The following is a 288,358-nucleotide window of genomic DNA, read 5'->3' as shown; positions in this document are numbered from 1 at the left end:
TGTTTGTAGAATCATCGATCACGGAATGGTTACAGCACAGAAGGAGGCCATTTTGCCCATCAAGTTCACGTCGGCTATCTGTGAGCCATTCAGCTGGTCTCAGTTCCCCGTTCTTTTCCCATAACCCTGTAGATTTGTTATCTCACAAGTGCTTACCTATTGCAAAGCAGCAACTGAACCTGCCTCCGTCACACCCTCAGACAGTGCTTTCCAGACCCTCAGCCCTCGTTGAGCAAAAAAACAAAAAGTTTCGTCATGTCACCACTGATTCTTACAGTCACTGTAATTTCCGTGTCCTTTGGTTCTCAACAGATCCAACAAAGTGAGCAGTTTCTATCAATCTGCTTTGTCCAGAGCCCTCATAATTAGCTTGGTGTTGTAAGACTTCTTACTGTGCTCACCCCAGTCCAATGCCGGCATCTCCACCTCATATGGGGCAGCACGGCAGCACAGCAGTTAGCGCTGGTGCTTTACAGTGCCAGGATCCCAGATTCGATTCCTGGCTTGGGTCACTGTGTTTGCAGCGTCTGCACGCTCTCCCTGTGTCTGCGTGGGATTCCTCTCACAAGTCCCAAAAGACGTGCTGTTAGGTGAATTGGACATTCTGAATTCTCCCTCTGTGTACCCAAACAGGCGTTGGAATGGGGCGACTCGGGGATTTTCACAGTAACTTCATTGCAGTGTGAATGTAAGCCTACTTGTGACAATAAAGATTATTATTATTATGATTAATAATTTTGAATATCTCTATCAAACCTCTTCTCAACCTTCCATTTTGTAAGGAGAACAAATCCAGCTTCTCCAATCCATCCTCGTAACTGAAGTCCCCCCCCATCCCTGGAACTGCTCTTGTGAATCTTTTCTGTGCACTCTCAAAAGGCTCCACTATTTACTAATCTGTGAAGTCCAGACTGGACACAATGCTCCTGTTGAGGCCAACCCTATATTTGGTTCATCATAGCACCTTTGCTTAGCATTCTCCACCTTCATAGAATCGTAAAATTTACAATGCAGATGGAGGCTATTCAGCCCATCGAGTCTACACTGGCCCCTGAAAGCACACCCTATCAAAGCCCACACCTCAACCCTATCCTGTAACCTCACCTAACTTTTGGACTCTAGGGGACAATTTAGCATGACCAACCCACCTAACCCGCACATCTTTGGACTGTGGGAGAAAACCGGAGCACCCGGAGGAAATCCACACAGACTCGGGGAGAACGTGCAGACTCCGCACAGATAGTAACCCAAGCCGGGAATCGAACCTGGGACCCTGGCGCTGTGAAGCAACAGTGCTAACCAATGTGCTACCGTACCGCCACTTGATGTACCGTATAAAGGCCAATAACCTGCATACCTTTGTAAGCACCTTCACAACCAGCGTTGTCAACTTCAGTGAATTGAGCACAGCACCCACCCACCCCACCCCAACCCCCAGGTTTCTCTGTCCCTGCACCACCTTTAGAATGTTCCTCTTTATTACAGAATCATGGCCCCTATTACCAACTGCCACATGGTTACAGTATTGCTGTGTAAAATAGGGTTGATAAAGGTTGCTGTTAAGTTCTATAGACAGAATGCAGATTTATCTTCGGGTACATGCATCTTCTGACAGGAAATTAACTTCCTGCACAAAGATTAAATTAAGAAGAATGCTGATCCAGGCGTTCAGGGCAAGGCAACTGTTAATAATAAAGTACTGTTGTTCAGAATGAGGTCAATAATACCTGCTGTTAATTGAAACAATGTCAAAGCTTGTCTTCTTTTCCATTTTACTCTGCATGAAATTGATTAATGCCACCAAGAGACTGGAATGCTTTCATTTTGTTCCAAAATCCAATTTGGCTCCGAGAAACATTGATGATCTAGCAGCACAGAATGTTTATTTTCCATCATTTTTTTACGGTCCAGCTCTGTATTGGACAGCTGCCTCTGCTCCGGGAATCATGGGCTAAAAATTGGTTACAACCCATTCTCGGAGCTGGGGTCACAGATCAGGATCTGCCTGTGCCCATAGCTATTGAGGTAGGCAGCATGCAACCATGGTGCCATCCCCTCATGTAGCCTCCAGTGCAAGCTCAATGGGCGGGAGGGGCATGCAGTATCCACTGATAGCATGCAGTGTAGCAACCTGTTCCTCTTAAAGGTAGTCTGTCCGTCTTAAAGGGAATTCAATGGAAGGGAGCTGGTTCAGGCTTCCTGTAGTGACATTCGGTGCATGGAGGAACTTGATAAATGGGCAACCAAGAAAGAAGAGGGCTCCTAGTATGATGGATGCAGTGCTGGAGGCTTTAATGGTGGAGTAGGATAGAAGGAGCGAGCTCACATTTCAGTGGGCAGTCAGGAAAACCTCATGGACGCCCGTGAAGAGAATGGGAGGTGATCAGGGAGGTCAATTCCCCAGTGTCTGGCCCAGAAACCCCAGCAGCAGTGCCGCAAGATGTCTATACTTGGGTTGTCAACATCAGTGACTGTATCATTACATGACATCTGCTACTCACCAGACCATCATCCTTTCACACTGTTCAATGCACCACATTCCCTTCACTCCACCAGCAGCTTTCCCTGAAACTCAGGACTCATGCCTAAGATTCAGGTACTTAAACGCACCCCCACAAAAATTCCACTGACCCCAGCTTCACATCCAGCTCCTGTTTCCTCTACAGACCTCCAGCTAGTCAGCCACATGACAGGCACATTAAAATACAATCACTGACATTCTGTCCCCTTTCTTTGAGGGCAAGGTGACATGTGGGCAGAACAAACTGGTAGAGGACAAAGGACATGTGCATCTCCTGAGTTCTACAGAGGAGATAGTTTTCGCCATCAGGTCCATTGCAGCGAACATTGCTGAGAACATTGAAGGTAACAGTATATTCCTGCCTTATGACTCCTCACAGCTACCAGCTCACTCTCATCCTGTTAATATAAGCAAGCTGTATATGAAGTGATTGTTGTCTTGTTTTCCTCCTTAGCATCCCTCCCTGATGTGTTGGGTATGCTGGGTCTATGTGGACTGCGTTTGATTCAGTGTAGAGAGAGACAGGCTTCCAACACTTGATGTAACTATAGTACATGCTTAACTGTGGGTTGACACTATGCTGACTTGACTGGAGACCTGAGGCTAGCCTGACCAGACTAACTGACTACCACATGGTGTTTGTACTAGCTGCTGCTCACGACCTCTGACTGTCTCAGAGGCTGGATCCCGAGAGAGCGGGAAAACTGGTGCCCTCTGGCTTTATAGTGGTCGTGTCCTGTCTGGTGATTGGCTGCTCTGTTCTGTGTGCTCACTGGTCATCCTGTGTGTCAATCACTGCCTGTCTGCACTCCATCATGTACATGGATGTGTATTATGACACGCCCTCCATCCAAAATTTCCCCAGTGCAATTTACTGCTTTCAGATATCCAAGAACTGCCATCTGCTGAGGAGCTGGGTTTGAAAGGAGTAAGTTACAATGAATAACTTGATCTGACACTGATAGGCATCAGTTCAGATAGAGGCTCTGTACCTTAGAGTCAGGAACTGAACATAGTGAGTCATTTGACTCAAGCAGGCTGGAGCCAGCTCATAGACAAAGGATAAGTAGTTTTTCAGCAAGGCCGCAGACATTTTCTTCTACATGGCACTCAGAGGAGGATTTGATGGAGCCGCATTTCGGAGAATGTACACAGAGATGCTGGGTGCATTGACTTGTCTGCCATACAGCTTCTTGTCACTGCCAAATAGCATGGAGAAGTTCAGCTCCAACTTGGCGGTGGGCATCATGATGAGCTTGCCCTCTCTGGAGCCCATGCTCCATTTCCCTGTCATGCTGTTGACCCAGGGGCTGGGATTTTCTGGCCCCGTTATGGCGGGAGCCAGCACAGGGATGCAATGACCCAGGTGAAAGTCCATTGACTTTCAGTGGGACCAGACAACCCCGGGCAGGCTGGAAAAATCCAACCCTGGTGCAGTGGAACTGTAGCCTCCAAACTTGCTGCATCCCGTGTGTGACAGATAACCAAATCTTCTGCCTTCCTGTTGAGGAAGGAAGGTTGGCCAAATCTGACAACTCTTCGCAATCCTTCCAAAACACTCCACAGTATTTCCAGAGAATTTGCAATAGCAGGAGCTAGTGTTAAATCAAATTACCTGTGAGTTGGGTGACTGGTTCTTTCAATAACGCTACTGGCAAGTCTCTCTTGCAGTTGTACACCTGTTCTTTGTTGAGCGAAAACGTTGAATGGACCAGCGTGGTTCAGCTTTGTAAATTGTTTGTTAAATCAGTCAGTACAGCCGTTTGATGTCACAATCTGGCTGCTTGAGGCACATCGGGCGCACACAGTGGACACTTGGGTGAGTGACCTTCCGAGCATTTGGCTCCGTGCTGGTCATGCTAGGGGGGTAACAGGCTCCCTATTACGAGTAGTGCCTCATCTTATTTTTAAACGTCACTGAGGTTCTGTTACATATTGTTTCAACACTTAAGTCTTGCTATAACTAGTCCTCCACAACAATATCTGTACAAATAAGATGCAGGCTCGTTCAAATATTTGAAATTTTTAGTATTACAAGAGATTCTTAGCCGGCCCGGAAGTACGAACAGGTGAGATAGGAGCTAAACCAGACCATTTGGCTCTTCGAGCCTGCTCCATCATTCAACAAGATCCTGGCTGATCTTTTACCTCAACTCCAACTCCCCACTATCTCCATGTCCCTTAATTCATTTAGTACCCCAAAATCTACCAGCCTCTAACTTAAATATCCTCAACAACTGAGCATGCACAGCTCTGGGATAGAGAATTCTAAATAGTGACAATTCTCTGGGTGAGGAAGCTCCTCTCCATCTCACTCTGGCTGACACACCTTGCTCTGAGATTGTGACCCTGTGTTCTAGATTCCCAGCAAGAGGAAACATTTTCTCAACACCGAACCTGCCAGGCCCCGCAAGAGTTTTAATTGTTTATATTAGATCATCACCTCTTATTCTTTCAAACTCCATGGCATATTTTACCCCAAAAGGCAATCCTCGCATTCTCAGGAATCAGTCTAGTCAACCTTTGAGGCAAATATGTCCTTCCTCAGATAAGGAGACCAAAACTGTACACAATATTTGTCAGCAGTGTTCCGTATAATTGTAGTCAGACTTCATAACTCCTATATTCCAATCTCTACGAGTTGCCATACCTTTGACTTTCTAATTGCTTGTTGCACCTGCATCTTGACTGCTGTGATTTCTTGAGAAGGACAACCAGGTCCCTCTGAATTCCACCATTTTTCAACATATAAAAATATTCATTTTTATTTTTTCTATCAAAGAGGATAACTTCACACTTTGCCCTTCCACCGGCTACTTTCTTGCCCACTCACCCAACCTGTCTTTATCCGTCTGCAGCTTCTTTTCATCCTCCTCACCATTTACTTTCCCACCTAACATTGTATCGGCAGCAAAATTGAATATGCTACACTCAATCCTGTCACCCTGGGCAAGTATTCAGCCCCATTCATCCCAGGATTGAATTATCAGAACACAATTGAATTAACCAATAATTCTTATAAAAATTCCCAAAGTCTTTGGCTACCCAATAATTACAGCCACAAGGTTTGTATGTTTTAACACGATTACTGTTTATTTCGAACACAAAATATCATGAAATATGCAGTAAGTGCAACTGGTTAACGACACGCTAATACCTACTACCCACTTTAACTGTTCCGCCCTCTACCCACACACACAAGACAGACAAACACAGAGTGGGGGTTGGAGGGGTAAAATAATAAGGATGATGTTCAAAGGATGAGTCTTAGCTTCAAATGGTGGTTCTTTAGCACACTTTCCTCATAAACTCTCTGGTTTACAGCTGGTAATGGTCTTCTTTGCCGAGTCATTCATTCAGGGTCCCCACAGGTTAGAGAATTCAGTACTCACAGGCAGCAGGCTTTCTGGAGAGACACTGTAATTCTCATCAAGCTGGGCCTTCAGCTTGAGGTTCACATTCAGGCACTCCAAATACACTGTTCTCCATTTATCTGTCCTATTAGTTACATCCTCAGAAAGTTCTAAAATATGGCAACATCATTTTTTTCAATCAAATCTGGATTGACTTTGAGTCATCCAAAGTTCCGTGTATGGTGAGATTTTGCTATCAGTGCGAATAGTAAGTGGCAAGAATGAAAGTCTGGAAAGCCTGGCATGGTGGCGCAGTGGTTAGCACTGCTACCTCACAGCGCCAGGACCCGGGTTCGATCCCGACCTTGGGTGACTGTCTGTGTGGAGTTTGTAAGTTCTCCCGTGTCTGCGTGTGTTTCCTCCTGCTTCCTCCCACAGTCCAGAGATGTACACGTTAGGTGGATTGGCCATGCTAAATTGCCCCTTAGGGAGGGGTTTCATGAAAAGGGTGAGGGATTGGGCCTAGATGTGGACCGGGATTCTCCGCCAGCATGATTCTCCATTATGCCAGCGCCCGGGGGTTCCCGACGGCGTGGGGCTGCCCCACAATGGGAAACTCCATTGAGCGGCCGGCGTAATGGAGAATCCCGCCAGCGGGCCGGGGCAGAAATGTGGCGCGGCGGGGTGGAGAATCCCACCCAGGGTGTTATTTCGAAGGCTTGGTGCAGACTCGATGGGGTCTGCAGTCCCTACACCCAAATTCCAGACTTGGACATGAGGAGGGCCTTGGGAGTTACCTAAAGGAGAGAAAAATAACTGTTTAAAGTAAAAATAAGATAAAATCTAGAATTCTTGTACCTTTAGCCCGGTGGGTTAAACAGCTGGCTTGTTATGCAGAACAATGCCGGCAGCACGGTTCAATTCCTGTACCAGCCTCCCCGAAAAGGCGCCGGAATGTGGCGACTAGGGGCTTTTCACAATAACTTCATTGAAGCCTACTTGTGACAATAAGCGATTCTTCTTCTTCTTATTATTATTATGGGTGACTTAATAAAGGTTCTAGTAGCTGTCATAATATCCACTCATGTATATAATGAGATGCAGACAGGCAGTGATTGACACATAGGATGACCACTGAACACACAACACAGAACAACCAATCACCAGACAAGAACCACCACTATAAAGCTGACAGGCCATTAAGACTCCCGCTCTTTTCGGGACCCAGACACTGAGACAGTCAGAGTGCACAAGTCAGTGGACATTATTGCCATGTGGTAGCTAGTAAGTCTGGTTGAGCCAGTAAGAGGTCGTCAGTAGGATTAGTAGAGTGTCAATCCACGGCTGAACATGTACAGCCGTTCATAGTTTAAATAAAACCATGTTGGATCATCTCCGGTGTTAGACGTTTGTTTCTAGCTTCCCTGCATCCAGTTGCAGTCAACGTCAAAGCAGCCCGCCTGACACATCAGTGGCTTGCAGGTGTTAGCTTAATTCACACGCAGCTAATACATTCTGTTATTTGGCGCATTTGGGGAGCTGTTACAGACATAATGGGCCCAATGGCCTCCTTCTGCACCGTAACAATTCTGGGATCCTGTGTTTAATATTAGGAGTTATGAGTTGTTTTCAGCATGACTACAGTGCAAGAGCGGCAGTATATATTTTTTTCTAAAAGGAAATTTCTGTGCAACATATTTGTATGGATTTTGAGCTGAAATGTTCCTGTAGAAACATAGAAACTAGGAGCAGGAGGAGGCCATCCAGTCCTCTGAGCCTGCTCCGCCATTAATTATGATCTTGGCTGATCATTCAACTCAATGGCCTGATCCCACCTTCCTCTCTATCCTCTGATCCCCAAAGTTTCTACATCCAGCTGCTTCTTGAAAACATCTGTTTTGGCCTCAACTACTTTCTGTGGTAGCGAATTCCAAAGGCTGACCACTCTCTGGGTAAGGAAATTTCTCCTCAACTCTGTCCTAAATGGTCTACCCTGTATCCCCAGACCGAGACCCCTGGTCTGGACACGCACACCATCGGGAACATCCTTCTTGCATTTACCCTGTCTCGTCCTGTTAGAATTTTATGGGCTGGATTCTTCCGCCCCGCCTGCCACCAGAACGCCACGGGTCAGCAGCGTTTAATGGAAAAATCCATCGACCTCGGGCAGGATTCTCCGGTCTCCGGGCGCAAGTGGCCGGAGAATCCCGCCCTATAGGTTTGCATGAGTTTCCCCAAGCATTTCTGCCACCTATGAGAATAAAAATCATAAAAAATCTTCTGTTGCGAGGCATCTGGATAGAAATTGTCCCATTGGGCAGGCGCAGCATGGGTTCGTAAAAGGCAGGTCATGCCTAACTAATTTAGTGGAATTTTTTGAGGACATTACCAGTGCAGTAGATAACGGGGAGCCGATGGATGTGATATATCTGGATTTCCAGAAAGCGTTTGACAAGGTGCCACACAAAAGGTTGCTGCATAAGATAAAGATGCATGGCATTAAGGGTAAAGTAGTAGCATGGATAGAGGATTGGTTAATTAATAGAAAGCAAAGAGTTGGGATAAATGGGTGTTTCTCTGGTTGGCAATCAGTAGCTAGTGGTGTCCCTCAGGGATCCGTGTTGGGCCCACAATTGTTCACAATTTACATAGATGATTTAGAGTTGGGGACCAAGGGCAATGTGTCCAAGTTTGCAGATGACACTAAGATGAGTGGTAAAGCGAAAAGTGCAGAGGATACTGGAAGTCTGCAGAGGGATTTGGATAGGTTAAGTGAATGGGCTAGGGTCTGGCAGATGGAATACAATGTTGACAAATGTGAGGTTATCCATTTTGGTAGGAATAACAGCAAACGGGATTATTATTTAAACGATAAAATATTAAAGCATGCCGCTGTTCAGAGAGACTTGGGTGTGCTAGTGCATGAGTCACAGAAGGTTGGTTTACAAGTGCAACAGGTGATTAAGAAGGCAAATGGAATTTTGTCCTTCATTGCTAGAGGGATGGAGTTTAAGACTAGGGAGGTTATGTTGCAATTGTATAAGGTGTTAGTGCGGCCACACCTGGAGTATTATGTTCAGTTTTGGTCTCCTTACTTGAGAAAGGACGTACTGGCGCTGGAGGGTGTGCAGAGGAGATTCACTAGGTTAATCCCAGAGCTGAAGGGGTTGGATTATGAGGAGAGGTTGAGTAGACTGGGACTGTACTCGTTGGAATTTAGAAGGATGAGGGGGGATCTTATAGAAACATTTAAAATTATGAAGGGAATAGATAGGATAGATGCGGGCAGGTTGTTTCCATTGGCGGGTGAAAGCATAACTAGGGGACATAGCCTCAAAATAAGGGGAAGTAGATTTAGGACTGAGTTGAGGAGGAACTTCTTCATCCAAAGAGTTGTGAATCTATGGAATTCCTTGCCCAGTGAAGCAGTTGAGGCTCCTTCATTACATGTTTTTAAGGTAAAGATAGATAGTTTTTTGAAGAATAAAGGGATTAAGGGTTATGGTGTTCGGGCCGGAAAGTGGAGCTGAGTCCACAAAAGATCAGCCATGATCTAATTGAATGGCGGTGCAGGCTCGAGGGGCCAGATGGCCTACTCCTGCTCCTAGTTCTTATGTTCTTATGTTCTTATGTTGCACATTAACATAGCTCCTCTTCATTCAAAAAGCATAGCTTCAGAGCACCCTACAAGGGCAGCACGGTAGCATAGTGGTTAGCATCAATGCTTCACAGCTCCAGGGTCCCAGGTTCGGTTCCCGGCTGGGTCACTGTCTGTGCGGAGTCTGCACGTCCTCCCCGTGTGTGCGTGGGTTTCCTCCGGGTGCTCCGGTTTCCTCCCACAGTCCAAAGATGTGCGGGTTAGGTGGATTGGCCATGATAAATTGCCCATAGTGTCCTAAAAAGTAAGGTTAAGGGGGAGTTGTTGGGTTACGGGTATAGGGTGGATACGTGAGTTTGAGTAGGGTGATCATTGCTCAGCACAACATCGAGGGCCGAAGGGCCTGTTCTGTGCTGTACTGTTCTAAATCTAAATTTACACATACATTTATGCCAGACAAATTAGACATAGCAAGACCTGAGAAGTAACTGTGTTTTTCAGGCTTGAAGCTTTAACTTTTGTAAGGAGAGAGAATCTCACATAAATATTGACACTCCTTGTTCAAAATACCATTTTTAGTTACTTCCATACGAATAATCTTTAACTATGAAATAGAAACTGCAGCATCCACTCTAGTGATTCAAATACTTTTTCAAGTTCCTCTCCTGTGCATCGTCAACTTATTTACATAAACATTAATCTGAATACATACATTGCAAGGTCCAAAGCATTCTCCACAGAACTGAATTAGTGCACATGAGTAACTTTGAAAAAGCTGTGGTCAAACATTTCTTTCTGCCACTTATTCTTCATCAGTAACCAAAAACAACTACCAAGGTTTTACAACGACTTACTTCTTTGACAGAGATTGATGGATTCATTGAGTAGGGGAGGTTTTGCAAGCATACTTTGAAATAATTAAATATAGCCAAAGTCTGCAATACCAGTGTAGTAAAAGTAAGGAAAATTGCCATAGTCCCAGATGACCATAGGCTGCTTTCCCCTTTGAGAGGGAGAGCTGACTGGTGGTGATTTGACCTGAGGGTCACCTCACCTCAGGTGAGGGGCAAGGTTGAGAAGGCGGGGCCTTCATGAATAACCTCAGCCGGTGCGGGAATTGAACCTCTTTCTGTGCTGTACATATCAAGGACCAATAATTGGTGAACAAAATGTATTAGAATTTGCTTATTAGCAAGTTTGATTATATTAAATATTATACCATGATGTAAAACTGTTAGCAAACATGTATATGGGGTGGGCATGGTGGCACAGTGGTTAGTACTTCTGCCTCACAATGCCAGGGACCTGTGTTCAATTCCGGCCTTGGGTGGCACTCTGTGTGGAGTTTGCACGTCCTCCCTGTGTCTATGTGGATTTTCTCTGGGTGCTCCGGTTTCCTCCCACAGTCCAAAGATTGCAGTTTAGGTGGATTGGCCATACTAAAACTGCCCCTTAGTGTCCAGGCATGTGTGGATTAGGCTATCGGGATAGGGTGGGGAAATGGTCCAAGGTAGGTTGCTCTTTCAGAGACTCAATGGGCCGAATGGCTGCCTTCTGCGCTGTAGGAATTCTACACAGCTTTTATCAACTATTAATACATGACAAAGACAACAGCCGATTTAAATTTCCTATCCAGCCATTAGGAATATAAAAATGAGCATGCAAGCTAATATTGCTAAATTTGCACTCTTTTTATGCTGTGTTTTTATGTTCTGGTTTAGATAAAAATGAGCTTTGCAGGAAATGTGAGCCATTAGCAAGACCAGCTCATAAACCAGCATAACTGTGGGTCTAGGTCCCCGATCGTGAAAAGTGATTCTGTAAATTCTTGGCCACTGAAGAGAATTAACACCTTCTGAATAATTTATGAGAGACAGCAGCATTGGAGCTGATCTGAAATCTTCTTCAGAAATGTAGTGAAGTTGAAATTTGTGTTTTGTTTAGAAAGTTTTAAGTATTTGGCAGCAGATAAAAGAATTGCGCTGAAATGATCTGACACATCATTAACTCTCCTCACATGTATTTCAAATAATGCAAGTCCACTTCTGTTTCACCTGCGTTCTATTATGAACAGTAAGCTTAAATACATTCACCTGGAACATAATGTGTAACATCTGCTTGTAAAGTCTGGCCTTTGCATTTGATGATGCACAGCTGGGGTTAGATCACCGAGACTTCACAAAGCCATACAGCTATAAAACTGAAAATGAAACTCAGGAATTGCTGAGCACAGGAGACGATCTATCCAGAAAGGTATTCTTAATTTCTGGTTGCCTGTTCCCTTTATTGAACATCATTTGCTGATGTGTTTGAAGGATCGCTCCTTAAGTGAGTTGTCGCATTTTCACATCTCTGCTGACCTCAGTGTTAGAACCATTGAGAAAGCTCAGTGTTAGCTCAGGCTTCTTATGTACTGAACTTTTTAATGTTGATTTTAAGTACAGAGATTCACATTTAGCACCTTGAAGGATGGTTTTCAATCAGGAATGTTAGCATGGCAAAGACTGAAACATTGGGCACGATGCAGCCACCACGTTGCCCCCGGTGCAGAGCCTCGCCAAACAGGCGCCTGAATGTGGCGACTAGGGGCTTTTCACAGTAACTTCATTTGAAGACTATTTGTGACAATAAGCGATTTTCATTTCATTTCATTTTTTCATTTCACCCCCTCAGCTGAACTTCACCTTCTCCAGGGTCATAAACTCTAGCAAGTCTCCCAGCCAAACCGAGGCACAGAGCGGAGAAGCTGACCTACGCCCCAGCATGACCCGCCTCCGGGCAATCAGCCAGGCGAAGGCTAAAATGTCTGCCCACACACCCACCTGCAACTCGGGCGGCCCGACACCCCGAAAATGGCTTCTGGGGGAACAGGTGCCACATCCATACGCAACAACCCCGGGATGGTGCTAAATACCTCCCCTCAATACCTTTCCAGCTTCAGGCAGGACCAAAACATATGAAGGTGGTTTGTGGGGCCCCTCCCACACCGCTCACAAACATCCTCCACCCTGTAAAAGAGCTGGTTCATCCTTGCTTTCAATTGTATCAGCCCAATCTTGCGCACGAGGTTGAGGCATTCACCCTTTGCAACACCTCACACCACCGTGCCTCTTCCATCGCCTCTCCAGCTCTTCCTCCCATTTCACCTCAACCCCCTCATAGACACCCTTTCCTTCTCCAGAATCATCCCATAAATCACTGATACCACCCTTCTCCAACCCCCCCCCCCTTCCCTCCTCGCCCCTCCGCCTAAAGTACCACCTCCAGCAGCGAGGAGGCCGGTGTTATCGGGGAGCTCGGGAAAACCTTCCCAGCAAAATTTCAAACCTGCAGGTATCTAAACCCTTCCTCCTGTGGCAACCTGTACCTCTCCAAACTCGCAAATCATCCGTCAGGAAACAGGGGCGCGATTCTCCCAAAACGGGAGAAATCGTAAGGCTGGCGTCAAACCCGGGCGGGTTTGACGCCAGCGCGCCCCTTCCCGACCGGGAACCGATTCTGGTCCCCGGTCGGGGCTAGCAGCCCGACGCCGCAAGCTCCGGCATCACGGGCTTAACAAATTTCGTTAAGCCCGCTTGCCGGAGTTAGCGCCGGCTGACGCGTCATATGACGTCAGCCGCGCATGCGCGGATTGGAAGACTCCAACCCGCACATGCGCGGATGACGTCATCGCTTATTTGCACGAAACCCGCGCATGCGCGGGCCGGGATGCCCCTCAGCCGCCCCGCGAATGGATACTGCGGGGCGGCGGAAGGACAAATAGTGCGCGGGTATCGGGCCCGCTGCCTGCGATCGGTGCCCACCGATCGCGGGCCCATGGCACCCTTGGCACGGCCGTGGTACTGCCGTGCCAATCGGTGCCATGGTTATAAAAAGCGAGTTGTTCCCACCGTTTTTACGAACGGCCAGACCAGGTCTGTTTGCCGTTCGTAAAAACAGCGTAAAGGGCTGGGACTTCGTCCCATCGAACAGCTGTGAATCGCTGCCGGCCGTAAAAAGACGGCGGCAGCGATTCGCGTCGGGAGTTGGGCGGGGGGGGGGGGGGGGAGAATAGCGGGAGGGCGGGAAAAATGTTGGGAAGGCCCTCCCGCTATTCTCCGACCCGTCGTGGGGGTCGGAGAATTTCGCCCCAGGTCTTTCATTTCCTTAACCCCTCTCTTCCCATCTCCGAAATCTGGCATCCATCCTCCCTGGGTCAAACCAATAATTCCCCCAAATCGGCTTCCCCCCATGGCCCTGTCCCCAGCTTAAAGTTCAGTCTAAGCTGCTTCCAGATCGTCAACATGGCCGCCACCACCGGACTCCCCAAATACTTACCCGGAACCATTTCCAGCGCCCTCAATCCCGGCCCCCTACATGAGCCCTCCTCCATTTTAACCCATCGGGAATCCCCCCCCCCCCCCCCCCCCCCTCCCCCCCCCCCACCCTTTAACCCAGCCTCGCACCTTTTTTGCATTCACTGCCCAATAATAATAGAGTAAGTTTGGGAGTCCTAGCCCTCCCTCACCTGTCGCCCTCTCTGCAAGACCAACTTCCTAACTCTTGTCACCTACCCCGCACAAAAAAAACGAGGTGACCAATTTGTCCACCTCCTTGAAGAAAGATTTTGATAGAAAAAACGGCAGGCACTAAAATAAAAACAAAAATTCCCACCATCACCATAATAATCTTTATTGTCAAAAGTAGGCTTACATTTGTTTTTGCGGCAGTGGGTTTGCTATGTTGTTATTTTCTTCTTTCTTGTATTGCTGTTGGTTTTTTGTTATTATTTATTTTGGGGGTGTGAGTTATTTTCTTGTGTTGGTGTGGAAACACGCCTTGTGTGTTTTAAATTGTGGGGAGAAAATTTGTTATTGAAAAACTTGAATAAAAATTCTTTTTTTTTAAAAGTAGGCTTATATTAACACTGCAATGAAGTTACTGTGAAAAGCCCCGAGTCGCCACATTTTGGCGCCTGTTCGGGTACACAGAGGGAGAATTCAGAATACCTAACAGCACGTCTTTCGGGACTTGTGGGAGGAAACCGGAGCACCCGGAGGAAATCCATGCAGATACAGGGAGAATGTGCAGACTTCCGCACAGACAGTGACCCAAGCCGGGAATCGAACCTGGGACCCTGGAGCTCTGAAGCAACAGTGCTAACCACTGTGCTACTGTGCCTCCAACCTGTCCTTAAACTTCTTTTAGTTCACCAGTGGGAATTCATCCGGTCCTACCCCTTATCTGACTGCATCCTTTACCTCCTGTTCCCCCACCGGCCCCTCCAACCCTACCTTGTCCTCCCCCAACCTCAGGTATTCCAACCCGTTTAGAAACTCCCTCATCTCTCACTCCTCTCCCGATGGCTCCGACCTATACAACTTCTTGTAGAATTCCTCAAAACCGTTATTGATCTGCTCCGGAGCCACCGCCAGCTTCCCCATCTTATCCCGCACTGGGACTGTCTCCCTCATCGCCGCCTCCCTCCGGAGCTGGCAGGCCAACAAACGTTACACCTTCTCCCCATGTTCATGGACTGTCCGCCTCACCCTTCTCAATTGATGCATCACTTTCCCTGTGGACAAACGGTCAAAGCTCCATCTTCCTGGCCAAAAAGGCTGGGCCCAGGACCCCCTCCGTACATCCTGCATCTCCTCTATCAATTTTTAACGCTCCTCCCTCTCTTCCTTGTCCACCTTAGCCTTAAGCAAGATCACCTCTCCCCTTACTACTGCCTTCAGAGCCTCCCAAACAACCCACTGAGAAACTTCCCCTGTGTAATTAATCCCCACATATTCCTCAATCACCTTCCCAAACTTATCTCAAAAATGCCGGTCCCCTAACAACCCCAGATCCATTCTCAACCCCAGCCTCTGGCCAACCCCTTATCCAGGACTACATCCACCCATTGCAGCACATGGTCCGAAATCAATATCACTGAATAGTCCGACCCTTTGATCCCAGCCAAAAACGCCTTTCCAACATAAAGAAGTCTATTCTCGAGTAGCCGCTCCCTCGGGTGGAGGAACCTCCATGAGTCTACTCCTCCCATCTCCCTCATGAGCCCAGCCAGGGCCTCCACCCCCCCCCCCCCCCCCCCCCCCCCCAACCCCGAGCCAACTGGGTCAGCGAGCGCGGCTGAGACCTGTCCATCCTCGGCTCTTGCACCATATTCCAAACCCTCTCCCTATTAACACGTGGGTGTCCAAATCCAAGTTGGCACCTAGCACTCTCTTCACAAACCCTGCATCATCTGAGTTGGGGCCATATATGCTCGTCGGTGCCACCAACCTCCCTTCTAACAGCCCCGTCATGATCACATATCTACCTTCCTGGTCTGCCACCACTTCTCCATCTGAAACCTCACCCTCTTGCCCACCATTACCTCTACCCCCCGAGCCCTGCTATCAAATCCCAAATGGAAGACCCACCCTGCCCTTCCTGAGCCTCACTTGATCCTTCACCCTCAAATGGGTCTGTCTCCTGCAGCATCACCTCATCAGCCTTTAGGCTCTTTAAATGTGCAAACATGTCCCCCCCCGCCCCCTCACGTTCCATGTTACTAATCTGACCAGGGGTCTCTCACCACCCCCCCCCATCCCTCCTATCCACCATCATCATCACCTCGGGTCCTGCCCCACCTCTTTGTTGCCTTCGAATCCCCCCCCCTCACAATATCCCCCCATCCACTTCCTCTTGAAAACACCTTTCCCAGTATTGATCCCTTCCCCCTGGGTGCCATTCTCCGAAATGGAGACAAAGTCAAGACGCCGGAGTGAAAACCGGAGTGTTTCACTCCAGTGTCGGAGCCTGCTCCCAGCCCCCTATTCTCCCACCGCAGGGGGGCTCGGAGTGGCGTCGCATATTTTACGCATGCTGGGCCTTGGCGCCGCGTAAAAAGCGGTGCCGTGTAAATGACACGGCTGGCGTCGCATAAATGAAGTCACCCGCGCATGCGAGGGTTGGCCAGGGCCAACCCACGCATGCGCGGTTGCCGTCCTCCCCGAGGCCGACCCGCAAGAAGATGGCGGATGGATCTTGCGGGGTGGCGGAGGAAAGGAGGTCCTCCTTTAGAGAGGTCGGCCCACCGATCGGTGGGCCCTGATCGCGGGCCAGACCCCATTGGAGGCACCCTGCCGGTGAAGTAACCCTCTCCCCCCCCACCCCCCCGGACAGGCTGCCCCCCCAGCGTTCCCGCACAGTTCCCGCCGGCAGTGACCAGGTGTGGACGGCGCCGGCGGGAACCTGTCGGGTCGGAGCGGCCGCTCGGCCCATCCGGTCTGGAGAATGTCGGGGGTACTGGAGAATCGCCGTTGTGAGTGACTCGGGCGATTCTCCAGCTGGCGCAGTGCCGAACCCGACGTGGCCATTCTTGCCGGTTGGGAGAATGGCGGGACGGCGTCGGACCGGCGTCACGCGGCCGGCGATTCTCCCAACCGGCGCAGCCTCGTAGAATCGCGCCCCCTATCTTTCACATCTCCAGGCCCATTGAAACCTGTCCGACCAGGTTCCAACGACCATCCACACCCACCACCACAGCCCCATTCACTAGCCAACCTTTACTTGCTAGTGTGGAAGGCTCTGCCCAGGCCCCTCCTTCTCCCAATCCCCTCCCCATCACCCAGTCCCTGAAAATAAACAAAACCAGTGCAAAACAACCAAGCTCTCGAAAACCACAATAACCCCAATGTTCAATATTCTCCTCCCCACTGTTAACCATAGCTGAGGGTATACGATCCTTCCCCACCAATCAACCCCAAAACCAAACACGTAACTGTTCCCACCCCCCACATACAAAACAAATAAACATCCACCATTACTGTAGAGTGCTGCTTTCACCCGACAACAGGCTGCTTGCTTTTCGCCAGCTCCATAGTTAAGTCCTGGTGTATACGGATACCAGCTCCTTCCCACTGCTCCTCGCTCCGTTGCTTTGCCCAACTCAGGATCTTCTCCTTGACATGGAATTTGTGGAAACAAATTATGACCGTTCTTGGCGGTTCATTTGTCTTTAGCTTGGGCCTGAGTGACTGATGAGCCCTGTCCAGCTCATACCGGGAGGGTTCTTCCCCCTCCCCCAACAACTCCTCCAACATCTTTGCGAAGTACTCAGTCGGCTTTGGGCCCTCCACCCCCTCAGGCAAGCCTGAATTCTTAAATTCTGCCGCCTCAATTAGTTTTCCAGGTTCTCCAGCTTAGCTCTCAGTCCTTTGTTGGCCTCCACCACCCTCCGCAGCTCCTCACCCATCGAGGTGAACTGGACATTATGTTGCGACTAGCCTCCTCCACCCCCTTCAACTTTTCTCCTTGCTCCTTCAACACCGCCACCTTCACCGGGGCCATCACCTCCTCCATCAGCCCCTTCATCGCTGCCACCATCTCCTTCCGCATCACCTACATGTGCTTGGCGAACTGCATCTCAAACTCTCCAGTCATCACCTCAGTCAAAATCTCTACTGTGAAGGGCGCGGCCCCACCCAGCGATCCCGCCTCCGCCATCTTTCTTGCTGCCGGCTGACTCATTCGCTCGACGGCGAACCTTCGCTTCCCCTCACTTCTTCCCGGCAGCTTTTTTCTGGGTCTTCGTGTCCCCCACCTTCCTTATGTCTCCCTGCTGTAGATTGTTCAAAAATTGGCCCCAGAACCGGGCGTTAAACTCCAAATGCCAGAGCCCCTAGCAGGAGCCACTCAACGTGCGACTTCCACCTACATGCTGCCACCGGACGTGCCACAACAGAATAAATCTGGCAAGGCCCCCCCCCCCCCCCCCCCCCCGCAGTCCCCCCTACTGCCCTCCCTCAGTCTCCCCCTTCAGGTCCTCCTCTGATTCCCCCCCCCTCCCCCACCTCTCCCAGTCTCCCCCGTCAGGCCCTGCCCCTTGCAGTGCTAACCTGGCACCTGACATTCTGAGGGGTTGCAAGTGGTGAGTATTCTGCCTACACATGCCTCTGGGGTGAAGAAGGGGGTCCTCATGGGAGGTGAATGTTGGGGCAGCTTGTGCTGGGCTGGAGGGACTCAGGCCTGGAATGGGGATGGTTTGGCTGGTCTACCCACCATTTTAAACCTTTTAAATTGTCCGCCAGCATCTCAAAATATTTGGGGTGCAATCTAGCAGAATTCCAGCAGAGTCCCATGTCAAGCGCATTTAGCCGGATGCCAAAAATGATCACGCTATTGAATGGGTCTTTGTTGCAATCCGATGTCTTAGTAGGAGATGCCGTGCTGGGGTTGCACTTAATCTCGTTTACTGCACTGAAGATCTCCATTTGCCAGAACACCTCGATGAAGGAGGAAATCAGGACATCATTTTAAAATGGCACCTTGAAATCTCGATCCCCGGAATTGATTCCCGGACCTCCCATAACCCCAACACACCTACAAGAGAGTCCTCGGGCCCTCTCCACACGCCACGTCACATGTGCAGGTCACCCCCAGGCCTGATCCCCGGCATGCGTACCGTGCCAGCCTTGCATCTGGGTGGCACTGTCACAGTGCAAGACTGGCAGTGCCAAGGTGCCTGTGTGGCACCAAAACTTTCAGGGTGCCACCCTTCCCGGAGGCCAACCACCCAAGGGCCTCCGATCCTCTGGGAACCCTGGGAACGCCCCCCCCCTCCCCCCCCCCCCCCCCCCCCCCCGCCTCCCCCCACCCAAGTGCAATTCTGCCTGGACACTGTGTGACCAGTATTGAAAGTCGCTCACCTAATGTCTCCGAGGCATAGGGGTTACATCTCAAAGCCTTGGGTAGATCAGATGAGCTGCATATTAGAGTGAGACTAGCTGTTCACTCTACTATACAGATTTGCCAAATATTGATGGGCGGATCCAGATTGTGACATCTCGCGAGATCTCGTTAGACCTCGCGAGGTGTGACAAGCCGGGTAAATCCTGGAACTGGCCATCCCGGCATCTACCAGCCGTGTCGGGACACAGCCAGTAGTCTGCGTCCATGATCTCTGAGAATAAAGTGAAAGTCTTCCTATCTGTAGCTTTAAACCCGTTAAACTCTCTTAGCATGCCAAGTTCAAAGATCTGTGTGATCAAGGTAAAAGTATTCCATTTAATGTGGTGGAAATCATTGAAGTGCTTTTTTTTCGTAGTCAATTTCATTGCCCTTTATCTTTTTCAAGCCTGCGTGCATGCCTAGAAGCCTAAAAGAATTAATCTGCTTTGTTTGTATTCAATTTCACAGACCATTGCCTTTTTAAAATGTTTTTATTCTCCATTTTCACATTTTCCTCCAAAATTCACACCCCACCCACAAACAGTAAACGGTAACAAATACAAAATCAATCCCCTTAACAATAACAACGATTCTATCCTCCCACCACCCCAAACAACGGCCCACCTGTCAATGTATGCATCCAATAAAACAAACCCTCCCACGGTGGAAAAAACAAAGGAGAAAAAGAGAAAGGAGTCCGGGACCGCCCATGGTCACCCTAGAGTCCACTCCCCCTCCCCTCCACACTCAACGCCGTCCAACCTCTGAAAGAGTACCGTACGTGATACCCAAGAGTTGTAAACCACCCTCCCTCCCCTCCCTTCCAACTCCTCCCGCCCACTGCTACTTGTAAAACTCCCCCCCCCCCCCCCAACCTCGGTTCCTTCCCCCCAACTTTCCACCCCGGCTAGACCACTCGGACCCTGTTCTGCCAGGCTCCGATGGCCACAGCCCCTCCCCCCACCTCACTCCCGTTCACTGGCCGGTTTAAACCGACCAGCGTGGAGACCCCCGCCCGGGTCGCTTTCCCCCTTGCCCGGCCCTAGGAAAGCCCAGAAATCCCCTTTTAGCAGACACACCCCGCAAATCCACCTACACCCCAAAGAGCCCCCGCTTCTAGTGCAAGCCCCATCACTTTCCTTGTCTAAATATATACACCATTGGCTTCTTTAGCCCATACACCCGCACACAGTGAAACAAAAAAGAAGAAACAAAAAAGAAGAAAATACAGTTCTGTGGTTACATTGGCACATGGCCATTTCTCAATTTCTCAGTTCTGCCACAGTCCTTCTGCCTTCGCAAACTCCTCCGCTGCTTCCGCTGTTCCAACATAAAAGTCCTTGAGCTTATAAGTCACCCTCAGCTTCGCTGGATATATAATGTCGCACTGCACCTTGCTAATGTACAGCGCCCTCTTTACCCAATTGAAAGCAGCCCGCCTCCTCGGCAGCTCCATCGTAAAGTCCTGGTATACACGTATACCAGCTCCAGCCCACTGCACCACCCGCTTCTGCTTGGCCCAACACAGAACCATCTCCTTCACACTGTACCTACCCGCCTTTGGTACAGGCCTCCCCGACCGATGAGCCCGATCCAGTTCTATATCGGGAGGGATCCTCCCCCTGCCCCAATAGTTTTGCCAGCATAGCGGCAAAATACTCCGTCGGCCTCGGCCCTTCAACTCCTTCGGCCAGCCCCACAATCCTCAAATTCTGTCGCCTGGATCTGTTTTCCAGGTCTTCCAATTTTCCTCACAGATCCTTGTTCACCTCCAGAACCTTCCGCATCTCCTTCCCCATCGAGGTAAGTTGATCACCATGCTGCAACACCGTCTCCTCCACTTCCGTCAACGCCTCCCCTTGCTCCCGCACCTCCGCCACTGCACTCGCCACCGCCGTCGTCACCGGGGAAATCGCCTCCTCCACCAGCAGACTCAAAACCTCCCTCATCTCCTCCCTCATCGCCTCCAGGTGTTTTGTAAACTGCCTTTCGAATTCTGCAGCCATCACCTTGGTCATTTCTTCAGCCTTAAGCAATGCGGCCTCCCCTGGTGCTCCAGCCTCCCTTTTCCCTGGTGACTCCACTCCCCGACGAGCCCCCAGCTGCTTTTTTAACGGCCGTTTTCTTACTGATCCTTGACATCTTCTGCTGTGCCTCCTCTGCACCTTCTCCATGCCTTTGACGCTTCAGTCGACCCTGGGACCGGGCTTAAAGCTCCGAAAATGCCGTTCCCGAACGGGAGCCCTCCGTTGCGCAGCCACCTCCCGCCCGCTGTCACCGGAAGTCCCGGACCATTGCCTTTTAAAAGTCTTTTGATTGCAATCAATTTTAAAAGGACACAGTCGGGCTGCTGAATGGGCAGATGAATTTCAATGCAGGAAGAACCAGGAGAGACCATTCCTGCTTGGAGGGGTAAAGGAGAGATAAACCTGGGAATGTTTCAGCACAAAAGTTCATAAAGCATCTTGAATCCCTGGCTTTTTAGAGATGAAAGGATTAAAACTGTTGTATGCCCACACTGTAAGACAAGCTGGGAATTAAATGCCAGCTAATTTTTCATGTTATTCAATACAAAAGCCTAGCTTTTGCCAGGACCCGGAGCATTTGCTGCATCTAGTGAACTAAGACTGATGGATAGCACATGGAGTGAATCAAATTAGCTGGAAACTGGTGTATGTGATAATGAGGCTATTAGCAGCAGCTGTGAATGATTACCCAGTTGTCACATTTGGCTGACGATGGTCAAACCGTTTCCACCCCCTCTTACTGTACCAGGAGGGCTGACCAACAGCAAGTTCTTTGGGCCAGATTGCATTCATTTATTTGAAGAACAGTAAGAAGTCTTACAACACCAGTCCAACAGGGGTTTATATCGAATCACTAGCTTTCGGAGCACAGCTCCTTCATCAGGTGAGTGAAGAGGTGGGTTCCACAAACACATAAATAGACAAAGTCAATGATTCAAGCTGATACTTTGAATCCGAGCCTTTGCAGGTAATTAAATCTTTACAGGTCCAGGTGGTGTGACTGAGAGAGGGATAGTCACAGGTTAAAGAGGTGTGAAGAGACATGAATTCATGTCCCATTCAGTGGACCACAGTTGGCTCTGCTGCACAAGTCAGGAATAAAATGTGTGGGAATGCAATAGTTGTTGGGGATTCATTTGTAAGGGAAATACTTAGGCGTTTCTGTGGCTGCAAACAAATCTCCAGAATGGTATGTTGCCCCCTGGTGCTCGGGTAAAGGATGTTTCAGAGCTGCTGCGGGACATTCTGCAGGGGTCGGGTGAACAGCCAGTGGCCGTGGTACAGATTAGTACAAATGACATAGATTTAAAAAAGGATGAGGTCCTAAAAACAGAATATAAGAGAGTTAGGAAGTAAGTTGAAAAGTAGGACCTCAGGATTGCTACCAGTGCCATGTGCTGGTCAGAGCAGAAATAGCAGGATATATCTGATGAATACATGGCTGAAGACTTGGTGTTCGGGACGGGTTTCAGATTCCTGGGACATTGGGACCGGTTCTGCGGAGGTGGTACTAATACAAGCTGGACAGGTTGCACCTGGGCAGGATCGGAACTGATGTCCTCAGGGGACTGTTTGCTTGAGTGGTTGGAGAACGTTTAAACTAAAATGACAGGGGGATGGGAACCTATGCAAGGAATCAGAGAAGGAGGAAAGAAGGATAAGGATAAAAGACAGCAAGATGAATAAGAAAAGTGATAGGCATAGAAACCAAGTGCCAGAATCAAACAGGGCCACAGCGAAACAGAATTGGAATGGAACAAGGAATGTTAAAAAGCCAAGCCGTAAGGCTTTGAGCCTTAATATGCGGAGCATTCACAATAAAGCGGATGAATTAATCACACAAATAGATGTAAACAGGTATGATACAGTCGGGATTATGAAGACATGGCTGCAGGGTGATCAGGAATGGGAACTGAACACCCAGGGCAATTCAGTATTTAGGAAGGACAGACAAAAATGAAAAAGCAGTGGAGTTGCATTGCTGGTTAAAGAGAAAATTAATGCAATGGTGAGGAAGGATATTAACTCTGATGATGTGGAATCTGTATGGATAGAGCTGAGAAACACCAAGGGGGGGGGAAAACTCCAGCGGGGGTAGTATATTGACCTCCAGACTATAGTGGTGGTGTTGGGGATGGCAGTAAACAGGAAATGTGAGACACATGTCGTAAAGGGACATCTGTAATTATGAGTGACTTTTAATTTGCATATAAATTGGGCAAATTAAATTAGTAACAAACCATAGAGGAGGAATGCGTGGCGTGTGTACGAGATGGTTTCTGGACTAACACATTAAAGAATCAACTAGAGTTGTTAGGATTGAATTCAGCATGGATTTACAAAAAGGAAATCATGCTTGACAAATCTACTGGAATTCTTCGAGATTGTATCTAGTAGATTTGATGAAGGGTAGGCAGCGGATGTGGTTTAAATGGACTTTGAGATGGCTTTCACAAGGTCCCACATACAAGATTAATGTGTAAAATTAAAGCGCATGGGATTGGGGGTAATGTATTGAGATGGATAGAAAACTGGTCGGCAAACAGGAAACAAAGGATAAACGGATGTTTTTCCAATGTTCAGGCAGTGACTAATGGGGTACCGCAGGGATCGGTGCTCAGACTCCAACTAGTCACAACGTATATTAATGATTTAGATGAGGGAACTAAATGTGATATCTCCAATTTGCAGATGATGCAAAGCTGGTAGGGAGGGTGAGCGGTCAGGAGGCTGCAAAGATGCTTCAGTGTGATTTGGACAAGTTGGATGAATGGGCAAATGCATGGCTGATGCAGGATAATGTGGATAAATGTGTGTTATCCACTTTGGTAGCAGAAGTAGGAAAGCAGATTATTAGCTGAATGGCTATAGATTGAGAGAGGGGGAATGTGCAACAAGACTTGGGTGTCCTTGTACACCAGTCGCTGAAGTTAACCATGTAGGTGCAGCAGGTGGTGAAAAAGGAAAATGGTATATTGGCCTTCATAGCGAGAAGATTCAATACAGGAGCAGGGATGTTTTTCTGCAGTTATGCAGGGCCTTGGTGGACCACATCTGGAATATTGTGTGAAGTTTTAATCTCCTTATCTCAGGAAGGATGTTCTTGCTATGGAGGGAGCGCAGCGAAGTTTTATCAGACTGATTCCTGGGCTGGCGAGACCGGTGTATAAGGAGAGGTTGAGTTGGTTAAGATTATATTTGTTGGAGTTTAGAAGACTGAGGAGGGATCTCATAGAAACCTATAAAATTCGAACAGGACTAGACTGAATAAATGCAGGAAGGATGTTCCCAATAGAAGGGAGTCCAGAACGAGGGGTCACCGTCTGGGACAGACGATTTAGGATTGAGAAATTGTTTTTTAGTGTTTTTAATAAATATTTTTATTCAAATTTTCAGTTTACAAACATATAAAATATTCAACCAGATTCATATAATGTACAAAAAATATCCCTCATTGCCCTGTCGCCTCAATTAAAAAATATATTATTTAGTTAACAATTTTACAGAATAACATCAATATAACCATTTACATACAATAGGTAACAGTATTCCAACCTTTTCATCCATTCCCCACAAACCTAAAAGAAACAATGATCAATCCCCAAAGTCCTCCCTCCTAACGTCTGATTCAGGACTGAGATGAGAAGGAATTTCTTCACCCAGAGGGTGGTGAGACGTTGGAATTCTCTACCACAGAAAAAGTCGAGTCAAAAACATTTATGTTAGGGCAGCAGGGTAGCATGGTGGTTAGCATAAATGCTTCACAGCTCCAGGGTCCCAGGTTCGATTCCCAGCTGGGTCACTGTCTGTGTGGAGTCTGCACGTCCTCCCCCTGTGTGCGTGGGTTTCCTCCGAGTGCTCCGGTTTCCTCCCACAGTCCAAAGATGTGCGGGTTAGGTGGATTGGCCATGCTAAATTGCCCGTAGTGTCCTAATAAAAGTAAGGTTAAGGGGGGGGTTGTTGGGTTACGGGTATAGGGTGGATACGTGGGTTTGAGTAGGGTGATCATGGCTCGGCACAACATTGAGGGCCGAAGGGCCTGTTCTGTGCTGTACTGTTCTATGTTCTATGTTTTTAAGAGGGAGTTAGAGACATGGCACAACTTTCCAGACGTGTTGCGCCTGGCGCCAATAAGAGCCCAAAAAGGAAATTGTGCCGGGCACCGAACTGATCGCGATACTCAGGTTGGCACTGCCCAGGTGCTAGTGGAAGTGCCATGGTGGGATCTGAGGGGGGTATGACCATGAAAGGCAGGTAAAGGGAGTGTGTGCATAAAGAGTGGTTTGAATGGGGAGGCCTCAAGGTGGGGGCATGAAGGGGGCTATGAAAGGGGCATGAAGTGTGGTGAGGTATGAAGTGTGGGTATGAAGCAGGGGGAAGGGGGAATATGAAGGGTTGAAGTTGAAGGGGGGGCTGTGGGAGGTGCTGCCGTGGACATTTAGTGATGGGGGGGGAGTTTGTCCTCCAGGGTAGAGAGTTGGGGGTGTTTGGCATGCCTGCAGGGGTCACGTGTCCATGGGCGGATGTGTGGGGGACCTTCGACTTTACTTTGAGATCCGGGCACCTTTTAAAAAGGTGTCCCGAGGCGTCACAATGATGCAGTGGTTAGCACTGCTGCTTCATGGCGCGAGGACCCGGCTTGAATCCCGGCGCTGGGCCACTGTCCGTGTGGAGTTTACACATTCTCCCCCGTGTCTGCATGGGCCTCACACCGATAACCCAAAGATGTGCAGGGGAGGTGAAAAAGAGCTTTAAATTTTTTTTAAATGAGAAAAAAAAGGGAGCCCCGATCTTTGAGCAGTAGGTCTTGCCGGCATATTTAGTTCCCCACTCAAAATAAATTTGAAGTGTGGGATATTTCAGTGAGAATCTCCCTAGGCTCCAGACAAATGACTAAGTGGGCACGATGTATCCATATGGGAACAGAGTCCTATAATGAGCACGTTTAACCGGGTGTTTCCTGGTGCTCGGTGCACTGAGGAACCCCACGCTACCAAACAGGACTCAGTTCCCATTTGTGGTGTATCATAGAGTATATCATAGAAATTACAGTGCAGAAGGAGGCCTCTCGGTCCATCGAGTCTGCACCGGCCTTTGGAAAGAGCACTCCACTTAAGCCCACACCTCAATCATATCCCAGTAACCCCACCTAAACTTTTCGACACTAAGGGTCAATTTAACATGGCCAATCCACCTAATCTGCACTTCTTTGCACTGTGGGAGGAAACCGGAGCACCCGGAGGAAACCCACGCAGACACAGGGAGAAGGTAGAAACTCCACCCGGGATCCTGGAGCTGTGAGGCAGCAGTGCTAACCACTGTGCCACCGTGCCGCTCCATTTGATTCGGGGCCTCAGCGGAACTCCCCGATGAGGCCGCACTTAGTCCCATTTCCTGCACTGAGGAGAGCCGCTTGCTGGAGTGCCAGACTGGCACACATCTGGCACGGCCAGGGTGCCAGTCTGGCAAAGCCAAGGTGCCCTGATGGTGCCAGCTGTTCCAGGATGCTACCCTGCCCAGAGGTCGAGCACCTGGGAACCTCCAAGTGGCTTTTCACAGTAACGTCATTGAAGCCTAATTGTGACAATAAGCGATTATCTTTCCATCTCCTGGAAGATTCCCATTAGTGATGTCCGCCCGTTCCTATTTGTGGAGACCAGCACTAAACGACATTCGCCCAAGGTCTCCAAGGCGAAGGGGTTAGATCCTAACGCCATGGGTAGATTTTGGGAGTGCATATTAGATGAGATTAGTTGTCTCACTCAAATATGCAGATTTGCTAAAAAGTGATCTGCCCACAATGGCGGGATTCACATCTCGACGGCATCTATCGGCCGCGCCGCCTTTCGGGCGCAAAGTAGTCGATAGATTGCATCCAGTGTGGGTGAATTGCAATCTACATCGCGCCCAAAAACCTGGTGAAAATCACCCCACAATTAACACTTGGGGCTAAAAGGATCAACGGATAGGGGAGAAGGCGGGAACCGGTTACTGAGTTGGATGATCAGCCACAAACATATGGAATGACGGAGCAGGCGTGAAGGGCGAAATGACCTACTCCTGCTGCTATTTTCGACGTTTCTGATGGGTAGCACGGTAGCATAGTGGTTAGCACAATTGCTTCACAGCTCCAGGGTCCCAGGTTTGATTCCTGGCTTGGGTCACTGTCTGTGCGGAGTCTGCATGTTCTCCCTGTGTGTGCCTGGGTTTCCTCCGGGTGCTCTGGTTTCCTCCCACAGTCCAAAGATGTGCAGGTTAGGAGGACTGGACATGGTAAATTGCCCTTAGTGTCCAAAATTGGGCTTTCTGGGTTATGGAGAAAGGGTGGAGGTGTGGGCTTGGGTAGGGTGCTCTTTCCAAGGGCCGGTGCAGACTTGATGGGCCGAATGCACTGTAAATCTCTGTCTGACCAGGGCTGAAAGTTTGTGCCCAGCAAGACCAGCTGGTATCTTTGGTATCAAGGTGTGAAAACTGGCCCTTGAGCTCCTCAGGGTTTTGACTGGGCCTCTGTCTTCATGACAACCAGGTCACGTGGGCCTGCCTCCAGTCAGAGTTTCATTTGATTCCACCACCCTCTTTCTAGGAAATTCTATATTTGCTTAAGTTAAAAGAAACATTTTAAAATATAAACTTCCTATCAAGTCTTGCATTAGTAACAGCAGAATCCATAACAAACTGATTTCAAATGAAATAATTGAAAACATAAATGATTTTCTGCATTTTGTTTGAAATATTCAGAACACCCCTTTCAGTGGTTTTTTTATTGACATACACAAGTTTAAACGTTATTATTGTTATATTCCTTGTCTTTTCCTCCAAGGTAGCCATATATGTAGTGTTGACAAAGAATATAAAAATAAAAAGAAGTTTGAAACAAAACAAATTTATTTTACACTACTAAACTAAATGAAGTCCGCACACTCTACTGAGTTACAGTTACTAAAATAATGATACTGAAGCTGTAGTGCAGCAATCAATATTCCATCTAACTATTTTGGGCAGCACGGTAGCATGGTGGTTAGCATAAATGCTTCACAGCTCCAGGGTCCCAGGTTCGATTCCCGGCTGGGTCACTGTCTGTGCGGAGTCTGCACGTCCTCCCCGTGTGTGCGTGGGTTTCCTCCGGGTGCTCCGGTTTCCTCCCACAGTCCAAAGATGTGCGGGTTAGGTGGATTGGCCATGCTAAATTGTCCGTAGTGTCCTAAAATGTAAGGTGGGGGGGGGGGATTGTTGGGTTACGGGTATGGGGTGGATACGTGGGTTTGAGTAGGGTGATCATTGCTCGGCACAACATCGAGGGCCGAAGGGCCTGTTCTGTGCTGTACTGTTCTGTGTTCTGTGTAAACTGCACTATGAGTTGACCTCATGCTATATCTCTACATTCAATTCTCACTTTGCTCTCATTATGTTCTCTTCAACCTCTCCCAGAATTCCTAGAGATGCTGTCTTATATACAGTGAATTAGTAACGCCATCTGGTGTTTAATTTACACATAGTTTCAGATGTTAACCCTTTACTACACTAATACTATAACATATTGTCATGTGAGAGTACCTTTAAGAAATGGGTGTTTATAAATGGGTGTGTATGTAAATATCTGTAGCGAGAGTACCTTTAAGAAATGGGTGTTTATTACTGCAGTGATATCAGAGAGTGGGTGGAGCTGGGCTGTCTGTCAGCTTTTTACTTTCGCTTTAGACTTTTTGCTGCAGGGTGGGTTTGGTTTCATTTTAGTTTTGGAGACGCTGCAATCACGGCAAGATGTGTGTGAATCTCTGCAAGCTTATGAGTGTCCATTCGCTGATTTCAACGTGGTAACTATTCTCAGTAATGAAGTTAAGCCTGATGTCTTTCTGTAAAAAGGTGTTTTTAAGTCTTATGGATGTTAAAAGGAAAGCTTAAAGGATTACTTAGTGTTGTAGTCTTTGGGAGTTGTATTTGAATTAATGGTTGATAAGATGTTCACGGTATGTTTTAAAAAGGTTAACTTGAGTTCATAGAATAAACATTGTTTTGCTTTAAAAAATACTTTTCCATTTCTGCTGTACCACGCCCGTAGAGTGGGCCTTGTGCTCCCCATACCACAATCTATTAAAAGTTGTGCATCAGGTGAACTCCATGATATACTTTGGGGTTCTCTAAACCTTGACCCATAACAATATCATTATACTTATCAGTTTCAATTTATATCCATTTACAACACGAGTTCCAAGGTGATTGGACATCTACATGATCGTATTACCTTTCTCCAAGCATCAGGTTCATCTATTGAATGCACACAGGCACATTGGACTGGCAGATATTGGCCTGGCAAAGGCAAGTAGCAAGAGGTGACTAGGTCTTCTCAGCTCCAGGACACTAGACAATTCAATGCAAACAGAAGTAAAATACTTTTTAATTTTGCAGTCCCTCAGACATTTTATTCAGGGGATATCATGTGAATTTAAAACGCTTCAGGCAATAAGAAATAAGAAATTCAATAAGAATTTATTGAAATTCAATAAGAAATATATTATGTTACCTTGAAAGCTGATACGTTTTCCTTCTGTGTCAAGGCTCATTATCATCATATTACTATTATACGAGTAATTTGAGATCACGACTCTCAACTTTTACAAGGCTCCGCTTGTATTTCTTTCAACTTGTGAAAAGTACAGATAAATATTTCATACTTGAACTTACTACTGAAACTTATGACTGAATTTACAGCTGTCCCATCTTAATTATGTTTTTTTTCTCACTTAATCTCTGTCTGGCAGTGTGCTCACTGGTCTTGTAGTAGAATATTAAATAAGTTATTTGTATAGTGCCTTTACCACGACTGAAATTGAAACCACTCATCAAAAAACTTGCATTTATTTCATGCCGTCAACATGCGAACACTTCCCAGGCAGCTTTGCTGGAGCAGCGACTGCAAGAATTGTCACCAGGTCAAAGATTAAGGTGAGCAAATGCTTGTCGGTTTTAAGCAGTATCTTAAGGAGAGAGGGGTGGAGGGACAAAAAGATCTGCAGTTAGAACGTCAGAGTTTAGAAGCAGGACAGCGGAAAGCACGACTACCACTGGCATAACAAAGGGAGTGAGGGATGCAGAAGAGGTGAATGTTGGAGAAATGCAGAGCTCAAGGAGATATGTGCGGCGAAACTCTCCGTTTTTGACACTAAGGGCGGGATTCTCCAATCACCGATGGCGGAATCGCGTTCGGCGATCGGCCGGAGAATACCTGTTTCTGCCAAAATTAGGGTCGCCGCTGCTTTCACGATGCTCCGCCTCCTCAGCAAGCCGTATCAGTGGCCTCAGGGCGTTGCCTGAGACCCATCCCGTGATACTCCGTGCACGACCGGCAGAGTTTCCGAAGGCATCGGTCGCGTCTGCTATCATCCATCGGGAACACAGCGTGACAACTGCGGACTCAGTCAGGGGAGGGCCCATCCGGTGGACGTTGTCAGGGGCTAAGGGCACTATTGGGGGGTGGTCAGGGGCTCGCGTGTCGGCTAAAGGGGGGGCGGGTCACTATTTTGCAGGCCGAGTCCGTGTGCGGCCGGCGCCATGTTGCACGGCGTGTCCGCTGCAGCCCGCTGCCGTGCGTATATACAGCCACGGACCTGGCAATTCTCCAGCCGTATCGGCAGCTACAGCCGGGTGCTCTATGCTGCTCGGCTGCCAGCTGCCAGCCAAACGGAATATCTGTGGCTGTTTTGCGCCAAATTTCCGGTCATAAAACGCTACTGTTCCCACACCGGCATGAGGGGAATCCAGTCCCAAGTATTGATACTGGGGCAGGATTCATGGACTTCTATGACAGCAAAACTGGCAGTGCACCTGGAACATTACAGCGACCGTTGAGGGGCTAGCACCAGCGACACCTGGAACACAATTGATTCTAATGAGAAATGGTGCAGGATTCATCAGATTCACAATTAGCACTCAGGTGACTGACAAGCTGCAGCCACATGTACACACTTCACTCCCCACATACACCATCACAGCCAACAAGATGGCAGCGAGGAGAGCGACCCCAAGAGTCATGGATGCCGAGCTTGAGACCCTCCTGGATGCCGTGGAGGAGAGGCGGGCTACCCTGTACCCCAGCCCGGGAAGGAGGTTGCCAGCCGCTGCTGTTCACCGTGCCTGGGCGCAGGTGGCAGAGGCAGTAAGCGCCACGAGTAACACCATCCTCCTGCCCTCTCCCAGGAGGGCGGCTGAACCCCCACGCTGCACCACATGCCGCCACCCATATCGGTTGCCAGGGCCGGGTGGCTTGGCCACTGAAGCCACCAGTTACCCAGCCCCTGGGCTGAATGTGTCTAATGTTTTTTTTTTCTGTTTCCACAGCAACCCACCAGCCCCCCCCCCCCCCCCCCCCCCCCCACCCACCCCCCCAGGAGAAGGCCGACCATAACCGCTGGGTGCCAGGGACCGCTGGACCTGCAGTCCCTCACCAAGGCGGAGCACCAGGCTCTGGGTGGTCAGCGGGCCTGAGGAAAGGGCAGTCGCCAGGGTGGAGAAGGGCCTCGGGCAAGAAAGCGAGAGCCCACTGAGTTGCGGTTCCCCTTGACGCATGTGATACCCAATCCTCCTCCCCAACACCACTCCCACACCACCCTCACCCCACACCATCCCCACACTACCCTCACCCCCACACCATCCCCACACTACCCTTATCCCCCCCACCCCCACACCCCCCACCCCCCCAGCCCATGGTCTAATCATGCGTCTTGTCTTGTGTCTTGCGGGACCTGCTGGTAAGGGGCGGGTCCTTCTGATGTCCCCCGCCCCCAGCCACATACAGAGCCCTGGGTGCCGCGCAGCAACAAGGACACCGACACGAATGGGAGCTAGAGTCCGATGATGACACAGATTTCCCATCGCAGCAGTCTCCAAAACCCTCCACCATCCCTGAGACACTCACCTCAGTTGGGCACTTTAGTGGAGGCATTTGGGACACTATTGGTGCTCACCACATAAAAGCTCCGGTACATCAAGTGAAGATAGGAACTCCCGAGGGGGCGGAGGGCCAGAGGGCGGACCAACCCGAGGGACGAGCTGCCACCCAGACGGGTTACGGGCTTCTGGAATGGACAGTCTCACAGATCGTGGAGATTCAGTCACTGAGTCAGGGACTACGTGAGGGGTTGTTGGCGAGTATCCAGCAGCTGCAGGAGCAGGAGGTGGTGCCGGCCCTGTGTGCCACCCAGGCGAACACCACAGGGGTGAAGTCCGCGGTGGAAGCATTGTGGGTGAAGGTTTTGGCTATGGATCAGCATGTCCAAGGCCTGGGCATCCTATGCAGGGCTTCCCTCTCACAGCCAACCATCTGTCAGTGCCACCTGGACGATCCTCGGCGTGGCCCAGTCACAGCGGGCCGTGGCTGAGACATCGACGGCACTGCCCAGGTGATGGCAGACACGGCACAGATGCAGAGGGAGGATGGTCCAGTCCTAGAAGGAGATAGCAGTCACAGGCTGATAAAGCACAGGTCCAGAAGGTGGTGGCACGTCACCATGATGTTGGGTAGTCCCAGTCGGAGATGGTCCACTCTCTGTGTTCCATGGTCGTGGGAATACAGACCCTGGTCAAGACTGCAGCAGGCATCCAGGACTGGCAGTACCAAGTGGCTGGGAGCCTCAGAGGTTAGCTCCACTCGCCCCCCCCGGATCCCCTTGAGTAGCTGCCACTGGGAGGGGGAGGTGATGGGGCCCGTGCTGGAGACTCCTGGAGGGGAGGTCCCGGAATACTGCTGCACCTCGGACTCCCCACCCCTGTCCCTGGTGCATCGCAGGGGCAGAACAGGGTGACACATGCCACCTGGGACACCTGTGCGCGATGGCCGTCTCCGCACCGGCGCATGCACATGGTGGCCATTTCCATGCCGGCGCAGAGCAACATGGCGGAGCCCTACAGGCCTCCTCCAGATCGCGGGCGCCCGCCGATTGGTAGCCCCTGATTGCGGGCCTGGAAACAGTGGAGGATCCCCCCCCCCACCCCGAGTTTGATTTCTCCCCCCCCCCCAACCAGGAAGGCCACCGCGATCGCGGGTTTGAGCTCCCACCGGGTGGACCAGGTTGGAACCACGCCGGCGGGACTTGGCGGAAATTCGGCCGGTCGACCGCGGTGAATCGCCGCGGGGGACCTCTTTCAGCGGCTCCCGACCAGCGGCGTGTCGACTGTGTGGGCACGATTGCCGCCAATTCTCCGGTCACCGGAGAATCGCGCCCCGTCGTCGCAGGGGCGTGGCGGGAATTTCTCGCGTCACCGGCGATTCTCCAACCAAGCGCAGATTCGGAAAATCCCGGCCTAGAACTTTAAATTCAGGCCTATTCTTGTCCTTTTCCATAACAATCTCGATGCTAACAGAGTTATGATGACTGTCAATGAAATACTCCCCCCACTGATATTTCAACTAATTGCGCGGCTTTGTTACTTAAAACTAAATCCAGGACCGCCCCCTCTCTTGTAGGACCCTCAGCATACTGGCTTAAAATGTTCTCCTGGATGTTTTTTAAGAACTCCGCTCCCATGGATGAAAGAGATCAAACACATGGGGAGTTACAACTAGGCTGTGATACCAACCTTGGTTTAGAGGGAGAGTCTCTGGGAAAAGCCTGTGAAAGGTGTTCTAAGATTGCAAGTTACTAGGCTAAGAAAAAAACAGGAATAACCCTTGAGAACTAAGAGTTACTTCGGATTGATTTTGGGAAAATTGCATGTCTACATAAATGACAGTGCTAAATAAACCTGTGAAGTGTGTTTTCTTTGGTTGGGCCAAAATAAGAAGGGAGTTATTGAAACTTGAAAACTTAATGGGCTGCAACTTCCCCGGAGTGGCAATCAGTGAAAGATCCCAGCATGCATCAACCTACCCACACTTAACTTGACTTGCCCGACATTCCTGACTCAGGCAACAAAGTGAGTCCCTGGCCATAGCGGCGAAGTGTAAAAGGAGCAGAGCGAAGGAGGTCATGCCCCCTTTCAACGGCACTAACTGCTGTAAAGCAGGTGAGTTTAAATGTCCCATTGAAAATAACAGGCCAGGGAGAAGGTGAGTGTCTAAAGTAAGGGGATGGGAAGTGGGGGCCGTGGATTTGGACATTGGCGTGAGTGGAGGGGGCTGCGTTCGGACATGGGAGGATGGGTAGTTCAGACATCGGAAGGGTGTCAGACATGGGGTGGGTGTTTGGACATGTTAAAGGGGGTTGGTCATGGGGGAATGTGGGATTTTGGCGTTGGTTGAGGAATCGGACATCGGAGGAGGAGTTGGACATGGGGTGGGGTGGGGTGAAGTTGTGCTTCAGGGGATGCGGGGTTTGGAAACTGGGGAAGTGGAGTTGGACATCAGCAAATGGGGAGTCAGACATTGGTGAGGGAGTGAGACATCAGGGGAATGAGGGTCAGAAGAGTGGGATCAGGTCAGGAGGTTAGGGGCCGGAAGAGAAGTATGAAGTCTGTCAGCTCAACATGGTGAAGTTCAGTAAAACACCCCCATAAAGATTGTCCTTGTTGTTACGTTTATTAAACATGGGGGACGATACAGATGCTGGTACCAAGGTGATAGGAGAGCAAACATTTTGGTCTCTACAGGGAGGACAGAAACTCTTACGCCTCAGCAGTATATCTGCCAGCTTAGCCACCTATATTGGGGAGGCCCTGAAGATAATGGGCACAATGTCAACACCAGTCCACCCAGCTGCCTACAAGTGTAGTAAAAGGACAAAGACCTAGCCTCAAAGGGCGAGATTGGCTGAAGAGAATCAGGCTAAATTGTTTGGAGTCCAGCCTCTCGGATGGGGTTTTCCAAGAACCTCTGTGTAAATACCACAAAGAAATCCAGAGAAAGCTGGGTCGCATAAAAGGCATGAAGGACAAAATCTACATAGAGCCTGAGGTAACACCAAAATTATTTAAAGCCCAACTGGTGCCTTATGCTGTGCATCAAAAAAGTTGAAGTGGAGTTGAGATGTCTGGAAGACCCGGGGGTATTTACTCCAGTATTGTTCTCAGAACGGGCAACACCAATAGTGCCAGTGTTAAAGCCAGACTGCACAGTAAGGATTTGCGGTAATTACAAGGTGACTGTGAACAGGTCCGCTGAAGTAGTCAGATATCCTATTCCTAAGATAGAGGACCTCTACGTAAAATCGGCAAGAGGCCTCAAGTACACTAAATTGGACCAAAGCCATGCTTACTGGCTACTCGAGTTGGAGGAAGGACCTAGAAAATTCTTCTAACACTTTCTGAGTAACTATTTGTGTATCACAGCCGGAAGCTTGTGATTAAAATTGCATTTTCATATGGTTCCCACTGCAGGGCAGTTGCCCAGTGGTAGTTAGCTGTGCAAACCCTTACCTTTGAAATTCCGAAAGGTGTTCCACAGTGCACCTGTAGGATACCCCCCAAATCCGATGCTGCGGAACTCGGCAGCTTCAACCCATGGAGCGGAATCACACCATACTTTTTGAAAAGTGTTGGACCGATGATAAAACATTTCACAAAATGTATTTTGCCCACATGATTCATGCCACACTTTCCTCTGATTCTCTCACCTTGGCCAAACTTAATCTCTGCAATCATACTGGTGTTGCCATCGTGCCAATTATCTTCAGGGCCTCCCCCGTATAGGTGACTAAGATGGCAGATGTTCCGCTGAGGTGCAAGAGTTTCTGCCCCTAGGAGTGTCCAAACCTATTATATCCCTCTGACTGTGAGGAGCACACCTCCAGCCCCGCACAACGAGGAGGGCAGCCTGGCAACACCTGCGCAGTCCGAAAGTAGGCCGAGACCCTCAAGGTCCAGGACCCCCCCCCACCCCCCAGGCGATGCCAGTCAAGGACAGCACGGTAGCACAAGTGGATAGCACTGTGGCTTCACAGCGCCAGGGTCCCAGGTTCGATTCCCCGCTGGGTCACTGTCCGTGCAGAGTCTCCACGTTCTCCCCGTGTCTGCGTGGGTTTCCTCCGGGTGCTCCGGTTTCCTCCCACAGACCAAAGACGCGTGCAGGTTAGGTGGATTGGCCATGCTAAATTGCCCTTAGTGTCCAAAAAGGTAAGGAGGGGTTATTGGGTTAGGGGATAGGGTAGAAGAGCGGGCTTAAGTGGGTCGGTGCTGATTCGATGGGCCGAATGGCCTCCTTCTACACTGTATGTTCTATGTTCTATGTAAGTTCATCTCGGGCAACAGGGTGTGGAAGGCAGTAGGCTGTCTTAAACTGAGCTATGAATCCTGAGAATACACCTAGATGTAGCGGGAGGGTGAGGAAGAGTAAGAAACTGTAGTCACCTAATGGGCATGGTGAACCTTGGCACTAGGAGAGATAAGTCACCATTATTACATAGCTTGTGTCTGAAAATCACATTGTTCACCGACAGATCCTACACACTGTCATTTCATGGCGCCATGCTCCACAAACCCCTGCACACACTCGGTGGCACTTCATCCCTGTGGAGTGTGAGAATGGCAGCGTTATGTCTCTCCCACCTCCCACACAGATGGATGACCCAGCAAAGATGCGCTGCTGAAGGCACGCGCCCCCCCCCCCCCAGCCCTGAATACCCCTGTGGGTCCAGCAAGGAGGACACGGGAGGGCGCTGCCTGAAAACCAGCCGTCAGACCCCTTTAAATCTAAAGGCTTCCAGCCATAAAGAGCCGCTAAGGCCTGCGAGCTACTCCAACCCCCCCCCCCCCAAGATGACGATACTGAATCGTACCCCACACTCCTCAGCAGCCTCCCACCAGACCCCCCCCCCCCCCCCCCCCCCGCCCCCGCCCCCGCCCCGGCCCTGAGTTGAACTTATCTGTGGCCCCCCCGCATCCTCTCCACTGCCACCTCTGCGACTGGCACTCCCTGGAAGGTAATGGCAACCCGAGAGCTCACCTCAAATATCCCCTTCGGAGGGGAGGTCACCATGTTCCCGTTCCTGTGCAGTTGCTGATGGGAGGGCTCGCTTCCACGGCGGGATTCTCGTTACGCCACTGGCGAGGGGCCTGGGGTACTCGCCAGTGAGAATCACGTTTCTCGATTCACGCCGTATTTTCCGCCTGTGCCGCTGTTCTCGCTGACGGCCAACGCAGGCTCAAAACCCCTCCCATAGTGCTCGACTGATGGTATGGGATGGTGAAAACTTGGAGAGGTGGTGTTACTAGAACATAGAACAGTACAGCACAGAACAGGCCCTTCGGCCCTCAATGTTGTGCCGAGCCATGATCACCCTACTCAAACCCACCCTATACCCATAACCCAACAACCCCCCCCCCCCTTAACCTTACTTTTATTAGGACACTACGGGCAATTTAGCATGGCCAATCCACCTAACCCGCACATCTTTGGACTGTGGGAGGAAACCGGAGCACCCGGAGGAAACCCACGCACACAGGGGGAGGACGTGCAGACTCCACACAGACAGTGACCCAGCCGGGAATCGAACCTGGGACCCTGGAGCTGTGGAGCATTTATGCTAACCACCATGCTACCCTGCTGCCCCTAGAAGAATTTAAAAATGGTAACCCTTTAGGAATCAGGTCCCATCTAGAAGAAAAGGTTTCTAAAATAAGGAACACTGAAGCTTTTGCCGATGGTTATGAGTTAACCCACAGCCACTTCGGCAGCAGCAAGTTTTGCTGATTAGAGCATTTACGATGAATAATAAATGAAATGAGTTATCAAACCTAACGCTGTTTGTAGCTTTATGACAGTCGGAGACATATTCAACAGCAACCATTTGGACTAACCACCACCGAGCTCTGAATATTAATAAAATTGATTGCGATATGGTGCACTGATTTTCAGACTTCCAAGAAGAATCAAGTTACCAAATGAGTCACAGGACTGATTTTCTGTCAGTTGTGTCGGGGGCCTTAAAACGATATGACTTTTTTATTCTTGTACCTTTATAATTGCATTGGTGGAAATTTTGAAATAAATTGAGATTAGTCAGAATGTTCTAACCGGCAGAGGAAATGATGACAGAATGTACTGGTTGCAGCGCAGAAGAAACTAATATATGTACTGTTTCTCCAGGCAATAATCGATCAAAAGTGCACAGAGCAAAGAACTGACAGTAACTTCTGCAAATATTCAATCTATATATAGTGCAGCCAATGACGCATTGTCCTCTAATGGAAACAAGATCAGAGCATTCAAATGGTAGAATCAAATTGTTACCCTGAGCAGAATGAAATTAAAATCTATTACTTCATATTTTGGAGCTAACTTGCTCTTCCCCAGTTGCAGCATGGGTTGAAGATTAGACTACAAGACAGTACCATGATTCTCCAACTTGTGTTCACTCCCTTGAGAGGCCAAAGATTTATCTATTCCATCCTTAAATACAGTCAACGATGGAGCATCCACAACCTTCTTGGGAGATGGAAATGCAAAGATTCACAACCCTTTGAGTAAATAAATCTCTCCCCACCTCAGTCCTAAATGACTGGCTCCTTACCTTGAGATTATGCCTTTTGTGTTTTAGATTGCGGAGCCAATGGAAACAACTTGTCAGTCTCTACCCCATCTAGCCCTTTCAGACTCTTGTGCGATTCAATGAGATCACTTCTCATTCTTCTAAACTGCAGAGGATACATACACAATCTACTCAGCCTCTCTTCATAAGACAACTCTCTCATCTCAGTGACCAATCCAGTGAACATGTACTGCACAGCCTCCAATGCAAGCGTATCCTTCCTTAAATGTGAAAAGCAAAACTGCACGCAGTATTCTCAGTGTGGCCTCACAAAAGCCCTGTACAATTGCAACAAGATTTCTTTATTCTGTACTCTAGAGCAATGCATCTCAAACTATCTGATGTGGCGTACTGGCAGTTTTTTTTTTCAATGTGCCAGGGACCGGTGAGCGAAACAAGCCAATCCAGGATTACTGTCTCTTTCTTTTCTGGAAACACTCCAAGTACCGGCAGACGATGGCTCGCGCACCGGCACCGGTACGCATACCACACTTTGAGAAGCACTGCTCTAGAACACTTGCAATTTAAGGCCAACATGCCATTTGCCTTCCTAATTGCTTGCTGTGTCTGAATGCCAACTTTCTGAGTTCCTTTACGAGCAGATCCAAGACTCTCTGAACATCAACATTTACAAGTTTCACACCTTCTAAAAGATATTCTGCTTTTCCATTATTCACGACCAAAGCCAACATTATCACACTTTCCCACATTATACTCCATCTACCATCTTGTTGCCCATTCGCGTAACCTGTCTCTCTCTCTGCTGTCTTTCTCTGTCGTTCTCCTAATTTTCCACATAACTTTGAATTGACACCAAATTTAGATATGTTATACCCTTCATCTAAATCATTAATATAGATTGTAAAAAGCTGAGGACCCAGCACAAATCCTTGAGACACGTCACCCATCACAGCCTGCCAATTTGAAAGTGCCTAATTTATACCTATTTGCTTCCTGTCCATCAACCAATGCTCTCACAAAAATGTATTACCTCCAACCCCATGAGCCATTGTCTTATTAACCTTTTGTGTGGCACCTTACCAAATACCTTTTGGAAATTCAGATATATTACATCTGCTAGTTACATCCTCAAACAACTCTAATAAATCTGTCAAACATGATATCCCTTTCGTAGAACCATGTTGACATTGTCTGCATTGCTAAAAGCACCTGAATAATAGATTCTAGCTTATGACAGATGTCGCACTAACTGATGTGCAATTTCCTGTTTTCTCTCTGATTTCTTTCTTGACTAACAATGCTATATTTGATAACTTCTAATCTGCTGGGTGCGTTCCAGAATCTCGGGAATGTTGGAACATTATACCTACACATCTACCATCTCTGCAGTATCTCCTCTCGACCCCAGGATGAACGTCATCAGATCCAGGGGATTTGCTGAATTTTAGCACCATAGCTTTTCACAGGACGTTTTCTCTGCTGATATCAATGATGTAGGGCGCAATTTTACCAAACAGGAACAAAGCCACCAAGCAAGCGCGTTTAGCTGCGTGTTTCCTGGTACTCACAGTGTCAAGAAACGCATGGGGCGCGATTCTCCGCCCCCCACGCCGGGTGGGAGAATAGCGGGAGGGCCTCCCGACATTTTTCACGCTCTCCCGCTATTCTCCGCCCCCCCCCCCATGCCCGACCCACGCCACGAATCGCCGCTCGCCGTTTTTTACGGTGAGCGGCAATTCTCCGAGGCCGATGGGCCGAGCGGCCGGCCCTTCACGCCCGTTTCCCCACGGTAGCAAACACACCTGCTCGCTGCCGTCGTGAAACGGGCGCCACATGTCCGTTTGGGGCATCTAGAGGCCCGATTGGCAAGGGAGCACTACGGCTGTGCTCGGGAGGGGACAGGCCCGCGATCGGTGCCCACCGATCTTCGGGCCAGCGTCCCAAACAGCCGCACTCTTTCCCCTCCGCTGCCCGGCAAGATCAAGCCGCCACGTCTTGCCGGGCGGCTGAGGAGAAAAGCGCCAACTGCGCATGTGCGGGTTGGCGTTGTCCAACCTGCGCATGCGTGGCTGACGTCATCGGCCGTGTCAGCCGCCGTGACGCTTGACGTATGGCCTTGACGACCGTCGCCGTGACGCACGGGGTCGCACTACTAGCCCCGCCCGGGGGGGGGGAAATCGGCCCCGGAAGTGGCCGTGAAGGCTGCCGTGGGTCACGGCCTGTCCCACGGCAGCCTTTACGATTCTCCGCATTTGCGGAGAATCTTGCCCATGGTTATTCAATGCAACTTGCTTTGAATAAGGGCCTTAAATGGGGAACATGTGACCGAGGCCGCACATAGGCCTGTTTTTTATAATGGTGAGCTCTGTAGCGAAATGTAAAAATGGAGTCCCGACCGTCAAGGCACACACAAAAATCCACTATCTACCCCCCTACTCCCCCCCCCCCCCCCCAAAACAGCCCGAACGCAACATGGGAGGGTACCCCAGCCCCCTTAACACCCACACCGGGCAACCCAGGCCCAATCAAGCACATGCAAAAATGCCCACTTGTCACTACCAATCTGGCCGTGCCACCAGGGCAGTGCCAGGGTGGCAGGACCAGGGTGGCCAGCTGGCACTGCCAGGGTACTCAGGTAGCACCAGCCTGCCCAGGGCACCACCCTGCCCAAAAGGTATGCAGCTGGGGGCCTCCAATTCACATGGAGACCCTCACATGTGACGTTCCTCTATTCACGATTTGTGAGGACCAGTACCAAACGGCGCTCACCTGAGGTCCCCAAGGCAAAGGGATTTGCATCTGCATAAGATAAATATGCATGGCATTAAGGGGAAAGTAGTAGCATGGAGAGAGGATTGGTTAATTAATAGAAAGCAAAGAGTGGGGATTAATGGTTGGCAATCAGTAGCTAGTGGTGTCCCTCAGGGATCAATGTTAGGCCCACAGTTGTTCACAATTTACATAGATGATTTGGAGTTGGGGGACCAAGTACAATGTGTCCACGTTTGCAGACGACACTAAGAAGAGTGGTAAAGCGAAAAGTGCAGCGGATACTGGAAGTCTGCAGAGGGATTTGGATAGGTTAAGTGAATGGGCTGGGGTCAGGCAGATGGAATAATGTTGACAAATGTGAGGTTATCCATTTTGGTAGGAATAACAGCAAAAAGGATTATTATTTAAATGGCAAAATATTAAAACATGCTGCTGTGTAGAGAGACCTGGGTGTGCTACTGCATGAGTCGCAAAAAGGTGGTTTACAGGTGCAACAGGTGATTACGAAATTGAATTTTGTCCTTCATTGCTAGGGAGATGGAGTTTAAGACTAGGGAGGTTATTCTGCAATTGTATAAGGTGTTAGTGAGGCCACACCTGGAGTATTGTGTTCAGTTTTGGTCTCCTTACCTGAGAAAGGACGTACTGGCGCTGGATGGTGTGCAGAGGAGATTCACGAGGTTAATCCCAGATCTGAAGGGGTTGGATTATGAGAAGAGGTTGAGTAGACTGGGACTGTACTCATTGGAATTTAGAAGGATGAGGGGGCATCTCATAGAAACATATGAAATTATGAAGGGAATAAATAGGATAGATGCGGGCAGGTTGTTTCCACTGGTGGGTGAAAGCAGAACTAGGGGGCATAGCCTCAAAATAAGGGGAAGTAGATTTAGGACTGAGATTAGGAGGAACTTCTTCACCCAAATGGTTGTGAATCTATGGAATTCCTTGCCCAGTGAAGCAGTGAGGCTCCTTCATTAAATGTTCTTAAGATAAAGATAGATAGTTTTTTGAAGAGTAAAGGGATTAAGGGTTCTGGTATTCGGGCCGGAAAGTGGAGTTGAGTCCGGAAAAGATCAGCCATGATCTCATTGAATGGCGGAGCAGGCTCGAGGGGCCAGATGGCCTACTCCTGCTCCTAGTTCTTATGTTCTTATGGGATTGAATCTGAAAGTCTCAGGTACCTCAGGAACCTGCACATTAACGTGAGGCTTACTGCCCCGCTCTAACATGCAGATCTGCCAAAAAATGATCCCACCCATTATGGGCGGGATTCCTCTTGCAACGTCTCGCGAGATTGCATTGAGTCTCATGGGGTGTTGTGAGTCGGGCAGATCGCGGGAATAGGGGGGCTGTGTCCTGACTCCGGCGTGGGAGCGGTGCCGTTTTATGACCGAACATTCAGTGTAAAATGACCACCGATTCTTAGTTTGGCTGGGGGCTAGCTGCCAAGCAGCTTAGAGCACCCAGCTCTAGCTGCCGATATGGTCTGGTGAATTGTCAGGTCCGCGGCCGTGCATGCACACAGCGGCGGCATGCTGTGGCTGCGCGCGGACGGGGCATGCAAAATAGTGCCCCCCTTTTGGCCGGCTCATGAGCCCCAGACCGCACCCCCCTCCCCCCCCCCCCACCAACAGTGCCCCCAGCCCCTGACAAAGTCCCCCCCCTACCCGTGGATCGGCCCTCCCCCGACTCTGGCGGCACTGGACTGAGTCCACAGTCGCCACACCGAGTTCCCGACGGATGGTGGCACACACGACAGGAACTTGGCCTGTTGGGGGCGGAGCATCGAGGATAGACCTCAGGCAAAGTCATGAGGCCGCGATATGGCGTGGAGTGGGCGGAGCATCGCAAAAGTGGCGGCGCCCCACAGTTAGTCGGAAACGTGTATCCTTCGTCCAATCGGCGAACGCGATTTTGGCGTCACCGACCGGAGAATCCCACCCAGGGCCTGCCAGCTTTCACCGACCACGCCGCGCCACGGTGAGCTGCTTTTCCGACACAGCGTGACGGAAGATCGTGCCCGTAATTTCCTCTCACTTTTTAGCACTTGGGTTACCCCTCTGTTTCTGGTATGTAATTTATTCTTCTAATGTGAAGACAGATGCACAATATTTGTTCAATGTTTCTGCCATTTCCTCATTCTGCATAATAATTTTTCCTGTCTCCGCTTCATTATTTACTTTAGCCCTCTCTTTAATATACTTGTATAGGCTCTTGCAATCTGTTTTTATATTCCTAGTTGTTTGTTCTCATATTCTTGTTTTTCCTTTTTAATAAACTTTTTGATGACACTTTACTGGTTTTGAAAACAATTCTCAATCCTCAGACTTACCATAGAATCATAGAATCCCGACAATGCAGAAGGAGGCATTTGGCCTATCGAGTCTGCACTGACCCTTCGAATGAGCACCCTACCCATGTTCACCCCACTCTAACCCTATAACCCCGTAACCTGACCTGCACATCCCTGGGCACGAAGGGGCAATTTAGCATGTTCGGAGCATACAAGGAAGATGTGTGGAACTAATAAACTTCACGCACCCCACTTGCTGGGGAATACAGGGGACTGGAGGGACAAGATGTTCAGAGAAGATGGAGTATCCCCTATGTTTTACGGGGCAGGGATGAGGATGCGTCTATGCCCTTGCCCCATAAATTCCACATGTGTCCAGAAACAGTGTTCTCACCAACATTGTCAAGTACAGCGGGGCCAGTTCACCTGTACTTGCGATAAGGAAAGATGCTTGAACGTCACAGCGGGGAGACAATTTATTTGTAGTGTAGCCACCTGGGTTGGCCACTTCCCGACTTAAAATGGAGATTCGCTAAGAACGCAGGGAAAAATGGACAGGTACAGGGATGCAAGCAGAATGCCAAGCTTTCTGTTTATTAGACTCGCAGAAAAGCAGACAGCACTGAAACTGATGACCATCTGCATATTGATGAGCGATCCCCGGGAACAATAGCAACAGTTAAAATAATCGAGGCAAAGCCAGACTCCTCGGCGCCAGCAGGAGCCAAAACAAAAGAAGCCAACGGACACTTAGGAACCGCCCAGCGATCAGGGAACAGCCCCAGTATTGGGGAAATCTATCCAAGTGATCAGAACTCAGTCCAATCACTTGGAACCAGGTGCGAGGTCCGCCCAAAAGGGCGCGAAGCCCCTGGGGACTATAAATTAGAGTCCCCAAGTTCAATTCGGTCTTCTTGGCAGGGTTTCCCAGCAGCTCGAAACAACCCTTGACAGAGACCTGCCTAGCAGCTACACCAACAAGTAAGTGTCCAGTCAACACACGCTATGAGATAGGCGCTCCTAACCCTTAGTCCATACCAGCTGGAAGCCTGCAGACTCAGGATCGAACGAGAGGCCATTGTTCCCTGACCCAGTGGGTTCCTTTTCCAAAGCTAAGTATTGGCCTTTAGTGATAGAGATAGTCTAGTTCTGTACTATTTTATGCATGAGTAGCGATTGACTGTGTATATAATAAATGTGTTTTGATTTGAACCTTACTAACTGGTGTATTGAGTTATTGATCAGCACTTGAACTTGAACCTCGTGGTGGTATCATAAAGATACCTGGCGACTCTAGAGCAAGGTGATTAAACAGAGCAAATTAAGTGTAAAGCACACTTAGCAAAACGAGCAACAGTGGCCACTGTAACGGAACCTATGTAATCTCCGCTGCCTGGGCGTACCCATTCGATTCTTACCAATTGATCGGTTTTAATGGGAAATCAAACAACCCCGGCAATGGGTGGCATGCACGGTTCATACAGACCAATAACCGAGCCATTAAATGTTTCCGCGCCAAGGAGGGATTTATGTTCCTCCTCAACGGTACATTCACCACGGCAACACCTACCCTCCCGGTCCTTTTCGCGGTGGGAGCAATAGGGCCGCTTACCGTCCCATGTCCTCAAGCGGGTCATATCCGTAGGAGAATAGTGACACGGGCAATTAACACGGAATTTTGCGCTGATTGGAGAGATCCTGTTACTTTAGGCTCATCACTCTGCTACGGGCTCCTTAGTTCCCTATCGTTGGGAGGATCGGCGGGGGTGATCAGTGTGAAAAATAGGAATGATCTTATTTGCGGCCTGACCATTTTTGCGATAATACTCGAAAGGGATTAGAGGCCATTAACCGGGAGTTGTCTGAGTTGAGATTGTACACCAAGCAAACCCGTTATGCAGTAGACTATCAACTAGCCCAGTAAGGGGGAGTATGTACCATCGTGGGGGATAAATGTATGACCCATGTTACAGATGAGTCTTACAATATCACGGAAGCTATTGACACAATAAAAAAACAACTCAATGACTTTAAGCAAGGCCCGGTGGGGGGAGGGATGGCTGGCTCCATTGGCCTTTTGGAGGAGGATGGAGAACATGGATCATGCATTCACTGATAATAGTTGCTGTTATATGTTTGCTTTTTTGCTGTCTTATAAGCATATTAAAGCTATGTTGTGCTACGATAATGGGACAGGTCCTACCCGTCGCGCCCATGCAGAACAAGGACGTCTACAATGGATTACTACCGCAAATAGACCCCTCCGACATGCCTGTCCCCCGTATCAATGACCAAGATATCCCGGATTGGGAAATATTGAGATGAATGTGAAGAGCCCAACTAGAGATGTGGTCAGCTTGGGGCATCGGGATGTCCAAGGACCAACGGGGGGGGGGAACTGAAGCGGTAGAATTCCAAACGGACTATAGAAGATACAAAATGGATGCCGCCTGATATAAAATGGACTCTGTCAATGTTCTTGACCCTATGTTATTATCAGTGTCTGCTGCTGAAGTAGTAAAGCTTTGTGCAAAACAAGTGATCCACAACCAGATGCATCCGGAGAGACAATCAGCTGTTGGCAACCTTTGCCCAATGTCTGTATTCTTAGCTACTTGTAACTGGCAAAGGGGCCCCAAATTGAGGAACTAGCAAGGAATGAGGAAGGACATGTGCCCCATTGACCCCATGACTTTATGTCACCGTTTTCTATGTAATGAATTGATCGGGTAAGACAAACTGCCAATTAGAGGCTATAGGAGCTAACTTGTAGCCATTTATGGCATTAAAGATGCATATTATGAATTGTGACGCAAACAGAATTGATTGGGTATATGTAAATGCAAATGCAAACTAATTCCGCTTTCCTTCTGTATCGTAACCCAGTGCGACCTCAGCTCAGGTGAGTAAAGGTGCTGCACAGACCGTGGGGGTCAAAGACCTTTTCTCCCAAAGCTCTGAAAATTAATAAATTGCTTCTTTACTCACTCAAAGGTCTATTCTTGAATATTTTCACCTACAATATGAAGATCATCATAAAGACAATCCATCTTGAAACATATTAAACCTGACATTATCATGGGAGCAAATGTTTGCAAGCACTTTTCAAATAAAGTGATTGCTATTTTTTTAAAGATTCGTTCATAGGATGTGGGCATCGCTGGCTGGGTGAGCATTTATTGCTCATCCCCGAGGGCATTTAAGAATCAGCCACACAGGGGTGGCATGTGGCGCAGTGGTTAGCACTGGGACTGCAGCACTGAGGACCCGGGTTCGAAACCCGGCCCTGGGTCATTCTCCGTGTGGAGTTTGCACATTCTCCCCATGTCAGCGTGGGTTTCACCCTCATAACCCATAGATGTGCAGGTTAGGTGGATTGGCCACGCTAATTGCCCCTAAATTAGAAAAAAAAATAATTGGGTACTCTAAATTCAAAGAAAAAAAGAATCAACCACATTGCTGTGGATCTGGAGTCATATGTAGGTCAGGCCAGGTAAGGACAACAAATTTCCTTCCCTAAAGGGTATGAGTGAACCAGGTGGGTTTTTAATGGGTGACATGGTAGCACAGTGGCTAGCACTATTGTTTCACAGCACCAGGGACCTGGGTTCAATTCCTGTATTCACTGTCTGTTCGGAGTCTGCACATTCACCCGGTGTCTGCGTGGATTTCCTCCGGATACTCCGGTTTCCTCCCACAAGTCCTGAAAGACATGGGGCTGGATTCTCCGATTTGGAGACTATGTCCCCACACCGGTGTGGGAACGGTGAAAACTGGTACAAAACGGCCACCGATCCCCGTTTTGCTGGGGGCTAGCAGGATGGAAGCTTAGAGAACCCGGCTCTAGCTGCTGATACTGCCCGGAGAATGGCCGGGTCCATGGCTCCACATGCGCACAGTGGCGGCCTGCAGCGTCCGCACCGTGCTTCATGGTGAATGGCGCTCAGGAGCCCAGCCTGCAAAATAGTCCCAGCTTCGGCCGGCTCGCGCGCCCCAGACCGCCCCACCACAGTGCCCCTAGCCCCGAATATGTCCAGCTCTACCCGCGGGTTGGTCCTCCCCCGACTGTGGCACCTGAGATATTGGATACATGGCACGGTGTACTCTGCGAGTACGCCGCTTTGGAGGGGGTGGAGCATCGCAGAAGCGGCACCGCCCCTGATTCTGTCAGGAATTGGGATTCTTCAGCCCGTTGCCGAATGCGATTTCGGCATCAGCAACCGGAGAATCCAGCCAGTGCTGTTAGGTGAATTGGACATTCCGAATTCTCCCTCAGTGTACTGGACAGGTGCCAGAGTATGGTGATTAGGGGATTTTCACAGTGACTTCATTGAGTATTAATGTAAGCCTACTTGTGACACTCATAAGGATTACTATTATTACAATCGGCAATGGTTTCATGGTCATCATTAGGCCTTTAAATCCAGATTTTTGTTCAATTCAAATTTCACCATCTGGCATGTTCACCTCCGGGTCCCCAGAACATTATCCTGGGCCTCTGGAATACTGGTCCAGACCATTGCCTCTCATATAAAAGCATGAAAACGACTTTATTTATTGAGTGGGCTGGAACCAATGGATAAGTTCAAAATTTAACAGCATTATAAGTGACTGAAACAGTATATCCTAAGATAGCTGAACATTTTTTAGCTGCAGCCTACAAATTACAAAGTCTTCAGGAAGGAGCCAAGCTATCTGGAAGTAGCCGATTAAAGACAATCAACTTAGATCAGAGTGATGCTCCGTCTCCTGGACAAAGCATTGTGAAGCCAAGTGAACTCCATTGGCCATAATCTAATCATTTTTAAACAACAGGCCTAGAATAAGCGTGCTATGACCATGTTTGGGTCACAGGTCAGCTTGTGAGAGGGGTTCATGTCAAAAGCAAGCTAACCATTTTTGTCTTTTATGAAACTGCTCCCAGGAACAGTCAGAGTGAGACCAGAAAGACACTGAGTTGACATTCTCCCTCCTCAACTAGCCTGTGAGCTTGCCCCTGCTTGTTTTTTGACAAGTGACATGCTGCAGGGAACATCTTAAATATCAACCCAGCAACTGCTGACTCCAGAAGAAAAGACAGAAACCAGCCATCATTGGGCTGGGTTCTCCAATTTTGAGGCTATGTCCGGAGGAAGTTGAAGTGTTGGCTTGTGTAGGCTTGAGAGATGAACAGACACTTCCAACACTGATGAAGGTTCAAGTCAATTTTATTAACTATTTCTAACTAACTAACACACGATGACTGTGGGTCTAAATGATGCTAACTTAAACAAGCCTTGTCCGAACCAGTTGATTCTCTCAGCACGTGTTGTAAGTCTGTGCTGGCTGGATAAGTTCTTGTTACACTCAGAGGCAGCACCCAGAATGAGCGGGAACCGTGGTGCCCTCTGCCTTTATAGTGTGTGTATTCTAACTGGTGATTGGCTGCGGTGTTTGTACATGTTGATTGGTCCCTGTGTGTGTCCATCAGTGTGTGTCTGCACCATGATATACTGGTGTATATTATGACAGAAGTGTGTAGTTTTACACCGAAACAATCGGCGAAGCCCCAGCACCGATCCTCCGACCGGTGAGGGGCTAGAAGCCGCGCCATGTAAAACACACGGCCTCCCTGATATAAATGCCTGGAAAATTGCCTGGTCTGTGGCCACGCATGCGCATGGCGACAACCTGCAGCGGTCACGCTGGAAAACATGGCACCAGCCACGTATGGACCTGACCTGCCAGATAGTGGCCCCCCTGGACACACCCTCGCCACCCCCCACCAGGACCCCCAGCCCTCGCCGAAGTTCCCCCCAGCCAGCAGGACAGCTCCCTCCCCCCCCCACCCACCCCCCCACCCACCCCCCCCCACCCCCCCGACTGTGGTGGCACTGGACACAGTTTTCAGCCACCACGCCGGGTTCACGAAAACTGAGTGCACACGTGTCTCTCGCCATCGGCAACTTGGCCCATCAGGGGCGGAGCATCAGGGGAGGGCCTTCAGGTAACATCCTGAGGCCGTCCCAAAGGCGTGCAGCGTACTCCTCGATGACGCCGTTTTGGAGGTCAGAGTGTGGGTGGAGCTGGGCTGTCTGTCGGCTTTTTACTTTCGTTTTAGGCTGTTTGCTGCAGTGTGTGTTCTAGTTTCGTTTTCAGAGCTGGATTGCTGCAGTCACGGCCAGAAAGGGTATTAGTCTCTCTCTCTGTGATCTAAAAACTGTAAATCGATCCTTTGGTGATTTAAAACTAATAAATGCTCGCAGTAGTGACTTTAACCTGATGTGCTTCTGTTTAAAGTTTTTTAAAAAGTCTTCTGGATGTTAAAAGGACAACTTAAGGGTTACTTAGTGTTGTGTTCTTTGGGAGTTATATTTGAATTAATGGTTGCTAAGATGTTCACTGTATGTTTTAAAAAGGTTAACTTGAGTTCAGAGAATAAACATTGTTTTTCTTTAAAAAATACTTTTCCATTTCTGCTGTACCACACCTGTTGAGAGGGCCATGTGCTCCCCATACCACAATCTAATAAAAGTTGTGAGTCAGGTGAACTCCATGATACACTTTGGGGTTCTCTAAACCCTGGCCTATAACAAATTGGGGACTCGAGGGGGATAAAAGTCTATCTATTGAATAGACTTAGTGAACTTAAAGACAGTGAGGGGTGAGCATATTGTGGTTGCTTTTCAGGTGTGGTATTCTAGTTTAATTAGGGAGTGTGTTGTGGACAATGGCTCTTTCAGAGGCTCTGAAGTTTTTAGGGGTGGAGACGGTCACACGCAGTACCTTACAGACAGAGACTAAAAGCAGACTGTTAGATTTGACAAAAACATTATAGTTAACATTACCTGACAAAAATGCAAAAAGGTGAGGTAATTATGGCGGTGGCTAAGCATTTAAAGTTGCCTGAGATACAGTCTGACTCATTAGAAATGGCAAAGATCCAGTTGCAGATGAAGCAACTTGAACATGAAAAAGAATTAAAGCAGCTTGAATATGCAATGAGAGAAAACGAAGGAGAAAGGGAGATATAGATCAGGGAAAAAGAAAAGGAGAGAGGAGAAAGAAACAAAGAAAGAGATAGAGAGGAAAAGGAAAAAGATAGAGAGGAAAGGGAAAAAGAGAGTTTGTACTTCAGAAAATGGCGATGAAACATAACAGTCAGTTAAAATTGAGCCTCTGAAAGAGCCATTGTAAAGGGAAATGTACAGTTGGATGATAGTGATGAGGAGAGTGAGAAAGAGCCTCATAGTCGAAGGCTTGGTGGGGATCTATTTAAATATGTCCAAGCATTGCCAAGGTTTGACGAGAAGGAGGTAGAAGCCTTTTTCATTTCATTTGAGAAGGTAGCTAGGCAAATGAAATGGCCACAGGACATGTGGGTATTACTGATTCAAACAAAGCTGGTAGGTAGGGCTAGGGAAGTCTTTGCATCACTACCGGAGGAGGTATCTGGGACGTATGAGGAGGTGAAAAAATCCATCTTAGGTGCATATGAATTTAGACTGAAGCTTACAGACCAAGGTTTAGAAATTTAAGGAAATAATTTGGTCAAAGATACATGGAGTTTGAAAGGCTCAAACAGAGTAATTTTGATAGGTGGATAAGGGCTTTGAAAATAGACCAAACGTTTGAAGCTCTCAGAGAAATTATGCTTTTGGAGGAGTTTCAAAATTCAATTCCTGATGCAGTGAGAACTCATGTTGAAGAGCAGAGCATTAAAACTGCATGATTAGCAGCAGAAATGGAGATGATTATGAATTAGTTCATAAATCAAAGCTTGGTTTCCGACATCAGTTTCAGCCTGTGAGGGATAGAAACTGGGGACATGAGAAATACTCAAGTGGTAAAGGTAAAGATGATCTTTGATAATAAGGAGAGTGTACCTCAGATTAAAAAGGAAATCCAGGGGGGTGGAAAATAAATGAAAAGTTTCAAATGTTTTCACTGTCATAAACTACTGTTTATCTTGGGTAATGATATAGCTGGATCGCAGGTGGGAGTGATGCCTACTGTGGTTGATAAGCCAGTGGAAAATCAGAAAACTGAAGTGTTGAAGGACGAGTATCCTGGGATTTTTCCGGATTGTGTAGTAACAAAGTCACAGGTTAAGACAAGAGGAGAAATCAAAGAGTGAAGATGAAGTTGATGTGCAATTATCAGAAACAATTTTTGATCAGGTGGTTGAAAAAGAACAAGAACACGTGGAGGATGAGGCAGATATTTTTAGTTCAGGAAAATTTGCAGAGTTACAACAGAAAGATGTAGAAATAAACCGGATGTATCAGAAAGCATACACAGAAGAGGAATCTGCATGTATACCAGAGTGTTATTACCGTAAAAGTGATGTCTTGATGAGAAAATGGAGACCTTTACATATGCAGGCAGATGAAAAGTGGGCAGAAGTTCATCAAGTAGTATTGCCAATAGGGTATAGAAAGGAGGTGTTGCGAGTTGCAAATGAGATACCAGTGGGAGGTCATGAAATGAAATGAAAATGAAAATCGCTTATTGTCACGAGTAGGCTTCAAATGAAGTTACTGTGAAAATCCCCTAGTCGCCACATTCCGGCACCTGTTCAGGGAGGCTGTTACGGGAATCGAACCATGCTGCTGGCTTGCCTTGGTCTGCTTTCAAAGCCAGCGATTAGCCCTGTGAGCTAAACAGGTCATTTGGGAATGAGGAAAACTCAAGCTAAAATAGAAAAACATTTTTATTGGCCTGGACTACATAAAGATGTAGTTAAATTTTGTCAATCATGTCACATATGTCAAGTGATAGGGAAACCTCAAACAGTGATAAAACCAGCACCCTTAATACCCATTCTAGCATTTCAGGAACCTTTTGCAAGGGTCCTAATTGATTGCGTCGGACCGCTTTCTAAAATGAAAAGTGGGAATCAATATCTTTTGACTATAATGGATGTGTCTACTAGGTTTCCAGAGGCCATTCCAGTACGTAATATTACAGCCAAAAAGATTGTGGAGGAGTTACTTAAATTCTTTAGTAGATATGGACTACATACAGAAATACAATTGGATCAAGGATCAAATTTTACCTCAAGGTGATTCAAAGAAGTTATGGAAAGCTTAGGAATAAAACAATTTAAATCAACTGCGTTCCATCCAGAATTGCAGGGAGCTTTAGAAAGGTGGCATCAGACATTAAAGACAATGTTGAGGGCTTATTGTAAAGATTATCCAGAGGATTGGGATAAAGGCATCCCATTCGTACTGTTTGCAATTGGTGATGCATCTAATGAGTCAACCAAATTCAGTCCTTTTGAACTAATTTTTGGTCATGAGGTAAGAGGACCACGTAAACTGATTAAGGAAATATTGGTGAGTGAGAAATCGGAAATTACACCAGTTTTCGTGAACCCGGCGGGGTGGCTGCGAACTGTGTCCAGCGCCGCCACAGAAGGGGGTGGGGGGGGGGGGGGGGGGAGCTGTGCAGCTGGCTGGGAAGGACTTCGGCGAGGTCTGGGGGTGGTGAGGGTGTGTCCAGGGGGTCACTATCTCGCATGTCGGGTCAATACGCGGCTGGCGCCATGTTTTCCAGTGTTTTCCCGCTCTCAGATAGGATTGGCCGAGATGCTGTGAGCTTGAACCAGTCGCAGGTGGGGATTGCCGAGGTGCTGCAGAGCATGGTCCAGTCACTGAGAAGCATCACTGAGGGCATCGACACAATGGTGTAGACATCGGGGAGCCGCCAGGGCTGCAGGGCCAGATGATTCAGGGGCAGCCGGGGCTTAAACCAGCTGCCCCTCTGTCCCGGGAGAGGGCGCTGGGTGCCAACCCGGACCCGTCCCATGGAGTGGGGATGGTGGCCACCAGCTCCCTCGAGTTCCATCCCTCTGATGAAGCCCCGTCTCGAGGTCAGCACACGGTGTTGCCTCCCATAGTCTTCAGGTACACTGTCCAGGCATCATGGTCTGATTGGGTTGCTGTGCAATGCCTCCCACGGGCTACATGGCCCACCCACCCACGAAGATCCACTTGAGTTGTGTGAAGTGCTCACTTAACCATGATTGCCAATTCCCTATTAACAATAGCCTTAAGCCGCACGGCCAGAACCCTCTGCCGTCGGTGGTGCCGACGGGCAGGGACACGGGTTGGCCCACAGAATGGGTACATTTGATCCAGGGGTTGGCATGGTGGTGTCATGCATGGTTGCCCTCCCACTGTCCCCGGGGCTCTTTGCCTGTGAGCAAAGATGGCTAGTCACCTCCTTGTCTCTCCACCGAAACCCTTCCTTCAGGTTCACGGCGGGGGCAGTGTGACCACTTGCAGGGGAAGCGGTTGGATCCCGGGTGGTCGCTGGATGTGGGGCTGCTCCCGTTAACTGTATGGAAATAGGGCTTAAGTGGTGATAATTGGTTTCTCGCCAAGCTGTGACGGGATCCCGGCTTTGCCTACGGGAGCGGGCCGGTTGCATCTCTTACCTGTTTGCCGCCTGGCGTGGTTCTTGTTTTCGGCCTCTCCCTCTATTCACCGGCCTCGTTTCGCTCGAGCGAGAGAGCAACGAGTCCTGAGAATCACACCCTGTGTGTCTTTTACAGTCACACCACTTAAACAGTTAAAACCTTACTGAACGGACAGGTGGATTATTTTTTAAAAACACCTATTGCAGTCAACTGAGGGGTGGAGAGAGAGGGGAACCATTCGACCACTTCTCACCTCGAGGTAACAGTGATACTGTTCATTTTAGACACTTATTTCAAATTCCACACTCCCATGTCTTTGTGATTGGACCAATTACGTTAAACAACACACTGATTTGTATTAATTCTGTTTGCAAGTTCCAGTAATGTGTAATATTCTAGTGCACCGGCAATCTAATGAAATAATAAATTAGTGATCCTCACATGAAGTGGCAGCATAATTTTTCATTTCAATCTTATCGTGTTCAGTTGGAAACAAGATTTAATTATTTTCTTACTAGCACACAATGCACATTATACTAAGCTTTTTAAGAATTGTATACATCATTCAGGGTAGGGTGAGGTGTAAACAGGTGAAAAAGGCTCCGGTGTTATCTGAGCACCACCTCCTTTTCAATTAAGCAATTGTACTTACAATGTACCAGAACCAAATTGATACACGATAATATTTGCCCAGAAATATGTGCCATTCTTTCAGAAACATTTTTAGATCTAAAGAAATTGAGCCTGAAACTGCTGCAGGATAAGGCGCTCCCAAGCCTCTATTTGCTGTCAAATCGTATACCTGAATCCAGCCACTTTACCAGTGGGAAGGCAAGGGGCAGATCTTTCAACCAATGCCCCCCCCCCCCCCCCCCCCCCTCCCACCTACCTCAGCATCAAGAGAGTGTATTGAGAGTTGCCAGGCTAGCCTGGGAATTCTGACACATTAACTCTTAAGAGACCTTAGTGGAACTCGCAGCAGCTGAGACCCTAGGCCTTGCCAGATGGGAGGTCCCAAAAGCATCCATACCAGAATTACGGCTTTCGTTGGAACCAAAGATGCAGTATTTACCTGAGCATTGGAAGACATTAATGCAATTTTTCTTTCTTACTCCTAATAGGCTACCTGTGTGCCACTCCCCTTACTGCTGACAGATCAGGGCAGACACAGGCTAAGTGCTCTTAGTGGCACACAGTGCACTTGCCCCAGACATTAGAGGGAGTGCAGCGAAGGTTCACCAGACTGAATCCTGGGATGGCTGGTTAGTTGTAGGAGGGCACATTGGATGAGCTAGGCCTGTATTCACTGGAGTTTAGAAGAATGAGGGGATGTCATTGAAACATGTAGAATTCTCACGGGGCTGGACAGACTGGGTGCCGGGGTGACGTTTCCTCTGGCTGGGGCATCTCGAGGGGTCACAGTCTCGGGATACGGATTTGGTCACTTCGGACCGAGATGAGAAGAAACCTCGTCACTCAGAGGATGATGAACCAGTGGAATTCTCTGCCACAGAATGTTGTGGAAGCCATGTCACTGAATATATTTAAGGAAGAAATAGATAGATTTCTAGACTCTAAAGGTGTCAAGGGGTATGTGGAGAGAGCGGATGGCTTTGAGATAGAGGATAAACCATCATCAGATTGAATGGCGGAGTAGCCTCGAAGAGTCAAATGATGCGTGACGTGTGGCCGTTTTAATTGAACCAACCACATGAATGTGTGTAGCACAAATGTTCTGAAAATACCCTTTCCTGAAACAAAAATCGTTCAATGTGTTACACAGTAGAGAATGGCAATCTGAAATTCATCATCAAAACAGCCTAGGCTTGGAGTACAGCCTAAGTGCAGCAACCAAGAAATAGGAGCCACTCCTCTTAAGGTTGAAACCAGTTCCTGTTTGTACTTGTTCTAAACAGATAGGAATTTCCTTATTTTCTGTCTGGTTAGTTTAACTGAACACGAGGTGTTTACGTGACGATTGGCTCATTCTAATGAACCCCCGAAGTATTGGTGTTGAGAGTCTTCACGATTCTGATTCTGATGATTGGCTAGAGTAACAGGGACACAGGTATTCAATTATTCCATGCATTCATAATTTAACCGAATAACGATTCATCCATATCTACACTGTTCTTCTTCCTCCATGTGCTAAACTTATATGTACATAGCTCATCAGGTGTGAGCAATGCCAACAGCAGCACAACGTAAAATATACTGAGACCTAAAATTAGACGTCCTCGTGTTTTCCTCATGTTTTTCATCAGTCCAAAGGTTCTAGCGCATTAAACAAGGCCGTGGTTAAAAAAAAAAGTGTTGCTGCACAAAAATAATAATAATAGCTTAGTGAGTGGGTTTGTGAAACTGTCCCACTGGATCCTGCTGGGCCAGTTGGCTTACTGATAACACTGTTTGATTACTTTAAATTTTAAAGCCATGAGCTGGAGGTCCATTTTATTTTACCAACTTTCTGTGGTACTGGGGTGCTAAAACTGGAAAATTGGACAGTTTAGTTTCTTTTTCTAAATAATTTTCAAATTTGTTTTTGATATAAATTACATTACACATATTTAACTAACGTTTAACAATCCGTTCCTCAACCCAAAAACAAATAATGAACTAATTAACTACCCTCCCCCTTTTAGCTGCTGTGGTTAATTCCTTGAAGTGAGATATGAACGGAAGCCATCTTTTATGAAATCCCTCCTCATTCCCGCTTCAACTAAATTGAACCTTTTCCAGGCTTGGAAACTCCATTAAATCAGCCAGCCATATTGAAGCACAGAGTGGAGAAACCGACCTCCAGCACAATAGGATCCACCTCCTCACCAGCAGTGAGGCAAAGGCCAAGACATCTGCCCTTATCTGGAGCTCGGGCAAGTCCCACACCCCGAATATGGCTCCCAGGGGACTGGGTTCCAGGTCCAACTGTAACACTGTTGACATGGTGCTGAAGAATATGTTTCAGAATTTCCTCAGTTTAGTACCCTAAAGTTGTAGTAAGAGTCTCTTGCTAAAAACTGCGACATTCTGCACATAGTACGTCCTTTCCCGAGCCTGCCGCACTTTAGTTCCCCAACTTCCGCCTACGCCAAACCTCAGAAGCCACCCAGAAACTGAGTGCTGCAGCGGAAGCTCAGAATTCTGTCATTTAAGGCCAGCCTGCCACAATGGAAGCTCAGATTGCTGCCATCATGGCTGTGGATCAACCAGTATTCAAAGGCAGTTTGCTGCGTCTCACAGTAGTCCAGCAATTTGTCCTTCAACACATTAATTATGAGGATTTTTGAGATGCCATGTGGTTGGGGTGGCAATGGGGTGCTGTGGGGAGTGGTAGCAGAACAGTGGATCATGAACCTGCTGCCATCTCTCAGGATAATAGCATTCATCCTCTCACACCCCTTTGCTCTGCATTCCCTTGCTGTAACCTGCTAAAACAGCCAGCCCAGATTGCTATTACCCATGTCAAGATGGTACTGCTGGTAGTTGACTGTAGTCAGAATGAAGCAAATTCACTTCTCTTGGAATATGGAAACATGAATTCTGGCTTCTTGGTGCACCTTTAACAATCTGGGCCTTTTGCTCTGGAATTCCCTCCTGTAACCTCTCTAAATCTTGCTCTTCTGCTTCAAGGCACTCTCTCTGACCAAGCATTTGGTCATTGGCCTTAATATCTCATTATGTGGCTCAGAGTCATATTTTATTTATAATGCCCCATGAAGTGCCTTAGGACATACATTTAATGCGCCATGAAAATATGATTTGTTGTTGGCGTTGCTGAGAGCCATTCTCCTTCCCCTCCCTCTTCCAGCAGCTTGTTCTGCTCTATGTCTCCTCTGCTTGTTCTCCCTGTTATTCTGTAGTCAAAGAGGAATACAAACTGCCGCTCCCACCTCTGTGGTTTGCACATAATCTTTCAAACCAGAACAAAGTTCTTTGCCACATGTCATTCCCCCCTGTGGACTTCAGCAACATTTAAAAAAAACTCTAGACACTAGCACACTCTTCTCCAATTCAACAACCACCAGTTGAAATCAATCAGCAACAACCTGAAGGTAGTTGGCGATAGACACAACAGATTGCCTTGACCATTAAAGAGGCCCAAGGACCAATTTCTGGCGAGTACTGAAAGTCTGCAATCAGAAATGCAATCAAAATCACTCTATGATGCATTTTGAACCTATGCTTCTTTCATTGTGTCAGTCATTCATTCTAAACAATGGAACAAACAAATCAAAGGACTATTAATGCAATGGATTAGGAAACAGATCAACACCTCTGCAAAGATCATTCCTAAAATGTGGTTGGACAATCTTAATCCAGTTCTTTGGGGTTTAGGGGCTGTAGGTCCATCGACAAATCAATCACTAATTATATTGGCCATCTCATGTCTATCCGAAGAGGCTCCAGTACTGTTTTTATAGTAATGAAATGTGATATTGGTACGGCAGGAGTTCTTTGAAGTCAGGATCAATACACATTGTTGTCAAAGAGAGGGAACTTTCAGTCCTACCTAGCCATGAAATTGAAACTTGGTAATTTGGTGCAGTGAGGTAATTCGGTGCAGAGTGTGAGGAGGTGCTCTTTAACCCTGGTAAGTGACTGGTAAGTAGTCTCTCTTTTTCTTTTCATTGTCTAATTTATTTATTTTTATTTTGAAATTCTAGTTGTTTAAGTTTACCAAGGGTTTAAGACATGGCAGGAGATCCCAGACCCGTGTCATGCTCCTCGTGTGCGATGTGGGAGCTCAGGGACACGTCCACTCTCCCTGGCTCCTTCACGTGCAAGAAGTGTGTTCAGTTGCAGCTCTTGTTAGACCGCTTGACGGCTCCGGAGCTGCGGATGGACTCACTTTGGAGCATCCGCGATGCTGAGGAGGTCGTGGATAGCACGTTTAGCGAGTTGGTCACACCGCAGGTGAAGGTTACTGAGGGAGATAGAAAATGGGTGACCAAAAGAAAGAGCAAGAGTAGGAAGGCAGTGCAGGTGTCCCCTGCGGTCATCTCCCTGCAAAACAGATATACCGCTTTGGATACTGTTGAGGAAGATGGCTCACCAGGGGAAGGCAGCAGCAGCCAGGTTCATGGCACCGTGGCTGGCTCTGCTGCACAGCAGGGCAGGAAGAAAAATGGCAGGGCTATAGTGATAGGGGACTCGATCGTAAGGGGAATAGACAGGTGGTTCTGTGGACGCAATCGAGACTCCAGGATGGTATGTTGCCTCCCTGGTGCAAGGGTCAAGGATGTCTCGGAGCGGCTGCAGGACATTCTGGGGGGGGAGGGTGAACAGCCAGCTGTCGTGGTGCACATAGGCACCAACGATATAGGTAAAAAACGGGATGAGGTCCTACAAGCGGAATTCAGGGAGTTAGGAGTTAAACTAAAAAGTAGGACCTCAAAGGTAGTAATCTCAGGATTGCTACCAGTGCCACGAGCTAGTCAGAGTAGGAATGTCAGGATAGATAGGATGAATGCGTGGCTCGAGAGATGGTGCAAGAGGGAGGGATTCAAATTCCTGGGGCATTGGGACCGGTTCTGGGGGAGGTGGGACCAGTACAAACCGGACGGTCTGCACTTGGGCAGGACTGGAACCGATGTCCTAGGGGGGTGTTTTCTAGAGCTGTTGGGGAGGGTTTAAACTAATGTGGCAGGGGGATGGGAACCAATGCTGAAAGTTGCAAGGTAATAAAACAGGGACAGAAACAAAAGGAAGTAAGGGGAAAAGTGCAAGGCAGAGAAGACATAGTCAGAAATCCATAAGGGCGACAGTACAAGGTACAGTGACTGAGGGGAGCACAGTGAATAGGCCCAGTAATAACAAAAGGAATAAAACTGGAGATGTTAAGATTCAAAACAGAGATAAAAAAACCAACATAAGTGTACTTTACCTGAATGCTCGTAGTATTCGGAATAAAGTAAATGAGTTGGTGGCACAAATCATCGTTAATGACTATGATTTAGTGGCCATTACTGAAACATGGTTAAAGGATGGTCACGACTGGGAGTTAAATATCCGAGGGTATCAAACTATTCGGAAGGACAGAGTGGATGGTAAGGGAGGTGGTGTTGCTCTGTTATTTAAGGATGACATCCGGGCAATAATAAGGGATGACATCGGTGCTATGGAGGATAAGGTTGAATCCATTTGGGTGGAAATCAGGAATAGTAAGGCGAAAAAGTCACTGATAGGAGTAGTCTATCGGCCACCAAATAGTAACGAGATGGTGGGGCAGGCAATAAACAAAGAAATAACTGATGCATGTAGAAATGGTACAGCAGTTATCATGGGGGATTTTAATCTACATGTCGATTGGTTTAACCAGGTCGGTCAAGGCAACCGTGAGGAGGAGTTTATAGAATGTATCCGCGATAGTTTCCTAGAACAGTATGTAATGGAACCTACGAGGGAACAAGCGGTCCTAGATCTTGTCCTGTGTAATGAGACAGGATTGATTCATGATCTCATAGTTAGGGATCCTCTCGGAAGGAGCGATCACAATATGGTGGAATTTAAAATACAGATGGAGGGTGAGAAAGTAAAATCAAATACTAGTGTTTTGTGTTTAAACAAAGGAGATTACAAGGGGATGAGAGAAGAACTAGCTAAAGTAGACTGGGAGCTAAGACTTTATGGTGGAACAGTTGAGGAACAGTGGAGAACCTTCCAAGCGATTTTTCACAGTGCTCAGCAAAGGTTTATACCAACAAAAAGGAGGGACGGAAGAAATAGGGAAAGTCGACCGTGGATATCTAAGGAAATAAGGGAGAGTATCAAATTGAAGGAAAAAGCATATAAAGTGGCAAAGATTGGTGGGAGATTAGAGGACTGGGAAATCTTTAGGGGGCAACAGAAAGCTACTAAAAAAGCTATAAAGAAGAGTAAGATAGAGTATGAGAGTAAACTTGCTCAGAATATAAAAACAGAGAGTAAAAGTTTTTACAAATATATAAGACAAAAAAGAGTGGCTAAGGTAAATATTGGTCCTTTAGAGGATGAGAAGGGAGTTTTAATAATGGGAAAGGAGGAAATGGCTGAGGAACTGAACAGGTTTTTTGGGTCGGTCTTCACAGTGGAAGACACAAATAACATGCCAGCGACTGATAGAGGTGAGGCTGTGACAGGTGGGGACCTTGAGAGGATTGTTGTCACTAAGGAGGGAGTGATGGGCAAGCTAATGGGGCTAAAGGTAGACAAGTCTCCTGGCCCTGATGGAATGCATCCCAGATGCTAAAAGAGATGGCTAGGGAAATTGCAGATGCACTAGTGATAATTTACCGAAATTCACTAGACTCTGGGGTGGTCCCGGTGGATTGGAAATTAGCAAACGTGACGCCACTGTTTAAAAAAGGAGGTAGGCAGAAAGCAGGAAATTATAGGCCAGTGAGTTTAACTTCGGTAATAGGGAAGATGCTGGAATCTATCATCAAGGAAGAAATTGCGAGGCATCTGGATAGAAATTGTCCCATTGGGCAGACGCAGCATGGGTTCGTAAAAGGCAGGTGGTGCCTAACTAATTTAGTGGAATTTTTTGAGGACATTACCAGTGCAGTAGATAACGGGGAGCCGATGGATGTGGTATATCTGGATTTCCAGAAAGCCTTTGACAAGGTGCCACACAAAAGGTTGCTGCATAAGATAAAGATGCATGGCATTAAGGGTAAAGTAGTAGCATGGATAGAGGATTGGTTAATTAATAGAAAGCAAAGAGTTGGGATAAATGGGTGTTTCTCTGGTTGGCAATCAGTAGCTAGTGGTGTCCCTCAGGGATCCGTGTTGGGCCCACAATTGTTCACAATTTACATTGATGATTTGGAGTTGGGGACCAAGGGCAATGTGTCCAAGTTTGCAGATGACACTAAGATGAGTGGTAAAGCGAAAAGTGCAGAGGATACTGGAAGTCTGCAGAGGGATTTGGATAGGTTAAGTGAATGGGCTCGGGTCTGGCAGATGGAATACAATGTTGACAAATGTGAGGTTATCCATTTTGGTAGGAATAACAGCAAACGGGATTATTATTTAAACGATAAAATATTAAAGCATGCCGCTGTTCAGAGAGACTTGGGTGTGCTAGTGCATGAGTCACAGAAGGTTGGTTTACAAGTGCAACAGGTGATTAAGAAGGCAAATGGAATTTTGTCCTTCATTGCTAGAGGGATGGAGTTTAAGACTAGGGAGGTTATGTTGCAATTGTATAAGGTGTTAGTGCGGCCACACCTGGAGTATTGTGTTCAGTTTTGGTCTCCTTACTTGAGAAAGGACGTACTGGCGCTGGAGGGTGTGCAGAGGAGATTCACTAGGTTAATCCCAGAGCTGAAGGGGTTGGATTATGAGGAGAGGTTGAGTAGACTGGGACTGTACTCGTTGGAATTTAGAAGGATGAGGGGGGATCTTATAGAAACATTTAAAATTATGAAGGGAATAGATAGGATAGATGCGGGCAGGTTGTTTCCACTGGCGGGTGACAGCAGAACTAGGGGGCATAGCCTCAAAATAAGGGGAAGTAGATTTAGGACTGAGTTTAGGAGGAACTTCTTCACCCAAAGGGTTGTGAATCTATGGAATTCCTTGCCCAGTGAAGCAGTTGAGGCTCCTTCATTACATGTTTTTAAGGTAAAGATAGATAGTTTTTTGAAGAATAAAGGGATTAAGGGTTATGGTGTTCGGGCCGGAAAGTGGAGCTGAGTCCACAAAAGATCAGCCATGATCTAATTGAATGGCGGAGCAGGCTCGAGGGGCCAGATGGCCTACTCCTGCTCCTAGTTCTTATGTTCTTATGAAATACCTGACATTAAATGCTCTACAGGTGTATTTCCCAGCACTGATGTAGTTTGGATGTTTAAGATAGTGCTTAGAAAAACTTTCACTGTGAGCAGTGGTGTTCTTGGAAGTACATTTTGTTGATATATTCCAATTAGGCTGCTCTTATTTAGTTGTCAGACATAAACTGAAGCACGTACTTTGTTATATTTTACTGTATAAGGACGGTGCAACATGCAGCTTCCTGAACGCCTGTCCAGTTTTGGCCTACACACAATTTTCCCAGTAACCCCACAAAATATTCCTCAAGTACACTCCCAATTGTTTTTAAAAAATATTCTTTATTGATATTTTGCATTTTTTAACAAAATGCAGCAAAGCTACAAAATAATACAGCACCCAAAACAAGGAAGGGAAAAAACAGAAAAGGCGTACCCTACGAGAGCACAGTATGGAACAGGAGAACGACATTACAATTGGCCTAGTATCACCATTGAACAAAAATAGATACCCACATCGCTCTTCCAGATATTGAGGGAGAAACAGGATAAGACCATGAGAACATGACAACGTTACATCCCCCCCCCCCCCCGTCCCCTCATCAACTCCAGCAGCGCCACCCGCCTCAATGACCCAGAACCGCCTTCGCATTCCGGATTCCAGACCGGCTGTTGGAGCAAGGAACGGATTTGTCATACCCACCCAGAGGCGGCCTTGCAATGAAACACACAGCACTGCAACGCTGAACACCGGCCAAATGGGGGGAGGGCGAGGGAGGCTAAAAGATGGCTGTGTTATGCCGCGAAAAGAGTAACTCAGCCTTGTCAGCCATGTCAAATTTGCAGTAAACAAGCTCCAAGGTAATCCATCGGGTTTGTGGGACTCGCCCCAACGATTCTCCCACCCGGCGTGGGGGGAAGAGAATTCCGCCCAGGGAATATCAGACTGGGTTTGTGTGTGAGGGGGAATATCAGACTGGGTTTGTGTGAGAGAGGGAATATCAGACTGGGTTTGTGTGAGAGAGAGAGGGAATATCGGACTGGGTTTGTGTGTGAGAGAGAGGGAATATCGGACTGGGTTTGTGTGTGAGAGAGGGAATATCAGACTGGGTTTGTGTGTGAGAGAGAGGGAATATCGGACTGGGTTTGTGTGTGAGAGAGAGGGAATATCAGACTGGATTTGTGTGTGTGAGAGAGGGGCAATATCAGACTGGGATTGAGTGTGAGAGAGGGGGAATATCAGACTGGGGTTGTGTGTGTGAGAGGGGGAATATCAGACTGGGTTTGTGTGTGAGAGAGGGAATATCAGACTGGGTTTGTGTGTGAGAGAGGGGGAATATCAGACTGGGTTTGTGTGTGTGAGGGGGAATATCAGACTGGGTTTGTGTGTGTGAGGGGGAATATCAGACTGGGTTTGTGTGTGTGAGAGAGGGGCAATATCAGACTGGGATTGAGTGTGAGAGAGGGGGAATATCAGACTGGGTTTGTGTGTGAGGGGGAATATCAGACTGGGTTTGTGTGTGTGAGAGAGAGGGAATATCAGACTGGGTTTGTGTGTGAGGGAATATAGACTGGGTTTGTGTGTGAGCGGGAATATCAGACTGGGTTTGTGTGTGAGAGAGGGGCAATATCAGACTGGGATTGAGTGTGAGAGAGGGGGAATATCAGACTGGGTTTGTGCGTGAGAGAGGGAATATCAGACTTGGTTTGTGTGTGAGAGAGGGGGAATATCAGACTGGGTCTGTGTGTGTGAGAGAGAGAGGGAATATCAGACTGGGTTTGTGTGTGAGAGGGGGAATATCAGACTGGGTTTGTGTGTGAGGGGGGAATATCAGACTGGGTTTGTGTGAGAGAGAGGGAATATCAGACTGGGTTTGTGTGTGAGAGAGAGGGGGAATATCAGACTGGGTTTGTGTGTGAGAGAGGGGGGGAATATCAGAATGGGTTTGTGTGTGAGAGAGGGGGAATATCAGACTGGGTTTGTGCGTGAGAGGGGGAATATCAGACTTGGTTTGTGTGTGAGAGAGGGGGAATATCAGACTGGGTCTGTGTGTGTGTGAGAGAGAGGGAATATCAGACTGGGTTTGTGTGTGTGAGAGGGAATATCAGACTGGGTTTGTGTGTGAGAGGGGGAATATCAGACTGGGTTTGTGTGTGAGAGAGAGGGAATATCAGACTGGATTTGTGTGTGAGAGAGGGGGAATATCAGACTGGGTTTGTGTGTGTGAGGGGGAATATCAGACTGGGTTTGTGTGTGTGAGGGGGAATATCAGACTGGGTTTGTGTGTGTGAGAGAGGGGCAATATCAGACTGGGATTGAGTGTGAGAGAGGGGGAATATCAGACTGGGTTTGTGTGTGAGGGGGAATATCAGACTGGGGTTGTGTGTGTGAGAGAGAGGGAATATCAGACTGGGTTTGTGTGTGAGAAAGAGGGAATATAGACTGGGTTTGTGTGTGAGCGGGAATATTAGACTGGGTTTGTGTGTGAGAGAGGGGCAATATCAGACTGGGATTGAGTGTGAGAGAGGGGGAATATCAGACTGGGTTTGTGCGTGAGAGAGGGAATATCAGACTTGGTTTGTGTGTGAGAGAGGGGGAATATCAGACTGGGTCTGTGTGTGTGAGAGAGAGAGGGAATATCAGACTGGGTTTGTGTGTGAGAGGGGGAATATCAGACTGGGTTTGTGTGTGAGGGGGAATATCAGACTGGGTTTGTGTGAGAGAGGGAATATCAGACTGGGTTTGTGTGTGAGAGAGAGGGGGAATATCAGACTGGGTTTGTGTGTGAGAGAGGGGGGGAATATCAGAATGGGTTTGTGTGTGAGAGAGGGGGAATATCAGACTGGGTTTGTGCGTGAGAGGGGGAATATCAGACTTGGTTTGTGTGTGAGCGAGGGGGAATATCAGACTGGGTCTGTGTGTGTGTGAGAGAGAGGGAATATCAGACTGGGTTTGTGTGTGTGAGAGGGAATATCAGACTGGGTTTGTGTGTGAGAGGGGGAATATCAGACTGGGTTTGTGTGTGAGGGGGAATATCAGACTGGGTTTGTGTGAGAGAGAGGGAATATCAGACTGGGTTTGTGTGTGAGAGAGAGGGGGAATATCAGACTGGGTTTGTGTGTGAGAGAGGGGGGGTATATCAGAATGGGTTTGTGTGTAAGAGAGGGGGAATATCAGACTGGGTTTGTGTGTGAGAGGGGGGAATATCAGACTGGGTTTGTGTGTGAGAGAGGGAATATCAGACTAGGTTTGTGTTTGTGAGAGAGGGAATATCAGACTGGGTTTGTGTGTGAGAGAGGGGGAATATCAGACTGGGTTTGTGCGTGAGAGAGGGAATATCAAACTGGGTTTGTGTGTGAGGGGGAATATCAGACTGGGTCTGTGTGTGTGAGAGAGGGGGAATATCAGACTGGGTTTGTGTGTGAGAGAGGGGGGGGAATATCAGACTGGGTCTGTGTGTGGGAGAGAGGGTGAATATCAAATTGGGTTTGTGTGTGAGAGAGAGGGTGAATATCAAATTGGGGTTGTGTGTGTGAGGGGGCATATCAGATTGGGTTTGTGTGTGAGAGAGAGGGAATAGCAGACTGGGTTTTGTGTGAGAGAGGGGGAATATCAGACTGGGTTTGTGTGTGAGAGAGGGGGAATATCTGACTGGGTTTGTGTGTGAGAGAGTGGGAATATCAGAATGGGTTTGTGATTGTGAGAGAGGGAATATCAGACTGGGTTTGTGCGTGAGAGAGGGAATATCACACTGGGTCTGTGTGTGTGAGAGAGAGGGAATGTCAGATTGGGTTTGTGTGTGAGAGAGAGGGAATATCAGACTGGGTTTGTGTGTGAGAGAGGGAGAATATCAGACTGGGTTTGTGTGTGAGAGAGTGGGAATATCAGACTGGGTTTGTGTGTGAGAGAGTGGGAATATCAGACTGGGGTTGTGTTTGTGAGAGAGGGAATATCAGAGTGTGTGTGTGTGTGTGTGTGTGTGTGTGAGAGGGGGAATATCAGACTGGGTTTGTGTGTGAGAGAGTGGGAATATCAGACTGGGTTTGTGTGTGTGAGAGAGTGGGAATATCAGACTGGGTTTGTGTTTGTGAGAGAGGGAATATCAGACTGTGTGTGTGTGTGTGTGTGAGAGAGAGAGGGGGAATATCAGACTGGGTTTGTGTGTGAGAGAGTGGGAATATCAGACTGGGTTTGTGTTTGTGAGAGAGGGAATATCAGACTGTGTGTGTGTGTGTGTGTGTGTGTGTGAGAGAGAGAGGGGGAATATCAGACTGGGTTTGTGTGTGTGAGAGTGGGAATATCAGACTGGGTTTGTGTTTGTGAGAGAGGGAATATCAGACTGGGTTTGTGTGTGTGAGAGAGTGGGAATATCAGACTGGGTTTGTGTTTGTGAGAGAGGGAATATCAGACTGTGTGTGTGTGTGTGTGTGAGAGAGGGGGAATATCAGACTGGGTTTGTGTGTGTGAGAGAGTGGGAATATCATGATGCACCATCAATTACCATAAGACAAGAATGGTGGAACAATCGAGGCTTTATTGAACAAGATGTTGTGCCTCCTGTCGGTGGAACCAGAATGGCTACTGAGCAGGAGAGCACACACATTTATACGCTGCCTGCTAGGGTGGAGCCAGCAGGCAGGGATTTACCATTGTACCTCTAACATATGGGCAGTGCCATAATACATATAATATACCACTGGTGGTGTTCACCACATTCGCCCCCTGTTAAAATAAAGAATAAAGGGCGGTGGAAAGATTACAAATTAAGTTTGTCGGGGGCCTTGACCCTCCTCCGCGATTGCCTCAGTCCTGGTGGTGATGTGGGCGCCGACTTGGTCACCTGCGACTCCGGGAGCGTGTTGTCCTCGTCTTCGTCACCCGAGTGGATCCAGTGGGAGGACGGATCCTGCTGGGGTCAGGCCGGGGGTCATGGGTGGGGACCCAGCGGGTGCCAGGTCCCGGAGGGAGACTGTGTCTTGGTGCCCGTCGGGTGTGCCATGTAGGCGTACTGCGGGTTGGCATGTAGGAGATGGACTTTTTCGACCAATGGGTCCGATTTATGGCTCAGCCCATGCTTCCGGAGGAGGACGGGTCCAGGACCTGTCAGCCATGTTGGGAGCAAGACCCCAGAGGTGGACCTCCTGGGGAAGGCAAACACACGTTCGTGAGGGATCTCGTTAGTCGCGGTGCAGAGGAGTGATCGGATGGAGTGAAGTCCGTCGGGGAGGACCTCCTGCCAGAGGGAGACCGGGAGAATTTTAGACCGCAGGGCCAACAGGACGGCCTTCCAGACCGTCCCGTTCTCCCTCTCCACCTGCCCGTTTTCCCGAGGGTTGTAGCTGGTCGTCCTGCTCGAGGCGATGCCCTTGCTGAGCAGGAACTGACGCAGCTCATCGCTCATGAAAGAGGATCCCCGATCGCTGTGGATGTAGGTGGGGAAACCGAACAGAGTGAAGATGCTGTGCATGGCTTTAATTACCGTGGCAGAAGTCATATCGGGCATGGGATGGCGAAAGGGAATCAGGAGTACTCATCAACCACATTCAGGAAGTACGCGTTGCGGTCGGTGGAGTGGAGCGGCCCTTTGAAGTCCACGCTGAGGCGTTCAAAGGGGCGGGAGGCCTTCACCAGGTGCGCTCTATCTGGCCGGTAGAAGTGCGCTTGCACTCTGCGCATACTTGGCAGTCTCTGGTGACGGTCCTGACCTCCTCAATGGAGGAAGGCAGGTTGCGGGCCTTGATGAAATGGAAGAACCGGGTGACCCCCGGGTGGCAGAGGTCATAGTGGAGGGCCCGGAGTCGGTCCACTTGTGCGCTGGCACATGTACCGCGGGATAGGGCATCAGGGGGCTCATTGAGTTTCCTGGGTGATACAAGATCTCATAATTATAGGTGGAGAGATCAATCCTCCACCTCAAGATCTTGCCATTTTTGACCTTGCCCTGCTGTGTATTATTAAACATAAAGGCAACTGACCGTTGGTCAGTGATGGATTTGGGTGGAGATGCAGAGTGATGGATTTGGGCGGAGATGCAGAGTGATGGATTTGGGTGGAGATGCAGAGTGATGGATTTGGGAGGAGATGCAGAGTGATGGATTTGGGTGGAGATGCAGAGTGATGGATTTGGGTGGAGATGCAGAGTGATGGATTTGGGTGGAGATGCAGAGTGATGGATTTGGGTGGAGATGCAGAGTGATGGATTTGGATGGGAGATGCAGGGTGATGGATTTGGGTGGAGATGCAGAGTGATGGATTTGGATGGGAGATGCAGGGTGATGGATTTGGGTGGAGATGCAGAGTGATGGATTTGGGTGAAGATGCAGAGTGATGGATTTGGATGGGAGATGCAGGGTGATGGATTTGGGTGGCGATGCAGAGTGATAGATTTGGGTGGAGATGCACAGTGATGGATTTGGGTGAAGATGCAGGGGGATGGATTTGGGTGGAGATGCAGAGTGATGGATTTGGGTGGAGATGCAGAGTGATGGATTTGGATGGGAGATGCAGGGTGATGGATTTGGGTGGAGATGCAGAGTGATGGATTTGGGTGAAGATGCAGAGTGATGGATTTGGGTGGAGATGCAGAGTGATGGATTTGGATGGGAGATGCAGGGTGATGGATTTGGGTGGAGATGCAGGGTGATGGATTTGGATGGGAGATGCAGGGTAATGGATTTGGGTGGAGATGCAGAGTGATAGATTTGAGTGGAGATGCAGAGTGATGGATTTGGGTGGAGATGCAGAGTGATGGATTTGGGAGAAGATGCAGAGTGATGGATTTGGATGGGAGATGCAGAGTGATGGATTTGGGTGGAGATGCAGAGTGATGGATTTGTGTGGAGATGCAGAGTGATGGATTTGGGTGGAGATGCAGAGTGATGGATTTGGATGGGAGATGCAGGGTGATGGATTTGGGTGGAGATGCAGAGTGATGGATTTGGGTGAAGATGCAGAGTGATGGATTTGGGTGGAGATGCAGAGTGATGGATTTGGATGGGAGATGCAGGGTGATGGATTTGGGTGGAGATGCAGGGTGATGGATTTGGATGGGAGATGCAGGGTAATGGATTTGGGTGGAGATGCAGAGTGATAGATTTGAGTGGAGATGCAGAGTGATGGATTTGGGTGGAGATGCAGAGTGATGGATTTGGGAGAAGATGCAGAGTGATGGATTTGGATGGGAGATGCAGAGTGATGGATTTGGGTGGAGATGCAGAGTGATGGATTTGGGTGGAGATGCAGAGTGATGGATTTGCGTGGAGATGCAGGGTGATGGATTTGGGTGGAGACGCAGAGTGATGGATTTGGGTGGAGATGCAGGGTAATGGATTTGGGTGGAGATGCAGAGTGATGGATTTGGGTGGACATGCAGAGTGATGGATTTGGGTGGAGATGCAGGGGGATGGATTTGGGTGGAGATGCAGGGTGATAGATTTGGCTGGAGATGCAGGGTGATGGATTTGGGTGGAGATGCAGAGTGATGGATTTGGGTGGAGATGCAGAGTGATGGATTTGGGTGGAGATGCAGAGTGATGGATTTGTGTGGAGATGCAGAGTGATGGATTTGGGTGGAGATGCAGAGTGATGGATTTGGGTGGAGATGCAGAGTGATGGATTATCAGGAGCACCTAATACTGATCTACAATGTAATTGTCACATGACTACGGGACAAGTCTGTTGGGATGCAAGAGCACCACCTTGTGTAGAACACTGAGATGTATCCAGATCTGTAAATAAACAAGAGGGTGCCCGTGGTTGACTCTGCTGTTGACTATTCACTGCAGATGCAAGGCAATTTGTGATTAACTCTTCAATGGAGTGACTGATGCTTGGCCACAAGACTGACTGCTGATGTCCTGCTCAGCATTTTACTTTTCCCAAGGGACCTTGATGGATTTTAAGCAGGATGTCACGTCAAAATGTTTTTGGGATTATTAGTCTGTTGTTAAAATCTAAGAAATCATTGATGATTGTGAGCTGTTTTTTCTGTTCAAAGTATTGGTGAAGGACTGGATCATTGGGCGTAATCTGGCCATCCCTTCCGGCAACACTCTTTTATTTGGATGCATTTATCAGCCTGTTGTTGGGCTTGTGTAATCTTGTGTACTCTCTTTTCAGTGGTTGCTAAGTGTTTAGTAATGAGCGAAGTATATGCTTCCACTTTCAATAAAAATGTAACCTTGACTTCTTCCACTGTCTGTTGTATTCTGATACTCTCCTTGAACATACTCAGTAACTGAATCACATCTCATGAATTTCAGTATAAAGTGCTGAATCCTTGGTGGCATTTTTGCAATTTCCATTAGGTTAAGGAAAAGTAACAAAATGTTTGTTGTGAGTTTCAATTTTAAACCCTAATCCCATGACATAACAGGGAACGTAATGCAGGCCATGTGGCTGCTAGTGCTCCTTTCTCAATGATTGCACACCTCTTCTCTGTCCGGGAGAGATCTTAAGGCACAATAAGCTAGTCTTCTTCACCCATCTTTTTGAACTTGAAACAACACTGTGCCCTCGCCTTTCGATGATGCGTCCACTGCTACAATTGTTGGCAACTTTGGATCATCGTGTGTGAGGATTTCTGGTGAAATTAGGAGATTTTTAATCTTGCGAAAAGCATTTTGCTGGTCCACGTTCCAGCACCACTATTGACCTTGTCTCAACAGCTGCCATAATGGCTCATTGATAGCCACCAAAGAAGGTTAGAACTTGCCTACTTGGTTGACCATCTCAAGGAATCTTTGTAATTCTGTAATGCTTTAAGATTGTGGGAATTCTCCAATGATCTTGGTTTTTTGTGGGCAGGCTGTAATTCCTGAACTTTGCACAATGTGCCCTGAGGCTTTTATCATAAAATTTACAAATTCACATCAGTCATTTAATGTCAACCCTGTTTCATGGAGGCTTTTAGAACTCCTCTCACTCAATGACCATTCCAGATCACCACTTGGTTGTTATGGTTACTGGAGTGAAGATACCTTGTTCTAACAAGTGTTTAATTTTGACTTTGCCCAAGAGTAGATGAGGGACCTTCCTTTCTGTGAAGTGACATATAGGTTTAGAATCTGCCCTCAGGATTAATTTAAATTCTGTCTTCAGCTTTCCCAGGGATAGAAATTCATTTTGGAATACCTTACTTCATTGCTTGTCAGCAATTTCATCAACCTTGTAAATCAATCTCAATTGCAAGCATGCTTTTCTGCACAATGACGACTGGTTCTATATAACATACAGGGGTTCAATAATGTCTTTATCCTTGCATGTTAATCTTGCAAGTGTTGGCCCATTACTTTCAATGTAGTCCTTGCTGGGGCTTGCAATTAGATGGAGGATGTCAGTAATGTGATAATCTTTTGCCAGTTTACTTTATAAGATAATACTGGAACACTTGCGGCAGTGTCTAGCTTCAATTCTTTTTTTTAAAAGTATTTTTATTCGACAAATCTTAACAATTTTCACCATACAAAAGGAAAAAAAACGACCCCAGCAATATAAAAACCTCCCACCCAAACACAGAAACTCCCCTCAACAATCAACAGTAACCAACTCTCGAAGGTGCATGATGAACAAACCCCAAAAATTGTAGAACCCCTCCTTCGCCTACCTCAGCTCAAACGCCGACAGCGCTGCTTCCAGCAACGAGGAGGTCGGCGCTATCAGGAAGGTCGGGAAAACCTTTCTTCCAACGTCCCAAGCCTGCATGTACTTAAACCCTTCACCCTGCACCAACCCATACTTCTCTCCCAACTCCTCTAGGCTCGCAAATCGCCCCCCAAGGAATAGATTTCCTTAATCCCCCTCTCGTCCCACCTCTAAAATCTAACAACCCCCCACCCTCTACACGAGTCTGCCTCCACCTTTATCCACAGAACCACCCCTCCTTGCTTCAGACCCGCACCTTCTTCGCATTCGCCGCCCAATAATAATACTGCACATTTGGGAGGCCTTACCTATCACCGCCCCACCCCACCACCACACCACATGTTATCCTCTCTGCAACACCACCCTCCTAATCCCGGCCCCCCCACCTGCAAATGAACGAGGTCCACTTGTCCACCAACCTGAAGAAGGACTTAGGTAAAAAGACCGGCAGTCATTGAAATAAAAGCAAAAACCACGGCAAAAAATCATTTAACTGCCTGCACCCGGCTCGCCACCTTGACAAATCAGCCTCCGCCCTCCCCACCAAGCTAGTGAAATTATATTTCCAGAGCCCTCCCCAATCTCGGACAGCCTGCATCCCCAAATACCTAAAGTGGATTGCCGCCACACGGAATGGTAGCTCTCCCATCCCGAGCTACTACCGGCAGGGAGACCATAAAATACTTGCTCTTCCCTAAATTCAATTTTAATAATAATAATCTTGTCACAAGTAGGCTTACATTAACACTGCAATGAAGTTACTGTGAAAAGCCCCTGGTCACCACACACCCTTGCCTGTTTGGGTACGCGGAGGGAGAATTCAGAATGTCCAATTCACCTAACAAGCACATCTTTCGGGACTTGTGGGAGGAAATGGGAGCGCCCGGAGGAAACCCACGCAGACACGGGAGAATGTGCAAACTCCACACAGACAGTAACCCAAGCCAAGATTTGAACTCAGGTCCCTGGTGCTGTGAAGGAACAGTGCTAACCACTGTGATAACGTGCCGCCTACTTTATACCGCGAGAACTTCAGAAATCTCTGGAGCAGCTCCATTAAACTCTCCACTGACGTGCTCGGTTCTGAAATATACAGTAGCAGATCATCGGCGTATAGGGACATCCTATGTTCACACCCCTTCCACAGCCTGAGCTCCTTAGCACAATGGCCAGGGGTTCTATAGCCAATGTAAACAACAGAGGATACATAGGGCCCCCGTCTCGTACCCCGGCGCAGTGCAAAGTACCCCAAGTTCATGCTGTTAGCACGAATGCTCGCCCTCCATTCCTTGTACAACAGCCGCACCCACGCCAGAAACCTTGGCCCAATTCTAAATTGTCCACTACTGCCATCAAGTAGCCCTACTTTATCCGATCAAACACCTTTTCTGTGTCCAGTGCCTCCATCACCTTGCCCTCCATCGGAGACAGGACCACGTTCGACAATCTCGCCACGTTCAAGAACAACTGCCTTCCCTTCACGAACCCTGTCTGATCCTCCCCAATCACCTCTGGGAGACACCCTTCCAACCGTGATGCTTTGCCAATATCTTGGCATCTGCCTTCAGCAGAGACATGGGCCTATACAACCCACACACCTCCGATTGTTTATCTTTCTTTCGTAGCAACGAAATAGAAGCTTGCCCCATCTTTGCGCCAAGAACCCTCCTACCTGTCGAATCATCAAACGTTCCCACCATCAACGGCGCTAGCTTGTCCTTACATTTCTTATAAAATTTAACCGGGAACCCATCGGGCCCCGGAACCTTCCCTGTCTGTATCCTTCCAATCGCCTCCTTCGCCTCCTGCTTCCCCACCTGCCCCTCCAATCCTGTCCTATCCTCCTCTCCCAGCCTCAGATACTCCAACCCTTCCAGGAACTCCCTCATTCCCCCGCTCCTCCCCCGGCAGCTCCGACCTATAAGGTCCCTATAAAACTCCTTGAATATTTTATTAATCTGCTCCAGAGCCACCAGAACCTTCCCCATCCTGTCCCGTACCTGGATTATCTCCCCCGCCGTAGCCTTCCTCTGGAGCTGACTGGCCAGCATGCACCCTGCCTTTTCTCCGTGCACGTCGACTGCCCCCTCACCCGTCCCAACTGGCGCACCACTTTCCCTGTGGACTATTGGTTGAACCTCACCTGCAACTCCTTCCTCTTGGCCAGGAGACCAGAGTCCGGGTCCCCCGCGTTACGTCCCACTCACCTCCAAAATCTCCTCAATCAGTTTTTAGCACTCCTTTCTCTTCTCTGTGTCCACCTTAGCCTTGAACAAAATCAGCTCCCCCCTCACTTCTGCCTTCAGAGCCTCCCAAACCACCCAAAACCCAGCCAATCCCCCCACAAATACAAAACAAGAAACAACCAAAAAGAGAGATGAAGACTAAGCACAGTCCCCAGCCCCTCAATCCAAGTCCCAATCTCGGTCCCATCTCTCATTTCATTCCCAGTCCTTTGGCCTTCATGATCGCCTCCGCTGCCTGGAAGTAGAAATACCTCGAGTTGTACATCATCCTCAGGTTCGCTGGGTAGGCCACGGCAAACCTCATGCTGTTGCTGTACAGTATGGCCTTCACCCTTCCGAAAGCCAGCCCCCTTCTGGCCAGTTCCACTGTTAAGTATTGGTATATTCGGATCCCAACATCTTCCCACTTCACCATACACCTTTGCTGTGCCCAACATAGGAGCTTCTCCTTAACATGAGAATTATGAAAGCAAATTAAAACTGCCCGTGTGGCTCATTTGCTTTCGGCTTCAGCCTGAACGACCGATGTTGTGTTCAACTCTCATCGGGCGGATTCTTCCCCATCCCCCAACAGCTCTACCAACATCTTTGCAAAGTACTCTTTCGGCCTTGGGCCCTCCACCCCCTTAGGTAGGCCCACAATCTTAGGTTTTGCCACCTTGACCTGTTTTCCAGGTCCTCCACCTTGGATCTGAGCTCTTTGTTAGTCTCCGCCACTCTCCGCAGCTCCTCATCCACCGAGGTGAACTGGTCACTGTGCTGCGTTAGACACTGCTCCACCCCCTTCAACTTCTCTCCTTGCTCCCGTACCTCGACCAATGTCTTTGACACTTTCATCTTCACCGGGGCAATCACCTTCTCCACCCATTCCTTCGTCACAGCCATCATTTCCCTCTTCGCATAGCACCTCCATATGCTTAGTGAACTGCCTCTCGAATTATCCGGCCATCACCCCGGTCAGAGTTTCCACTGTGAGGGGAGCGGCCCCACCCAGCAACCCGGCCTCCGCCATCTTTCTTCCTGCCGTGATCACCCGTTCACTTGACGGCGGACCTTCGCTCGCCCCCTTCTTTCCAGTGCCCTTCTGGGCCTTCAACATCTCCCACCTTCCTTATGCCTTCCTGCACCAGCTCATTCAAAAACTGCCCCTGAAACCGGACATTAAAGTCAAAAAACCAGTGCCTCAAGCAGGAGCCACCCAACATGCAACCTCCACCTACATGTCACCACCGGAAGGATGTCTAGCTTTAATTCTGTGGGGCAACCATCAACTTCTAATTTAATATTCCAGTAATTGCTTTCTGTCTTGTCCCCCAAGAAGGTTATTTGTTTCTTCTGTCCCTCTTCCACTTCTTTCATTATAATTGGTTCCGTTATCGCTTTCTTACTATGAGCGATAGGAATTTTGGATCTACAGACTGTTTTAATTTGTCCTAGCCTCCGACAATGATGGGACTTAGCTCCCCCTGTTGGCATTCTTCCTGCTTGTGCAGGGTCTCCCACCACACTAAGTGCATCTCAAAATAGGTGTTGGGGAGCTTTTCCCACTTTTGTTAGCTTCTGTGCATTTTCTTTTTTATCCGACTTAGTGAATGGCTTCACACATTTTATCCTCCCCCCCCCCCCCCCCCCCTCCCCCAATTGATAGTACTTTCCCCTCAAACAACTGCTCTGCATCCTAGCTTGGTCTGTTGGACTAAATGTACTGCCTTTTTGTACTCCTTCATTTTGATTGGGTTTATTCAAGCCCCCAACCACTTACTGATCGTGTATTAATTTATCACTGAGGATCCCAATTTTCTGCAAATCTGTACAAGTCATTTATAAACGAGTCCATGGCTTTGCCAGTTTTTTGCCACCTCTTATTAAATTTTGCTCGCTTAATAATCAAATTTCTTTAGCACACTAAAGTGTTAATCGGATGCCTGAAGAACATCTTCATATGAGCTCAAAGCCACATCGATGCCCTGTCTTAGAACCATAGAAAAGATACTGTGCAGCAAGAGGCTATCTTATCTGCGCTGGCCGCAAATTGAATAAAATAGTAACAACATCACCTACTATGGTCCCTACTGCATATAGTAAAGTACTGCTCTGATCCTTCTGGTCTTTCTTATGCAAACCTGAAGCTGTTTTGTACCTGGAGATCCTCTTTCTCCAATTGTCCCAATGCTGAGCCTGCTGTGATCCTTCAGCGTTTATGAATGTTTCTGGGAGTGGTGATGTAGGCTCTCGGATTTATTGCTGTTTCAGTAGTTTGACTTGTAGATTATGATCTGTATTCGCTGCTGCCTGGACTCTACGTCTGTATATTTGCTTGCCTCTGCAGCACCCACGATGCTCCGTTCTCGGGTGAGTCGTTAATCCTTTGTCTTTTCCTTTTTCCAAGGATTTGCAGCATTTCAACCGCGCACTCTACTCTTGGAGTTTGTCTGCGTCTTTACACTCTGGCCCTACCACCATGTTTTGTTTTGGTTTCAGGCTCTAGATGTGGGTTGTTTAGGGCTTGCATGTTACCCTAAGAATGCTCCAGTAAATGGTAACTTGTGAAAACAAATCATGTTTATTTACAGATCTATACTCAACTCAGTACCTATACAAAGTTGTACTTCTGCTTTGCACAGATGCAGCCTCTTAGCCATCATAGTTCCTTCAGTCGTTACATCAGTATGAGGTGCTGCTGATGTTAACCCTTCACTCTACAGGCTCCAAGAGCAGCTACACTCCACGGCTCGAATCTTACCATACTTTTTCAAAGTGTCAAGCTCAGACTGAAAACCGGTGTGTAGGTCTCCAGCTGCACAGACCAGTTTTCTCTCCAGATCTTGAACCTCACTGAGTATAAAAACAAAAGCGTGGGTGGGGTTACCATCGTCACTCTGGTGGGGTGGGCTCTGATAGAGCCAGCAAGGCCAGCTCTGCATACTCAGTTCACTTACTTCACCATATGACATAGGTATCAGAGCGCCATCTTAAAAGGGCGCCCTAATCACTACTGAAACGGAATCCCCCCACCCACAGAGGTACAGGGGGGCATCCCACCAGACAATCACTGATGCCCCCCCCCCCCAACGCAATCATCCAGGGGCTACCATCCGGGGGCTTCCCTTCCCCAATACGGAAGTATCTCCAGCGATCCCCCTCACTGCCTGATCTCCAGTTCCCCCCCTCACTGCCTGATCTCTCCCCCGGGCCCACCCCTGGCACTGCCAACAATCTGTGCCAGGGGCAGTACCAGGGCATGTCTCTCTGTGCCAGGGGCTATGCTTAATTTAACGCCACCAGAAGAATCCTGTTGACGGAATATAGTCTTTGAAAACTTTTGCAAGCCTCGCAGCTGTGACAATATTTGAATATTCAGTGAAGGGGGGTCTAATGATATTTGAAATCCATTAAAATAAGGTTCTCACCCTTTGTGAGCATGAAAATCGTGACATCATAAGTGAGGAGTGTGGAAAGATCAGGAAATGCAATCTCTCTGGAGAGAGATTCCCTCGGGATTTTCCACCCCATGTCGCCGTTCTCCCTGACGCTGGACCTGAGCTGAAAATGGTCCCATCATTTCTCAGTACACCTGGATTGGAAATCCAGATGAGAAAGGTGGAGCTCCAAGTCCAAGGTTAGAAAATAGGCGCAGCGCAGCAATCCAATGGTGGTTGCCACTCCGTGCCAGATCTGGCCCAATGTGTTCCAGATTTTAACAACTGTCAGTGTGAAAAATATCACCTTATTTCTCAACCAGCTCATTTGCAAATTTTAAAAATTCATTTTTTTAAAAATTATTTTTATAAATTTAAATACCCATTTAATTTTTTCTAATTAAGGGGCAATTTAGCGTGGTCAATCCACCTACACTGCAAATTTTTGGGTTGTGGGGGCGAAACCCACGCACACACGGGGAGAACGTGCAAACTCCACACGGACAGTGACCCAGAGCCGGGATCGAACCTGGGACCTCGGCGCCGTGATGCAGCACTCGCCATTGCGGCACCGTGCTGCCCCAATTGTTTCAAATTCATGACATCTGGTTTCAGACCCTTTTTGCCAGAGGAAGCCGTTTCTCCCTAATTCTTTTATTAGAACCCCTCATTTTTGAAGTTGTTTTCTATCGTAGTCAATATCAAAAATGTAGCTGCTATGCCTCCAAACTCAGCCTGTACTATATGTTTTAGAAGGGAGCGTAGTTTTGAAAACAAAATCCTACATGAGAAATATCCTTAGAATGCATCAAGTATGCAGATAGGACATGACCATATGTGTAAAAAGCTGAAAAAATTACTACACCAAGAAGGCAAAAACCACGAGCTTAATAATGGATATTTCTGCTGTTCTTTATTGATAAGGGTCACTGATTTCACACTCAAAAATGTCTCCCAATGGGGAAATTTATTGAGAATTAATATAGATTAGGCATTGAACATGAGATTGATTAATTCTGTTAATGGTTAATAGGTTGGTCTCCGATGGGTTTTGTGGGTTGTAAGAACAAAACCACCATTGTGTTCTCTCTTCCTGAAGTTAATGAAAACAAAAATCAAATATTTGTCAATGCAGATAATGCGCAAGAGTTCCATTATAGAATTCCAATGCTGACATTTTTGAAGGACTCTCCAAATGCTTAAATTAAAGCAAGTTGCTTTACTTAATGATTTATTTTTCGTCTCATTTCAACCAACGACAAGTAGGCAGGTGGTACATTCTTCGCCACTGACGTCCTTGTGACGAGAATCCTAGTCATTTAGTAGGTGAAACTAAATATGGAAAATGCAATATCATCTTGCTTCCACATTATGCTCCGGTAAGGACTGATCAACCAATTTGGAGAGATTATAACAACATAATTCTTGAACTCACAGTCCAGAAACCAATAACCCAAAGTGAAACTTCAGTTACATACAAGCTTGACTTGAAATTCATACATAGAGCAGTGATAAATCCAAACAAATGTATTTATTGTATTTTGGCATTTGTACCTCGAAGGTACACATCGGACTTCATTCTCCAAAGTAATTCAATTACAAGTTGCACAATGTTCTCTTATTTTACATATCCTGACAGGAGCTCCTTTCACAGAAAGGATTCTTTACAGATTGCGCAATTATTATATTAAAGGATATGAAAGGTAATAACTTCTAATATGCTGCTGAAAAGTTGGCCTTCTTTAAACTAATGCACAAATGCTAGTTTTGGAATAAATAACCAATGCAATTTTTCAGTATAGTTCCAGATGTTGCTGGATATTTGGATAGAGTTAAGCCCAAATTCTACAAAGCCAATAAAAAAAAGTATGATTAAAAACAAGACTGGAAAAATAACTGAATGGGAGTTGTTTCTTTGAAAGATAACCAAAAAGTCCAGCTGTATGCTACATTTCAAAATCATCTCACAAGAAATGCAATGATGACAGGGTCCCTGCAGCATGTTTCAATTATCGATCTTGATGCAGCAAAGTATTCCAACTTCAATCAGTTAGGAATGATCATGATTCAAATCAAAGTGCCCCCCCCCCACCCCCTTGAATCACATGAATCCTCATTAATACAGAATTTGTTAGTTTTATTTATTTTTTATCATTAATTGATACAGAACCACAATTTTTAAAAAATCTGTTTTGAATAACAAATATTAACAAAGACGTTCTTTGCTTCTGATGGGCAGGTTATTTTATTTCCCTGAAGTACAAGAACCACATGCAAAAGGACAAGAGTTGACAACGTAAACTAGCCCATCATTATCAGCTTCAAAATATGTGCCGTTGCGACAAACCCGATAATCCTGGAAATATAGATTTTAAAATATTAAAATCTTGACCCCGATTTTCCAGGCCCGTTCACAGAGGTCGCGGATCCAGTAATGGCCGCTAACTCTCGCAAGAGGCCTAAAACGGGATTCACGCTGGCGAGAGGTCTGAAAGCCATGTCCCCGGGCTCTTCCGCAGACATAATCAGGTTCACACCCAGCGAGAGCGCCAACCTGATTATCATCAATTTGAATTCATTTTAATATGCTGAAACAGCTTAATGCTGATGCTTCCAGGGATGTCAGATGTGTCCCCCCACCCCACTGGCATGATGCCAAGCGGGCGGCAACCACTACTGGTTTCCAAAAACGGAAACCAGTTGTGATGACCATGTCAGGAGCTCAGATGTGAGTACAGCTCCCGGGTGGTAGAGGACATGGCTAGGCAGAGCCCTGCCAGGGCGAGAGAGCAGGGCCAGGGTCTAGACCTCCAGGGAACCCCATTGTGGGGGAGGGGGGGGGGAGAGAAGGCGGTTCACGTTAAGTTAGGGGTGGGAGCTGTGGGCACCGAAACCTCAATGCTGGCGTAGGATTGGGGGGTGGGGAATGAAGCCCCGATGCCAGCGACGGTGGTGGGTGGGGAGGCCTTCACTTTCTCTTTGCGATCGGGATGCCCTTTAAAAATGGTGCCCTGATCTCTGTAGAGCTGGGCTTGCTGCCATCTTTCGGCCCCGTCCTTCAAGAATGATGGCGCAAAAACACATGCCCCTGTTTTGTTTTGACAAAGTGTCGCAAGATCTGGAGAGAAAACCTAGCTGTTTCTCTTGTGAGAAACACATGGGTTTCAGTCAGAACTGGACACATTGCCATTCTGTGGGAAAATTCCACCCCTGTGTGCAATTATTGTCAGGCTGTCAGAAATTTTGATAAATTGGGAATTGCCACCGAATGTAGAGTTTTGCTAAACCACCAATAGTGATGTTTGTTTAACTTGTGCACACATGACCAGTGGCACATCAGTGATATGTCAAACACAAGTGAGTTAATTTGTAATCCATTTTCTCCGTGTAGTTCACTCGCTTTTCATTCTCGAACTCTGCCAAATGGAACTATTCCTATATATTAATGTATTCATGCCCTTACAAAAATGTACATATTAAATACAGTCGAATAACCGGGTATTTGCTATAAGCAATAGCTAACGACAGTTGCATTCATGTCCTGTTCTTGAAACTGTTGTTTGATTCAGATACATTCTGTGTACAGGGAGATTTAGCATTTATGGGATTTACAGATATTACAGTGCAGAAGGAGGCCATTCGGCCCATCGAGTCTGCACTTACCCTTTGAAAGAGCACCCACACCTCCACCCTATCCCTGTAACTCCACCTAATCTTTTTGGACACCAAGGGCAATTTATCATGGCCAATCCACCTAACCTGCATATCTTTGGACTGTGGGGGGAAACCGGAGCACCTGGAGGAAACTCACACAGACATGGAGGGAAACGTGCAGACACTGCACAGACAGTGACCCAACCTGGGAATCGAAACTGGGATCCTGGAACTGTGAAGCAACTGTGCTAACCACTGTGCTACCGTGTCAACCCCCACATTGTCTAGCCATGTGAATCCACTTTCATTAAAGACTAATGGATAGATCTATACCTGTGGAAACACTGGAATTTTATTAACTCTTGATAAACGTACATATATAGAGAAATCAAGGCATCTCCAATATTTCAGTTCTTCTCTCTTCTGCCCTATCATCTTGAAACAGGTTGAATTTCAAAACTCCTGTCTTTGTTACCTGTAATAATGTGGGGATAAAGACCATACACAGTGACTTCAATTACAAGCTTAAGCTAAGGGGAACAAACCTCTTGCATCCCTTCCATTAAAAGAATTCTCATACAATTGCTACATGGAATTCTATTATTTTAATGATCTAATCAAAGTTAGTGGATATTTGACAATGGTTGGGGGGAGGGGGGTGTGTGATGCACCCCCCCCCCCCCCCCCCCACAACATGTTTCCCAGTGGCAGGAGGCATGATATGCTGATCCAGTTGCTGTCAATGGGTTTTCCCATTGAATCCACCCCATGCCAGGGCAAGGATGCACCATCGGAAGATCTCGCTGGTGAGAATGACCATCGAAAATCTCCCCAATATTTCTGATGGGAGCCTCTTTTTAAAATGACATAGATTCAGAAACAGAGAATTCAGCCTAAGTGTTGACAGTAACGGAGAATCCGTGGAGTATCACGTTAGAAAAATCGGTGTCAGACCTACACCGATTCCACTACCAGTGAGGAGCTAGTACTGGCGATGCGTGGAACACCAGCAAAACTCACGAAAAACGATGCATGAATCGCCAGGTCCGTGATGGATACTCGCAAGGCCGACATGCCGCACTTCTACACCGCCCACACACACCTCGATCACTGCCAAAATGATGGGACAGGTTGTGCTGGAGTGCCCATACAACTGATGGGTCGGCTGGGGCCAGAGGGCACCCAGGAGGGGTGCACGATGTGGGGAGGGGGTCACCCAGGGCACCATGTTTATAGCAGGCTGTCAGCAGCATGCATAGCCGCATGGCTTCCTTGCCGACTGCGGTAATGCTGTTGCGTACTCGTCCACCCCGACCTCACAGCCCACCTCCTGGCCACCCCCCACTTCTCCCCCCCAGCCTTGGCAAAAGCCCCCCGGCCAGCGGTATGGCTGTCAGCGAAGTATGGAGGTGCTGAACACTGTTCATATGCTCTCTCTCCCTCTCTCACAGCAGCCACCACGCCAGGTTCACGATTTGAGTGCAGCCATTGGGAACTTGGCCCGTCGGAGGTGGTGCATCGCAGCTAGGCATACTAATGAGATGTGAACGGTGTTCCAACTACACAAGGCATGCATCGCATTGACACATTTTTGAGGATGCGAGGCATTGCCATTCGGCGACAAACCGGCACCTGCGCGATTCCAGCGTCGGAAGCTATTCTCCGCCCAATCGCACGTCCCGATTTCGGCATCAGCCAACAGAGAATCCCACCCATGGTTCATTTACAAGGTCTTCTGCCATCATTGCCAAGTTGTCATACAATGCTTCAGTATTTAAAAGTGAAATTCTGGGCAATTTGTTTTAAAATACAAGATGCATTTCCAGAATGTAGCTGCAGATATGATCTATATGGACACCTTAACCAATATGATATATTTAAAAATAATGCCTATTGATAACTTCTTGTCGATATAGTTTACTATTATTCAATTATTAGCTCAGTAATCTTATTAAAATAATTTTACGGTTGCATATACGATTGTTCGAGCGAGGAGCAGTCGACCACTCGACCCTTTGAGCCTGCTTCGCCATTCAATGAGATTATGGCAGATCTGCTGACAATCTCAACTCCACATGCCCTCCTACCCCCTGACAACCTTTCACCCCTTGCTTATCAAGAATCTAGCTACCTCTGCCCAAAATGTTTACGAATAATTACACAGAATAAAAAGATCTACAGCCGGGACCTGTCGTGAGTGGGACGGAAAATTCGGAGAGGCAGCCAAACATCCACTGAGTTTAGGCGACACCAGAAAATCCAGGTCGCAGGTAGGGCCGAAAGATCCCGGTCTTAGGGTCTGATAAAAGCCCCAAACTGGTTATTGAACCCAGTGTCCTGTGATTAGTGTTTTGTGTGATATGTGACTGGAAGCAGAATTGATTCAACTTTGCTCAATCACAGTATCAGATGTATCATAATCCTTTATGAAGTAACAACAATTGACCTCAAACTCTGCAGTGATCACTAATGTGCTTAAGTGGGGAGGGGTAATTGGATTTAGATTGGATTTGTTTATTGTCACATATACCGAGGTACAGTGAAAAGTATTTTTCTGCGAGCAGCTCAACAGATCATTAAGTACATGAAAATAAAAGAAAATAAAAAAATACATAATAGGGCAATACAAGGTACACAATGTAAATATAGACACTGGCATCGGGTAAAGCATACAGGGGTGTAGTGTTAATCAGGTCAGTCCATAAGAGGGTCATGATGTGGAGATGCTGGCGTTGGACTGGGGTGAGCACAGTAAGAAGTCTTACAATGCCAGGTTAAAGTCCAACAGGTTTGTGTCAAACACTAGCTTTCGGAGCACTGCTCCTTCCTCATGTGAATAAGAGGGTCATTTAGGAGTCAGGTAAAAGCAGGGAAGAAGCTGTTTTTGAGTCTGTTCGTGCGTTTTCTCAGACTTTTGTATCTCCTGCCCGATGGAAAAAGTTGGAAGATTGTGTAAGCCGGGTGGGGTGGGGGCATTGACAACGGCAGGTCCGTAAGATCCTGCTGCCAGCCAATAACAGGCCGCCTCCCACCGCAGCCAGAGAAGCTTGCTGTATATGTCCTTAAAAATATTAACCCCATTGAAATGATCAGTTTCTAATACTGCTTCCACCACTGTTAATGATTGTCGTAATACTGCTAAAAATTGCACTGCACTTTAACAACTACTTGATTAATAGAATTTCATGTAAAAATATCAGTTATATAAAAATACCAATAAAAACGTTTCATATCAAAAAATATTTTAAGAAACTATTCCAGTTGCAAAAATGCTGCTAAATGTTAAAATATGGCAATCAATAATGCACTGTATCAGGTTGAAAAATTAGTCATTTAGCAATCAAGCTATTTCACCTTACGAAGTGAATTTCTCTGTCAGCCATAATGTAAATGTCACTCTGTCTTAATGAAATGAATATGATTTCCTATAACATATTCCATTAATTCCCTTGTCATCTGGTACACTGATACTATGTGTAAAACCTGATGGATAGCGAGGGCTGTTTAAACTTCTCTTCAACAACCTTTGTTGTGCAGCTGGGAACCCCTTCATTTATGTAGGACATTGTCATTCTTGACTATAATGCTTGGAAAAAAAAAAATTTTGCCTGACATTGTGCTGTTCTGCATCCGAGTTACTCGAGTGAAGTACTGGAATTCTGACTGAAACTTGATGCAAACTGTGGCCGTCAAACCAATCCATATGATATCAAATAAAGCAGCAGTATGAATTTGGAAACATATTATGTATTAAGTCATTGCATATAAACAAAATAGCATGTCATTGAATACAAACCTTTTGTGTTCAAAAATACTCAACATGAGTATGTACTCCTTGGTACACTGGAACTTAGCCATTCGGCCTACCCGCCAACTTATAGTTATGTTGACTCGCTAGCGAACTGTAATCGGCTCCGCTTCTCAACTTGCAGTCAGCTCCCCTTTCTTATGGAACAGCCACATCCACCTTCAGGGTTGTTGAAATTTACCAGCTACCCGCAGCAAAATTCAAACTGGCGAACAATTCACACCTCGCCTCAAGCAGGTTTATAGTTGCCACCCTCCATATAATTGCGTGCATCTATATGGAGGGAAAATCATTTCCCTCAGGATCTGTAATTTTCTGTGCTGTGTCTTATGTTATGGGCGAGGCGGAGAGGTCGCAGCTGGAGGAGCATTTCTGATTGTCACTGCATACATATACATCTGACAAACAAGAACCATAAAGGCACCTAAAAAAGGTACAGGAATAAAATTGAACAAGCACAACACTGCAAGGTTCACAGTACCAAGGTCAAGTCTACATCTTAACTGAAACATTTTCAAGAAGTTGATCAACAACATAGTAATGGCGCCACTAACACACAAGTGTTAAGAACCCTAAGGTTTTACTAAATAGTAACATTTGACCTAATATGCTTGATTAAAAAAAAGACAAGTTTCCTTTTTAGAAAGATCTCTGTTTGTGTAATACTGAGTTGTAATACTCCAAACACTGTGGATTTAATTCTCCACGAAAGAGTCAATGTGCAAAGAATTCTGACTGCCTTGCTGTAACTGAAGGTTCTTTGACTCTCAAAAATATACATCTTCAGACTCCTGTTTAACATATTTCTTTGGCTTCTTGGCATTCATTGCTTTGTTAGCTGTTTCTGTCCAGAAACGTGGAAGAACTGCAGAATATAATCTAACTGTTCCTTGGGTAGCTAAAACAAAAAGTCTTTCAGCTTGACAGTGAAGTGTAGGCAATGGCTTTGGAAGGTCATCGGGAATGCAGTGGCAGCCAGGCTTAAGAGTACACAGCACTAATGCATGGTTAAAACCCAGCGTTCAAACCACAAATTCAGGAACAGAGTCATCAGCTGTAAGGTCCAGGGATGAATATTTACTCGTTCGTTTGACAATGAAGGTTTCCTTTGTTGCATTATACTGCTCTGCCAAGCACCGGTTACAGCAATTACCTTCCTCATTCAGATTATGAGCACAGCCAAATGTGTAGCTCTGAGCAGTGTCTTGGCAAAGGGTGGCGATCTCCATAAAGTCTTTCTGATAAAGACGAATATCATCCAAGCTTTGGCTGTGCCGGTCTGTGGAGGTCTTTGGTTTTCTGCACACAGGCTGCATACAACAATATCAATACATAGCCATCATTTCATTCAAATAACTTCAAAGCTATAATTGATCAGAAATCTCTAATAATAATAATCACTTATTGTCACAAGTAGGCTTCAATGAAGTCATGTGAAAAGCCGCTAGTCGCCACATTCCGGTGCCTGTTCGGGGAGGCTGGAATGGGAATTGAACCCGCGCTGCTGGTCTTGTTCTGCATTACAAGCCAGCTGTCTTAGCCCACTGTGCTAAACCAGCCCCTCTATTAAGTTATTCTCTGTAAAAATGTTGCAAATAGACTTTAAAAAAAACAAAGTGAAAAGTTGACAAGAAACTCTCAATTAGTATATCCCACAATAGGTGTTTGTCAACATTCAACTAAAGGGCTTAAAATTTAATTCCATGCACCAAAAATAAGTAAAATTAGGTAAAGGCGAACTTTGGGAACATTCCTTCAGCTGGGCCTCAAGGTTTTCTCAGTTGCATGCACAGGCGCTATCTTAACAAAAGCTAAGTAAGTTAATCAGTTAAGATTGGAACATCTGAATGGATAAAATCACCGAGTTTAGATTGTCGATGATAATTTTGGATCTTAACTCCCTGCATTAACCTCCTCCGTGCCACTACTTTACATAGTATGATGTGTGCCTCAGCTTTAGGTTCTTCTTTAACTAACCTGACTTTGTCTGGGCCTACTGAGTGTGTCAGGTACCTTCGATGAGGGTCCAGCATGTCAAGTGCTGCTCTTTAGAATCATACAATCCCTACAGTGCAGGAGGCCATTCAGCCCATCGGGTCTGCACCTGGCATTTCTCCGATAGGGGGGCACCAAACCCCCGTAACCCACCTAACCTTTAGGCAATGTTTTGTCCAACATCTTTGGACTGTGGGAGGAAACCGGAGCACCCGGAAGAAATCAACGCAGACACAGGGAGAACGTGCAAACTCCATACAGACAGTGACCTGACATCGGAATTGAACTCGAGTCCCTGGCGCTGTGAGGCAGCACTGCTAACCACTGTGCCACCGGGCCACCCACTGGAGTATAGATTTTCGTGGGCCTCTTTAGTAGCAGTGCATAGTGAGAATAGTTGCGGACAACCAGCAAGAATGGATTCTGGAAACTCATAGTTGTCAGCTTGAAGAGATAAATCAGCATAAAATAAAAAGATGCCTCCACCAGTAGCAGGCATAGAATATTGCTGGGACAGCTGGTTTAAACTCGTGTCCATTTTGAAGCATTTTGCAGCATTAGTAAGAGTGGGTGCTTCTTCCAAAAAGGAATAAGATCCTTGGCAGGTCCAAGAGGACGAATGACAGATCGAGGCACCGAGACTCCGATGGCCATTACGGGCACAGCAGTGAGGTACAGAACCATTCACAGTGCTGTTCCCTCATTTAGGGATGTATTTAGTTGCAGGGCATATAAACGCAGCACGCAGAGGTTTTCAACACAAAAGGCCTAAATGAATACAAACACACATCGTACAAGCTTGCAGCTTGTTACAAAATTATTTGTTAATTACTGCCATATTACAGATTAGCATTTTACAGTTGCACAAAAAATAAATGTTAAATGCCCAAGAAAAGTTTTCGACCCCTGTGATGTCTTCTATTGGTTTGCGGGAGGTCATGGTGGCACAAAAGGGTCACAATGACCTTCACTATTGTAAGTAGCATGTAGCAGATGTTTCACTTCATCTAAAACATTAACTGCGACGGGGAGTAGGGGGGGGGGGGGGGGGGGCACGGGGTGTGGATGCTTTGGTTGCTACAGGCATTACAAGTGTAAACATTTACTTTGAATTCCCTTAAAATATTACTGGAGAGAAAACGATGAAATTTCCTCCCAGCTTTATTGTGGAAATCGCTGAAATTTGCTGAATTGGAATCAATTACTTGATTTTTCAAAAAAATATATATTACCACGTCATAAGGGAGAGATCGCCTGGAAGAGTTGCTGTCAACTTTGCAAAGCAATGTGCAGTTCCTTGGGTTATATTTCAGGATTTCATTTTTAAAAAACCAATCGAGCTGTAAATGTGGCCACTCCTTTGATGAGATCATTGTGCTACACTCCACATTATTATATTTTCATCTGCAACTGTTTGTTCAGCCGACCAGTTTACCAGACAAGTGTGTTCTTTTAAAGCAAAGTCTTTCAACTTGCTTCACTTGGACAATGAGTAGAAATCCCTATATTGTTGATTGTGCCGTATTTAAAAAGCCAATGGCGAACTTGCACATGTAACAGCTATTTTATCTCCCTGACAGGAGTACTTGCCTGCCTTTGGGTGATCCACAACATAGTACCCTTGTTATCCTAAACGTTCTTTTAGACTTGCCTAAAGCAGGAAATTGCTTCCCCTCCCCGGGCCTGACCTTTGCCCTCTGGCATGTGAATGATTCATTATTCAAGAAATCAGCTGCGAGCCCCATTTCACTCTGTTTGAACCACAGAACTAGAATCAGCTTAGTATTGAACAAAAGCAGAGTACTCGGAAGCCAATTATTTGTTTGGTAAACAGAACATTATTCTAACACAAGTCTAAAGATGTGCAGGTTAGGTGAGGTTATGGGGGTTGGGTGGGGGAGTGGGCCTGAGGTGGGGTGATCTTTCAAAGGGTTAATGCCGACTCAATGGGCCAAATGGCCTCCTTCTGCGCTGTAGGAAATCTGTGGTTCTTTGGAGTCCTCAGACAGTTGCTACATGCAGATATTTGATCAATATTTCAAAAGTTTTGAGTGGCAAAGCAATTTTAAAAACATAGTGCAATTAACCTGATTGGCAAAATTCATTTAAAATCAAAAATGCCCAAAGGTTTAAGATTTTAAATAACATTTTAATAGATACTTTGGGCGGGATTCTCTGATCCTGACGCTAAGTGTTGATGCCGTTGTAAAAGGAGTCACGTTTCTCGATGGCGTCAACATGGCCTCAGGAAGGGCAGCACAGTGGCGCAGTGGGTTCGCCCTGCTGCCTCACGGCGCCGATGTCCCAGGTTCGATCCTGGCTCTGGGTCACTGTCCGTGTGGAGTTTGCACATTCTCCCAGTGTTTGCGTGGGTTTCGCCCTCACAACCCAAAGATGTGCAGGGTAGGTGGATTGGCCAGGCTAAATTGCCCCTTAATTGGAAAAAATGAATTGGGTACTCTAAATTTAAAGAAAAACATGGCCTCAGGAGCAGCGATTCTAACCCCTGCAGGGGTCCAGCAAGGCCCACGCCACTCCAGCTGCCGATCCCCGGCGTCAAATGGGCGCTGCAGGTCTGCACATGTGCAGTGGGGCCGGCGCCAATGCACACAGCCCAGTGGGACCGGCGCCAACGCGCGTATGCGCAGTGGCTCTCTTCTCCACGCCGGCCCTGACGCAACATGGCATATGGCAACAGGTGCCGGCGTAGAATAAAAGAGGCCCCCAGCCCGAGAGGCCGGCCCATCGAGCGGTAGGCCCCAATTGCTGGCTAGGCCACAACGGGACCCCCCCCCCCCCCCCCCCAACCCGGGCCGCCCCGGCATGCATGTACGCCGAGGTCCCGCCGGGTGACAGCAGGTGTGAACGGCAGCGGTGGGACTCGGCATTTCTATCCTGGACGGAGAATCGCGGGGGGGGGGGGGAGAAAGAGCATAGAGTGGCCCCGACCAGCGCCGTGGCAGCGACAATGGTGCCAATTCGCGCACGTCCCAACGATTCACGGGCCTGGCCTGGGATGAGAGAATCCCGCCCAATGCGTCTCATATTAGTTTCATTTCCACGCCCCCCACCCAATTTCTCTCTCTTTCAAGGAACCACCCATTCTCTCGACTCATTGCTTTTCCCAATGTCATAACCTGAACTAGCTATTGTTTGGATGTAAAGACCAACTGCCATCGTTCTTGGCAGTTGATCAATGCACCGATCCAAAGGGAAAGTAAACCAAGTGAATCCTTCCTTTAAAGATTGTGGGAAAAGAAATTAATTACGAAGTGGGCTGAGGTTTTCTGTTAAACCATTGTACCAGTGAATGTGCGACAAGCTAATGTTTCTGTGTGACTCCATGGCCTTGGCTGTTTTTCTGGACCCATTGTTGTCAATACACAGGCAACGTCCCCTGGCCCATGGAGCATTCTTTCCAGTTTGGTTGCGGAAATATGCGGTAGCACATCCTTGGGTGCCGAGTGCAACGGAAGAAAAAATATCACTTGAAATCTGCTTGACTGGAAAAGTTGAGTGAAATTACTGGGGTCTGTGCAAAGCAGCACTCTGATAGGGCTTGGACAGGCTCATCTTTGGTTTCTCCTCTGAGTTTCCCCTCCACTGATCTCGAGATGCAGGGCATTCTGACCGTGCAAATGGCAGAAGCCGATTTCCCTCGCGGTCTTTTATTTACATGCCTCCATATAATGAGATATTAATTGTGGTGTATTAGTGTTTTGAAAAGTGCAATGCACACATGATTTAATTGAAGCTCCGATGCAGAATTCCACCAGCAGAAGCAGAGTCTGAAGAGGCTGTTTAAATAATGGAGTCATGTTGCTCGTACACTTTTAATTCTGGTCTGTCTCTGACTGTTTCTAGCCTCAAGGGCCTCATACTGACAATGAAGATAATGCAAAATAAGAAGGTATGAATCTCTTTGGAGCATTTTTGCTAAATTTTTCATTGAAGTTACAGAATTAGAAAGCATGCTCAGGCTGTGTTAAAGGCAGACAGGCTCAGACCAAACCAGACAGTTTTCACCGCGATTGCTGATGAAACCCACAAGTCTATGGCCAACCTCTCACCTTCTGAAGTACTTTTAAAGCTATTGTCTGCCTTCCCACTTTGGCAAAAGTGGATGCAATATTTAGAAGGGTGATGGAAGTTTTTGCCTTCACAGATGACAGAAGGAAAATGGCCTTCTTTTTCCACTACGGTAGTGAAGAATTAGATATTTTTGAACCACTTAACACCTGAGCAAAATGACTTTGACTCAACTATAAAAGCACCAACGTCCTGTTTCCAGCCCACAATAAACAGAAGATATGAAATAATCAGCTTCAGATGCACACAGTGTTGACCGTGCACTTTTAATTCTGCTCTGTCTCTGGCTATTTTGGGTACCAAGCGCCTCACATTGACTGCCCAACCTCATTTGCAGGCCGAGTCTGACTCCTGTCGGAGGACAAAGGGAACCAACCCTAAAACAGCCCCTGACTTCTAACCCCTCCCCAAACCCACCTGTACTGTTTCCACTGGGCTTGTGCTGGGGTGGGGTCGCAGTGAGTTAAAATTAGCTTCTCACAAAACCAGCCGTAGAGCAAGTGATTTTAAGAAAAGGGAAGATATGCACTTGTTAAGCAGACCCAAATAGGTTTAACTTTACTCATGGGTGAACTCACCTGTGGTAATGAATCTATACTTTGGCCATAAAGTCTCACGACTGTTTCAGAAGAACTGGAAGTAGAAGAACTCAGCTCCCGCACCATTAGTCCTGCAGCAAATGTAATAGGTGCTATTAAAATATTGCAGAATCCTTTACAAACACAAGTTGAGATGGTGACCAAGAAATCATTGTTTCATCCTCCACCAAATACTGTGCTCTCAACATCAGAAATTGTTCAGAAAACAACGGTGAATTAACACTGGTCAATATTAGTTCAAAAAAGCCCACAATTCATTGCAAAGACAAAATATGGCATGAGTTACAATTTCCACAAATTGGATAATTTGTGCCACTCTGCCATTAGACTTGACAAAAAGCCAAAAATTTGCAACCTCAGTGAGCTTCTGCTTCGAATTGATTGCATCTCCTGAAATTGCCTGATTTATCCTGCTTCCAGTTAAGAGCTGGTAATTCATGTCATAAGGACCCTGTTGATGACATAATTTATGATCCTAACATGAAACGCAACCTTGGAGGCCCATAAAGGGAGAGGGAGCAGATGAAGTTGAGGGCTCCCAGTACAGCAGTTCCTGCAGGGTTTCAAAAATAAACTTAAATCCGTGTATGTGATATTTTTGCAGCCCGTGACTGTCAGAAGGCAATACTTTCCAGGCGCAAACATGTTATGATGTTCAGAAATGTAAATTAGACAGATTTCTTTTTAAAAAAAACTAACTTTTGCAAACAGTGTGTGTATAAAGATGTTTCTACATTTCGCCCACCCGCGATGTCATACACTCTCAACTTTTCAATAACAAAACAACAATTGCCAAACATTATTGGGTTGCAATATCATCTTCTGCTTATTCTTTTTATTCATTTTCTGGTCTTTTTTTTTTCTTTCATTCTTAATCCACTGTTTCTTTCTGTACAAAATTGACTCTTATTCCCTCTGATTCATTCTCTGTCATTCGCTCTATTTTTTCTCTCTATCGTTTGTTTCATTGGGCACAATGTTCATGAGGTCCCAGATGTGACACTGGCATCATGGCACCATCATCAATTAGCATCTCTGGCAATTTGTATCGTAAATAAAACCAATAGGTGTACCTTCAGATCCCTCCCCTTCTCGCTGGCATTAGGCCCCCACCCAATACCAGTGCCAGCAGCCCCCACCCTCACAGGTAAGCAACACCCCACTGTGGGGTCGTCGAATGCCCCCTCCACTTTGTGCTCCCCTCTTCATTCCCTGCCCCATTCAGGCCCCACCCCCTTGACACTGCCAACCTGGCAGTGCCAGGGCAGTGTCAGGTTGGTATTGCCAGGGGGCAATGTCATTGCAAACCCAGGAGCAGAATCATCCGCTGCAGGGGTGGGGGGAAAGAGAGAATACTGGGAGCTGGGAGAATCTGGCTTCAAACACTCCCAGCATATTTAAATACTGATTTAAACATGCTAATCTGGTTCACACCAAGCGAACGCGTGCACCAGATTACTTCAGCTGCAGCGGGAGCATCGCACTATGTTCAGCACCCGCCGCAAACCCCATTTGGGGGCTCTCCCGCTATTCTCCCAACATTGTGGAATTTGCGTCAAGTGCAACACAGCCAGAGAATTACCCTCAGCTTTTGTTCATACAACTTTAAAATCCAGAATGACCGTAAAAGTGATTTTTAAAAAAACCTGCATTTATATCTGATCTGGGGCGGCATTCTCCCCTACCCGGCGTGACGGAGGGTCCCGGAGTAGGGGAGTGGCGCCAAGCACTCAGGGGTCGCGCCTCCCCAAAGGTGGGGAATTCTCCCCATCTTTGGGGGCCAGCCCCGCGCCGGATCGGTTGCGACCAGAAGACCGGCGCAAAAAACCGGCGCCCCTGGCAGCGGGGCTGGCCGAAAGGCTTTTGCCGGTCCGCGCATGCGCGATATGGGGTTCTCTTCCGCCTCCGCCATGGTGGAGGCCGTGGCGGACGCGGAAGAACATAGTGCAGCCAGGGCACTGGCCCTCAGTCTGAGCGGGGCGCCCCGATCGCGGGCCAGGCCACCGTGGGGGCACCCCCCGGGGTTCGATTGCCCCCCGCCCCCCCCAGGACCCCGGGGGCCTGCTCGCGCCGCTGAGCCCGCCGTTCCAGAGGTGGTTTAAACCTCGGCGGCGGGAGAGGCTTCCCAGAGGCGGGACTTCGGCCCATCCGGGCCGGAGAATCACCGCAGGGGCCTCTCCGATCGGAGTGGCGAGATTCCTGCCCCCGCCACCTCCCGGGTGGCGGAGAATCTCTGCCACGGCGGGGGCGGGATTTTAGGCGCCCCCAGGCGATTCTCCGACCCGGCTGGGGGTTGGAGAATTTTGCCCCAGATCACTGAGAGATATCTCAAATAACTTGTTGAATTAATTAGTTTAAAATGCAATTACTCTGGGTGGGCAAATCCAGTAGTGATCTTAGAAAAGGCAGTGAGATGGCTGGCCACTTTATCCACTTGGTTTTTATGGTAGCATTTGTTAAGGGACGAATTGCTTGTTACGAAACCACGAGATCTTCTTGTTCTTGAATAGAGCTGTGGGATTTTATTATCCAATTAACCCACAGATATCGGTAGATAGGACCTAGGTTTAACATTTTATACCCAAGCATGGTATTAGTTCTGATTAATCCTCCTTCAGTTGCACACTGTCACAGAAATGCCCCAACACTCATTTTGCAGGGGCAGAAATTCTAAACGCAAAGCAGTCAACAAGAGGTGTTAAAACACTTCTTGTGTGTGAGTGATGCATTTTTAAACATGCACAATGTTTTAATGACCTCAAAGTAATGCGGAAAACTGAAATAAACACAGAAAAATACTGGAAATGTTCAACACGTCAGCGGCAACTTTGGAGAGGGAAAAATAATCATTGTTGCACGTTGGTGACCTTTCATCAGTTCTGACCAAAGGTCATCGATCTAAAACATTAACATTTTTAATATACGGTTCATTTTCTTCTAGAAAAGCAGAACTCAAGATAAACATCTTCACGAGAAATGGCATTTACTATTTTTTTTGCATCGTCCAAGTAAAACCTTCATCTGTTGCCAGTTGGTTTTTACTCTAGTGGATAAATGTAAGACAATGAATAGAACCATAAGGTTGTCTGAAAACAAGGGGCAGCCAGTCCTTGGACCATGATCAGCTCACTAGCGTGGGAAGCTGCATTATCCAGTCTGGCTTACTAACAAAAAACTGATTCAAAGTGAGGGATTGATGGCCTTTCTTCACTACATAACCAGAACAGAGTATGCCAAATATACAGCTCGAGGGAAGTCTAACCAGCGGAGACAACACAGAAGTGCAATAGTCTACAAATTCTTGGTGAGCTCCTGTTGGATATATGGTGGCTGGGAAATCGACCCACCAGTCTGTCCTGCTGATTTCACTCTACATCCCAGCAACTACATCAGCACAAAGTGAGCAGGAGCCTGTGCCACATGGCACCCCCTGGGCATCCAGCCCACATTGACACTTTATCAGCCTGCGAGGGAGGGCAGGTGAGCTGCTCTGGTCAAAGAGTGACATTTTTGCAATTATCCTTCTGTTGCAACCTTCCCAAGAGAAACTGATTGCTCTGGGATTGTTTCTACCATTGGGAACTGGCATCGTGGATCCCATGCTTGTTAGGTGAATTGGACATTCTGAATTCTCCCTCAGTGTACCTGAACGTGCGCCGGAGTGTGGCGACTAGGGGATTTTCACAGTAACTTCATTGCAGTGTTAATGTAAGACTACTTGTGACAATAAAGTTTATTATTCACGGCTCTTGTACAGCTGTGGGCTAGATGGTACTAGCAGGACTCCCAGTTGGGAATCTTATAGTGCCAGTTACCTCTCTCATAGCGATGATCAGACAGAGGGCATGTGATAGGGAAGATGGGCCTTCAACTACCTACAACCCTGAGGGGACCTGCAAGAGGACCTAGAAGGTGCAGAAACCTGGTAGAACATAGTTCTGCCCAAATGTACCAAGACATTTCAGCCTGATGTTCTTTGCATAAAAAAACTTGCATTTCAATTAACAATTAAGTGATTGTAGATTCTTATATTAACTGTTCTTAGTCTATTTTTCAAACATATGACTCCATTCCTTGTCCTTAAGTGTCTATATATAACAAGGATTTTTACATTCTTTCAAAACGTTCTGGAAGATATTCTCCCACGTCTGCTCACCAGCATGTCCATTCAGCTGCCTTGACATCAGCATCTCCTCGGTGATGTGTATACACATTTCGGGACTGACCTCTGGAGCCAGTTCATGCACCTGCTCCAAGTCCTTGGGATCATCAACCAGCATTTCTATTTCTAGGACAGAAATAATACACTTAGCTCCAGCAGATTTAAAAAGCTTCATTTTGCAACCTCATACTTCGTATTTTACCAACTGGGGGCAGTGAAGTTGATTCAGTCCTGCAAATCACAGACACCCTTCTGAATTTCAGACATATCACACTGAAAGTGACAAATCCAAGCCTGACAGAAATATATTCAACTAAATAACATTATTTTGCAATGATTTTGCATATTATTGGCGTTAGTGCATTTATTTAATAGATTGGGGGATTGGCTATTTGATTGGCAGAGAGCTGGTAAACCGTTATTCTAAGACATTCCTTCCTCTTTCCTTGTGAGGTAAAGGTTTGTCGTCCATTTATTACCTCATGGTGTCTGCCTGGTCATTCTAGGTCCTATAACTCTTGGTCAACAACCTACCATTCATATGCTATCAGTTTTATGACACGGGGTGGTCTACAGCTTTCCTTTGTAAGTAGTTATATTCTGACGCAAGAGTACATATAAATACAGTGGGCAGAATTCTCCCAAAAAATGACTACGTGCCATTTCGGGTGTGAAAAGCAGCACGAATTGCGACAGCTGTTCTGGGACAATTCTGATCACGATCTCCCTACACTTAGCAATTTCTTTGGAGGGGGGCGTGTTTTGCACCGAGAAAAAGCCCGCCCCAATCTCAAAGTTAAGTGACAGGCCCGCTTCACTCCCCCCACCACCCCCCCCCCCACAGGCAAGGGGAACACCCTAAATCTTGATCACAGAGGGACAACCTCCCCCCCAACCACTAAATACTTGAATCACCCCACCCTATACAACACAGGCATCAGGGTGAGCTGATGGCAGTGACCAGCAGCGATCGGACCAGAAATCTCTGCCCAAAGTTAACGGACATTTGCTCGCTCTCCATTTTCCATTTCTGCCCACGGCATTTCCCACGGTTGGCGGGACTGGAAAATCCCAGCCATCATCAAGTCAACAGATCAATGCGATTGGCAACTTGACAGCAAGTGGAATGGAGCATTTCTTTGAACAGAGGTTGGTCAACTGCTTGAACGAGTTAAAATGAGGGATGATCGAGGCTGAACTCATTCAGCAAACAGCTCCGGCTGCACGGTGGTGCAGTGGTTAGCGCTTCTGCCTCACGGCGCTGAGGACCGGGGTTTGATCCCGGCCCCGGGCCACTGGACGTGTGGAGTTTGCACATTCTCCCAGTGTCTGTGTGGGTCTCAGCCCCACAAAAGAGAGATGTACAGGGTAAGTGAATTGGCCACACTAAATTGCACCGTCATTGAAAAAAAAAGAATTGGACACTCCAAATTTATAAAAAGAAACTCAACTCATTAAGAAAATGATAAAAATGAGGATAGTGTTGGTATTCTGGAAATATAAGGTCAAACTGATTGAAGCACCTTCTTCACCCGAATTGTGAATTGTGCCTGCATCCATTTTGGTAAAGTAGTTCAAATTATCCCCAGTTTCTACATGTTTATATTCTTAGTCCACTTTTTTTCAGTGGCATAGTCCAGTATTATGAGGTGAGATGGACAGGGTTCCAAATGTTCCTTATTCTTTTAAGCATTCTATCGCTTTGCTGGGTATCAGTACAACCATCACGTTTCATTGCAAAATCAATATACTGTATTTCCAGTAAAGAATGTACTGTAAGTAGAGGCATGCCCGAGTAGTCTGTAAAATCCAGGTTAAAGCCTTGATCGTGACAGGGCAGGCAGGGCTATGGATGGGGAACCTGCAGCTCCGGGTTTCACCACATTCAAAACGCCACATTCCTGCTGTGAAGTCAGCCTGATTGGCAGGTTTGGCTTCCAGTCAGGTGAGGAACACATGGCAGGTCACAGCCCCAGGTGGAGAGTCTGCAGCTGCGATTGACAGGGTTTGTGCTGAGGCGCTCCAACCCCTGATCTCGGAAGGGAGAGAGGGAGGGGTGAAGGGGGGGGGGGGGGGGGGGGGGGGGGGGTGGTTGGCAATGTGAAGGGAGGAAGGCTGATTCAAAGCAAGTTTAGGCTTGTGGGACCAAGAAAAAGCATTCCTGTATCTCCCTTCGGCTGCCAGGTTTCCCCAGGCCGGGAGACGCAGCTGGTGTTAAACCTGAAAAACAAGTTAAATTTGGGACCATCCGTCTCGTTAATATTTAAATTTCCAGCCTGCCTCCCGTCATTGGTTAGCTGCTGAGCTCTGGTTCCACCTCGGCTAAACCCAGAAATGGGCGATTTGGAGGCAGGGCAAGGTTAGGTTTGAGCTTTTTCATCAAGTCGCACAACCCCAACCCAACAGTTTTTAGGGATTAAAGTTCACTTTTTTCTGTGTGCACCTCAGAAAAAAAAACAACTAACTGAGAAAATAATTATATCCTTGTTTCAGCATTTGATCAACCTTTTCTTTACTTTTTAAAAATGATGTAGATTTCAAAGCTTCGGTCCAAAAGTGAGGTGGAATAAGGATTACTATATTGAATAATGTGAATGAAAATCGCTTATTGTCACAAGTAAGCTTCTAATGAAGTTACTGTGAAAAGCCCCTAGTCGCCACATTCCGGCGCTTGTTCGGGGAGGCCGGTACTGGAATTGAACCCACGCTGCTGGCATTGTTCCGCATTACAAGCCAGCTATTTATCCCACACAAGGTACCAAGTGCAGGATGTGGCCAAGGGGATTCATTCCTGGGATGAGGGCCTTATCTTAAGAAAGGTTGAACAGGCTGGGTCTATATCCAGTGGAGTTTAGAAGATTGAGAGGTTATCTGATTGGAACATCTAAGATCCCAAGATTGTAGGGCAGCACAAATGGATAGCACTGTGCTTTCACAGCGCTAGGGTCCCAGGTTCGATTCCCCGCTGGGTCATTGTCTGTGCGGAGTCTGCACGTTCTCCCCGTGCCTGCGTGGGTTTCCTCCGGGTGCTCCAGTTTCCTCCTACAATCCAAAGACATGCAGGTTAGGTGGATTAGCCATGATAAATTGCCCATAGTGACCAAAAAGGTTTGCAGGGGTTATTGGGTTACAGGGATAGGGTGGAAGCAAGGGCTTAAGTGGGTCGGTGCAGACTCGATGGGCCGAATGGCCTCCTTCTGCTTTGTATGTTCTATGTTCTATAATCCTGAGGTGATTTAATAGGTTGGATACCAGGAGAATGTTTCTCACTTGTGGGAGAGACTAGAGCCAGGGGACACAGGTTAAGAACAAGATGTCTACCGTTTAAGATGGAAACGAGGAGAATTGTTTACTTTCAGAAAGTGGTTAGTGTGTGGGAGTATCTTCCTCACAATGCAGTGGGGGCTGTGTCATTGAATTAGTTAAGAGAGATTTTTTGTTAGACAAGGGAGTCATGAGGTGCAGACTGGAAAGCGGAGATGAGACCACAACTAGACCAGCCATGATCTTAGTGAATGGTGGAGCAAGTTCGAAGGGCTGAATGGCCTACCTCTGCTCCAAAGTTTGAAGCTCTTGTGTTGAAAACATGTCAGAAAAAAGGTGAGATCAATCAAGGGATACGAATAAGGCAACAGCAAGATTCAGTTTCAAAGAGTGAGAGGGAATAAATAATAGGGAGCCTAATTTGTAGGTGACCACTGCCTTGGTGGTAATGGTCTCAAAATTGAGCTCGTTAGACTGCGTCTCTTGCCACAGAGAAGTTTCTACAATGTCATCAGTCAGAACGTTGTGCTGTGTTCCAATGGTGGCTGCCCTGCCAGATAGACCAAAGTGTGCATTATAGTGGCAGTGATCAGAAACTGTTTTCTCAGCAGCAGTTTGCATTTGTATTTTACCTTTAATGGAGGGAGCCGGTCCAATGGACTTCAAACAAAAAAAGCAGAATCAGACAAAAAATAATGATGCTGAGTCACGGAGAACAGGCAGGATGATGAAATGTCTGACCAAATTGGTAAAGCTTCAAGGAGGGTCTGACAAGAGTGAATTCCAGAGCCTTGAGCCTCAATGGCTAAAGGCAAAACCACCAATGATGGGGTGAAGGGAATGGGGGATTCCCTGGTCTTGTCTGTGGCGGGACCTGCTCCTGTTGTGAGCGAGAATGGAAAGTTGCTGCAAAAACTCCATTAGCTTCCAGCGCCACCGGAAAATCCCAGCCACAAGCGAAAACGGAAGATTGCGGCCATAGAGTTTGTTTTGCTGGATGTAGGTATGGGTAAGATCATAAAGAGAGTCAGACACTGGGATGAGAATTTGGAGGCATTGGGGAACCAGGAACCTGTGTGAGTCAGAAAGCCCCAGGGATGATGCATGGGCTGGATTTGGTGAAGGTTAAGATATAGACAGCAGAGCTATGGATCAGTTTAATTTTCTGGAGGGTGAAGGTTGCAAATCCAGCCACAGAAGCAAAGCAAATCGTCCTTTCCATTCCAGACTCTGCAACTGCTTGTGAAACATTTTGCAATATTCTTCACATGTAAGGCACTATATAAATGCAAGTTAGAGACAGCAAGTCATTAAAAGCACATAAGAAAATGCAGATCACAGTTTTCAGCCCAGTTTTGTATCTTTTCATTTTCTTTTCTCCTGTTGACTTGCACGTTTGAGAATTCAGTTTGACAATTGCTCGTTGAATCTTTGTCCCTGTAACACCATTAGGGGCTGAAGAAGGAGAAACTTGCATTCATATAGCGTCTTTTATGACCTCAGGACAACCCAAAAAACTTTACAGCCAACCTAGTATGTCGGTATTGCGGTTACTGTTGTCACGTCTGGAAATTCAGCAGTCAATTAGTGCACAACAATGTTCCGGAATGTGATAAATGAGCAGATAAACTGATTCATGATGGTTGATGGATAAATGTTGACCAGGACACCGGCACAATTCCTTTGACGCTAACGTTTATCTCTTTAGAGTCAATGCTCTGTCTCAGTACTGAGAGTGTTACCATCGAACTAAGGCTGACACATCAGTGTTATAATGTTTCCCGAAGAAAATTCCCTTACATCTAAGATTTTTTGACAGGAAAACAGCCAACAGATGATAGGGCAGGTTGTGTTCTGTGCCACCTGCCAATACCCTCACATCCACTTCGGCCTCAGTTTGGCAGGGGTTCCAATTCCCAGGGGAAGCTATGACAGCACACCCTGATAATACAATACATAAAGTCCTAACTAATGGCAATGCCCAGCATTTCAGGGTTTAGACAGCAAAACATCTTAGGATGATCAACAACCAGCAGAAGCTTAATTTGTCATGCCAGGGATGCCATCAATTAAATCTACAGATGCTGGAAGACTTACCTGGCAAAGACAATAGGGACATGTCTCCATAATCTCAAGCTAAACAGTGAGGCAAATATAGAGCTGTGCCATTTGCTGCAATGGCACCTATAGCCAACTTGGATGCTAAAACGACACAATCATATCAGTCAGTAACAGTCAGCTAAGTCCTCACTCCTGCCTCCACCTTTTGTAAGACATTCCGAAGTGCTGATCTATGGGGATGGTGCCCTATGTTTGAAAATAGATTACCCACCTCATGCAGCCCTGTTTCATCAGCCTTCAAGCTGAGAGTTGGAGACTCTCCATTTTGGGTTTCCTTTCACGTTACTTTTGTCAGTCACTTCTTGGTTCCAGCCTTGGTAAGGGAAGTGCCTTTTGAAGCCTTTCCAAAAGCTTGAAAAACCTTTGGTCCCCTATTCTGTCACTTCCCCTTAGGTGGTCATATTTTGTTCAATTTCACGTCATGCCCTCCGTTAAGTTGTCTCCCTACACACACCTGCAGCTATGAAAAAGGGTAGCGATGAACTAACCAATGAGTAATATGTATATTCAGCATTCTACACTGCGCTGTATAGGGTTTTATCTGTTTGTGAATACGAGTAGTGGGAGATATATCCTATTGTGTTTCGAGAACAATTGCTCATACCACACAGAAGTATGTTAGAAAACATATACAAATTTATTCTTTAAAAAAAAATGAATTTTTGCAAAAAAAAAAAGTAAAATCAGAAACGATGTTTGTTAGGAAGCAGTCCTCAAGGTCCAATCTAATAATGTCCCTCAGACCCTCCACCACCCCCATGCATCCGATGGGAGCAAATGCTTAAGGCTGATTCCACCAATCGTCTTTCAGACCCTTACCCTACTTCCTCGAATAAGGAAAACACTTCAGGGAAAATTTCTGCTGAGCAGCCTTGATCAGTAAAGTCACTAGTTCCATTGTTTGTTCAAAGATTAATGAAGCAAAAGATGTTGTCCTTTCCTGGATAACTGCCCCTTTGAGATGTGCTCTGTTAGCAGAACTGAACACGTCACAACACTCTTGTCATGTAAGAATCTTACAAAAGGCAAACTGTTTGAAATTCTTATCGCGTCCATTCGCAGAACCAACATGCTCGGCATGCAAAAGGAGTCTTTATGTCTGTTGTCTTATTCTACTGGTTAATCAATTTTTTTTTTTGTAGTGACTTTGTTAGGTTTTATGACAGTAATAACAAGTAAATGAAGCGGATGCAATGGTAGCTTGCAGCACTATCCAGTTGGATTACCATCATCCTGTGAGTCATCCTCTATTCTGTCTTTCCCACCGCTCTCAACACCCGAAGTGTGAGAGCTCCCATGGCTGGTCATTGAGTTGCAGGATTTGAGTTTCCGATGAAGGATGCTTCCAGTGAAACTGTCCTCTGGCCCAAGGTCCCTTTGCTTGGTGTCTGCCTCGATGCCCGACGTGTGGGAGCTGCTGTGACTGGCTGTGGAGTGCCGGGAGAGACGTTTATGCTTCATGCTGCCTGCGCTGCTGCCACTGGCTCGTGATCGCTTCTCTAATTGCTCAATATCCAATTCCATGGTGTCGCTGATATAAGATTCCCGGTACTGTTTCTTTTCTTCAGGGAGAAAACAAGATTTTAATTACCAACATTGGAATGTTCAATTAGAAAACAGTCATCAAATAAAATTCATTGTAATGGCATATATTCATTCCCAGTGTCCCAGCAACAGAGGGGGCGGGATTCTGCCAGCCCTGGGCCGGGCCGAAGAATCCCCACGACCTGGCCATGCCGCCCCGACGCCGGCAGGCGATTCTCCACAGAGCTGTGAATCAGCGCCTTTGGCGCTGGCGTGGTTGGCGCAGTGCTGGTTGCGGGCCGCTCTATGCGGCCGGCCCGCCGGTTCTCTGGCCCAGATGGGCCGAGCGGGCATAAGAAAAAAGCTGAGTCCTGCCGGCGCATTCTAACCGGCTCTGAGCCGGCGGGACCTTGGCTTTGAGGGGTCAGATGGCGGCCTGTGTGGGGGTGGGGGGGGGGGGGGGAGAGCCTCCGATTTGGCCTGGCCCACGATCGGGGCTCACCGATCGGCGGGCCGGCCTCTCTGGCTGGGGGCTTCCTTTCCTACGTGCCTGTCCCTGTAGCCCTGCGCCATGTTGCGTCGGGACCGGCGCGCTGAAGGAGGTCACTGCGCATGTGCGCATTGGCGCCAGCGCCACTGTGTATGCGCGGATCCCGCAGCGCGCAGTTCGCGCCGGCATCGGCAGCTGGAGTGGCAGCTGGAGCGGCGTGAACCGTTTCATTGCCGTTCTGGCCCCCTGTAAGGGCCAGAATTAGTCCTGACAGCGGCCCGTTCACGCAGTCGTAAAACACGACGGTGTTTACAACGGCGTGGACACTCTGCCGCGGGATGGGAGAATCCCCCCCCCCATGTGTCGAATACAACTTCAATATTAAACTTACATAAATATTAGATTATATAGATAATAGTAAACTTGTGGGTGAATACAGCTTTAATACAATTGAGGCATTCAGATATTATGCAATAGGGAAATCTGTGGAAAATAATGAAAAGATACTGGGCCGGATTGACCGGCCATCCTGGTGCATGTTTTTTGGCAGTGGAGGTGGTCCGACAGGGGGATCTACCAACCCTGCCATTGTCAACGGGATTTCCTCGTCGCCGGGAAACCGGGGGGGGCGGAGTGGGACCAGAATTTCCGGCCGGCGTGAACAGCCAGGAAATCCGGCCCACTCTTTATTTAGCTGACGATGATGGGGTCTGTAAAATTTAATATGTGCATGTACGTACATTGTACAAATTTCAGTTCATTATCACAGCTCTGAGCAAAAACATCGGGGGAGGGTTTTAACTCGTAAAAAGGGTGGCATTGAGCCAGGTGAGTTTGGATTTTAATGGAACCATGACCGGGGGCAGGTGACCAAACCACTCCTAAGGAAATGGGTTGTGATTTTAAATGTTATAATGAGGCAGTAGCTCATATATAATCACCATTTGAAATTTAATGTTGGGTGGCCAGGTTTCCTTGGCCTTAAGACCACTGCCAGTCAAGTGACTGCAGGATTGGGCAGCAAAGGCTGTTGCACCGGTTGGATAAAGGGTATCTGCTTGACCAACCCCCACAATATCCCCCTAACATCTCTGATCTCCCTCAGCATTGAGGCTTTCAATCAGCCCCATGATTTCCTCCCCTATCAAGGCTTCCATTATTCTGCTCCGCTGAGGCCGTAGATCTCCACACCTCTCCAAGATCTTCACCTCAGGTCCTGGAGGATCCATCCGAATCCCAGCCGTGCCGAGGCCTTCAACTTCACCTCACACGACCTCCAACACTCCAACTTACTGGACCCCAGGAACAAACCCTTCCTTGGATCATAATCTCCTGGAGCACCCTTCCTAACCCCCAAATCTATGTAGCCCTTCCCAACAGCCCCCCACACACTTTGCAAGCATTGGGGTGACCCTGAGGAAGTGAGCAAACGAATATGATGGACAGTAGGACCCTGAGGGTAATGTGTTCACAGACAGAGAACAAAGGGATGAGCACAGCATGGCTAGGAAGGGGGAGGGGAGCTTTGCCTTGTGGAGAGAATAGTGAAAAGGATGCTGGGTAACAAGAGGCTCAGGATAAGTGAGCCAATTAGGATATATGACCAGGTCAGGAGGTGTGTAAAATGACCAATGGGAAGTTTGTATGCGAATCTTGATGTCATTTGAAGTATATCTCCAGTGTTCCTTTGTCCTGAGGTTCTCTTTACCCTGGGTTCTCAGAAGACAGTGTGTGTGTCCTGAGGTCCTATGGATTGAGTCAGCCTTGCAAGTTAGTTATTATTAAATGATATGATACCTGCAAATCCATCTCAGATTTTATTGAATCCAGACTGACAGCAAAATAATCAGGAATTAACAACCCTGGCACTTCCTCTCATTAGCATCGCTCCCACTGGCACAGTCCACACTCTCCTCCATAATAATGAAGTGGGATAATTGAAATAATCTGACATCAATAGCTTTCAAGTAGGCAAATGTAGATGTAGTAATGAGCATTTACAGCTTCAAGAGAATAGTTATTAGAGCTCTTTCTCAGCATGTTGGTGTGGGAAAGTAACAATCACAAACTTAATGACCTTCACAGAATGGGTAAACAAATTTGTGATAAGAAGCACAGACTTCAGCCTTTGGTTAGTTAAATTACAGCTTCAGCCAGTATACTGCTGCTCATCAGGATTTATAGTGGAAGGGTGAAAACCAAGTGATATATGGTGGATTCTCCGCCGCCTGCCGCTGGTCGCGGAGTTTCCGATGCAGCAGAGAATTGCGTGTCAGGAAAAACGGGATCTGCGCCGTTCCAATGCTCTAGTCCCTTGCTGGTGTCAGCAGCAAGCTACATTCCCGGCGTTGGCAGGAGGATGCAAATGGATAATTTTAACCCATTTGCATCCAATTAACGGGCTAGAAACCCGATTCTGCAGGCCTCTGTGAAGCTTTGGCTCTCTCAGCCTGGAGTCACGTGGACGTGGATTGGCGCACGTATTTTCCAGTGTAACCCTGATGCGATGGACCCTGCAGTGGGTCAAGGGGTAAGTATGAAATGTAGGTGCCCTCAATAGCCCATCGAAGGGCACCCCTACCCACAATGCAAATGCTGTCCACTCCACCCACTCCATGAGACCCTCATATCAGAGACGCCCTCATATCAGAGAATCCCCCCCATATCAGAGACCCCTGTGAAACTAACCACAATGGTTATAAACATTTAGCTATGATTGACAGGTTGTCACCACATCAAAAGCAGTTCAGTGCTTTCTGCTGAGAGAATGCAGAAGTCCTAGATGCTTATAAACATTGTGGTTAGTTTTACAGCAGGGTACTTGAGTTGCATTCAAACACGAAGGGAGATGGAAATAAATAATCCAGACACCTGGCTGTCTCAAAGCTATTGCCCTGTCAATTATACCCTACTGAAAGCTATTGCTCTTTGAAAGTGAATAGAAGCCTCACAGATCAAGGGTCTGAGGGGGTTTAAAGCCTAATGATGTGTTTTGGCTTTCTATGAAGTAACAGCTGCTGCTTTCTATACTATTGCCTGCAGCAGGTGTAAGGCACAGGTGAGCGAAAAAACAGTGACTTTTCACTGTTTCTGCCTGAACTGCTCTTCAGCTTCTAGGCACAGGTGACTAATGGGTGTGGGGGGGGGGGGGGGGGGGGGGGGGAAATTGTCTTTAATATGGGGGTTCTCTGATATGGGGGGTCTGGTCACTCCCATGCGTGCGTGCTGCCGTGGGGGGGAAAGGGGGGCGACCCAGCAATTCCCATGGTGGTGGTGGTGAGGTTGCCCCTAATTGTCAGCCGGGGCAGCCCGATACTGTAGCGAGATTTGGAATGGAATCCCGGGAGCTCCCCGCCATGCATAAGTTAGCAAGGCAAGGGAGGGTGAATCGCTCCTTGCCCCAGCACAGACTTCCGCCGATAAACATGTTACACAGCCGAGTCTTATTCAAGTATATTTTTGAATTAAAGTCTCAGTTACTGCAACTTACAGACTCGAATGGTTTCAATCTTTGATAACAATATAATGAGCTATGCTGTGCAATTTGAAATAAGTTGGCATGGAGATATTTCCGATTAAGTGGCCTAAGTTATTGCATGGCTCTCATAAGGCCACAAAAGGTGGAATCATGGTTCCGGGATAGAGCACTCCATCATAATTCCCTTGGCAGAACTGAAGAAACAGTGAAAATTGCCCAGCAACTGTTGTGCAAATGTAACACTTCAATTTCAAAGGGAACGCCGGCCAGGATTTTCCAGGCCTCGTGCAGTGTATTTGTTTTCCAGTGACTGAAGCAGATTGCCATTAGCCGCGAGCGGGATCATCCGGTCCAGCCGAAGTTAATGACAATTAAGAGCTCCTTGCTGGCTACGTTGCCGGGGATCCTGCCGAGGATGGGCGGTCACCTTCAGCAGGACCGGAATATCCCGCCGGCAGGATGGGCCGGAAAATCCCGGCCTCGGAATCCGAAAGGTTGCACGTCGTACCGCGATGTCAGATTTGAAAAAGTACCTTCATTCTCCTCCAGTTTCCTGACCTGTCGCAGGACAGGCTGAAGGTTCATGTAGAGACGATGGCTGTTACTGAGGAGCTGGAGCAGGTGCCGGGAACGCATGGGACAGCCAGTGTAGTAAATGAGCTTTCTCGCTGAAGGCAGTCCATCCGGCAGAATTTCAAACTTCTTTCCCTGTGAACAGAGGGCAAAATCTGTACAATCAGCATGAAACAAATCCTGCAGCGTGTGACTTTAAAACTTGGGCCTTTTGGGGAGTTAAACGGCAATTTAAGACTGGAAGTGCGTGGTGACCAAGAAAAGTTTCTCCAAGAGAATTCTTCTAATTCAGTCATTCTTACGGGATCAAACTAAACAATCAGGTTTTTACACAGTACTGAGATGTCCCAATTCCAATTCTCTTCCCACACTTGGGTAGACTTTCATCGGTTTCCACAGCTAGTAATTCCCAGAACAGGTCGCTAGTCTGTCGCCAAAGTGTGAGGGGCACCACTCCACATCTAGCATGGCTGACAGGAGTCTCTCCCGCTTTTACGGTCAGCGTGTTTGGGAGGGTTTGCAGGTTGACACTTTCAACCGGTTTGGCAGGATTATGAACACACCTCCCTTGACCATTCAGTCCTGGGGTGGGACTCGAACCTGGAGCCTCTGGCTCAGAGGCTGGGGGTCTACCCACTGCGCCACCAGCCCAAACTGAGATGTACCTCTGTAAAAATGAAATACTGTGTAAGGAAGTGATTACATGGACTCTTTGGCACAGTCGTCCATTTAGAAATATATTGATCTGCAGCATGAAAGCCTTGCTTGGCAAGACTAGATTATGCCCCACAGACCTAGGGGTAAATTGTCACCATAACATCTCCGGTTTGCAAATGCCTTGGACTACTTCAGGTGTAATATCTTCAATGGGTAATTCATTAGCCAACTTCTTGTCAATTTAAATAAGCCTTTTCCATCAATATTGAACACATTATCATAATACTTTCAGAACAGTTGCATGATATATTTGTATGTTGACGCCCTCTCCTACAAATTCAGAGCATTTACTCCTCATTTACAGAGTTCCGGAGCTCAATCATTCACTCAAGGGTGGATCAGACAAAAGACCATATGCTTCCCCAGAGGGCGAGAGTTAAAAGCAGAGAGAAAATGATCCAAGACTCCTTACTAACCTCAGAGTTAGCTTGAAAGAGAAAGAAACAAGGGAGCAGGTTGGCTGAATGATTTAAAGAGTTAAGATCTGTGATACACCAGGAAGGGAGCAAAGAGAGGAAGGAAAATCAAACTCAAAATGGAACAACAGCTTTAGATTTGGAGGGCGCGATCCAATGGCCACGCTGTGCCGGAAATGCAGTTCGCCGAGGCGCAGTGTGGCCGATGAATGCCAGGAGACCCGACTCGCAACGCCTCGCGAGATCTAACGCGCTCTCGCGAGACTTTGCGACGTAAATCCCGCTCATTGTGTCGGGATCACTTTTCGGCAAATCTGCAAATTAGAGCGAGGCAGTAAGTCTCAACCTAATGTGCAGATTCCCGAGGTATCTGAGGCTTTGGGATTCATCCCCTTCGCCTCGGAGGCCTCGGGCGAGCATTGGTCAGCATTGGTCCCCACAAACGGGGACCAGACGGAACGGCACTCGTGGGGGGTCTCCCAGCGGATCGGAGGCCCCCAGCTGCAAGCCCTTTGGGCAGAGTGGTGCCCTGGTAATGCTGATGCCACCTAAGCATCCGGGCAGCCTGGCACCTTGGCAGTACTACTGGTGCCAGAATGGCACTGCTCACGTGCCCAGGTGGCATTGCCAGCTGGCATGACACTTCCAGGGTGACACTGCCAAGCACCCATTTTTTGTACGGGGGGGGACCATCTCACCTCCCATAGGGCGCTCAGGCTGGGCCGGGGGGGGGGGGGGGGGGGGGGGGGGGGGGGGAGGTCGGGGATCGCTTCGGGGGCCTCGGAGATCGGGATGCCATTTTAAAATGACGCCCTCTCGCTACACTGGGGAGTTCGGACGAGCGGTGCTCCCCAGTGTACAAAGCGGGGCTATGTGCGACCTTGGCCATGCGTTTCTCATTGAGGTTCCTTATACAACACAAGTCACATTGAATAGCCATGTCTTTCTCAGTACTGCAGGCTCCGGGAAACACACGGCTATTGGCGCTCGCTATGGGGACTTCGTCCCATTTGGTTAAATTGAGCCCAAAAATCAGTGAATCCTAGAACCTCTCCCTTAATAAGAAGAGCTCGAACAGATACATTTTCTTTAACACTGCAACACCAAATGACACAAATATTGAAGAAAATCACATGTTAATTGTTAAATATCAGGCAGGATCTTCCAGTCCCACCACAGCGGGAAGTGCCGCGGGCAGGAGCGAAAATTTGATTGTGTAGTCAAAGGTCCGGGAACGGAAAATCCCACCCATCATACGGGTTGCTTTAATGGCCCCCCCAGAAAATCATATTTAAACAGCCACTGTCCTTTGTCAAAGTATCAGAGAAGTGGAAGAGAGACTACATTTAAACCTAATTCATCAACTGATTGTTTGCAAAACTTTTCAAGGACTAAACTTGTAGCTTGATTGGTGAGAAAATTAGCTTCAAAATGAATCCTAGTGAATCATAACAAAGGGTACGTTGAGCACACTAGTTGCTACTTCAATGGATGGCTTCTCGAGTTGCAACGGCTAACAAACCGTCTGGCTTGGGGCTTCCTGTTTTCAACCATCTGACATGGATTACCAAATAAAAGGTCATCAACTTGAAGTGTTAACTCTGTTTCTTACTCCAAAGGTGCTGTCTGACCTACTGAGTATTTAAGTTGCTGGCCGCAATTCAACGGGAAAAAGAAAATCTTTGTCTGGTTTTGGGCGCGAGCTGCAGGGAAACTCCCCGCTATTCCGTTTTTCTGGCCTTGGGGAGATTCTCACCGCCGAGGCCACATTGGAGTCTTTTCCAGCTGGCAAACCTATTAGAAAAGGCTGCTCGCAGCTAAGGGCACATTTTGTCTGGCTTCACCGATCGTTCCACCTCTCACCTCCCCCCACCCTCCTCACAGCCTCCCCCACCCCCTCCCATCAACTGTTAGGGACCCGGCAGTGCCAATCTGGCACCTGGACACCCTGGCTATCCAATGTCATCTGGGTGGCACTGCCAGGGTGCCAGGATAGCAGTGACAAGGTGCACGGGTGCCAGGGGGAATGCCAGGGTGCCTCCCTGGACTGGCCCCAACCAGCCAGTGGTCTCTAAAGATCTGGGAGAACCTCCCCCCCACCCCGGTGCCATTACGACTGGTTCTGTGGTTGTGGAAACCAGTACTGAACGCCGCCCTGGCGAGGTCTCCCAGGCTGTTAGATCCCGGGCAGTGGGAGAATCCGGCGAACATCTATTTAAATGAGCGGGATTTGCAGATCTGGATCATGCCCAGTGAGAGCGAGATCCAGATCGCGACACCTTGCGAGATTTCATTAAATCTTACAATGCGTTTCGAGCGTCGCAATTCTCGCAAGAGCGTGATTCAACGACCTCGTCCTGACACCAAGTTGGGCGCGACGACGCCGCTGAACTGCTTCTTTTAAATTTCAGATTTACAGCATCTCCAACATTTTGCTCTTGGGTTACCTTTCAATGGGTGGACATAGATTTTTCAAAGCCCTGTGGATACCAGCAGCACAGACAAGCAGAGTATCTGGGCCCCGAGTCCGTTTTCTGCCACACTCCAGTTGGAACTGCAGCAGCTATACACTGACAGGAGTGTGGAAGGCTGGCTCCAATGTGCCTATCTGAACATGATGAAAATTGCAAGGCAGTTGCTGAAACCGCACAATTTCTGCTTTGCCTGAACACGTGAAAAATGCTGAAGAAAATGCAGGTGAAACGAAAGGCAATTGACAAATGTAATCTGAGTCACCCTATGGCCTGACGTCAAGGTCCTGGTCCTACTCCGCCCCCCCCCCCCCCCCGCCTCCCAACAACCACACACCCACTTCAAAAGTATTGATTAGTGTTGCTGCCCTACAAAACTCCTTTCCAAGAGGAATGGGCTAAAGTAATCTGTTAAGGGCATTTCAGGCAAAGATCCAAAAATATATCCCCACACCACACAATTCAAAATTCGATTAAGAACATAAAACATAGAGAAATACAGCACAGAACAGGCCCTTCGGCCCACGATGTTGTGCCGAACCTTTGTCCCAGGTTAATCATAGATCGTAGAATTTTGGACACCAAGGGCAATTTATCATGGCCAATCCACCCAACCTGCACATCTTTGGACTGTGGGAGGAAACCGGAGCACCCGGAGGAAACCCACGCACAATGGGGAGGATGTGCAGACTCCGCACAGACAGTGACCCAAGCCGGGAATCAAACCTGGGACCCTGGAGCTGTGAAGTAATTGTGCTATCCACAATGCTACCGTGCTGCCCTTAACTTGTCAATTCTTTAATGGCAGCGAAATTATTCCGAATAGTTGGGTGTATTCTGCTTGCTGGCGGACATGCACGCTTCACATCTCATATGGAGGGCTGGATTATTTCCCGACTGTGGGAATATAAAATTGGCAGCATGCTAAGAGATGCGAGGAGATGAACAACGACTTTTTCCAAATCACAGTGCCACGCAGGTATTTAAATCTTCACAGTTGTTCTATATTGATAGCTTTATGAGGATGATTTTCTGCACCAGAACCTGCCAGCTGGTCAAATTAGTTGTGAACAGTTTGCAGTTTGGTATTTGAATCCACGGAATGTCACCACTAATGTTCTGCTACAAGATACAAATTCTGCATTCCTTTGTATGTGGGGCCATTTATTTACTTCAGTGTAATCATTCGAGCAGATGCAGGTTATAATTACCATTATTTTTGAACGCAGGCTCCTTCAGGCAAATATTTCAGCCTAAACATTGAAACCGTGAAATAATGCATCAAATCAATAATACTGATGTTTGAAACTCAGTATTGAATCGAGCCTGTTGAGTTGTAACATTTAGAATGGAGTTTACTTCAAATTTAGCATTAATGTACTTTTTTGTGAATTTAAACACATACCAAACTTGTTTTTTTAATATGGAAATCAAAAACAGAGGTAAATTTCAACTGTGTGTGTGTGTACAGCAAAGGATTAAAGATTGCAAGCTGCAGGATAAAGGTACAAACTGGTAAAAGGTAAAGATCGTGAATTCTTTCAGAAAGCAATAAGTGCGACTATCAACAAAGTGGTCTTGCAGGCAGGGAGTGGAGTAAAAATTCCCGGGGGCATTCACAAGTCAGTTAAGTGGTGTGATGATGGAGCGATGTATGTGGAAGAATTTGCTGGGCTAGCCAAATGGCCTGCCTTATTGGTAATTATATTTGTGATAAACCTACGCATTTTAATGAAGTAAAATAATCAACCAGAATGCCGTGAATATTGTTGCAATTAGCAAATTAATCATCAATTTACTGTTAAGGGCAAACTCTATAAGACTGGCAAAAGATAAATACCACCTGGAGGACAGGCACAGCTTTCATATTATATTGCCTACAGTTTGTACAATGTAAAAAGGTAAAAAACAAACTAATACAAGGCCAAAGTACTGCATATGCTAGAAATCTGAAATTAAAATGGAAAGTGTAAGCAAATGGTAAAGTGTCAGCTTCTGACTGAAATCCGCCGTGTTTCTCTCCAGAAGAACAGCCAAGTTTTCTGGATTCCCCATTGTCGGTATCGGGATTCCCGATCTAGCAAAGAATGGAGTGTCCATCAAAAAATGAGATTGGCGCCCAATCTGCTGTGAAAAAGGGGAGGTGAAAGCACTTGGCTGCTTTTCAGGTGGTGAGGAACTGTCAATAGTGTGTACAAATATTGTGGTTAGCATCTCTGTAAGAGATGGATCTCTGTGTTGGAGGGTCACTGTTGCGGGAGGGGGGGGGGGGCGCTGAGTCTCCCTCATGCATGCATGCTGTGGGGTGGGGGTGGAGGTGACCCATTATTCCCATCGGGGAGGGGGATAAAAGATGCCCCTACTTGGGACACAGCCGGTGTTTGGTACTGGGCCACCCACTCAAAATGGAGGCCCCATACCTGAACTCCAACAGACTCCCAGACTCCCATGAGTTCCCTGGCAGTATCCACCTCAGTGCTCCTGTGCAGTGTGCCCCTGGCACTGCCTGGGTGCCAGGGGGAAATGCATAGCCTTGACCCTCAATCCCAGGACCTCCAAACACCTCCGCATCCCCGGTGTGGTCGGCATGATTGATGTTCATTTTCGAAAACCAGTAGTGATTTGCAGTGGGGTGATGTCATGCAACCGGGGGGGGAGGTGTGGGGAGGGCCGGGGGGGGGGGGGGGGGGGGGGGGGGGGGGGGGGGGGAGAATTCCATTGCGCCGGACGCTACGGCATAAAGTTGTTTAATTATATATATATTTTTTTATATAAATTTAGATTACCCAATTATTTTTTCCAATTAAGGGGCAATTTAGCCTGGCCAATACACCTACTCTGCACATTTTTGGGTTGTGGGGGCGAAACCCACGCAGACACGGGGAGAATGTGCAAACTCCACACGGACAGTGACCCAGAGCCGGGATCGAACCTGGGACCTCAGCGCCGTGGGGCGGTTGTGCTAGCCACTAGGCCACCGTGCTGCCCTGTTTAATTATATTTAAGTTGATGTAAATTCATGTAAATCAGATTTACACCCTTTCTGGGCATGATCAGAGATCGGAGCCCTCTCAGAGGTGGTTGCCCTCTGGACAATGTGGCACTCTGGCACTGCTGATGTTACCTGGGCACCACCGGCCTGGCACTGCCAAGGTGCCCAGGTGGCACTGTATGCTGGCAGGGGCGTGCCGGGGTTCTTGGCTGGCATTTTTCACACAGGCCCGGGTGCACCTGCCCATGTGAGATGGGGGGGTCGATGTTGTCCCGATCTCTCCCTGCATTGAGGAGTTCCAGCAAACAGAGCTCCTCAGTGCTGGAAACGGGACTAAGTGCGGCCTCGGCAATGCGTTCCCTGCTGAGGCCCTGGATTGCAACAGAGTCCCGCTAGATAGCGTGGTGTTTCTCGGCGCTGCCAACGCCGGGAAACACCCAATTAATGTCCTGGGACATTGTTGGAATTTGATTAGATCGCGCCCATGGAGTTGTGAATGATGCTTAAGCAAGGTGCATCGTACAACAGACAACCATCTTGCTCTGTTAGAGAGCCTCGGTTTCCTTTTAGAGTCTGGATTTCAACTAAAACAATAGTTGGGATATAACAAATTCTCTATTTCATAATTTAAGGGAAGAAAAAGCTCTGTTATGAATTTTGTGACTTACCACAAACACAAGCTTGCCAACATTGGTCCAAGGAAAATCATACAACAATTGTTTGGATTCTCCCACAACCTGGAAAACATTAAAGCATGAGGGAAATATATTCAGTTATCTATATCTTGAATCCATTATTCTTTGCACTGGGGCAAAAGAATGCATTTAAGTTTTATTTACTGCAAATGAGAGGATCTATTTTCCTAACCCATAAGACTCAACAAAATCATACTGATACCCAAAAGCTGAAATCTATACAAAAGCGTGAGAATAAAACACAGGCAACTGGAAAATGTTTCTAATTCTACCGGATGGTCAGGAAGATGACGCATTTTAATCATATTCTATATTTGGAAATGGTATATAAATGCTGTGAAGTGAAAATGACAATGATTAGTGTAATTGTAGCTCCAGATCAGCATCATCATGCCTATTGCTAAATCACATGGAGAGTTGGATTTGACATTTCTGTGTAACCACCAAAGCTATTTTGGTGCCTCTTTTACTGGCAAAACTGTGGAGTCTTTTAGGCACTCAAAATATATAAATTGCGCGGCATGATGGCGCAGTGGTTGGCACTGCTGCCTCGTGGTGCCGAGGACCTGGGTTCGATCCCGGCCCTCTGTCCGTGTGGGGTTTGCACATTCTCCCCGTGTCTGCATGGGTCTCATCTCCACAACCCAAAGATGTGCACAGGAGGTGGATTGGACAAGCTAAATTACCCCTTAATTTGGGGAAAAAAATGAAGTGGGTACTTTAAATTAAAAACAAATATATAATATATATATATATATATAAAAATTGCTAAATTCATAAACTAAAGAAAAAGTTTTTACTGTAATGAGGTAAACTTTCACCATGGCATCCTGGACAAATATTGGCAGTAGCACTGGGGATTCATCAATGATTGGGTCAGCTCACAGGATTAGCTCGTCCTCCAAAATGTCTACACTTATCTGGACTATGAAGACACTAATCTGCCAAACTGATTTTTGTTTGGCGAGGAGGAGTGAGAGGATTTTCCTTTTCGTGTTATATCCCCATGGGGAAGGGCCACCTCTTGCTGCAATAGAAGTGAAAGCTCTGGCAATTAAATTCAACATAGAACAGTTATTTCCTAATTCAAATATACCACATGGTCGGTCCGCTCAGTTGGCTGGACATCTGGCTTGTAATGCAGAGCGAGGCCAACAGCGTAGGTTCAATTCCCCGTAACGGCTGAAGTATCCTTGAAGGCCCCGCCTTCTCAACCTTGCCCCTCGCCCAAGATGTGGTGGCCCTCGGGTTAAATCACTGGCAGCCAGCTCTTTCAAAAAGGGGAGAGGAGCCTATGGTCCTCGGGGACTATGGTGACTTTAATTTCAATGTGCAAAAATATAAGATAACAGTGACATAAACAATAACATAGCATAAAATGCCAAATCATGCATCGATTTTGCTCGAGCGCAAAATGAGAATATAAAATTAGGCCCACTGATTACACAACATCAGATAATCTATGGTATACATTGGACAGATATCCTAACATGATGTAAGAAACTCAATCAGAGTTGTTACAGCTCCGAAGTAGGCATTTGGCCAATCATGGCCAAGCCAGCTCTCTGTTAGAGCAATTTACTTAAGTGTGACTTCGCTACCTTCTCCTCTCAGCACTGCGCATTCTTCCTTTCCAGGTAACAATCCAATTCCCTCTTGAATACCTGGATTGAACCTGCCTCCACGCGTTCGCTCAGTGTATCTCAGAGCCGAATAATCGCGATGTAGAAGATGTGTGTGAATGTTGCGGGGGGGGCGCAAATCACGTTCATATGTTTTCGTCCTGTCCAAAGCTGGAGGATTAGTGGAAGGAGGTTTTTACGGCAAACTCTAAAGTGGTGTACGTGAAATTGGCCCCGGGCCCTCGGGAGTCCATATTCGTGGTGTCAGACCAGCCGGGGTTGGAAATGGTGCGGAGGCAGATGTTGTAGCCTTCGTCTCGTTGATCACCCAGAGGCGGATCTGGTTGGGATGGAGATCAACTCTCCAACCTGTGCCCTGGTGTGGCAGGGGGACCTGCTGGAATTCTTAACTCTTGAGAAGGTTAAGTTTAAACTGAGGAAGAGATTGAGGGGTTCTACAATTCATGGGCGTTACTCATTATGCACTTTCAAGAATTGGATTACATCGAACATTGGGGGGGGGGGGGGGGGGGGTTGTTGGGAGGAGGGTGACTGTATGTGTTAATGGAGACTATGGGTGATTCCCGATTCCTTTTTGTTATTTGTTTATGTTAACATGCGGGCTAATGTTTGGGGGTTTGGTGGGAAGATGGGATTGTTGATGTTGATATGGGGATTGACATTGTATTTGTTACTGTTTAGTGTTTATTGTTGGTGGGTGTAAATTTGGGAGAAAATGTGAAAAAGGAGAATAAAAATATTTTAAAAAAATAAATATTTCTATCTAATCTCTTGGCTCTATCACATACAAAACAGAACCTATCTGAAATAAAATGCAGTTTTATGAAACCTGTGTAGGTTTTTTTTCTGCCCGTAAAACCATCACTATGTTTTGTCCTCCATTTTGAGAGATATTTGAAGCAAATGTCTCCCCTTCTTTCAGTTCAAATGGTGTTTCTGGTCTTCCCATACTGACATTGTGACAGTATCATTCTGACTGGAGAGTAACTCGTCAGATGCGGGTGTTTTAAAAAAAAAAATCAGGTGCCTGTTTCAGTCATTGGCCATCATACATCTGAAATTTAGCACTGTGCATAACATGAACCAATGAACAACATTAGCATGTACCCCTGCAGTCATGTAGGCAAAGAGAAGAGTCTTAATGTGGTGAACCTCTGCTAAATTAATTGGTTTAAATAAAAATGAATTAAAATGTTTGAAGTTTCTTCTGCTACTTGTGACTACGCTCTGAGACTTAACTTGAATGTTTTCAAATTATCCTAAATTAAAAGTTCCATTATGAGTGTCTTCAAATTCCAATATTTTTTCAAATTTGAATAGTTCAAATTTGTCCAGGTCCGTTTGATGATTGGAGGCCAAGCTCTGAACTTGCGGGCGGCTCAAGGAAGTGACGAGCAAGGATTTGGGGCCTGGATCAGCAGAGTGTGAAGGTCAGGGACCAGCAGGGTGCAGGAGGCCAGGCCCAGTGAATTGTGGTGGTGGAGAGCACCCAATCCCTTTTAGAAATGGGAGACCAACTTATAAAATTCAAAACCAGCTTATGGAGGTTAGATATGTATATTTTTTTTTTAAAGTTTCTCAGTAGTTACAAATATAGAAATTAGAAACTTATCCGTGTATCCTGCAATGGCTTTTAAAGTATTTGTAGTAGAAGCTGATGAGTTGGGAGCTGCAACAGAGGAAGGTTTTATAAACTCCTGTAGCGGTGCAGATCTGTGACTATATTTGTGGCAGATTAGAAAAGTAGGGAATGAGGGGGCCTGGTGCAAGGTGGTGGAGAGGGGGATAGTTGGAAAGTGCAGGGTAAGTACAGTCATGAGATGTGGCCACACTGGGAAACAGCAGTGTGTGAGGATCGTCAGCCAGGAGACTGACCATGAATTGAGGAAAGTGACGTACCCGGCAAAGGCTGGAGTACAACATTTTCCCTTATTATTACGGAGCATATCGCAAGTCCACAGTGACTAACAACCTGTGATTTACGCCTGTGCTAAGGACCAAGAATTAAACTCTTCAGCCGTGCACAATGTTGCAGCGGGGCAAAGTAATTAGTGCTCTGTCACTTGCACCCTCACTTTCGAGAAGGATGGTGGCTATTAAGGTTATAAGCTGGAAAGGCGAGACGAGGAACATGAGTGGGACTCATACAAAACAATTTCAAATCTTACCTGAAATATCTGAAGTCCTTGGAGTGTCAAGCCCAGCATCAGTGAAGCATCAATTTCCCTTTTATCCTAAATGCAACAAAATTTATCATTAACTACAATCAGAGAGCAATCACATTCATCAAATGTGGAGGTTTTCTGACTGGTGAATGCTTTCATTAGCTTTAAGCTGCGCTAGCAGTGAAGCATCCTGAGGAGTAACTGGTTTGTCAATTTCTGAGCGTTAAATTATTACAACCAACTTATATACTTTCACTTACATTTCCAAGTAAGAGGTTTTTGATTCATTCATTATTGATGAACAACAGTATGACCCTTTGTCAAAGCTCTGGACTCGAAATGTTAGCTCTTTTCTCTCCCTACAGATGCTGCCAGACCTGCTGAGATTTTCCACCATTTTCTCTATGGTTTCAGATGCCAGCATCCACAGTAATTTGCTTTTAACCAGAGACTGAGGAGGTTGGCCGTTGGCTGCAGAGCTAGCAAAAACCCCGCGTTGCCTCTTGACAGAAAGGCCTGTTACCTTATGTGCCAGTCAGGCACTTGAAAGGGCATCAGCGGAGCTTCCACAGGAATCAAGGATGCCGGGGGCACATATCTCACCCACCAAATCTCACCCACCTGCCATTCAGTGGCCAGCAGCTCCACTGAACAGCCGTGCCAACAGAGAGGTAGTGGCTGCTCCTGGAACTACACCCACCGTGGCCTTGGATCATCACTGGACTGATGTGGGAGGGGGTTCACAGGTGGGGTCATGGGGGGTGGTGGCAGCAAGGACTGGGAGTTGGCCATCAGTGAACCCACCCTTTCCTGATGATTCCCTCAATCAGGTACTGACTGCCCTTAAACAAGGGGACCTGCCCTCCTTATCCTCCCAGGGGAGGACATTCCACCTATAGACTCTGTTCAGAGATTGTATTCTAATCAGAACTTATTCATTTGAAACTGATGCATGAACGAACAATGCCAATCTTCCACATTGCTGATTACTGCTTTAAATTGAGCCTTGGATCCATAATTACCAATGTTACACTGGGGAACCCTGAGGAACGATCAGAATCAGAACCACTGAATCTTTACAATGCAGAGGAGGCCATTCAGCCCATTTCCCATTCCCCGGCCGTACCCCCAGAATCTTGCACATTCTTCCTTGCGCATGGCCAAACGCGCTCGCTATAGGACGTTGGTCCCATTTAGTTAAATCGCGCCCCAAGTTTAATTTGTGGCAGGTTTTGCTGTGCAGGCGAGTTCCCCACCACTATCTAACCGTACTTGAGGCGGGATTTACCCACCAACCCGCCGCCTGTTTTTCAGCGGTGGAGGCAGCCTGCCAGCGGAATCTACCGGTTCCGCTGTTGACAATAGGATTTCCCGTTAACTGGACCCTCACCGCCGGGAAACCCATGCACCAGTGTGGGACCGGAATATCCTGCCGGCATGAACAACCAGTAAATTCCGCTCTTAAGTCATTTTTTGAGGCCTTGGGGAGTTTCTCCCCGGACCAGCCCACACTCTGACTGGCTCCTCAGAGATCGGGCCACCATTTTGAAAGGGTTCCCCAATCTCTAAGAGACCTTGTGGGCCCCCAACACCCCCGCACACACATGGGCATTACCCCCCCCTCCCCCAAGTGATGACATCCCGCTGTGAGGTCGCTGAGGCACCCCCCCCCCCCGCCCCTGTTTTCAGGCCTTCCCACCTTCCATGTGCGGTCCCAGCCCCTTCCAGAGGCCTCTTCATATCTGTCCTGCACTCCCCCTCCCCTCCCCCCCATCCACTTTCCTTTCATGGGCATGGCTCTCCAGGCCCTAACCCTCGGCAGTGCCACACTGGCACCTAGGCACCATGGCATCCTGGCAGTACTCCTGCTGGCATTGCAGTGCCACCTGGGCACCTTGGCAGTGCCAGGGTCATGGCAATGCCAAGGTACCCACATTAAAGGGAGAGGGCCAGGGGGCCACCACCCCTGTCCCTGACCACCCAGGGGCTTCCGATGCGTCGGGTCATCCCTTGGGCGCCTTTCCACCTGGTCCACATTTGTGTGGGCTGACACTGAACGGCTGATCCCTGGTGAGCATTCCTAAGTGGGTTTAAAAAAGCAGATTGTGAGGTTATCCCTTGTTGGAGATGGTACATTGCCTGGGACTTGTGCGACGTGAATGCTACTTGCTACTTATCAGCCCAAGCCCGAATGCTATCCAGATCATGTTACACATGAACACAGACTGCTTCAGTATCTGAGGAGTCAGTAACGGGGATTGTGCAGTCATCAGCGGACATCCCCACCTGACCTTATAATGGAGGAAAGGTTGTAGATGAAGCAGCTGAAGGTGGTTGGGCCTGGGACACTACACTGAGGAACTCCAGTCGTGATGTCCTGAGGCTGGCATTGATCTCCAACAACCACAACCGTCTTGATTTATGCTAGGTAAGACTGTAACCAGCGGAGAGCTTTCCCTCAGATACTTATTGGCTTCTGTTTTGCTAGGACCCCGTGATCCACGCCCAGTCAAAAGCTGCCTTGGTGTCACGGGCAGTGACTCCTACTTTAGTTTTCGAGTTCAGTTCTTTTGTTCATGTGTGGACCAAGGCTGTAATGAGGTCAGGAGCAAAGTGGCCCTGGGGGAACACTTATTGTTGTGTAGGTGCCATTTTGTAGCACTGTCGACGACACTTTCTACCATTTCCTTGATGACCGAGTGTAAACTGATGGCGCAGAAATTAGCTGGGTTGGATTTGTCCTGTTTTATTTGTGCAGGACATACCTGGGCAATTTTCCACATTGTTGGGTGTGGATGCTTTAGTTGCAACTGTACTGGAGAGTTTGGCTAGGAGAGTGGTTAACACTGAATCACAAGCCTTTGGGACTATTTTGAAATATTCTCAGGGCCATTACAGTATGTGTTACCTTTGGCCATTTCTTGACATCATGTGGAGTGAATCAAATTGGCTGATGACTGACATCTGTGATGCTGGTGATTCCAGGAGGAGGTCGAGATGGATCATCCACTCAGCACTTATGGCTGAAGATGGTTCCAAATGCAAATTCAGGGGCGACACGGTAGCACAGTGGTTAGCACTGTTGCTTCACAGCACCAGGCTCCCAGGTTTGATTCCCGGCTTGGGTCACTGTGTGCGGAGTCTGCACGTCCTCCCCCTGTGTGCGTGGGTTTCCTCCGGGTGCTCCGGTTTCCTCTCACAGTCCAAAGATGTGCACGTTAGGTGCATTGGCCATGCTAAATTTCCCTTAATGTCCAAAAAGGTTAGCTGGGGTTACTGGGTTACGGGGATAGGGTGGATGGGTGAGCTTTAGTGGGGTGCTCTTTCCAAGGGCCGGTGTAGGCTTGATGGGCCAAATGGCCTCCTTCTGCACTGTAAATTCTATGATTCTATGCTTCAGCCTTGCCTTGCCTTTTCCACTGATGTGCTGTCCTGTCCTGCCAGGTCAATGGCAATTTGCATGGCTCGCCAGCTCCCCCATGGTGGTGGTCAACTTTGTCGGGATCTTCTTGTCCCGCCAGTGGGAAAGGCTGAAAAATCCCACCCATAATTTGTACTCTGGGTCTAGGGGATACACATTCGATGCCAATCTTTCCTGTTTATAGCATCGTACTGTCATTGCTATAGCAATCATGATAAGCTAGATTGTCACATTTTCTTCACACACTTCTTTCAAGGCTAGCAGAATGAGTAGCAAAAGCAAAGGTTCACAGCAGATGGCAGATAAACGACAGCTGTGGCAATTCACTTTGCGAGCAAACAACTTGTGATGTGTGGTGGACACAAGCCTGTACAGAAAGCATGCTGTACATTTAGCAATTCGGCATGCATAGCTTTACACACAGGTACAAGAATAAGAGTTTAAGCATAAACAAAATGGGCTAGGTCAAAGGCCAATGATTCAGACCTTGTTTTAAACAGGATAATGGATGAGTGTAGCATCTTATTGTGAAATAGTGATAGCCAAAAAAATGATTCAAAATACATTTTTACATTGCAATATCCTTGCCGTATATTGAAGACATGTAAACCAGGACAGGCCGTTTGTTATATGGTATAATAAACTCTTACTTTTGTGTGGCCTGAACTGTTACGAAACAAAAACGGGAGACAAAGAATGAAACAAAAGCCACAGACTGGAGGAATGAGCTGTACCTCTGCAAATCACAGTTAAATGTTACTGCTATAGATATAAATATTGTCCAGTCCCTGAGCCTTTACCTCGTCAATGCAATGTCAGACGTTCCCCGCACCCTCCCAACCCCACTCAGTTGCTATACGGTCACAAACTGCATTTGAACCAGAGTTGCTGCAGTGTTTTATCTCTAAAATGCCACTCACTGCCTTAATATTTGTCCTGGATTGGGATTTCCCCGAACCATGGTTGACACCAGTGCGCCTGCAGGCAACCATTCCACTAACCTGATCACTGGTAACCTTCCCAGGTTGTGAAAGCAATCAGACAAAAAGAAATCTCAGTGAATAGAAAATTCTTTCAGTCAGTGCTTTCAATAAACATTCTGAGCATTCTGGCTGAACCGAGGCCACAGTATATTCATTCTGTTCCTTACCTTATATAGCCTGTAATAATGAACTGCCACATCATCTAGCTGGACAGCCTCCTTGATGTATTTGAGATGTGCTTCTGAGGCTGTAAGTGCATACTGGTCCTTGTGCATGTTTGGAATGTGTTTCAAAATGTATTCCTTTCCTCGCTTAGTAACCACCTGCAAGAGTACATAACCCCCTTTCAAATCAAATATTTTCGTAACTTGTCACGCAGCATGTGACAATTATACAATCTTCATGGAGTAAGATTATTGTAGCCTCAAAACATTATGACACATTTGCACAAATGCATTATATTTGTCTCAGGTATTTTCATCAGTCCTTCTTAAAGGCAAATAAGCCCACATAATATAATATCAGACAGAGGCCTGTGAGGCAAAGACAGTAGCTCACAACTTTGAAGATTCAAAATGCACAGTGCTGTCTAGTTGTTTTCAGGGTGTTGAATCAATATACTTTCCATGCAGCACAACTCAATTCAATATTCTGTGAACTATATTTCAGTTCACCAGAAACAAGTAGGTAACTTGGCCAATTTGTCTATGGGTGTTCAGACTAGCTTCTTAAAATGGAATGCAAGATGTACTTTTTATTGTAACCACGGGAGATATATATATATTATACCATGAAGAAAAATATTTTATTAAGCTGTCATTAAAACCTGATAATAGTGTAATAGCCCTCAAGAGACCCACAGGAGCGACTCAATTGATCTCCCCGTGGGGCCATGGAATACGAGCTCCCCCATACAGAGACCTAACATCTGGGGCCCGTGAAACTAACACTTAAGAAGCCGGCCCGGATTAGGACCAGCACGATTGGTAGTCCCGGTTGGGATCTATGTGCTGTCTGCTGCCTTGCGGTCATTTCTTTTGCCTTAAGAATAAATCTGTGTTTGGATCACCTTCTCGGGTCTCCTGAGGATTTTATAATTAGCTTTACACAGAGCAAAATGCACCCAAATTTAAAAGTTGATAGAGAGAGCGGTATTTTCAGTTCTTGCATAAAATGCATCGATTAAAAAAATTTAGAATGTTTCTCCCAGTGCATACTAATTGTTTTTCTCACAATTTTAATCACAGCACTGGTGAAATGAAAAATGAGTAAAGTGTCTGACTGGTGATTGCTTCACAGCAATCTGTTGCTTATAGTATGTCTGATGACTCAAGAGTTTAGCACTTTCCACCCCATCTCATAAACCAAAACAGCTCAGACTCTCTGCTCAATGCCCACTGCCCTTCAAATGAATGAGCACGGTGTACTGCCAACAAGAATCAAAACCAAAGGCATGGAGGAGTCACGTTTTAACTTTGTATTGATCTCTTTGCTGAAGCTTTGCCGGAGCAAAAGCCAGAGGCTAAGACAATAAAGAGTTGAAATCAAAAGAACAATTATTGGACATTTATCAAAACGCACTGATGTTGGCGACTGTGAGCACAGAATGTTGGTCTCCAAGTCTAATAGCCTGAAAATTATTTTGTTACAACACATGACTTTTGCTCCCTTAATTTCTACTTCATGGTGTTTCCAGTCTGGAACACACAGCTGCAGCCTACTATTGAATTAATTTGGATCAAAAATGCCAGTTTGGGATTTGAGTTCACTCTGAGACACAAAACTTTAAGGGTTCGTGAAGGTAAAGAAGTGACTATTCAAAATGGCAAACTCACTTCGGTCAGTCTAAAATTCTGTATCTCATTAACATACAATGCACAAACACAAATGCACATATATAAAAATGCAGCCACATCTGACTTATAAAGCAAGGCACGGTGGCACAATGGTTAGCACTGCTGCCTCACAGCACCAGGGACCCAGGGTCGATTCCCACCTTGGGTGACTGTGTGGAGTTTGTGCTTTCTCCCAGCGTCTGCATGGATTCCCTCCGGGTGCCAAATTGCCCCTTAGGGCGAGGTTACAGGGTGGGGGGATAGGTCCTAGGTAGGGTGGTCTTTCAAAGGGTCGGTGCAAATATGATGGTCCGAGTGGCCTCTTTCTGTACTGTAGAGATTCTATGATTCAAAGTTAGTCATAGATTTATTCTGCAAGGCCTTAAAAAAACATGAGATACAGCGTATTCAGACGCAATCGATTGCCTGTCTTTAAATGTTCCAAGATTTATCTCAAGTATATAGTTGCATGAGTACCCTGTTATTTTGTGGTTTGTGCAATTTTTTTCAGTCTGTGTACTGAGGTCATTATGGATATTCACCACACCAAGTGGCAAATTGCTAACGTAATTATTTTAAGAGAAGAGGGCATTAAGAGTTATTTCATTAATATATTTTATCGTTTTCATAGGCTCCTTTTCTGTCTGTTCCTAACAGTCAGTGTGTTTTTTGCTGTGACCCAATTTGATAAAATGTGAAAAACTAGCATATACAGCAATACAGAAAGCATTTAAGCTTGGCATAGCTTGATTAAAATTCTGTATCCATTGGACATCAGGATTGCTGTTCAAACTGTTCAGAATCATGGAAACTAGTAATCTTTTTTATTCATTCATGGGATGTGGAAGGCAACATTTATTGCTCATCACTGTTTGCACTTGAAAAGTCCATGGGATACAGGGTGATGTGGCAAACTGTATAACAAGTTGGCTTAGTGACAGGAAACAAAGGGTAATGGTCATTGAATGCCCTTACATAGGATCATAGGAGCAGATGTTGGCAATTCAGCACCTCGATCCTGCTCCGCCATTCAATCAGATCATGGCTCATCTCTTCCTGGTCTCAAATCCATCTCCCATACCCTGTTCCCCATACCTCTTTAACTCGTATTTTATCAGAAATATACTCTCTCCTTCTTGAAACCATTTAATGACTCAGACTTATGGGACAGTGAGTTCCGCAAATTCACCACCCTCTGCGAGAAGTCGTTACTCCTCATCTCAGTTCTAAATCTACCACCTCTCAACCTATATCTGTGACCCCTCGTTCTAGATTAATCTTCCAAATAGAATGTTGTTTAACAGGGCTCGGTGTTGGAACCCTTACTGTTTGTGTTGTACATTATCAATTTGGACCTGAACGTGGGGGGCACGATTGGGAAATTTGCAGATGACACAAAGATTGGCCGAGTGGTGGGCAGTGTAGAGGATAGCTATAATCTCCAAAATGATATAGATGGTTTGGTGGAGTGGGCAGTAAAAAAGCATTTAAGCTTGGCATAGTTTGATTAAATTTCTGTATCCATTGGACATCAGGATTGTTGTTCAAACTGTTCAGAATCTTGGAAAACCAGTAATCTTTTTTATTCATTCGTGGGATGTGGAAGGCAACATTTATTGCTCATCACTGTTTGTGCTTGAAAAGCCCATGGGATACAGGGTGATGTGGCAAACTGTATAACAAGTTGGCTTAGTGACAGGAAACAAAGGGTAATGGTCATTGGATGCCCTTACATAGGATCATAGGAGCAGAAGTTGGCAATTCTGTTTGTGTTGTGCATTAACAATTTGGACCCGAGCGTGGGGGGGCACAATCGGGAAATTTGCAGATGACACAAAGATTGGCTGAGTGGTGGGCAGTGTAGAAGATAGCTATAATCTCCAAAATGATATAGGTGGTTTGGTGGAGTGGGCGGTGAAGTAGCAGATGGATTTTAACACAGAGAAGTGTGAGGTCTTGCATTTAGGGAGGTCAAACAGTTATAGGGAGTACACAATAAATTTGAATATACAAAAACAGGTAGATGAATGAGAGATCTTGATGTACAAGTACACAGGTCCCTAAAGGCAGCAGTTCAAGTACACAAGGTTGTAAAGAAGGCTCATGAAATGCTCTCCTTTATAAGCAGAGGTATAGAATATAAAAGTTAGGATATCATGTTGGAATTACATAAAACACTGGTGAGGCCACAGTTCTGGTCACCACATTACAGGAAGAACGTAATTGCTCTGGAGAGAGTGCAGAGGAGATTTAGAAGAATGTTGCCAGGCCTAGAAAAGTGTAGCTACGACCAAAGATTAGATAGGTTGGGGTTATTTTCCTTGGAACAAAGAAGACCGAGGGGTGACTTGATTGAGGCATACAAAATTATGAGTGGAAGACATAAGAGTTGAAAGGATAAAATTGTTTCCCTTGGCGGAGAATTCTAGAACAGGGGGAACAGATTCAAGACAAGTGGCAGAAGGTGTAGAGGGGACACGAGGAAGATCTTTATTATGCAAAGGGTAGTTGGTGTCTGGAATTCGCTGCTCGAGTTGCTGCTGGAGGCAGAGACCCTAAACTCTTCTAAAAAGTTCCTGGATCTTCACCTTAAGTGCTGTAAGCTACAAGGCAATGGGCAGGGTGGAGGAAGGTGAGATTAGAAACAGGACCTGGGTGTCCTTGGGCTGGCATGGACAAGATGGGTCGAATGGCCTCCTTCTGTACTGTAACTTTTCTAGGTTCTAAGGTGATCATGATGCACCTTAAACTGCTGTTTTGGAGGGATTTCCAGGATATTGACATTGAAGGAGCGCTAATTTAATTCCAAGTCAGGATGGGATGTGACTTGTAGGTGATTGTGTTCCTATGCATTTGCTGCTCTTAATCTTCAGGGTGGTAAATGACACCGATTTGGAAGATGCTGTTTAAGTAGGCTTGCTGTGATGCTGCAGTGCAAGGAAGGAGGCGAGTTATTGCAGAATTCCCAGACTCTGACCTGTCCTTGAAGCCAGAGTATTTATAAGGCGGTTTAGTTAAGTTCTAATCAATGGTGACCCCCAGGTTGTTGATGGTGGGGGATTCAGCAAAGGCAATGCTAATGAATGTCATGGGCAGATGGTTAAACATAGAACATACAGTGCAGAAGGAGGCCATTTGGCCCATCGTGTCTGCACCGACCCACTTAAGCCCTTACTTCCACCCTATCCCCGTAACCCAATAACCCCTCCTAACCTTTGGTCACTAATGGCAATTTATCATGGCCAAACCACCTAACCTGCACGTCTTTGGACTGTGGGAGGAAACCGGAGCACCCGGAGGAAACCCACGCAGCCACGAAGAGAACGTGCAGACTCCGCATAGACAGTGACCCAGCGCAGAATCGAACCTGGGACCCTGGCGCTGTGAAGCCACAGTGATATCCACTTGTGCTACCGTGCTGCCCCAAAGATTAATTCTTGTTGGAAGGTGGCCATTGCCTAGCAGTTGTGGTACAGATACACAAATATGTGCATGTGGAGCCAGAAGACAAAGTCTTGCATAAATTGGAAACCGCATCAAGATCAACAAAACTCACAAGATTTACAACGCTCAGGACACCTCACCAAATTTAACGCAATCTCGCGAGACGTCGTGATCTGGATCTCGTCCTCACTGGCCGAGATCCAAATTTGCACATTCAAGTGAGCAGTTGTCCTCACTTGATTATGTCTGCGTCGGAGTATCCCAAAGCGAGGGAGCTTGCCATGGTGCCGTTTAGCATTGGTTTCCACAAACGTGGACCTGGCATAATGGCACATGGGGGGGGGGGGGGGTCTCCTAGACAATTGGAAGCCCCAGATGGTTGGGCTCTGGGCAGGGTGGTATCCTGGCACCCCCGATGCCACCTGGACACCTTGGCACTGCCAGTGTGCCACAGTAGCACTGTCAGGCTAGCAGGGGCACTGCCAAGCTGGCAGTGCCAAGTTACCCGGGTGCCAATTTGCCCCTGTTGTTGATCGGACCCAGCGATGCCCTGCCCTTATGAGATGTGGCGAGGCTCGAGGACCCTCTAATCAGCAAGTTGAGGCGTTGGAGGGGAGGGTCCAGAGGCTGCAGTGGGTCGAGTGATTGAGGTGGCAATTAAAAAGCTACGTGCGGCCTTGTTGGGGCGTTTATTGCAGAGGCCTGAAAAAATAACAGAGTCCTGTTTAATAGCGCAGTCGTTCTTGGCATTGCAGGTGTCGAGAAACACCAAACTAAATGCGCCCAAAACAGGGCTCTGTTTCTTTTTGTTAATTTGTGCCATGTATCTTATCTCACTCTCTTTAAATCCAGAGTAAATGGTAAGTGTTACATTCCTGCCCGCAAGAGATTATGGGTGGGATTCTCTGGCTGTTCATTGGCAGCAGGATTCTCTGGTCTGGCCGGCAGCGCACCCCCATCTGCGGATTTCCCGGTGGCATGGGGTGCTTTCAACTGGAATTCCCACTGACAAGCGGCAGGACGGAGAATCCTGCCGCCAGCGAACAGCGCGGCAAAATTCTCCATCCTCACTCGCAGCACCAGCGGGGCAGACTCGCAACGGAGAATCTCGGCCATGAAATGAAATGAAATGAAAAGAAAAGAAAATCGCTTATTGTCACAAGTAGGCTTCAAATGAAGTTATTGTGAAAAGCCCCCAGTCGCCACATTCCGGCACCTGCTTGGGGAGGCTGATACGGGAATTGAACCGTGCTGCTGGCCTGCCTTGGTCTGCTTTAAAAGCCAGATATTTAGCCCTGTGCTAAACCAGCCCCTAGTGTAACTAAAAGCTGGCCTTCCAAACCTTTTCTCCAAACAGCCTATCCTCCTGCCATCTGGTTCGATTAAAAATTCCACAATCATGAATTTGTCATGAGGTTCGAGCAGCTGCAAGAAGGATGTTAGGAAAATATGTGGCTGGGTTTATTATCTGAGCTGAATTCATTCGAGAGAATGAGGGAAAATTGGTTGGTGCATAGTGCTGTTGTACTCCCATGCCACTCGATGTCCCTCCCGCCATTCCCACCTGGATGGCTATTGGTCTGATGGAATTGATGGGTGGAAGTAGGGGCTGACCCCAGAGACAGAAAGACAGCAGTAATCCTGGGGCAGGAGCAGTAAAGTTCCCTCAGTCACTCAGTAGAAGGAGAGAGCCTCATCCTTTCTAATACACCCAGACACTACCATTTTCAAATGCTTTGCGCAGGTGAAGGAGACACATGCTGAGCGAATGAGACACATCCAGAGTGGGAATTGGAGCTTGGTAATTTGGTGCAGTGAGGTAATTCGGTGCAGAGTGGGAGAAGGTGCTTTTTCCCTACCATTTTGTTCTCTTTCTTCTGGCCTGCAACTGTTAATCTGCAGGAAGAGAACCAGAGAGCATCCTGGGAAGGTAAGTGATTTTTATTTTTATTACCTTTTCAAATTGTGTGGGGTGGGAAACTAAAGTGACATCACAGTAAAGCTGTGACCTGATTGGCTGGTGGGGAATCTGTTAAATTTGAAAAAAAATAACATTGCAAATCAAATCTAATTGATTGACTAGATAGTGGAGTAACTAAACCTGAGGGCAGTGATCGGTATTTAGCATTTAATTTTACAGTAAAAATCATCTAGCGTCAGGGCCATATAGTTAATTTGAACTCAATCTAACAATAATTCAAGTGTTTATTTAAAATTAATTAATTAGTGCTTAAATGTTACTCAGCGGGGTGCAGTGCTCCAACTGTGAGATGTGGCAGATCTGTGACGCTTCCAGCGTTCCGGTCGACTACATCTGCAGCAAGTGTAACCAATGGCAGCTCCTTACAGACCGCATGGTTTGGTTGGAACAGTAATTGGATGCACTTAGGAGCATGCAGGTGGCGGAAGTTTGGAGTTATAGAGACATGGTCACACCCAAGGTGCAGGCAGAGAGATGGGTAACCACCAGAAGGGGCAGGCAGTCAGTGCAGGAATTCCCTGTGGTTGTCCCCCTCTCGAACAGGTATACCACTTTGGATACTGTTGGGGGGAATAGCCTATCGGGGAAAACAGCAGCAGCCAGAGCAGTGGCACCACGGCTAGCTCTGATGTTCAGCAGGGAGGGTCAAAGAGCAGAAGAGCAATAGTCATAGTGGACTCTATAGTCAGGGCCACAGATAGGCACTTCTGTGGACGTGAAAGAGACTCCAGGATGGTATGTTGCCTCCCTGGTGCCAGGGTCCAGGATGTCTCAGAACGGGTAGCAGGCATCCTGAAGGGGGCGGGCAATCAGGCAGAGGTCGTTGTACATATTGGTACTAACGACATAGGCAGGAAGGGGCATGAGGTCCTGCAGCAGGAGTTCAGGGAGCTGGGCAGAAAGTTAAAAGATAGGACCTATAGGGTTGTACTCTTGGGATTACCCCCTGTGCCACATGCCAGTGAGGCTAGAAATAGGAAGATAGAGCAGCTAAACACGTGGCTAAACAGCTGATGTAGGAGGGAGGGTTTCCATTATCTGGACCACTGAGAGCTCTTCTGGGGCAGATGTGACCTGTATGAGAAGCTAGGGTTGCATCTAAATTGGAGAGGCATAAATATCCTGGCTGCGAGGCTTGTTACTGTCACACAGGAGGGTTTAAACTAGTATGGCAGGGGGGTGGGTATTGGAGCAATAGGTCAGAAGGTGAAAACATCGAGGGAGAATGAGGGAATAGGGCCAGTGTGGTTCTGAGGAAGAAAAGACAAGGAGATGTTGCTGAAAACAGCGGATCTCGTGGCCCGAAGTGCGTATGTTTTAATGCAAGAAGTATAACGGGTAAGGCAGATGAACTTAGAGCTTAGATTAGTACTTGGAACTATGATGTTGTTGCCATTACAAAGCTCTGGTTGGGAGAAGAACAGGATTGGCAGCTAAACATTCCAGGATTTAGATGTTTCAGGCAGGATAGAGGGGGATATAAAAGGGGTGGCGGAGTTGCGCTACTGGTTAGGAAGAATATCACTGCTGTACTACGGGAGGACACCTCAGAGGGCAGCGAGGCTATATGGGTAGAGATCAGGAATAAGAAGGGTGCAGTCACAATGTTGGGGGTTTACTACAGGCCTTCCAACAGCCAGCGGGAGATAGAGGAGCAGATAAGTAGACAGATTTTGGAAAGGAGTAAAAGCAACAGGGTTGTTGAGATGGGAGATTTCAACTACCCCAATATTGACTGGGACTCACTTCGTGCTAGGGGTTTGGACGGAGCAGAGTTTGTAAGGAGCATCCAGGAGGGCTTCTTAAAACAATATGTAGATAGTCCAACTAAGGAAGGGGCTGTACTAGACCTGATATTGGGGAATGAGCCCGGCCAGCTGGTAGAAGTTTCAGTAGGGGAGCAATTCGTGAACAGTGACCACAATTCAGTAAGTTGTAAAGTGCTGGTGGACAAGGATAAGAGTGGTCCTAGAGGAAATGTGTTAAATTGGGGGAAGGCTAATTATAACAATATTAGGCGGGAACTGAAGAATCTAGATTGGGGTGGATGTTCCAATCAACACCTGACATGTGGGAGGCTTTCAAATGTCAGTTGAAAGGAATTCAGGATCGGCATGTTCCTGTACGGAAGAAGGGTAAATACGGCAAATTTCGGGAACCTTGGATAACGAGAGATATTGTAGGCCTCATCAAAAAGAAAAAGGAGGCATTTGTCAGGGCTAGAAGGCTGGGAACAGACGAAGCCTGTGTGGAATATAAGGAACGTAGGAAGGAACTTAATCAGGGAGTCAGCAGGGCTAAAAGGGGTCACAAAAAGTCATTGACAAATAGGATTAAGGAAAATCCCAAGGCTTTTTACACGTACATAAAAAGCAAAGGGTAGCCAGGGAAAGGGTTGGCCCACTGAAGGATAAGCAAGGGAATCTGTGTGTGGAGCCAGAGGAAATGGGTGAGGTACTAAATTAATACTTTGCATCAGTATTCACCAAAGAGAAGGAATTGGTGAATGTTGAGTCTGGAGAAGGGTAGATAGCCTGGATCACATTGTGATCCAAAAGACGGTGGTGGGCGTCTTGAAAAATGTTACGGTAGATAAGTTCCCAGGGCCTGATGGGATCTACCCCAGAATACTGAAGGAGGCTAGAGAGGAAATTGCTGAGGCCTTGACAGAAATCTTTGGGTCCTCACTCTCTTCAGGTGATGTCCCGGAGGACTGGAGAATAGCCAATGTTGTTCCTTTGTTTAAGAAGGGTAGCAAGGATAATCCAGGGAACTACAGGCCGGTGAGCCTTACGTCAGTAGTAGGGAAATTACTGGAGAGAATTCTTCGAGACAGGATCTACTCCCATTTGGAAGCAAATAGACATATTAGCGAGAGGCAGCACAGTTTTGTGAAGGGGAGGTCGTGTTTCACTAGAGTTTTTCGAAGAGGTCACAATTGATGCAGGTAGGGCAGTGGATGTTGTCTATATGGACTTCAGTTAGGCCTTTGACAAGGTCCCTCATGGCAGACTGGTACAAAAGGTGAAGTCACACGGGATCAGGGGTGAGCTGGCAAGATGGATACAGAACTGGCTATGTCATAGAAGGCAGAGTAGCAGCATTGGAAAGGTGCTTTTCTGATTGGAGCACTGTGACTAGTGGTGTTCCGCAGGGATCAGTGCTGGGACCTTTGCTGTACGTAGGACATATACATGATTTGAAGGAAAATGTAACTGGTCTGATTAGTAAGTTTGCAGACGACACAAAGGTTGGTGGAATTGCAGATAGCGATGAGAACTGTCAGAGGATATAGCAGGATTTAGATCGTTTGGAGACTTGGGCGGAGAGATGGCAGATGGAGTTTAATCTGGACAAATGTGAGGTAAATGCATTTTGGAAGGTCTAATGCAGGTAGGGAATATACAGTGAATGGTAGAACCCTTAAGAGTATTGACAGTCAAGAGAGATCTAAGTGTACAGGTCCATAGGTCATTGAAAGGGGCAACACAGGTGGAGAGGGTAGTCAAGAAGGCATACGGCATGCTTGCCTTCATTGGCCGGTGCATTGAGTATAAGAATTGGCAAGTCATGTTGCAGCTGTATAGAACCTTAGTTAGGCCACATTTGAAGTATAGTGTTCAATTCTGGTCACCACACTACCAGAAGGATGTGGAGGCTTTAGAGAGGGTGCAGAAGAGATTTACCAGGATGTTGCCTGGTATGGAGGGCATTAGCTATGAGGAGAGGTTGAATAAACTCGGTTTGTTCTCACTGGAATGACGGAAGTTGAGGGGCGACCTGATAGAGGTCTACAAAATTATGAGGGGCATAGATAGAGTGGATAGTCAGAGGCTTTTTCCCAGGGTAGAGGGGTCAATTACTAGGGGGCATAGGTTTAAGGTGCGAGGGGCAAGGTTTAGAGGAGATGTACGAGGCAAGTTTTATTATACAGAGGGTAGTGGGTGCCTGGAACTCGCTGCCGAAGGAGGTGGTGGAAACAGGGAACTTAGTGACATTTAAGGGGCATCTTGACAAATACATGAATAGGATGGGACTAGAGGGATATGGACCCAGGAAGTGTAGAAGATTTTAGTTTAGACGGGTAGCATGGTCGGCACAGGCTTGGAGGGCCGAAGGGCCTGTTCCTGTGCTGTACGTCTCTTTGTTCTTTGTCAAGCTCAGGAAGCCCGACATTAAGCTATTTGCATCTTTTGTATAAATTATTTTTCCGGATGCAAATGTTGGAACACCAGACTGATGATATCATCCCGATCCAGCCCCATCATTTGCACTGCTGCACTTAGTGACCATGAACTTAACTTTCAGTGAAACTTTAGGGCTGAGTTCAAAGGGTGCATAAAGCCATTAAACCAGGAATTCCAATCCCCAAACCTCACATCCTGTTAGATCTGCCAGGTTTAGATCCTACCAAACTAGTGGAGTTTTGGCCCCTTTGTTTCTGTACCTGTAAGTTTGAATTTAAAAATAGCATTTGAAAAGGTCATACCCAAGGAGGAAAGTAAGCTTCTGGTTCAAAATATTTCCCATAATGCTTGTGCCTTTTGTAGTTGCCGAGGTCTGCTTGTAAAGCATAGGCAGCTAGTAGAAAATAGGCCTCCTCATGTAGCATGCACTGGGACTGGAGAACTTGTTTCCGTAGGTGCCAGTAGTAATAGTATCTCGCCGCTCTGTCACTGCAAAGAAAATATATTAGATTAGAGTCTCTGAAAAAGCACACCTATTACATTTTGAGGTCAAGCTACAGGTATGCTGATAAATGGTGCTGGATAAGGACAGCTGGTGTTTTACAATTTCACTGCTGCCTTTGCCAATAGGCTGCTTGGCTTCTACCTCTGGATGAGCCAGAAGGCCAAATCTTCCTCTGCACATGAGAAAATTCGCCCTGTGCACTTTCGCAGCTCGCAAACTGCATATCTGACCGATGCATGAATTTACATTCACTTTTGTCTTCATAGACCAGAGTCAGGTTTGCAGTGCAGTATGCAAACTGTGGTTGGGGTGTGTGGCGTGCGGATGAGGAGGCAGGTCAGTTTGAAGGCAGCCCTCAGTTCTCTAACCCAGCATCCCAGCTCCCAGTGAGATTTAAAACCTCCCTAAACCTCGCCACCCATGCCCTGTCAGATCGCTGATGCCATCCATAAGCCTCCCATGAATTCTTCTCCATAACCATTCACCATGCACAGTCCTCAGATTTCATACAGTATCAAGAAAAAAACTTTGCTCCTTGGGGGAAAAATAAACTTTGCATTGAATCCCTACAAAGCCATTCGGCCCATCGAATCTGCACAGACCCATACCTCCACCCTAACTCCGTAACCCCAATTAACTTTTTTGAATGCTCAAGGGTAATTTTAACATGGCTAATCAACCTAACCTTCACATCTTTAGACAGTGGGAGGAAACCGGAGGACCTGGAGGAAACCCACGCAACATGGAGAGAACGTGCGAGCTGCACATGGACAGTTACACCCAAGGTCGGAATTGAACCCGGATCCCTGGTGCCATGAGACAGCAGCACTAACCACAGTGCCAGCATCATTTAATATAAGCTTTTCTAATTCATACTGAGAAAAAATGAATTCAGTCGGGTGAACAAATACCTTGTAATATTTGTAATCATTTTAGCTTGTGTAAGCAAGCCAGAAACCGCATCAAAGGGACAATCTGTTATTAAAATTTCTTGAAACCGTTCATTCACAGATGGATGGAACAATTACTGAGCTGAAACCCATTAGAATTTGAAACTCAGCCAAGCACTGATCATGGTCACAACTATCCAAACAACAGACTGCTCACTGGGGAGGAAGAAAAACAGAAGTTTTTTTATTCTTACAGGGGATGTGGGCGCTGTTGGCTGGGCCAGCATTTGTTGCCCATCCCTCATTGCCTGTGAACTGAGTGGCTGGCTAGGCCATTTAAGAGTATACTCCATTGCTGTGGGTCTGGAGTCACATGTAGACCAGACCAGGTAAGAATGGTCGATTTCTTCCTCTAAAGGGCGATAGAGAACCAGATGGGTTTTTACGACAACCAACAATGATTTCACAATCATTATTCGACTTTAATTCCAGATTTTTATTGAATTTGAATTTCACCATCTGCCAGGGCTAATTATTTCTGCCCTTTATATCTTGGTGAATTTTCACATCTTGAAGCAATAATGTCAAAGCATTTATGAGGAAAAAACATAAGCAAATGGCAAAACTGGTTTGGCTTCAGTCAGGGTTGAAGACGCAATTAAAACCCACGGTACCAATAAGAACATCAGTGTGAAATGTGTCACATCTGTGCAATAATTGTCTGAAAATTGACCAAAAGTCCCGCACAAGATGTGTACCATTCGAGACGCTGCAAAGCAAGCATTCCACTGAGTTCACACTACTAATCTTATTCAATCACATTCGTCTTACCCGATTAATCTCCCATTCTCCACGTAGTACTGCACCCTGAAGTGAATAATCATAGGTGGACCAAACTGGTCAATGCCCTATGGAAAGAACAGAAAAAATTAATTACACCTCATCAGAGGCAGTCAACAGAGAACATCAAAACACTTTACCGTGGCCTGCCCGTTCACTTTGTCATCCAGTACCATGAAACCCAAAACAAATAAACAAAGAGAATTCACTGCTTCAATTACAAAACATTATTTGTTTGGCATGTCAATTGGAGTAATTCATCATAACCTAGAGATAAAGGGATTCAATTGGTCAGTGCAAAAGACAACTAAGCGTGGCGTAAAGCAAGTAGCCAATCCACAAACAGCCCATTTTGCGTTACTGTGGTTAACCTACTTCAGTTCCATAATGTTAGAAAATACATGACATTCTTTGACAAAAGGTTTACCAACACTGGGTTCTGCAGTAACTAAAAATTATACTTGCTAAGCTTTCCTTTAACAATTGAATTAGACAGCTAGGCCAATGTTTTTTAATAATATTTTTTATTCTCCTCCTTTTTCACATTTTCTCCCAAATTTACGCACACCAACAACAAACAATAATCAGTGATAAATATGTCAAGCAGGGGTTTGGGTCTACCGAAGCTAGGCCGATGTTAAAGGTGCACAAACACAGCCATATTCCGACGTTTTATGATGTCTTAGGCTGGTGATAGCATAGTAACAAGGAAAGTTTTTAAAAAAATAATTCTGCTGGCATTAATTCATTAAACAATATGGATTGTGTGCAATGAATACTACAATATATTGTGGATGCTGTCAGTATTTTGCAGGAAGATTGTCTTTTCCTGACACATTATTCATCACCATGTGTCTCTTCTCTCGTGCCCTCTCTCCTGCCTAGTATATATGACACAGAACTAGCTATTTTTAGACAAATGTCATGATAGAGGGGGTCTGCAATCATCAGATCATTGCATTTGTTGCATTATTATTATTTCCAAGTATAAAAGGAACGTAACTACATTATCCTTAGGAAAGCAGCTGCCCCTATCGAACGGAGGAGAGCTGCAACAATTCAGGTGTCAGATGACAATCACAAACCACTCAAGTTTCCTTATTGCAGTTTGGGATATCCTCAAAAGCCATTTATGCCGTGCTTGCTAACACAGCTCTTATTCAGGGAAGCAGGATTCACCAAAGCGAGTCCGGAGCGCAGTATTGCATAAATAAAAACACGGCGGTCTCAACAGTCGGTCTTTGCGCTGTGGTGAAACAGCAGGCATAATTTTTCTGCTGGCAACTCACTTTGCTCACTTCCTTCTTCCATTCCTTTGGACAATACTTGCAGAGTTTCTGCATCAGCTCCATATAGACATGTTCATTGTCTGTGACAGAGAAGAAAAATAAAGAAATATCAGTTAATGGGCAGATGACATGGAAGTCACTGGTTATTAAAATAAAAAGCACCATCAGTATGTCAAATTTAATCTTTGCTGTCAGTGTCGACGTGTGATTAATGTTTCTCTCTATTTTAGATGCTAAATGTTCCGTCTGGTTCCGAAGCCACAGGGATGGGATTTTCTTCTGCTTTTTAAACGACAAATAAAAATCGATACATCAAAGACTTAGTCTGTCATTCGCCGCTTTACCTCCCATGTTAGTGGAAGGAGCTGAAGTCTAACAATGATGCTTCACGGCTGAAATACAGGGACGTCATCTTGGAGAAGATGGGAATTATCCATTCTGCACCACTTCAGGAGCTCAATATTTAAAATACAATTGGAAGATTCCTCGATAGCTTACTGCGTAAAGACACGGGTTAGAAACGTGATTACGCCCACTGTGCCTATTAGCACATTATATTCATGCTGCTTGTTGCGTATCATCATTAATCAGGCAGGCGCTATCCATGGTCTGCAAGCATGTTTGTGGGACTAGATATCAGGTGTCTCACACCATTTAAAGACAGCGGGGGAGGTCACCTCCTGTTTCTATAGTCCCATTCCCACTGTGCTACTGACTATCAAACCTTCCTTCCAGGCTTCTACCATGGTTACCTCTCACACTCCTCTTTTTAAAACTATAATTTCCTCTTTCTCCTCTACTTGATGTCTCTGAAATCGTAGCCCATCTTTCCCACAACTCAATATTTAAATATGTTTTGCCCTCATCAAAGTCACAGTTAGCATCGTTGATGATTGTTACCACAATCCTTCCTCATCTCCTTAACCTATCTACAGCCAACCTTGCCACCATCGTCCTAGACACAGAAGCACAAAATATTTGGAGTCAACACTTGAAGAAAAGGCAATGAAAACCCACAAATGTCATGACCCGGTGAGAGGAGGGAGGGTACATCACAAAATAGGATAATGTGACTGAATTTTGGTGGAAGAAGAGGCATGGTGAGGAAGAACCAAAAGGGCAGATCCAGGAGTGAGAGATAAGCAAATAGGTCAAAGCTGCGTTGAAGTATTTGAATGACCAGAATCGATCATACAGTGTACACGGATGTAACTGATGATTTGGCTAAAAGTGATTCTAATGGATCCGCAAGGGAGAAAATATGAGACGGTTCGGAGGTAGTGTATCATTGTGTTAAAGATTGCACCCGTAGAACCAGTGTTGATTGGGAGTCTCTGACTGATGAGAATCGGCAGCTAAATCTATGAAAGAAAGAAACTGGAATTCTACCTGAAGATTTGTGACTGTAATTGATGCAATTTATGCTGAACGGACTGCCTGATAAATCCGAGAGATCTCTTTTTGTTGCATCTGCTACTTAATGCATAATTTCGAAGTCATAGTTACCGTGATTTGCCTGTTAATTAATGCATAATTTATATTGATTTTGGTTTGATTGTTAAAGTAAAGGATATAGGTAGGTGAGATCTTGTCCACTGGTTTTTAATTATAGTAATTTGGTTCTTTCAGTTTGTTGACTTCCACATAACAAAGAACAAAGAAAGGTACAGCACAGGAACAGGCTCTTCGGCCCTCCAAGCCTGTGCCGACCATGCTGCCCGTCTAAACTAAAATCTTCTGCGTATCCCTCTATTCCTATCCTATTCATGTATTTGTCAAAATGCCCCTTAAATGTCACTATCGTCCCTGCTTCCACCACCTCCTCAGGCAGCGAGTTCCAGGCACCCACTACCCTCGGTGTAAAACAACTTGCCTCGTACATCTCCACTAAACCTTGCCCCTCGCACCTTAAACCTATGCCCCCTAGTAATTGACCCCTGGGAAAAAGCCTCTGACTATCCACTCTGTCTATGCCCCTCATAATTTTGCAGACCTCTATCAGGTCGCCCCTCAACCTCCGTTGTTCCAGTGAGAACAAACCAAGTTTATTCAACCTCTCCTCATAGCTAATGCCCCACATGGATCAAAACAACAAGCAAAACTTTAGCACAGATGTAATGCTTGCAAATCATACAAGGGAAAACAACAATATCCTATAACTGCTGTTTAAGGCTGTGCCAACTCCGAATGCTTTTTATTTAATGTAAGCCTCATTGACCTCATTTTGATCTTTCTTGGCTTCATAAATGTCACAATTAATGATTTTGACAAAAGAAAAACAAGACAGCAAGTTAATGAAATTATTTGATACCAAACATTATTGAGATATTCAGTTACTGTTTGTCCCGTCCACCAAATATAGCAGGCGTGTGACATTTTTAACAGTGTGATTGCCTATTTTCTTTTTCTAAAGCATGTATAGTGCCTGTTTTTTGTGCATGCTTGCTGGTATTGTTCACAGATGGATTGCAACTGCCTTCTTTTTGAACCAAACCACACTGAGCATGAAATTGCACATCTGTGCAAACTTAAAATGAACAAAATATTTTGTTCAGCAATGTAAGGATTCCAAATCGCATTCATCATGATTTGGGATGCAGCTCTGGTATTAGAAGAGAAACCCGCCTTCTCTTGCTTCACAGCGAGACTGCGGTGGGACAATTAATTAAAGCACACAGTTCAATTGGTCTTGCTTCAATCTAAGTGGTTTCACTGGATGGAAACTTTAAACAGGTGGTCTTCAAGAGAAATTCCAGAACAATCAGCGACATCACATCTGTCCTTTTGGAAGGAGTTCTGCGTATGTTTAAAACCCTTAGCTCACCACTGGAGGCCAATCCTTTGGCTTAGGCAGCATTTGGACACAAGATAAAGAAAGATTCTCATGCGTCTGAGCAAAGTGAGGCTTTCTTTTAAATAAAAATGTCCCACAACACTTCAATCAGACGAAATGTTCTCTGGTAAATTTAATGTTAGCTATTATAATTTGGAACACAACAAAGAGGTTACTGATGTATACCAACCCGCAACAACTGCAGATAAATTACTGCACAATTGCACTAAGACCCCTCAACACTTATCGTGGCATTTTTAAAGTCATAATTTTATCTTTTAGCCGTGGAATTTTAAGAAGTAAACAATTTCCTAAAGTGTTAAGCGCTTTGATTTGAATGATTGTCAACAAGTGAGTACAGAAAATCTCAGCAGCCACAGAGCAGGTTTTATCGACCCTTCTAGGGGCCCCATAAAATGGCGAGGGAAGGCGGAGGATTGAATGCCCATCATCTATCTGCCAACTTGTTGCAAAAAATTAAAATTGCGCCCACTAAATGTGCTAGTTTTTTTTAGTTGTCCGAAACAGATAACCTTTAAACCACTTTGCAGCAATAGTCATGATGACTGGAGCAGGCGTCAGACCCTCTCCTCCCAGGATTCTGCAGTGGCTGCAATAGCGGTTAAATTTAAATGAGGCCCGAGGCCCAGTTTCAATCAGGCCATAGGCTTAGCGGTTCATTCAATGCATTCAGTTCATGTTGACAGGCTGGCTGCTCCATATATTTTGAAATATATTTGAAATGCACTATTTTCTATAAATACCTCACTGGTTCCTGTGGTGAATGTATAAGCACTAGTAATTCACCAGTATACTGTGTTGCATTATGCCATGCCATTAACCTTGTGGGCTCCATCTATGGGCTACTGTGTGGCTTCACCCACAGGGGGAGATGTGGAGCATGTACGGGCTCCGCCCATGGCTCCACCCCTTATAGGAAGTATAAGAGCAGCTGACCTGCGGGACCGCCTTCAGTAATGTACCAGTCGCAGGCAGGCAAAGTTGTAAGCTGATTAAAACCACTGTTTACTTCGACTCGAGTCTCCGAGTGAATTGATGGTCACATCAGTTCCTATTCAGATTATACCGATCCATATAATGTTTTGAAAGTCTTAAATATACACTGTCCAGTTGCAAAATCCTGAGGTTTTGACTCTGTCCCACTTTTCCAGAAACTTTTTTGTGTCATTATTTCTTACGTCCTCCGCTTCATAAAATGGAAACTACCTGTGCAAACAAGCAGCTGCTACACCCTCATACCAATCTGTGTTACTCTGTTTTTGCATCTCCTCAGCCTGTACTGCAGAGCAACTGCTATGCTCCAGTCAATACTAATTCCCGAATTGCCATGGTATTTACCATTTATCATTAAATGATAAAAAACAATCAAACAGTGGAATTCTCCGTTGGCTGGATTCTCTGGTCGGCTAGCAGCGCACCCATGCCCACGGGTTTCCTGATGGCGCAGATGGCCGCAATGGGAAACCCCATTGGCTCTCTGCGGAAACGGAGAATCCTGCTGTCGGCATGGGGGAGGGGTGCCATACCGGAAAACATGGCTGGCGGACTGCAGAATCCCACCCGAAGTATTACATCAAAATTCCTTTGTTGTTGCTAGGTTAAAATTCTGGGATTCCCTCCGAACGACCGCCTGGACTGCAGTGGTTCGAGAAGGCAGTTCACCACCACCACCTTCTCAAAGAAAATTTAGGCTGGACAATAAAACTGCTGGCCTAGCCAGCAACGCCCATGTCCCATAGAAGAATTTTTTAAATGTATATTTTCACTCTGCATGTTTTTAAACACGTTATGGGCGTGATTCTTCGGTCTCGTTGTGCTCTTGCTCGAGTGAAACGAAGCTGGTGAATAGCGGGAGGGGCCAAAAAAGAGGACCGTGCCAGGAGCCAAACATCTGCGATACAACCGGCCCACTCCCGTAGCTGAAATCGGAAACCAATTATCACCACTTTTTTTCCCATACAATTAAAGGGAGAGACGCGGGCGGAGCAGAAATGTGGCAGGGCGGAGAATCCAGCCCCCCCCCCCTCCCCCCATATCCAACAGCCACCCTCGATTCATTAGCCTCCACAGCATGTGGTCATGCTGGCGCCGATTAGTTGTCCGTTTTTAAAACGAGACCCTGACGGAAGGGCTTCTGTGGGGAATCGAGGTGCAAGTAGCCAACTTTGCTCACAGGCAATAAGCCCAGGGGCCCTGTCCTGTATGCCGACCTCGTGACAAGGCCTTATCAGAAAGGTAGAACTCGGGGGAGCTGGTGGCCACCATCCCCACTCCATGGAATGGATCCAGGTTGGCATCCAGATCTAGCCCCTAAAGGTGCGGAGAATTCCGCACCTTTGGGGAGGCCCGACGCCGGAGTGGTTGGCGCCACTCTGCTACGCCAGGACCCCCCGCCCCGCCGGGTAGGGGGGAATTTCGCCCATGTGTCAAAGCTCTCGGCGATGCCCGTCAGTGATTGGGACAAGCCCTGCAGCACCACGGCCATTCCCATTTGAGAGCAGGACATGTCCTACAGAACCTCATCAAGGTCAGCCTGGTACTGGCTCACATCCGCCAGTGAGACAGACATTCTGTAACGAGCCATGGTCAACACTGACTAAATGACTGCTGTCTCGCCTGGGGTTCCTGCCTCCACATGATGTACATCAGCAGCTATGTGGTGCTCACCAGATTGTGCCCCAGAAGCCTGGCAAACGTTTCCCACCGAGGTGCGCTGGTGGATGGTGGGCATCAGTGTGGTAGTATGACTAGAGGTATTACAGTAACTAGCAATGCCGAGACACCATTGGTGGAGAACTCTCGCTGCTCATTGGCCCAATGGTATGTAACACTAGTCATCCATTGGCTAGAGCTGTAAAGTAGCTCCGCCCTGTAGGCGGCGTACAAGAGCCCGTGTGTTCCCCACAGCTTCATTTCTGTACCTGAGCTGCTGGGGAAACATCTTATCTATTAAAGCCTTCACTTCGCTTCTGTGGTCAATTGATAGCTATGACACATCGATCATGACTTCCTCAGAGCTTTCCTCCGAGGTGTTCTCCTGGGAGGCTGGAAAGGGGGCCACCCCGGATGGGCTCGCACCGTCGGCTGAAAGACCTGTGGGAGAATGGACAGTGGGAGGATGGGTCAGTCAGTATGGCAATAACAACTCACGTGTGACAGATCCTCTGGGTGGGGCCCGATGAATCCTCACCTCTGTAGCTTAGCCAAACCTCCGCATTGGTGACCGTTCTGTCCTCGGCCTCCCCAGTCACCTCCAGGGCCTGTTCCTTGAAGGTGGTGAAGATTCTTATTCCGAGATGCCTCTGCCTGTCTGGGCCTTCAACTGCGGCGACACTGAGAGGTAAGTTCACAGTGTTGGTGGTGGGGGGGTAGGGGGGGTCGGTGTAACCTCCCCCGTGCTGCCTGGTGTAGGTCGTTGACCTTCTTGCGCCACTGGAGGCCAGTCCTCCTGGTCACGCTTACTGAGCTTACATCCACTGCCACCCCATCCCAGGCGGTACTGGCTGCCCTGTGACTCACCTCTGGAACCCTCGGCGGAACACAACATCCCTCCTGGCCTTCACTGCATCTCGGAGCCTGGCCAGGCCCGCATCCCCAAATCTTGGGTCCAGTTTTCTCGGCGCCATGGCTGCGAGCTGACTAGGGTCGCCTGTGCAAGAATTGTTTAAATGCTGTTCGACCTTGTTAACGGGGGATTGGCAAGCGCGGTCCCGGAAAATCAGCTGGCGAGCCTTCATTTGCGGCGGGTAGCTAGTGGGGTCTCGTTAAGTGGACCAATTAATGTTGAAAAGCGTTGCTGGCTTCGCTGGGTCAAGTGCTGGGAAGCTCGCGACAATTCCCGCTCGCTACAACACTTGGAAATCCGGAGAATCGCACCCTATCTGTGCTTTCTTAATAGTTCAATTTGCACACACGCTTTCACATGGGACAAGTATGGTTGAGTAAGACATAAGAAAGAATGATAAAAATATAATTGAGTCTGTCCAACAGGCCTCATTGTTCAGACCTCTTCAGGATTCACTCAAACTACTTTCAATCAAACCTCGAGTTTGTACCTATATTCCTCTTCATTACTGATACTGTGATGTGCTTTTCCCCTCAAGCCATTGATCTAAAGCATTTTCAGACATAGCAAGCTGCTACATTTTCATTAATTCCCTCAATTGATAGCTTTAGGGGTTAACAACTCATCTTTTCTTCCGCATTCGGCAAAGTTGCAATCATTTAATTCTAAAACACCAGGTGCTCACTTACAAACAATGTCAACATTGAATATTTAGAGAAAAAAATCAGAATGTTAGGTAGCCTTATTTACCAAGTCTGATTTTGTTTTCCAGGATTCGCTGGGAGGAGACATTCCTGGTGCTCACCACAAAAGTGGATTTTTTTCTTCTCCATCAGTTCCAATTAATTTTGCACCATAAATGGCTGCAAGAGTGAACTGACAACCAGGTCATAGGAACATCTGTGACCTTGGCAAAGACTAGGAGCTAATTTCCTCTTCTGGTTTCAAGTGCGTTTGGTGGGACGTTTCCCGGATTTTTTTCTCGCCCATCAGCTCCAATTAATTTTGCATCATAAATAGCGGCACTGAGCCATTTATTTGGGCCTCGGGGAGATTCTCCCCAACGAGGCCACGCTTGGGAAAGCTTCCTGTACTGGGGAGCTGAGTATGCCAGCAGGACCGGCTCCTCACAGATTGGGGCACCATTTTGAACAGCTGCCTCATTCTCTACACCCCCTCCTTTCAGGAACACCCCTTTTCCCCCCCTCACCCCAATCTTTCTTGGGCCCCCTCCAATGCCCCTCACCACCCCCTTTCATAGGCATGTCCCCAACAGTGCCAACCTGGCACTCAAGCATCATGGCGCTGCCAGCTTGGAACCCTGCCAGGATGCCAAGCTGACAGAGCCAAGGTGCCTGGGTACTACTCTGCCCTGTTCCCAACCATGCAGGGGCTCTAATGGCATACGAGACTCTCGCCTCCAAGGTGCCATCACGCCTAGTCAACGGTTTTGGAAACCAGGGCTAAACGGCACCCAGCTGAAATCTCGTAGGTGTGGCCATTGACCCAGGCACTGCTGGTGCCACCTGGGCACCTTGGCACTGCCAGGCTGGCAGGACACTCAGGGTGACAGGTTCAAGGTGCCAGGCTGGTATTTTGCTTTGTCCATGTGATGTGGGGGTTCAGCCCCCCCCCTCCTGAGGACTCCCTTATAGCTAAGTTGGGGCATTGGGGGAGGGGGGGGGGGGCAGTGCGGTGGGTGCGCTGCTGGGGTCGAGAGATCGAGCCCTAAAAAATGGTGTCCCAATCTCTTCATGCACAATTCCGGTGAGGGGAGTTCCTCAATGCAGGAAATGCAACTGAGTGCGGCCTCGGGGCCGGGGGGTGTCCCACACTGGATCGCCCAAAATAAAAAGTGCCGTTAGACAGCGTGGTCGTTTCCGTCGCTTGGAGCACTCGATTCCGGTCCAGAACGGACTGTTTTGTTTTGGTTAGATCGCACCCAATGTCTTTATTGCTTGATTGCAATAGCTGCATTCTGTTCAGGCAAAAACATCCCTTTCCACTGTTGAAATTGTAGAATTTACAGTGCAGAAGGAGGCCATTTGGCCCATCGAGTCTGCACCGGCCCTTGGAAAAAGAGCACACTACCTAAGCCCACACCCCCACCCTATCCCCGTAACCCAGTAACCCCACCCAACCCAACCTTTTTGGACACCAAGGGCAATTTAGCACGGCCAATCCACCTAACCTGCACATTCTTGGACTGTGGGAGGAAACCGGAGCACCCGGAGGAAACCCACGCACACATGGGGAGAAAGTGCAAACTCCGCAGAAGAGCATTCGTGTTCGCCCAATGTCCGAACAACAATTATCCCTCAAAAAAAAGCTTAGAACAGATCATCAGGTCTTCCAGTTTGTAAACTTATGTATATGCAAAGGTTTTGCAACATTTTCGAACAACATTTCAAAAATACTCGAGTGCTGGCAAAGCACTTTGGTCAAGAAAGGTGCTATGTGAATGCATGTTCTTTCTCCCTAACTCATGGTAATTGAGATTGATTATTTTGACTATTTATAACCTGCAATCTTTTCAGATTGTTTGGCCTGGCATAAATGTTGAAATGGTCACCGGTGCAGCTCGAGGGGCCAAATGGCCTCCTTCTGCACCGTAACAATTCTGTGATTCTGAGATCGAGCTGCCACTCAATGTGAAACTTAAGCAAAACTCCCGACAAGATGTGGGGAGTTCAGTTTGCAGGCCCATTTTACACTCGCCCATTTTACACTCGCCCAATGGCACTTTCCACAGAACTCAGGAAGGCCGGAGGATAGTCTGGGCAAAGAAACAGGAAGCAAGTCAGAGATCTTGCAGTCTTGGTAATTCTTTGCTGAGAGAAGTGGATAGTCACTTATGTCATAAGGATAATATTTACAGGATGGTGAATTGCATACCTGCAACTAAAGCAGTGCATATTGAGGAAAGGCTAGCGAGAATACTGAAGCAGGCAGATGGTGCTGCTTTACCAGTGGTCCACATAACCTTGAATGACTTGGGAGAAATAGTACTGGAGCCTTCAGAGAAGCAAAATCGTTCGGATCAGTATCCATATTTCCCCAATTTACTGCTGTTCCATTTTAAAGTATACAAGATCAGTTCGGATCAGCGTTCTTATTTCCCTGTTTTACTGTTGTTTCCTTCTGGGCTAAAAGCAGAATATATAAGAAGATTGTCTCAAAAGGTAAATCAGAGGATGCAAAATAATGTTTCCTGGTATACAAGAAGAATTTCAGAGGCAAGTGAGTGACAGGCAGTGTAATGGGACAGCAACAATATTGCCTTCATAGTTAACTGAGAATTCTTCAGAGTAAACAAGAGTAGTGAACAAGACATGGCCCAGGTCTCCCAGTCACTGAATGGTGGTACCCTGGAAGATGCACTGGGGATCACTCAGGAGTCCTAAATCACTGACAACACAGAAACTACTCAGGAGGTTTCAACTTCCGTTTGCCAATTACCCCGTATCTGGAACCTTCTGAAATTCCAATTTAAAGTCAGAGACTACAGATGATCCCGGATCACCTATCCAGGAAACGTTAGTAGGATTAAAGCTAGTTCTCACTGCTGGGTAACTGTAGTACTGACCACCATCCACCACCCCAGACCCTTCCAATGTTCCCACCACCGTACTGGGCTACACCATAAACCCTACAATCCCTCCGCCCCCACTACCCCGCCACCTCCCGATAACCCTCAACTATCCCCCTACCCCCAAATATCTCTCCAAACCCGACTATCCCCCACTTCCACTATGCCCCAGACACCACACCTGAATATCCCCCACTCCCCTACTATCCCCACTCCCTCAACTACCCCTAATACCACCCTCGCTCACCTTGAGAACAACCTTCACCCCACGGCTACCTTCCCATCCCTGACTCCCCCACGTTCACATAACTCACTATCCCCCTACTCTTCTGACTATCCCCTACCTCCACTAGCCCCGCCCCCACATTGCAACTCACCCCACCCTGATGATGCCCCATACCCCACCCCGTGACTGCCTCCATCTCCCCACCCCAACTATCCCGGACCCCTCCAACTATGCCTACACTCCCTCCACACAACCATCTACCCCCTGACCCCCGCTACCGCACCAACCTCTGACTAGCCCCGGCTCAACTACTCCCTGACCCCACCCGGACACACCCTATCTCCTCACACACTTCTCTCCTTGGTCTGACCAGGGGGCGTACGTACCAAAATGTGGCAGCTACTGCCATGAAAAGTGGCTTTGCCTCCTCCTACATGATGAAGGAAAGACTCCAGCAGTCTTCTGGGTGAGAATCTCCAGTGTTGGGACAATAAAATGCAGCTGCGCCATATTCCGACAGAGCTGGCCAATCCTCTGGAGATTCAGCCCATGAGTTAAACTCACCATAGATTAAATAGAGACTTGTGAGGAACTTTGGGATACCAATAAAAATCTTTTAAATTAGACGAGGTGAAGACACAAAGGATAGATTGTCTCAAACAGGAATGATGGCTAGATAGAGATAGCCAGGAAGCAGAAAAGGACATTGAAAATCAGGAACTTAAATTAATTAATGACTGGGTAAATGTCAATATAAGATATACAAACGGGAGAAGCAACAGAACTAAAATGTCAGAACTGCAAACAATCAGTTGTAACATTATGAAACTATCATGTGGTGAGTATAAGAACATAAGAACTAGGAGCAGGAGTAGACAATTCAGTCCCTCCTGCCTGCTCTGCCATTCATTATGATCATGCTGATCTCATCTCCACCTTCCTGCCTGCTGCCCATAAGCCATCATCCCACTACTAATTAAAATCTATCTATTTCCTCCTCAAATTTGTTTAACGTTCCTTTGTCCACTGCAATCTGGGCAAGTGATCATGCAGGCGTCAATTAGCACTCCTTTTTAAAAATGTGAAGATGGCAGAAGGGCTGCTGCGGGGACCGGAGGAAGTGAGTAGCTACTTTCACTCACAGGCAAAGAGCCCAGGGGCACTGGGGTTGCTGCCCTGGTGCTCAGAAGGACTGGAGAAGCCACCGGGGAGTTAGCCTCTGTCGGGGTGGGCCGCCATCAGTGTGTGTGTATGGTGTGGGTGGGGGGGAGTGGGGAGTGGCAGAGCAGGAAGGGTGGCCGCTGATGGCCTGAGCTGGGGGCAGGGAAATGGGTGCATCAGCACCCGCTGATCCCCCATGCCAACCCCTGGACCGTGTGGTCCCATTCCTGGGGCAACCCATTTCCACCTCCGCACCATTGATGAAGACAGATGTATACGGCACTTTGCTTTCTGAAGTCAATGACCAGCTCCTTAGTTTAGCTGACATTGGAGGGAGAAATTGTTGTTGTTACACCACTCCACTAGGTTCCCTATCTCCCTCCTGTACTCTGGCCCATTGTTGTTTGAGATCCAGCCCACTTCGGCCATATCATTAGTAAAATTGTGAATGGAGTTGGAGCCAAATTTTACCACACTGTCGTCGTGTGTAGGGAGCATAGAGGAGCTAAGTACGCAGTCGTGTGCGGCCCCGGTATTGATGTCTATCGTGGAGGTGTTGTTGTTGTTTATCCTTACTGATTGTGGTTTATGGGTCAGGAAGTCGAGGATCCAGTTGCAGAGGGAGGAACCAAGTCCTACGTTTTGATATGAGCTTGGCTGGGATTATGGTGTTGAAGGTGGAGCTGTAGTCAAAGCACTTCATCATGATAGATGTCAAGGCCACTGGATGGTAGGCATTGTGGCACGTTGCCTGGTTCTTCTTTGGTACCGGTATGATAGTGGTTTTCTTGAAGTAGGTGGAACCTCGGAATGGAGTAGGAAGAGGTTCAAGGTGTCTGTGAACACACCCGCCTCGCTTTCCGAGGGTTCACTTTCAAGAAGGCTGATCTACCTTTGGAGGCTGTGATGGTAGGTATAGGTGTGTCCGAGGCTGTTGACAGTAGTTTGTTGATTTCCTGCTCAAAACGAGCATAGGATGCAGTGAGTTCATTGGGGAAGGGTGGCAGATATTCTACTCGGCTTTGTTTGGATTGGATTGGATTGGATTTGTTTATTGTCACGTGTACCGAGGTACAGTGAAAAGTATTTTTCTGCAAGCAGCTCAACAGATCTTTCAGTACATGGAAGAAAAGGGAATTAAACAATTCAAGACAAATTCAAAACAAAACAAGCCCGTTATATTGTTTAAGCCTTGCCACAACCGACAAGAGTCTGTGACTCTCGCTTAGTCTGGTATTGTCTCTTGGTGTCCCTGATGGCTTTGCGGAGATTGTACCTAGATTTCTTGTATAGGTCAGGGCCACCTGTTTTGAATGGGTCAGATCTGGCCTTCAGTAGAGAGTGAATCGCCCAGTTAAACCTTGGTTTCCAGTTGGGGATCGCACGCACTACCTTCTTTGGCACGCAATCTTCCACACACTTACTGATGAAGTCTGTGAGGGTGGCAGCATACTCATTTAGGTTGACTGCTGAGTTCTTAAATATGGACCAGTCCACTGACTCCAAGCAGTCGGGTAGGAGCTCTTCTGTTGCCTCGGACCAGCATTGCACGATCGTCTTAACCAGATTCTCCCACTTCAGTTTCTGCTTATATGCCGGGAGAACGAGCACCATCTTGTGGTCCGACTTTCCGAAGTGCGATCGAGGGATGTTTGTGTAGCAGTGGTCAAGGATGTTGGGACCACTGGTGGGACAGATGTGTTGGTGGAATTTTGGCAGTGCACTCAAGTTGGCCTGGCTGAAGTCCTCAGCCACGATGAGCAGGGCTTCCGGGTATTCTGATTCATTGTTATTTATAGCGGTGTACAATTCATCAAGCGCCTTCTTCACTTCCGCCTGGGGTGAGATGTAGACCACTGTGATGATGGCAGAAGTGACTCCCGTGGAAGGTAGTATGGGTGACACTTCACAGATAGGTATTCCAGGTCCAGGGAGAAATAGTTTGCCAGGGTCACCATGTGAAAATGAAAAATGAAAAATGTCTGAGTATGAAGAGGACTTGATGAGCTGGCAAATCCCTCCACCCTTTGGTTTGCCCGATGATGCCATGCAGTCTTTCCGGTGTATTGAGAAGCTGTCAGGTTGTGTGGCACAGTGAGACAGGAGTGGGCCATGTCTCTGTGAAACAGAGCACACAGCAGTCTCTCACTTCCCTCTGAGAGATAAGTCTAGTATTAAGCTCGTCCAGCTTGTTTTCGATCACTTGGGCATTTGTCAGGGAGTATGCTGGGGAGAGGAGACTTGAAACCGCTTTGTTTTAGTCTCACCGGCAGACCCCGCCACATTTTCCTCACTTCCTAGATCGGCGGCTGCTTTTAGATGGTCCCAGGATCCAATGGGAGAAGTCTGACTCTGACCTTGTGGAAGGATAAGAGGTTGCGTCTGGCTCATTAGGGCTCCCTCTCCCTTCTGCTTTACATTTGCAAATATATCAGCCATGGCTCCGAGTAACATGCTTGTCAGAAGGTTGTGGGTTCAAGTCTCACTCCAGCTATCCTGTGTCATCCCAACTGTCAGCCACATGGATTGCTGTTCAGTAAGATGTCCTGATGAACTGCATGAATATAACATTCAGCGTTTTGTGAGATTAATTCCCAAGAGATTGCGCCTTGATGTGATGAGAAGGCACACATGTCCCTATGATCCCGAAAGCTCTGCTAGTGGGAGCATAACCACCCAAATGAGAAGGTGGGAGCAAAACAAACAACAGTCCGCCACTCCTCCTAATAGGAGGGTGTTAGCCAAGCTAATGATCTGTCTGTCAAAATGCCTTTGATTATTGAAGCAATCGAGAGATAAGAAAAATCTATTACAACCTGTATATATAAACATTAATCATAGACAACCACAGTCTGCTCGCTGCAAGGCAAAATTATACTCCAATTGAATTAAATAAATGTCCTGCTTTGGACAGACATCAGTGGAAAAAGTTAGTCAAATTAATATTAGTGCGATAAGAAAAGGCAAAGATGCCAGCAAAGAGATACTATGCCCTATATGCAGTGGTACCTAGGAGGTAAAATACGTTGACTGCATGGGAGGTAGAAAGCTTCAAAAGGAATGACATTGATCAGGTCACTCTAATGCTAAAAATATCCAATGACAATTAGAGTCACAGTTATTGGGTTTATGCCCAACCACTTCTTGGCCTGTCTTGTCAACAAGATCACAAAAGACAATGCTCATCTTGATCTGGTACTGCTGATGACCATCAAGCATACAATGAATAGAGGCTTTGGCCTACTTGGGAAACAGCAGCCACAGACTGATAACTTTAACGCAATCTGGGAGTCAGAAATAGCCAAGATCAGAATATAAATTTAAAAGGGCTAATTTTGACAAAAGGAGGGAACACCTAAAACCAATCAATTTGGGACGGTCGTTCATGACAGTTCCATAGAAAAGAAGGAGGGTACACCTTTAAGCAGCATAATGTGACCTTGTCGGACAAACGCATTCTCAAAAACAACAAGGTCCAAAGCAAACATATGAAAACAAATTCGAGAAATTCAAGGTGTAAAATAGAGAAAGATGGCCTGTAAAAATCCTGGAGAAAGAAAGCGAAAGGGAGGTGGACTGAGACCTAAACAAGAAAATGCAGCAACATGTTGAAATGATGATGAGCAGCAAAGAGAGAACGGAGAACTGTTACGGTCAAACATCATAATTAAACTTCTTTCAATGGCACAACGTACCGCGGCAAATGGATTTGAAACTAAGGATGATGACAAAATAGTAAATGTTTTGAATAATAACTTTCTGCAGGTATTCACAAGAGGAGACTTGGGAAACATGCCCTCTCCAAACAAAGATATCACACATAAAATCAATGACTTCACCATACGAAGCTCTAGATGGCTAGAGTAACAAAACAAATAAGTTCCCAGGGATAGTTCATATTTAGCCTAGTGTGCAGATAGAGGCTAGCAAAAAGATTTGTGAAACTGACAATAAGTACGAGGGTGTCAGTACTTGGTAGGGAAACACTAACAGTCTAATCTGGGGGCCATATACCAACACAGTGTCAAAACAAACACAGACCACTATAAATCCATCAGCCTTATCATGTAAAATAATGGAATTGATTATCAGGAGTAATTATGAAGACCATTGTACAACAATAAGCTAATTATCAGCAGTCACCATAAGCCCAAATTTTCCGGTTTCCAGATCGTTGGAAGCCGGGCACTTGACAGAAAATGCACCTCATCACCTTGCGGAAGTCTTAATGCAAGGACCTACTTGGGAACTGCCTGGGAAGGTTAAACTCCTGGTGGACAATTTACAGCTCAGGATCCTGCACAACAGTCTCAGAGTTAAGAGTCGGAGACAGATTCACGTCTCTTATCTGGATGGTTGCCCAGCAAATGATAGACAGTTTAAAACCTGATCTATTGCCTGGGTGACTCCATAATGACCCCCCAATAATTACACACCCACCCAAACCAATCTGAATATTCACCCCAACCTGATTACCCCTCTGGATACACGACTGCCCCCTGACTCAACTGCCCCCCCCCCCCCCCCCCCCCCACAACTAACAACCCCAACCCGACCCGGCAACCCCTCCAATCCAAACCGACAACCCCAGACTACCCAAATACCCCCATGACCAAAAGCGACCACCCTCGACCATATTACTCCCTGCCCACTCTGTACCCCCAACCCGTTCTGAGTATATCCCACCACCCAGCTATCCATTCACCCATCTAACGCAAGTATCAATTCACCCACCTACCCACTCACCCATTCACTAACCCACACTCAAAGACTTGACCTTTAAACTGGCAGCTCATATCATACAAAGGAGGCATGTCCTCTCTTCCCCCACTCCACTCTGCTCCAATGGAGTTCCCTGGCAGACACGGTTATGCACATTTCTTTGACAGCTGGGATCAAAAGATCCCAGAAGGAATGCATAGTTATGTCAGGTCAGTAGAATCTTCACATGTAGTGGAAATCTGCACAGCATTGTCGCGGCTCGGAAAGTTCAGACCATAGATTCGGAAGGGAAAATACTGCCTCAGCAATCTTCTCCACTTCTTTGAGAAAGTGACAATCCGCGTGGAGTGTGGAAGTCTTGTTACTTTTTATTTAAACATTCGCTCATGAGACGTGGGTGTCACTGGCCAGGCCAGCATTTATTGCTCCTCACTAATTTCCCTCGAGAAAATGGTGATGTGTTGCATTCTTAAACCGTTGCAGACAGAGTGCGAAATCTACCGGCCGCGTTGCACCCGAAAAGCAGCGCGGTGTGGCGGTTAGATGCCGGTAGATCCCTCTTCCAGGATCTACCCAACTCACCACGCCTCACGAGATCATGTTACATTCACAATGTGAATCCCATTCATTGTAGGCGGAATCACTTACAGGCAAATCTGCATATTAGAATGAGACAGCTAGTCTCGCTCTAATATGCATTCCTGAGATCTAACCAAGATGTGGGATCTAACCGCTTTGCCTTGGAGATCTCGGGCGAGCGCCGTTCAGTCCCCACAAATGGGGATCAGATGGAACGGCACTTGTGGGCATCTCCCTAAGTAGACAAAATGCTGTCAGGAAGAGAATTCCAGGAGTCTGACGCAGCGACGGTGAAGGAACCCCAATATAGTCCAAGTCAGGATTTTCGCTACTCCAAGGGGCTACAACATGGAAATTATGCCAGATTTCATAGCCATTTCGTTCATGGTTTGAGCTTTTTTCTACTGATATTTTAAATGGTTTCTGTTTTTAACTTTTTATTTTAAATGTAATCTATTTATTACATTTTATCATGCCCAAGCTTTTCTAAAATTCATTTTTGTCGGGATGTGGGTGCCGCTGGCTGGCATTCATTGCCCATCCCTAATCGCCCTTGAGGTGGAGGGTAACTTGCAGGTCGTGGTGTTCCCATGTGCCTATTGCCCTGTCCCTCTAGGTGGCAGTAGTCACGGGTTTGGAAGGTGCTGCCTAAGGAACTTCGTGAGTTGCTGCAGTGCATCTTGTAGATGGTACACACGGCTGCTACCATGCCCCGGTGGGGGAGGGAGTGGATATTGAAGGTGGTGGCTGGGATGCTAATTAAGCTGGCTCTGCCTTGGCATCAAAATGTCCCAAACAAAAGGATAATAATTAAACTCAAAGCTGTGAACAGTTAGAGTAACCCATGGAATGGCTAAAAAATTAGCTGATGGATAGGAAATAACCTGCTCCTGATAAAGGAACTAATACAGGGGCTGGGGATTGAGAAGGGCACGGATTTGGATGCCTCAAGGTTTGGTGTTTCCACCCTGATTAAACTCAACTTTCAAACCACATTTTGGTCTCTCTCCAATGATTTCCTTCTTTGGTTTGACTTTGATTGAAGCACCTCGAAACATTATAATCTGTTAAAGAAGCATCTGAAGGGTAATCCAAAATTCTTCATATGCACCTCAGCTGCTCATGGCCTCACTAAATCTACAAACACATGAAAAAGAGCTTTCATCTTTCCAGTTTTTCCCAAAAGAATTTTTTTTTTGCAGCTTCCACTCTTTTTTTCATTAAGGGGCAATTTAGCGTGGCCAATCCACCTAGCCTGCACATCTTTAGGTTGTGGGGGAGAGACCCACGCAAACACGGGGAGAATGTGCAAACTCCACACGGACAGTGTCCCAGAGTCGGGATCGAACCTGGGACCTCGGCGCAGTGAGACAGCAGTGCTAACCACTACGCTAGCGTACTGCCCTTCAGCTTCCCACTCTTGATTATCACTCATCCTTGAGACTTGACAAGATGCTTCATGACTGGTGGCATGCCTGACCCAAAGGTGACCAGATATCCATGCCATCAGTAAGATAATCAATTTCCATCTCCATAATATTGCTTCACCTCAGCTCATCTGCTACCGAAACCCTCATTCACGCCTTTGTTACTTCTAGCCTGACTCTCCTGACCAGTCTGTCAAGTTCTACCCTCCTTAAGCCTAAGGCTAATGTCCCATTCATCCAGCATCCCGATCCTCAACTGCCCTACCTAGGCTCTTGGTTAAGCAACACATCAATTTTCAAATCTCCCTTGGTCCTCCCTAGAATTCTATTCTCTGCCGATCCCACAACCCTCCAAGCTACTAACAATCCTCTTAATTCTACACTTTGAATCATGCGGTCATTGCAGCTATGCATTCAGCTTTCAAGGCCCTAAGCTCTGGAATTCCTTCGCCAAACGGTTCTGCCTCGCTCACCCTCACCGTCCTCTTTTTAAGATGGCCAAATTTCTTTCTCCCCGTTTTGTTTTCTGGATTTGCCTTCCTGGTTGATTTGCTTCCCTGATATCCAGCAATACTTATATTTTTACTAAAGTCCTCTGTGATGCCCTAATAACATTGAAGAAGTATTTAGATGTGCACTTGCGATGCCAAGGCATACAAGGCTATGGGCCAAGTGCTGGAAAATGGGATTAGAATAATTAGGTGAGTGTTTTTGACCTGCGCAAACTCGATGAATCAAAGGGCCTTTTCTGTGCTTTGGATCTCTGACTCTATAACACCCACAATGTCGCAGAGCACATGGTGCAAGAAGGGTCGAGAAGGCATCACACCACCACCTCCTCAAGGGAGATTAGGGATGGGCATGAATGCTGCCAGCGACACCCACATCCCGTAAAAAAGTGAATTTTAATAAAACTTGGACATGATAAAATGTAATAAATAGATTACATTTAAAATAAAAAGTTAAAAGCTATGATAAGGAGCAAAACTCAGTTGGACTTGATATGAATACACTAAAGTGGATATATGTTGCAGATGATGACATTTTATCTCATTGTTGTGGAATTATAATCAGTGTCCAGTCTTACTTACTTTGTATCACACTCAGTCCAAACAGATGACAATCTTTCAGCCTCAGAAGGTCACAGACTTGAATGAATAATTCTTGGCACAAAGCTTTTACCTACAAAACAGAAACATTATTATTTATTTTGATGGTATGTAGCAAAGGCAGATTCCAATATTGAGATCCTCTGCTTTCAAAGGATTTGAAACTCTGGAACCCAGCTAGCAGCACCTTCCCCAGTTTTATTTAGATAACAAAATGCAGAAAAGAAACCACTTCAATCTGCTCACTACATACTGTGATTTCTCTGTAGCTCACTTTCACAGCTGTAATAATATTCTCTACTCTGAGGGGGCTACAACGTGGACATTATGCCAGATTTCATAGCCATTTTGTTCATGGTTTGAGCTTTTTTCTACTGATATTTTAAATGATTTCAGAATGTAGAAAGTCTAGTCAATAAATACACCAATATTTAGAATGCAAGATTGAATGTAAATGTGGTAGGATAACAATGAAAAAGATATTTAGCTGTTTGCAGTATTTCCCAAAATATTAAGAGCAGTTAGAATTAACTTAGTGTTCAAAAATGTGTCCATTCGACTTAAAGACAAAGATGCTTCCAGTTGGTAGGGGTGTACGTAAACAATGGTTGTGTGGTTTGGAATTTGTTCCGTATTCATGGCATTTCTAGTGTTTCCCCTCTAGCAGCCTTGCAATGAATAGGGTCCCTGAGACCAAGGGTGTGGCGATTGGCTGTTTGAGCGGGCAAACAGCAGTGTCGCATAGCAGCCTCTCGTGTTCAAATCTCCTGAATAAAGCCCTTTCTTTTTGTGTGAACCTCTTGAGGCCTGCAGGCTTAATTTTGAAACTACCCACATCAAAAACTGGCAGCAAGGTAGGTGAACAGCATTTGTCGGCACCTGGAAACAAAAGTTGAATAGTGTTTCTCGATACCCTAAAAGAAAAAGAAAAATGAATAATTAAAATAGTCGCCGACAACGGGTGCAGCCGTCGAAGGAACTGGAAGACCATCGAGGAATGCGAAGAAAGCAACTTCGGAAAGAAGCTCGCCACATGGTCTGCCCAAAACGATCCATAACATGGGAGCACCGTGAGTAGTAAGTAGCCTGCAACAACAAATTTAGAGCTGGGGATGTTGTTAAACATGAAAGGAAAACAGGCTGAGCTCAGGTTTGCTTTATTTTGGGGGGGGAAAGGAAGTAAGGTAGTGCTAAGCGTGTGGCACATTGTGCACCCGCAAGTCCTTCCATAGTGAAAAATGGCTGGGACTTTTTGGAGTGGTGGCGCCGTTTGCTGAGAATACAGAGCAACGGAGCTCACGTACAGAGAGATTCGACTATTTTGTTCAAGCGAACAAGATAGTAGCAGATATAAAAATCACAACATTCCTGAGCATAATGGGGGGGGGGGGGGGGGGGGGGGGGGATAAACAATTAACCTCCTTAGGAGTCTGGTACAGTCGGAAAAACCAGGCACAAAAACTTATGTTGAAATATTGGAGGGCCATTATTCACTGAAACCTTTAGTCAGCACAGAAAGGTTTCATAAGCACAACCAAGAAGGCGGCAAATTGATTACAGTTTGTAGCTACCCTGAAAAGACTGGCTGAACACTGCAAATTTGGGGATGTGTTAAACAATACCATCATTAGTCTGTCGTCTGAGGAGCAAAGCTATTTTAAAGTGGTTGTTAACAGAAAGCAATCTTACCTTAAAGAAAGCTTTGGAAGCTGTTGTAGCCATGGAATTCGCAGCCAAAGAAGCTCAACAGTTGAGTTTGAGCACACAAATTCACAAGATGTTGGCCGAAACTCAAACATAGACATAGGCTCACACTTGCCATAGGTGTGCAAGAACTAGGCACTTAGCAGCAGATTGTTGATGCAACGACATCATGTGCAGGAATTGTGGCAGAAAGGGCCATATTGAATGAGCTTGTTGGAAAAATAGACAAGCTTCAGGCAAAAGTCGCAAAAAGCAAGAGCTGAATAAATCAAATGGGAAACTGAATAAAGGAAAAAGCATCCATGGTGGTACAAAACGGACGCAAGAAGAAACTTGGTTCACAGTCCGGAGATAAACTGTCATTAAAGGTATTGGCTATTGCTGATGAAACAAACTGTTACTCGGTCACTCCATTACAGGTCTGTAGGTGAAGATAGAGGTGGACACTGGGGCAGCCGTCTCGTTGGTAACAGAAACTGTTTATCAGGAAAAGCTCCGACATATTGCTCTGAAACCCTCAAAAGATAGTACTTGGAGAAGTGGTTCTGTTGAGGGATCGTATTGATGCAACAGTGCAATTAGGTGAACAGATGGCAGATTTGTCCTTGCAACATAATCAAAGGAAATTATCTACCACTAATTAGAAGAGCTTGGATGGAATAGATCAGATTCAATTGGGCAGAGGAAAAGCTCACGCCAGATTCTGAATCAGGTCTATCCAAAATCTTGAAGAAACATGCTATTACCTCCAATGGTGAGCGGAAAGCATGAAGGATATCGCAGTGAAGCTGAAGATCAAGGAAGAAAGTCAGCCGGGATGCTAAAAGTCAGTGCCGTACGCAATCAGACCCATGGTAGAGGCAGAATGGGAGTCCTTGAACAAGTTAATGTGAGCAATTGGGCCACGTCGATCGTACCCATACCCTGTGATGAAAAAAGATGGATCTGTATGCATTTGTGGCAATTTTAAAGTCACTATTAATCCTGTACTGTGTGCAGAGCAGTACCCACTGCCCCTGATTGATGACTTTTCGATGGGTTGGCTGTAGGTCAACACTTCAGTAAAATTGACCTCAGTTAAGTATATCTTCAAATGAACGTGGATCCAAAGTCACAACAGCTCTTGACGATTGTGATACACAAAGGGTTATTTCGCTATAAAAGATTATCATTTGTCATCACTTCCACACCAGCACTGTTCCAACGAGCTATGGACCAAATTTTAAGCGAATTAGATGGAGTCCAATGTTATAGAACATAGAACAGTACAGCACAGAACAGGCCCTTCGGCCCTCGATGTTGTGCCGAGCAATGATCACCCCATTCAAACTCACATATCCACCCTATACCCGTAACCCAACAACTCCCCCTTAACCTTACTTTTTAGGACACTACGGGCAATTTAGCATGGCCAATCCACCTAACCTGCACATCTTTGGACTGTGGGAGGAAACCGGAGCACCCGGAGGAAACCCACGCACACACGGGGAGGATGTGCAGACTCCGCACAGACAGTGACCCAGCCGGGAACCGAACCTGGGACCCTGGAGCTGTGAAGCATTGATGCTAACCACTATGCTACCGTGCTGCCCACATTGCTTACTGGAAAGTAAAAGAGGAAGAAAAGATGCTACACGACAGAGATCAGAAGATTAAGGATTTAGAGTCCAAAAAGGCAAATGTGCATTTTTCCAATCTTCAGTCAAATATTTGGGGCATGTCATCCACGCCAAGGTGCCTCATAAGTTGCCTTCAAAAGTCAAAGCCATGACTGAGGCACCCGCATCTCGTGTGAACCAACTTTGATCTTTCTTAGGTTTAGGTGAAGAGAAGCCGATAGCCTTCGTATCCAAGACCTTGAATAAGGCTGAAAGAAATTACGCGCAGATAGAAAAAGAAGCCCCAAAATCATTTTTGGCATAAAATGGTTCTACCAATTCCTGGATGGGAGGAAATTCACTTTATTGATGGACCATCGTTCACTATGATTCTTGGGCCTCAGACTGGGATACCATCACTGGCAGGAAGCACAATGCACAGGTGGACATGGCTTTTGTAATTTTTTAAAAATGCATTTAGGAGTACCCAATTTTTTTTCCCCCAATTGAGGGGCAATTTAGCATGGCCAATGCACCTAACCTGCACACCTTTGGGTTGTGGGGGTGAGAGCCGCACACACACGGGGAGAAGGTGCAAACTCCACCCAGTGTCCCAGGGCCTGGATCCGGGTCATCGCCGCAATGCGACAGCAGTGCTAACCACGGCACCATTGTGCTGCCGGGCATTGCTTTTTGTCAGCACACACATACACAATCAAGTATCATCAATCAGGCCTGCATGGGAACGCAGATGGATTCTCCCAGCTACCCTTATGAAATAGTTTGTCGGCAAGCAGTTCACGTGGAAACAATTTCTACTTTGAGAAAGTAGATAACACTCCTGTTACCGCAAGACAAGTTAAGAAGCATACAGAAATGATCCAGTACTGTCCAAGAGGTCATGAACATGATGCTCGAGGAAAAACCTCAGGAACAAACCCGTAAAGCCATGTTCCGCTCATAGATTTGAATTATCTGTACAGATAGGTTGCCTCCTCTGGGGAATGAAAGTCATCATTCTGCCACTACTATGGAAACATGTATTAAACCAATTACACAAAGACCACTGTGATATTGTAAGGATGAAGGAGATAGCCAGAAGTTATTTGTGATAGCCAAAATCAATGAGAAAGCAGGAAAGTGTGGAACCTGCAGTCATTAGCCCCATTACACCCGTGGGAAAGGCCTGAAGAGGCCTGGAAACAGGTAATGTTAATTATAATGTAAGTTTACAGCAATGGCATTGGTTATCCTGTAACACAAAAACAAGGGGGGGGGGGGGGGGGGGGTGCGATTTTCAGCCCACGATTGCCATCAGGGAGAATGGTGACACGGGCAAAAAATCAAGAGAGAATCCGGAAACATGAAGTTGCCTGGAATGGAGTATTTGAGCTGTGAATAAATAATAATAATAATAATGAATTGAACCCGCGCTGCTGCCTTGTTCTGCATTACAAGCCAGCTATTTAGCCCAGTGTGCTAAACCAGCCCCTAATTCTCTCTGGATTTTCTGCCCGCGTCACCATTCTCTCTGATGGCGATCGCGGACTGAAAATTGCACCTCCCCCCCCCTTGCTTTTGAGTTGCAGGATAACCGATACTATTGCTATAAACTTACATTATTAAAAACACTTTTTCCTAATGTGCACACACAACTGCAAGGCATCTGCAGCCTTGTTACAACTTTCTCTCCCACAATCTGCCTGACCTTTGACCCTCAGGTCAGGTGACCCCATGAAGTACAAAGAGAGGTTGGATAGGCTCAGGTTATTTTCTTTAGATCAGTGAAGGCTGATGGAGGACTTGATTGTGGGGCATGGACAGGATGTCTAGGGAGCAGCTGTTCCCCTTAGTTGAAGGGTCAATAACGAGGGGACATAATTTTAAGGTAATGGTAGGAGGTTTATGGTGGTTTTGAGGCAAAACCTTTTCACCCATAGGGTGGTGGGAGTCTGGAATACACTGCCTGGGAGAGTAGCAGAGGCAGGAAAACCCACAACCATGGATGAGCACTTGAAATGACATAACATTCAAGGCTTTCGGCCAAGTGTTGGAAAATGGAATTAGTGCAGATGTACTGTTGTTTTATCCCTGCAGAATCAATGGGCTGAAGGGCCTCTTCTTTACTGTATGACTCTGTGACTATGTCAACTCTGGTTAAGACGACTACAGATGGGGTGGGATTCTCTGCCCCGCGGGGGGTCCCAGCGTAGCGGAGTGGCGCCAACCACTCCGGCGTCGGGCCTCCCAAAGGTGCAGAATTCTCCACACCCTCCCATTCATGTTTGGGTCAAAGACTGAGCATGCAAAGGAGTTTGTTTGCACATTCTCCCTCTGTCTGTGTGGATCTCACCTCCACAACCAAAAAATGTGCAGGATAGGTGGATTGGCCATGCTAAATTGCCCCTTAATTGGAATTTTTTTAAAAAGACTGAGCGTGCAAAGATGCAAAGAGTGAACATGCAAAGACTATAGAAATGGTTTGGAAGGCTCTTGCACAGAACCTGATCTGGCAGTTCCGTCCCTGCACACAGGAGGAAAGGGCAGATGCGGTCTATGATTGAAGGCACTAGTCTCACAGTTTTTGAACAGCAACTTTAAGAACGAAGGAAAATTTCAAACAGAAATGGACTCCTACCCTCAGGTGGATTGTATATCATTTACAAAACAATGAAAAATATGCACAGTGCTGTGTATAGATTAAGGCAGATCGTGGTTGCTCCCATCCATCACAGAAAAAAAATGCAAATACCAGGGAACCTGAAGTGACTGTCTATCTCCATTTCAGTGTTACTCCCTTTCCTATAAGCTCACTGATTAGCTTCTTGGGCCCCATAATAGAAGAGAAAGGAAATTGCAAATGAGTAAAAATCTAATCCTGTGCTGGCCTGGGATGTGAAACTGAATGCACATGTGTACTCCTTTAGCAATGTTTCTTTCAATAAAGATTCTGAGAACAGAAGAGGAGAAGGAATATTGGGAACAGCAGTTCAGAATGCTGAATGTTCCATTGGGGAAAGTAATGACCTCTGTCCAATTCATGCTGCAGTAATTTCCAAATTGTGTGCATGTGTGATTACTTCTTTCTGTGACAAAGTTGCAAAACTCCTTTGAGCATTTTGGCCAAGTACGACAGTGCTTATTGCCCCGGGAGCCATTCAGCCCATCACATTTCTTCTGGCCTTTTGTTAGAGCTGATCCCACCACAATCGTCTCGTGCCACAACCCTGTACCTTCATCTACTTCCAACTTCAACACATACAATTCTAACCTTTTGATCATTGACAATTACCAGGGCTGTTCAAGAGCCCTGAGCAACCACTGAAAAAGGTTGGGATAGCTTTAGACATAACAAACAAAAATAAAAGGTATTAGCAACAGTTACATAAGACTTCAGCTGTCGGATTGTGTCACACATTTAATTAACCTTAAAATTGTTTTTGGCACAGTATCTCAACATGTTGCCATCCAATGCCTGGGACCTTCCTCCCTGTTTTTAGCAGACGGGAATGGAGACAGAAGCAGAAAATCCAGTGGGGGTCCCAAACGCTTTGCACGCCAGTGGGATTTCCTTGCTGGATTGTCCCCATCCACCACTAATGGCGTAATGGGGTTCCCGCCATGCAATTTTAATAACATTAGCAGGCATCCCCACTCTATTATCCCCTCCCCCCATTTTAGGATACTTCGCCATGCCCAACAGCTTTTGTAAAACGTGAACTTGGTGAACCGTCCCCGCATTCCTGGGGGTCATGCCCAGCAAGTACCCTAGCATTGTGACAGGGTCATCCCTACTCGGAGATTCAGAGTTGGGGGGGGGGGGGGGAGACGGAGGTTGTTCCCATATCCATCGGGGAGATTCTTTTTTTTTAAAGATTGGGATGCCCTTTAAAAATGACAAAAAGCTGGCAGCACAGCCATCAGGCTGCCCAATTCGTTTTCCACCCGAGACAACACTTTGAAAACCCCCCCAGAAAATTTCACACTATGTGTTTTGGTAATGTGTATTTTAACTCAGCTTGCACATTACAGTTTTCACAAAGTAAGCTTTGACTTCAGCTATGTAAACATCAAATTGAGGGGAATGGTATTTTAGAGATAGAGAGATAAATAATTTGAAGGCCTATTTACTTCACCTGTGTACTCCCCAGTAACTTATTCAAGAATCAGGTTGCAAGGTAAATAGAAAGGATTCCCACCAACACTTCTTGCTAGGCAATGATACATGGTTATAAAAAGAAACTAAACAAAACTTATCAAAGTGGCCTTCTTTTCCAAACAGGAAGTCAAATGGCAGTTAGACCACTTCATAATTTTTCACTGTAAACCTCAACTTTCTGATTGCTATTTTACCATTTTAGCACCGGTCATATTATATCCATGTCTGTCCCTTGAACATCAGTAGTTATATTTTAGATATTGAACGTATTTAAAAGTAAATTCAATCATGCACCAAATTGCAGCTTGGAATAAATGGCTCATTTTTATTTTGATGGCATTTCAGAATATAAATAAGAATAGGTCAAATAAAAATCGGAGGGCTACACCATGTGCTGACAATATTGTGAAGACACCATTTTTAATGTTGAAGAAACATGTCAAAAAGTGAAGTTAATCATTTAAGGATCAATGGAAAGATAAATGGGCAAGACCTACATTCACAATAATGTTGAGAGCTTCATCATTGGGAAGGAAGACACAAACACTCCGGCGGTCCTGCATCACTTTGTTGTTCTGAAAGGTGAACTTGCTCATCACGATCAAGTTAGGCTGTTGGACGTTTCTCCCAGGTACCCCAGGGTTCTTTCAAATTACAAGTCGGAGCATTGAGCTGTCGCGAGCTACAGTAATATGCAAATCCTCTTCATCACAGACTGTTGAGAGGGAGGGCAGCTCTGGATGTGTCATAACACTCACTGCAGCTATAAAGGAGGGAAAGGTGGTACGTTAGAATCAGATGAAGGAAGCCAGTCAAACGGCACTGTAATTAGAATATTTTTCGGGCAAGCTTAGACACAACTGTTGACTTAAATGCAAAGGTGAGTTAACCAACTGCTATTGACAGCTGAAGCTTGCACGCTCACATTCATCTTTTTAAGACTAGCCTTAAAAATAATTACACATGTAGGACAAAAACCATTACACTATTGATATGAAAGCTTGCTTTAATAAATCATCAGAAAATTGAATGTTTGAATCTAAAAATGTCCTACTGTAGAAGGAAATGTTTTGGACCTCCTAAGAGAATGGCATATGAACAAAGCGTGTAGGAGCAAAGGTTTCTCATATACAGTAGGCACTCGGATCAAATGAACTGATTTCCCTGGAGGGGAAAAAGTCTTCACAAAACCTCACAGCTGTCTTGAGACAAATGTTTTCAAAGAGTAAACATCCTTTAAAAAGAATTTCCCAGTCAGCAATCTCAGCATTTAAAAGGCACGGAACTTAAGATCAGAGTACTGACGTTTGAAAAAATAAAAAAATTTGTGTTTGTTGACCTGAAACTGAACACAACACCTAATGCACCAGAACGAGAAACTGGCCCTTTAGAATTACCTTAGAGCAAAAAGATTCATGTTCAGCAAGGTTCATGTTTAGCAAGGTATGAATTTCATGCAATAAGCCAATGAAGTTTGGTTACAAAATACAAGAAAATGGTTTCATTTTCACCATGTCACACAGTACAGGAATCACAGGAAAAATGAGCATTTTATCAAACGGTTTTTATATTACTGCAGGAAGATTCAACTAGTTAAATAATAGGAAAAATCAGTCAACCTATTAAATCATTATAACCCTGACCCAAGCTGACACATCTTTCAGAGGTTTGCTGCAAATGCAAGCACATAGCAAAGCAGATGCATTAATTAATTCTTTTATGCCAATTTTATTAAATGCTAATATGTAGTGATCCAAATGTTAAAAGGCAAAACTTTATCACAATTTTATTACAATGCCTCGATTTTTAAAAGGCAAAACTCCAACTAGAACGCTAATGCAAAGAAACTGGCCAAACAACTGACAGCATTTTATTCCCGTGGCATTTGGCAAGGATTTAAAATGCCCGAAAAATGCCTGTTCATATGATTGTAAAATGACAATAGTACAATTTAAACAACTTGTCGCATTATTCCAATACGAATTACATGCAAGAGATAACCAACAACAGGAGTTTGTTACAGCCTTGTAACTCCGATGAAAATGTCTTACAAGAGCACAATTATACTGTGGAAAAAGTGTCGAAACTGTCTGCAATGTTCTGACACAGCCTGAAACACTCTCATCTACTATGTTATAGTAAGAAGTCTTACAACACCAGGTTAAAGTCCAACATGTTTGTTTCAAACACTATCTTTCGGAGCACTGCTCCTTCCTCAGGTGAGCAGTGCGCCAAAAACTAGTGTTTGAAACAAACCTGTTGGACTTTAACCTGGTGTTGTAAGACTTCTTACTGTGCTCACCCCAGTCCAACACCAGCAGCTCCACATCATGGCTACCATGTTATGGCAATGAATGATATTTGTAAGGCAGTGAACTTGGAAACTCTTCTGAAGCTGGAAGAAACAGTCACTCTTTTACAAAGTTCACAAACTGGAAGTTTGCAATAACATACGAGGGGAGGATAATCCCTTCATCTCTAATTTTCATTTACAAAAGGTGACCACCTACGCACTTATTTTAGCACACATTTAGCTCTCTGCTGACTCACACAATGCAGCATCACACCATACATACACTGCAATCCCATTTCACGCTATAGGCTGGGAAAGACAACAACTGATAACAGGACTGGCTCTACCAGTCCGACTAAGATAGAAACTGTAACTTAGAAAAAAAAATTGCTGAATGCAGGGATTGCATTATCGTAATATTGGAGTTAAACCTCACAGTTGTTTAGAAATCCTAATTTTAGGATTTACATTTTGACCAAAGCAATGGTTCTTTGGTGTATAAAATACATATTCAGATTCAGACAATATTAGCAGAGATTTTAGTGGACAACAATTCATCATTTTAAAGTCAGTGGAAGTTAAGTGTCTCTCCTGCACACATTTTGTAGAGTAGGCACTAAATTAATGTGCTTTCTTAAAACCTGTGAGCTTGCTGAAGGTGATAGGTGATGTTTCTGCATTTATAAATCCAAATGATCCCAATTCCGCTTAAACGGGTTGCATTATCAGCTGCACCATGCAAGTGGAACAAGACTCAGCCAGGCCAACCAGATTCAAGATGTGTTATCAATTTTAATGAAGAACATTACAGCAGAGTCAGAAGTGATCCACTGGCTCTCACATTCTGTACAAATACATGTCCTAAAGATAACTGTAAGTTTAACAGTATTTGCCAATCATATCTTGTCATCTGTTCTCAAAATGATTTGTTGGAGAACTTAGGAACAAATACTTTGACATCACAAAGTTTTATTGCCATGACATTATAAAAAGGGAGCAGTGCCCTCAAGCACAATTTATATATTGTGAAATTCACCAAGTCACGACAGGAGGATCGTTACCTAAAATATAGTTTTCAGAGTGCCTCTTAATAGTTTTCAAGTATAAACCAAGTTCTAGCCATCTGCCCTTGCAAATTACCACTGCATCTCCACCCTTTCTTTTTTTGTTCCAAAGTCCTTGAATGAGCTTCTCACCTCCCAAATACATGCCCATCTTTCGCAAAACTCCAGATTTGAATCCCCCCCAATCAGATTTACATCCCTTCCAAAGAAGCAAAATGGTCCTTCTCAAAGGCACAAATGATACCCAGTGTGACTGTGACAAAAGCAAGCTTTCCCCCTTTGTGCTTCTCGACCTGTCTGCAGCCATTGACCATTGACAACCGTTGATTGCACCACCCTCCTCCAATGCCTCGCTACTGTTGTTTGGCTGGATGGGACTGCACTTGCCTACTTCTAGCCTACTTCTGTCCTTATCTATTTAATTGTATGTGAAGAATTATCAATGGCTTTGCTTTTCATTCCTGTAAGTTACCTCTGGCGTCCTCCCAAAGATCTATCCTGCATCTCTTCCTATTTCCCTGCATGCTGCCCCTTGGAGACATCATCCAAAAACACAACATCAGACTGTTTATACACACGCAACACCTAACTCTATCTCACCAGCACTTCTCTCAAGTCCTCACTTTTTCTAAACTGCCAGGCTGCTTATCCAACGTCCAGTACTGGATGAGCAGTAATTTCCTCCCATGAAGGAAAGACTGAATCAATTGTCTTCAGCACTCGCCACAAACCCTGCTCCCCCGCCACCAACTTCTGCCCTCATCCTGGCAACTCTCTGATGCTGAACCATATCCCGGTGTCCTATATAACTTTAAGATGAGCTTTCAACCACATACCCATGCCAGCACCAGGGTCACCTATTTCCACCTCTGTAACATTTCCCGACTCTGTCCTACTTCAGTTATTTTGCTGCTGAAACTCTCATTCTTGCCTTTGCTATCTCCAGACATGACTGCACATTCCTGACTGACCTCATACATTCTACCCTCCGTAACATGAACTCATCCAACACTCTGCTGCCTATGTTCTAACTTGCACCAAATGCCATTCACCCGTCAAACCTATACTTGTTCATTTACACTGCCTCAGTTTTTAAAATGCTCATCCAGGTGATCAAATCCCTCCGTGGCTGCCCACTCCTCTCAATCTCCGAATTCTCCTCCAGCGTCACAATCTTCAGATATCTGTAATCTTGTATTCCGTTTTCTTACACCATTCTTGACTTTAATCATGGCAACATTGGTGGTCGCACTTTCAGCTGACTAAGCTCCCTCCCTAAACCTCACCATCTCGCTTTCCTCCTTGAAAACACTCCTTAAAAACTACTTCTTTGAGCAACCTTTTGGTAATTACTTCTGTGGTTCAGTGATATATTTTATTTACAATGTTTCTGTGAGGTGTTTTCACATTTTGTATTACATTATAGGGCGCAATGTAAATACAAATTGTTGCTGGGAATGGCTTGTAAAAGCATACATTCACCTCTTGTGCATTGCATGGCACTTGCATAACTAACACTTTCCTTTTACTACAACATCACTTAATGTACTTAATTATCAAGACCATTTCCACCAAGACATTTCCAATCTTCCAATATTATGAAATCCAAATTGGAGAATCACCAGAAACATTCATTGGCAATGGCTAAAAATGAACAGCTTGGTGAAATTTCAGAAGGACGAACGATCCATGCAATAGTTAAGTCCAGGGGCAGGATTTCCAGCCGTTTCCACTGACGGTGACCCCCTCCTGCGGGTCCAGCGGTGGCGGAACCTGTAAACAACGGGAAAGCACCTGGACACTGGCGGGACCAGACGATCCCACCCCCGGCCACTGGCCGGCCACCTCTGCCTCCACAAAACACACTGCGGGCCTTTTAAACCAGGACATTTATTCCCAGTTGCGAATCCAGCAAAACACTTACGGATAAAACCAAAACAGAAAATACTGAACAATCTCAGCAGGTCTGACAGCACCTGTGGAGAGAGAAGGGAGCTAACGGTTCGAGTCTGGATGACTCTTGTCAAAGCTGACCAACTCATGAATAAAAGTTGCTGTAATGATAACGTGTTACACCCCAATTGTCCTTGCTGTGCCTTACAATTGCATAATATGACTAAATTTTCCACCTATTAACCATGCATGGGCGAAATTCCAGTCCTACCATTTACTAAATATATATTCTGCATGCAGAACATCACTAGTTTTAATTTTCATGACTTGAGGAGGCAGTGGCATGGTGGTACTGTCGCTGGACTAGTAACCCAGAGACCCAGAGTCATGCTGTGGGGACCCGGGATCGAATCCAGGGCAGATGGTGAAATAGGAATTCAATAAAAATATGGAATCATGAATCCATTGTAGATTGTTGTAAAAACCCATCTGGTACACTAATGTCCTTTAGGGAAGGAAATTGTTTGTCCTTACCTGGGCTGGCCTATCTGTGACTCCAGACCCACAGCAATGTGATTGACTCTGAAATGCTCTCAAGGATGGGCAATAAATGCTGGACCAGCCAGTGATGCCAACATCACATGAACGAATAACAAACACAATTAGCAGGCTGTCTAGTACAGACAGTTTAGATAGTCCTATGGTCTCCGAAATGAAACGTGAATGCAGATAGTTACATCTAATGCTGGTTCATTTAGGACTGGGATAAGGAGACATTTCTTCTCTCAGAGGGTGGTAACTCTTTGGGATTCCCTACCCGGGAGGACTGTGAATGCTCAGTTATTGAGTATGTTTATGATAGAGATCGATTCATTTCTAAATAGTAAAGCCATCACAGGATGGCGTGGAAAAACAGCTGGCAGATAAAAGATCAGCCATTATTTAATTGAATGGTGGAAATGGCTCAAAGGACCAAATGTCCTACTCCTGCTCCTATTTATGTTCCTACACTCAAGACAGTGTCATTGTAAGAAGCTGGCAAATCTGGGAGACATTTTGGGCAATATGTTTGGTCGAGTGGTACATATACCTGAAAAAAAGACAGATTTGTCGCTCTGATCCTTAAATGTAACCATACAGAAAGGACAAGGTTACAATATGCAATGCAATGCTTTCTTAAAGATTATGGGTGCGATTTAACTAAAACAAAGTACCAAAGAGAGCGTGTTACAATGCGCTTACAATGCAGAGAAACACGATGCTTTCAAATGTCACTTGGGTTAGCTTGGGGCCCTCAGCGGGGAATGAACCCTTCTTTCTGCCCTGAGGAGCTGCGCTCGCCATTTTTAAATGGTGTCCCGATCTTTGGATCCTCCCCTCCTCATTCCAGTCCTAAATGAACCCGCATTAGATACAACTATCTGCATTCAGGAGACCGTAGGAATATCCAAACTGTCTGTACTAGACAGCCTGCTAATTTTGGCAGTACCACCTGGGCACCTTGGCAGCACCAGGCTGGTACTGCCAGGATGCCAGGCCAAGAGTGCCAGAATGCCCAGGTGGCATCAGTGTTGCCCGAGTACCACAGTGTCCAAAGGGCATACACCTGGGAGCCTCCGATCCCCTGGGAGACCCCCAGGAGTGCTGTTCCGCCTGGTCCCTGTTTGTGGAGACCAGTAATGAACGGCAAGGCGAAGGGGATAGATCCCAACACTTCGGGTGCCTCAGGAAACTGCATATTACGGTGAGACTAGCTGTCTCACTCCAATATGCTGATTTGCCAAAAAGTGATGCCACCCACAATGGGCGGGATTCACATCGCATTAGATGTCTCGAGGTGTTGCGAGCCGGGTAGATCCCAGGACTGGGGCCTTCTGGCTTCTAGCGGCCATGCTGCGCCACATCACGCTGGTTTTCAGGCACAGCGTGGCCGTTCGATCATGCCCTGTAACTCCATGTTGTCCTCCTTATCCTCAGCACTGATACAAAATGGGGAAACTAGGCAGTCAGAGTTTCATGGATTCTGTTTGATAAAAGGTTTCAATCAGAAACGTCCCATTCCATAAATAAACACAAGAGAAACTGAGGGTGGGAAGGAAATAATGGAAACTAAAAAAAAAGTACCTATTCTTCTGAGTAATAACATTTCGGCAAGGCCAGACAAGGAAATGAAAATGAAAATGAAATGAAATGAAAATCGCTTATTGTCACGAGTAGGCTTCAATGAAGTTACTGTGAAAAGCCCCTAGTCGCCACGTTCCGGCGCCTGTCCGGGGAGGCTGGTACGGGAATCGAACCGTGCTGCTGGCCTGCTTGGTCTGCTTTAAAAGCCAGCGATTTAGCTTTGTGAGCTAAACCAGCCCCAAATAAATTGATTTTAAGGAAAATCAAAGCAGCTCATAAACAACCAGACCACTCAATCAATTCGTCCTTTTGGAGACTGTTGAGGATTAGGGGAAAATGCAGATTGTACTCCGCAATTAGTTACAGGAGAGAGGTCGGTAAATGAGGAAATTTGTATGGGACCAAGATGATTAAAATTGAACTCAAGGATAATTTGGTCCTTTAGAAGAAATATAAATAAAATGGGCTTAAAAATACAGGGGGCGACTGGCCTGTCTGAGAGTTGCCTTGTCTGAGAGTTTCAAATAGGCTGGAATACAGACAAATCTCATCCCATTCTTCCACTGACACCAACAAGGACATTTCAGCCAAGCAGGCAGGACTGGGGTAGGAACACTTTTAGACCGAGCCAGGAAAATGGGACCCATCTTCCCGGGCTAGTGTTCCAAATGAGATTGCGTACTGGCCTCCAGGTGGTTCAAAATTGGCTCCATTGCAGATGGGGCTCAGAACAGTGTCCTCCAAGGAACGATGCAATTTATTTGGGGAGAAACCTAATTCGCCATTTGCACATGGTAAGCTAATTAGCACAAGGTTTGTATCTTGGGAAAGGGAGGGGTGCTGCCTGGGTAACAGCGCCCAATCCACCAGATTATCCAGCTCAGTGTAGCACATGTAGACACATTCCCAGCAGGACGTGCAACCGCCTGCCTCAGGAAAGCGAGGTGCCCTTCCACTGACTGTGAAAACTCCAACACAGTTTGCACTGGAGCGCGCAATACAGTTGCACAGACTGTTCAGCAGGCTGACCAGAGGGCCTTAAAAGTCTTGGGGTGGAATTTACCGGCTGTTCATGCCATTGGGATATTCCGAAGTCACCTATGGATTGCCTCTCCCATTCTCCAGCCAGCTCCCTAAGAACCGGTTCATTTCCCATCTCACTGATCGGCGAGCTGGAGCAAGGAGCTTGGAGCTCAATAGCAACGTTTAACAAGAGCAGAAGCCAAATGTGGCTCTGGTCCCAGGCTGGCACGAACCATCACTCCACAGCCTTCAGCGGTGCAGGTCAAAGTTTAACACACAATTAATATCCATGCTTCAAACTTTTGCCCCTTTGTCCTGGATGTCCTGTTCAATTTTTGGGCTCTAGAACATTGGAGGTATTTCTGATTTTGTTGTTTTATTGATGAATATCCCAAATCCTCAGCGACACAGTGATTAGCACTGCTGCCTCACAGTGCCAGGGATCTAGTTCAATTCCGGCCTCGGGTGACTATTTGTGTGGAATTGTTTGTGTGGAATTTGCACTTTCTCCCCGTGTCTGCGTGGGTTTCCTCCGGGTGCTCCGGTTTCCTCCCACAGTTCAAAGATGTGCAGGTTAGGTGGATTGTCCATGCTAAATTGCCCTTTAGTGTCCAAAAGGTTAAGTGGGGTTACTGGGTTATGGGGATAGGGAGGAGGTGTGGGCCTAGGTGGGGTAATCTTTCCTTGAGTCAGTGCAGATTCGATGGGCCGAATGGCCTCCTTCTGCACTATAGGGATTCTATAATTCGATAAATCAGAACATTCAGATCTGTTAGTATCAGTAACTCGGGGCAGGATTCTTCCACCCCGCCCACCTCAGATTACCATGGCCGGGACGTGGACCATGTCAAGATCCATTAACCTCAGGCGAGAATATCCTTCACCGGGCGGGCGCGGCCGGAGAATCCCACCCTCAAGATAGAAGCAAATGTAACGGGCATAGTCACTGAAATAACATTTGGCAATCCTATTTTTGATGTAAAATGGAAATAAAAGCTGTGCTTTTCAGCTTCATTGCTCACCAGTCCAAAATCTCAGCTATTTTAGTCTGGAAAGCTTAGGGAATTTCCCTTTGTGCACTGCAGGTAACTTGTTCAGAAAGAACAGGCATACAATTGTGTTACACCATGTGCAGAGAAAATCTCTGCAAGCTCTGCACATCAACTTATCAACGCAGTGTCGCTCACTACAAAATATTCCACGGTTTTTAGAACATTAGAGGTGGGTACAGGGCAGGAAAGACTTCAGGGCAACGGGCTGAAAGCATATTTGAAGAGTAGCTTTTAAGGGAAATTTAAAAGTGCTGGGGTAGAAAATTAAAGAGGGAATAAGAGAGGAGATCCAATAGGCAGAGGTATGATGGCTGAATGAAGGAATGAAACACTGCAAGATATGTTGAAGTGAGTTTGTTTTATTGAGTTGTGCAATGACTATGAACATCACGTGCAACCATTCGATTGCATTAATTTCACATTTGGCTATGTGCTTCGTGAATTTCGTTGTGTTATTTTTAGATATAACTGACGGCAAACATTGTAAGGGACACTGCTGTATCATCAAATGAGGAGCTTCAAGGGATGGCCACAGAAGTGCTTCTACCTTACGTTATATCTACCTTTACGAATGCATGCATTTTTTTTGTGCGAATGTTCTAACTGAGCACAACCCTCAAAAGGTGTCTGACAAACGCAATGTAAAATCTTATCCCAACTGCTGTCAACTTCTATTCCACTGCCCCCACAACCCAAAGATGTGCAGGGTAGGTGGATTGGCCACACTCAATTGCCCATTAATTGGGAAAAATGAATTGGGTACTCTAAATTTATTTTTTAAAACTTCCACTGTTCTGGCTACATAATCCCTATCATTTTATTACTTTCTTTAAATGGTTTTGCCAGATCCCCTGGATATTGAAAGTTGCAGGTCTCCTGTTATTCCTCGGTGTAAATATCTATTGTGCTCATCAATTTGGTTCATTGTACACCGAAACATATTCTGTTGATAATGTAATAATTTTGGTTAAATTCGCAATTGTCATTTGCCTAATTGCACGGTGACACAGTGGTTAGCACTGTTGCTTCACAGCACCAGGGACCCAGGTTCGATTTACATTGGGTCATTGTCTGTGTGGAGCCTGCACGTTCTCCCTGTGACTGCGTGAGTTTCCTCCGGGTGCTCCGGTTTCCTCCCACAAGTCCCCAAAGACGTGCTGTTAGGTGAATTGGACATTCTGAATTCTCCCTCTGTGTACCCGAACAGGTGCCAGAATGATGCGACTATGGGATTTTCACAGTAACCTCACTGCAGTATTAATGTAAGCCTACTTATGACACTAATAAGGATTATTACGTAGCTACTCCGCCAACATCCACTTTAACATCAATTCCATTATTTTATCTTCAATTGATATGAAGCGGGATATTCTCGTCCCCCACGCAGTGTGTTTTCTAGCGGCAGAGGTGGCTCAGCATTGGACTCCGGTGAGATCCTCTGGTCCTACTAAAGTCTACGGCCTTTAGTATGGCTCACCCGCCTCGCTGCTGGAGAATCCACCACGGAGGTGAGGGGGGGGTGGGGGGGGGGGGTAAACCTCCGGCAATATCGGAGGATCCTTCCGGCAGGAGAGGCCAAAAAAAACCTCTGTCTGGGTCAGCAATCATTGATCTAAATTGATCCCAATTTTTTCTACCAGAGTTCGATAGCCTCAGGAATATTGCGTTGTGAAAAGAACTTGGGTTTTAACCTATCAAATGAATCCTAGAAAATAGGGCAGGCCTTTCGGGCCGCCTTAGCGGTGCCCATGCAGCAAGTGGGGTGGGCCAGCCCCCGTCGACTGCCAGGACTGGAAAATCCCACCCTATAAATATAATATTTTACCTATTTTATCTTCGCTAATTACATAACCAATTTTAGCTGTTACAGTTCCAACTTTCCAACAAATTAAATTTGACCTGGTAATGTAACCACATGGGTTACTAGGATCCTCACTACATCTCAACCACCTCTCAATTTGCTCAAGTAAATTATTGTGCCTTCTCTTCGAATTCTGCCTCTGCTTTTCCTTTGTGATCATTGGATAGTTTTTTTGATGCACACATTTTAATTGACCAGTCATTGTGGAATATGCTCATTTTCTCCAGCAATAGACAAGACTTTAATATTCAACATGCTTCAGAAATGTGCCATTTTCCGCAGATGAGATGGAGTTCAACAATCTTTCCCAATTTATTTCCCTTGGCCATTCCCCCATTCCTTCACAGTTTACCTTTTTTCTGCAAACATGTATGTTTTTCCAGGTTGTTTGCAAGATAAATGCAATTATATGGTTGTCCGGTGATCCTTTGGAGGTTCCACTACTTATATATTATGGATGCTACTTCAGATGCTATCGGGAGCACTGTCAGAACCAGATATTGATGCAACCTGCCTGTACATTGGGCCAAATAAAGAAATCATGTCCTGAGGTTACGAACTCTAATATTGTTTTTTGTTACCTTACATCCATTACTTACCTGGTGGAAGTCCCTCGTTATTACATTGCCATTTTCTATCTTTTTAAAAAACTTACTAGATTGGTTACCAATCTTATTTTGTGCAGTGCGTCTGCAATAAACTTCTGTTAATTCTGTCTTCTGCTTATTAATTCAAGTCAAGCTATTTAATTTAGTTTCATCTCCTGGAATATGTCACCCTCCTTAAGTTCCAAGTTATTCTGTACATGTAAAGTTACCTTGTCCTTTATTCCCTTTCCTTCCAGAACATCCCAGACATCAATATTTTGAATTCAGCTCCTGGGATATGTCACACTTCCGTGATTCCTACGCCACCATAATGCTTTGAACTCAAATCATATCTTTAGTCTTGTGTCAAGTGGTAGGCTCTTTCAGAACTGAAAACGATCATTTCAAAATGGATGCTCTTTTTTCACAACGCTTTGCATTTTTCTGTGTTAGACTCAGGATTCGCTTTACTTTGAGGTGGCAGGTTGTGTTTGCATTTTGCAGTTCAGAATTTTAGCCACTGACCCTGCCCTGCTCATCAACAGATTTGGGAGGGGGGGGGGGGGGGGGGGTACTATCAGTTGCGGGGCCTACGTATGAGTGCAGTGGCTGATGAGTGTGATTATAGAGGAATTGTGATATTAATTTGAATAATTTCTCCGAGCATGTACAAGCCCAAAACATAGGGGCAGCAGGGTAGCATGGTGGTTAGCATAAATGCTTCACAGCTCCAGGGTCCCAGGTTCGATTCCCGGCTGGGTCACTGTCTGTGTGGAGTCTGCACGTCCTCCCCCTGTGTGCGTGGGTTTTCTCCGGGTGCTCCGGTTTTCTCCCACAGTCCAAAGATGTGCGGGTTAGGTGGATTGGCCATGCTAAATTGCCCGTAGTGTCCTAATAAAAGTAAGGTTAAGGGGGGGGTTGTTGGGTTACGGGTATAGGGTGGATATGTGGGTTGAGTAGGGTGATCATGGCTCGGCACAACATTGAGGGCCGAAGGGCCTGTTCTGTGCTGTACTGTTCTATGTCTATAAAACTGCCCACAAATGAGTAATGTTACTCACACAGATCAAATTGAATGGATAGTGGGAGAAGTGGAAAATGTTATAATGGCAGAGTTCGGCGGGGAGGGGAGGTTCCTTGTGATTGGGCTTAAACCTGTTGGTTGGATACACGGGGCTGGATTCTTCATATCTGAGTCTAAGTGTTGACGCCAACGGAGAATCTGTGGAGTTTCACGTCAGAAAAATCAGTGCCACACCTGCACCGATTCTGGTACCAGTGAGGTGCTAGCACCGACGTCACGTGGAACACCATCGAAACACACAGAAAACGGTGCGGGAATCGGCAGGTCCTTGATGAGCACTCGCAGGGCTGACAAGCTGCAGCCGCGCTTAAACTATATGACCCAGGGCACCAGGTTAAAAGCAGGCTGGCAGCGGCATGCGCAGCCACAGAGCTGCCTTGCCGGCTGCGGTAATGGTGTTGCATACCCATCCACCCCAACTCAACATCCCGCCTCCTGGCCACCCCGCCACTATTCCCCCCCACACCCGGCGAAGCATGGCGGTGCTGGATACTGTCCGTACATCCTCTCTCTCTCTCCCTCAGCAGCCACCACGGCAGGTTCACGATTTGTGAGAGCACACGTGGAATGCGCCGTCAGGAACTCGGCACATCGGAGGCGGAGATTCGCGGGTGTGTCCACTAATGATATGCGAACGGTGTTTCAATTATGCGCAGCATGTGTTGCATTGACGGCATTTTTCAATGAGGCGGAACCGCGCGATTCGGCATCAAAACCGTGCCTGCCGCGATTTCGCCGTCGGGAGCTATTCTCTGCCCGATCGTATGGCCTGATTTCAGCGTCGGCCAATGGAGAATCCCGCCCACGATGTGCAAATATAAATGAAATCTTCTATTCCTCAAGGTGACATTTCTCCTTTTTGAAGAGGACAAAATAATAATAGAATATGTGATGATGTGCTTAAGTTCTTAACAACTTACCTGTGATAATGCCCATAACAGCAATATGTCACAAGGCATTTCAGAAGAATTTTAACTATCAAAATTTATCAATATCAGGATAGATGACCAAAAGCTTGGTCAGAACGGTTGGTTTGCTGGAACATCTTAAAGGAGCAGACAGGTTTAGGGAGGAAATTCCAGAGCTTGGGGACAAGACAGCTGGAGGTACAGCTGTCTACGATGACGTGATAAAAATCAGCGATCGTCAGGATATCAGAGTTAGAAGAGCATACAGAGCAACATTTTGTCGGGCCGAGGAGATTACAAAGATAATGAGGGGCAGGGCAATATTTGAAAGCCCTGTTGAGAATTTTAAAATTGAGGCTTTGCTGGGCCAGGAAACAATGTAGGTTAGTGGTCCCAAGGCGAGAGGTGAATATGGTTTGATGCGAGTTAAGGTATGGGCAGCAGACATTATCTAGGGTGGTAGATGCAACAGAGGCCAGAAAAGCATTGTAATAATCATGCACAGAGGTGACAAAGACATGGATAAGGGTTCAGGCAGGGCTGAAGTAGGACAATATGAAGGAGGTGGAGATGGGCAGTCTTGATGGTGATGAGTCAGGATTTCATCTAATAATCATTCCATGCTTAAAGAAGCACTAAATATCTGGTTAATAAAGCCTGACCAAGGATATAAATAACCAATGTTACAGCTGAGGTGAAGATTCTGTCAATGCAGAAACATCCCTCCCTGGTACACAGTAATTTTCTTTTAAATTTAGAGTACCCAATTATTTCTTTCCAATTAAAGGGGCCAATTAGCATGGCCAATTCACCTACCCTGCACAACCTTTTGGGTTGTGGGAGTGAGACCGATGCAGACAATGTGCAAACTCCACATGGACAACGACCCTGGGCCGGGGTCGAATCTGGGTCCTTGGCGCTGTGAGGCAGCAGTGCTAACCACTGTGCCACCGTGCCGCACTCCTGGTTCACATTAATGCAATTTTGGGCTTTATGGATAATATAGGGTATACACAAATTAATTGTAAATTTCAATTTGTCACAGTCCTGAAACGTTGGGCAGGATTTTCCGGCACTTCCTGCTGGCAGGTTTATCCGGCGCCTCCAATGGCGATCACCCTGCAAGCAGATCCCCCGGCAACGGGATGGCCAAGCCACGCAAAATGCTGTAGACTTTCGGCGGGACAGGAAGATCCCGCTGCTGGCCAAATGTGGACCGTATCTACCGCCAGAAATCACACCGGATAATCTTGCCCATTAACTTGCATTCTCTCACCATTTTCTGTTTGTATTTATGAAAATGAAATTATTTCCTTTCACAAAACGATGAATAAAGCTGAGGTGGTTATAAGACCTTTGATAGCATTTCAATCTTTGTAACTATCGATTTACCAATAAAATCAAGACTTAAAACTACATTGACTTAGTAAACCTATTCTATACTACCCCCGAATCAACACAATTTAACCAGCAGCAGAAGCAATGCTGTGCTGAGAATCTCAAGCAGCTATTGTTACTTGCCATTTAGGCTTTTATCTTACACTGCCACTGCAGTGACTTGCTATCAAGGTCTGCTGCCAAGGGAGAAACATCACGTGATAATAGGAGGAAAGACAGTTATTTTTAAACAACCTATACTTAATGGGAGAAAAATATGGTATGAGAATAGTTCTGTGGGATCCTGAACGTGATAAGCTATTTTTAAATCAAGTGCTGTGCATATTGTACAGCTACTTTCTATCCCAGATTCAATGACAATCTAATTCCGAGTGGCATGATCTTTCACGTTTACCTCTCAGCTCCAAGTAAATGTGGCCGAATTAAAATGTCCTTCATTGCTTCTCAGTGTTACACATTTCCATCTGAATGGCCAAAAATAGTTTTAAATTCCACATAAGCACACCCGAAATTCTCGGATTGTCTCGCCCAACAAATGGTTTGACCCTTTTGCTTTCAAATGCATCACTAATGGCACTCAGCTTTCAGCTGCATCAGCTGCAAAGACTATCTCACTGTTGAGCACTGAACTGAGTGCAGCCACAGACAACAAAAGGCCTTTTTATAATCCGCCCAAAATACTTTTTAACATTTTTGTTTACTTTGACAAGGGGCATGTCGCCATGCACAAAAAAATAAATGGGATGTGAAACATATGAAGAATAGTGGCCCACTTTGGTTGTTAGCTTGCTTCACCGTGGGGGGTATTCAATGGGTCACTATTTTGTGCCATTGGAATGCTGAAGGAAGCCTTTGATTAATGCAAAACATGGCTGCCCGTGTAGTTTCAATTAGTTCTGTCCAACGTACAGAGACTGTTAAGAAGTATTTTTTTTTTTTAAAAACACACACAGGACAGGATAGGATATTCCAGCCGTTGCCGCCGGCGAGACCTTCTGGTCCCGCCGATGGTGATCCCCCTGCCGCCAGGTAACCCGCGGGTTCCCCAGCGGCAGAGGGTGTGAACAATGAGATACTCACAGCCGTCACCTCCACCGTCACAAAACATGCCTCGGAGGGTGCAAAAAATCCCGCTCATTGTAAACTTTGCAATGATGTGAAAACTGGAAATGATAATATGTCTTCACTTTATCCACAGATGCAATCTTGGCCAATGAAAAATATCTACAACCGGGATGAAGAAAATCAAACAAAAAATATTAATCAGCTTCAATGATGATGCTCTGCAGTAACAAATTGACATGGGAGAGGGTGTATTAGAATGTAGATTGATAAACTGTTTACAATACAGAGGGAAGGATGCCATTCAGCGTAACTAACATGTTGGCTCATTGCTACCACAATCCAAAATTAATCCCAAAAGCACTCTCAACACAGAACCTTGCATTTTCTTCTCATTTCTACCACAATCCAAAATTAATCCCAAAAGCACTCTCAACACAGAACCTTGCATTTTCTTCTGCTTGAAGCAACTATCCAATCGTACCATAAAAAGTGTGTCATAATCTCTGCCTCACCCACTAACTGTGGAAAATATTCCATGATTCTACAATCCCGAGTGTAGAAATATTTCTTCCAATCAGTCTTTTTATTGGCTCTGTCAAAATTTTAAATTGACACATCATCACAGACGCCATGAGGAAATAATCTTTCCCTATTTTCTCTGGCAAATCTTTCTCATTTTAAAACATATTAAAACAGGGGTGACACGGTGGCCCAGTAGTTAGCACTGCTGCCTCAGAGTGCCAGGGAACCAGGTTCAATTCCGACCTTGGGTCATTGTCGGTATGTTGTTTGCACTTTCTCCCCATGGGTTTACTCCGGGTGCTCTGGTTTCCTCCCACAGTCCAAAGATGTGCAGTTAGGTGGATTGGCCATGCTAAATTGCCCCTTAGTGTCCAGAGATGTTCAGTTTAGGTGGGGTTACAGGGGTAGCATGGGAGAGTGGGCTTGGATGGGGTGCTTTTTCAAGGGGTCAGTGCAGACGCAATGAGCCAATTTGCCTCATTTTGCACTGTCGCGATTCTATATTGAATTTCATTGTGGCTTTCTTTTTTTTTAATTATTTCATGGGATGTGCACAAGAGGCACAATTGCTCATGGAAATAACCCATGGCCTCTTTCTACATTTATCCTGTGTTGTAAACAATCTAGAACTAGCTATTGGATGATCACATTCTGGGCAGCATGATCTAGAAAACCTTCAGTTTCTCAGATGCTCTAGTTGTTGCTAAATCGCTGGCTTTGAAAGCAGACCAAGGCAGGCCAGCAGCACGGTTCAATTCCCGTACCAGCCTCCCCGAACAGGCGCCGGAATGTGGCGACTAGGGGCTTTTCACAGTAACTTAATTTGAAGGCTACTTGTGACAATAAGCGATTTTCATTTCATTTTTCATTTCATTTGTTGGCTATTTACTCCTCCTGGACATAGATCATTTGCTCCAGAGACTCAACTTGCTGATAATTTATCTGCTTTCATACATCCCATAATCAGTATGTTTTGTATGGAAGGAGATGTCCATTTTCTTACCTTTGGAGTGTGTATTCTAATTCAATAATTCAGCACCAAGCTTTCATGAATTTAAAACAAAGAACACAAGAAATAGGAGTAGTAGACAATATAACCTTTCAAGCCTGCTCTGTCATCTGATATGAAGACTCAATGGACCATACTCCAGTTATTTCCTGAATTCTTGTGTCCTTTATTTTAAACGCACAAGAGCTTGCTGCTGAAATATTGAATATGAATTACACATGGCAAGGGTAAGAAAATACGCACCCCTTTCCATATAAAACATACTGATACGAGCAGAATGAAAACAGCAGATACATTCTGTCTGTGACAGTCAATTTGAGTCTCAGGAGATGGTTTGTCATTTACTGCTCCATACCCACAAGCAGTAAATGACAAACCATCAGAGTTGAAAGGCTTCTGGATCTTGCTGTCCAAAGGAGCTTATGTATTCTCACATACTTACTCTGAATTAACACAATATCGCAGACTCGGGGGCCGATTCTCCGCTCCGCGGACCAAGTGCCCGCGCCGTTGTGAACGCCGTCGCGTTTCACGACGGCGCTAACAGGGCCCAGGCACGACCTATTCTGGCCTCCACAGGGGGCCAGCACGGTGCTGGACTGATTCACGCCACTCCAGCGTCCCTATGCAGCACCAAATGTGTGCTGCGCCAACCTGCGCATGCGCAGTTGGGGCAGCTCAATCCTGCACATGCGCAGTTGTGCCACGCCATCCTGCGCATGCACGGGGAACTTGTTACGCGCACCAGCCCCAACGCAATATGGCGTCGGTGTTCAGGGGCCGGCCGCGGCGGAATGGAGGCGGGGGGGGGGGGGGAGGCTGGCCTGCCGATTGGTGGGTCCCGATCGCGGGCCAGACACATTCGGAGGCCCCCCCCCCCCCCCCCGGTGAAGGAGCCCCCCTCCCCCCACAGGCCGCCCCCCCCCCCCCCCCAAGCGTTCCCGCAGAGTTCACGCTGGCAGCGACCAGGGCTGGACGGTGCTGGCGGGACCCTGTCGTGTTGGAACGGCCGCTCGGCCCTTCCGGGCCGGAAAATCGCCGCTCGCGTTTGCGGCGATTCTCCAAGCGGCCCGGCGCATGCGGGGGTTGGGGCGGGCGTGGCGCGATTCGCACGGCACCCCGGCGATTCCTGATCTGAGTCCTAATTGATCCTGCTCCAATAATAAGAACCCGTCCTCTTGTCCTGGATTCCCAGTCAGAGGAAATTGTATTTCTCATTAAATCCCTCTATCATTTTCAGTCCTTGGTTTAGATCACCATGAACCTGAACTCAAGGGAATATCAACCAAGTTTATTTAACCCGTGCCCACATTTGAACTCTTTTAGGCCCCTAGTATCATTCCGGTGGATCTGCACCATATCCACTCCACGGCCGATATATCTTTCCTCAGCTGCAGCGTCTAAAACTGAAAACAATATTCCAGATTGCTTGTGATCGCGGCTTGGAACCACTGAAGTGCAATTTCCTTTCTTTCGTATTTCAGTTCCTCCCCCCCCCCCCCCCCCCCCCCAAAGATAAAGGCCAACATTTCATTATGTCTTTTTGATTATTTCTCGTACCAGTTGAAAAGCTTTGAGTGATTTCTGTACATGAACACTAAAATCCCTTTGCTCCTCCATTGCTCCTAGCCTCTCACCAGAAGAACATTTGCCCTAAAGCAATTAAATGAACTAAAATGAAGTCATTTGAAGAAAATTCAACTCAATATATGAAATACATAAATTAATATTTCAATCCTGTGTCCCAACTGCTCCCCACTGAGGCTGAACTCCCACATTCTTTGGGCTTTATACACTGGCATTTTGCACTGCATCTTTCTGTTACAAACAACTCCAAAAGCTTATCTCTTGTTCAGGCCCTTTATCTTCCTTGTTAATTGAACAGTCAATCGTACTCTCATCTGAGTGCATCCATGTAATGATAGATTTGAGTCATCCATAGGCAGTTGATAGCATGCTCGCCACAAGGTTCTGGGCTCCAGTCCCAGCAGATACTCCAGCGCAGTACAGAGGGCGAACCGCACTGTGAGAGGTACTGTTTCTCAGACGAGACGTTAAATGAGGTCCCATTTGCCTGCTTGGGTGGTCAGGGCAAATTTCAAAGAACAGCAGAGGGGTTATCTCCTGTTTCCTGGCCAAGTTTCCCCCCCACCCCCCCTCCTCCCCCCCTCTCAATCAACATCCCCAAAGACAGATTTTCTGGTCATTATCATATTGCCATTTGTGGAAATTAATGGGCCCAAATTGGCAGCCATGTTTCCCATTTTACAACAGTAACTACACTTTAAAAAATACTTCATTGGCTGTAAAGCACGGAGATCTCTGGTGGCAAGTCTTTCCTTTTTAGATCAATGACAGCAATAGCTCTCCAAAACCGACAGGCAAGTTCGTGCATTCAGGAAAAGGAAATACCAAAGGATTTCACATGGGAAAAGACTAAAGTGAAACTTGTAAATATTAAAAATCCGTGGTTGTGCTGAAAACCGCTCAGGTTTTGAGTAGTTACTAGAATTCCTTGGGCGATGTCCAATCGGGGGGGGGGGGGGGGGGGGGGGGGGGGGAATTGACATTAAGCACAGCCCTTCTGAGAACATAATGCACAAATGAGTCATCCTGGCTAGATTGCGTACGGCCAGCTCATTTGTAACAATTCCTGGTGTCCCAGATGAATTGCAAGTGGCACATCAAAAATGCCAGGGCCAAAATATTGGGTAGCAGCAGCCACAGAGGAATGCTGGCTGCCTGATATGCACCAAATAAATGTTCAGCATGGAACGAGAGAACATGGAAAGAATGGCAAGGAGTGCCTGGATTTTTTGCTGTTAAAAGAATGGCCACCCCTTCAGTGCCTTTTCTAAACAAGTGCGGTGGGGTTCGAAGGACACGGTGGTGGGGCTAGAAGCGCAGCACAGCGGTAAGCAATGCTGCTTCACAGCGCCAAGTACCCGGGTTCGATTCCGGCCTTGGGTAGCTGCCTGTGTGGAGTATGCACATTCTCCCAGTGTCAGCGTGAGTTTCCCCTGGGTGCCCTGGTTTCCTCCCACAGTCCAAGGTTGTGCAGGTTAAGTGGAATGGCCATGTTCAATGTGCGGGGTTACGGGAATAGAGCGGGGGAGTTACCTAGGTAGAATGCTCTTTCGGAGGGTCAGTGCAGACTCGATGGGCTGAATGTCCTCCTTCTGCACTCTTGAGGATTCTATGGATTTGCAACACTCGAGTTTCATTACAGGGCAGCTGCCTAATTTGTAATAATAGCCAAGGGCCTAATGGGGCTAGTGTACGGCCTATCCATAGGCTCCCAGCTTCAATTACTAACTCAGCATTTTGATCATCTATTTCTATGCTCCCACTATCTATGTAATGAAGTTATTATGTCAATCCACAATGCAGATTTACTTGCAGAATAAAGAAAGCATGCTGCCTTTCACTAAGTTTATTAGTTGTACAGTGAAAGGTCCAGAGCTCTCAGCAGCTGTGAACCGGTTTACCTTTTGGGCTTTGCATTGCATAAGAAGCATGCAGTCAATACATTACTTTCCTGTAATCTCTAAAGGCTGTCAAGCTGCTCAGTGATCTAAAATCATTCAAAGTCTTTCAAACAAAAGCAAGAAAATAACATGCGCATCCAAAAATGTTTAAAATACTCTTCATTAAAATGCTTTAGCAATGTTAACTTAGTTTTTCTCTTCCCAGATGCTGACATGCCTACATGTATATTCCCTGGTTTTGTTTTTGTATTAATTTCCAACCATCATTAAGTTTTAAAATTAGCAGGTTCCTCTTCAGGGGCCTCTGAGGTTTGTTGTATGTAGGCATTCTTCACGCCCAGTATGGCCCATGTTACTTCTGAAAATTGGTGCAACGGTACAGAGAAAACCTCCCCGATCAATTTGATGGCCATAAACTCGGTTGTACAACTGGGCATGTGCAGAGTGATCCAATCTCCAACCTCTCTTTCCTCTCCAAAGTCCTTGAATATGTTATTATCTCCCAAAATCATTCCTATTCTTCCCGGAACTCCAATCTCTTCAATCATGTTTCCTCCCCTGTGATTCTACCAAAATGGCTCCTATCAAAGTCACAAATGGCATATGTGACTGTGACAAAGATAAACTATCCTTCCTCATTTGTCTCAACTTCTCCGCAGCTTTTGAAATGATTGACCACACTACCCTACATCATCCTCCCCCAACGCTTCTTCACCACTGCCCGGATTGATGGAATTGCTCTAATCTGCTTCAACTCTTATCTATCCAATCATATCCAGAGAATATCGGGCAGCACGGTAGCATAGTGGTTAGCACAGTTGCTTCACAGCTCCAGGTTCCCAGGTTCGATTCCTGGCTTGGGCCACTGTCTGTGCGGAGTCTGCACGTTCTCCCCGTGTGTGCGTGGGTTTCCTCCGCGTGCTCCGGTTTCCTCCCACAGTCCAAAGATGTGCAGGTTAGGTGGATTGTCCATGCTAAATTGCCCTTAGTGTCCAAAAAGGTTAAGTGGGGGTTACTGGATTACGGGGATAGGGTAGAGACGTGGACTGGAGTAGGGTGCAGACTCGATGGGACGAATGGCCTCCTTCTGCATTGTAAATTCTATGAATCACTCACAATGGCTTAGTTTCCTGTCCTTTCTATTGTGGTTTCTGGTGTCTCCCCCAAGCATCTATCCTTTTGTCTCCTCCTATTTCTCATCTACCTTGACAAATGCATTCGAAAGTGCAGTTTTCACACGTACGTTGACAGCCCCCAGTCCAATCTCACCAGCATCCCTCCCTCTCTCTCTCCCTGTTACTGAATTATTAGACTGATATCCAGTACTGGATGAACAGAAATTCTCTCCAATTAAATATTGGGAAGATTGAAGCCTTTGCTTTCGGTCCTCACTCTAAATTCCATTCCCGACCTAAGTTGTGATCCTAACCTCGTGTTCAAAATGTCATTAAAACCACCAATTTCCACCTCCCATAATATGGCCCAACTTTGCCTCTGTCTCAGCTCGTCTGCTGCTGAAACCCTCATTCATGGGTTTGCTAGTTCTAGGCTTTGACTACTCCAGTTCCCTCCTTGCTGGTCTCCACATTCTACCCTCCGTAAACTTGAAGCCATCAAAAACTCTACCCACCATGTCTCAACTTGCACCAGGTTCCCATTCACCTGTCAGCCCCATGCTGACTGACCCACATCGACTCCCTTTCAAGCAACATCTTGATTTTAAAATTCTCATTCTTTCTTCAAATCCCAGATAGTCCACAAGTCCAAAGATGTGCGGGTTAGGTGGATTGGCCATGCTAAATTGCCCGTAGTGTCCTAAAAAGTAAGGTTAAGGGGGGGTTGTTGGGGATATAGGGTGGATACGTGGGTTTGAGTAGGGTGATCATTGCTCGGCACAATATTGAGGGCCGAAGGGCCTGTTCTATGCTGTACTGTTCTATGTTCTATGTTCGAAGTAGAATTCCCTGGACCTGACCGGAAGACACAGTTTCCAACTGACATAAAATACTTAAAATACTTGACATGAAAAAGCAGGTAGGAGTACTCCAAGAGGTACAGGGCCAGAAACACAGCAGAGAACAATTCCATAGGAAATTCGCGCCATCATCCAGTATAACTTCAGTTGAAACTTTGATGAACAATTGGCACTTCATCATTTCTCCAGTCATTGCCATGGACCGTCGATGGAGGTCACAGAGATTATTGGGAAATCAAGCTCATCACCTGTAGTGTTGCTGTAAAATGGCTAAAACCAGGGGCGGGATTCTCCGACCCTGCGACTAAGTGTTGACGCCGTCAATAGGTCCCTCGGATCAGCGATCCTGCACCTCACAGGGGGCCGGCACGGCACTGGTGCGACTCACGCAGTAACAGCTGCCGATATGGGCATCAGGACGAGCGCCGTGGCACCGCGTATGCCGCCATAGCCGGCGCAAGTTTGCGCATGTGCGTGGGTTGCCTTCTCCGCGCCTGCCCCGACGCAACATGGCGGAGAGCTTCAGTGGCCTGGTGCGGAGAAACATAGGCCCCCACCAGAATAAGCCCGCCCGCCGATCACCAGGCCACCGTGGAGAGGCCCCCCCTGGGGTCGGATCCCCTCTCCCCCCCCCCACCAGGCCGCCCCCCCACAACATGAACGCTGAGGTCCCGCCGGGTAGGACCACACGAGAACGACGCCGGCAGGTCTCGGCCTAACTCAGTGGGCACTCGGCCCATCGCGCGGGGAGAATCGCCGGGGGGGCGCATTGTGCGGCCCCCGACCGGCACCGCGCTGGCGCGATTGCCGCCGATTCTCCGGTGGGCGTGATTCGCGCTGATTCTCCGGTCGGCGTGACTCGCGCCCCCCCCCCCCCCGGACGATTCTCCGACCCGGTGTAGGGTCGGAGAATCCCGCCCCAGATTTATCACTTCCAAAATGTACTTCCCAGGTACACAACCATATCTCATCATGGGTTTGTCACCTAAGGGTCAAGTTGTGAAGGCGCCAATGTGAATGGTGCCTCCAAATCGGACGCAAATTTCAGGATTAATCCCTCCAGGAAATTTCGGGAGTTAACCCCCCCAGGGAACAAGCAGAAAGACATTGGGGAGACCGGAAGATCGCGGCGGCAGGAAGGGCTAGGAAATCCTACTCATTCCTCTCATTAACTAATTTTAGTTGTAGACCAATCACAGACCAGTAACCTCTGACAATGCAATTTAAACATCCATTTACAACAACCCAAAAATATCTAACCTACAATGCAGTGAATTAAATTCATACGGAAAACAATCAAGTTTTAAAGGTGAAATAATTATTTGCTTAGATGAAGCTGCTTCAGAGGAATAAACAGTCCATTCACGTATTGGCAGGCTGTTACGAGTAGGCTACAGCAAGGATCAGTACTTGCGCCCTAGCTGTTCGCAATATATATCAATGATTTGGATGAGCAGACTAAATGTAATATTTACAAGTTCGCAGATGATACAAAGCTAGGCCGCAATGTGTGTTGTGAGGAAGATGTAAAGTGGTTACAGGAGGATTTGGACAGATTTTAGTGAGTGGGCAAGAACATGGCAGATGGAATATAATGTGGAAAAATATGAAGTAATCCATTTTGGTGGAAGGAACAGATGTGCAGTGTATTTCCTAAATGACAAGAAATTAGAAAGTGTAGGTGTACAAAGATGTGCTTTTTCATAAGTCACTGAAGGATAAAATGATGGTGCAGCAAGTTATTAGGAAGGCGACTGGGATGTTAGCGTTTATCGCAAGAGGATTTGAGTGCAGGAGTGATGAGGGCTTGCCTCTGTTTTATAGGAATTTGGTTAGACCATACCTGGAGTAGCGTGTGCAGTTTTGGTCCTCTGACCTCAGAAAGGATATTATTGCCACAGGGGGAGTGCAACGAAGGTTCACCAGACTTGTTCCAGGGATGCGGGATTGTCCTATGAAGAGCGATTGGGCAAACTGGGCCTGTATTCTCGAGAGTTTTGAAGAACGAGAGGTGATCTTATTGAAACCTACAAAACACTTTTGTAGAATAGACGAAGAATGTGCAGGTTAAGATGTTTCACTTGGTTCGGGAATCTAGAACCAGGGGACACAACTTCAAAATAAGAGGGATGCCACTTTGGACTGAGATGAGGAGAAATTTATTTACACAGAGGTTGTGAATCTTTGGAAATCTCTACTGTGGAAGCTCAGTCATTGAGCATGTTTAAAGCACGTTTAAAGCAGAGATAGATTTCTGATGAACAATAATGTAATGAGTTATGGGGATAGTAGATGTAAAAGGAATCAGCCCTGATCGTATTAAATGGCAGAGCAGGCTCGACGGGCTGAAGTCCTGTTTCTATGTTCCTCGGAGATTTTCCCAGAATCGCCTTCTCTCACCGACTGTAAATGGATAGGATAAGACACAAAATTGCAGTGTTTCTGTTAAAATTTTTAACATTTATTAGCCAATTTACTTCAATATTCAACAGGGGCATTAGGAATACTGCAAACATCTTTTAAAAATTGAGACTTTTTACAATTACTGAAGAACTGCGGATCGCCAGTCCTTTGTTTTGCCCCGTCACTCTTCTAACGCCCGTTTATGGCAGCCACTTCGCCTTCTAACAATAACAATAAGATGCCTTCAACATAGGAACCCCTCCCACGGTATTTCACAGCATGATACTAAAACAAAAACTGATATGCAGCAAAGGAGAAGATATTAGAATGGGCCTTTTGTCCAAGATCAAATAGAAGATCACAAATAAGATCAGATGCAACACTGTTCTTGTCACCTTGGATTTAGTCTTGTCTGAGGACAATGAATTGGATTCAATTTGAATTGAATTTTGGAGCAAGAAGGAGATGGATTAGGGACTTGCCCCATCCACTCTGCACATTGGCTTTGCAGCTCTGAGAAAAGGATACAATTTTAAAATATATGAAGAGGGGTGACTAAAAGATTGGTTTGAATTAAGTTTTAAAAAGAGGCAGTCTTATAGGGATAGAGACGGAGAGATGTGGAGATACAGGAATGGAATTCTTGAGATTAGGGCTTAGACAGCGGAAGGCACACCCAAAAAAGCTATTTTGCACATTTGAAATCATTTTCTCCCCTGAAAACAAAAATTAAAAACTGATGAAAACGGAAGTCACTCCACATAAACATGCCAGCAATGTTTATTTTAGAACATATATTTAGTTGTGGTTTTCATGAAATTATAAAACGTTTTTCTAACAGACAAATAATAATTGCTTTGGGAGCATAAGCTTTCCATTTTACAAATATTTCTGAAAAAAGTATAACCTGATTTCATGCAACTTATGCGAAACTTGGCAGGAGGCCTTGTTTAGAACCAAGTACCTTCAATTATGAAAACTTTGACTGTTCATTTAGCAAACATCTTTCAAATTATTGCCAATTAATAACAACTCAAAAGTCTTGAGCAACATTGTAGGTGAAATCTGTCTACTTGTACAGTAAAAGTGTATCATGCTTGTACAAATATTACACCCAAGAATACATATGGAGACTTACCAACAATGAAAGCTAGTGTTCTTGTTGAAATTCAAAATTACTAATGTGTAGACTTGCAAGGCAGCAATGCGATCTGTACGGCAATTTTGTTTTATATGCAAAAAGTACCTCTAAAAGCAGGTTCTTTAAAACCATTTGAAACTGGTTTTAAGAGAATGTCTGAGGTTTAGGTTGTTTAAGCTGGGACATAATTTCACTGAACTAAATTTCACTGTTGTCCTTTGGCGTAAAGGGTGCAATAATTGTTTTTTTAAAAATAAATTTTGAATACCCAATTCCTTTTTCCAATTAAGGGGCAATTTAACGTGGCCAATCCACATACCCTGCACATCTTTTTGGGTTGTGGGGGTGAGACCCACGCAGACACAGGGAGAATGTGCAAACTCCACATGGACAGTGACCCGGGGATCGAACCCGGGTCCTCGACGGCGCGAGGCAGCAGTGCTAACCACTGCACTACCATGCTGCCCTTGGGGTGCAATAATTGTAATCAAACTAAAGGGGGTCTAATATATAATCCATTCGAATAATCTGAACATATGGAGGACATAAATGAAGCCAACAATGGTAAACATGTAGATTAATATTGCTCATGTATCCACATTCTCCCATTAAAAAGCAAATGCAAATTGGAAGGAATTACAGGCTGAATAGGTTAGACAGGCCATGAAGTGGATACTCCTTCCATTGCCATAGCCAGCATGCCAGCCCATAGGATGATTAATCCCATCGTTCAAAAAGGTGGTTTGGGCTTCCACAATCTATTTAATGAGCCCTTCCTGGATATTCATTGTATCTACAGTCAGTTGTATTTAGTTGTTACTACAGATATGTATCATGGCAGCTATTGTCCGTCCATAGACATAGGCACACAAGACTTCGGAGCAGGAGCAGGCCATTCAGCCCTTCAAGCCTGCTCTGACATTCAATAGGTTCGTGGCTGAGTTCATGAGGTCTCAACTCCACTTTCGTGTCTGTCCCTCATAACCCTCAACTCCTTTGCCTGTCAAATTTAATCCAACTGTGTCTCGAATAAGTAGGATGGCACAACTTCCAATGCCCTTTGGGGAAGAGAATGCTACAAACTAATGACCCTCGCAGAGAAAATAATTATATTCCTCACTGCCTTAAAAGGGAGACCTTTTATTCTTAAAGTGTCCCCTCGTTCTAGACTCCCACACAAGGGAAAATATCCTCCCAGTATCTCCCCCATCAAGTCCACTCAGGATCTTATATGTTTCAATAAGATCATCTCCAATCCTTCGAAACTCCAATGTTTCTATGTGCGTGCATATGGCCACAGGAGACTCCACTATGGCATTTGCAAATGTCTCCCATATTGTTTGGAAAGAGTACTTGTTGTGTTGTCTGTGCTTAAATTCCTGAATACATTGTTAAATATTCAGCCATTAAATTGAAAATGGTTGTTAAAAATGTGTTTTGAAGATTGGGCAATAACAGGATAATAGTTAACAGGGGGGTTATTTATCGAAGGGTTATTCACAGTAATAGATTTTACAAACACATCAATAAAAACATTCCTGGAAAATATATTGGACAAGGCATTTCTCTTTTAAAGATGTAACATTGTCAGAGAAGTAGTGGCACAGCTTTCCAAATGCAATAATCTTTATTGGTGTCACAAGTAGGCTTACATTAACACTGCAATGAAGTTACGGTGAAAATCCCCTAGTCGCCACACTCCGGTGCCTGTTCGGGTACACAGAGGGAGAATTTAGAATGTCCAATTCACCAAACAAACATGTCTTTGGGGACTTGTGGGAGGAAACCGGAGCACCCGGAAGAAAACCACGCAGATACGGGGAAAACGTGCAGACTCCACACAGACAGTGACCCAAGCCGGGAATCAAACCCGGGTTCCTGGCACTGTGAAGCAACAGTGCTAACCACCGTGCTACCATGCTGTTAAACAACTACTCAGGTTATGAATGTGAAATTTAACCGCATTGTTTATGGATGTATAATCATGGTTTTTTAACATTAAAATTTCTGTTACGATCCCCATAATTTAAAAAAGAAAGAATTCCCAATGGAAAGAAAACCAATGGACAATATGTCAACTTTTAACACTTTCACTGTAACAGTTTAACATAACTCAAACATTAACAGGTGAAGGAACTTTCCAAAACTATTCACAAGTTGAAATAGTCACTTTTTAAATCTTTCACAGGATGTTTGCATTGCTGGCTAGTTGCTGACGTTCCCTAATTGCCCTTGAGAAGGCGATGGTGAGCTGCTTTTGTGATCGGTCCATATGGTGTGGTACACTCACAGAGCTGTTAGGAAGGGGGTTACATGGTTTTGACCAGCGACAGTGAAATAATGGAAATATAGTTCCAAGTCAGATAGTGTGTTGATGCACCTCCCATAATTATAAGCATTTACAGTACTTCTACAAATGTTGAATCATGCACGATCTCACAGTTCTTCCATCTCTGCGTCCATTTTGTCGGATTTCTCACTTTGGAGTTATATTCCCCAGCAGCTGTAATCCCCCCATACTCCCCAAACAAGCTTATCATCACCAAGGCGCATATCAATGCACCTGCATTCTCTTGGGTCACATCAGTCCTGATAGCACAGAATTCCCAGAGATTCCATTCTACGACCCCTTTAAAAGGCCGAATGTACTCTGGAAACACCGGAACACCGAACAATGGATCTTGTCCAATCTATCAGTCTACTGACCTATCCAACTCTATAACACACAGTCTCTGCTCTATTCTTATAGCTCTACTTCAACCCCGGGGCATCTCTAAAACTGCCAAACAGAAAACTATTGCATTCAGAGAGAACCTGGCTTGTTTCCTCTTTCCACAAATTCTCAGTGTGTTCTAAATTGCCAAGTAGAAATGCAGGCGAATCCAACAGCAGGGCAACTGGCTTTCTATTTATCATTTGCTTCTATGCTGTTCATCCACATGGGATACCCAGACCACATGAGTATTTCTCGGAACCCAATGAAGTAATGATCAGGAAAGCAATCAACTCCCTTTCAAAATAGCACCCAGCCCACATTGTATAAAAATAAAATACATGTTTCCCAAATACCATGGGTTGTCACAAATCTTTCTATTCCCCTGGACCTTTTCCTTCTCAATTTTTGCTTTCTTCCTATCCCGTCCTGGAGGTATTGATTTATGTTCACCTGAGAAAGGAGCAGTGCTCTGAAAGCTCGTGTTTAAAACAAACCTGTTGGACTTTAACCTGGTGTTGTAAGACTTCTTACTGTGCTCACCCCAGTCCAACACCGGCATCTCCACATCTTGATTTATGTGGCAGTGTTGTTCCCCAGGCAGGGCACCCCTCTGCTACCTCACCCAAGTTACTGATATTCAGGTGTACACTCAAATCGGAGTGTGCAACCTGCTGCCTATTCTACCATGAATGGCATCACAACCATTTTCAGCTGATATCGACATGCTTGAACTCCAGAAGGCGTCTTTGGAACAAGAGGAGGGACCCCAGCCCACATACATGTTTTGGATTCTTTTGATCATTTTCCTCACAAAAAGGAATTGGAAAAAAGTTACATCTAAGAATTGTAAGCAAAGTGCAGGAAAAGGCATGGAAACAAAATGGGGTTAAAATGCAAATAAAATTGTATTTATTAAAATTTGCATTAATTGCATAAAATTAAAAGGCTTTAAGAAAGTTGTTTCTCATGGATTAGAAGCAATCAGCAATTTGTTGTCCTGGATCTGCAGTCAATAAATGCTGCACCCCCCCCCCCCCCTCCCCCCATTGTATTGGGAGGTCTCTGGTTTGACAGGGAATGCCAGGCATACATTATTCCCTCTGCTTGTGAACAAAAAGGTGATAAAAGATATATAAAGAGACACACACAGGAAGTCTGATCCAGCAAAGACTGCAAAGTCAGTTATGCTTATTAAAACACAAAGCTACAAAGTCAGTCAGGGCCCAGAAAATACTGTTCAGGAGGTTAGAATGTAGGCGAGTGGTTAGAAGATACTTTGAACGGAAATTTGTTCTCCGCCCGGGAGCAGAAAGCAAGGTGGGTGGGGGAGCTTAATTAAGTGGGAGGCCAAACATCAGCTTCGAATGATGGGCTGAACTTTTGGAATTCAGTTCAGGGAAGCTTAAAAAGTCATGTTGAGCTTCCTGGCGACGGGTGTTGGCAAGCATATTTGCATGCATCTGCATGTCATACGTGCTGATTTAAAAAGGCCCACTTGCCAGAATTAAGTTCCCTTCTCAATTAGGTTAACTGGCAAGTGAGCAATACTTGCCTTCAGATTTATGACGGCATATATGTGCCATGCAGCAGGTGAGATGGTCAACTTGAAGATGGAGTGAGCAGCCACTGTTTCATACCTCTCTGTGGAGCATTGTTCAATGACGCAATGATTAGGCACTGGCAACCTAAGGCTGGCCAAGGGTGGGAGTGAGGGAGGGAGTCCGAGGCAGTGACGGAGCTAGGGAGGACAGGCAAGGGTGGTGCATGGACATGGAAGGGAGGGAAGGGCTTTGCATTTTGGGTGTGTGTATCCTATCAATGAAATAGGACAGGGTGGCAGTTGCAGGATCATATCTAATATTTCATATTTAAGTGATACATTACTGCAGGTGGAATGTCACGTGATCTGCAGGGACATCAGCAGAGATTTTGCATGAGCTTTAGTATGAGCTTTAGTATTGTGTGAGCAACATCTCCTGAATAAACCTTTCATCGTATTTGGCAGAAACCCAAATGTGCGGCATCTCCTGTACCTTTTCTCTTTGTAGCCCATTGAGAATATAACAAAAGAGGGGCAGCATGGTGGCGCATTGGTTAGCACTGCTGCCTCACGGCACCCAAGGTCCCAGGTTCGATCCCGGCCCTGGGTCACTGTCCGTTTGGAGTTTGCACATTCTCCCTGTGTTTGCATGGGTTTCGCCCCCACTACCCAAAGATGTGCAGGATAGGTGGATTGGCCACACTAAATTGCCCTTTATTGGGAAAAAATGAATTGGGTACTCAAAATTTTTTTTAAAAAAGAGAATAAAACAAAAGAGAAAGCTGGTGACAAGGATTGAGGCAAGAAAAGCTGGTGAGGCACTAAACTGTCAACGGGAAAAGTGAAAGCGATGACGAGAGCGGTCGGAGAAGATTCTCGGCACCAGATTCAAACATCAAGCAAAGGAAAAGTTTATATTAAAAAAGCACAACCGGGCAGCACGGTGGCCTAGTGGTTAGCACAACCGCCTCACGGCGCTGAGGTCCCAGGTTCGATCCCGGCTCTGGGTCACTGTCCGTGTGGAGTTTGCACATTCTCCCCGTGTCTGCGTGGGTTTCGCCCCCACAACCCAAAAATGTGCAGAGTAGGTGGATTGGCCAGGATAAATTGCCCCTTAATTGGAAAAAATAATTGGGTAATCTAAATTTAAAAAAATTTTTTTTAAAAAAAAGCACAACCAAGACTAAACAGAACAAAAGTTACAAAATCTTGCTTGCCGTTGGAAATGGATAGACTCTTGGCTGCAGAGAACACGCACGTGGCGAAGCAAAACGGGCTACAGGAACTAGGATTCAAAAGTCTTTCTGAGTCTGTGCAAGCTACTACTTGAATAAGACAAACCATAGTCCAGGCAAAAGAATAAAATATATATTTTGCATCGTGGATTAGGAAACCTCCCATTTCATACATAAAAGGTGGGAAAGTATAGGCCCTGGGAGCCGGTATACAAAATAAAGGGTGAAGGTGACACCATGAATGCAGTTGATGAAGATGGTGAGACTTGGAACTCATACGAAGAGAGATTTCAACTTTTATCATCTCATACCTAATCAAACACTGGAGGATCTAAACGTTGCAACATTTATCAGCTTGGTAGAGCATAAAACTTTATGCTACTGCTAAACTTAGTCCATCCAGCAAAGCCGGCAGAAAGATCTACAATGAATTGATGAGGATTCTAAAAGTGCATTTCCTGCCAAGACCACTTATAATTGCAGAAAGGATTTGGTTCCACTGTTGTAGTCAGGAAGAAGGTGAATTTGTGGAGGTCTGAAGCAGGTTACAAAACACTGCGAGTTTGGTGCAACACTGGATGACACCTTTTGTGATCGACTAGTATGTGAACAATGCAACAAAGCTATTCAGAGGAAGCAGGTCATATAAGCACCTCAACTCTTAAAGCAATGCAGGTTCGGATCCCGGCTCTGGGTCACTGTCCGTGTGGAGTTTGCACATTCTCCACGTGTTTGTGTGGCTTTCACCCCCCATCCCCGCACCATCTGGCCTGGGCTTGCAAAATCCTACCAACTGTCCTGGCTTGAGACAAGTCACACTTCTTTAACCTGTGATTATCCCTCTCTCCAGTTGCTCCGTCTGGACCTGCAAAGAGCTAATTACCTGCAAAGACTTACATTCAAAGCATCATCTAGCATCATTGGCTTTGTCTGTATATGTGGTTGTGGAACCCACCTCTTCACTCACCTGATGAAGGAACTGTGCTCCGAAAGCTAGTGATTCCAAACAAACCTGTTGGACTTTAACCTAGTGTTGTAAGACTTCTCAAAATAAAGAACACATTTAAACCTACAAGTCGAGTCTACAAAGATGATAGACGAAGTTCAAGTCCCCTCAAGAGATGATGTACCCAAACAACTTCAAGAACCTAAACTAGGCGTCTTGTTGGTATGGGGCAATCAACAATGTTACAAACCCTTGATGGTAACAAGGTCAAAATGTAAGTGGATATGGATGCAGTGTCTCATTGATACTGGAGACAATCCATAGTCAGAAGTTAAAGCAACTGCCATTAAAACCATCAAATGTCACCCTACAGATGTACGCAGAAGTGGCAGGCAGAACCAGATGATGTAGCGGCAGCCAGGGGCTCGAACCAGCTGTCCCTTCATCCCAAGGTGAACCCCTGTGCCCGATGGGCACCAACAGGGAGGAGGGGAAGCTGGGTGCCAATCCGGACCCCTCCCATGGAGTGGCAAAGATGGCCACCAGCTCCCCCATGGGTCCACCCCTCTGATGAGGCCACATCTCAAATGTAGCACACAGGACAGGGCGGCACGGCTGTGCATATGTCGCTGACAAGTGAGCGGGGGCCCTCCGGCCTCAGAGCCCCCAGAGGACGCCTGTCAGGGGCGTCGAAGACCACAGGATGTGGGAAGCAGTTGGCTGCCTCCACCTCAGATGTGAATCCTGGGGACACACCTAGACGAGGGTGGGGAATTGTAAAACACAATAAACACCTTTGTGCACAACTAGTACGACGCCTCTGTCCCTTTCTTCTCAATGCGCACTTACCTCCAAACCCTTGGCTCATCTCTCCAGGCGCCCCCCCCCCCCCCCCCCCCCCCCCCCCCTCCCCGTGGCACTCACCCACCCTCCAGCCATGGACATGTCCTCAGAGCTGTGTCCCATCCCTTGGGTGTTCGGATGTTGGCTGTTGCGGGTGTGGGGTTGCCTCCCGCAGTGTTCAGACACAGTGTCCAGGCATCAAGGTGCGATTGGAATGCTAGGCAATGAATCCCACAGACTACATGGCCCGCCCATCCACGGGAATCCACTTGGGTTGTGTGAAGTGCTCACTTAACAATGACTGCCAATCCCTTATTAGCGATAGCCTTCAGCTGCACGGCCAGAGGCCTCGGCAGTCTGTGTGGTTATGGGTGGTTGGTGGGACAGGATACACATGATCCAGGGATTAGCCCTCCCATAATGGCCCATGCCTGTGGAGGGCCCCCTAACCCCAGTCGAGGGTCCCCTAACCCCAGTCGAAGGTCCCCTAAGCCCAGGCGAGTCTCAAGGGTAACGGGCGGAAGATTGTTTATATTGAGTGGGTCAATGGTGACGGGGGAGTAGTTGGTAAGTGACGTGGGAGGGTAGAAGATGGTGAAGCATGTCTGGAATGTTTCATGCACCATTTTCTCAAAGCTCTTCTTCACAACACAGTTGCTCTGTACGTGTGAATCCTCAAAGTGGGAGGACGGTCTTTTCCGTTGGAAGTGAGCACAACTGGCTGACGAAAGGCACACCCTAAGAATTATACGTTAAGTGGATGATAACCATGCTCGGATGTATTCCCCTCTCCATGGTGAAACCCACATGGCAGCAGGTTTGCTCCTGGACTCATGGGCCTCATATCAGCAAGATCACAGGAAGGTCGGAAGCTGCAGTAAAGTTTGCACTGAAGGGTCATGCACATGGGTATATGAATGATTAATAAGTGTTTCTCCAGGATGGGCTTCACCATGGTGGGGTGGGGAGAAGTCAGGAGTAGACCAATGCTAGGTACAGGACTTCCCATTGTCTGAAATGCACAAGGCCGCAGGGGCAGCTTGAAAGAATATGCTGACTAGATGGATCACAGCAATTTGTTCGCAGATCCCTTCGAGCATACATGATGCAGGCTCCAGGCAACCCCGCACTTCTACTGGCTATGGTCCAGCTAAGGAGGAAGTGGCCGCTGACTTGGGAAAGCAGGACACAGAAATTATTTTGCATTATTACATGAAGAAAGTTGTATTGAGTACTTTAAATTAGTTTAATCATAACTGCTCTTTATCCCCACTTGCTGTGAAACAGAGCAGTTTAGATATAATCTTACTCCATTTCCCATTCTCATTTGTCCTCACCTGTCCCAATTACATAGCAATGCATTTTAATTGCCATCAAAATTCAGAACAAAGTTCCGTAAATTGGCATAAATGCTTAGTTTAATACTATATTTCCTCAGATTAAATTTGTAGCTGATTTCTGGTTAGTGATCTGACTCACTTTAAATGATTGTGTATTGGTAGAGTTTAGAGGCAGTTTCGAGTATCCTCTCTGGTTCAGGTGATTAAGCTGAGCAATACAGGCAGCAAAGGTCCCAGGGTCGATCAGTGGTCAGTGTCGAATTGCTGATTACAGATGGAGTTGGTAAAAGGAACTACTACAATTGAACTTACTCCTCTCAAGGTTCGGCATGAAATAATAGGTTACCAAAATGCATTAACAAGGCTCAGACGTGAAGAATGACCACTGCACCCTTTCAACTTGTCTTCAGCAAGAGGTGAATATTGCGGGGGAAACACATCACATAATTTGAAGATTCAAGATGTTCATGGTGCAATATGTGGACTTTAGGGATCTCCCAGTTAACTGCGATGAGGATGAATTTCTTCTCTCACAGGGTTATTAATCTGTTGAATTATTTTCCCCGGAGATTAGTAGAGGTTAGGGTCATAGAATGCATTCAAGGCTGTGCTAGAAAAGTTTTTTGATCGACAAGAGAGTCAAGGGTTAAGGGGAGTAGACAGGAAAGTGGAATTGAGGGCTCAATCCAATCAACCAGGAGCTTATCAAATTGCAGAGCCGGTTTGAGGGGGAAAATGACTCATAATTCTTGTGTTCTTGTGACTTGGTCATGTGTAATCAATTCATTGCTGCCACCATCATATGACAGAAACACTTGGAAATCCTGTAGTACGGCAAGGTATATATGATCGGACAAACCCAATTGACAACTCAATTCAACACTTGCAATCTGCCAGTGATATATGCCTCAAAGTAAGAATAGTAAAGGCACACAATGGTAGAGAAGACCTCATTAAAAATAATTATATTTACCCTGCATTGATGTAAACTTAATGCTTTAAAAAGAAAAAAGTTAAGATGAAGATAACAATCACAATTTCACTGTCAATCCTATTCATTTTCATCATACAAATGATGGAATGATGGAATTTGCAAAGTATCCAAAAATATACTTAACCTTAAATTGGAACGGAGGATGCACAATACTCTGTTTAGATAGAAGAGCTATTTCTTAATTATATTAGGATTGCTGGAACTGTACAGGCCGACATTTTATTATTACATTAGCAAATCATGTGGGGAGCATCTAATTGTACGAGCCACTTGTATCGCATTCGGAGGGGGCGCCCAAAGAGTCTGACAGGTTTAAAAGGAGACAGAGCCAATAGGTTTCTGTCATCTACTAGATTTCCTGCTGATTGTGTCTCCTGACCCCTGAATGAACTGGATAATGGTACGATATCCAGTTCACTGGAATAGCATGAGTGGAGGCAACAATAGTGTTTTAGGCTGGGTTAAGGCCATGTAAAGCTCCAGGTTATCAGGGGTCATTTTAAACTAACGCACCTGACAGGAACACAGCTGGTCCAGGTCAGGCACCTGTTTTACACTCCATTGATGTCAGGTGTCCAGCTCTCTGATGCCATGTTTTCTTGCCCTGAAATAGTTACGGCAATGCAGCTGTGCTGTGACTATTTGGCTTCAAGGCATTTGCAAATTCCTTCACATTTGATGCAATGAAATCACTGGACAGCGAAATACTTTGAAATCGTGTCCTACTTGTGTATATCTGCTTCTCTACATTTTTTTGAAAATACTCTGGGCGCGCTTTTCCCACTGCATCGCGCCCAGGTGAATCGTGGGGGAGGCACATATTGGGCTTCGCAGTGGGCATTATCCCTTGCACGTGTCAGCTGACTCACGATCTGGATCATGCCAAGTGAGCCCATTCGGCTCATTTATATATCGTGACGCCGCATTCAGCAGGTGCGTGGGAGTCAACGGCCGTGCCTGCGAGGCCTCAACTGGGCGCAGTTTAGTACTGGTTTCCATAATCGTCGACCAGCCGTGGCGGTGGGGGGGGGGGGGGGGTCTCGGAGGCAATTAGAGCTTCCCAGGTGGTTGGGGAAAGGGCACAATAGCACGTAGCACTCCCCTGGCACTGCCTGCCTGGCACTTCCAAGCTGTCAGGTTGGCATTGGCACAGGTAGGGGCATGCACACGAAAGGGGGTGAGAGGGGAGAGCTTCAGAAAGATTGTGGGTTGAAATGGAGGGGGGGGGGCGGTCCTGAAATGGGGGGGTTGGGGGATGTGTGTAGATTAAAGGGTAGCCTTTCCAAATGGCGGCCAGATCTGTGAGGAGCCAGTCCTGTTGGCGAACTCAGCTACCCAATGCCGGAACACTCTCAAAGTGTGGCCTCGATGAGGAGAAACGTACGAGGCCAAAGAAACAGCTAAGTGCCGTTAAATAGCGGTCTCCATCTCGACATTGCAGCCATTGTGAAACATCCCGCCAGACACCAACTTTGAAATTCTTCTGGTGAATCGTGCCCTGTATGTGCAAATTATGAACTCTTCAGAGCACATCTGAATTAATCATTAGAGAGCCACAATTTATTTCTATTCTATAAATGACATATTTCTCAAAACCTTTAATTCACTGTATTCGGTTTTATAGTCATTCAAATTAATTTGCACGCTTATGGAGCTTTGTGGCACATGGGCATCAAAAGCAAATCAGCATAAAAGTACAGCAGCTGTAAAGGGTCCGATTCCGGACATAATTCCATGGAATTTGGTCTGTAAACTCTGAACGTAGGCACAAAGTATTCCTTTCATTCAATTATCAGCTCATTTTATTCATTCCTATTACTTGAATAGCAATGTAGGGGTGTTCAGAAAATGATTTCATTTTCTTCAAGTGAACGATTAACAAAAGCATTTATTCAAGTATTTTGAGTGGGAGATCACACAAACATTTTGAAATTCAGTTTGCATCGCACAAGCTTTTTTTTTTATTTTGATGGGATTCTGGCAGGTTTGCACTACCTCTTTTTTTTTTTGTTGAAACACTTATAGAGCAGATTTAAAAATAATTAACTCTTCCTGCCGAAAAGCACTTTTTATTTGAGCTTCCTCATTCAACCCTCAAAAGGACGTGCAAGCGGAAAATGAGGCGCTTAAAATCAGGTAAAATAGCTCAGGCAGAGCTTCCATAATGCAGCAAAGTCACCAGTGGCAAAGCGCCTGACTCAGTCCCTCGCACAATCTGTGGGACCTCTACTCATTGAGAAAAATAACAACAGGTTGGTCTCAGCCCCTATTGATGCTGCATCACTCATTTAAAAAAAAAATCTTTATTATCACAAGTAGGCTTACATTAACACTGCAATGAGGTTACCGTGAAAATCGATTAATTGCCACACTTTGGCGCCTGTTCGGGTAGACTGAGGGAGAATTCAGAATGTCCAGTTCACTTAACAGCACGTCTTTCAGAACTTGTTGGAGGAAACCAGAGCACCCGGAGCAAAACCACGCAGACACGGGGAGAACGTGCAAACTCCGCACAGACAGTGAGAAAGCCGGGAATCGAACCCGGGACCCCGGCGCTGTGAAGCTACAGTGCTAACCACTGTACTATTTTGCTACATTATAGTCTCTTCTTCCTCTCCCAATAAGATGAAAACAACTAACATTAGGAAACCTAATTTCTCCACCCACCCTATTACTGACTGGGGATGGAGATCAAAAATGAGCAGATGACCAGGGAGACACTCGCTTTGGTGGAGTGGGACAACTGCTCAATAGCTTCTCACAACAGGGAAAAAAATGCTCAAAGTATTTGGGTACAATAGAAGGTATGGATAAAGGTTTTCACATCAAGCGCTGGATTCTCCGCTGCATTGGCAGCGCAGCCACGCCTGGAGATTTCCGAATGGCGTGGGGCTGCCCACTATGGGAAATCCCATTGGCCGGCTGACTGGAAGGAGAATCCCACTACTGGCAGGGCGGAGAGTCCGACTGCAAGGAGAATCCCACTGCTGACTGGAAGGAGAATCCCGCCCAAAATCTTTTCACGTTCAAAGCTGAATTCAACTCCAAGGAAGATTGCACCATATTTAGCTATGATAATTCACCCAAAAGGCCATGTGGCCCATCGAGTCTACACCGGCCCCTGAAAGAGCACCCCATCTAGGCCCACACCCACTCTATCCCCGTAACCCAGCAACCCCACCTAACGTTTGGACACTAAGGGGCAATTTATCATGGCCAATCCACCTAACCTGCACATCTTTGGACTGTGGGAGGAAACTGGAGCACCCGGAGGAAACCCACACAGACAAGGGTAGAACCTGCAGACTCCGCACAGATAGTGACTCAAGCCAGGAATCGAACCCTGGTGTTGCGAAGCACCAGTGCTAACCACTGTGCTACCGTGCCGTCCCTAGTGATATCCAATGAGAGTGTGCAAGTCGGAAACTGACTCCTTTCAACTTCTTTGCATTCCTCACTGGTGAAAGGTTTGGTGTAGTAAATGACTCTTTGCAACTGGATCAGGTGAGGTAATGGAAGATGCTGGCAGCTTACTGCCTTGTAAGACAATGGTTTACGCCATGGTGGTCTTTATGTTAAGCATCCCATGATGTGGCTCAGCAGCCCCACTCTGGCTTGGCCATTTCTGCTGCATTTGCTGCAGAGCAAGGCAGTGAACTGAGAATGTGCAAGATTTTTGGCCTCTACTTTCTTTGGGTCCTCTTCTTGGTCAGCTGAGCTCTTTGTTTCTGCTAGCCTCGTCCAATGCCCTTCCAAACAGTCATTCTCCATAGATCATGGCTATCTGTCAGTGTCAACTGTCAATATTTTCATAACCTACTAGCAGGTGTCCTTGCAGCAAATGTACGGGAAGTCATGACCCAAGTGGCCAGTTCATGGTACAGAACGTTTTTTGAGTAATACAGGTTTCGTGCACCCACTGAACGTGGCCGCAGGCATCGTTGGCTTAGCAATGAGTCTATGCTGATGGGATTATCACACTCTAGGACCTTTGAATTGGTGACCTCGTCTTGCCAAGAGATGCCATGAATATGTCAGAGACAGTGAATGCAGGAACTGTTCAGCATTTTCTCCTGCCCATTATATATTGCCCAGGTTTCACCACTGAAAAATGCACTGGGTACACAAGCTTGGTAGACTCGTAGTTTGATGCTCTCAGTCAGGTTGCTGTTGTCCCTGTCCCACACCACCCCCTACTGTTTACTCAGCTTGGACATAATGGCTGCAACATGTGCAACACACGTGTTCATGTCAGCATCAAGTGGCAGATTGCTGGTGATTTTGGAGTCTAGATATGTAAAGCTAACAACAACAACAACGTCCAGGGTTACATTGTCAACACCGATAGATGGCAATATGGCAATGTCCTGAACCATGACATTCGTCTTCCTGTTGAGGAGGGTCAAACAAAACCAGTGAGAGAGACTGTCCATTTGAATGCTAACTTGATACCACCAGTGTAGAGCAACTCTCTAAAGAGGATGAGTGCATCTTTGCCTTAGATCTCAGTGGTCTCCTTTTTCACACGGCATTTCTCGAGCAGCTACTGGACTGAGGTGCTCATGTCAATTGTAGATTTCCCAGTTCCCAGGTACATCCCTCAGCCAAAATCTTCAACCTGACAAGGGCAACACAGGCAAATACATTTCCCATGATATTCAGCAGGGAGTTAGCTCGATAGTTGTTGCAGATGCTATGGTCACCCATGTTTTTGTACAGGGTCATTATCTTTGCATTACACATCTCCAAGGGATGCCCCTTCCAAGTTTATCCAGATGCTGCAGGAGTGCCAGTTTCCTGTGCTTAATGAGTTTAGGTGGTATAGCATCAGCATCTGGAGCTTTACCCATGGCAAGGTGAATCAGTGGAGGAACTATGGTGTGTTCAATATCCAACACTGCCATGAGGGTCGAGAGCTTTCTGGACAACGGTGCTCTCCCGAGAGTACAATTCAAAGTAATGTTCCACCCATCTTGCCCACTGTTTATTTTAAATCGGTGATGACCTTCCCCTGCCTGTGTTTTGAATGGAGTCATTTTCTTTGCTAATGGATCTGTGGCTTTTTTGACCCCTTCATACATGCCCCTAGCATTCCCAGCGTCGCAGGACATCTGAAACTTCTGACAAGGTTGTAACCAGTAGTCAATGGTGCATTGTCTGGATGTTTGCTGAATTTTACTTCACGTAACTCTCAGCATTTTCTCACTCGAAACTGTCTTGTAGTTAATGAGAGAGGATCGCTCGGCTTCAATGACAGGTACCATCACAGTGATGTTAGTCTCAAACTAGTCAGCATTTTTCAGTTCTAGTTTCCCATATGTTGAAAGTTCTGTACTGTATCTGACATTTCTAAGTATGTTCCATTTCATTTCTGCACTCATGTGGGAATGCCAGAGTGTCTGGTCTATCCAGTCAGGAAACTGTTGTTTTTTATCTGGATAGGCAGTGATGCAAGGATGGCATTCTTGAGTGAGAAAAACTTCAAGGGTTGAATCCTCACCCTGGTGCACAGGGAGTGATCAGTATCACCGTCAGCGCCGTGGTAGGTGCACAAGTTGAGAATGCTGCTCAGAGAGTCATGTCCAGTGATGATCAGTTTCAGCTGGTGCCAATACCCTGATCGCAGGTGTCTCCAGGACACCTTGTGGTATGGTCTGTTCATCGCTGTCCGTTCTCATTTCTCTTTCCCAGGCCATAGTGTCCAGGGCAGGAGGGCTATGCCTCATGGTACACACCCACTCCCGAATTGAAATTTCCCAGTCGGTAAAGATGTTCTGACTTAGGCATTCTGCTGATAGCAATGTCAAGTTCTGAAATGTCAAGTTCAATTCAATTGCTGATAGCAATGTTGTCGTACCACAAAAAATTGGAGTATAAATGCACAAGAGGTTAATTGGTCCTGATTGAGGCAAGAGGTGGATGAAGAGAACACATTTTGAACCATTTGTGGGAGGTTTTATTATCGAGAGCAGCGCATTTCTGATAGTGAAGCCTACACCTTGCCCCACACATTTCCTCTAAACTCTTTCCCCCAGCCAGATGGACTGGGGCTGCTTTTCTTTGTGATCCGCTCTCAACACGCCTGGTCTCCTGTAGAGAAAACTACGTCCATGTTCAGTCCTGGGCTGCCCAAATATCATAGTCCATCTCTCAACCTCCCCATTTGGGTCAGATGGAATGCAAAGCACTACATTTGGCCGCAGCCTGGTTGCAGGCATTGCCAGAAAGAAGAGTGTAACAAGAACAGCTCCTGGTGAAAGATCATCAACCCAAAATATTAACTCCGTTTCACTCTCTGCAGATGCTGCCTGGCCTATTGAGTATTTCCAGCATTTCTGATTTTATTGAAGAACACAGAAATGGATCTGGTCAAGAACTATAAGCCTCCAACACTCCCATGAGTTCCTCCCTCAACACTACAAATGTGGATTTTTCAGTCGATGAGCTTTCTTAATGATATTCCATTCACATTTCAGTAAGGCACTTAAGGGTAGATTTTGAAGTCAATGGAAATACAAATCATGAGAGGTAAAAACAGGCTGAGGGTTTGCTATTACCTGGCTTACAATATCACATACGCCAAAATTCTCCGGCCATTCACGGCGGCGGGATTCTCTGGTCCTGCACCCCAACCCGTTGGTTTCCCAGCGACGTAGGGTGATTTCAATGGGAATTCACATTGTTCAGGAGCAGAGGATCCCACCACCTCCCTCTACCGGAGAATCCAGCCCACATTGTCAAAATCTACCCACTGACTCCAACAAAATGAACTGTAAAATTGTTTAATATAGAAATATCTAGCAGCAGAAAAAAGTTGTGTAAAATATTACAAGAACAGTATATACCTGATTAGAATAGTGATATGACAAATATTCTTCTGAAAAATAACCAAAAAAGCTTTTAACGAAGAAGATCATTTCAATTCTTGCCAATCTGGGGGAGATGGTGACGTAGTGTCATGTCATTCTGGTCATTCGAAAGTTCAGGCTAATGCTCTGGGAGAATAGATTCAAAGCTGGTGGAACTTAAGTTCAATAAATGAAATCTGGAGTTAAAAGATACTCTCAGTGATGGTGACCATGAAACAATCACCAATTGTTGCAAAACCCCATCTGGTTCACTAATCCCCTATAGGGATGGAAATCTGCCATCTTTACCTGGTCTGGCCCATACGTGATGCCAGACCCACAGTGATGTGGTTGATTCTTAAATGCCCTCTGAATGCTGGTTTAGCACATTGGGCTAAATCGCTGGCTTTAAAGCAGACCAAGGCAGGCGAGCAGCACAGTTCAATTCCCGTACCAGCCTCCCCGAACAGGCGCCGGAATGTGGCGACTAGGGGCTTTTCACAGTAACTTCATTGAAGCCTACTCGTGACAATAAGTGATTTTCATTTTCATTTACATTTCAATTAAAAGCACACCCACGGACATGCTGCCGTTGTCGTTGGCGGGTAGAGTACAGTCCGTTAAAATGACGGTGCTCCCGAGGTTTTTGTTTTTGTTTCAGTGCCTCCCCATTTTCATTCCGAGGGCCGTTTTTAGGAGGGTGAACAGCAGCATTCTGGGATTTGTTTGGGCGCACGGGACTCCGAGGGTAAGGAGGGTCTTTTTGGAGCGGGGCAGGGATAGAGGGGGGCTGGCGCTGCCCAACCTCTCTGGGTACTATTGGGCGGGTAACGTCTCAATGGTACATAAGTGGGTAATGGATGGGGAGGGGGCAGCATGGAAACGGTTGGAGATGGCGTCCTGTGGTCCTGTGGAGGCACGAGCCTGAAGGCACTGGTAGCAGCACCGTTGCCGCTCCCTCCAACGAGGTACACTACGAACCCGGTGGTGGCGGCTACCCTCAAAATTTGGGGGCAGGGGAGGCGACACAGGGGGGAAGTGGGGGGCTCGGTGGAGGCCCCGCTGTGGGGGAACCACCGATTTGTCCCAGGGAACATTGATGGCGGGTTCCTGGGGTGGCACAGGGCGGGCATTAGGAAGTTGGGAGACCTGTTTATTGATGGGAGGTTTGCGAGCCTGGGTGAACTGGAGGAGAAGTTTGATCTCACCCCGGGGAATATGTTCAGGTACCTTCAGGTCAAGGCGTTTGCTAGGCGACAGGTGGAGGGGTTCCCTTCGCTGCCCCCGCGGGGGGTAAGGGGTAGGGTGCCTGACATCTACCAGGTGATGCAGGAGGTGGAGGAGGCGTCGGTAGAGGAGCTGAAGGCTAAGTGGGAGGTGGAGCTGGGGGAGCAGATTGAGGAGGGGACATGGACGGACGCCCTGGAGAGGGTGAACTCCTCCTCTTAGAACATAGAACAGTACAGCACAGAACAGGCCCTTCAGCCCTCAATGTTGTGCCGAGCCATGATCACCCCACTCAAACCCACGTATCCACCCTATACCCGTAACCCAACAACTCCCCCCCTTAACCTTACTTTTTAGGACACTACGGGCAATTTAGCATGGCCAATCCACCTAACCCGCACATCTTTGGACTGTGGGAGGAAACCGGAGTACCTGGAGGAAACCCACGCACACACGGGGAGGACGTGCAGACTCCGCACAGACAGTGACCCAGCCGGGAATCGAACCTGGGACCCTGGAGCTGTGAAGCATTTATGCTAACCACCATGCTACCATGCTGCCCCATGGTGCATGGTGCTCTTCATGTGCAAGGCTTAGCCTCATCCAGTTCAAGGTACTGCACAGGGCTCATATGTTCGGGACGAGGATAAGCAAGTTTTTTGGGGGAAGAGGACAGGTGCATTAGGTGTTAGGGGAGCCCAGCGAACCATGCCCATATGTTTTGGGCATGCCCGGCACTGGGGGAATTCTGGCAGGGGGTGGCGAGGACGGTGTTGAGGGTGGTAGGGTCCAGGGTCAAGCCAGGCTGGGGACTCGCGATATTTGGGGTTGGGGTGGAGCCAGGAGTGCAGGAGGCGAAAGAGGCCGATGTCTTGGCCTTTGCATCCCTAGTAGCCCAGCAGAGGATCTTGCTGCAGTGGAAAGATGCGAGACCTCCGAGCGTGGAGACCTGGATCAATGACATGGCGGGATTCATTAAGCTGGAGAGGGTCAAATTCGCCCTGAGGGGGTCGATACAAGGGTTCTTTAGGAGGTGGCAGCCTTTCCTCAACTTTCTGGCTCAACGATAAGGAACTAGGTCAGCAGCAGCAGCCGGGGGGGGGGGGAGGAGTCTCAGGGGGGTATTGTTTAAGTTAATTTGCTTATTGTTAATTTATCTTGTTTTTTTTTAAAAAGCACACCCACATCGCATGAAAAGAATAAAGAAAAAATAACATTGATTAACCCACACAACTGAAATTACTGCTAAAGATCAAAGGCTGGGAGGAATGGATCCATCGCTCAAACAAATAGAAAATAAATCTTAAATGATTCCGCGTCAGAGCAGCATGAAATATTGGAAGTGATTGGAAGTGCATGATAATTAATAAATAATATCTCAGCAATTTTCACCAGGAGACATGCAAGATACACAGTACTTGGATTTACAGGAGAAACTTAAACTGACAATTTAAAGCAGCTTTGATGTCAATTCGTAAACGGTTTATCTACATAGCAGGTTTGGGGAAGGTTCGTTTGCTATCTGGAGAAGGCAAAGTCATAGTTTATGCTGGTCCAAGAACTTCACTGATCTCACACACATACACTTATCTCAAACGTCTCAGAACGGAGTTCACAAAAAAAGTCTTTTAAATTAACAGCATGTGCCTTACTGTGAGAGCATCAAAGACAAAACAATGAGTCTCGTGGGATCCACCCTTTCATCTCAATCTACCCTTCAAACTAATCTCAAACTAATAAGCTTCCCCTACAACTCCCACCCACCACTGCACTGTTTAAATAGACTGTTACCAAACTCAGCACCAAATTCTTCCCACCCTAAGCTTCAAATTGACATATTTGGACTTTGCAGATGAGAGGTTTCGTCATGTGGAAACTATTATTGCTGCATGAAAGAAAGGAAAAGTAGACAAGAAAGCATTTTGGGACAGCTGTTTACAAATGAGACGAAACCTAGTGACGTAGAGCTGACTGCGACATTTATAACATCAGTAAATAATTTTCTTGAGCATGTTTTAACCTCAGGAAAATGACATACAATAAATGAGCTGACAAACCAGAAGTGAGACTGTGAGATAGGCCTTGTTCAGTTAAAGCTGAAATCCACATTGCGCATTATCTTTGGCAGGTGGTACGGCACAAAATCATTTGCATTGGGAGCTTTTCAGCGTCGGAAATAATTCGGGCTTTTTAAAAAGAAAAAAATGTCTGAAGTACAGTTTTACCCTCGTCTTTAAATGAGATCAACTACACTTGATAGAAAGCTGGAAATGGTCAGTCATGAAGTAGGACATATTAATCCTATTGGTTGTAAATTTGCACCACAAAAGCAATCTGTATGATTGCAATTACACTCATAGTCCCCATGTCATGCAGAAATCCCAGCTGTAACTGCTGACTTAAACGAAGGTCTCAATTCACTGAACTTCAGTTCAGTAAAGAGACTGTTCATCTTCCTATTGGAGCTTTCAGAGCTTCAACAGAGTTGCTTTTTTGCAGTTGCAGCCTTGCTTGTACCAGGCGACCAAGGATGTGTTCCAACAACGCTAATGAGATTAAATTTGCTCCTGAACAGGAGACGTTTCTTTCTCCTTTTGCGCTTGAATGGTGTGCTTATCCTCGTGATGGATGATGGGAATGAGAAATACTGTCACTTATTCTCTTTTTTAAAAAATATATTATTTTTATATAAATTTAGAGTACCCAATTCATTTTTTCCAATTAAGGGTCAATTTAGCGTGGACAAACCACCCAGCTTGAACATCTTTGGGTTGTGGGGGCGAAACCTATGCAAACACGGGGAGAATGTGCAAACTCCACACGGACAGTGACCCAGAGCCGGGATCAAACCTGGGACCTCAGCGCCGTGAGGCCGCAGTGCGAACCCACTGCGCCACCGTGCTGCCATGTCACTTATTCTCTTTGATATAGTGGTAGAGTCACATGCACAGTTCCCAAGTGTAAAGTGGCATATATTAATTGTCGTTTCGAGGTTCCCAATAATGGAAATTTGTGTCGAGTCAAAAGCACAGATTTCTTTACCAGTTTGAGTTTTCCAGCATTTTCCGATGGCTGTGACACAAATTAGAGCAGTAGTGTCGAACTGGAGATGAATTATGAAAACATTTTATTTTTTGTTTTTCTTTTGTTTTCGTCAATTGCAAACTAAATTCATCTTCCTCACATACACAGGTACACGTAAAGACCTTCACTTATCAAATGACCATCAACAAAGCAGGCTTCACTCTCACTACTATTTGTCTCAGGAATATTCTTCGCAAATGGCGTTGATGATATATCTCAGAATAAGGTCGGTTTAAGGTCAATACCTTAAACTATTCACTTTTCCATTTGAAGCTTCCTGACTCACTGGATACCTCTTTAAGCAATTTACCAATCCCCTTTTAAAATAATTTCTTCCTGCACCTGCTTCAAGATGGTTTCAGCAGAGAACCCCCCCCCCCCCCATTCCTAGTACACTCTGTGTAAAAATCATTTTTAGCCACCATTTAATTCTGATGATTATCCCAAACTTATACCTTCTCATTATTGTCTTATCAACAGAGGAAGCATTTGTATTATTTACTACATTGTTACAATCCCTGTTATTGTTATAACTGGCCGGGAAGATCCCAGAAAAGAACCCTGGCTCAAAAGATCGCAACTTCTACTTTTTCTTAATAAAACGTGCAGGAACAGAATCACAGGACCACTAATTAGTTTGAACAACAATAATTAAAAAAAAAAATTAAACGTGAAAATATTAATTATTATACAATACTGCAAGTATATACAGATTATTAAGATTAACATGGATTACGAAACATTTTAAGCTTTAACAGTCTCAGTCTCAAAACATCCCTTTAAACGTACAAGATGGATGTGGTCAAATGCACTCTCCGCTCTGAACCTCAAGTGAATGTCTGTGGATTTCATCACAGAATCCCCCCCAAATGATTGTCACATGAGAGGTTACAAACTTCAATCCAAAACACACTTTAAAATCTGGTACACTGGTAGTGCCCCTGCCAGCTGGTAGTGCCACCTGGGCACCCAGCTAGCAGTGCCAGGGTTCCCAGGTTGCAGCAGCAGTGCCAGAGTACCACCCTGCCTAGAAGGCATGCGCCTGGGGCCTCCGATCCCCTGGTAGATCCCCACAAGTGCCGCTCCATCTAGTCCCCAATCTCCGAAGCGAAGGGGATAGATCCCAACTCCTCGGGTGCCTCGGGAAACTGCATATAGTGAGACTAGCAGTTTTGTTCGAATATGTAGATTTTGCCAAAAAATGGTCCTGCCCAGGTCCAAATCCCAGCATTAGCTCCTACTAGCGCATGCCCTTTAAATAGAAAACCAGGGTCTAGATTTTGACAGTTTAATGCTCGGGATTTAAATCGCAACGTCTCGCGAGATCTCGCAATGTGTTGAGAGTTGGGTAGATCCGGGGAGCAGGGTCTCCTGGCTTCTATCGGCCATGTTGCGCACAGCACGCTGCTTTTCAGGCTCAGCATGGCCGGTAAATCGTGCCCATTTTGTCCCTGGTTTATCTACACTGCATCTTGTTCCTTAGGAAGCCTGCACCTTTGCATCTCCCTTGTCCTGCCCAGCTTCTCCTAGCAGAGCTGAGAGACGTTCACTCCCCATTGTCCTGTCCTCAACCACAATATGTCCAACGGAAACTTAAAAAGCTTTTTTCCCTTATAAGGGCCTCCAGTTGCTAAGCAACTCCTACATGCTATGCCTTTTATTTATTCTTCACACCGTAGCCCTCTCTAAGCACAACAGAAACAGTTGGAACTTAACTAACCCTCATACATATAAACACCTTTGTCCAACATGAATCTAACTATAGGCCTTACCCTTCAAGACACTAAAACATTAAATTAAATCCACTTAAAACTGTACCTTATTTCTAATGTTTATCAATGCAAATATAAATCCCTAAAAACTATCTTTGTTTTCTGAACAATATCATTGATTTTCATATGAACATATGAATTACGAACAGTGGTCGGCCACTCGACCCCTCAAGCTTGCTCCATCGTTTAATAAGATCATTATTGATCTGATTGCCAGCTCTCAATTCCACAGTCCTGCCTTTAACATCTTGTTTATCGAGGATCTCTCTACCTCGGTCTTAAAAATATTCAAAGACTCTCCTTCTACCCTCTTTTGAGGAAGCGATTTCTAAAGACTCACTATCCTCCAAGAGAAAAAAAATTCTCCTCACCTCAGTCTTAAATGGGCGATCCCTTAAAACTGCCCATGGTTCTAGATTCTACCACATGAGGAAACATCCTTTCCTTTTCATTATCTTTAAAAAAATCTATTCGGTCAGCCTCTTGGCTTTCTCAGCTCCAGGGCAAATAAAATGTTTCAAGCCTCTGGTATTTTCAAATGCTGGCATCATCAAAACAAGTTTATACTCCACCATTTCCATTTTCCTTTCTTTTACATAATTCTTATAATGGATTATGCACAAATACTCAAACTAAAGGCCCTAATGATGGTCTTGTCCAAGTCCAACATTAATAATCTTTATTGTCACAAGTAGGCATACATTAACACTGCAATGAAGTTACTGTGAAAAGCCCCTCATCACCACATTCTGACGCCTGTTCAGGTACACAGAGGTAGAATTCAAAATGTCCAAATTACCTACTAGCGCGTCTTTTGGGACTTGTAGGAGGAAACTCCGCGGAGCACCCGGAGAAAACCCACGCAGACACAGGGAGAACGTGCAGGCTCCGCACAGACAGTACCCAAGCAGGGAATCGAACCTGGGACCCTGGAGCTGTGAAACAACAGTGCTACCCACTGTGCTACCTTGCTACCCCAGCTCCTACTAGTACATGCCCTCTAAATCGACAACCAGGGTCTGGGTTTCCTTCTGACAGTTTAATCTATTTTCCATATCACCATTAATGACTTGTGCATCTACTTACCATGGCTACTCTGCTCTTCCACTTCATGGAATTTTCGTCAGAGCAGAAACTGGTTTTGTGCTGTTTCCTGGAACAAGTGGGTGTGTGCTTGGAACACTGCAGAGAGATGGAGACCGAAGGCTCACGCCCTGAATTGGGCCTCAGGCCTCATTTCCATATACTGATTAGCTGTGCACACCACAATGTGGCTTGGCTTCTTCCTAAAATCAAGCCGGCCCACAGGTGGGGGGTGGGGGCAGTGGAGATGAATTTTTTTTTCATAGAATTTACAGTGCAGAAGGAGGCCATTCAGCCCATCGAGTCTGCACCAGCTCTTGGAAAGAGCACACTATCCAAGGTCAACACCTCCTCCTATCCCAATAACCCAGTAACCCCACCCAACACTAAGGGCAATTTTGTACACTAAGGGCAATTTTGTACACTACGGGCAATTTATCATGGCCAATCCACCTAACCTGCACATCTTTGGACTGTGGGAGGACACCGGAGCACCCGGAGGAAACCCACGCACACACGGGGAGGATGTGCAGACTCCGCACAGACAGTGACCCAAGCCGGAATCGAACCTGGGACCCTGGAGCTGTGAAGCCATTGTGCTATCCACAATGCTACCGTGCTGCCCTAAATGGGAGGTGAATTAGCATGGGCCAGGAGTGGCCCGTCATTTGCAGTGGAATCAATCAGGGAGAGCACTCCTGCTCCTTTTAATGACATATTAAGCCAAGTGAAAAAAGCGTCCTTAAGTGCCTGTCATGGGGCAGCCTTTTAGAGACAGATTTTCACTAACGAGGTGGAAAATTACAGTCGGAAAACTTCCTGATTCAGCAGACTTGTGTCCGTATAAATAACTGCTGCCTGCACGATTTTTGTTCCAGGGAGGCGAGAGGGATGATCTAGTCAGATCCAAAAACCCAGGAAGCAGTTCAGAGGCACAGTAGTGCCAACTCAGGATGGTTAGAAGGCCTGCCTCAGTTGCATTAAAGACTGTTAGGCTCTCTAGCCCTTACCCCTCACCGCCATTCCCTCTCCATGCCCCACTCATGTCTCCCATGCCTCCTCCATCCTCCATGCCCATACACCAAGTATGCATTACGTATAGAGCCACAATGAGCCACATACTCACAATGGCAAGTCTGAAATCCTCATGATAAAAACATCCATTCAAAAATGGGCTTTGAAAAACGATGCTCTTACAAAATGTCCATCAGTCACTACCATTCCTGGTTTCAATAACTTCACACTTGTTCATTTTGACCACTATACAGACATGAAATAAACAGATCAGAGCAAGGCCTTATTATTATTTCATAAAGATGTCAATTAGTCAAGGCTAACATTCCACTTCAGCTTATCCACCAATGAGTCTCAGCACTCAGCTAAGCATTCACAATGAGGCCATATGCATCAATAAAAACAGGTAGCCTCATTATGAATGCTTGGCTAAGTTACAAAACATCACAAAATGTAAAATTTATAAGTTCAATACCCATACGACTGAGGAAAATAAAGACCTTAAATATAGGCATCAGTGTAGTCATTCATGATTGAGTAATTAGTGCAACAAATTTGCACAGGTGGATTCTTATCAAATGTGAACCTAGGAAATTATAATGGGAAAATGTTGACACAGAAGTGGAACAAAAATGAAACAGAAAGTCAAATACTCTAGGCTTAAGGTATAAACAGGTGCAGGATTTGGATTATTTTAGATACAGTAAGTAACCGCATTCAACACATGACCTCAATATTAGACCACAAACCTCACTTTTCCTATCCAGGAAACCATTTCATTACTACCCTTTGCTTTTTGCCTTCCATCCACGCCAATATCCATATGGCCCCAACCCACTTAATTTCTGCTATTTTCCTTCCCTTAAGTATACACGTGTTGTGTACTATCAAGTACTTTTTCAAAATCCACATACATCATATTCAGTGAATCTCCTTCACCATTATTTTCTTTTTTCTTCAAAGAATTCTATTATCTTGGTGAATCACTGCATGCCTTTTAGAGATCCTGACTGCTTCTCCAAGTGAAATTTTAGGATCTAGCCATTCACAAACAAGTGAAGAAAGACTAACAGATAATTTTGCAGTTTATCCAGTCATGTTTTTGTTTTTGGAAGTAGCCAATTAAATGTGCCACCCTCTGAATTTGCTTTCTGCAGAGTATTATCAACATTATGGCTAATTACTTCTTCCTTGGTCTCCTCAGGATGACTGGGTATAAATAATGAAGCCCAAGTGACCTGTCGTCTTAATTTTAATAACTTCTTTGGTACTACTTTTCTAATATCACACCCTCTGTGAAAACTGAGGGTCATGCTCACAATGGGCAAGACTTTCCACGCTACCTGCCGCACGACACCCCACCATTAGCCAACGGTGAGATCTTCTGGTCCACCGTCGTCAACGGGGTTTCCCGTTGAATGAACCCCTCACCACCAGGAAACCCGTGGCAGGGGTGCGCAGTCCGGGGTTCCGGCCAATATTTTTGCCAATCCTTCACTTACAAGCTTCTTTCCTCTCTGATTCTTCTTCTCTTGCAGAAAGCCATTTTGCTATTTTGTTTTTTTATTTGTTACTATTTGCTTGGCTTTCCTAAATTATTTTTCATGCCTTTCTTATTCTCTTGTCGTGCAAGTAAGTTTTTGTTTAAATTTCCCATATGATCCAACTCTCCATTTATCCTATGGAACCTCAACTTTCAATTCATTCTTCTTTTCTGGTATATATTTGACTTTTATCTTTTCCATTTCCTATTGAATTATTTCCCATTGCAGAACTACAATCCAATTTTAATTGTTTCCCCCTCAGTTTCTATTCCCTAGAATATTTTGCCAATTGTGCTGATTTGCCTTTGTTGTTTTTATTTTCTTAGACTTAGACTAATTATAATTTTGCCCTTGCTTCCAAAATGTCCTTACTTTCCCTGTCTCATTTCCATTCTTATCAAAGAAGCAACCCGTTAACTGAGAAAACAATCCTTTGAACAGACTGTAGAAAATCTCACCTTTCATTCTCACCGTACCAGTCTATTTCTGGTTAATTAAAATCTCCAAAAATGATAACCTTCTCAATGCCTGCTGCTCCAATTTGCTCAAACATTCTATCCTTAGTTCCTTTCTACTGTTTTGAGGCAAATAAGATGACCCTCAGCTGAATCCAAAGGCACCTTTTTAGACAACTTTTCTATTTAAATTCTTAGTCATGATTGTGTCTCCCTGAATTTCTAAACATTACATACCCAAATATGTTTTATGGAAATCTTAACCCAACTATAGCCATATTTTTGATTAAAATATATAATTTACCGACACAATGACATAATTTATGAGTCTGTTGCCCCAATATTGATTTTTTAAATATTCTGTGCATTAGTGTACATTCATTTTGATTTGGATTTGTGGGATTTTTCAAATCTTTCATTTTTTCCCTTCCCATATCCGGACTTCTATTATCTTGCCTTGTTAACCACGTTTAATGCTTCCACTACCTTGTTATCCACACACCCAAGAGATAATTTTCCAAGTTTGTTTGGAAAATTAAATGCATTCTGCACTTGGGATTACCAATCCACAGGCAAGCCCCCTCCCCAAAATGAGGAATCATTAAAATATCCATCTAATGATTCCTTTCGCGTGCAAGCAGTAGACTCTGCCGTCTTTCTTTACAACAGTGTGACTGTTGGTAATGCAAATAATTAGCCAAAATCCACAAAGGACCATGGGCATATCTGTCCGTTAGAGAGAGACAATTGTTTGTGCAGTTTCAGGCACAACACTCCACATCAAGCTTGGGGCAAAATAAGGAATCAGGCCTTCATGAACTGTGACAATTGAAAAGGCTGGATTTTGCTCACCACAGTCAAGCAATGACATACACCACCAACCTGGAAGAAATTCATAGTCACAGAGTTCTACATCACAGAATGAGATGAGGCCCTTCATCTATGCCGGCCATCAAGCACCTATCTACTCAAATCCCATTTTCCAATACTTGGTCCATAGCCTTGTATGTTATGGCATTTGAAATGCTTATCTAAATGCTTCTTAAATGTTGTGAGGGTTCCCTCCTCTACCATCCTTTCAGGCAGCGAGTTCCAGATTCCAATCGCCCTCTGGGAGAAAAAGTGTTTCCTCAAATCCCCTCTAAACCTCTTGTTCCTTACCTTAAATCTATCCCCCCTGGTTATTGACCCCTCTACTAAGGGGAAAGGTTTCTTCCTATCTACCCTATCTATATCCCTCATAATTTTCTACACCTCGATGAGGACCCACCATCAGCCTTCTCTGCTCTAAGGAAACAACCCAAGCCTGTCCAGCCTCTCTTCATAGCTGAACGGTCCAGCCCAGGCAACATCCTAGTGAATCTCCTCTGTAGCCTCTCCGGTGCAATCACATCCTTCCTATAGTGTGGCAACGAGAACTGCACACAGTACGCTAGCTGTAGCCTAACGAGCATTTTGTACAGCTCTATAATAACCTCCCTGCTCTAAAATTCTATGCATCGGCTAAAAAAGGCAAATATCCCATATGCCGTCCTAATCACATTATCCTGCTATCTTCAATGATCTTTGGACATGCACCCCAAGGTCCCTCTGATCCTCTATACTTCCTCGCATTCTACCGTTCATTATGTACTCTCTTGCCTTGTTAGTGCTCCTAAAATGTTTCACCTCACACTTTTCAGGGTTAAATTCCAGGTGCCACTGTTCTGCCCATCTGACCAGCCCACCTCTATTATTCTGTAATTTAAGACTTTCTTCCTCGCTATTTTCCACCAATTTTCGTGTCATTTGCGAAGCGACTGATCATACCCCAACATTTACGTGTAGATCATTAATGTAGCTGCCAGAGAGATCTAGCAATCTCAGTTGTGTGGTTTTCCGGTTTCCCCAAAAGGCAGCTTAAACTCTGTGCCAAATCAAGGGGATCTCCAGGCACCTGGCAGCAGTGACATCAACAAGCAGGGTTAGGTAATGGTCACAGTGAGGTATTCTCACAGTCAGCATTGAAGGACGTTAAGAGCACTGATCATTCTTCAGGTCAAATAGTTAGACAGTAAAATAAATGATTGTGATTTGGAATAAGATAGAAGTTAAAATATAATTATATCGAAGCAGTCAGAATGTGGAATTTATCATAATAGAGTAATTTGACTTTCCACAAATACAAAATTAGCAATTCTAGGCCAGTGAATATATTTGGCAGTAATTATGAAGTGAGAATACTTGTTACAAATCCAGTTACGCCTCATTCAACAAGCTATAATTTTCCACGGGTATTTACAGTGACGCTAACTCACAGAATAGTGAAAGCTTTCATCAATTCACTAATTGCTTTGGAACTGCATACAGTGAGTGCCTCAACAGATTACCCTCTGGAGAAGAATAGAAATACTGAAAGCAACTTCTGGATTTTGTGTTATTCTGCACACATGTGGACTCCTGAAGTTGTCGTCAGTTTCAGTGGAGTGACAATGGCCAACACTGACAGTTTCATTGTCATGACCACCAAAAAATGCAGGTCTATATATTGTGTGTGGCTTTTTAAACGTATCTGGTTTGCACTCAGTGACACATGTCATCAGTGGTAATAATCAATTGCATGTTATTTTAATTTAGGTGCCTGGGAAGTGAAAGTATCACTGAGTCTCAAAGTAAAGCAAACTGCAGACCTTCCTCTTTATTACCTTAAGGGAGAGAAACAAAATTAATATTTCAAGTCGAATATGTCTCTTTTTCAGATCCGTGGCTCTACAGAATCAAATTCGGCTCAAAACATTAACTATCTGTTCCTCTCTCTGCTGATGCTGCTAAACCTGCTGAGTATTTCCAGCATTTTCGGGTTTTTTTTGAATGTCCAGCATCTGCAATATTTTGCTTTTATCTTAACTTTCCTGTAATTTTGTTTTAGAGCCACAAAATGATTTCTCATTGCGACTGTTGCAGAGTATTCACGATGTTTCACATTTTTCAATTAATCTTAATTCAGTTTTGCACACTAACAAGTTTCTTATCTTAAATGAGGGGCTAGTTGGTAGTGCCTCCAAAATGGGGGAGAACATCTTTCTGCCCTGTGCCTGATATTCCTGCAGCAGTTTGTTGAGGCAGGGTGAGGGGTGTCTCAGATGAGGTAGCCCAGTCAAAGAACTAATTTACATAACTAGATTGGGGTCCAACACGAGCAATAACAATCTGACTGCATGACTTCCGTTGGAGGCCATGAAGTAGGTGGGCGGACATAAGGTGGCTCCTGCCCGAGGACTTGATTTTTGGCCCTTTTTACCCATCTAGCGGGTGCTGTGCAGGTGAAAAAGTGATGCGGTGGAAGAGTTAGGATTTCTCCTCCGGCGTGGGATGTCTAAAAGTTCCAAAACGAGGAGTGAGTCGAGTAAAGGGCTCTCTTTGGACTCAGAAGACATGTGTGACGCAGGAGGGGGAAACATGGCGGTGGGACCTGTGGCATCATTGCCAACTCAGTGGATAATTGAGAAGTTGGTGGAGTTTCTGATGGGACGGTTTAAATGGCAAAGGCAACCATCACGAGCGATCTGGCAAAAGTGACCAAGCCAATTCGAGCAGCTCTGGAAAGGGAGGAGCAGCGGTTGGAGGCGCAGAGTTCAGCAATCCAGAAGGTGGAGGACATGATCTAAGATCATGGGGATCTGATTAACTCCTTGGAGACAGTGGTGAGGGTGATGGCAGAGGGGCAAAAAATAATGAAGACCAAGATCGACGACCTAGAGAACTGCTCCTGATGACAAAATCGGAGGATCGTTGGGCACAGAAGGAGTGAAGGCCACAGAGTATGTAGCGAAGATGTTCGAGCAGCTGGTGGGGGAAAGAGGGTCTTTTCAATCCCTCCTGAAGTGGACAGGGCCCATGAGATGCTAAAGAAGAAGCCCAGGTTTGGGGAGCTGCCACGGGTGATCATAGTCCAACTTTACAGATACGGGGGCGGTTTGGGTTTGGACATAGGTTCAATTCTTCGATCAGATTGTTGTACAAGGCTCCCACTGTGAGCGTTCGTACCAACGCATTTCGCTCTCGGTACTTTCGACTGTATAAGGCAGATTTGCCCAATTTCCCCATTACTTTTTGCGTTGCCAATTGAACCACTGGCTATTGCACTGAGGTAATCCACAGAGTGGAATGGTATAGAGAAGGGGAATATGGAGCATCGAGTACCCCTATATGCAGATGACTTATTGTTGTATGTAACAGACCCTCTCTCTGAAGTGGGAAAGATCATGGAGATATTGGGGAGGAATTACCAGCTGCTCACGCCGAAGGAAATTCCTTCCCACACCGGTCACAGGTTTCCCGGCGGCGAGGGGTGCTGTCAACGGGAAATTCCGGAACGGTAGATCCCACTGGCAGGCCGCCTCCCCGCTGAAAAACACGCGGCGGGGTGGTCAGTAAATCCCACCCATCAAGTAAGTTTGGTTCCTTTTTGGGATATAAACTCAACTTGGAGAAGAGCAAGATGTTCCCAGTTAAATTTCAGGGAGAGAGTGCGGGTCTGAAAAAATTGCCATTTCAGCTGGCAAGAGCAAGTTTTAGATATTTGAGAATACTGGGCATTGTTGCATAAGTTAAATCTGGCCGTTATGGTAGAAGGGGAGAAGGGGGATTTGAAAAGGTGGGATGCTCTCCCGTTATTGTTAGCAGGAGGTCTTCAAAAACGGTGAAATTGATGGCCTTTCGAAAATTCTTATTTAGATCCCAGAGTCTCCTGATCTTTTTACCTAAATTTTTTTTTGTGAAGGTTAACAAGCTGGTTTCGACCTTTGTATGGGCGGGCAACACACCTCGGGTTCAGAGAGCGTTTTTGCAGAGGGATAGGCAGTCAGGCGGTTGCCGTTGCTTAATTTTAGGAATTCTGCTGGACGGCAAATATCGAGAAGGTTCAGAAATGGATCGCGGAGCAAGGTCTGGGGGCAGATAGACTTCCTATACAGGGTCGTATACAGTCCTATACAGGGGCATTGGTGACAGCTCCTCTTCCGTTCTGGCTGAAGATTTTTGCGAATGCTTCAGTCTCATCTCTTGCACTGATGTGCTGGGCAACTTCATGATTCAGGATAGGGATATTTGTGGAGCTTCCTCCTCCACGGAGTTGGTTAATTGATGGTCCACCATCATTCACAACCAATGTTTGTGGAATTGTTTAGCTCTGTCTATTACTTGCTGCTTATTCTGTTTGGCAGACAGGTAGTCCTGTGTTGTAGCTTCATCAGGTTGACACCTTGTTTTTAGGTATTTCTGGTGCTGCTCCTGGCAAGCCCTCTTGCACTTTTCATTGGACCAGGATTGATCCCCTGGCTTGATTGCAATGGGAGAGTGGGGGACATAGCGGTCAATGAGGTTACAGATTTTGGTGGAGTACAATTCTGCTGCTACGGAAGGCCCACAGCACTGCATGGGTGCACAGTCTCGAATTATATACAAGAGCAGCCCCAGGCCAGCAGGCTGCCCCAGGGTTGTCATTACGTGCATGAAGCCTGCTGGGCAGAACAAAATGGACCAGGCCTCCTGTCAGTTCGACTGAAAACTGCCCAGAGGGAAAAGCAAGTTTTATGATACATGTCAGAATAGATGGTGTAGAATTGGGAACAGGATTATGGTTCAATCCAGGACTCATCCACAAACGTTTCAAGCTTTAACTTTGTGGTACATTTGAACCCCTTCGGTTTAATTGTACCCCTAATACTGACTTTGTAAGCAATCCATAACCTGGATTTTCAGCTTGTGCAAAATCCAGAGCAGAATTATGGCAGGTCACACCCGTCTAACAAGAAGTGGGCTGACCCTGAAGTAATTTCCAGGGCTGAGCCTAACTTTAACATTCACAACATTAGGAACATTGGTTACTGGGAGCTTGCCAGTTAGGGTGGGAACCTACGTGCTGCTGCAGGTTTTAAGGGCCTGCAGCAACTTAAAGGAGACGCCATACCTAATGCTGTTTTGGCAGCCGTTGAAAAACCTTGCTCTGCGAGAATATCTGTGCGGTCTGCAGGATGGCAGGCAGTACCATAATTCACCGATGAAGCCAACGTTTGCACAAAGTTAAGTGGGGAACAGTATTTGGTAAGAAAGAGTGCACAAGCCAAAGGGGAGCGGCACAACAGAGCACAAGAGTTGGGAGGAGTAGGCTATTTTGCCCTTCAAGCCTGCTGTGCTGTTCGATAAGATCATGGCTGGCCTGATTTCGGCCTCAACTCCACTTTTCTGTCTGCCTCCCATAACCATTGACTCCCCTGTCGATCAAAAAGTCCAACTCAGCCTTGAATATATCCGATGGTCCAGCCTCCACTGTTCCGTGCGGAAGAGAATTCCACAGATTGACGACCCTCGGGGAAAAGGTTCCTCCTCACGTTGGTCTTAAAAGGGAGACCCCGAGTTTTTAAACTGTGCCCCTAAGTTCTAGTCTCTGCCACTAGGGGAAACATTCTCTGAGGGTGCAATCTTCCAGTCACACTGCGCCGGAAAAGCAGCTCACTGCGTCGCAGTGTAGCCGGTGAAAGCCGGGAGACCCCGTTCCCGGGAACCATCTGACTCACAACACCTTGCGAGATCAATCTCATGAGATGTTGCAAGGGGAATGCCGCCCATCACTTTATGGCAAATCTGCATATTAGAGCGAGGCAGTCAGCCTTACTCTAATGTACAGATTCCCAACGTACCCGAGGCTTTGGGATTCAATCCCTTTGCCTCGGAGACCTCGGGTAAGCGCTGTTTGGTACTTGTCTCCCCAAACAGGGACAAGACGGAATGGTACTTGTGGGGGTCTCCGAGGGGATCGGAGGCCTCCAGCTTCATGCTTTTTCATAGAATTTAGAATTTACAATGCCGAAGGAGGCAATTTGGCCCGTCGAGTTTGCAGCAGACCTTGGAAAGAGCATCCTATGTAAGCCCACACCTCCACTCTATCCCCGTAAACCAGTAACCCCAACTAACCTAGGGGCAATTTATCATGGCCAATCCACCTAACCTGCACATATTTGGTCTGTGGGAGAGAACCGGAGCACCCGGAGGAAACCCACGTAGACACGGGGAAAACATGCAAACTCCACACGGTCACCCAAGCCGGGAATCAAACCTGGACCCTGGAGCTGTGAAGCAACAGTGTTAACCACTGTGCTACCGTGTCGGCCTAGGGCGATGCCCTGGCACTGCTGGTGCACTGGCACCTTGGCAGTGCCACCACTATGGTGCCAGGTTGGCACTGCCAAGGTGCCAAGCTGGCATTTTGTGCACACGCGTGATTGGGCTGGGGGATCCTCCCATATTGCATTCGGGCTGGTGGGGGGGGGGGGGGGGGTTGGGAATTTTATTTATGGGCCTCGGAGATCGCAATGCCATGTAAAAAAGCGACATCCCGATCTCTCGCTACAACGAGCAGAGCTCCCCGTTGTAAAAAATGGGGCTATGTGTGGCCTTGGCCGCGCATTACCCGTTCAGGCCCCTTCTCCAACATGAGTAGCGTTGAATAGCCACGTGTTTCTCGGCACTGTGAGCGCTGGGAAACACGAGGCTAAACGCGCTCACTCGGGGGCTTTGTTCCCTTTTGGGAAGATCGTGCCATGAGCATCCACTCTACCAAGTCACCCTCAGGATCTAGCATATTTTAATAAGGTCGCCTCACAAGTCTTCTAAATACCAATGGGTATAAGTTCAACATGCTCAACCTTTCCTCCTCAAATAACTCCTTCATCGCAGGAATCAGTCTCTGAACTACTTATATATTTTCTTAAGGAAACAAAAGCTGTACCCAGTACTCCAGATTCAGTCTCAATAAGGCCCTATATAATTGCAGCAACACTTCCATACTTTTATACTTGATTCCCCTCTTAATAAACTGCAACTTTCCATTTGCCTTCCTAATCATTTGCTGTGCCTGCATACGAACATTTGGTGATTCATGTTTCAAGGCACCCAAATCCCTCTGTACCGCAGAGGTATGTCATTTCTCTCCATTTAAATATGTTGCATTTCTATCCTTCTGCCAAAGTGGACAACACACATATTTCCACATTATACCCCATCTGCCAAATGTTTGCCCATTCACTTAACCCATCTAAATCTCTTTGTAGATTCATACGTTTGCTTCACAACTTATTTTACTATCTATCTTTGTGTCACTGACATCCATTCCTTCAGCCAAGTCATTGATACAGATTGTAAACAGTTGAGGCCCCAGCACTGATCCCTGTAACAGTTCACTAATTATAGCTTGCCAACCCGAAAGTGACCCATTCTCTGTTTCTTGCTAGTTAATCAATCCTCTATCCGTTGTTATGGGCCAGAGTTTAGAGAACCCCAAAGTCGATCATAGAGTTCACCTAACCCACAACCTTTACTAGATTGTGGTATGAGGAGCACACAGCCCACTCTACAGGTGTGGTAGAACAGAAATGGATAAGTAATTTTTTAAAGCTAAACAATGTTTATTCTATGAACTCAAGTTAACCTTTTTTAAAACATAGTGAACATCTTAGCAACCATTAATTCAAATACAATCCGCAAAGAATACAACACTAAGTAATCCTTTAAGGGCAGCACGGTAGCATTGTGGATAGCACAATCGCTTCACAGCTCCAGGGTCCCAAGTTCGATTCCGGCTTGGGTCAATGTCTGTGTGGAGTCTGCACATCCTCCCCGTGTGTGCGTGGGTTTCCTCCCAAAGTCAAAAAAAGATGTGCAGGTTAGGTGGATTGGCCATGATAAATTGCCCTTAGTGTTCAAAATTGCCCTTAGTGTTGGGTGGGGTTACTGGGTTATGGGGATAGGGTGGAGGTGTTGATCTCGGGTAGGGTGCTCTTTCCAAGAGCCAGTGCAGACTCGATGGGCCGAGTGGCCTCCTTCTGCACTGTAAATTCTATGATCTATGAAGTCTTCCTTTTAACATCCAGAAGACTTAAAACACTTTTTACCAGAAGCACATCAGGTCAAAGTCACTACTGTTCTTAGTTTTAAATTACCAGGATCGATTTACAGTCTTTAGATTACAGAGAGACTAATACAACATCTGGCTGTGACTGCAGCTATTCAACTCTGAAAACGAAACTAAAACACACCCAGCAGCAAACAGCCTAAAATGAAAGTAAAACGCTGACAGACAGCCCAGCTCCACCCACTCTCTGACATCACTGCAGTAATAAACACCCATTTCTTAAAGGTACTCTCACTACAGATACTTATATACACACCCATTTATAAACACTAATTTCTTAAAGGTACTCTCACATGACACCGTATTAATAGGTTACACCCAACATCATGAGCTCTTATTGTGTCCCATCCATTGACTCTGTCTACACCTCCCGCTGTCTTGGGAAAGCAGGCAAGGCATCAGAATAAAAGACCCTTCCCACCCAGCTTACTCACTCTTCCAACTTCTTCCATCGGGCAGGAGATACAAATGACTGAGAACATGCACGAACAGATTCAAAAACAGCTTCTTCCCTGCTGTAACCAGACCCCAAAACGACCCTGGACTGATCTGATCTCTTCACATGTCTTCTCTACCGAGTAGTACTACACTCCTGTATGCTTCACCTGATGCCTGTGTCTGTACATTGTGTATTTTGTGTTTGCCTTATTGTGCATTTTCTTTTCATGCACGGAATGATCTGTCTAAGCTGCATGCAGAACAATACTTTTCACTGTACCTTGGTACACGTGACAATAAACAAATCCAATCCAATGTGGCACCTCATGAAATGCTGTTTTGAAATCAAAGTAAAGCGATAAGTGGGTGGTTAAAATACACCAGGTTAGTCACTTGCCTTGAAACCACTAGGATCCCAGCATCTGAGTGCTTAACCGTAGTCTCTTGAGCTGGTGCCTTGGACAACTCTCCAATGTCAATAGGGTAATTCCTTACATGCGGATGTCAACCCGAGGATATCATTGGGTCCCACTGCAATTTTAACTCCAACCTGAAGGAAAATGGCATGGAGGCTTTCTACACAGGCAAGATAGAAGAATATAAATCCCAGAACAGGTTTAAAAAAAAAATTATTTCCTATCTGGGGGACAAGAAGAGCAAGAGTAGAAAAAAAAAGTCCCCAGGGTGCTTCAGGAAGAAGTAAGCAGACAAAAATAGACATCGAAACAAAGAAGGAGATATTAGGAGAGGTGATCAAAAGCTTGGTCAAAAGAGGGATTTTAACGACAGCTTCAAAGTACAAAAGGGAGATGGTGAAAAGGAACATTGATCAGCAAGAATAGGTACGACATTATGCAGATTAGGGTACAAGGAACATCCTTTTGGATGACCTGAAGTTTATGGAGGATGCAGAATGATAAATTTGCTGGGAAAGCATTGGAGTAACAAAGGCAGGGACGAGGTATGCCTGGCAGATGGACTGAAGTGGAGGCAGAGTGGGTAGGGGCACATTGTTAGAGGTGAAAGTAGGCAACCTTTGTGATTGAGAGTACTTAGAGTCAGGAGTTCAGCTCAGGATGGAGTAGGATGTGGAGACTGTAACGATCCCGGCTCGCCCTGAGACAATCACTCATATTGGCGGCTTCATGTTGCTTTTTGTGGTAACCAAAAAGGAATTTGGTTTTAGAAGATCAAGCTGTGCAATATGGAGCAATTCAACACAATCTTTGAGATCTTCAAATAAAAATGTACAAATAATCCAACAGTAGGCGAGAGTTCCACTTCCAATCTGCTAGTTAGAGAATTTATGTTTTTATAATAAATGAATTAAATCTAGAAATAACAATATACTATCAATGGGGGCGATATGGCGACCTCAGCGTGCCAACTTGGTGTTGGGACGAGGCCATTGAATCTCGCAAACAGCCTCTGGCGAGATTTGTGACACTCGAAAAACCTCGTGAGATTGAGCGAAATCTCGCGAAACATCACAATCTCGGGTCTCATCCTCAATGAGCGTGAGCCAGATCTGCCCATTTACTTTTAAATGTGTTCTATTCCAAATATATTGAAAAGTACAAAACATAAATAAGTCAGAGAGCATTCTCCATACCTCACGATTTAAAGTTTGTACAAGTTTTTTTTCCCCTTTTCACCCCCCCCCCCCCCGTCACACAATTCCTCAAACATCGTCATGAACAGTCCCCACCATGTCTCAAAGCCCTCCATTGATCTCCTCAATTCTAACTTAATCTTCTCCAAATGGACAAAGTCATACAAGTCCCCCAGCCAGGCCGCCAGCCCCGGTGGCGTTGTCGACCGCCATTCCAGCAAAATCCTTTGGCAGGCAACTAGAGAGGTGACGGCCGCCACATCAGCCTTCCTCCCCTCGATCAGCTCCAGTATTACCACTACCCCAAAAATCACCACCATAGGGCCCGGCACAGTCTCTACCCCCACAATCTTTGCTAGCGCCCCGAACACTCCCAGCCAGTATCTCTCCAATTTCTCACATCCCCAGAACATATGCGCGTGGTTCGCTGGTCCTCGTCCACACTTCTCTCACTCGTCTGCCACCCCCTGGAGGAACCCACTCATCCTCACCAGAGTTATATGTACCGTGACCTTCCTAAAACTGTATCAAACTCATCCTCGCACACGGAGGTCGAATTCACCCTGCGTCTCTCTCCGCCCCCCCCCCCCCAACTCCTCCCCCCACTTCTCATTGATCTTCACCACTTGCATTCCCCCCTGCTCCCCCAGCCAACCACACATGTCCCTGACCCTCCCCTCCCCTTCCACGTCTGGAAGCAACAACCGTTCCAATATGGCATATTTTGGCAGCTTGGGAAACCTGCCCCATACCTTTGGTGCAAAACCCCTCACTTGTATATACCTGAATTTATTTCCCTTTGGGATCTCTACCCGCTCCCGCAGCTCCTCCAGACTTGCGAACCTCTCCTCCAGATATAGATCCCTCGCCTTCACCAATCCGACCTCTCTTCACCTCCTAAACATGCCGTCTGGCTCCCCCGGCCTGAACCCGTGGTTCTCACACAACGATGGGCAGCATGGTAGCATTGTGGATAGCACAATCGCTTCACAGCTCCAGGGTCCCAAGTTCGATTCCGGCTTGGGTCACTGTCTGTGCGGAGTCTGCACATCCTCCCCGTGTGTGCGTGGGTTTCCTCCGGGTGCTCCGGTTTCCTCCCACAGTCCAAAGATGTGCAGGTTAGGTGGATTGGCCATGATAATTTGCCCTTAGTGTCCAAAATTGCCCTTAGTGTTGGGTGGGGTTACTGGGTTATGGGGATAGGGTGGGGTTACTGGGTTATGGGGATAGGGTGGAGTTGTTGACCTTGGGTAGGGTGCTCTTTCCAAGAGCCGGTGCAGGCTCGATGGGCTGAATGGCCTCCTTCTGCACTGTAAATTCTATGATTCTATGATGTTAACACTGACATCTTCTCTGTCCTAAAGTGTATCCTCAGCTGGATCCACATCCCAATCACGGACTGTACAACCGGACTCTCTGTATATCTCCTCGGTGCCAGCAGTAACGCCGCCGTCACCGTGGCCCCCAGGCTGGACCCCCTACAGCACTCCTTCTTCATCCTAACCCCCCTTCGTCCCACCACCGCCTCACTTTCTCCACATTTGCCGTCCAATAATAGAGCAGCAGATTCGGTACCGCCAACCGCCTCTGTAGCAGGGTCCTCTTCACCCTCGGTACCTTCCCATCCCATTTATCTCCGAAATCGCTGTATTCAGCTTCCAGATAAAGGCCTTTGGAATGAAGATCAAGAAGGTCTGGAATACGAATAAGAACCTCGGCAAGACATTAATTTTCACCAGTTGGACCCTCCCTGCCAGCATTAGGTGTAACATGTCCCATCTCCTTAAGTCCTCCTTTAGCTCCTCCACCAACATTGTTAAGTTCCATTTGTGCATTGTCACCCACTCCCCCGTCAACCAGACCCCCAGGTAACAAAGCCTATCCTTGGCTACCCTAAATGACAACACCCCGAGATTTGCTCCCCGACCCGTCTTGTTCACTGGAAACTCCTGGCTTTTGGATAGACGCATAAATGCAGCTACTTCATTGATGCCTTTTAGATAATAACCTGGCTTCCCTCGGCTATTCTTGGCTGTGCTTAACTCCAATTTCACCTGAATGTTGTTCACTCTTTGCTGTTTCTCAAGTGGCCTCACAAACAACTTAAATGAATAATAATGAAGTTACTGTGAAAAGCCCCTAGTCGCCACATTCCGGCACCTGTTCGGGTTCACGGAGGGAGAATTGAGAATGTCCAAATACCTATCTTGTGGGAGGGTACCAGAATACCAGGAGGAAACCCATGAAGACATGGGCAGAATGTGCAGACTCCGCACAGACAGCGACCCAAGCTGGGAATCGAACATGGGACCCTAGCACTTTGAATGAATCAACAGTGCTAACCACTGTGCTACTGTGCCGTCACGAGTAAATCATTACAGAATTATTGGGCCAGCCCCACCATATTCTGTAATGAGGCATTACAGAAAAAAGGCTCAACACCATCTACTCAAGATAAACAGCGCTGGGCAATAAATGGTGACCTTGCCAGCATTATCCTGGGGCTAAATTTAAGAATAAGAAAAAGATTAATTTGGTAACTGCACACACAAATGGAACTTTGAAGCTATATTTTTTAACCATCTAAGCTGAAACTGTTTTGATATTTTACATTTACATCGCCAAACACTCTTGACTGGCTGGACATTTTAGATCTACGAAAAGAGCTTCACTGCAATATTAAGTTGCTGTTGGCTATTGCAGAATTAAAGTGCTCCTATATGTGCAAAGGAACAAGCTCAATTACATCTGCATCTACTATTGCTTTTGACTTTATTTCTCATATTAATAAGTCACAGCAATCTACTATACAAACATTGATAGCCTTCTGGGAGTTTTTGAATGGATTTTAATCTATGCTTTAATTACATTACTTGACTATTGAAATCAACATTAAAACAAGACAACTGTGCTTTTGATGTATCAAATAGCAGGTTTATCAGCACAGCAAGATCTTGATTAATAATAATAAGATCTTGATGAGATTAGTTCAGTTTAACATAGGCCAGTTGATTTTAACAGTAGATTACACTCTTACAGGATATGCGCATTCCCCTTTATTTGTAGCAAACTGCTGCATTAAATTAGTGAAATGCACATTGTATGCATATTAATTGGTATGACAGAAATCAGGAGAAACAAATTCGGTTCTTCTTATAACTGCTTGTTTTCTTCTCCACTTTTTAAATTAATTTATTTGTCTTTTCTTCTGCTCTCACTATGTGGTCACACTCTCAGTTTGTGTTGACTGTATCTCTGTTTCTGATTTGTCACTGTTTCTTTCTCACTGTTTAGTGTCTCCTTTACTCTGTTCACTCTCTCTCATGCATATGTCTGCCCTGGTCTCTTTGGTGAGCTTTCACTACATGCGCATCAGCACTTTCTTTTCCTTATATACATTTTCCACCTTTTGTATACACCCAGTTTATTACAATTACAATAAAAAGTGCTTGCAGAGCAAGCTTTAACTGAATAAAATATTCAAGAGCATTGAAAAATAATCAAACATCAAGTTGTGGTGGGAGAATGATTGGAGGTAGAAACAAAAGCAGTTTCATGCAGGTATGATTGATGGAGGCTTTAGAAGGAAGTGCGAGAGAGAAAAGAAGAAAGACACACATTCATACGGTGTATTTCTTGACCTTGAGGTGTCCCAAAGCACTTTACAGCCAATAAAGTGTATTTTTGAAGTGCAGTCACTGTTGCAATGTCAAAATTGTAGCAACTAAATCTTGTACAGCAAACTCACACAACAATCATGATGTTAGATGGTGAACTAGATGGTCCTTGGCCTTTTTCTAGTCAAGAAATTCCTACGTCCCTGCCTGTTCGGTTTTGATTGAGGGATAAATCTTGGCCAGGAAACGGGGAGACCTCCCTCCTCTTCTTTGAACAGTGCCATTGGATCTTTCCTTCCACCAGAGAATGTGGACAGGGCCTCGGTTTAACTTCTTATCCCAACGATACCACCGACAGTGCAACACTCAATCAGTACTGCACTGACTTGTCAGCCTCGATTATGTCCTCGAGGCTCTGAAGTAGTGCTCGAATCAGTGACGTTCAGGCTCAGGTGAGACTGCCACCGAAATTCACAACACACAACACCGTCCAGTTCACTGCGCCCTTTGTTAATCCTTCATCTGGGAAAATCTGCTTCTAATCCCAATTTGTTTCCCATAACTCTCTATGCTATTAAATTTTGTTCAATTTATCCAATAACCTGTTAAATCATATTTGGTATTTACATCAATAGCCATATTCTGAACCGTGTCACCCACTACCAGAAAAAAATTATAACTTCCCCTTTCACTCAACTGAATCTTTAGCCTGGGTCTACTGCAACTCTCAAACTTTTCAATCTCTATCAGATTTCCCTTAATCACTAAAGACACCAGAGTGCAAGGAAAATTGTTTCAAATATTTTAAGATAGAATGGATAGGTTTACTGATACTTTCAGAATAATTTTCCCTCAGTATGTTGTAGATGTAACTTTTCAAGGTATATAAGGAGAGTGAGGAAACCAGACCTGACATGGAAAGCAGCTTAAAAAAAAAGAACAATTTGCCTGGATTGATTATTTTTCATTTTCAACAATACCCAGAGAGAATAGTCCCACACTTTCAGGACAGATCTGCTCAGTGTCTGATGTTCCAGCTGTGTTTCCCTCCATTGAATACAAGAGTAGATCTCAAGCTTCTGCACACAGTGCATGGCCATTGCCATTAGAAGCTTGCATGCTAGTTGTGAACAAAACCCATAATGTGTGACTGGAGTAGCTGAGCAGTGCTGTAGAGGCTCAGTGTCTGCTAACACTGGCCACTGAAGACTTCAACAAATATGGCTACTTCCGTAAAAGGTGACTTTAAAATATGAAGGGGGTCACCAAGTTAAATTCACAACTTCGAGACAGACCCTTGGTGCCCAATAGTAATGTCAACCTTTAGGATTCAATAGATTCCTCCTTATAAAAGGTCCACGCATTCTTCAGGACCTACTTTGTTGAAAGGTGTAAAGGCCAATTTTTATGGTATTTTGTCCCCTCATGCCTTCAGAACTATGCTGACAATGTAAAAGCTGGAAGCAGTCTTTGGTGAAGTCATAATGGCACAGAACGAGGCCATTGATCCCATCCAGGTTGGCTCCCTGTACAGCAACCTGGTCAGTCCCAATCCCCCTGCACTTCTCCATAGCCTTGCAAGTTTATTTAAGACCATAAGATGTAGGAGCAGAAGTAGGCCATTCAGCCCATCAGGTCTGCTCCACCATTCAATGTGATCAAGACTGATCTGATATAATCCTCAACTCCACTTTCCTGCCTTATCCCCATAACCCATGATTCCCTTCCTGATTAAAAATTTGTCTATCCCAGGCTTGAACATACTTGAACAACCTCGAAAGACCCAGCCTCTACAGCTCTCTATGATAAAGAATTCCACAGGTGCACTACCCTCTGAGACAAGAAATTTCCCCTCATTTTTGTCTTAAATGGGCAGCCACTTACTCTGAGATTATACCCTCTGGTCCTAGACTCTCCCACAAGCCCCCTGAGAATCCTATGTATCTCAATAAGGTCGCCTCTTGAATTCTTCTAAACTCAAATAGTACAGGCCCAACCTACTTAACCTCTCCTCATATGAAAGTCCCTCCATATCCAGAATCAACCTTGTGAACCTTCTCTGGACTGCCTCCAATGCCAATATATCTTTCCTTAGATAAACTTCACAGTATTCCAGGTATGGTCTAAATAATGCCTTGTATAGTTTTAGCAGCACTTCCCTATTGGGCCAACATTTCATTTGCCTTCCCAATTACCTGCAGAACTTACATGCTAGCTTGTGATTTACGAACGAGGACCCCCAAATCCCTCTGTGCTGCAGTTTTCTGCAAGTCTTTCTCTGTTTAAATAATATTCAGCTCCTTTATTCTTCCTACAAAAGTGCATAACTTCACATTTTTCTACATTATATTCCATCTGCCAAGTTTTTGCCCACTCACCGAACCAGTCTATATCCCTCTGTAAAATCTTTGTTGTGGAGATGCCGGTGTTGGACTGGGGTGAGCACAATAAGAAGTCTTACAACATCAGGTTAAAGTCCAACAGGTTTGTTTCAAACACTAGCTTTCGGAGCACTGCTCCTTTCTCAGGTGAATTCTTGCTAGAATCTGTGTGTCAACCTCACCCCTTGTTTTCCCACCTATTTTTGTGTCATCCTCAAACTTGGCAATAGTGCACTTACTTCAGCCAAGTAAGTCAATACTATATATTGCAAATAATTGTGGCCACAGCACGGATCCTTGCGGTACTTCACTAGTTACAAGTTGTCATCCTGAAAATGCCCCTCTTATCCCAACTCTCTGTCGTCTATCGGTTAGCCAATCTTCTATCCATGCTAATATCACCCCAACACCCTGGGGTCTTATCTTATTTAGTAGCCTTTTGTGTAATTATCAAATGCTTTTTGGAAATTCAAGTATATCACATCTACTGGTTCCCCTTCATCTATCCTGCTCGTTACCACCTCAAAGAATTCTAATAAATTTGTCAGGCATGGTTTCCCCTTCATGAAACCATGCTGACGCTGCTTGATTATATAATGCATTTCTAAATGCTCCGCTATTACATCCTATTTGACAGAAGTTGAGCTAACTGGCTGAGTTACTTGTTTTTTGGCTTCCGCCATTTTTGGATAAAAGTTTTCCATTCCTGTGGGACTTTTCCAGAATTTAAGGATTCCCGGAAGGTTACTACCAGTGCATCCACTGTCTCTGTAGCTACTTCCTTTAATATTCTGGGACGGGCAACCCATCGGCCCAGGGACCTATCGGCCTTTAGCCCCGTTAGTTTCCCTATTACTTTTTCCCTAGTGATTATTATTATATTTATTTCCTACCCCCTTCTGCCCCTGGATTGTTTAATATTTACAGGTGGTAGCACAGTGGTTAGCACTGTGGCTTCGTAGCGCCAGGTCCCGGGTTCGATTCCCGGCTGGGGTCACTGACTGTGTGGAGTCTGCATGCTGTCCCAATGTCTGTGTGGGTTTCCTCTGGGTGCTCCCACAAAAAGTCCCGAAAGATGTGCTTGTTAGGTGAATTGGACATTCTGAATTCTCCCTCAGTGCACACGAACAGGCGCCAGAGTGTGGCGATTAGGGGCTTTTTACAGTAACTTCATTGCAGTGTTTATGCAAGCCTACTTGTGACACTAATAAAGATGATTATATTTTAGGAAAGCTATTCGTGTCTTCCACGGTGAAGTATTTGTTTCACTCCTCTGCCATTTCCTGGTTCCCCATTATTATTTCCCCAGTCTCATTCTCAAAGGGCCCACATTCACTTTGGCCTATTTCTTCCTTTTTATATATTTAAAGAAACACGCTGTCCATTTTTACATTACTTGCTAGTTTACCCTCAGTTTAATCGCCCCTCTTTTTGGTCATCCTTTTTTGCTTTTTAACACCCAATCCTCTGGCTCACCACTAATCTTTGCCACATTATATGTTTTTTTTAAATTTCAGTTTATGAATATCCTTCACATCCTTGGCTAACTATGGTTGATTTATCCCCTTCTTAGAATTCTTCTTCCTCACTGGGATATATCTCTGTTGTGAGTCATGAACTATTTTCAGAAATGTCTGCCATTGCCGATCCACTGTCTTTCCTGCTAAACTCCTTTCCGAGTCCACGCCAGCCAACTCTGACCTCATTCCATCATAATTGCCCTTATTTAAGTAACTGTTGCTGACCGAAGGTTCTCACTCTCAAATTGAATGCTAAATTCTGCCATGTTATGGTCGCTGCTTCCTAGGGGATCTTTTACTGTGAGATTGTTTATTAAACCTGCCTCATTACACATTACCAAATCCAAAATAGTCTGAACCCTGGTTGGATCCATAATATATTGTCCCAAATACACTCTATGAATTCTTCCTCATGGCTACCTCTGCCAATTTGATTTTCTCAATCTATATGAAGATTAAAGTCACCCACGATTAAAGTACTGCCTTTTTTATATGCCTATATTATTTCCTGATTTATTCTGTGTCCTGCAGTAAAATTACTGTTTGGGGGCTATAGACTACTCCCACCAAATGCTTCCCTCAAGTGCCCATCCAATTTCCTTTTGAAATCACTGTTCATTCCCATTTTCACCATGCTCTTGGCTGAGAGTTCCAGATCATTCCATTCATTGTTTAAAAATGTAATTCCTCATTTTTCCCTTGCATCTCTTGCCCAAAGTCTTAAATCTTTGTCCCCAAGCCTTTGTACCATCAGATGATAATAAGCAGAACTTTTCTTTATCTGCCTTATCTAAACCTGTTGTAATCTTGTACACCATTATCAAATCTCCACTCAATTTCCTTTGCTCCAGGGAGAACAACTGCAACATCTCCAACCTAACCATGCAACTAAACTCCTTCATCCCTAGAAGCATTGACTGCTGATGCCCATAGCTTTGCACGGGCAGATGTACAGACAATACCGGGACCACAAAATCCTTCTCTGCAAGAAAACCTTTTTTAGATAATTTCTGTTTTGTTCTGCACTGCTGTGGTCACTGACGTACAGTTAAGCAACACCGGAATTTTTAAATCTGCATTCAGGATTTAAATTTTTTAATTCATTGTTCCAATTAAGGGGCAATTTAATGGGGCCAATCCACCAGGCCTGCACATCTTTGGGTTGTTGGGACAAGACCCACGCAGACACAGGGAGAATGTGCAAACTCCACATGGACAGTGACCCGGGCCGGGATTGAATCCAGTCCTCGATGGCGTGTGGCAGCTGTGCTAACTACTGCACCACCGTGCTGCCCGCATTCTAGATTTTAAGATTTGCCCTTGCTGCGCGCTCTGTGATCCCTCCCAGATCCACAACACGACAAGATAAGCTCTCCTCCAATTCCATACTCTTGCACATCCCCAATTTCACTTCACCACTCCCAAGACCCCGAATTCTGGAATTCCCTGTCTTAACCTCTCTTTAAGATCCTGAAAAACCTTGCTCTTTGTCTAAGCTTTTGGTCATCTTCCCGATTACCTCCTTACATGGCTCAATGTCAAATTTTGTTTGAAAACGTTCCTCTGAAACCCCTTGGGATGTCTTTCTACATTACAGGCACTCTATAAATTCAAGTTGTTGTTGTTAGAAATTACAGATTTGAACCTAGAAAAATGATCTTATGACTTTTAGACAATCACCCAAAAACTTCCCAAAGCCTCACAAACAGCTTCTTGACATATGGACATCATATTTCAGTGAAGAATATGTAAAAGTAAAATGGTTATTTGTTACTAACTGCAAGGAGTAGTAATTCAGCAAATTGGCTCAAACATAACATATTCTTGACTGATCAGTTCCAGTCCTGAAGTAGATTCCAGTAGAGTGGGGTTCAGCCAGCATTAAATCAATACACCAGGTTCCGAATGTGCCTATACAGCAAATAGTCACACATGAACCTGCAAGCACTTGAAAGTGATTCCACACTAAAAGAAATGTTAAGCTAATATTTGCCAAAGGAATCAGCAACGCATCAGTAAGGCTGATGCAGTGGATGCTGAACACAATGGCTGTACACTGTTCTAAAAATCAATTTTTAAAAAAATTCAAGGTCCCTAGTAACGGTTTACTTTTAAACATTCGACATGCTTCTTCTAAATTTCTTCGAGGACTTAAAAGCATTCCACCCCTTCCCCCCCACTCCCATTCCCCTCGCAAGTGACAGTATTCACTCACTGAGAAAAAGAGAGTTCTACAGCCGTAAACAAATAGCACATTTATTTGCAGATTTCTTTTTTGAAAACTAAAAGGTTTGAAACCAATTAGAAAATGGTAGAGCTGAAAAGTGATTGTAACACTTCAGGTATTCTTAGCTTGTTCTGTAAAAGTCTTGTTATAGCAGGCCAAGCTGGTGAAAAATGTGCAACTATGTCCACCAGTGTTCAGAATAAGGAACGCAAGTACCAAAATAACAGCTGCACACAATATTAGTCTATTATAGTTCCAGTTGCTAGATACATGATCATGAGAGAAACAACAGCCTAATCAGATTGTTAGGATGCTGTTTTTAAAAAAATGAACAAAAGCAAACTAATTTATCAACAGAAGCTTGAAGCACATGACCATGGCAAGGCAGTACCACATGGGAAGCAGGGATCAGTTGAGGCCCCTATTTCCAGTCCATCCACATACTTGATCAATGTGTTTTTATTCAAGGCCTTTTATTTTTACCATATAGTACAAGAAATTCCAGCTTTAGGGCTTAAGCCTGTCAATAACAGATCGTCTCCATTCTTTAAAATAATGCATTTTAAAGATAGCCTGGTCTGAATCCTTTCTTTCCAGATGCGTCACACATGATCAAAATAAACTCCCACCGCCAAGCAGCCAAGTCATCTCAATAGATTGACATTTTTTTTTACAAAAGAGCCAGCTTAACCTTCCCTTTTCTATTTATTCTACATGTAGGACCAACACGCACTGTTTTCTAAAAGCAGCTGTACCTCCCTAGAGCACTGCTGGGTGGAATTAAAGTCAGCTTTAATTGACTGCTACAATGCAGCAGATAGAGTGAAAAGAGAGATTTCCTGTGTATGTCCACGAACAGAGGGAAAAATGTTTGGTTTCCTGTAGATTCTAAATGGGCAAATCAAAGGAACCCCAGCAAGCCATCAAAGGCTTCTGAGTTTTTGTTCTTGTTGCAAGAATCAAGCAGAAGTCACATTCAATTAATTTGAGTGACTACAACATAGCTATGCACACTAGCCTTATCAAAATGATCAGTGGAGCAGACTGTTCAAAATGCTGGTGTCTTTCCATTGGATACTTGAAGATTTCACAACAAATCTTATGGGATTCTACCTTTTGCAGGCCCAATAGGATCAAGCATGTCAATTTAAACATTGAATTCAATTAAAGGTAGGTTGATTGCTTCTTTTTTTTAAAAAAACAATCTTTAACTCAGGTTCACTGCATCTCCCCTCCCCAAAACCCCAAGAAAATTGGTTTCTCTTTCTCATGACGAGCTGAAAGCACAGGGAAATATTCCAAACAGGTTATTTTTTTTTTAAAAGCCCCACAGTGAATACAGAATGTTTGGAATAAAAAAGGGTTTGCAGCGGAGAAAATTGTCCCAAGCAGCAATTACTGTTTTGATCTGGGGGGGGAAAAAATCAACTCCCAGAAATCTCAGAGAGGAAATGACTAGCATTCTTTAAAAATTAAACCACATGCAGAGTCCCTCAACAGAAGTGACTAATTGCATAAATTGTATCCTGCGGCATTGAAGGGAACAAATGTAATAGACTCTTGGACGTTGTTAGAACATAGATAGGAGTCAAACTGCAAAGTAATGTTGTGGAAGATAAACATTAGACTCACAGCCATCAAATATATTTACTAAAAATCCTATCAGATGACACAACTGTTCCCTATAGGATCTTGCTGGAACTGACGAGCTTCAGTAAAACCCACAGGAATGACAATGTTGCCTCCAAGAAGCTACAGGGAAAATGTGTTGCATGGAATCCTTTGAGATTGTACAGTTCGCGAAACAACATCCAGAACACCTTAATTAAGTATAACATTTGCTCAATAAATACCGCGAAAGTAAACAGCTTGCCAAAGAGACAAAAAAAAGTTTCACAAGCAACAAGAATATGTTTCAAAAATAAACAAATCTTCATGAAGTAACTTCCCTCCCACCCCTCATGCCTTTATAATTTCAACTGTACATCTGGGAAGCAATTCCTCCAAAAGATTGAAATCACACGAACAATAAACTCGCTTCCACGAAGCTCACAGCAAAGACAAAAAGAGAAGAGGGGGGAGAAAATGAGAGTCAAAGCAAAAAAAAAAGCAGCACTCACTCTCAAATCAGTAAGTGTAATCCACACAGGGATGCCCACGAAGTCGCTGCTCACTGTTTACCTCAGTGGACACAGATCCTGAGCAATCTCGGTGTTCTGTCCGCTCGAGGGTTCGCTGAAGTCACAAACAGTTAGGGAGGCTGTTGCAAACTTCACTGCCACATCTTTTTGATAGTCCAGCAGGAACAGGACGCATGGGGGGTGCGCGGCTGAGTTTAGACACACGTCGGGGGGGGGGGGGGGGGGGGGGAGCGGCTGTTCACGTGTGCTTTTCGAATACTTTCAAGCGGAAGATAGCGAGGCGAGTGGGATCACCTTGTTTCTCCTCGTCTCCACCCCCCCCCCCCCCAAACACACACACATACACCCCACCGGGTCAGAGTCCCACACACATTAGTGCGGGGTGAACTCACTTGTGCGCCTGTTCCCAGCTCCGGCTGATGTATTCCCCTCTCGGGCTTCTCCTGATGGTATGTTCCACTCCCTAACATGCCATCTCCTGTCTGGCTTCGTGTGCCAAAGCTTTCATGTGTATACGAGAAAGGATTTCACTGCAGGCCGGCCGTCGCTGCACTCTTTCTGTCAGCCTTTAGGAATGGCACTCACACACAACACATCTCCTCACCGTCCTCTTACACACACCCACACACAGGAGCTGAAACCTTTCCACAACCTAGCTGAGGGAGGGGGCATTCCTCCTGTATTTCCTATTGTTCTTCCTCGCACTGATTTAGAAACGTTCTTTTTCTTTAAATTTGTTTCGAGTAAGTTTTTTTTATCCCCCGCCCACCTTCCTTAATCAGCTGAAGGCAATGTTCGTCGTTCATCACGATATGATATACTTTAATGGTTCCATCTGCTAACATGTTACAAAGACTTGTATATGTTACACCCTGAGGCAGAACTGTGAACACTCCTCGCATGAATGATCACACGATTTGAAAGGCGTGCTGGTGCTTCGAGTGTGGGCAGATTGAGTAAAAACCTATATGGGTGGGGGGCGCAGCTGACTTTGCTTGTTTTTGTAGCGAATGCCAAGGTTGGAGTTTGGCAACAAAAGTGGGAAAACCCACTTTACAACTTTTCTAACGTGGCAATAAATTGTCAACTGATCTCCCCCGCCCAATTTACGTGTGCGTTTGTAAACTTTTAAAGCAGCCCATGGTTTTGCTTTGAGCTTTTCTCTCGATTTACTGAATGGATCCCCCTTCACAGCCAACATGATTTCTGTGGTCACGTAACATAGAATATAGGAGTGAGCGGGGGGGCAGAATCGGGCGTGTTTTATTTTAGGGGAATTATTACCTACAGCTTGGACCTTTTTCCAACGTGTTCACCCCCATGTTCCCAGCATTGAATTCTGCCTGCTCTGCACATCGTCATTTCTGGGTGAGAAAATGGTCCACTGCAGATTTCTCAATAGTCTCAGTGGTCAGTCGGGAAAGGTTGTTGATGTGTAGTTTGAGATCAAAGCACCAACAATCTTCCCTTCCAAGAATCACTTCAGGCAAATTTCCAAGAAGCGGCAGGGTGGCACAGTGGTAACACTGCTGCCTCACAGCGCCACGGACCCAGGTTTGATTCCGACCTTGAGTGACTGTGTGGAGTTTGCACTTTCTGCCCATGTCTGTAAGTGTATTTTCCGGGTGCTCCGGTTTCCTCCCACAACCCAAAGATGTTCAGGTTAGGTGGATTGGCCATGCTAAATTGCCACCTCGTGTCCAAAGATGTGCATGTTAGGTGGGGTTACAGGGATAGGAGAGGGGAGTGGGCCTGGGTAGGGTGCTGTTTCAGAGGGTCAGTACATACCCGATGGACCGAATGGCCTCCTTCTGTCCTGTAGGAATTCTATGAATGTAAATCAGTTTGAAAACAATAAGACCACTGAACAAAGGTGCTCGCCTATATTGGGATGGAACTGAAAAGCATTGGTTAAAGTTTGAAGGGGCTCTTTAAAGGGGCTAATTGTATGCCATATGCATAAAGATATCAATGGAGGGTGAGGACACTCCAATTTGTAGATGGAGCTTTGGAGGTGCTAATGGAAGAAAAACAACAAGGAGGGTAACTGTCATTGGTATTTCCAAGAACTTTCTGGACAAAAGAGATGTCCAGGCTGCTTGGCAAGAAATGGTTACTAAAGTGAATACAATAGCAAACATTTGAGAACATGAAAGAAAAAAGTTCATGGCATCATAAAATCTGCAAAAGGACGAAGAAGAAGCATTACCCTAAATCAAATCGATGGGGAAAGTTTGTAGGCCACTCGTGCTTTCCATTTCCATTCTACATCATGACATAGGCTCTTTGCTAAATTCTCACAAAGCAGCCCTTTTAAGTTTCCTATTACAGCAGGGCTTAATTTATCACTGCCAATTCAAACTGAAGCTGTTATTGAATGCAGATTTGGAAAGGTGATTTCCCCAAAGCAAGCTTGCATAACTATGAGTTTCTTCCAGACATGCTGGGGTGTAGGGTGACCACTTGGCAGAGACGCACTGATATCCTCTCCAAACATCCAACATCCCAGCACCGTCTCACTACTTGTGTGAGGACAAAACAACAGCAACTTGCATTTATATAGCACCTTTAATGTAGAAAATAAATCTCAGGGCAGCTCACAGGTATGTAATCAAAAGAACACGGACATCAAGCCAAATAAAGAGTTATTTGGCCCATCGAGTCTGCACTGACCCACTTAAATTCGCACTTCCACCCTATCCTCTTAACCCAATAACCGCTCCTAACCTTTTTGGACACTAATGGCAATTTAGCATGGCCAATCCACCTAACCTGCACATCTTTGGACTGTGGGAGGAAACCGAAGCACCCGGAGGAAACCCACGCAGACACGGGGCGAACGTGCAGACTCCGCACAGACAGTAACCCAAGCGGGAATCGAACCTGGGACCCTGGCACTGTGAAGCCACAGTGTTAGCCACTGTGCTACCAAAGAAGAGCATTAAGAAGGTGAAATACTTTGGGGGAGAATTCTAAAGAGTGGCACAGAGCATAATAGTAGGGTCCGGATCAAAACCAGACGATATTTCCTGGGGTAGGTTCCTTAATATAAAAAGAGCTGACAAGATAGATTGACGGAGTCAAAATTAACTGGAGACTTTTCTGGAGCTCAGGACCACTACCATCCTTGGTATTATTCGAAGGATAATACCCAGTCATACCAGTGCAGTCATACAAACAAATAAAGACTTGCATTTCTTTGGCATCTTGTGCAATCTCAGGATGACCCAAAGTTCTTTACAACCAATTAAATACTTTTGAAGCATACACACCGTTGTAATGTAAAAAATGCAACATCCAATTTGCATGATGCAAGCTCCCACAAATAGCAATTAAATAAATGGCCAGATGACCTGTTTAGATGTCGGTTGATGGATGAATGTTGACCAGGGCACTGGGAAAACTAAGCTGGTCTTCTTTGCATAGGAGAGCCCATGAGAGGTCATGGGCTGTAATCACTTAACGGGACAAATGTCCAGAATGTAGCACATAGCAACCGCAGGGCTATCAACATGGGTGCTCCCTCGGAGCATCTCACTTGAAAGATGAATCTGCTATTATCGAGGCCCTGTGTTTCAATTTCCATGTGATTCTATTGACCAATTTCAACTCGACAACTATACTGGACTTCACAGCCTCCACGACAGTGCACCCATGCAAATTACTGAACAAATTGAGGGAGCACTCAACAAAAGTGCAGCTAGGGGTGGTGGTGCTGCCTCTTATTTTTTTTAAATGTTTTTATTGATTTTCATGTTTATGCTACATGGTTGTCATTGCCTAGTCAAAGTTGTATTTTTACAAATTCTACCTGTGGAGGGGTTTGATACACCGAGTACAGAGCGCGACACGTTTATATACAGCTGTGTTGTGATCTGGCACCCTCTAGCCTTGTTTTCAGGCCCCCTCCTCCATGACTCTGCCGCCTACCTCTGCCTTGTCAGTTTCTGCCCCCATCCCCGTCCTCCCCCCCCCCCCCCACCTCCCTCCTCCCTCCCGCTCCTCTTCCTCCCCCATCCCCCCCACTCTTTACATTTTCATGGCACGTCTGTCGCTCCCAGCTTCCCCTGCTCTATTGGCTGCTGGCCACGAACAGGTCTTGGAACAAGTTGGTGAATGGATTCCACGAGACGTGGAAGCCCTCTTCTGACCCATGGATGGTGGATTTTATTTTCTCCAGTTGGAGGAATTCCAACAGGTCTGACAGCCAGTCTGCAGCTTTGGGCGGTGCTGCCTATCGCTAGTCAAGCAGGATTCTTTGGCGGGTGACTGGGGGAGCAATGGCTAGGGGGTTGTTGGCCCTCCTTCCCATGAAGAGTTCTGGCTGGTCTGCGACTCTGAAAACAGTGACGTTTGGACATGGCTCCACCCTCACTCCCTCACTCCCACAACCTTGGGCATTGCCTCGAAGAAGTTTGTCCAGAACCCGACAAGGCTTGGGCAGGCTATGCGGTGAACCCTGATCCAAGCCCAAACCGCTCCAGTATCTCGATGAGGTACTTCCACTCGACTCTGTCAAAAGCCTTTTCTGTGTCCAGGGAGATGATCACTTTTGGTGTTCTCTCCCTGGATGGGATCATTATCACGCTCAGCAGGCATTTGATGTTTGATGTTAGCTGTCTACCCTTGATCAAGCCCATCTGGTCCTCTGTGACCACCTCTGGTACGCAGTTCTCCAGCTGCTCATCCAAGATTTTGACCAGTATTTTCGCACCTACATTGAGCAGCGAGATGGGTCTGTAGGACCCGCATTTAGTTGGGTCTTGGTCTTTCTTAGGTATCAGTGAGTTGAGGCTTTTGCTGGCGTTGGTGGCAGAGTGCTCCCTGCTAGAGAGTCTGCGAACATCTCCCGCAAGTACGGGGTCAGTGGTGCCTCACATTATTTGTAGAAATGCACCCAGAATCCATCTGGTCTTCCATAAGATACAGGAGCAGAATTAGGCCCTCTTTTAATACACTCCTGTATTATCTTTTGTTACACTTCTCTGTGTGTCTTGATATACTACGAAGTGTAATATGTGTTACTCAAACCTGGGTTACTTCTGAAACTCGATGAAGAAGACTCAAACTTGTCCAGTGGTAACAAAAGGTTAATTGAGTAACCATAACAATAATTACATGAGTTCTTTACTTTAACATTGATACTAGTGATAAGGTTGACAAGATCAAACTACAGTAACTGCACCAACCATCTGAACTAATCTGATACGACTGTCCTGGTCACAGTACATCCAAAAGAGAGAGAGAGACACAATCTGGTTGCTTTTTATACCCCTGTTGGTCCAGCCCTCTAGTGATCATGTGGTGCTACTGATTACACATTAACCCCTAATATACATGCACATACAGAGATCACTACAGGCCCATCGAGCCTGCTCCACCATTCGATCATGGCTGAACTCATCCTGGCCTCCTTCATTTCAGTGGGCCGCAAGATTGAAATCAGGCATGTTCACTAACCATGACCATTGAATCATCTTGAACACATTTAATGCATGTCGAATATTTCATAGCTTGTTGAATAAAAATACTTAATCATTCATATATTAATAGAATTGTCATCAACCTCAAATGGTAAAAACAAAATAAATATTTACACTTTGGAAGCAGAGGGAGCACATGGCTCTCACAGTCAATGTTGTGAGCAATCAGCATGCCCCTCACTTCACTTACCCCTCAGTTATACTGATAGGAAACCAGCAGAATGTGTCAAGTCTGTGTGTAGGCAATATCAGCAAAATGTCTGGTGGGCCGCATTCAGAACCCAGATGGGCCGCCGGGGGCCACAGGTTGTCTGCCACCGGATTAGGATGTGAACACTGCTTGGGAGTGATATGGAGGCAGATTCAAATGTGACTTTCAAAAGACAATTGGATGATTATCAGAAGAGAAAACGGTTGCAGGGCTACGGGTAAAAAGGGCAGGGCAGTGGGACTAGCCGAGTAGCTCTTCCAGAGAGCTGACACAGAGACACCAGCATTGATTCTAATGTATGCTGGTAAAACGCCATGATAGACAATCCTCAAAGTTGCTGGCCTCTTCTACCTAGATGTGGGCAGAGGGTGTTGCTTAGTTGGCAGAAGATGGAGAGAATTTATTGGGGTCAAGAATACTATTTGACAGTGTTTCTAGAGAGTTCCCCAATAATCTCCTGAAAGACTGTTAGTTAGGCTGCGCCACGTGATAAAATCATAGAATTCCTACAATGCAGAAGGAGGCCATTTGGCTCATCGAGTCTGCACTGACCCACTCCCCTACTCTATCTCCGTAACCTCACCTTACCCACACATCTTTGCACGTTATGGGGCAATTTAGCATGGCAAATCCACCTAACTTGCACATCTTTAGACTGTGGAAGGAAACCGGAGCACCCGGACGAAACCCACGCACACACGGGGAGAACATGCAAATGTTACACGACAGTCATCCAAGGCCGGAATTGAACCCGGGTCTCGAGTGGTGTGAGACAGCGGTGCTAACCACTGTGTCACTGTGCCACCTGTCAAGTGCAGGGCCTCAATTTAAATATTTTAACAAGGCTCCCGCCTGCTTTGGACCTCGGCCCAATCCAAGGCCTGCTCAAAAAATCAGGTTGGGCAGCACTTAGGCGGCAGTAGATTTGTTTTTAAGAGTTTAATCTGCCTACCGTCCCATTTTACATCAAGAAATATAAATTGTCCCTGTTGAATCTTTACACTAATTACCTTGTCACATTGCACAATGGCAGGCCGCTCCAAAGCAACTCACAGAATTTCCAACAGAGTTAAGACCAGATTACTCGGTAAACAGAGAAAGTACATCTGACTTAAGCACTTTATCCTGGAGTCCTTTTGATGCTCAATAAAGTTGTATTTGGAGAAAGCAAGACAGTTGAAGGAGTTGGATTGGGTCTGCAGTGAGATCTTTAACTTTTGTTTCCGAGAAGTGTAGGAATTATTCATGTAAAGTTGACAGGAAAGCAGATGGAAAATACAGGACTGGAATAAATAGCATTACTTGTAGCCAAGGGATATCACAGCAATAGGCACTTATTATGAAAGTGAAGGTAACAATAACTGAAAGTGGCAAACCAAGTAAAACAGGAAGGGCATGAGAAACACAAAATCTAAAGTCCAAAACTCATGTTTTGTCAAGGTGCATCGGTACTATGCATTAAATTCATAGAATCATGGAATACCTACCATGCAAAGGCAGGCCATTCGGCCTATCGAGCCAGCACCGATCCTTGGAAAGAGCATCCTACCTAGGTCTACTCCCCTGCCTTATCCCCGCAACCCTGCAACCCCATCTAATCTGTGGACACTAAGGGGCAATTTGGCATGGCCAATGCACCCAACCTGTACACCTTTGGACTGTGGGAGGAAACCGGAGCACCTGGCGGAAACCCACGCACACACGGGGAGAACGTGCAAACTCCGCACAGACAGTCACCCGAGGCCGGAATTGAATCCGTGTCCCTGGTGGCGTGAGGCAACAGTGCTCCCATTCTGCCTCTTCTTATTCTGCCTCTTCTCATTGCAATAAATTTGTTCTTCAAGAATATGAAGTTAGAATGAAACAAATGGAAAAACAATATATTTGAATTTTCATTTAGGCAATGAAACAACTAAACAGTTAGGAGGCAGAACCAATATCCCCCTTCTCAATGTTTGGGGAGCCCGGTGCATTAGTGAAAAAGACAAGGCTGAAACATTTGTAACCAGTTTGAAACAGAAGTGGCAAGTGGATGATCCACTTCGGTCGCCTGCTGAGGTCCTCAGCATCACTAGATGCCAATCTTCAACTAATTTGATTCACTTGATATGAAGAAACAGCCAAACGCACTGGATACAGACAACATCCCAATAATAGTACTGAAGATTTGTGCTCCAGAACTGGCTGCACCCATAGCCTAACTGTTCCAGTACAGCTGCAACACTGGCATCTATCCAGTAATGTGGAAAACTGCCCAGATATATCCTGCCTGTTAAAAAGCAGGACAAATCCAATCAAGCCAATTACTGCCCAATCAGACTCCTTGTTCGGTACCATTATCAAGTACTGAAGCCATATATGTCCATGTGCAGCAAGACCTGGACAATAGTCAGGCTTGGGCTGATAACTGGCAAGTGTCCACAGAATCCCTACAGTAGAGAAGGAGGCCATTTGACCATCGGCCCTGCGCCGACCCTCTGAAAGAGCACCCCACCTAGGCCCACTCCCCCACCCCATCCCTGTAACCCCCGCCTCACTTGCTCATCTTTGGACACTAAGGGGCAATTTTAGCATGGCCAATCTACCTAACCTACACATTCTTGGACTGTGAGAGGATATCGGAGCACCCAGATGAAACCCTTGCAGAACTCCAAACAGTCCCCCAAGGTCAGGGTCGAACCCAGGCCCAAGCGCTGTGAGGCAGACGTGCTAACCATTGTGTCACCATATCATTCATGCTATGCAAGTGCCAGGCAATGACCATTTCCAAAAAGAGATAATCTAACCATTTCCCCTTGACATTCAATTACATTACCATCACTGAATCCCCTGTTGTTGTAATATGCCTTCAAGGGATAGCAGCATATCATCATTGAAAGGGAAATGTGTCATGTGACCCAGTCTCAGTTTCCCTTTGGCCTGTGAGTGTTAGAACAGAGGACACTGTTCTGCTGCTGATCTCTTCAAGATTTCTACCTTTTTACAAATGTTCTTTTGTACCTAATCTAAATAAATCAACCCACAATATGTTTACACAATCCATGATGAGTACCTTTTATTATAAAAACACAACACCCACTGTCAACATCCTTGGGGTTATGAACTGTAACTCTGATCATGACAATCAAAGATCAAAAATGTAATATGGTATTTGTGACTTCTACTCTAGTATGGACTCTGATCATTAAGTCACGGTGGTAATTGGGTGTCCAAAATGGCATTAACCTGCAATAATGACAATTCACATGTATTTAAGTCCATCAATACATAATCATTAATATTTAAAAAAAATATTGATTACAATTCTAATCAACGCTATTTCCTTGAGATCACATTTATGTCAATAAAGGTATATTTAAGGTATGTCAATGTATCAGAAAAAATCCACAGCTGGAAAAATAGGAATATGGATTTCTTCTGCCGCTCCTGTTATGTGCATGATATCATTGAAAGGGAAAAGTATACAAAATGGACGCCAAATGGCTTCTCACCACTAACCTTTGAACATAAACACTGGAAAAAGTGAAGATTTCAGAGCAGCAATGAGTATACCTATTCTCCTTCATGAACATCTGTTTTGAATGATAATCTGACCCTTTTAAAACCGTCAATTGTGACCCGTCATTTCCCTTTCATATTTTCAGCTTCAAAATGTACACTTTGAATGGAACAACTTTAAGGATGATTTTCCTTTGATAAACATATAATAGTTCCGAAACGTACACAGAATTGTAATGCTGGTTTGTACAAAGCTTCTGAGAGAATCTGAAAATAAGTCACATCGATGCATGGAAGAGTTGAACAATTCACTTGAGAAAAGTACAGAAAAGGCTGGCTAATAAGCATCTTAAAGTGAGTTATGGTAAAGGCAATAAGATGTTTACCACAAAGCAAATAAATAACAGTTTAAAGACTTCTGCTAACATTTAGTGGACAAGCATCCTCCCATATTAATTTATGTGTACGAAAGCCATCAAAAGTTGGACTTTTGCATAGCGTATACAGGATGCGGTAGTATTTTCAGATTTCACACAACCGAGGATGATCTTACTATCTCTGAGCGGCAAGCTGCACTATTCATAAAGGTTCCTTCAGTTCTATGAAACATTTTATTTTAGTTACTGAGTCATGCAATTTTTGAAAAAAAGGTGGTTTTGCAAAGCTTTCCCTACTGCACTGGTAATTTCTTTCAGAGTAGTTGAGGGAGGCGCCTTTGTGTAATTTCTCTGAAGGAAAAACTAACAGGGCTCGACACACCCATCATTTGGTCAATTGTGGCATCTGAATTTAAGCGAAATGTCTGTTCTTGGTTGGTTGTCCCGAAAATCTAAAAACAACACATCGCAGTATTGATTATATTCTGGCAACACAGTCCTGTATATGCAATGTTACAGCCACATTAATAATCCCCAGCGAAATATGTTCCACCAAAATGTTTACTTACTCCTTCAGATAGACAGCAAATGCACCAGATAATGGTGGACCTTTGACAAGATGAAGAAGGGACAGCACAGCTGGAACCCTGTCACTGTACTTCCCTTACCTATTGGCCAGGACAAAACTCTGCTCCAAATAAATCTAGATAGACAACAAGTGACAGCACATGTGGTGAGTCACAGAATCCCTACAGTGAAGAAGGAGGGCATTCAGCCCATCGAGTCCGCACTGGCCCTTTTAAAGAGCACCCTATTTCCCACCCTATCCACGTAACCCCACTTAACCTGCACACCTTTGGACACTAAGGGGCAATATAGCATGGCCACTCTACCTAACCTGCACATCTTTGGACTGTGGGAGGAAACCAGAACACCCGGAGGAAACCCACGCAGACATGGGGACAATGTGCAAACTTCACATCGACAGTCACCCAATGCTAGAATTGAACACGGGTGCATGGTGCTGTGAGGCAGCAGTGCTAGCCACCGTGCCACCATGCCACCTGAGTCACAGAGTGCAGGTGGACTGGAGCAGGAAGAGACACAAGAGGAAGAATGAGGAATGCCTTGGAGGTCAGGTGAATGTAAGGTCACCTCCCTCTCCAGACATTGAAGTCAAGGAAAATAATTGTGGCCCAGCCTTTAAGGGAAGGATGCATTCTGAGCACTACCATTTGGCAGGAAATATGGTGAAACTGCCCAGAAGCCTCCAACAAATAGCAGATAGCACAGTTTCATGTTTGGTCCAAACCTGTAATGAGGTTCGGAGCTGTGGTGCCCTGGCAGAGCCTAAACGAGCATCAGTGGATAGATTATTGCTGTGTAAGTACCACTTAATATTACTGTCAATGACATCTCCATCACTTTGCTGGTGATCAAGAATATGCTGATGGTGGAGCGGCAATTGGCCGGGTTGGACTTGGCCGGGTTGCAGATTTGTATGGACCCATCCAGTTTGAGGACAGCGACTATGGGGGCTGCCCACTCCGAGAATTGGACTAGTCTGATTATACCCAGCTCTTATAGATGCTTGTGCTCAACTTCTACCTTATGATGCAAGGCATATGGTACTTGCCTGCCTCTAAAAGATTTGGGCATTGCATATGGATTTACATAGGTCTTTGCCTTTCAGCCAGCCAAGCTCCCTGTGGAAGGCGTCCTCATATCTTTGCAGGACATCTTGGAGGACACCATCAGAAATTTTAAAAGATATCTAATCGGTTTAGTCTGATGTCTTTCAACAAGTCCCTTCCCATTAGGCTGGGTCTGTGCCCTTCAACAACGACTAAAGATAGACTGACATTTTGTCCATTGTAAGCCACTGGCATCTCCGCAGTACCAAGAATTTAGAGGGTCTCTTCAATAAATTTTGATAAATTGACCGTGGTGCTGCTTGGATATAATTGAAGGTCTGCTCACCCACAAAGGTCACCAAAGCCCCAGTATCAACCTACATTTTTAAAGATTTGCCATTCACATTGTGATTAATGTAGAAATTGTTATATATTATATTTTATATATGGCGGTAATGTTATTAAAAACCCTGGTTTAAAATACATATAGACAGTGTGTCTACCAAAACTATAATTAAGGTGCCCTAAATGGTGAGGTCATTATTGATTCTAACCATTTAATTGTTTTCAGAGAGATGATTAATGGAATATTGTGTTGATTGCAGGAGATTCCCTGGAGAGTAGATAATATGAGGGACTGTATTTAGTCCTAGCTAATCAGGTGATGGGACATCTTAGTGGGCTACAGGTGATTTAATTAACGGAAGTACCAAGTTCTGACTGTAGTTTTGCAGACTGTTAGAATATTTTAAGTAGATTTGCAGTATCAGCGGGCTGGCATGGAAGAAGGTAGGCTCCCCCGGATCGCACGCACCCATCGATTGGTAGCACCCGATCGCAGGCCTGGCTGTCGTAGAGGCCCCCCCCGGAGTCGGATCCTCCCACCCCTCCCACCAGGATGGCCACGGCGGCCGCGGGTCCGAGTTCCCATCGGGTGGAACCATGTTAGAACCACGCCGGCGGGAAGTTGGCCGTCGACTGCGGAAAATCATCACGGAGGCCTCTTTCATTGGCCCCTGACCGGCGTCACATCGACCGCGTGCGGCTGGCAGCGATTCTCACGGTCATTGGAGAGTCGCATCCCGTCTCGGCATCATCTCCGATTCTCCGAGCCAGCGCGGACTCAGAGAAGACCGGCCTATGTCTGGATCCCTGCTGTGCATGTTGAGCCTGCTGCTTGCATCGCAGCAATAACACCCCATACTAAATGCACTTCCCCCTTCAATCACATTCTCGAGTACACTGGCACTTTTCAGTACACTCCAACACCTGAGCGATCTCAATGACCTTTTCCAGCGTTATTGCGGTCTAAATCAGGAGCTTATTTTGAATATTGAGATTCTAGATCGCCACAGAACAACCGATTGCGAAGCATGGTGCTAAGCACTGTCCCAAATGTGCAGTGCTCAGTGAATTGGCGAAGCCTGGCTATGAAAACTGAGATGGGCTCCTCAAGGTCCCTGACCGCTGAATTAAATTTATAATGCTGAAGGATGATTGAGGGCCTCTGGTTAAAATGTTCCTTCACCAGCTTGTCCAACTGACCGAAGGTCTTGGAGTCAAGTGCCTCAGGGAATGCCAGATTTCCTATTAAGTTGTGGGTTTGAGGCCCACAAACTGTCAGAAGAATCACCTGCTGCTTTTCTTCTCCAGTGACCTCGTTTGCAGTGAAAAACAACGGAGTTGTTCTTTGTACTGACTCCAATCCTCATCCTTCTGATTTAATGGTTCCAAATACCTATAATAGGCATGTTAGCATTGAATAACTGACTCCTGACCCTCCTTAAAATTTTCCAGGACCTTTCCCTTCTCAAACTACCTTTCCTTCCCCCCTTGAATACACCAACATTGCCTCTGCGATTGAACCTTTTACCTTGTCACCAATGAGGTGGCTCGACACAGATATACTGGAGTCTTACAGTGTAAACCAAACGGGTTTATTGAAGAAGACAAAAGGAAAGTATGATACAGGCACAGAGCAACTATATACAATTGTTCAGTCCCCAGATCCAGGTTTCACTCTGCCTGGGCTCCCAGCTCCCCAGCCCCGCGCTGGCGCAATATTGGCTGTGGTTCACGTGCTCCTGCTCGATTGGCCCAAGACCAGTCACATGAACTGCTGAGCCCGCCCACTTAAAGGGACTGTGCTACCACACTGAGACCCAGTATCCTGCAGTTGAGTAGGTAATGGCAAGTGCAGAGGTCCAAAGGGCCGTGCCCTGTGACCACAATGAGGTACCAGCCAGTTAATTGAGGAGGTAGTTTTTTTTTCTGCAGTCTTGATGAGATTTCGTCTGGGCGTGAGAGATTGTCAAGGCTTACATCCAGATAAACAGGGCGGGGATAGTGTTTCAGTCTCTGGTCATCCAGGGTAATGTTCAGTTCCCTCTTGGTGTTGACATTATGAAGGTGAAATGTACTAGAGACTGTTTTACTGGTGCATGGTTTTAGGCACCAGGCTTTGTAGTAGTCAGCCAGCTTTGCAATATTGTGAAATGAAAAATTGAAATGAAAATCGCTTATTGTCACACGTAGGCTTCAAATGAAGTCACCACATTCCGGTGCCTGTTCGGGGAGGCTGGAATGGGAATTGAACCCACGCTGCTGGCCTGCCTGGGTCTACTTTAAAAGCCAGCTATTTAGCCCTATGCTAAACCAGCCCCTCGTTCAGCCTGTCTTCGAACTCAGGGAATGTCTGGGTCTGCATGTCACAGCAGATACCATTTGCATAGATAAACCTCTGGGTTTGGGTTTGTGGGTAGGTCACTGCTATAAACGTTGAATAGGGTTGGGGCTAAGGCAGAAGCTGTTCATACAGAAGTCCAGGTCAGTATCTTCAGGAGTTGCCAAAGTCATAAGTATGGTAGCACGCCCCTTTAAGGGCAGATTCTCGTAGGGCCATGTGACCTGTTCGGCCAATCGGGCCGGAGTGCGTGAATCCTGGGCTAAGCCTGGGTTTTCCTGGTCAATTAGGAATCTGGAGTCACGGAATACGGTAGTCTTTATCTCACTCCCTGTAAATAGTTACTTTCCTTAATAAACCATTTACTCGCTGATCTACTTGGTGGTCACCAGTCCTACAAGATATGCCAGTTAGCCTATTTATTCATGTTTATGTTTAAGTTTTCACAGCAAATTGCAAGCAGCTAAAGTCTTGCTGTTTTGTATTATTATTATTTGTAAGTATTAAACAGAAGAAATCTGCCTGAAAATAGAAATCATACATGTAGTAAACTGACAATGGATTAATGTCACTGTTAAAATAACAGAAGACTACACTATGAATAAGCAAATGTCTTTTAATTTGGCCACTAGGTTTTTTCCATATTTACATGTCTGTTTAACTTCTCTGGTAGCCCAACTAAGAGTCAGATTTAAAATTCTAAATCGTTTTGCGGCCACACATCAAAGTTTCCTGTTGGCTTTCTAAGAAGTTGCCTTGAAGCTGCCAAGTGGTCTTTTGACTAATAATGTATTTGTTTAAGTTCCAAGGAGGTGAATGGAGGATTCTGTTAAACTCCACTGACAGCAAAGTTATCCTGTGGATTTTGGTATTTGATAAATGCACATTTTTGGAGGACCTAAATTCAAAAGATTAAATTAATCCAAATGCGGTTTTTTTGTAAGTAAAGGACTACAGTTTTTAAAATGGAGAGCACTGAAAGGCTATCCTAGTCCACATTAGGCAAAGGGCTTGTCGAGCCTTTGTCGACTTGAAAGTTTCCTGACAGAAATTATTTGCTTGAGACACATTCAAAGCCTTAGCTGTTGATGATAGCTCTCTGTGTGTTAACTATGGCTGGAAGAAGGATGGCAAAAAGCCATCAGGCTCTGAAAAGAATTTAAGATATGCTGAACCATCTACTTTTGTTAAATCTGAATCTCACTAGGGAAAAGGAAATAGGCATCATTTCATGTGCCTGCCAGTCAGTATTGGAACGTGTGTCGCATTGTTTGCCTGTTTTTCCCTTCAAGACTACTTAAATTGAGTTTGGTGACTCACCAGATTTAATGTCAAGTTACACAGATCTGAAACGATGTTGTTTTTACCATCAATGCATCTAAAATTATACACTAAAGTTTAAAACGCAGCCTGATGGTGAATTTACAACTAAATTACCTTAAAACTGTTTGGCTTCATATCTGCAAGGCAACAGAAAGTGCACAACTTAAATATTTAATGCCGTATCACCTCAATGAATATAAAAAAGATTTGACGGCTAGCGAAGAGGGACAACCGAGGATTGTAGGACATATGAACAGCACGTAAAGCTCACGGCATTAATCAGTCTGCGCAATGACTAATGAAAGTTTTCACAATAAAAGATAAATTCTCATTCATCTGTTAAGGTGAAACATTACATGATGCGGCATTGTAAGCACAGGAAAGATTTTCGGTCAGTTTAGTTTTGTTCAAATGCTTGAAAGAAAATAGGCGCCACACAGAGGTTTCCACTGAAAGGCATGTTGGGAAACAGATTTACATATTTCATCTTTCCATGTTTGCTGAAATATTCAGCACAATGGGTACACAAGACGCAAACTCAACCTCAGAGTGTTTTGACCAGATTATAGTTATTGGATAATCTTACTAATGTTTTATTCAGGAGCTGCAACCCTCTGAAGCCAGGAAACCTAAAATAAGGACGAACCATAATATTAATAGATTTTATGAAGAGCTTAGTTGACATCATTACTCAGGCAGACTTCAGCTGAAGGCAATTAAATTGGATAAGGCAAATATTTGATGGGCATCTCAGTTTAAAACTAATTGTAGTCAAAGGCATATGTACTCTTCTACCATAATGTCAATTATATTAAGACAGGCAAGTTGATGATATATTTTAGTTGGGGGACTCTTAACCAGCAGCTCCAGCCAAATCTCCCCACCATGGGCACAGACCTATAACTGGATGTTTACATGTTACACCCCAAGAAGTTCAGTGTGTGCTGCATCGATCCCATTGGAGCAAGACGGAAACTCTATAAATCAAACTCTATCAATCCTGGCTCCAGTGAATACGGTCAGAATTCTCCTCTTCCCGCTGCCAGCAGTGTGAATTGTGATCAGGCAGCGAATAGCTTGCAATGGAAAAATCACCAATTCCGTTGCCATGCTAAGGTCCCCTGCAGGCACGATATCAAAGTGCGTGCCCCGTACCAGTGGGTCCATGCAAAGCCATCATTTGCATGGATTTAAACACATTAGCCCTTTGGACACGTCATTCTCCAGGCCTCCATGATGCTCCACCCCTCATTACCAGAAGTCACGCAGACATGAATTGGTGCAAGTATTTGCAAGCAGGGTCTCGGCATCACGGCCGTTGAGGGGGAGCGGAAGGCTAAAAAAACCTGTCAAACATTGTTGGGCTTGCTGGTAAGACGTGGTGCCAACTCCATTTGTCTCGTTGTGTCCCCCTCGGGATCAGGGTGGCCTGGTTCAGAGGGCCATTCTTACGGGCTCTTGGCTGCTCACACTGCTGACTGCTCACTCTATCCTGAAAATGTTCAAATAGCCTCTGGTGACGTGGGGGCCCACCCAGGCTGCCCCTCTGGAAACCTTCATACCCGAGCTGTTTCATCAAGCGGGGGGCGGGGGGGGGGGGGGGGGGGGGGGGGGGCGCCATGAGCAATCACTGGCCCACCAGGTGCTGGCGCTGCTGAGAGGCGCTGCCCCACTGCAGAGGAAGCGGGAGATTAGCACAGCACACCCCAATCAAAGGTCACCTGCACCGTGACCCTTGGAACCCTCCCTGGTTCTCTGCCCCTCTCAGGGCCGAAGCCTCACTAGTGAACCCCACCTCTCAGGATCACCGGCTGTTGATCACCTGGTGAGGCTGGCAGCGCTGACTGCCTCTTCACCCCATCCACGGTGCTGTTCAGGAGGGCGAGCTTAGGTCTGGGGCCCACCCTGGGGAAGAGGGTGTCCCTCCTCTCCTCATTGGCATCGAGCAGTGGATCCACCTTGGACTCCCAAAGTCTTCACTAAGCCATCTTTGTGGCTGCAGTGAGTGGGTGGTGAGTGGAACGCTTCAAAAACAGCTCCAGCTGACAGGCTCTTTAGCAATAATTGCAGCCCAGTCGTTACACCGCCCGCTGGGCTGGGAATTGCTTCCAATTCTCACCGGCAGAGTGCTGGGACATTTGCATATCCTGAATCGTGGAATGAATAGCGCCCCGAGAGAAATGCGAATTGCACACTATTCAGTTCCAGTAGGAACATTTATGGCGCACTTCACTCAAAGGATGACTGAGAGTCACCTTGGGCAGGTTTAGCAGGGAGAATTCCCGCTGGCTTTTTTGGTGAGGGCCCCCCTTTAAGCACCCTTCCCCCTTTTAGGATCCCCCCTTCACCCCCCTAACCTTTACGATGCCCCTTAACACCCATGATTCACACCCCCCACCCTTCATACCCTCTTCACCCCCCTTTTTCATGGACTTAGCTGCCAACCTGGCACCCTGATAGTGCCAGGTTCACACTGCCAAGGTGACAGGTTAGCACAGCCGGGAAGCCCAGGTGCCAAGGGAAGTACCAGAATACCCAGGGGGCTCCAATGACCTCTAAGGCCCCTCCCCCCACCCCCACATGGCCACCACTCCTGGTCTCTGCTTGTTGAGACCAGTACTAATTGGCGTCTCACTGGTGCTGCCTGTGACTCCCGGGAGCCAGGAGAATGCGGCCTCAAACAGGCGCGCACATTTAGATGATCCTAATAACTAATTTAAATATGATTATCTGCAACGCGGGCATGACCCAGATCACGGCGGATGTACGAGTCGGGTGACGTGCGATTAGTGCCTGCCGCAAAGCTCATTTTGGGCCTCTCCCATGATGCACCCAGTGCAATTGAATCGATGCCGGATGCAACATGGCGGGAAAATCGCACCCTTAGTCTCCCAAAGGGAGAATCCAGCCCCACCAGCTCAGCTTTCTCCATTGAGGTCGGCCTAAATGGATCATATTAGGTTGTGCCAAGGGATTCTGAATGCCCTTGATGCCCAGTGCTCCAAGAATTCATAATTTTATTTCTCACAATGGTATAGTGCATTGTTGTATCAAAGTATTGCACAGTGAAGTGACAAATTATGAATAGACGACAGTATTTCCCCATTCAGTAGGGACTCATTAGGGTCTTGAGGGAACACACTAAGTGGATATATTTTCTTTCTTACCGTAAAACAAAAAAGCCGCAGTACTGCCAGAAGGCTGGAAACAGAATGGACTCCAGCATTAGGAATATACAGAAGGAGAAATTGAAAAGAAAATCTCAAGAGTGAGAATGTGATGGGTGATTCCTGTGCAGTTTCCTGGACAAGATTTAGGAGAAGATTAGTGGCTGAGGTGGTGCAGGAGGAAAGGTTGACATTATTGGTGCACTGGAGTGAGTTCTAAACTAAGGCAATAACATACCGAGGGAATATCCTTCATCTAATCCAAAATTGTGCCTGTAATCTTGTGGAGAACTTAAACACAGCAGTGGAGGAGGGTTTGAATGTACATGTCAGGGGAGTGGTGAAATTCCAGGCTTCAGTCTAAAGTGTTCAACACTAATAAAACGGTTGAAGTAGAAACACATAGTTTGGCTGAAATTAAGACAAGGCATGTCTGAAAATTAATGAAGACTACCAGGAAAAGAAGGTCAATGTTCCAATAAATTGGAGACATGATTGAGTGATTATGTACATAAATACATAAACCTTCAAAATGAAACTGGAGAGTTAGAAGCATGAATAACTATGGAAGAAAATGATGCAGCAACCAAAGCAGAGACGTGCATAAACATTGCACAGCCTTGAGAACTTAGCTAAAATTGAACAGAAATTGGACCAGGAAACACAGATCAATGCCAAGGCATGGCCAGGTCCCTCAAGGCCCAAGGGCAAGGTCACCCACCATTGTCATCTATCACCATCTCTAGTGCCCTGAGTAGATGATTGGCAACCTTCCAACTCCAAGGCTCCTGTAGGAACACTACAATATGTTAATTAATACAAAGGGCTGACACAAAGGAGTTGCACTAGTGGAATTTAATTTCACTATGAAGAAGAGGGAAAAGGTTGTCTCATACACAATGATATAGAACAGACAGTGCAGAAGGAGGCCATTTGGCCCATCAGGTCTGCACCAACCCACTTAAGCCCTCACTTCCACCCTATCCGCATCACCCAATAACCCCTCCTAACCTTTTTTGGTCACTAAGGGCAATCTATCATGGCCAATCCACCTAACCTGCACATCTTTAAACTGTGGGAGGAAACCGGAGCACCCGGAGGAAACCCACGCACACACGGGGAGAACGTGCAGACTCCGCACAGACAGTGACCCAGCGGGGAATCGAACCTGGGACCCTGGCGCTGCGAAGCCACAGTGCTATCCACTTGTGCTACTGTGCTGCCCACATATCTAAATAGTTTTTTATTAGCCTGACTTTGCGGTAGGTCTCCATATGCATAGTTATGTAGAAGGAAGACAAATGGGGCGACAGTGTTAGAGGGCATTTGGAAGTTTGAAGAAGTATGTTGAATGATCAGTGGTGGGGGCAGGGGTCTCACTACGATAACCTTTCCTTGATTTTACGAGGTATTTCTGCCTTGCAGCTCTATCCACTTGCCATACACCTCAACCATGATCTTCCTCATCATCTTCTTCATCACCCCTTCTTCCTTCTGTGGTGCTGCAAGGTGGCTTGACCCTTCTGAAAGTTATAGTTGTGTGGCACACATCAATCTGAAGATCTGAAGATTTTGGGGGGGACTAAATTGCAGGACTCCACTGGATCATTCCAAGCACTACAACCTTTGGTTGGGGATGCTTATGTTTTTCTCAATGAGAGGTTTTCTTGTGTGCTGTATCAGTGCCCCATGTCTCGACCCAGAATCCTGACAGAAATCATCAACCAGGGGTAGAGGGGATACTCCTGGCTCCAAGGTGGCAGCCTGAACCCTGCTGGCTGAGTCAAAGACCGAGGAAATTGAGAACTGGCACAATTTGATGAAATCAGGGGCGGGATTCTCCGTCAGCCGACGCCGAAATCGGGAAAGGTGACTGTGCGGAGAATTGGTTCATGGCGGGCACTGGCTTCAGGCCAAATGGCAATTCTCTGGTGCTTCTGTGTTCTACTCCGCACATAGAGTAAATGCTGTTTGAATATCACTAGCGGGCCTGACCCGGTATTCTCCAGGGCCTCCATGATCCACTGTCTCCACTGGGAGGAACTCCTGACAACGAGGCTCATTTGTGCTTTTAAAAATCGGGAAACAGGCGTCGTGGTTGATGAGGGAGAGAGAGAAAGTAGGATACGGAGAGCGTGACCGTGGACTGCCGATCCTGACGCCGGCCGGGCTTTGGGGGGGGGGGGGGTGATGGTGACGGGGGGACAGGCCGTGGGGCCAAGGAGTGTACCGCTGGCAAGGGCCTTGCCAGCCAACGGTTCCCCTGGCAGCAGGGATGGGCGCCAGGGTCAGATGCCCCCACAGTGCCGGGCATCGATGGGGCCTTGGGTGCGGGATGGGGAGGATGGAGAGGGGTACATGGGGGGGGAAGGTCTGCAGTGCCATCCGGGGCCACCACGTAGTCCAGTGCTAACATGTTGGCCTTTCACCCCCTGCAGACAATGGATATTGGAATACAACCAGCAATGGTGGCCTTTCACCTAGTCGCTGTAGCCCTGGGGGATGCACCGAGGCTGTATGAGCTGGAGTTACTCGAGGAGGAGGAAGCTGCAGCAGTGGAGCGTGCACCGGAGAAACAGGAGGCAGCTGGTGAGAATGGAGAGCCAGATGCCAACAGCCTGAGGAGGGGGAGGTGCAAAGGAGGCGCTGCATGAGGCCTTGTGTGTACCAGCGGCGCCTGTCATTCGAGGACCTGTCAGACCGGGCATGCCGCCAAAGACTCTGACTGAGCAGGGGGACCATGCGGCATATCTGCCAGATCATGGGGCACCTGGCACTGCGGGGGAATTGGGGACACGCCCACTCCCAGTGGCCACCAAAGTGATGGTCGCCCTGAACCTTTACGCCCAGAGTACTTCCAGGCATCATGTGGGGACATGTGCAGGATCTCACACAGCACAGGTACAGCCACGCCATCATGGAGGCCGTACATGCCCAGTCGGCACAATACATCCATTTCAATGTGGACCGAGCCCACCATGCCGGGGTAGCCGGGTTTGCCACCATCGCCCAGATGCCCCAAGTCCAGGGGGTGATCGACGGGATGCATGTCACCTTACGAACACCTGCAGATGACAGGCCAATCTTCACAAACCGAAAGGAGTTGCACTCGCAAAAGGTGCAGCTGGTGTGTGACCATGAGATGCTCATCATGTGCCCGATACCCGGGCAGTGTGCACGACAACACCATCCTGGCACAGTCAACGGTTCCTGGCCTCTTCAAGGCGCACCCCGGCAGGGGGGTTGGCTCCTGCGCGACAGGGGTTATCCACTACAGTTGTGGCTGATGACACTTATTCGGAGGCCACAGATTGGACGCGGAGACCTGATACAGCGATGCCCATGCCGCGACCAGGGGCGTGATTGAGCAGTGCTTCGGCATCTTGAAGATGCAGTTCAGATCCCTGGACCATTCTAGAAGGACCTTCCAGTATAGCGCTGGGAGGTTTTCCCACATCGTGGCGGCCTGCTCCATCCTCCACAACCTCACACAGCAGAAGGGTGACATGATGGAGGAAGAGGATGCACGTCAGTCCTCGTCTGATGAGGAGGATGTGGGGGTGGGTAAGGATGTGCAGGACATGGGGCCCGGGCAGTCATGGGAGGCCACACAACATGTGCGCAAGGGCCAACGTGCATGGGACACTCTGACCGCCTCCAGTTTCACCAACCTATCTGCCGCACTATGGGGTGTGGGCTCAGGATCGGCGGTAACAGTGGGTATGGCCCATTGGATGGAGGATGATGAAAACCCGCTCTGCAATGAGCTCTGGTGCTCCTCATCACTTGACAACATCTGACTCCTGCCCACGGTAGCACTTCCCACCGTCCATCTGGGCGATCCGTGCATACGAGTTGGCCATTCTTCACAAGGTTCCATCGATTTCCTGGGGTGGCATAGGTGGGGACGGTGGGGGACGACGACGACACCAGAACTGTGAGTGCTGGCTGGACCGTGGTCCCTGGGCCAGCCATGTCCAATGTCCACCCATTCTCCCACCCCCTAGTCCCTGTGCCAACTCGGCGGCCAGCCCAGACCAGCCCACCCCTCACACTCTTCCAACAGAGCACTGAGGCAGGTTGTAACATTGTGAACAGGTGTTTAATGTGAAAACATATATAAGGTTTGTGCCCCAGCCCCTATTGCTAAACTATACCGTGCACCAGTGCCAACTTAACTGGTGTCTACCTTTCTGGCCTTACGGGCCCTAATGCCAAGCCGAGATGGATCCCCAGATGGTACATCAAGAGTTGAGGAGGCCAGCTGCGTTTCCCACCCTGTGACCTGGGTCCCCTTCAACGGCCGTCTTTTGGGGTGACTGGGCCTGGATGGGCCTGGCTGCTGCTCGAGTGCCCCAGTTGGTGTGGTGCCGCCCTGTTCTTCCTGCTGCCCAGGTGATGCACTAGGGACAGGAGGTGGATGGGGGAGGGGGAGTATGAGGTGCTACGGTGTTCCGGCACCTCCCCTGCGGGAGACATCGACTTGGGCCCCCTCACCTCCTCCCCCGTGGTGCCTGGTGGCCCCCGGTCTACTCCATAGGATGGGGTTGCAAACAGAGCTAACCCCTGGGGGCCCCCCGCCACCTGGCGCTGCCAGTCCTGGAGTCCCAATGCCATTTCGACCAGGGTCGACATGCTCGCGTTCATGGAGCTGAGGAAGTGGACCACCTCCGTCTGGCACTGCGCAACAACTCCCTCTGGGACTGGGTCATCTCCCTCTGTGTTTGCGCCCTTTCGGCCAGTGCCTGGGCAATGCCGCAAACACTCTTAGCCATGGCCCGCTGTGACTGGGCCACGCTCAGGAGAGCTGCTGCAATGTCCAGGTGGCTGTGGGACATGGCTGCCTGTGAGAGGGAAGTCCTAACCTATAGCTCAGGCACTGCCTGCACAGAGTGCTCCAGGCCTTGGACATGTTGATCCATGGCCGAAAACTTCGTCCCCAAGGCCTCCACCACGGACGCTCCACTCCTGTTTGCAGTTTGACTCCTCCAACTGCACCTACATGTGCTGGATGCTCACTGACAACCCCTCATGTAGTCCCTGGCTGTGCGACTGCATCTCCACAATTGATGGGACCGTCCGTTCCAAAAGCCCAAAACCCATCTGGACGGCAGCTCGTCTGCCCTTTGGGGAGTTCCTACCTCCACCTGCTGTACCGGAGCATGTCTGCGCACCAGATAGCATCCCAGGAACCCCTTCACACAGGTGCCCAACCAAGGTGAGTCTCTCTGGGATGGTGGAGGGTTTCGGAAACAGTTGTGACGGGAAATCGTGGTCATGCCCAAACTTGGGCTCCGGGGTGTCTTGGGATGAGGGTCGATGGGTACCATCCATGTTAGTATCATTCTTGTCGATGGTCAACTTCTGGGGTTCTGGTTGTGGCAGGGTTCAGGTGTAGGGGACATCAGAAGGGCCCGCCCTATCGCCAGCAGCTCGTAAGACACAAGACAGGCACATGATTTCATCGTGGCCTGGGGGAGGTGGGTTGGTGCAGGTTTGTTGGGGAGGGAGGGTATTGGGGCGGGAGGGTATTGAGGAGGGGGGAGTGGGGTTTGGGGGTGGTAGTGGGCGTGAAGATGGTGTGAGGATGGTGGTGGGCATGAGGGTGGTGTGGGTGTGGTGTGAGTGTGGAGGTGGTGTGGGTGTGAGGGTGGGTGTGGGGGTGGCGTTTGTGCGGTATGGGTGCAAGGGTGGTGTGGGGGTAATGTGGGTGTGAGGGTGGCGTGCGTGTGGTGTGGGTGTGAGGGTGGTGTTGGTGTGAGGGTGGAGGTGGTGTGGGTGTGAGGGTGGTGTGAGGGTGGGTGTGGGGGTGGCGTTCGTGTGGTGTGGGTGTGAGGGTGGTGTGGGGTGGGTGTGAGGGTGGTGTGGGGGTGGGGGTGGTGTTGGCATGGGTGTGGGGGTGTGGGGTGGGTGGTGTGGTTATGAGGATGGTGTGGGGGGTGGGGGTGGGTGTGGGGATGATATTGGTGTGAAGGTGGTGTGGAGGTGGGTGCGGGGATGGGGTGGGTGAGGGGGTAGGAGTGTGTGTGGGGTGGTGTGGGGGTGGGGGTGAGGGTGGTGTGGTGGTTGGAGTGGTGGTGCATGAAGGGGTGGGGGTGAGGTTAATGTAGGGGTGAGGGTGGGTATGAGGGTGATGTTGGGGTGCTGGTGGGTTTATGGGTAGGGTGGGTGTAGGGGTGGGGGTGGTGTGGGGTGAGGGTGGGTATGAGGGTAATGTTGGGTTGGTGGTGGGTGTGTGGGTGATATGGGTGGTGTGGTTATGAGGATGGTGTGGGGGGTGGGTGTGGGGATGATATAGGTGTGAAGGTGATGTGGAGGTGGGTGCGGGGGTGAGGGTGATGTGGTGGTTGGAGTGGTGGTGGGTGAAGGGGTGGGGATGAGGGTAGTGTAGGGGTGAGGGTGGGTATGAGGGTGATGTAGGGGTGCTGGTGGGTGTGTGGGTGGGGTGGGTGTAGGGGTGGGTGGTGTAGGGGTGGGGGTGGTGTGGGGGTGAGGGTGGGTATGAGGGTAATGTTGGGGTGGTGGTGGGTGGTGTGGGTGTGGGTGGTGTAGGGGTGGGGGTGGTGTGGGGGTGAGTATGGGTATGAGGGTGATGTAGGGATGGTGGTGGGTGTGAGGGTGGTGTGGGGGTGAGGGTGGGTATGAGGGTGATGTTGGGGTGCTGGTGGGTTTGTGGGTGGGGTGGGTGTAGGGGTGGGTGGTGTAGGGGTGGGGGTGGTGTGTGGGTGAGGGTGGGTATGAGGGTAATGTTGGGGTGGTGGTGGGTGTGTGGGTAGTGTGGGTGTGGGTGGTGTAGGGGTGGGGGTGGGTATGGGTATGAGGGTGATGTAGGGGTGGTGGTGGGTGTGTGGGTGGTGTGGGGGTGGTGGTGGAGGGAGGGTGAGGGTGGGTATGAGGGTGATGTAAGGGTAGTGGTGGGTGTCTGAGTGGTGTGCGGCTGGGCGGTGTAGTGTGGGGGTGGTGTGGGGGTGAGGGTGGGTATGAGGGTTAAGTAGGGGTGGTGGAGGGTGTGAGGGTGGTGTGGGGGTGGTGGGGGTGGGGGCGGGTAACACATGTGCCATGTGTAACCACAACTCAGCAGGGTCTCACTTCCTCGCCTGATGCAGACCTCCATCCCAGCAACTGACCTTTCCTCAGACCTGCCGACCACGTCCAGGGTCCTCTGTTCCGCTGTGGTGAGGGGCCACAGGGCCGGCGGTCCCCTTCCAGTCTTCTCCAGTTCCTGGCGGTTATGAGCGGCCTTCTCCTGAGGGTTTGGGAGGTGAACACAGAAAACACAATGTTAGACAGTCCATCACATGCAGCCCAGAGGGTGGGTAGTTGGTGGCTTCAGTGACCAGGGAATCTGGCCATGGCAGCCAGTATGGGTGCCAGATTGTGGCGCAGGGTAGGGGTTCGGCCATCCTGTGGGTTAGGGTGGGGGGCGGTGGGTAGGGTTACATAGGTTGGTGACAGGGGCACAGTACTGCCTACTCACCCTGGCCGTCCTGAGGAGGCTGTGCAGTTTGTTCCGGCACTGCAGGCCGGTCTGGAGGGTGTTGCCCACGGCGCTGACCACCTGTGTCCAGGCCCGGCGAATGGCGGCAGCAGGCAGCTTCCTTCCCGGCCGGGGTACAGGGTCGGCCACCTCTCCTCCACGGCATCCATTGGGTCTCCAGTTCTGCCACGCATCTTGCTGCCATCTTATTGGCTGGGATGGTGTGTGTGGGGAATGAAGTGTGTATATGCGGCTACAGCTTGTCAGCCTCCTGAGTGTCAACCCCAGACCCGGTGAATCCTGCACCGTTTCTCATTGGAATCGATGTGTTCCACGTGGCGCAGGTGTTAGCCCCTTCACAATCGCTGAATCGGTCCAGGTGCAGAGCCTGTTTTGCTGCTGTAGAACTCCATGAATCCTGCGCCGACGTCAACACTTAGTCTCAGGAACGGAGAATCCAGCCGCAATACTACCGCCAGGATCCCAGGCATAGGTTTGCATTATTTATTATCAGTGGTTGCATACCCACTGAAGGTTCAAGGAGTGGAACACTTGTATATTTGCAGCTACTCCTGAGGTGAATGAAGTCAAAGAATGAAGCTGCAGCCAAAAGTCAGCCTGTCCAACTTTTCTGTACTTTAAACTATTGCCAAAATGACAAGAGGCTCCAAAAAAAACCCTCCAGTCGTCGAAAATGAATTTTGAGCAATTTACCTTAATGCAGGTGGAGGTTCCCTTTCAATAGCAATGCTTCAGCCAACCTCATCAGCATTGGTACGATATTTTGGTAGGTAGGTAGAAGAAAGTGCAGGTGAAAGGCTCCCAGGCATAACTTTGATAAAGGGATCCTAATTCCAGTGCAGGACTCCAATAAACTCATCCTGCAGTGGCCAGTATTCATTTCAAGAGGCCATCAGAGATGTCTGTTTTCCGCCTTTACCAATATATTGATTGCATGCATTCTTCTGTCATGGCAGGGCTATTCTTTGTAAGTCTAGTGCTGAATCTGCACATGATCAATGTTCAGCTGCTTGAGCCCAAGATGAATTTCAACCCCAATGTCAAGGAACGGTTGATTTCAAACACTTAGTAAGAAAGAGTATAATGTGGGAACATTTTAAGTTATCCATTTTGACAGGACATACATTGATGATAGGAGGAGGTGTTTTGGCCCTTCGAGCCTGCTCCGCCATTCATCAAGATCATGGCTGTTCATCCAACTCAATAGCCTAATCCTGCTTTCTCCCCATAGCCTTTGATCCCATTCTCCCCAAGTGCTGTATCTAGCCGTCTCTAAAATAGAAGCTTATTATCTAAATTGTGAGAGATTGCAGAGCTCTGAGATACAGAGGGATCTGGGTGTTCTAGTGCATGAATCACAAAAGGTTAGTATGCAGGTGCATCAAGCAATTAGCAAAACTAATAGAGTGTTACCATTTATTGCGAGGGGAATTGAATCCAAAAATAGGATGGTTATGCTTCAGTTATACAATGCACTGGCGTGACCACATCTGAAGTACTGTGTACCATATTGGTCTTATATGAGGAAAGATGTACGTGCATCGGAAGTGGTTCAGAATGTTTACTGGACTTGTCATGTGAGAGTACCTTTAAGAAATGGGTGTTTATCACTGATGTCAGAGTGTGGGTGGAGCTGGGCAGTCTGTCAGCTTTTTACTTTTGTTTTAGGCTGTTTGCTACAAGGTGTGTTTTTGGTTTCGTTTTCAGTGTTGGAGCTGAAGCCAGACAGAGCAGGTGTACTGTTGATCTCTCTGCCATGAAAAGACTATCTCTTGATCATTTGGTGAATTCAGAATTATAAATGTTCTCAGTCGTGAACGTAAACCTAATGTGCTTCTGTTAAAATGTGTTTCCTTTGTCTTCTGGATGTTGTTTGGGCAGTTATTAAGAGTTACTTAGTGTTGTTTTCGAATTGATGTTCACTGCATCTTTTGAAAAGGTTAACTTGAGTTCATAGAATAAACATTGTTTAGCTTTAAAAAATACTTTTCCATTTCTGCTCTACCACACCTGTAGAGTGGGCCGTTTGCTCCCCATACCACAATCTATTAAAAGTTGTGGGTCAGGTGAACTCCATGATAGACTTTGGGGTTCTCTAAACCCTGGCCCATAACAGACTAATCACTGGAACGGACAAGTTGCCTTATGAGGGAAAGCATGACAGTCAAGGCTTGTATCTGCTGGAGTTTGGAAGAATAAGAAGTGACTTGATTGAAACAGATAAGATCCTGGGGGGACTTGAAAAGTTCGATGTGGATAATTCCTCCGATGGGAGAATCTAGAGTTCACAACCACTGTTTAAAAAGATGCGGCGGAATTCTCTGTTGCTGAGACTAAGTGTTGACGCTGATGCAGGATTCGCAGATTGGCGCCGAACCTGGACCAATTCAGCGATTCAAGGGGCCAGCATCGGTGTCATGTGGAACACAATCAATTCCAATGAGAAATGGTGCAGGATTCGCCAGGCCTGTGATAATCACTCGGGAGGTCTACACGCTGCAGCCGCATATCCACCCTGCACTCTCCACACACACACTCATCCCAGCCACCAAGATGGCACTGGTTGTGCTGGAGTGCGCCCATCCTGCTTGTGGGTTGGTTGGGGCCAGAGGTCACCTAGGGGGCTGGCCGGGGGGGGGGGGGGGGGGGGGGGGGGGACACCCATATGACCCGTGGCCCTAAGTTCACAGTGGGCAGTCAGCAGCGTGTGCAGCAGCATGGCTGCCTTGCAGGCCATGGCAATGGTGCTCCGTGCCCGTACACGCTGACCCCACAGCCCACTTCCTGCCCACCCCCGCTACTCCCCCCAGCCCTGGCAGAGGTCCCTTGGCCAGCTGCACGAATGTCAGCAAACAATGACGATGTTGGACACTTTCCGTTCCCCCTCTCTCTCTCGGCAGCCATGGCGCCCGTTTCACAATTTTTAAAAGCACAAGTGAACCACACCATTGAGAATTCGCCCCAGTGGAGGCGGAGAATCGCGGAGGACCCGGAGAATACTAATGCTAATGATATGCCAACATGTTTACTGTACGTACAGAGAGGAACGCATTGACGCCGCTGTTGAGGCACCGGAGAATTGCGATTTGGCGCGAAACCAGCGCTCACCACAATTTTGGAATCTAAACCAATTCTCCGCCCAATCATGTTTCCCAATTCCAGCATCAGCCCGATGGAGAATCCTGTCCATGGAATTATCCACTTCAGGCAGAAAAGGGAAAAATAAGTAAATGAGATCAGCTATGATTTATTGAATGGCGGAGTGGGTTCAAGGAGATGAATGGCCCACCCCTGCTCCTAATTGTTTGTATGTTCATCAGAGTTAGGGAGAGAGATTAAGAGACATTTCTTTCCAAGGAAGGTTACTGGAGAATTGAAGGCTTTGGTTTGAGCAGAAGCTATTTCCATTTTTACGGGGAAAATGGATTTAAATTTTTTTGTGAGGGCCACGAAGAATGGAAAGGAATAACATTTATTTACAATTACATATATACACAACAGCAGCAGCAGCAGCAGTACTCTCTTGCTGCTCACTCCTCTCTGCTGGTTCCAGACTGGCCAGCTCTATTTATACAGGGACGCTGCTCATGATTTCTCTGCCCCCCCCCCCCCCCCCAATGGGGAAGCTCATGCTCACTAAGGATTGTGGGATTGCTATTAGTCCTCAGTCAGTGGTAAGCAGGCAGGTTATAACATCCCTCCTCCCCAAAATCAAAGGAATCCACCGAAGACTCTGGCGAAGGAGGGCGTCGGACTCGTTTTGCTGCTGGCTGGACAGAATTTGCATGAGGCGGTGGATTGGGCGGTGTGTAACAAGACAGAGACTGGCGCTTCCGTGATGAACGGCATAACGGTTGTACATCCACGGACCGTGGGCCCGAGAACTCCCCCTCTGAGGCGTCCTGGGTCTCCATCTCGGAGTCGGAGTCTGCTGCCTCCATCATCTCGGCGTCCCTTTCTCCCCGCGGTTCTGCAACGACCTGCGCAGGCTTTGAGTCCGGCACCAGAGGAAGATTGTGAGGAATACTTCCCACTGTGTCTGGTCACTGTGGCTGTGGAAGTGAGCTCCGAGGGTGGGGAATCTTTGGAAGGGATGGTCTTCTGGACCAAACATGGTCTAAATGCTTGTGCTGGAGACGACCCTGGGCTTGCTCCTAGTAAGAGTTAGGGACCGTTCGTCAAAAGGTCCCACTGGGCACCACCAGCAAAATTTTGAATGAACACTGGGTCACTGGGCGTAAACTGCCGAATCGGCCGATGCCGAGAAAGGCCATGTCCCTGCCGTTCTTGAGTGCGGCGTACTTTTGTACCAATGTCCGGGAAAATCATGCTAAGGCGGGTGCAAAGTCTCCGGCCCATTAGGAGTGCCGTGGGAGCTACCCCAGTCACCGCATGTGGAGTGTTCCTGTATTTAAACCAAAAAACGAGCCATAGACCCGGGACACTGCTATTTAGGCCTCGTTTGAATGCACTACGTGCCCGGCCAACCCATTTGAAGCCAGTTGGTATGGAGCGGTGCAGATGTGGCATATGCTGTTCATCTTCATGAACCTCGCAAACTCCTCACTTGTGAACAGAGTGCCGTTGTCCGTGACCAGTACCTCGGGGAGACCATGCGTACTGAAAGACAAACGCAGCTTCTCGATTGTTGCGCAGGGCGTTGTGCCAACCATCTTATGCACCTCTAACCATTGAGACTGGGCATCGGTTAATAGAAGGAACATAGATCCTTGAAAAGGGCCGGTGAAATCCACATGCAAGCACGCCCAAGGCCGCCCTGGCCATTCCCAGTCATGTAGGGGCGCGGCCAACGGAAGCTTCTGATGCTCCTGGCAAATGGAGCAGTTTTGGACCACCTTCTCAATGTTGGTGTCACACCCAGATGCCCATTGTACAAGTCCCTTAGTATCAGCTCCTGTCCTTTCCCGGGACAATCACATGCGTCCCCCACAAGAGTATACCGTCTTCCAGGCTAAATTCTGACAGCTTGGAGGGAAATGCCCGCAACTCGCCTGGGAGCTGTCGATGTTGCCCACCGTACAGGACTATATGCCGGACCTTTGACAGGACTGGCTCCGTCTGGGTCCACTCACGGATCTGTGATGATGTGACAGGCAAGGAGTCCATAAAATTTAGGGTTGCAACCACCTCACCGGTCATGGGGGTCGACATGGGGTCGGTTGACAAAGACAATCGGCTCAGTGCATTGGCATTCGTTATCTGGATCCCTGGTTTATGCTCCAGAGAATACTCGTAGGCAGCGAGCAACAAAGCTGGTCCATGCGGAAGCAATGGGTGGTATTGACTTATTCTCTCGGAAATGTCCCAGCAGAGGCTTATGATCAGTTACAGTAGTGAAGTGGCGGCTATACACATACTGGTGGAAGCGTTTCACCACAAAGACCACCGCCAGGCCTTCCTTCTCGATCTACGTGTACTTCTTTTCCACTGCAGTCAATGTGCGGGAGGCGAAAGCTATTGGCCACTCGGCCCCATTCTCCATCCTGTGGGACAGGATGGCCCCAATACCATATGGGGATGCATCACACGTGATGAGCAAAGGCTTTCCAGGATCACAGTGGGTTAGTAACCCAGATGACGACAATTGTTGTTTTACCCACCGGAAAGCGGTTTCTTGCGGCTGACCCCAAACCCAGGTGTGATTCTTCTTCAGCAGAAGGTGTAATGGGGCCAGCATAGTTGCCAGATTGGGGAGGAACTTCCTGTAATATTTTACAAGACCGGGAAAAGAACAAAGATGCGAAGTGTCAGTCGGGGCAGGGGCCTGTTGAATTGGGCGCACTTTCTCTGCGACGGTGTGCAAACCTTCACGGTCCACACGATAACCTAGGTAGACTACTTCCTTCACCTGAAAGATGCACTTCTTACGACATAAACAGATTCCAACCTCTGAAAAGCGTCCAAGGACAGCCTCCAAATTTTCCAAATGTTCCTGCTCCGATGTCCCTGTAATCAAAACGTCGTCTTAGTAAACAGCGACATGCGGTAAACCTCTCAAGATGCCCTCCATGAAGCGTTGAAAGATAGCGCAGGCAGAGGATACCCCAAAGGACAACCGTGTATATTCATACAGGCCCCGATGTGTATTAATAGTTACATACTGTCGGGAGACAGGGTCTAGCTCCAACTGTAGGTAGGTGTGACTCATATCTAATTTTGTGAATGAGAGTCCACCTGCAAGCTTCACATAGAAATCTTCCATGCGGGGCATTGGATATTGGACGAGCCAGGAAGCCGTATTCACTGTAAGTATATAGTCGCCGCACAAGCGACCTGTGGCATCTGGCTTCATTACAGGTACAATTGGCGCTGCCCAGTCAGCGAAACGGACGGTCCTGATAATACCCAAGGACTCCAAATGAGTGAGCTCCCCTTCTACCTTCTCGAGCAAGGCGTAAGGCACCGGGCGCGTGGCTCCTGGTTCGACTTGGATACGGGCTACGCCCCCTTTTATTTTCCCCAAACCGGGCTGGATCTGGGTACCGTCCTAGTACCTCCGTCAACCCTCCAGAACCTGTTTGGAGGATGGGCTGCCACTGCAGCTGCAAATGGCGCAACCAGTCCCAACCCAACAGGCTGGGCCCATGGCCACGCACCACGATAAGTGGGAAACGCGACTCCTGGCATCCATAAACAACAGGGGGTCATCGTAGTTCCTGCAATGTCCAATGGTTCCCCTGTGTAGGTGGACGACCTGGCCTGGGTATCGGTTAATGTAAGGGTCTGTATACCCTGCTTGATGTGGTCGAATGTCCTCTGGGCCATCACGTAGACCGCTGCGCCAGTGTCCAACTCCATTTCCAGTGGGTGGCCATTGACCCATACTGTCACCTTAATGGGGGACACATGGGGAGCTGCCACACAATGCAGCTGCAGGCAGTCATCCTCCGTCTCCATGTCCTCGGGAGTAGTCGCCGCAGGTTAATCCAAATCGAAGGTACGGTCCCAGTTTCTGTCGGAACAACGGCGCCTTTGGCGCCACTAGGACCGGTGTCTGCTTCGGGGTCGGCGCCCACACGTCCGACACTGACATGGCTCCTCATCCATCGGTTCTGGAGAAGGCTCCCTCTATTTATGCAGGGACTCTGCTAATGATTTCTCCGTCCCCCTCATTGGGGAAGCTTATACTCCCTAAGGATTGTGGGATTGCCATTAGTCCCCAGCCAGTGGTAAGCAGGCAGGTTATAACACATTTGGAGCAGAGGAAAACCCACAGCTTGAAGCAATGCAGGTTAGTGAGCTTAATTTTGGAATGTTCGCACAAAGAACCAGTGTGAACACAATGGGAAGAATAGCCTTATTCTGTACTTCAATTCCATAGGGAACATAGAATTTTGCTGTAATAATTGTTTCACTTAGAGCACATTTAATAGGTCTATTATTACCTTGTGCTTCAATTTATTACTGCAACATTTAAACCACACACACAAATTCTCATACAAGGCACCATTAATCTACTAAAAAGGTGTGTGTCCCGAAACAGTGATTTGATTCATTGTCCTGAAAGAAGGTCATTTCTATGAATTAAGGAAGAAAATTGAGTTGAGCGATTGTACGCTAATGTAACTTACATGAAACTGTTTCTGCATATGAAGGGCAATCTTTTTTTGACTCGAATAAATGCAATCGTTATTTCATTTTTACCAGCTAGTCTCTGCCCTGTCTCATGCCACAGGACATGTGAAAAACTCTCCAATGTATAATTCCCCTTTTATTCCACATTGCAAGAATATAATCAAAATCGTTTTGTGGTTTTGAGGTTATCCTCGTCATCATATCCACGCCATCACTAAAACTGCCAATTTCCACCACTATAACATTGTCCATTTCTGTCCATGCCTCAGATTAACTGCTGCTGAAACCCTTATCCACGCCTTTTGTTACGGACAGCGGGAGTGAGGGGGGGGGGGGGGAGGAGGGGGTTAATTTATACAGCAATAAATCCTCCTCTAAGTGCTCATCCGTAAACAGAAAGATGTTTTTGACTTGCTTCCTTCTTTCTAAGCAGTGGTATATTTCCCAACCCCTCTGTTCTATTGTGTGATCCAATCTTCTATTAATAACCGCACAGCCAACCCGAGATATGATGAACTCAAAGGGTTAGTTTATTTACACATTCAAAATGTCGAAAGAAGGGTTTGCTCCTACCACACATACAGTACAGAGAGGGATAGAGAAAAGGTACATATACCACAGCTAAAATAAATATTGGTTCATGCGAGTTCCAGAGGCAAAGTCCATTGAGGTATTCTTTCACGGAGGTTAGGGGGCTGAAAGCCCTATAATTTCACTTTTCCACTGGTGTTGACTTCACAAGATGAGATAGGCCTGTAGAGATGAATCAGTCTTGTAGGGAAATGGTACAGAACTTCCAACAGAAGCAATCTAGATGGGACCAGGAGTTCAACCTGGGCAGAACTCTTTTTTATGTGGTTGCTAGTCAGATGCTGAAGAGCAGACTGAAAATTCAGGTCAGTAAAGCACGATTAACTTGTTCAACAAGCCAGAGGCATAGGTCACATGATCACCATCTCTCCACCAAATCTTCAACAAAGGATGTGTATCCACCATCTGGGATTCAGCACGGTCTGAAAGACTGCTAAATTAAGAGTTGAAAGGAGTGTTTGAGAGGTGTTTGTCTGAGCAAACCTGTGTCTCCTGCTGGCAAGCTGGGTTGGCCTACTGGCCTTTGCAGAGCTCTCTTTAAAGCTGGGCTGTGCAGCCCCCAGATGATTGTTAATGGCTCCTCAGAGATATACGAGCTGTGAGTTTCCCAGTAATTGCAAAGTGGATTCTTTTTTCTCGGGTCACAGATAGACATAGGTTCAACTATTTTAAGGATCTTGTTCAGCCAGTGTACAGTTTGAAAGATTAGAAATAGTGAAATATATTTTTAAAACTATATGTATATATGTACATAAAATATGTACATATATACATATATAATAAAAATCTGCACTGTGAGGTCCATCACACTTTGTTACCTCCAGGCATGATTATTCCAATCCACTCCAGGTCAGCCTCCCATGCCTACCACCTATAAGCCTGAGATCATTTTAACTCTGTGTCACACCAAATCCTGTTCACCCATCAGCCCTGATGCTCACTGATGTACACTGGGTCCCAGTAAAGCAACACCTCGATTTTATAATTCTCAACCTTGTTTTCAATTCCCTCATGGCCTCTCCCTATCCTACGTCGATAATCTCCTCCAGCCCCACAACCCTCCAAGATGTCTTGTTCCTTCAATTCTGGCCTTTTGAGCATGCCTGATTTCAATTGCTCCACCATTGGTGGTCGGGCCCTCAGCTGCCAAGGTCTTAAGATGTGGAATTCCCTCACAATGTCTCTCTGTTTCTCTTCCCTCCTTCCAACCTACCCCTTTCATCAGTCCTTACATTTCCTTACATGGCTCAGTGTTAACTTTGTTTGAGAATGTTCATGTGAAGCACCTTGGGGCATTTCATACATTAAAAATGCTCCAGATTTTATTGCAGGATTACAACACAAATTTTATTTTTGTATTTAAAATGAGAGATGTCAATATTTTGCATCAGTATTAAGCACAGAAGTAGTAAAATGACTGCATCAGACATTTCTCTTTCCCAATTGATACTGTTTAGGTTTATAGTTATATTTACGTTGGTACAGTCCAGCGTGCATCAAGGTTATACCAGACATGCAGATTGGGCATTCTGGCTTTCTCAAAATCTAAACACATGCCCACTTGTCCCAGTGACATCAATTGTCCTTCTGCTGGCTTCAGATTTTTAGTGGAGTCTACATTGGAGATCAGTAGTCGACTGATCCCAGTATAATCACCAGGGAATATGCCCCACAGAGTTTAGCTACCAAACTATAATTGTGACATGAAGACCAGTTTACCGTCAAACAGTATTATGTTTTGGTCAATTTTATGCCTTGATGTTGTGAAAATCAAGTTTGTTTCCACCCCACATTCATTGAACATGGGATCCAAATAACGAGCAGAAAGGGGAAACCACTTTCATTCTAATTTCTCTGCATTCAAACCCCCGGAAAGGAAAGTATTTGAAACCATTTCTTCTGTCGCTTATAGCATGGTCAACTAATAACTTAATATTTCAGTTTCTCTAAATGTTTATTTACAGTATGTCATTGGGTCATGACAGCGCAAAAGGAGGCATTAGGCCCATTAAGTCCATGTTGGCAAAACCCTGGACACTTAAATTAATAGTCTGATGCTCGACAGATATACATGGAACGTTCCCAGGCATTTTCAAGTTTGATGGGATCATTGGGCGTGATTCAGTGGTCACGTTGTGCTCGGGCGACGAGGCCGTTAAATAGCAGGAGAAGCCAAAAACGAGTACTGCGCCTGCCTCCAATCCATTCACAACCCAACCTGCCCGCTCTAATCACCACTTAAGCCGAATCTCCATACAATTAAAGGGAGCCACCAACGACCCCCATGAAATAACGGCCTCCCCAACAAGTAGTCACGTAGGTGCCAATTAGTATTCCGTTTTTAAAATGTGAACCTGCCGGAGGGGCAGCTGTGGGGACCCGAGGAGGTGAGTAGCCATCTTTGCTCACAGGCAAAGAACCTGGGGGTACTGAGCTTGCTACCACTTTGCTTGGAGGGGGTTTGGGGGGGGGGGGGGGACAACGGGGGGGGGGGGGGGTCCAACCTTGGTTGGGGTGGGCTGCCATGGGGGGGGCGCGAGAGTATCGGATCAGGGGGGGTCTCGGCTGGGGAAGGGCAACGGCGTGCAGGTCTGCCATGCCAACCCCTAGGTCACCTGTACCCATTCCGGAGGCGACCCTATTGTTTTTAAAAAAAATAAATTTAGAGTGCCCAATTAATTTTTTCCAATTAAGGGGCAATTTAGCCTGGCCAATTCACCTACCCTGCACATCTTTTGGGTTGTGGGGGCGAAGCCCACGCAGGCACGGGGAGAATATGCAAACTCCACACGGACAGTGACCCAGAGCCGGGATCGAACCTGGGACCTCAGCGCCGTGAGGCAACAGGGCTAACCCACTGTGCCACCGTGCTGCCCGAGGAGACCCTATTGTTAATAGGGAATTGGAAATCAGAGTTCATTGAGCACTTCATACATCCCAAATGGATTCCTGTGGGTGGGTGTGCCATGTAGCATGTAGGGGCTATTGCCTGGTACAGTCATTATCAAACTCAGGGTTACGACCTGCGGGTGTCACTGGAGAGCATTGGGAGGGTCACGGGGCCATCAGTCGCGCCTTTACCGATCGTGGGATGAAGTGCCCAATGGCCACAGTCCAGCTTTTAAAAATGCCAGGCGCGACCTGCTTCCAGAATACCGGCCATCCCGTGCATGCGTGGCCCATCAACCCAGAGCACAGTGAGATAGACCACCTCCTCCTGACGTCAGCGCGCTGACCCACGAGCAGATTCTTTTGGAAAAAGTCTTCTCTCCAGAAGCAGCGGAAGGGAGTAGGTCAGGTGCCCTGTACACTGATGTCACATACTCTGGGCATGTGAGAGATTCCTCCATTTTATAGATGCCAGCAGTGCTGGTGTGAGCTCCAGGGCCTCTGGTGAACAACTCATTAAGAAGAAGCTAAAAACAGGAACAAAGCAGCACAAATAAGTTTTCTTGAGGTATGGATTTATTAATTGTGCCAATGCAAATCAGGATGCAAAGCCCATGTGTGTTATATGGAGGGAAGTACAGGGAAGTACTGGCAAATGAAAGAATAAAACCCTCAAAACTTCAAAGGCATTTGAAGACTAAGCTTGGTGAGTTTGAGGCCAAACCTCTTGATTCTTTTTATTGATGCCGTGAGAACTTATATCATCAGCTGAAGTCCTTAGCAGAAATGTAACATTGAATGACAAAGCATGGTGAGACTGTGAGAACCATCTCTCACATTAAAGGTAAGCGAAAGAGATGGGTTGTGAAGTTCGGGTGGCGTGGGTCCCGAAGAGTGGCCGGTTGGTAAAGGTTTGTCGCGGGCAAAAAAGTTTGCAAAACACCGGCCAAGCGTCTCGATCAGACCATGATGCCTGGACACTGTGCCAGAACACTGCTGGTGCCAATTCACCCAATGTGGCCCAGTGTAGGTTATTGACCTTCTTGTGGCACTGCGCGCCGGATGTCCTGGTCACGCTTCCCGAGCTGATGGCCTCTGCCACATCCTCCCAGGCAGCACTGGCTGCCCTGTGGCTGACAATCGGGACCCTCAGGGAACAGGACATTCCTTCTGGCCTCGACTGTCTCTCGGAGCCTCTCCAGGTTTGCATCCTGAATCATGGGGCCGAAGTCTCAGTGCCATAGCTGTGGGTTGAGTGGGGTTGGCTGTGCAAGAGCATTTTATGTGCTGCTTTACCTTGTTAGCGGGGGGGTGGGGGATAATGAGTGGGGTCCCGGCAAATCGACTGGCGAGTCATGATTTGCGGCTTGAAGCCCATGGGGCCTCCTTACGTACACCAATTAAAGTTAGATTCCGGTGATGACTTTGTCAGGCTGAACGTCGGGAAGCTTGCGGCACCTCCCGCTCGCGACCACACTTTTGGATTTGAATTTTTTATTGTCACGTGTACCGAAGTACATTGAAAAGTATTTTTCTGCAAGCAGCTCACACAGATCATTTAGTACATGAAAAGAAAATACATAATAGGGCAACACAAGGTACACAATGTAAATACCTGGCATCGGGTGATACATAGAACATACAACATACAGTGCAGAAGGAGGCCAATTGGCGCATTGAGTCTGCACCGACCCACTTAAGTCCTCACTTCCACTCTATTCCCATAACCCTATAACCCATCCTAATCTTTTTTTGGGCACTAAGAGCAATTTAGCATGGCCAATCCACCTATCCTGCACATCTTTGGACTGTGGGAGGAAACCGGAGCACCCGGAGGAAACGCATGCAGACACGGGGAGAACGTGTAGACTCCACACAGACAGTGACCCAGCAGGGAATCAAACCTGGGACCCTGGTGTGGTGAAGCGACAGTGCTAGCCACTGTGCTATCATGCTGCCCTACTGTGCTACCGTGTTGCATACAGAAGTGTAGTATTAAGCAGGTCAGTCCATAAGAGCACCTTTTAGGCATCTGGTAACAGCGGGGAAGAAGCTGTTTTTGAATCTGTGCGTGATCTCAGACTTTCGGATCTCCTGCCCGATGGAAGAAGTTGGAAGAGTGAATAAACCGGGTGGGAGGGGTCATTGATTATGCTGCCCGCTTTCCCAAGGCAGCGGGAGGTGTAGATAGAGTCAATGGATGGGAGGCAGGTTTGTGTGATGGATTGGACTGTGTTCACGACTCTCTGAAGTTTCTTGTGGTCTTGGGCTGAGTAGTTGCCATACTAATGCTGTGATGCAGCCAGATAGGAAATTTTCATTGAATCGCGTCTATTATTTCAGTATTTGTCTGTATATGTGCAGCTAATTATTCCCGTCCAGAACTATTAATGAACTTGTGTTTCTTTAGTAAGTTGTACAGTAGAATTGCTTTTCTAAGATTTATATTGTATGCAGCTCAAATATTAGCAGATAGTTTTAGAACAGGTGCCAAACTAAATGGGAGCTTGGATCATAGACTATTATTTAGTTAATGATAAGAGGATTTAAGAATTGTTTTAGTTTAGGCTTAAGAAAATGTTATTGGAAGCATTTCTGATCTTTCTGAATTTTGTAGCCCTGTGCACTCTGACCAATCAATTAAAGTGTGCAGCATTTTGTGTAGTGCAGTAACTTCTTGAGCTTGTTTAGTTTTTAAATGTTTTCTTCACCTTTCATTTTATTCAAACCTGAGGTTTTGACCCAGTGAATGGTGTTAATCTTGTGTAACATAATAAATGTCCATTACAAAATCAATACATTTATCATTGCTAGGGAAAATGATATGATTGATTATGGAATCATAAAACACAGAAGGAGACTCTCCAGCTTATTGTATCTGTGCATTGCTATGCAGATATTTTCAAATATATATCCAGCTCCCTTTTGAAAGTTGCAATTAATGCTTCATGATACATTCTAATCTCCCCTCGTCTTATTTTATCTTCAATTACCCTAAATGTATATTCTCTGTTTATAGACACTGCTGTCTGTGTGAACAGTTTCTCCCTGTTTGCTTTTTATGAAAAAATTTTACACAACTATTAAATCCCCGCTTGATCTTTCTATTGTAAAGAGAATACCAGCTTCTTTGGTGTTTCTACATCATTGAAAGTCCTCATTCCTATCATTCTGCTAAATCTCCTCTGCCCCCTCTCCAAGATTTTGATGGCAGTGCTTAAAAGTTGTTGGTTTACAATTAAAAAATGTTACGATTGATGTCGGAACTGTGTTTATTTCTCTGAGATAATCTCACTGAACTAACACTAAATTCTGGGAGTTATAATTCTTTTCAGCCAGTCCTTCCTCTGTATTGGGGTTGGGGCAGAAAGAATCCTGGGGCTGGTTTCTCCAATAAATGGGGTTTATGTCCCCACGCCACGTTAAAAACACTGGTGTTTCACTCTGGACTTTCCTTAATGGCAGGGCCCCAGAGTGGTTCTCGCAGCTCTGGCTGCGCATACAGGGACTCGCACTTCCAGTAGGGAGTCCGCGCATGTGCACGGCGGCGGCCTGCAGCGGCCGCCTGATTGCTCTCCTGGCCGTCTATGAGGCCCCCCCCCCCCCCCCCCCCTCCCCCCCCCCCCCCCCCCCCAGTGAAAGAATAGCTTCAAGCAGTTCTCTTTTGTGAAATTATTGCGCTGGCACCAACAGACACTTTTCTCTCTGAAATGTCTATCGTTGCGTGACAAATATTCATCAGGGAATCGAATGGGCCTTAAAGTGCCACACCTGAGATGTTCTGCTGGACCCCAGCCTAACATTGCTGTTCCTGTCAGCCTTGTAAGAAGTAAAACCAGAGTCATCAACAGGGTAGGGACTATGTCCATTTGGAGCTCCTGCAATCTCCACTTTCAAAGGAAGCTGATGTACCTTTGGCCGTGGCTTATTTAGCTCAGTTGGCTGAACAGCTAGTTTGTGATGCCGAGCAATGCCAATGTGGGTTCAATTCCCATATCAGCTGAAGGTATCCATGAAGGCCCTCCCCCCTTCTCAACCTTGCCCCTTGCCTGAGGTGTGGTGATCCTCAGGTTAAATCACCACCAGCCAGCTCTCCCTCTCAAAGGGAAAATCCGCCTATGGGTTAAAAATGGGACTATGGTGACTACTTTACCTGGCCATTTTGGAAGTGGGAAGCACCTGGGCTTTCAGGCTTGTGTCCCTGAAAATGCAAAAGGACATTGGCCGATTTTCTCCCATCCCGCGGCCAAGTTCTGACGCCGGCGTCAAAGGTGACAGCGGCGTCAATGGGCCTTCAGGCCCAGGCATTCATCCCTTCCTCAGGGGATAGTACGGCACCGGAGAGGTGTCCACTGCTCTGGCGCTCGAAAGTCGGCACGCCACGGCCGGTGTGGGTCCGCGCATGTGCGTGAGTTGCCATCTCCGCGCCGGCCCCCGGGCAATATGGCGGAGCCCTACAGGGGCCTGGTGCGGAGGAACATAGGCCCCCCACGGAAATAGCCCGCAAGCCAATCGGTAGGCCAGGCCACCATGGAGGCCCCTCACGGAGTCGGATCCCCCTGCCCCCCCACCAGGAAAGCCCCAGCAGCCAGAACGCCGAGGTCCTGCCGGGTGAGACCATACGTAACCCACGCCGGCGGGACCGGCCGAACCTGGCGGGCACTGGCCTGTCGAGGCAAGGCGCCAGGGACCAGCGCGGCGGTGACTCCGCGGACGGCAGAGAATCAGCGCCAGAGAATCGGCGGCCCGGCATCGGAGCGGCATGGCGCGATTCTCGTGCCCCCCTGGCGATTCTCCGACCCTGCGCGGGATCGGAGAATCCTGGCCATTATTTTTTTTAAATATTTACTTGCCTCCAGACAATTAAGGAAACCAGAATTCATCTTCTCGAAGGGGAAACCCAAGTTCCCCAAAGCCCCAGCCCACCAACAACCAGGGCCTGTCACCCCTGCTGTGGTAGGCAGCTTTCCTTATGGGTTAGCAGCCACGCGCCATGAGCAAACTGGGTAATTCCGCGCGACACCTCCCCACCACTCTCCCCTCCCATCCCCTTCCAACACTAGTGTATTCAGCAGGGTCAGTACAAGAGGTCTGCACTTCACTGGAATGGATTGCCTGTGAGGGTTCAGTCCCACCATCTTTAACCTCATCCAGCAGAAAATTAGAATATGACACAGTACCTCTGACGATTCGTATCAAAAAACTCCTTGGAACAAAGACATCTTAAAAGTTGTTCACCCACCTCTTCCTGATGAATATTGTGAAATATTTTTCAATTTTCCCTATCCGACTGAAGAAATCCCAACTGACTGAAACCCAACACGAAAATTCCTGGCCAGAAGTATCCAACCTCGCTAACACATCTGGTCAGCTCAATTTCTGCCAACTCTCATAATGTTGAGGAAGAGTTGCATCCTTCCTCAAGGTGGATATCAGTTAGAAGCTTCTGAAGGATCTAAAATATTCAGTTTCAATGGGTTGTAACCGGCTGCTGTCTCATGAGGAGAAGTTAGAATTTCCCTTCTTGGGCATAGGTAATTTATTCATTTAAAAAATGACAAGTACCCTCCCCAGGTACATCATTGTTTTCATTAATCTTTGTTTTTGTTTTCCCAATGGTAACATATAAAATGACCAACTAACCCATAGAAACAGGAAAGGCTAAATCTTAATCTGTCACACATTTAGCTGGTTGTGGCCAAGGTGGCAGTATCTATGCTACAGTTGACCTCAGCGATCTTTAGTTAAGGACTGGAAAATTGGTCACGATCCGTGGACATGTGCTTAAAAGAGGACCAAGAAGGCAGCACAGTAGTGCAGTGGTTAGCACTGCTGCCTCACGGCGCCGAGATCCCATGTTCTTTTTTAAAATAAATTTAGAGTACCCAATTATTTTTTTCGAATTAAGGGCAATTTAGCGTGGCCAATCCACCTAACCTGCACATCATTGGGTTGTGGGGGTGAAGCCCACGCAGACATGGGGATAATGTTCAAACTCCACATGGACAGTGACCCAGGGCCCGGGTTTTATCCTGGCTCTGGGTCACTGTCTGTGTGGAGTTTGCACATTCTCCCCGTGGTTGCGTGGGTTTCACCCCCACAACCCAAAGATGTGCAGGGTAGATGGATTGGCCACGCTAAATTGCCCCTTAATTGGAAAACATGAATTAGGTACTCTAAATTTATTTTTTTTAAACAGGACCCAGTATGATGGCCCCGGTAGTTGAATATCTGCTGCGACCTACATGTGAATAATGACTACTTGGCCAAAGAATCAGCGGATAATTGATTCCATGAAACTGCAGTCCAACACAGAGGCAACACCTTCAGGAGAAGATTGAATGTTTAAAAGGTAACGGATTAATTACGAATTTTACAATTTCAATCATGAAAATATGTGCTTAAACTTCTTTTCAAAAAACATTGCACAACTTTTGATCCCATGAGTTGAATCTCAGCCATAATCCTCCTATTATATGTTTAGTTCATGTTATTTAGCATCACGGTTCACAATTGAAAAGAAGCCCGGCCTATTGGCGGAAAGTGCTGATTCAGGACAGTGAACTTACAATGAACTAGATTTTAAAAGGGATGCATCACTGTCAGAAGTTTAAATGTATACTCTTAGGGTGGGACCTTCACTGGTTGGTGCTGTTCATGCAGATAGTGTCAGAACACCAAGTTCCAGTGAGCATAAAGTTATCTCTGAATGTCCTCTTTTCATTTCATGATAACCGTCTAATTGAATCGCATGCATTTTCTTCACACAATGTCAAACTGTTGCAAAATGTTAATTTTCATCCAAAAATAACAAATAGTAGAAACAGAAATAAAGATTAAAGTCACTTGAAGTGCAGTCATGGAGCGGTGTCAATCAAAGGGTTAAATCGCAGATACACGGGCCTCGTTTTCTTTGTCACTGTCGCCCTGCCCTGTTCTAGTCATTTACCATAAACAGGGAGCAGTGCTCGAATAAGGAATCTGTTTTGTGGTGTGTTTTAATTTTTTCCCCAAATGTTCGTTTTCCTTACTTTTCCTTTGGTGAAGTTGGTTGCTCAGGTACATTTCTGCAGGAACCCTCAAAACTTTCAAATGGTTGAACTTCACATATGACTCGACATTCATGGGTATTTAATCATTGCCAAGCCTTCACACAACATGCACACATGGCCCATTTTGCAGCCAGAATCAATGGGTAATGAACCCTAAATAGAAGAAAAACTGGCTGACCTTTCATCACTCTCAAGGCCAGGGTCAGTGTGACCAACTGACACACTTTCATTACTTCCTCAACTGAATCAGCCAGTTCAGCACAGACTAAGTTATGAACCTTCTGAGTATCTTAGTGCTCTGCTTGTTTATTTAATTATTTATTTTAAAGATTTATTGGGAAGGAAATTCACCTTCATGGTGCTGCTTGTTACGCAAACCAGTGCCCAAATGCCACGAGCCACTAAGTCCCTGATCTGTACGTCATCCTTTGTGGATATCATGAAGTAACACCACATGGGCTGTGCATGCAGGTAGCGACTCTGACACTGGAAACTCGGCAGACGTCCGCGTGGAACCACTTGAAGCAATGCTGCGTTAACCTCAGGACAAGATCATGCACAACAAGAAGGAGATTGTCCCAGACCGTCGGTGCAGTAGCAGATATTTGGGTGCTCAGAATTAACCAAGGACAACCTGGACTATCCCTGCACTGATAGGGAGACAAGACTCGCACCGGAAGTCAGGGAGGGTGCCTCCAGCCTGGAGTTGTCAGATGTGTTGACAGAATGAGACATTGTTTATATGAGGAAGTGTGTATAAGCATTAGTCAAATCTTTCTCTTCTCCACTCGAGGTACCAGCAAGCAGGCCAATGTGAAGAAGAGAGGGCCAGCCCACCCCCGGCTCGACCCCCAGCTGTAGCTCCTATTCCACCTCCACCACCTCCTCTCAGGATGACACAGATCCACAGCTGACAGAGGCAGTGACAACCGTGGTCTCTGACACTTAGAAGACTGCTGGATACCAAGCCCGGGCTGAACCCCATGCAGATGATGAGCTTCTCACTCAGCAATCAGAGATCCCTTGGGGTGGAAGAGGCAGGTAGGTGAATATCAGGCAGAAGTGCCAGAGGACATGCGCAGATTGGAACGAAGGCTGGAGGAGTCCAGCCAGGTTCAGTCTGCAGTCGTGGCTCTGACATGCAAGTGCTTGGCGGCCTCCATGGAAAGGGAGGGCCTGTCCCAGCAGAGAACACAGTGGCTGCCATGTATGTGCTCGGGTCTGCAGTCCATCGCTCTAGACATGGGTGTAGTGCATCAGTGGCTAGACGAGAGGGAATGAAACTCCTTGACTCCCGTACAGGTGCCCTTTCTCCTCTAGGAGACAGGAAGGTGCCATCATGTACCAACAGGGAGGAGGAGCACCAGCAATGTGTCCCAGGACATATCAAGAATGTCCTGCACTCAATCTTCACTCTGCCTGTGATCCCATTGCCTCCAGTAGGCCAGGCTGAGGAGGTGCATTTGCACCTGCACAGGGTGACCATTAGCAGACTGTGGTCCTCTTGGCCTCTGACCACCAGATGATGCCTGCCAAGTTAATCACTGTACAGGATCCCTATAGTGCAGAAAGAGGCCATTTGGCCCATCGCATCTCACTGACCCTTCAAAAGAGCACTCTACCCATGTCCTCATCCCCGTCTACTCTGCCCTGTAACCCCATTACCTAACCTGCACATCCCTCGACACTAAGGAGAAATTTATCATGGCTGATCCTCCTAACCTGCACACCTTTGTGACTGTGGGAGGAAACCGGAACACCCGAAGGAAAACCACGCAGACACGGGGAGAAAGTGCAAACTCTACACAGTCACCCAAGGCTGGAATTGAAATTGGATCCCTGGCACTGTGGGGCAGCAGTGCTAACCCCTGTGCCACCGTGCAGACCAGTCAGCAGGCTGACTCCACCTCAGCTGTGGTTGTCGGGCTGCAGCTAGTCATGGCGGTAAAAAAAGAACGATAAAATAAGTTTTGAAGCCATGTAGATGATATGAACCGGGATTCTCCCCTACCCGGCGGGGCGGGGGGTCCCGGCGTGTCAGAGTGGCGAGAACCACTACGGCATCGGGCCGCCCCAAAGGTGCAGAATTCTCCGCACCTTTAGGGGCCAGGCCCTCACATTGAGGGGCTAGAAAGTGGTTCCCACTCCGCCGGCTGGCGTGAACGGCCTTTGACGCCACGCGAGCAGGGGCCGAAAGGACTTCGCCGGCTGGCCTAAGTCCGCGCATGCGCCGGTGCGTCAGCGGCTGCTGACGTCATACCGGCACATGCGCAGGGGAGGGGGTCTTTTCCACCTCCGCCATGGTGAAGGACATGGCGGGGGCGGAAGAAAAAGAGTGCTCCCATGGCACAGGCCTGCCCGCCGATCGGTGGGCCCCGATCGCGAGCCTGGCCACTGTGGGGGCCCCCCGGGGTCAGATCACCCCGCGCCCCCCCCCCCCCCCCAGGACCCCGGAGCCCGCCCGCGCCGCTAATCCCGCCGGTAAGAGAGGTGGTTTAAACCACGCCGGCGGGAGAGGCCTGTCAGCGGCGGGACTTCGGCCCATTGCAGGCCGGAGAATCGCCGCGGGGGGCCCGCCGACTGGCGCGCGCAATTCCCTCCCCGCCGAATCTCGGGGGGCGGAGAATTCGGGACACGGCGGGGGCGGGATTGACGCCGGCCCCGGGGGGGTCGGAGAATTCCGCCCACGGTGTCCAATCACTGTATAGACTTTTCACACTTGTAAATAGAGGCCCCCTTGCACTGTTTGGAAGTTTCCTGTATTCTCAGTTTGCTGCTAGTCGCTTCAGTGGTCATCATGCGATCCATCAGTTTAATCTCACCAGGTTCGGAACTCAAAGAGAATTCTGTCAGTTTTCTCTGC

General features: G+C 46.5%; 1 protein-coding gene across 3 annotated transcripts; it reads right to left on the bottom strand.

Moving 5' to 3' along the window:
• Positions 1–85,533: 85,533 nt before the first annotated feature.
• frmd6 (FERM domain containing 6) lies at positions 85,534–242,375 on the bottom strand. 3 transcript variants are annotated; one of them, XM_038778608.1, is made up of 15 exons: positions 241,886–242,375; positions 165,574–165,839; positions 157,598–157,688; positions 138,384–138,463; positions 137,086–137,162; positions 135,162–135,348; positions 123,580–123,735; positions 123,350–123,445; positions 119,012–119,077; positions 115,174–115,242; positions 107,870–108,044; positions 103,071–103,406; positions 96,454–96,585; positions 92,277–92,368; positions 85,534–86,924 (listed from the first exon to the last, which is right to left on the bottom strand). In XM_038778608.1, exons 2-15 carry the CDS (start codon positions 165,670–165,672, stop codon positions 86,637–86,639), a joined length of 1,944 nt encoding a protein of 647 aa, XP_038634536.1. In that variant the 5' UTR covers positions 165,673–165,839; positions 241,886–242,375; the 3' UTR covers positions 85,534–86,636. The 3 variants fall into 3 exon arrangements, with proteins under 3 accessions (XP_038634536.1, XP_038634527.1, XP_038634546.1); XM_038778599.1 differs by lacking the exon at positions 241,886–242,375 and adding an exon at positions 241,473–241,800; XM_038778618.1 differs by lacking the exons at positions 123,350–123,445; positions 241,886–242,375 and adding an exon at positions 241,473–241,799 and having other exon boundaries at positions 86,637–86,924.
• Between the last annotated feature and the right edge of the window lie 45,983 nt (positions 242,376–288,358).

The sequence above is a fragment of the Scyliorhinus canicula genome, chromosome 2 (genome assembly GCF_902713615.1).
Source record: "Scyliorhinus canicula chromosome 2, sScyCan1.1, whole genome shotgun sequence".
Taxonomy (NCBI): domain Eukaryota; kingdom Metazoa; phylum Chordata; class Chondrichthyes; order Carcharhiniformes; family Scyliorhinidae; genus Scyliorhinus; species Scyliorhinus canicula.
Note: the sequence above shows the minus strand (reverse complement) of the source record. Positions and strands in the feature narration are given on the sequence as shown.

Bases quoted from the DNA above. Each gene is read 5' to 3' on its own strand.
- frmd6 (XM_038778608.1), bottom strand. From the start codon at position 165,672: ATGAGCAAGTTCACCTTTCAGAACAACAAAGTGATGCAGGACCGCCGG. The intron at 137,163-138,383 runs GTGAGTTGCCAG...TTCTTTCCATAG, and splicing joins GGAAGAAGGAAGTGAGCAAA to GGCATTGACCAGTTTGGTCC. The intron at 96,586-103,070 runs GTAATCCAACTG...TTTCTGTCCTAG, and splicing joins GGATGACTCACAGGATGATG to AAATAGAAATGCTGGTTGAT.